Source organism: Barbus barbus (assembly GCF_936440315.1).
Source record: "Barbus barbus genome assembly, chromosome: 14".
Classification (NCBI taxonomy): Eukaryota; Metazoa; Chordata; class Actinopteri; order Cypriniformes; family Cyprinidae; genus Barbus; species Barbus barbus.
The window spans coordinates 7013299-7250412 of NC_136742.1; the positions used below are offsets into that span (position 1 = coordinate 7013299).

Here is a 237114-nt window from a genome sequence, read left to right on the forward strand (position 1 = left end):
CTGACTAAATGTCTCCCCTTCCTAACTTTGCTAACTCAGCTAGCATCATCTCTACTTTGGACTAAACAAGAAACCAGTGCTTTTCCATTAGAAAACATGTGGGAGAAAATTCCCTAAGAATAAATTGTGCCAATGTTCGATGAACCAATCTTATATTCACAACTGACAACATTTTCACCCACATGACAAAAGTGATGAAGTTTACACAGTTATTGAATTGAATTGAATGAATTGAATCAACACTCAACTGACATAAGCTAAATAATGGCACTACTGTATTTTGAATTTGTTTCATATTTGGAGAAGTTTGCATCATTGATTCTGTTATTTTCCTGTTTATTACTTTGAAGCTGCTTTGAATTGCAGTCCCACTTTATATCAGGTGGCCTTGACTACTATGAACCTAAAAATAAAATGAGTGAAATGTACTTATTGATTTCATATTTAGCAAAACACTTTTGCTGCTAGCCAGGGAAGAGACAGGAGGGACCCGGAGCAGGAGGCGCACAGCTGAACCCAGGCCACAGCCGTGAAGATGGCCCACGGTGGAGCCGACGGAGGGAGGAGCCATGGAGGAGGGATGGCTGCAGACTCCAGGGGGTTGACTAACGGCAGCGGAGCAGGTGGTGGAGGAGCCCGAGGCAGAGACGGAGAGCCAACGAGCCAGGGGGATACCGAGGATCCGGGGGGCCAGGGTGGAGCCGAGGGCTCTGGCGATTGAGGCGGAAGCCCAGAGATCCGCAGCGGAGCAGGAGCGACTGAGGACCCTCAGTCAGGAGCCACTGGGTCTACGGGGGCTAGAGGCGGAGGTGAGGCGACGCTGGAGTATGGCAGACCCACGGGGCTCGCACCGTACAGATAGGGGGCTGAGGGCGAGCGGCGGGGCTGCCAGACGACAGTGGTGGAGGAGGCAGGAGCGGGTGGGAGGACGGACATTTTCGTGGAGTGGGCACTGGAGGGCATTTTCGAAGAATGGGTACTCGAGAACACTTTCGAGGAGCAGGCATTGGAGGATCTGACGCCCCCTCTCTGTCCAGCAGTCCCAGATCTCTCATCAGCTCACCCTCAGCCGTGGTGCAGGGGGCGGAGCTCTACTCCGCGCTCACACCGTCCACGGCTTGCTCCCTTGTGATGGGTACTGTCGCCGGCTCTCGCACCTGGTCTGACGGGTTGGGCTCAACTTTCGGGGCGATCATCCGCTCAGTGGCTCGGCTTAGCACTGACTCACAGATCGTGGTGGGAAATGGCTCTCCGTCATCGGTGGGCTCGGGCTGGTGCTCTGCACCGCATGGAGATGATGGGCTGGGGTCTGGGTCTGGAGTGGATCTGGCGAGATCATCCTCAGGGGAGACTGTGAAGGGTGATCCGTTTCTCGCCAGAGTTCACTCCACGAAGGCGGCGAAATCCTCTCAAAGCCGATCTTCGACAGCTCTCTGCACGTGGTGTTCAGGCTTGCATTATAGAATGAGCAGAGCGCGTCGTCCTGGTAGCTGGTGGCGTTAGCTAATAGGAGGAACAGTCTGGTATGGTTCTCGAGAGATCAGTCCCCCTGCTCCAGCAGGAGGAGGAATTCGGGCCGGATGAGGGGATCCATGGGAACACAACTGAAAGAAAAACACTGGGTAAAAAACGGAAACAAAACGGAGGGAACACACGGAGGTAACTGTTTTCGGTCGGTTCTTCTGTCACACTTCACCAGGGAGCACGGAGCAAGGAACGAGGAAATGAGGAATGCACAAATCACGAAACTTTAATAGTCCAACAGGAAAACACAAAGCACAGGGAGCACGGGCAAGGAAGACATTCAAGAACGGACAAACACTAACTGAAAGGACTGGGGCTTATAAACACAGGGTAATCAGGGAGGAAGACGAGACACACCTGGAATCAAATTAACAATCAACATGAGGGAGAAACTGGGTCACAGGGAACACATGGGGAGCAAAACACACACAAAACAGTCCACAATCCTGACAATTCAAAGTTTGAGCAAAAGCTAGGCAATGTTTGAAACTGTGTGTTATTAGCACATTTTGTGTTATTGCCTTCTTAAGTTGAATTGCTTTGCTGTATTCTATTTTGTAAGTTGCTTTGGATAAAGGTGTCTGCTACATGGATAAATGTAAATATGTATGACATAAAAGCACAATTACAATTTTTACTTGCTTCTATGAGCTTATTTGTTCAGTGTTGTGTTTTACAGCAGTTTATTACCTAAAAAAGATGGTTATTAGAAATATGAATTAGCTTCCAATTCATAGAATATGGTAAAAGTGTTTTAAGGCCTTTTGTGCAAAGAACTGGCAAAAATAAGTCTTTATTAATTGATCATCTGTTCCTGTAATCATAATTGGTGTGAAATGGCGTTTTCAGTGTTTTACCGCCACTAGCTGCAGCAAACTGTATGTATTGTTAAAATTGTAGAGTTTTGCAAAATTGAAGGCAGACTCACATTTTTCCAGTGAGACCAGGTTGAACATTTTCCATGAACACGAAAGTCATCCGTGTTTCAAACCAGGACTTAGTTGGCATTCCTTTTGAGAATGGCAATACAAATAAAAGTTAACAGCAAAATAATGAAGTCTTTCAACCAAGAAGAGTTTCTCATTAAAAAGGGCATCACAAAAGAACCCAAAAATATTACTCATAGGGGCTAATTAAATAATTCTACTTTCACATATCAGTCCCTTGCTTATTGTTATGCGGTTGCACGAGCTTCCTTGTGAAAAGTTACTGAAATTATCATTAAAACAGCAAGACTCCACTGTTTTGTTCTTTTTATAGCGTAACTTTGTGATTTCCCCACTCCTGGTGGAATCTCAACGTGTCTCCAGAGAACCTCTGCTGCTCCACTTACTAGGAAACTCTTTCTAGAAAGAACCCCATGTAGCCAGTTATTATGCAAACTGTGGAAATAGCTGTGAGGCATCTTCGAGAGCGGGCAGGGAGGAACGCTTTCCCACACACCGCGCTGGCTCTCGTGTAGCCCTGTAGGCAAAGATGTCCTAAAGAGGAATGGCTGAGGGTGGAGTCATGAACGTCCCCTCCGAGACTTCTCCCAACATAGCAGAATGTCCCCTAGGAATGAAGGGGTGTGGGGACACTCCATGATGGTGCTCTACGCACCTCCAACTACCTCAATTTTAGTGTGCGTGCAAGTAAAAGTGATAAAAAAAAAAGATCGATAGAGTGTCTGCTGTCTTCCCCAGTCCATTCGATCATAACAAACTCATGATTCATGATTTTCAAAAATGCATAATAACCACTGTCCTGTTGTATGCACACTCTTCTGGAACTTCCCACAGGAGAATTACAACTTCCCTGGGTATTTTCCTTCATGTATCACAGAGCAGAACAAAAATATAAGTCAGTGCAAGTCCATTTCAGTTAAAACAGCCCAGATTTTTAGTCCGGGACTAGTCTAACCTTGTCTGTGAAACCGGAGGATTGTTACTTAAGATATTAAGTCTGAAAAAACCTTTCTGGAAAGAACGTATCAAAATTAAGTGGGTTTATGCTTAAAAAAAAATCTGCTAATGAGGTGAGAAAAATGTAACCTTAATTCAAAGGTATATCTTGCCACACTGGCAAATATTTTTCTACTCAACAAATACTCACTTATTAATTTATTTATGAAACCAAGATGTATCTATTTAATTTAGTATCTCAAGTAAATAATGTTTTAGAATTTATACTGGTAAAAAAAATTTGAGCAGTTATTTTTTATTTTTGCTGTGCAACAAATTAGAACATCATGAATAAAGGGGTTAGATTAATAGTAATAATGCTGGCCAATGCGGCTTACCTGCCTAATAAATTATTTTGGCTTAAAAAGAAGAGGGCACCGCCTATAGGCCCGAAGCCACCATTCAAACAGTACATAAAACACCAAGCTCTGACCATAGGTAAAATATTGAACAATCTCCCTCCCCGTAGAGCCGTCTGAGATGGAGAGGTCGCTTACCTGTAATTACTCCATGATTTGCTGCCCTCATTGGGAACGCAGCCAGCTTTTCTATACTTTTATGAGGATTTTGTGTGTTTCTTGTGGTCGTCGTGTTGCAATTAAAACTGTCTCTGAGTTTTGGGTGGCAAAGGCGCTGAGACAGACACAACTCGAAAGGAACGTCTCGCTGCAGGCACCATGAAAAGCACAGTTAATTACGCTTGACAGGTAACTATTAAATGGGATTTTTGTCCAGGCCTTGGAGGTCTCTCTGTTGTAAATGAAAACATACACATATAATGCCCACTGAGACACATAGGGTGTAATTAGCTCCCAGTGATGCTGCTGGGCTGATACCTGGGCTGCTCATGTATATGTGAGTGCACAATCAATTCCCCTTTTTGTCTGTCTTCTGTCTTTATTAGTTGTTTGCTGTAACAGGTCATCCCCGCAAGACTTTTTCCACTCAGACTTTGATGTGGGATCCGTGCGTCGGCCGCAGAGGCGCCTGTGATGGAAGACTGTGCCAAATCGGACCTTATCTCTTCTCATCCTGGCATCCATTCAGCTAAACGTAATCACAGAAGCCTCCATGTGAACGCTTTGGATACAATAAAAAATGTTGGTCACATAAAAGGTATTATGCCTAAGGCCACAGACTTTCACAGGAGTATTTTATGTTAGATGTGTTGGCATCCCCCCCTCCGCTGTAATAGCGTGGGGCCTCCAGTCTGTTTCGTTAAATTGCCTGCACATGCTATACATTCCGACAAACAATGTTCTTTTTATAGCAAATGGTTGGCAAATCTACCTCACTTTGCTCTGGTTTTTGTTCTTTCAGTGATACTACGGTGAAAGTACTATGAAAAACATTGTATAATCTTATAATGTCATCATATATTCCAAAGCCATGCGCATTAAGTAAGAGCATCCACAGCCATTTGTTATTTGTGACCCTGGTCTTATGTCGCACGAGTATATTTGTAGCAATAGCCAACAATACATTGAATGGGTCAAAATTTTAGATTTTTCTTTTATGCCAAAAATCATTAGGATATTAAGTAAAGATCATTCCATGGAGATATTTTGTAAATTTCCTACCGTAAATATATCAAAACTAAAATTTTGATGAGTAATATGCATTGCTAAGAACCTCATTTGGACAACGATTTTCTCAATATTTGATTTTTTTGCACTCTCAGATTCAAGATTTTCAAATAGTTGTATCTCGACCAAATATTGTCCGATCCTAACAAACCATACATCAATGGAAAGCTTAATTATGTATAAATAAATTATGTATAAAACTCAATTTAAAAAAAATCGACCCTTATAACTGCACTGTAAAAAAATTTAAAATTTTAAGGCAACCAGCTTCAGCAGATTTTTGAACTCTCTCTCAACTTATCTTTGTAGGAGATTCTCAACTTTTTGTTGTAAATTTTTTTAAGTTGGCTCACTTTTTTTTTTTTTACAGTCTGGTTTTGTGCTCCAGGGTCACATTTGAAAGTGCAAGACTTCCAGTGACATTCGTTTTAAGAAAAGTCTGTTGTGCTACTTGATATTGCAAACTGGTATTTTGGTATCATATTATTTTAATGTATTACCATAATCATAAACACACTGGTTTGTAGCATTAGTTTAGTTATTTGTCGGCTAATGAATCAGAAGTCTCAAAAATTTTCAAAATAATGTGGATAGTGGATTGATATTAATAAAAACAAAATTGTCTCCACCCACAAAAGCCAAAGTGAAAAGTCAAGGACAGTATTTATTTGTGCTACATCCACATGAATCCAGACAAAATAAAGAAACAGCACATTTCGCACAGCATTTCCGTCCACACTAGCATTTTCAAGCTCTTTCCAAACGTTGCTCGTTCACACTGAAACGTCTGAAAATGCTTAAATCATTTTACTGCGCATGTGTAAAACATCACAGAAGTTCACTGAGCTGATGCCAAGAAACCAGATGTACATTCCTCACACCATTCTGACATTTTATTAGCAAAAAAATCCACCACTCACTGGTGCGTCCAGGTTGACCACAATCTAAAATGCAATTGCTGTTATGTTTTGCCACAGGCCATCAGTTTCAATTAAATTTTCTGTCATCTTTGCAGAAATGTATATAAAATGGTAAAAAGTAAGATTCATCTTTAACAATGCTATACATGTGGAAGGCAGGCACAATAATGCCGGTATAATATGGGTTGCCATCTTGATTATTTTGGGTTAAATAGATCACTTGACTGCATCACATGACTAAACGTGAATCCTAAGGTTTGACAAGATAATGTACACTCACCCCATCATTGTAGCAAAATAAACCTGACTGGGTAAACCAGAGTTTATGACCGGCTAACTGTACATTATGCCTTACTTAACAGTCTTGTGACACATGATAGGCCTGTCTTAAAAGTTTTCGTACAAGGTTTATCGCTAAAAATCAATCACTCATTCAGGAAATGAAGGGGATTTTTGCTCTATAAATCAAGGAACGTTTGTTAAGAAGGTAAAACATAACGAAAGTAATAGCTGAAATGTGATGTAATATCAGCTCTGCTGTATGAAGCTGCAGGAGCAGAATTCTTCAGCGGAAGACAACCAACACAGATGTTTATTCCAATTCACAGTGGGAGTTCAGAAGTTTCGTTCTCCAGCTTTCAAAGATGTCTGGAGAGGAATGCCGAGCTTCCAGCGCAAGGCCAGCCAAAGTCAGGAGGGCAGAAATAGTAAGAGGGATTAGAGAGAGAGGACAGCCCTGACTATTCACTCCTGGCACGAGCAAGACAGCCACCGGTACAAGTGAGGTTTTTTATGCATTCAATTTAAGTTTAATTACTTAAATCTCTGTGAGGGCACACAGGAAGAAAGCCCGGGCGTTTGTATGGAGCAGATTACCCCACTGCCCTGCCAAGCCAGCACATAGCTGCATCATAAGATAGAATTCAAATTCAAATGTGGGCTAAAGAAAATGCAGCTGTCACCCCTCTGGCCTGCGAAGCCCCTGCTGGATCAAAGATGAGCTGTCCTCCCTCTCTGCCTGTGTAAAAATGAGCTGTCCTCCCATTGCCAGTGTCTCATCTCCCTGCTCGTCTCCCTGGGGCTCCTAATCCTTTGCTCCTGACGACACACTGACAGTCTGAATGAAGGCATTAACCCTGAAAAATAATTACCAATTAAAGCAAATCACAAAAATATGAGCAGGTACGGAAAGTGTAGGAGCGGGCCGTGTTGCGCTTTAATCCCTACGTCTTTTGGTATAACCTGTTTCACGCCGTCGACTCACGGACATACGTCTCAATACATGAAAACACCTAAGAAACACACATCTGACTCAGTGGTGCGGTCTGTGTCTCTCAGCTTAAAACGTGGACCTAAAATGAATGTGGTTCAAGCTAGCATGCAACCGCACCTGACGCACTAATCCGTCTCCAGGTAAAACGATCCTAAATCCACAGCCCCCTTCCTTCCCTTCTGATCGGCCCTGTGCTTTGTTAAAACTCCGCCATTGGCCCGTGAAGGATCAGACGCTGAGATCCGTTCAGAAAGACCAGTCGTTTGACAAGTTAATCTGGTCTAAACGGAGGGGGAAAAAACATGTTGACATTCTGACTCACCGCAGGACTTTAACAGATAGTTCTCACATAAGTCACAAGTCTGCACACAGTGACATCTGATAGGGATGTGAGATCAGAGGTGTGGAATATCTTTTAGACATACAGGAAATCTGGAAACCAGGAAAGAATTGCAACTCTCAAATAAGGAAGGAATTATCAAATAATGCAAATTAGCTGCTGTTCCGAAACCTAGTGAGCTGCCTATGTGAGCTGTATTTGAGGCATTATGCGCCTCTATATATCCCTTCAAGACATTAGTAGATAGTGAGAGGAAATAAAATGTAATTTTAAAAATAATTATTTTACATTTGGGCTATGTATTATTTTGCTTATAGAGTGTTCCAATCCTTGAATTCTTGCATCCACTCTATTAGAATACCATGTTGTTAGCTTAACAATATGCTAACATCAAACGAGTCTACACTGTGCTTTGCTTTTTTGTAAGAAATATTACGATAACACCTTCTTTGATGGCCCTCTTTTAGATAAGATGGTCTTCTTAGTAGCATGAAAAACAAACTTGTATTCAAATTGTTAATAGGTTAAAGCAAGCAAAATACCAATGATGGCTTGAAGAACACAGAAAAACCATGTATTGTCATGCCATCTGTTTACTGTCTTCATGTTTAATCAGTTAAAGCGTTTCTATCTCATGTTTTAGTTTAAATGTGGCCCCCTTGGCCTCTGCACTTGAGAACCCTTGCTCTAATGAGAGCTAGTTGACATGTAGTTCCAAATGAATGACTTAGTTGACATGTAGTCACAAAGTTACTTATAGTTAGTAGAATGTCTAAAGTGGAATATTGAAATAAAGTGTAACCAATATTACTTTTATGACATACAGAGTTGCTGCCTGAGTGTTCCAAATGGGTCACTTACAAGGTTCCATTTTGGTTAGCTATAGATAGTAGACAGCAATGTAGCTCAGTGGTGTTTGGAATCTCGAGTCCTTCCAAACAATCGGTTGTGGCTAGAAGGGATACAGCTCTGATCGGAAACGAACAATGAAATAAATTTTCTACATATTAGATTGTGTTTTATTAACGTCTACACCTACCCCAACCCTAAACCTACCCCTTGCAATAATGAAAAAATAGTAATTATTGTTGTACAGTGTGACAAACATTACGCTGTATTGCTGTGTGCATGCCCAGTAGCAGCATACTTATCCCTTCTAGCCTTAACCCAAACACTCCGTCCCAACATGCATAGCAGGCAGTTGGCAGGTCAACAAACACTGTAAATCAAGTACGCTCTGTGAACATTCCTGCGTTCTTAATGTCAAGGCTCTGACACAATAATACAGTATACCTGAAGCGGCTTCCCATGGACCTGATTATCATTTGACATGTCACTCTTCTGGTATTTGACTGATGTTGGCCGCTGTGATTAATTGTAGTCGATTCTTGCCTTGTGGTTTTGGGTGTTGTGGTCAGTTTACGCATGCAAAGAAACATGGGTGGAGTATTGATCGGAAATAACAAAGAAGGTATCTTTTATCTCAGAGATGGTGAAAACATCAGTTAAATCAGCTTCTAAATAAGGGTGTGATATATTCTTTCCCAATCTGTATACTTTATTCTATTAGTGAGTCAAACCATAAAGGTTTATTTTGATAAAAAAATCAGCTTACAGAAGGTGTGGTGACTGTTACTGTTGTTCAGCCCAAACCTGTGTGGCCACACTTGTATTGTTACCAGATGCATCATTGCATCGCTGGTCATCAAAAACTTTCCCATGGCCATTTAATAGCCACATATATACTGATCAGCAGACGTGTCACATACATTTTAGATTGCAGGTCCTATTGGATGAAAAGTCACCTTATGTAGGCTGATTTTTTTTTTTAAACCATGCACAACATAGTGAATTTAAAGCCCATTATTTAAACATAAAAGTTGTTTCTTTAAGATGATTTAATAAGTACTATTTTGGTATTCAGCTGTGCCATCACAGAAATAAATTACAATTTATAATATATTAAAATAGAAGAAAAAGCTATTTCAAAATATTACTACAAAATCTTACATAAATAATAGCCTTTAAACAAGAACTTTCCAAGCCAAAATATATATATATAATATATATATAATACACACACACATACACACACATTCAGTGTTTTCACAAAAAGCTGGAAAAGCTGTTTGCTCTGTATGTCACAAACTCCATTATGTTAAATTTCTTTGGAAAATTTTTAGATTCACTCGTCTTTCTCTGATATACACACACCCACTCATGCAAATCTGCAGGAGAATGTATCATAGAACAGAAAATAAAACAAGAGATGAATCATACAATCATGGATTAGTCGTCTTCAGCACGTCATGATCCTTTACATCCCTTTGTTGTTTTCACTAACTTGAGTGACATGTCTGGAAATTAATGCACCGGTAGAAAGGTGCATCTCTTTGACTTTAAACTGCTGTTTTGCCGAAGGGAGTCGCGCTGATTGACATTGCTGGGACATTTTAACAACAGCTGAATTGATTGTCTCTGCCACTGGGCATTAACAAAGGCTAGGTTACTGTGTCCTTTCAGGCTTTCTGGAGTTCTCTTTATTCAGCTGATCTGACTGTAAGGCTTCAGACAGTCAGGTAAATGATCAAAGACCTAAAGAGGTTTAAACGTTTGAGGTCGACATGAAGTTCCTGGAATTCTGGGATTAAGACTTGAGTGGGCTCTGAAAAACATTAAATAAACTTAGATTTTAATTTGGTGCCACAAGCAGGGTGCATTTTTTTTTTCTGGGGGTCCTGCGCCAATGAGATGAAGAGATAAGATTTCTATATGTATTACGAAACTCCTTGAACCTGATGCAGAAACATTGACTCAGTAGTGTCAGTTTGGGTTGGAAGATTTTAATCACCAGTGGAAGTAGAATAAATAAATAAATGTATTAATTAATTAATACAAAACAACAAAATTACAATTGAGCAAGAACAAAGCAGTTATGGAGCCCCTCCAATCCCCCAGACAGTGGCGTATAAAGGATACACAGCCATGTACAGTTTCCAGAAAACAACACAGACAGTTCTACCACTGATTACTCTTCATCCAGGACTTCAAAGAGCAAGGACAATTCACAGATAAATCAAAAAAAAAAAAAAGGTCTCACTATGACAGGAAACCCATGCCCAGAGGAGTTCACACTTGGGTGATAGATGCACCACTGATAACAACCACTAGTCTGGATGTGTGTGTGTGTGTGTGTGTGTGCGTGTGTGTGTGTGTGTGTGTGTGTGTGTGTGCGTGTGTGTGTGCGCGCATTCATTTTAGGGGTAATTCCTTGATTGGACCTCAATGAACAGTAAATTTCCTTAAAAACTATGCATTTAGTCTGGTTCCAAGTTTATTATATTTTGTTTTAATTAATTAATTGATTGATTGATTGATTGCTTTTAAAAATAATATTTTTTAACATTTCACCTACAACAATTATGACATTAAAATGGCCTTTTTATGAATATAAATGTACTCATGCTGCATCTGCTTCTTTTAAAATGATATATATATATATATATATATATATATAAGAAGCAGATGCAGCATGCATGGGTAAGCATCCATTACATTACACAATTTAGGTAATATAATCAGAATACTTTAAGATTACTTTTGACCTAACTCATTTATCACATTGATGTATATAGGATAATCTTGTACCATATCAATATAAAAATGCAAAGAAAAAGAAAATATATTCCATTCATTGTTATTGAGAGCATGAAGTACATTAAACACTACATTACCTTATCAAGGTGGGTTCATGAAGGAACTGCAGGGGGTTTGTGAGTGTAATGAAAAGTAAATAATTAATTAAATCATAAAAATGTCAAAATAAAATATAATAATAACATCAATCAAAATAAAAGAATTACTAAAAAAAATTTAAATATTTTATTTGTTTAACTGCATATCATGTGTCCATTAACCAGCGTCAGAGAACAGTGAACATGCAAATGTGATACCTAATTATTATTTATTTTAAATCTCAGGAGTACTTCAGGTAAATTTGTTAGGTGAAAGAGGTTCAGATTACAAAAAAAAAAGGTTTGTGAATCCTTGCATTACATGTAAATAAGAAATAACATTAATTTGTACATTTTATTATGTTTGAAAGCCTTCCAAAGACAAAGTAATGCATGATTAAATTTGAGAGATAATTCAAATAAAAATTAACACGTTCATCAGCAGTTGATGTAATGTTGAAATGCTAAGAAAACACTTCTTAAAACTTAAATGATTTTTGTAAATCCAGTTGTCAAATGCTGTGTGCATGGCCTCTCAATGTTCTGTGTAATTACTGTATATCCACCTGACTAGTGACTGGTCTTTGTGTGAATGTCCGCAAAACTGGAAGACTTTCTGACGGCATATAAGTGCTAAGCTATTTTAGAAAGGAACATTTAAAAGATGAAAAAGAGGAATTGGGGAGAATCAATAAATAAAGAGTAATTTATTGCTATTGAGTGGATGATATTTAATCATGTAATCAATAAAAAAAGGACTTTAGTCGGATTACAAGTATTTTAAAATGCAATTTAATCTAATAACAAGTATAATATTTAAGCAAGGCAGGTTTATTTATAAAGCACATTTCATAAACAGCGGTAATTCAAAGTGCAAAATAGTCATTAAAAAATAATAATCACAACAATAAAAACAAGGAATTAAAAAATAATAATAATCACAACAATAAAAACAAGGAATTTAAAAACAAACATTCTCAAGTTTTGCATAATTCTCAATGCATACCGTTCAGTGTAGTGATGTATATTCAATAAGGTAAGTGGACATTAACCATACCATAATTTTTTTTTCTATTGATTTTTAGTCATTTATTTATTTTATTTATTTACTGTATTATTATATTTTCTACTTATTTACTTTATTTTAATGTTTATTTAACGTTAATTTATTATTATTTTTTTTAACTGATCTCTTAGAATAGAAACAGGTAGATAGTCTATTTTGTCAGCAATTTTGAATTGATGTCATTGATCGAATTCTTTATTATTTCAAACATTTAGTCATGCACAGATCTCCACATGCAATCACTGACAGCCACACTTGTGCATTCAGAAAACACATTTAAAGCTTGATGTCAAGAATTAGACTTGGACCTTGATGGACACTGTTATCTTATGTTCACTTCAGCTCTAAGAGTTTTTAGTCATTAGTAGCAGCACAACAGAGTCTGTTGCCATTAAACCAGGACTGTGGGGTAAAGCACATAAGGATATTAGCCAAAGAGCAGCGCTCTTAAAGATACTACACATTAAGTTAAATAATTGCATTCTGAAGGGCAAACACATCATTTCAATAGTAGTTCCTCAAGTGGAACCCTAGACAGAGCAGTGCGAGTGAAGCAGCACAGATGCACTTTATAGTTCACTGTTCAGCAAGGCCATTCACCGTGCTTTACTCAAGTAAAATCAAAAATAATCATTTGTATATGAATGAATGTCCCAGATATTGGCCAATTACTAAAGGGGTCGTTCTACAAAAGGGGTACCTTTGTGTCCTTCATAGCTATATATGTGTAACAATGCAAAGATGAGCCCAATGATTCAATGACTCTATTCTTCATAGTAAATAATTTGTTTAATTTCTAAATCATTGAAAAGAGGCTTATCTCTGGCCTCCAATTTCTATCCAGGCTCACTGGAAATATGTGCCTCTACCTACATTTCAAAACACTTACCTATTTGAACAAAGTTTCCAGTTGAAATGAACACTAGAGACAGCAAAACTCTCATTACTTTTATTCCTTTTCACACAAAATATGATTTACAGGGCCAGAGTTTCAGTTAAGAAAGCCTAATTTTCGCACAATTCCTTGCTAAATGTTATCACTTCAAAATTATTTTTACATGCTTTACTTTTGAGCATTAGCATCACAAATACAGCTTCATATGGGGTTTCTAATACAATAGGTTTGCTCGGTAGCTCACATAATACGGCATTGCAGCATGAATCCAGTGAAACTACTGTTCAACAAAACAGTTCGAACCAGTTAAAAAAGCACGGTTGCATCAGCCAATGCGTTTTTATATCACTTATGCATTAATTAGCACTATTAGGTCATTTTAGGGTTGGGTTTGGTTTAGGGTGTATTTCCAACAAAGTAGAGCATAATTTGTTTTTAGAGAAACTCCCGGGAGATTTGATTCGCCGCAATACGTACCTGAACCAACATAATAAAAATGTGGCCACGGTCATATATTGAATGCACATTTTAGTGCCACTCACTGGAAGTTTAACTTTGAAACTGCCGAGAAACGTGCAGTAAGGTTCATAATATCAGTATTGCAGAAATGTCACCACAAGCATGTATTTCCAATGAGTCTTGGTTGTACAGTTTTGTTGCATTTTACTGTTTTCAATGTCTCACGTTGTGAGTGCCATGTATTTTAAATACTGTATCCATTTCCAAGTTTAAAGCAAATTACCAACAGAACATGTATCTCGATTTGACTGACAAAATGTATACGTGTATGGGTTATCTGAAATAATTGTGACTGATAAGACAAATTTTTCACAAATCATTTGGATGCTTGGCTCTAGCATTGTTAGAATGGTCATTGATGTTTCTGATGGTATTTTTTAAAATCTCATTCTCATTACTGTACTAATGATAATAATGACAATAATAAATGGTCAGTAGATGTGGAACTAAATGATCCTCTTAAAAAAATAAATTAAAATTAAAAATTAAATTGTAGTGTTGTGACCTTGACCACATGGCATTGTTTTTTAATGCGCTTGGCATGTTCGTTTACACAACAATGGTGTTTTGGGGTCTGAAAAACAACAAAAATAGTTTGAAAACGATTCCATTATTGAATTTGTGAAAACGGTGACACCATGCACATGCATATTATGTGTTCAGTCTATTGCAATGTGCACAGGTGCATCACTAACTACTGGCCAAAGCAGCATTTAAGTTGTTTTCATTGATCCTTGTGAACAGGGATCATTTTGACAATGTTGTTGTCTGTATGTCAAACTTTTCAAAAACGCAATCAAAAAACATCAGCGTTTTTAGTACAATCATTGTCATGTAAACGTACCTCGAATAAAAAAAAAACTGTCAACTTTGCTCACGATATGGCGCAATGTAATTTCTTAAAGTCATTGTTTTAGTTCTTAGAATGTGTAAAATCTCACAGAAACATATTCAAAACGATATGTCGAAGGAGAAAATAAAGTATATTGATTACACAGTGTAGTGTATTGCTTGTACAAGGGCATCTTTTCTTTTCCAAATGGCATTCAATAACAAAAACCGTTCAGGATGTACTTCACAAGACATGCCAGAGGAAGAAAAGGAATACATTTGAGCAGGTCTTCATCAAAAACAGAGGAGAGAGAGAGAGAGAGAGAGAGAGAGAGGGGCCACGAGGGGAGAAATAAACAGATTAGAAAAGCAATTGACATTTCCCTAAAGCATGCAAGGGCTTATTTGCATCAGTTCACCAGCTCATGTTTTATTTATCTGTGATCACAACCGATCGTGAGGAAAATTAATCAATAGGAAAGCCACCCGGAGCGCCGGCCTGCGCCACGCCACCCCCCCCCCCCCCCAACCCGTTTTGCCCCCATACCTTTACACCCTGCATCGAGGTGACGGATTTCTCTTTCCGAGGAATGCTTGGAGGAGCTCCATATGGCCGGGATCAAAGGTGTTGTTCACTGCACGGTTCTGCTTGGTTGCCAGCCACTGCCGTTAATTAGAAAACAAGATCAGAGGCGGTATTAAAATCCAATTAAGCCGGAATGAACAGATTGCCAAGTGATGTTCACTAATGTATTACCGAGCACCATGCAAATTTCAGCGGCTGTGTTTGGTTGGTGTCGTGTGTGCGTCGCATGTGGGTGTGCTTGTGTTTATCCCCTGTCTCTTCCTCCAATCTTCTGCACTCAATGAAAGTTCTTCAAATTGCCTGACTGATCACACTTCAGCAGCATAGCATTACCTGGAGGGCGAAGATCCTGCCAAATTGTGAAGAGCAAAACAAATCTCATGCCAAACAGAGAGAAGGGGGGTTGCATGGCCTATATGTGAGGTTCGGAGTGCTTCTTTAGGATTATTCCAACAACCTGAGCAAATAATCTTGTTGAATTGGGCTAATGATGCAGATTCCCATGGACACAAGGCATCTGAACTACGGAGACATAAGTGCCTCCAGCTGGTGGTCCACAGCCGACTGTGCTGCAGCGGAGGCTCGCAAAAAAAAAAAAAAAAAACCCACAACGCCACATAATAAAGCCTAATGAGTGACAGGAAGGAGACCTCGAGTGTCAGGAAATTACCCTGATGTAAAGACATACAAATAATGGCTAATTAATAGGATTTTATAAATAGAGCCATGCAACACGGATGAAAGCTGGAACGTTATTAGTACGGCAGATGACCCTGTGTCATGTGTAATGCCACGTTTGCGTTACACTAGAAATTTGTTTATCTGGTACTCTTTCATGCCAATATAGCACACATGCATGTTCATCAGTTTCCAGATTCACACTTGGATTACCGTGATCATGTAATCAAATTGAATCACCCTGACCAGCTCATCTAGTTAGCTAGTCTCTTTCTTAAACAGCTATCCATGCATTCTGCCAGCATTTACATCATCAAGACAAGCAAGCATCCAATATTTTGGCTCATATTTGACACATTTTCATCAATGGGTCGAGGTTTGACTGGATAACTTGGCAGTTAGCCTCTTACTCCTTCATTCAAAAGCAACCACCATTACTTTATATTAACTAGTATTTACTCTAAATTATGTATGTATTACTATATGTATTATGTATGCACAATTTCAGACAATGTCATTATCAAAGTCATTCTCCTTTCTGTTTCACCTACAGAAACTAGTTTTACCAGTTTTCACTTCTGTGTGTTACTGCAGTTGACAATTAAAGTTATGTTAAACAGCAACATAGACAGCTAAGGGATAAAACAACATGAGAAATACATTTTTCATGCATCACATTCATATAAACTGTTGTTGCATGCTCATTTCACATCATCTTAATAAAATTAAACAGTGTTAATGTTTATCTGTAGTCACAACTTAGCAATTAAAATAGTTAAATAAATACATACATGCATAAATATAAATAGCAGCAAACTCTCCTCTCCTGTTTGGCCCTTCAATGGCAAATATAAAGTTAAAATCAAAGAAAAGAAAAAAGAAAAGAAAATAACATTTTCATTTTTTGGGGTGAAATAGTACTTTAACTGCTTTTTACACACACACACACACACACACACATGTTGGGTTTCCATGTTTTATGGGGACATCCCATAGGCGTAATGGTTTTTATACTGTACAATCTGTATGTGCTATTGCCCTACACCAACCCTACACCTAAACTTAGCCCTCTCAGGAAACATGCTGCATTTTTAGATTTTCAAAAAACTTTATGCTGTATGATTTATAAGCTTGTTTCCTCATGGGGACCAAAAAATGTCCCCACAAGATTAAGATTTACTGGTATTACTATCCTTGTGGGGACATTTGGTCCCCAGGACGTGATGAATACCAGGTGCACACACACACACACACACACACACACAAACACACACACACACGTGTGTGTCTCATATCATACAGCAACAAAACCATCGTAGTAACACTAAATTGCGATAAACATTAATTAAATAACATGTAACACAAATAAAATGCAACACAAAACATTCTAATTGACATTACTGATAACAAAAATTAGAAGAGCTTTTTATGTAATTTATTTATATTAATTATACAGTAGAAGTGTCACACAGCAACTTCTGGGAATGTTCTTTTTTCATAAATGATATGGTAAATCATAGTTTTTATTTACAAAAAAATAAATAAAACAGTATTTCACAGTAAATTTACCAACATTAAACATTTTTAATAGTGCACTGTTATGGAGTCTTATGATTTATTTTGTGTGAAACTAGATAAAATGAGGCACTGAATACAGTAACATTAATGACAAATAGTTATCAGCTGAGAAAAATGAGTGAAAACAGCCACTGTTATTGAATCTAAAGCCTTTCCTCTCTCAACTTCACCCTCTAGCGCCTCTCTCTCTCTCGCACCCCAGAGAAGTCTATTTTTCTTATCCTCTTAAAAGCTCTTTAATGAGGCAGAGTCCTTTAAGCCGAGGGACAAAGAGGACCCTCATGCGGGAAGATGTGAGCTCTTCTCCAGCCACCTGCCCAAACACAGGTGACTGCGCTATAAAGCACTTCCGTCAGAACAAACAATGGGAACGCATCCTACAGACACGCTCACAATGACCTCTGGGCCCTCCAGACCCTCCCATTGATTCCCCAGCATGCACTTGAGACACAAGAGGTCAAACTCCAGACAGCCCATATTCTCCACCGTAGCCTATTTTACTCCGTCCATTCTAACTCAATGCTCTGCTCACGTTTAGGACTGGGAATTTACCCCACATGAGGTCTTCAAGCTTCTGTCTTCCTGTTTTGGAAAATGGTCGGTTGGCTCTTGACTGCAGTGATTTGTGTGCTGCATTTCACTTAAGGTGGCTCACAGTAGTATCAAGGTGGTGGCTATATAGACTTAATTTTGCAAGATGTGGAAAAACTACAGAGGGTTTGGCAGCTTTGAATTTTATGGATGGTGTTAACCAAAGACAAAGAGGCTTATTCTATTTATTTGACAGTCTAGAGGGTTTAAATGTGAACAGAAACACAGCACAACCTGAAGCGTATGGGATCCTGCCGGAGCATTTGAGTGAAAGTATCTGTCTTCACTTACCACATAACAAGCTCAGTGCTGAGCAGACACTTCTCAAGATGTCTTGCCATAAAACAGACAGATATAAAAGTCACTTGAATATGAGGAGCTAATTATGTGCTTGTAAAAGAAGCACACATATTTATTCACACAAGAACGTAAGGTCTCTGCCTAGAACCAGTCCTGTCTATCTAAATTTTAAAATGCAAATGATATATTGTGTTTTACAAGTTCAGATTTTGGCCAATTGTGCAGTTCATTGCAGTTTTTCTGTACATGTGTGTGTGTGTGTGTGTGTGTAATACATAAATCTAGGGAGATATAGATAAGATATAGATAGATACAAATGTAAGATATTGAGGTATATAAAAAATAAAAAAATATATAAAAATACAATATAAATTTAACATGTAGATTCTATAAATATTAATTATTTGTAATTTTTTATTTAATTTTTTAAAAAAATATGTTTTTAAATTTACATTTACTTTTAAAAAATAAACATTTGATTTAGTCTCTCTTGTACGGAAGTTCAAAGCGGCCATGCATTATTATAATTTTTCTGTCTTGTTTTCTCGTGATCACGGCTTAATTTTCTCGTGATCTCGACATAACGAAAGTTGTTTTGTCGTTATCACGACTTAATTTTCTCGTGATCTCGACATAACGAAAGTTGTTTTGTCGTTATCACGACTTAATTTTCTCGTGATCTCGACATAACGAAAGTTGTTTTGTCGTTATCACGACTTAATTTTCTCGTGATCTCGACATAACGAAAGTTGTTTTGTCGTTATCACGACTTAATTTTCTCGTGATCTCGACATAACGAAAGTTGTTTTGTCGTTATCACGACTTAATTTTCTCGTGATCTCGACATAACGAAAGTTGTTTTGTCGTTATCACGACTTAATTTTCTCGTGATCTCGACATAACGAAAGTTGTTTTGTCGTTATCACGACTCAATTTTTTCTGTGTATTCGGCATGAGAAAATGCTATAGAAGCAGCATCATCGCAGCATCATGGATGATCGTATTCGCTTTTACTTTGATCAGGCACTCAAACTGAAATAGCTCTGTGTCTGTCAGTGATTGAGGACTTACACATAAGTGTTCGACACTTGAGAAGGAGGCTGTCGGGTCTGCAACTTTATCGTCGAAGACAATATAGCGACCCTGATTTTCTCACGATAGCTACAATTACGTTGTGAGAAAGCGGTTTTTACGTTGAAATCAACAACTTTCGTTATGTGGAGATAACGACAGAACAACTTTCGTTATGTGGAGATAACGACAGAACAACTTTCGTTATGTCGAGATCACGAGAAAATTAAGTCGTGATAACGACAAAACAACTTTTGTTATGTCGAGATCACAAGAAAATTAAGTCGTGATAACGACAAAACAAATTTCGTTATGTCGAGATCACGAGAAAATTAAGTCGTGATAATGACAAAACAACTTTCGTTATGTCCAGATCACGAGAAAATTAAGTCGTGATAACGACAAAACAACTCGTTATGACGTGATCACAAGAAAACAAGACAGAAAAATTATAATAATGCATGGCCACTTAGAACTTCCGTACTCTTGTTTTCTACTTTGTGTAATTATTTCCATACATTCATGTTTAAAACGCAATATATGCAATATAGAAGCTAACTTGGTTTAAGAGTATCAAGATTTTCATGACGTAGTTTAATGGTCAACCTACGAATGGCTTATTTTTTTTACTTGTTTCTGCATGTTTTAACCTTGCAAAAAAAATGACACTTATACACATGCAGCTTTGACATTGATTAATGGCATATCTGACCCATTTTACTTGTGGTATCTTCCTTCTATTAAAATGCACTATGACTAAGAATACCTGACCATTAAAAGACGAAGGCTAGAAGTTTATCCAACCTTGAAAGTTCAAGACAAGAGATCGTCTTTTCTCTCCGTGTTAAAATTCCTCTTGAGCCGCTGTGAACAGCACAATCACTTAGTGATTAGCTTCAAACAGAGGAACGATACGGCTCTGAAAATAAAACAACAGACGAGGCTTGTGCACTGAAAGATGGCTGATCTTGTACTCTGTAATTAAGCCAGTCTGCACTTGATGAAAGCAAATTCAACTGGCGGGGCCGCAGTTTCACAGCCAGTTTGCTTTTACGACATAATTACAGTCCAAATCAAATGAGAAGATTTCATATTTCGCTGGGACAAGCGCGGACTCCAGTGTCAACAATTACACTGACCCCCCCGAGGTAGAGAAGAGGCCGTCTAAATAGTTCAGTAATTCACGTCTGTTTGGGTGCTCCAGGGAGGTCTGACTACAAGAATCCCAATGACTGCAACTTGGAGAGAGTGGTGGCAATTTTTCAGACCGTAGGTGTGGTTTTTCATTATATACAGGCTACGCTTCACTGTTTCCCCCATTCCAATGTGTCATCAAGTATCTCCAGAGCTTGTATCAGCATGACCTGAGCTCATATTTCATTTATACAAATGGAATTGTTCTGCAGGGTAAAATTAATATCGGACTGTGCAGAATGTGTGTCAGCATGCCATTGAATACAATGGTGACTGAAACAACATAGTTTCACACCCTCACCCCCTTTTCTTGGGTGACGTGTGTCTCACAAGCTTAGCAACTAAACAAAACAACGGTTGTTAACCTTTTAAAAAGACTACATTTAGTTACTGTTGGGGAATAGCTAACTAGTAGCAACACTATCTTAAGTATATTTTTCTTCAGCTTTTCCAGTGACAAGTTACGTTAGCAGTTTATCATGAAAACACGCTCCGTCACTGTTCTGTGTGCAGGATATTTTTACCTCCTTCTCCAAATAGCTTTAGTGTTGAAATAGCAATTTGAAGTGAAGCTACTTAATCAAAAGTGTTGAGTAGTTGAGTAGAAAAAGTCAGTGGTTGAACTACTTCAAATTAGCCGCTTGTAGCTACCATGCTTCAGCTTCTCCCACACTGCTTTTGTGTTATGTCTGCACCTTTTTTCATATTCTCTGCACTAACTGAGGTCAAAATTCTGCAGAATGTGTGTAAATATGGTCAGATGTGGCGAAGGGAGCTAAAAATGCCACACTTATATATATAAAAATATATATATTCAAAAAGGGGATTTTGCAGTGATACCATATAGAAGAGCCATTTGGGAAATTTTCAGTCAACAGTTCTTAGTATGAAGAATATTTTGAAACCCAGACTCATGGGAAATATGTGACTCTGCTTACATGTCTGCACATTGCACAACCTAAAATACATTCCTCTGAGTAAATTTCACTGCACTTTTCAGGTGCATGTCCACAAGAGGAGTCATGGTTTTCTCAATTCTTGATGCAGATTTATTCAACGGCTCAGTGTCACAACAAAAATCGTGTCTGTAGGTACATTTAGCAAAATTTATTGCATTTTTGTAGTTTGTTTCACAGCACTTTGAAAATAAATTGCCCAGTGACTGGCGCTAAATTCAGTCACAAATTTGAAAAGTTCAATTTTGAAAAGTTCAAACTGTATCAAATTGATATAATCACTACACTAATTCCTACCGTAAACCTGACCAGATGTGTTAACGAAGCACACTTTTCGCTCTTGACTCGTACTTGAGCACTGCACATTGCAAGTGCAATGCAACGGAGCTCTGCACATAACGTATAAAAAAAAAAAAAAAAAAAAGGTAACTCGTTTGCACAATTTACTAATTCATTCCCTCGTTTTAAGTAAATCGTGCCCACAAAATAATAATTTGTTCTACTTCCTGTCCACATAAGAGCAGCAACATGTTAAAGATAATTGGGAACGAATTAGTAAATAGTGCAAATTACTTTTTTTCCCTGCATGTCATGTGTGGAGCTCTGTACAATGCTGTACCAGGTGCGCTAAAAAGCAAGTTTACTACAGTATAGCTGTACATATGAAGCTGTGTCTGTGATGCAAACATCAAAATGTATTAGTTTGCGAATCATGGTAAAAGTCTTTTGAGATCATGACATTATGATCGGAACCACACAAAAATAAGTCTTTATTTATCGATAATTTGTGCATGCATAATTTGTGTAAAAAAAGGAAAAAATGTGTTGCTGTTTTTCTGCCTCTAGTGTTTATTTCAACTGGAAACTGCAGTAAAAACTCTAAATTGGCGCAATCCGATAGGTCCAACTCAATCTGACCTAATGACATCATTATCATATGGCTCAATAGCCAATGAGCTCACTGCTCAGTATTCAAATACCTGGCTTTTGTTTGCTGTAGCAGTTTGGCAGCGCACTTCAGAACCCCTCAACCTTCCCCAGCTCCACCTGAATAGATCTGCTACAGTGATTCATGAATGCTATATGGGGTTATTCATATGTGTTATATGTGCACAAATAGTGACATTTCCTATGAGCCTGGGTTAACATTTTAACTATCTGAAGAACCTTTTTGTGCAAAGTGAATGGATGTTGAAGGATTCTGCACAGAAAGATATCAATTCAGTTTTTATCATCATATGACAGTGACTCAGTGACACGGGCAGCATCTTAAACTAGGACAGGAAGTACGTATATATAGTCTTTTACACCACAAATGTTTTGTTCCTTTAGGTCATATCTCTGCTGCGGACAGATCTTCAGAACCCACAGCTGCTGAATAGCCACAGTGTAACCACACATCCCTGCATCTCTGTTTTATAAAAAATCCTATCCATACCCTCTCATTCCCACGGCAATCCAGCTGGAGCAGATTTTCCCTGGTTGCCGTCTTGTCTGCCTCATGGGCTCGTTCCTGCTCACAGGACACAATTTGATTGGTCAGTGGTCAGGGGAATGGAGATTAGTAACTGGATATATAGAGCAGGGGACTGCTGGGAAGACTCCCTGTCATCCGGTGAAAACCTAGGACTCTGCGGTCGTGAGGCATGGTCAAGGCACGAGCCGCAACCTCTGCTGACACCCCATTTGTTGAGACCGCGCTTCGTTCAGACCCCTCATTTGCCTGCCACTCTCTCTGTGTGCGACCTATTTGGATCCTAGTCGTTTTGGCCTGACAAATAAGGGGCTACTTCACCAACATAGAGAGATATGTCTCTTCCCATGGCAGAGAGAGGACAGGCTCAGTAGGACCTGCCATTACAAACGCCCAAAAGGGACCTTAAGTGGCACACCATATCTGAACTACGACACCAGCTCATGTGGGGACGTGGTCAGAGCTACTTGGCAGCTCATTGGTGTGGTTGGTCATAATTAGAGTGTGAAAAAAGTGAGACCTCGAGGGGAAACTGGTGCCATGGATGAGGCTCTGGGAATCTGACTTCTTAAGCCGCTGGGGACATGCTGGGACTGGGACGTTTGCGGGCAGAAGATGTCTCCCAGATGTCCGGCTCCATTGTAACCATATTCACCCCTCCTTCTTTAAAGGGACATTCACTACATGTTTCTTAAACATGGAGGACGAACAAAACAACACAGGATGAATGAACTACGGAGCAATTGTTTGTTTACATTATCTCTAGGTCAGACTGCTTTTAGCCTACGGGTCTCCACATGTTTTCCACAAGAAAACGTCTATGCTGTGACTGGCCATGTGTAAATGCTCTATGAAGAGGTTTTTTAAGTGCTTCCCCTCCCCAACATGAAACACTGTTGAAGCAACAAAAGACCCACCTGCTTAACAAAAGACAAGATGGGATGAGGCAAGATGGGAGAGGTCAAAAGAGGTCAGACAAGATTTCATGTGAAGGGCAGGTGCAATAAAGACAGAGGTTGTACAAATTAGTGAAGTGCTTGGGTCAAAGGTCAATTGCAAATCAGCCTTGCTGGGCTTAACTTGCAAGTGTAAGTAGATTAATGGAAAATGAGATATGCATTTAGACTTAATAAAAAAAGTGTTTGCTGATTGCAAAAGACTATCCAATGGTAATGCATGATGTAGTACTAACATGACTTTTATTCTGCAACCATATAACACAAACAAAAGATTGACCTGATGTAATTACACCAAAAAATAATTCACAAAAGATTATTTTCTTTTTTGTTTTCATTTTTATTTTATTTTTTTACATCCTCCTTTGGATGGAATTACCAAAATTATGAACAGATATAGTGACAAAACATTTGAATAGACTCACAATTTCATAATGGACTGCAAAATATAAAGATTTTTTGCATCATTTCATAAAATGCCACTGAAATTACAAATACATTGAGAATTTAACAATGAACAAAACATACACGTGCATATATCCATAGAAATTTACGGAAATACCTGCACCAAAAAAAGGAGGGGAGGGAAAGAAACAAAGGGAAAAAGGAGAAAACCCTGCTATGATATTCAATATTGTAGAAAAACAGAGGACAAAACATTTGTCTCATTTAAAACACATATACAGAAGAGCTCAGTATCCTTATACTTCAACACTGTAAACATCATTTAAAGACAGTGTCATAGTTTTTTTTTTCTCATTCCAATTATTTGTTTTACCTCCACTGTCAATAAATCTAAATAAATCAGTAAAGAAATTTCTCAAACAAATCTGTGCATTAAAACTTTCCTTTAAAAATGAAGCACACTTTACATTTCCCAAATAAATGAACAGTCATCCTTTACAACTTTATTTGATTTGATTCCTCCAAATGAATTTAAATGATACTGGTTATGATAATTTGTTCATGGATTGTTTTTGTCCGCTGTATAGCAGGAGTTTGAACTACATCAGAAGATAAAGGCTGAATATTAATTTGAGGCACGTCCGTGTTGTCTGGTTACATCTGTCTCCGAAAGCCATTGGTAGCACTTAAATTCGACATGCTTTCTTGACTACAACACATTTCCTCCTGATTTTCTTTCAAGTTATGGCCACTTCCTGTCATTTACGCAAAGAGAGGTTTGCTAAGTATATGACACGTAGGTGATAAACTACACATCCGTGTTTAAAAAATGGTTCTCATAATTGCGCTGTACATTTCTTTATGATGTACCCAGCTGACTGATTTCGAGCCGGCAACATGTGCAGCCGTAGCTTAAATTCAACTTTCTATTCAAGTCAAAAATAAAATGTAAGCTGTAAAAAGCCATGAATATAAACGGCAGGATGTTGTAAATAGTGAATACGCAGATAGAGAACAGTGGTGTATGCGGGGTAGAGGCGAGGACTGTGGTGTAAATTTGAGCTGATGATGTATGAAAGGAGACAGGTGGAGGCGATTCAGTGTGTAGGAACAGAGGTCGTAATGAGGAAATCATTTAATCCTAGGATCCTTTAGAGGACAGGCAGTCACCCAGGGCTTCTAGAGTGCCCCAACACAATTCAGTGATTGCAGTTTCAACAACGCACAGGATGGTGCATATAATGCTGCTACAGCTTAATGGCCTGTGTGTGTGTGTGTGTTTGTGTGTGTGCGTGCGTGTGTGTGTTTACTCAAATTATTTCTACAGGTGAGCACCTGTGCTTTATATTGGTGTCCAAATAGCTGCTAATTCATTTTTGATTCCATGATAGATTGATTTGTGAATGCACACATCCCTTTAAAAATTTAATAGGAATGCAACCTTAAAAAAAAATTCTCCATATGAGCCTATGATAACAATTTGATATGGAACAAGCTTACGGCTTCCCTTAACAAGCGAATCCAGGTTGAATTAGACAAGGCTGCACAATAAACATATTATAATACCATTAAACATATGGAAGGATTTGACCTTGTACAAGGTTTGGAAAGCAATCAAATATAATTAAGGGATAGTTGAAGTTGGAAGAAACGGCATGGGTGTTAATTTGAGTGAATGTAAACATTTTACTTTATAAGTAAAATCTGGGCTTTAAAAAATGTCAGCCTTTTGAAAAATGATGTCGGTAATGCAACACTGGTGGCCTCAACACTGTTTATATATGGGAACCATAATAATGTAGAGGAAATATAGTCATTTTTGTTGTCATTTGCACGGTATCATTCTCATAAACGTCATGGTTGATGAACTTGCATTTCATTTCATCTCATTCATTTCAAAGGTTGTCAACAGAAAATCATTCAGATGCAGTCAAACTGCCAATCAGTTGCCTTTAAACATCCCTGGGTTTTTTGCCCCTTAAAATTGTTGAATATTTTATTGTCAAAGTGACATTCAGTGCTTTACATCAATCTACTGAATATAACACATGATGAGTTGCTGCCAATGACAGCAACAATAACATGAAAACTTTCTCAGATTTTTAGAAGCTGACCTCTTCTTTTAGAAATTACTCATTTGTTTCCTTTGAGGCAACTAGTTTATAACACAAAGCTGGCTGAATGCCAAAATCTCAGTATTTGTCATATCATAAGATGGGGTGTAGAAATATAATTTCAGGAACTGAATGCATTAGAAACCCATCGATAATGTACCTGCACATGCCATGTATCATTACAAATAATCCAATAAATACAGAAATTATTGCACAGTAGAAAGGCTCCATGAATTCCTAATAGACTACTCCTCTGTTAGTTGCTGGGATATGCAAGAAGGGCTTTAGAACCGCAGACTAACATTTCCCTGTGTTCTTGTTTCTCAGGTGGCAGTTTGTTTTCACAAAAAAAATAAAAAAAATCAAATCACTCCAAAAAATATATAGTCAGGAAAAAGACTATCCAGCTAAAACCCATAATGCAGTGCATTGGTAAGTGTTCTCAAGCTCTGTCAGCCTGCTCAAGTTTGACCTCATTGGTCAGCAAATGCTCTCCATGCCACTTCTTCATGTGTTTTTCCAGGGTGCTGTACACGCTGAAGGGCATGTGGCAAATATCGCAGCGATACACCTCCTTGCCAAACTGCCCGTGGGTCTTCATGTGCCGGGTAAGCTTGCTGCTCTGGGCACAAGCGTAGCTGCACAGGTCACACTTGTAAGGCCTCTCACCCGTGTGGCTGCGCCGATGCACGGTCAGATTACTGCAGTTCTTGAACACCTTACCACAGTACTCGCAGGTGTCACTCCGTCGACTCTCCTTGGAGCTGGGTGGTCTCCCTGGCCCAGGACCCCGCAGCTGGAGGTGAGGTGTACTGCTGCCACTTCGCCCTGACATCCCACCGCCTTCCAGAATTTCCCCTGGAGGGGTGGAGAAGCGCAGGCTGCCTGTCTCCGATGAAGAGTGCTCGGAAGATGTACCGAAAGGTGACTGCCTGGAGTCGCTGAAGCCCAGGAAGGGCTCCCTTACGAAATGACGGGATACAGCATAACGGGCAAGCAACTGAGAATACACATTTTCAGGGGATATGACGGGCACCTGTGGCAGCTCCACGTCCTTCTCTATCTTGATCCTCTTGGCGGAAGACCCAGTAATGCTGGAGCTGGAAATAGGCATTGGCTTCCGGTGGAACAAAGCCGAGATGGGGTACTCTGGGCTGCAGCCTCTGCCATTCACCATGGGCCCCCTGCCTCTGTCAGTCTCTCTGGATGCCGAATCTGTGTCCATCTCCTCACATGGCCTGCTGCCCGGTGGCAGTCTCAAGTGATTGTCGAGGTTGTTGTATTGGCTTTCTGTCACTCTGTCAGTGGACAGAGGTTTCTCCTCTGGGGAGGGCCTTGGGCCATTCTCTCTGTTCCTGCTCAACTCCGAGTCCATGCTCAGGTTGGATTCAGGTCTGCTTCCATTTTGCTGTTGTTCCTCTTCTTCCTCCTCCTCTTCCTCTTCCTCCTCCTCTTCCTCTTCCTCCTCCTCATTATCCAATCCCTCCCTCGTGCCATTTTCCTCACTGTTCTTAAGCCCCTCTCCAGCCGAATCTTGCCCTCCCTGCTCAGGTGAACTCACCATAGAGCCTGACTTGTGCATGTGCGTCTTCATGTGGCGCTTTAGCTTGCTGGCCTGCGAACATGCATGGTCACAGAGATGACACTTATAGGGTCTTTCGCCAGTGTGGCTACGTCTGTGCACAATCAAGTTGCTTTGGAACTTGAAAGTCTTGCCACAAAACTCACAGGACTTGGCTTTGCCGACCTGATTTTGTGGTGGTGAGGAATTGCATCTGGATGGAACTGATGGCGGCTGTGAGGGTGTGGTTAGAAAAGGTAGAGGTTTGGAGCCAGGCTGGAACAGAGTGGGGCTGAGAAGCCGATGCATGGGGGGCACACGGTTAGGTGAAAGAGGGGGAGTGGGACCACCATTGTTGTTGTTGCCCGCTAATTCACGAAGACGCTGAGAGAAGCCCATGGATGGTTCAATGCCCATGGGTGTCAGCCGCATCACCCGCTCAAAAGCACTTGGATGCTGGGACAGGAGACCCATCTCCTCAGGGCCAAGGCGTTCCAGAGGATGGCGGGGTGGCGGAGGGCTTACAAAGGGCGGGGCAGATGGCAATCGGGTTTCGATGTATCCAGGTGGCGGAGGATCTCGTAGCAGTGGGGCACCCATATGCAACAGGTGGAAAGGGTTGCTGCCATCGCCCATAAAGCTGGCTAGAGGGGAACGGGGCAAGGTGTCAGCTCCCAGTGGTGGAGGAAGGGCCATGCGAGGTGTAAGTGAACAGCTAGTAGGGTGGGTGTCCAGGTAGATGCGTATCCCGTGGATGTTCTGTGCATGCTGCAGCAGAAACCATGCACTGGCAAAGGGTTGCTTACAAGTGGTGCAGATGTAACTGGAGGGCTCATCTTTTCCTGGAAGACACAAAACAAGTGGATGGAATTAATATATACATATTGGCTATTAACGCTCTGATTTGGTGCGAGGGGAGGTTGAGATAGCACACTTTAATAGCTTTCCATGTCATTTGCGCATCTGTTTGTTCTCAGTGATGGCTTTAAATGTAATCAAAGCTAAGAGTCCTCTATGGTGAGGTTCATGGATCATTTCTGTTTAAAAATTAAACAGGCAACATGTGAAAGACATCTCTTTGCGGTGCGGTGACAGCCATTTTATAAGATTGAATGAAAATTACATCACCCTAAGAGGGGAGACAAGAGCTCTCTGATAGCCTAGCGGGTTATCTTATCTGTGCGGCAGGGCCGGCTGCTCTCTAAAGCTGTGTCAAAGAGGATCTGCCTGTATGTGACTCACCCAGATTCTGAGTCACACTAGGGGGTTAGTGAGAGCAGGGAAGCTCCCTGAGGGCTGGAGCCTAATGCAGATGGCAGGTATCGCCCACAGGCCACAATGCATTGTGCTAATGCTAATGTCAGCCAGGCGTTAGTATAGAACTCCCCATTCAACACCCCGACACCCCCACCCTTCACTATTTCCATATGGAGATAATTCTGTGGCATAAGAAAGGGAAAGAGAGGATTAAGAAAGAAAGAAAATGAAAAGGAATCGTGTTGACAGGTCCATACAGTGACATAGTCAGGTGCACAGTTAGCTACTGACAAAGTTACATTTGTGTGATGTGATATTTTCTGTGAAATGCACTTTGCAAATACCAATGCAGTCATGTGCACGACTTCACATCGATGAAAAAAAATGACTTTCACATTATTATTTTTTTTACTATGTAGTTGCCTAATAAACACCTGACTGATGCAGTGAAGAGAAAAGTGGAGGACACTGAAAGTGGAAGCAGTTGTGAATGACAGGTCCACAGCCTGTGTTTGGTTTGGCTGGCCTTTAAATGGACACCTGGCGGGAGGGATTTTGGATGCTAAGAGAGTAACAGAGAGAGAAACTGAGGGGACATGAAAAAAGAGGTGGCGGAGATTAGATACTAAAATACACACAGGCTGTTCATTTTCATTTTTAGGCCCTGGACAGGAGCCCAAGTCTGGATAAAATCAACAATGGACATATTCTGCACCCAACTCTAGTTCCAAAAAAGCCTATATTCCTCTGATGGCTGTACAGGACTCAACATAATGTGGGATGGACAAAAAGTGTGCAATAGAGCATTCGTGCATGCACAAATATATGCATTTGGTGTGTGCGCTCTCGCTCTTACCCCGACATGTGTGCTTGAGCTACTGCAATTTGCATCCTATCACATCATACAAAAAACACCATATGTTACTAAGGGACCGTGTCAGCTAACAGACAGGCAGACTTAATGACGACCAAAGACAAATTTCATCAACTTTCCAAACAAGCCAGAACGAGGGAGAGAAACCCATAGTGAATAAGTTAGGATATGCTAATGACCCATCAGAGATCCATGTCTTGTGACAGAAGCTTGTGTGGCACAATGGTGTGAAATTACCCATCAGGCACCTCAGGAACACAAATCTCTGTCTGATCATGGTCCATTGGGTCCTACTGTGTGTGTGTGCCACGCTACAGAGGCCTGGGAGGACTATGTCACAGCAAAGACCTCCAGCCAATAAAAGTGCTCATTACGGAATCATCGCTGCTCGCTCTGTGATTCAATTTGCAGTAATTACCGCGGTCCGTGTCCATGAAACCGTTCGCTGCGGGCCGCAGAGGTCAACTGCCAGTTAACAGAGTGTCTTTTCTCCTCTCAATGTATTCAATTGCAAGAGCCTAATAGCCTAATTTTCTTCCCTCTTGCACTTCAATAAACATTGCTGGGATTACAGGTTAAACAGCTAAATTGAGTTGTGGCTGTTATATTACAGAGCTGGCTGTTGGTGTGCATGGTGCTAACAACTCTGCAGCAGCATCCTCGTGTTAAACAGCGCTTGGATGTCTACGTGCATGTCTTTGTCAGTGTGTGTGTGTATAGGATATGTGATTAATGACACACAAGCATGCAGAGGGGGTCTTACACTAAACTTATCCACTCTCTTGGGTTTAGTATTACAAAACCTCATGGCCAATTAGTCCATCCTCTGGGACCTCCAACCTGGGTTTAGATATGTTGATTTCAACATTTTGTGGCAATTAATTTCCTTTTAAGAGCATGAATGCAGTGACAGAGGAGTAGGAAGGAGGGGCTGGAGGGTGTTTTTTAATTATCTGCGAACAAATCTGGCAGACTTGTGAGCACTGCTGTTTCACAAGGGAAACAACATTAGCGTTAGCTACTGCTGTCTCCAGCATTACCCGAGCATGAACCAATCACTTACTGAGGCTGGACTAATGGAATAGTCATGTGATGATGTGCGAATGCGTGAAACTCGTTTGATGTTGTCACAATGCAAGGACATATGTGTGTGTGATAATGTGCAGCTCGTTTGGTACAACGCAAGGACATATGAGCATGTGCGAATGCGTGAAACTGGTTTGATGATGCCACAACGCAAATATATGCATGTGTGCAAATGTGTGAAACTCCTTTCATGATGTTACAATGCACAAATATATGTGTAAAAATGTGTGCAACTCTTTTAATGGTCACATCGCAATCACGTGCACGTATGAATGCGTGCAACATATTTGATAAAGTCATAATGCAAAGATGTGTGCAATGTGTTCATGATATCAGTGTGTGCAAATGCATAAACCGTGACAACAAAAAGGCATCTATGCGTGCAACATTTTTGGTAACCATATTGCAAAGATAAGTGCATGAGTGCATGCAACTTGTTTGATGACATGAGTATGTACAAATGCATGAAACTCGTTTGGTAATCATATCGCAAAGACAGGTGTGTGTACAACTTGTTTGTATGTCACAACGCAAGGACATATGAACATGCAAATGTGTAAAAACTTGTATGACAATGCAAAGGCATTAATGAGAGTGCAAATGCATGCAACATATCGCATAGACAAGTGCATATGCGAATATGTGCAACTTGTTTTATGAAGTCACAACACAAGGACCTTAAATGCTTAAAAACTCATGTGACAACACAAAGGCATCTATGTGTGTGCAGATGCGTATAACGTGTTGGGTTGCATGCATTTGCACACAAATAGATGCCCTTGCACAGAGATGGAAAGTAACGAATTACATTTACTCGCGTTACTGTAATTGAGTAGCTTTTTTGTGTACTTCTACATTTTAAAGTAATTTTTAAAATCTGTAATTTTACTCTTACTTAAGTATATTTTGTTTGAAGTATTGTACGTCGCTACATTTTAAAACACATTAATTACGGAGTAAAAATAAATTAATAAATAAATTAAAAAAATCGCTCCCTGGAAACTACTGCAGTAATGGGCAAGAGAACAAACTGCCGCTAAAATCACAAGAAAGATGCAGACGGACAAGACAGGCGTTAGTGGTGCAAACCCCGTCGTATTCTGCTGAAGTTGAACTCGAAGGAAATGAAGTGAACCCTGGCCATGTTTATGCTCTATTATGCAGTGTAAGCTGTGTTTGCTTAGGGAGACCAAGCTATAGCAGCTTATAAAATCTCGACATCAACCCTTCGCATATATATATATCACATGAAGAGTGCCGTTTTTCTCCAAAAATCAGCATGATTACATACAGATTTTTTTTTACAACAGTTCAATAAACAAGAAATTAATTAAGAGACTTGCGTTTTAGACACCATATTGCCTGTTTTTGTGCTATTTCGACAGCAAAAATAATATCAAACACAGCCATGTGTGTAGCTGTATATTTGTAGCCATGGGTCAAAATGATTAAATGCTAAAAATCATTAGGATATTAAGTAAAGATCATGTTCCATGAAGATATTTTGTAAATTTGCTACTGTAAATATATCAAAACTTAATTTTGATATGTAAGATGTAATGATATGTAAGAACTTAATCTGGACAACTTTAAAGGCGATTTTCTCAATATTTAGATTTTTTGCACCCTCAGATTCCAGATTTTAAAATAGTTGTATCTCGGCCAAATATTGTCCGATCCTAATAACCATACATCAATAGAAAGATTATTTATTCAGCTTTCAAATGATGTATAAATCTCAATTTCAAAAAATTTACCCTTATGACTGGTTTTGTGGTCAAGGGTCACAATGTATATATATCAACACTTGATAATACCACAGTGCAAGGAATTATATGCACATGCAAATGCGCACAACTTATATGATGTCACAATTCTAAAATAGCAGTTTAACAACATATACATATGTGTGTGTGTGTGTGTGTGTGTGTACAACTCGGGCCTGGCACTCTAACAGCTCTGCCCCTCGAACCCGCTACATTCCTAGCTGTCGAAAGCCACAGCAATGGATTTGCATAAAGAACAAAAGACGAGGTGATGCCATGGGGACTACGACACGCCTTCACCCCCTCCCCAAACGTCCCCTCTGTGCACCTGTCACAAGCCTGGCTGACACCTCACGCCGCAGTAACGCGGGCCCTCATTAGCATGCCTGTGATCTGAGGCTCCCAGGGGCTTGTGCGGCCTCACCTCGCATCACTGATGTCTTGTTTGTGATGATCGTGGCTAATCAGAGGGCCAGACCACTATGCTAATGAGAAACACAGAGGTGCAGCATTCTGTGTAGTGCAACTCTGCTGTCTGTGCCACCAACACACTCTAGGGGATCGGTGATGTGATTTGGATGTGAGCGTTTGTTTGTGTGTGTGAGGGAGGGGTACCATAGAAATGTGTTATTTTTTAACAAACTTTTGAACTATTGGTGATTCTTTGAAGTCAATTTTGACTTGTCTATGCCACTAGTGGTACCAAATGGAAACGCAAAAATAATGACTGTTTTCTGACATTGAACTGTTAGACAGATAGCCCTGCCCCAAACTCATGCCTTTAGTTAAATCGTTCTCGGTCAGGATGGTCAAAAAAAAAAGTGTTTTGATAAAGCCACAGTTTACCACTTTTTGCACTTCTCAGGGAAATCAACCTAAAACTGGTTTATTTGCAGCTGCCGCTGTACATTAAGATTTAAGAACCTCAACACCTAAAAACGATACCATTCAGCTTGAAATTTTACAGATGGTTGATTGAATATCCTTCCTTTACTGTTTCTTTGTGTCTGTCTGGATTTCTCTCAGTCCTCATGATTGAGCTGTGAGCCTTAACAGACTAGTGTATTGTCTTTAATAAATGATTATGACAATGAAATAAATGATTTTGGCAGGAAGATGATGAGTGAAAAGCCAGACCACATGCTGAGGCCAAAACCACCATACCAGTTTCCTGAGGGGAGTCTAATGTTTTCATGTTAAATCCCAGAACTTGCAGTGAAGTGTGTGTGTGTGTGTGTGTGTGCATCTTCTTTGATATGCTCTGCTTGTGGGAAATAAACCCCTAAAATGTAGTTTTAATAAACAGAAATATTCATATTATTAACAGAAATATGAATGTATATTTTTTCTTGTTTTCAAGAAAAACTATATAACAGTTCTAAAATTAACATAAATATGATAGGGAAATAAAATAAAATAAAGGGGTTGTTTTTAGATAATATATGTTTATTGTATACTGATAAAAAAAAAAAAAAAACATTTTGTAAGGTTCATGCTCAAAACATTTTCAGTGAACTAAGAGTAAGAAACTATTCCATGAAAACAGGATATTAACTCACACCATTTTGATCCTCAAGTAAATGCATCTTATTTTAAAAATATTTACACTTTATAAAACAAAAACACTGACTGAGAATATGATTTTTGCAGCGCAAATCTGTTGCCCTAACAAGAAACCAAACTTTATAACCTTAGCTTAGTGTGATAGCCTGCTCTACAGCAATAATCCATAAACTAAACTGATAATTACCTATATCAAGTTCTCTATAGTCCTTTTTTACCCATAATCCTCTCGTAGTTCACTGCTCTGGAAGATGACAGCTATCTGTGATTCCTGGCTATAATGAGGACAGACAACTGTATATGAAAAGACTCCCATTCTACAGTGGAAAAACTGTGTGTGTAAAGAAGCCACAGAGGATAGTGGCAGGAATAGTGGTTATGGCAGGCACACACGCATGCATACACACGGCTGTCTCCTGTCTAAGTGAAAGCAGGCCTGTTGCAGTAACCGTTCCAATCTGTCTCCATCTGCAGGAACACAGAGGAGGGACATCACAAACTGCCTCTGGAAGAGAAGCAACTGCGATCTCACAGCACACATACAGGACACCTACACAGTCACACCCACTATAAACAAACAAATAAACTCATATTTTCTCAGCCACTGTCACAAACAAACAGAGAAAACACGGAGATAAATTCATCCAAATCCACTAACACACAAAATCCTCTCAGCAGTTCCTTGAATTCTCTTGAATTCCTTGAAATCACTATTTTGGTCTTGTTTTCCAGGAAAAAACACAAAAACATAATTTTGAAGCAAATTTGCATTATTTAATGTATTAAGGATCCACTATTTAACATTGCCTTGGCTGATATGGCAGTCCTCTGGGACTTATACTGATACCTAGTGGTGTGGATGCAAGATAAATTTTTCAGCTACCGATGCCATAGTAGAAATATAAAGCAATGCCACTGTAGAAGAGATAAAGCAAGTATTCGGCAAGTCAAAAAAAATATGTGAGCAATATCCAGTCATTTCAATGGAACTCAGCATGATGAATAATTTCACTTGACTCCCTATGCAGATTTCCTGTCAGGTTCAAGTTTGATGAGCTTTGACACAAATTCGCAGTGCCGACCAATGGCAAGCCTCTTGATTCGTCGATTACCTCTGTGTGGGCGGAGCTGTGTAACTTTGCAACAAAACAAACCTGAAGATCCACAATGGATGAGATCTTTTTCTGATGTGTTTACACATTTTTGCATACAATTTCACCTCAATATTATAAATTATCCATGTTCGGAGAGAAGTAAGGGTTGGTTTAGGGAATAGCGTTTATTTCATTGGCATTATTCCTATATAACTATTTTTCTCACATCTGTGCTTTTTTCACCTGCAAAATTTCGCAGAGCACAAAAAAATAAAATTTAAAGTACATTTATCTACAGTAGCTTTGAAGATTTTTAGATATATTTACTATAAAACAAGAGAAAATACTGACACACCCACATCAGCCTTCTACTTCCTCCTGCACACTCACTGCCAGTCTCATGAAGAAACAGGCCAGCCAAGGGTAGCGTAACCATCTAACCGAAAACACATGCCACCCTAGAGTGCCCTGTCATCATCTGATACTGCCAGAGCGAAGATGTCCTACGGTGCAGACGGGAAAGGACAGTGAAAAACAACTGGAAAGACTTCCCTGTCAGAAAGAACTATGACTCTTGGCTCAGTGAGAACAGAGAGAAGAGCATTAGCACAGCATTTTGTGGCATTGCAACAAGTCTGAATCATAGCTTAGAGTGTGCGTCACCGCGTTAAGATCTGGCTGGCGTGAAAAGGCGTTCAAGAAGAGCTGCAGGAACTTGATGGATGACACTGGTGCTTGCGGCTGAAGGGAGACGCGGAAAAGCCAGTTGGGTGGAGAGAAAAAAGCAAATAGGGGGACAGCGAGGGACCAGTTCAAAGCAAACATTGCTCCATGTCATCGCAATCATACCCTGGATCACAATCAAATCTCCCAGCCGTATATCCAGCGGTTAACGCTAATAGCTTGACATGAGACGGAATAGTCTTGTGCTGTTACTTTGAAAAAGTTTTTTCTTTAGATCCTTTTAATCCTTTCAATTATACACATTCAAGACACAAAGATCGAGAAAAAAATAACTGTTAACATACTCATTAATCTCTGTTTGGCTGGTGCAGGGAGTCCCAGAAGTGCACAATTTGAATTGTGCCATCTTTGCTCTTGGCCGCTTAGTTCTGGGCACAAACGTCAATCGCCTAAGCAGTAAATCCGACTACACTGCGAAAAATGATTTTCTGCCTCATCATTTTTGTCTTATTTTCCAGTACACATATCTAAACATTCTCAAATCTAGATACAGTTACTTTAGAATAAAAATGACAAAGTCTTGTTTTTTTGAAAAATGCTTCAAAGTGTGACTTTATGATTAAAATGAGAAAATAAATGAGGGCAAAAAAAATAAAAATTCCCTTTAAATTATGTTTATTTGTATTACCCCATTGGCAGATTTTTTTATTCTTCTTCTTTTAAGCATAAACTCATTTTTTTAAAAAAATTCAGAAAATTTATTTTTGCTAATCAAGTATTATGATTAGATATTTGTAAGTAACTACTTAAGAGACACTAAAATAAAGTGTCTAGGCATATGACTAACCTATTGGCTATTTATTAGTGCTTATAAAGCACATTTTAATGCCTTATTCTGCATGACCATATTTCCTACCCCAGTACTAAACTTAACAACTACGTTAATAACTATTAATAAGTAGTAAGGAGTTTAGGCAAAAGTAGTTAATAGTTACTTAATAGTGAGAATTGGACCCCAAACTAAAGTGTGACTGTACTGGTCCTGACTTGCTGATTGGCCGCTGCCATTGCATTTCATCAGAATGCATGGCTAATTCTGATTGGCTGTCAATGGATAAAGATGATTTTGACTGCAGAATGGTGTCGTTGCGCTATCTACGATCAGGGGCTAACCAAACTATGCTAGACCTCGCCTCTTGCATGTGTGTAAGCAAGGGAAGCAAAAAAGAATGGAGAACTATCCCGTATGCGAAATAATTGCCCTGGTATTTTTTGGATAACGTCTACTATAATGGTCCCCAGCTGGGCCCAGGCTTCTATACCCATTTAAAGCTCACTGTAAAAATCCCCAGGCCCTCAACGCGCCTTCCAAAACAATCAGGGCCCTGTAAAACAGCTCTTTAGATGCCTTATGTACGCTGGATCTGCGACACATGCCAGTCGTGTGAATAGGTTCCACTTCTGTTGCGCTCAGCAGGACCATTATTAAACCATTATTTGATATTTAGTTGGATATTTAATTGTGGACTCTTGTATCTGCATTTTTAGATTAATGCTGTGTTCGGGATGTATATTAAAAAGAATGCATTATATAAAAACAATAAATGTTTCAAACATTTGTATGCTACATTAGAAGTACAATACTTAGTCATTGCATTGTAATGTCTACTTGTCCTCTTGGAACTAAAAAAAAATGATATCTAGCATTTTAATGCTGCATTTGGCAGTCCAATTAAATATCAAGTAAAAAAAAAAGATTCATATTATTTATGGGTCATTTGGCACACTGGAAATGGAAGGTCAAGTGCATTGCATTGTGGGATTGATTATTGAGCACAGTGTGCTCTGTTGTAAAAAAAACAACAAAAAACTAGCATACTGTATGTAATTCAATCATCTAGCAGCAACTTAATAGGAATAGCACTAGATTATCTCAAAAGTAACCTATTTCTTAAACAGTACTGTCTCTTTAAATATGGTGTTAATTTGCCTTTTTTTGCATTTAATGTGCATCTTCACTAAATAACATTATAATAAGTTGACATTTATTCATTTAGCAGACGCTTTTATCCAAAGCGATTTACAAATGAAATACAACAAGTGATTCATCATAAAGAGGCAAATAGCACAAGCGCTGGTAATAAAAGTTTCAGGCATTGTTTACAATGGTACAAGATAAAGGGAGGGATAAGGAAAAGAAAAAATATGATCATTTTTAATTATACATATTTTAATACATATTAATTTTAGTAATACATATAAGTTCTGATTTTAAACATGCATGTTAATCTTCATGGTAACACTTTATTTTACGGTTACATCTATTAGTTGCTTATTAGCATGCATATTACTAGAATATTAGCCATGCATTAGTGCTAATTAAGCACATATTAATGCCTTATTCTACATCCCTAATCCTACCCAATACCTAAACTTAACAACTATTAATAAGCAGCAAATTAAGAATTTATTGAGGGAAAGGTCGTAGTTAATAGTTAACAAGTGTTATTCTAAAGTGTGACCCGCTTGATAATGTTTTGTGTTAATGTGAATCTATACTAAAGGAATGAATTCATAAAGCAGCCAAGTTCTAATTTTCCCAACGAAAATGAAAAACTTTCTCTGTTTCTCCGTTTATCTCAGGGCAAATGTTCAAAGTTGTAGTATGTGAATTATAATTGTTATTTATACTTAATACCATGTTTATCCAACTCTGTTTCAGACCACACACACAAACTTGTCTAATACCCAACTTATCATTAAAATCCATAGTTATAAATCTCTGAGCTCTACTCTTGGACTTTTTCAACCAGCTCTAACCAGCATCCCAGAAGTCCCTCCTCTATTATTATAACAAATATATATATTGTTTTATTCAAACAGTAGACCTTTGTTCTTGTACATCTTTCATATGTGCATTATAATGTTTTGACACAAAAATGAACCTGTACGTAGCATTTTTAAATATTGATTTTAGTTTTTAGTCTAATAATTTTTTTTTATTTTTTATTTTACTACCTACTCAAAACTATGTTCTGTCCGTGCACATGTAATGTGTACAAGTATGCTGATTAAGAAAAGAAGTTTCGTATCTACAAACTGACTGACAACAATGACGGTTAACTACTCCATGCCAGTCATATTTATGAGAATAAAAGTCTGTTAAAAGAGAGAGAGCTGATTTCTCCATCGTGTGTCATCTCACCCTCAGCCCTCCGCTGAAGGCCTCTTCATCCTCTGCTGGGGGAGCTCAGCTTCTCCCAGGGCTGTTTTCACAATGATGCGTTTTCAGCTTTTGGCACAGCTCCCTGCATAGCTTCTGGTTAAGAACAGTCTTTCATCTAGCCAATGCCTTTAGCAAACATACCGGGAGGGCCACATCTGCCGCACACTACATGCAAGAACAAGCCCTCACTGGCATGAATAAAAACTGATAAGATTGAGGGTTTATTCATTCAGTGGGCTGCCAAGGCGGGTTCAATGCTGAATTATCATGGCGGTTCTCACCCTACAAATCTTCAAACTGTAATGTCATCAACCGATATCAACATGACAGAGCAGCCCCCTCCCCTTATTTTGGAGTACAACACTCATGTTCAAGTACTCGTTGCTGATTTTTAAGATGGGAACAGAAACATACATGAAATTAGAGTGTGATAGCACGCTAAGATAAAAACAAATGATTAATTTTAACATATTCAGCTCTATATAGTGCCAGTAAAGTATGGCAGAATACAGTAGTCTGCTGCAAAATGACTTGCAAGATTATGAATTGCAACATGCAAACTGCATTGAGTTTGCAGCATTATTTGATTTAAAATGCATTATAGTGCATTAAATGCTGAAAACATAGACAGTTTAATCTAAAATTAAATAAACAATGTTATCAGTGGCCACAATTTGTTCTCACTGAATTCCCACGCTGTAAACCAACATAATATACTGTAAAAATCCAGATGGAAATAAGCCTTGAATAACATTGTTTGCGATTTGTTTCTTGTTTTTATGGTGCAGAAATGATCAGTAACAGAATCAAACAACAATAAAGGGAACTTTCATGGAAAGCACACAAGTTTAAACTCATCAGGACACATCAGAGACCCGAGGGCGAATTCAACACTGTGACTTTGAATAGTGCCAATAAATTATGCCAAAAATCAGTAGTGTGCTGCAAACTGACCTGCAACGTGCAAGCAATTTTTTGGAACAATTTTCAAGCATTACTTGATTTGCATTATTCCGTTAGTGTATTAAGTGCTGAAAAAAAAACACAGACAGCATGTGCAAATAAGCAATGTTAATCAGTGGCTCCAATTCATTCTCAGTGACTTCCCACCATTACTATACTTTAAAAATACAAACGGACTGAGAAAAAAAGTCAAGTTGTATTAGAACTACTTTACTTTTATGGTGCCACCCAGCAGGACTCCACACACAATGACAGAAATGTGCCACCAAACTCTGACACTAAACCACAGCAACGGTCGAAAACACTGCTGTTTACTGCAGTATAATTCAATGCAGTCTACAAGATCCCGTCTTGATAATGACACTGTTTTTATTACCATCCTTTCAAATGTTCACAGACCCTGAGCTTTTCTAAACTCAACACGTAAAATGTTTTTTGTCGGTAAACCATGTGCCACGTAGAAGATGACATTAAAGTACAGATAGACTGCACATGTTGCAGGTTTGAGAGAGTCGTAACCCAAACTCCTTTACTGTCTGCCTGAGACATCTGCCAGAAGAGCCTTCTCCTTTGGGCATCAGCATGTGTGTAGCTTGGCTGCCTGATTGTGACACTATAGTCAGTGTTTGGCAAATAACTCTCCACGCAAACACTTTCTCTTGCTGAAGTGCCAAGCCTATCGCAATGTCTTACTTGTAAAGCCATCCTAATGTCAAGAGGATAAGAAATAGCTATTTTTATATTTCTGCATTGTATGTTGCCATATGAATTTTTACTAGCTGACTAGCTATGTTTGGAAATCATTTGGAAATATTTATTTAGAAATCATTTGTGATTTCTAAATATGATTAAATAATTGCTCATACTTTTTGCGATAACCAGTCTTTTAGAATCAAACTATTTGGGAAACACAAACTGTAACCTATTTCAGTAATGCTTTATATTATTGTATAATAATAATTATTATTTTTATTGTGATTATAATTAAAATGTTAAAGAAAATAAGAAATATATAGTAACAATAAAATTAAAAAGTGAATATTTAATACAAATAATTATATAGTACAACTATAACATTACAATATCACTATTTGTGACCCTGGACCACAAAACCAGTCGCTGGGGTATATTTGTAAAAATAGTCAAAAATACATTGTATGGGTCAAAATTATTGATTTTTCTTTTATGCCAAAAATCATTAGGACATTAAGTAAAGATTATGTTCCAAGAAGATATTTAGTAAATTTCTTACCATAACTATATCAAAACTTCATTTTTGATTAGTAATATGCATTGTTAAGAACTTCATTTGGACAACTTTAAAGGTGATTTTCTCAATATTTAAGATTTTTTTGCACTCTCAGATTCCAGATTTTCAAATAGTTGTATCTCGGCCAAATATTGTCTGATCCTAACAAACCATACATCAATGGAAAGCTTATGTATTCCGTTTCATGTGATGTATAAATCTCAATTTTGAAAAATTGACACTTAAGACTGGTTTTGTGGTCCAGGGTCACATTTATGTCTTGATTTTGTTTATTTTTTTATATGAACTATGGGTTTCAGAGTAGCACTGTGTTCATTTACACATTCAGCTCATTATATGGTATCTCAGCATCTCAGAGAGGCTGTGAGCTGCACACTGCATGAGATGATTTAATAACCACACTAAGTCATATCGCATTATTGATTTTATCACGATATATCATGCAGCCCTAGAGGCCAGCTTAAACCAGCAAAGACCAGCAAACCAGCTTAGACTTATTAAAGATGGCTTTTATAACACAGAGCTGCAGAGTTCCATTGGTAGCAGTGCAGATTACACCCAGCATTCATGAAAACACTGTCATGTCATCTCGCCATGCTTGCTATTTCTCCTTAAATATTTTTCTTGAGTTCAGTCATGGCTAATTTGACAAAAGAGCGATAGTGAGACAGAGAGGAAGAGGGGGAAAAAAGCGTTACACATCTGGTCAACACCATCAGCACATGCTGAAATTTAGTGGCGACGCTCACAGTCCAAATTAGTGGCGAGTTTTATTCCCCGCTGTGGAAGGAAAAATATCAAATCTGCTGCCATATGACTACAATAAAGTGGTATGTGGAGCGTTTGATGCCTTCATGTGGGAGACTTTAACTCTTTCCACCAGGGCTCGGCGTGGAGCGCACATGCAGCGCTGTCCTGCTCTATAATGCGTCCAACGTGGACCAAGTTGACCCCTGCCGGCAGACAGCACCAATCAGACGGCGATGGGGTGGTCTCGTTTGGACGGATCCCAAAAATAAGCAGGCCCGAAATCCCAGAGGCCTTAACCACAGGCACCCTGCAACAGAGTTGCTGGCATAGCTTGGGTGTTGCAAGGGGTCATGGTTTCTGTGAAGCGCCGGGCATCATGACTTTGCGTTTTACAGGTCAGAGAGACCGAAATGTGTACAGAAGACTGTCCATCAAACACTACAGAGAGATCTAGTTCAACATGGTTTTAATTGGGATTTTAAGTCAACATTTACAAAAAGGACTGTACTTCATACATATCATTACTAATTTATATGCCATGGTATTTACATAGTGCTTCAACAGACATAAAATGAAACTATGCCACTATTTGTCTGTAGAATTAAATGATCTTTCCTTGAAATTAATTAATACTGTCTGTAAAATAATCTGACTGTTAATAATCTGATTGCTGTTGAATTTGCTGAATTGAAAAATGAACTGATCTTAATCTATAACAGTGTTTTCAACTGGTGTGTGGTAACACAAAAATGGGTCGCAGATCTATTCGGATAAGGTTGCAGGCAGTAGGGTAAAAATAATGCTACATGCAAATATTAAAATGCAACTATTTATCAATGCGTAGCTGCATAAAAACAATGCATAAAAACTGACTTTTCAACTTTAAAAAAGGAAGGAATGACAAAGCATGGGTGTCCAAACAAACTCACAAATATGCACAAACAAAAAGACATGACATGCTCGCTCTTACACTTGAAAACCATGCAAAAGAAAATATGACACAGACGACATTAAATACTCTTGTTCATCCGTAAAGAGGATAAATATGGTGTGTGTGACCACAATGTGTTTTTAGCAGAGAATTATTGGCTGCCGAGAGCATGAAACCATCAAAATTCAATTTACATTTATAAAACAAACGCCCAAACTATAACGACTGTAACTCACTCTTTTACGGTTTGCTTAGGCATTTATAAAGCTGTCAGTTTTCCTATTTTAATAACTTGGTCTTTCATATTGTTGTGTCTAAATGTTTGATTTTAAGGTTTATTTCATTGTTTATTTTAATCATTTGTCTAATAAACAATTGTGTTCAACATATAATATGGGTTCTGAAACCATTTGAGTACCACTGATGTAAAACAAATTTTAATACTAAAACCATTTGGAGATTTATGCGAAGATCTTATGGTCAAGGATAACCGTAATTTCCTTAATGGTGTAAACGACGTGTGAAAACTGTTTCTCTGCACTGCTGGATCTGTGGTTGATTTTGCATAAAGATGTTCAGAGACAAAGAGCTCCTGATATTTTTTTTCATTTAAAAATGTCTGCATTTTCAAAAAGAATGCTTAAGACAGTACCTTCGTGAAAATTCAAAGGCCGATCCTTGAACTTTCTAAAGACACTGTGTATTTAAAAAAATATATTCTCTGAACTTCAAAAAAACATTTGTTCTCTTTTAACTGGAGGACTCAGAAGAGCGGTTTCATATGCCAGGATATTAGCAAGAGCTTGGACACAAAAAAGAGGAAAAAGGACTGTGAAACTGACTCATCAAATTCACTTTCTATTCTGCTTCAGTCCCTGACACACACACACACACACACACACACAGTCTGAAACAGCCACTGTAACCCCTAATCACAACCCCAAAGGCTGGACATTAAATGCTGAAACGTTGAAAACAGATGATCAGAGGTAATTAACGCAGTTTCATATGCAAATTTAATTAATGCAAAACTACAAAGTCATTATGCAAATGGCGTTTTCTTGAGCCGCTGTGCAAATATTCATCTCTTGGAACAGGGATCAGTCTCCCCATCTTTAGAAACTCTCTCACAACACACACACACACACACACACTGTTCTCTTAGGATCATGTATGAATAGTGTATTTATTTGAAACTTCTTTCCATTGATACTAGACTGGGGCCATCAGAGTAGACAGCTGAGAAGCAGGAAGACACGATTTGGCACAGGAGTGAGACAATGAGACTGTTAGACCGGCACGGTATGAATATTCATGACACTGATTACTTTCCATGATTAAAGCCTACTCTAATATTTAAATGAGCACATGCTAGGTGATTAGAGGAGCGTTGGAAAGGACAAGCGCATGATGCCGTACACTTTCTCTCGCGTTCATGGAGTATAGCTAGATAGTTCAGAGATTGATTAGAAAGTAAGGGCAGTTTCACATATGAGGGATAAGATTTGAAAGTAGTAAGAATGATGCTGGTATTCACTTGATGGGATATTCTACCTGAAACTGCAGGTAATGGGCACTTTCCTTGAATATGATACATATTGGTGTCCTGTTAATTATTCAACACAGTAGACAAATAAAAACCACAAAAAATAGGAAAAAGAGAAGTATTTTTTTCCAGAGAAGTAGATGCATTGAATCAACTATTATCTAACAAAAAAAATAAAAAAATAAATCTAGCATGAGAAGTGGTTAGTAGTTCATTTTAACTACTAACATTAGTAGTATGTAATATGCATTATTACAAGCAACTAAACCTAACCCTAACCTTCACCCTATAGTAAGTACATTTAGCCCTATTTTGGTGCTTTGCTCTATTATTTTTCTTCCATAGAACACAAAAGGAGACGTTTAGTTGAATGCTCATGATGCTCTTTTCCATATAATGAAAGTGAATTGGGGTTGTTACTCCAAAATGACAAAACTCTGTAGTTCCCGCCCTTAGCGAACCATTAACTACGACTTTTGCCTCAATAAACTCCTAATTTCCTGCGTTTTAGTAAGTAAGGTATTTGTTAAGTTTAGGTATTGGGTAGGATTAAGGATATAGAATATGTTCATGCAGAATATGTGCTTTATACGTGCTAATAAACAGCCAATATGTTATTAATAGGCATGCAAATGAGCAATTAGTTAATAATGAGAATTGGTCCCTATACCAAAGTCCCTATACCATAATTTAATAAAACTGCACAAATATTCAAAGTTGATCAAATTAATAGTAAAAACCCGCAAGTGCCTACAGATTCCCCTAACGTTAATTTAATTAGAGATTTTTCAATATGTGACCGGAGCGGTCCTCATTTGCAAAGCAATATTAAAGTAAATGACAACAACATTTCCAAAATGGCCTTTTTTGTGTCAACTATTTCTTAACCAAATCTAAATAAACATACGCTATCTTAAAATGACTTTTGAACAGAAGAGCCATTCTAGCATGGATTAAAACATTTCCATTGAGATGTGAAGGGTTTAAAGCACCATCAGGCTTGGCGTTTTGGCCCACAGCATGCATGGCTTTTGCCTCTAGGCAGCCATAGCTCCATATTGTATTTAATTAGCCCCATTAAATATAATCTAATTTGGCTGAAACTTAAGACAGTTAAGTGGCAATCTAATGTGTTGAGTAAAGCTTTCATGCACTGGAAATATTTAATTCAAGCCTAAAGCACCTTCCTGCCCTGCATTTCTGTGGATAACCTTGACGGCTTCTCCACTTCTGTCAACGAAGCAAAACTAAAGCCAAAGTTGTTCGGTAAAAAGTTCAGATAATACAAAAAAACCCCTAAAGATTAACAGCTTTGAAAAGGCACATTCAAACAAATACAGAAAACTAAAAACCTTGTATAATTTAGTAAAAAAAAAAAAAAAAGTATTGACAAGGCTGAAGCCTGCTGACTAGTGTAGGCCAAAAAACATGTGTGTGTGTGTGTGTGTGTGTGTGTGTTTGATTTGTCTCTATTTGTCATATCCTGACTAGCAAGTGAAGCATTTCCTTGTCCAGGCTGTGTGTGCTGAGAGGAGGGTGGGCGGCACTGTGCTGGAAGATAACATGTGGCCCCTCCAGGCCCTGCACGCTAAACTGAGTCTTTAACCCTCTGAATGAGGAATCTTCTTCATTAATCCCCACACTATGTCTCTTAGCACTTGAATTTTAATGGGCTTTCTTAGCCTTTTTTTCTTAATACGATGATATTTCCCCCAAACACGTCGGGTGAGGATTTCTGGAGTTTTTTTTCCTCTTAGAGAATTGGTTTCAGCTGCTGGCTCACTCAGGGCTGTTATGTTTCACTTATACAGATGAGAGAAAGAGAGAGAGAGATGCTGCGTCTTGCTCTAATAAAATCACGCAAGGGGTGTTAATCTCTCTTGAAGGCCCGAGTCAGAAGAAGAGGACCTTTTGAGAACTGCTGTGCGTTGAAATATGTTTGTGTTTGAGTTGTAATGAAGAGAAACGGTGCATATAAAACTACACTCTTAAATGAACAGTTTACCCCAAAATTCATTTTTTTGTCATCATTTACATACCATCTTATCATCCCAGCCCCATATTATTGCTAGTATTACCATTATTATTTTTCCAAATTTAATTTTCAGAGCTGGATGGTGATTTATACTTGGTAAGTACCCAAATGCAACATCTTATTGGCCAGTCATACAATAGCTTTGTGTGATTAAAATATCAAAATGTATTGATTGCTTTGGTATTTACTGAAACTCACAAATATGAGTGTTCAATTCAAAAGAGGCAGCTTTGATATCACTGATGCCAAGTGCCATCAGTTTAAAACAGATCTCAGCCCTTCTGCCTAATTGATCTCTTTTTGTTTCACAGAAGAAGGAAAATAATATGGGGGTTGAAGTGACATGATTAGTAAACAAAAGTAGACAAAATACTCATTTGGGGTAAAATATTCCTTTAAAAAGTATGGTTTAAATTGGAATCCAATCTAATTTTAAAAGAACCTTTATTAAACAAGCAGCTCTGGTCCTGGGTTGTAATTGGTCAGCGTTCCAGCCTTGCTAAAATATGTAATAGAGGAAAAGCTATAAGGCAAAATCCTGTTCACCAATATACTGTGTATATCACTGCACAGCACCCATAGAGACCAACTATAAGTTTACATATCATAGACTATATATTCCAGTGGAACAATGGCATTTTTTATATAAAATTGGTTTTAATTATATACTGTACTGTACTACACTACCTGTCAAAAGTTTGGAATAAAGTTGTTTTTTCTTTTTTAAAGGTCTCCTGTGCTCACAGAGGCTGCAATTATTTAATCAAAAATGCAGTAAAATCAGTAATATTGTAAAATATTATTACAATTTTATATTTTAATATATTTTAAAATGTATTTGATTCCTGTGATGTAAAGCTGAATTTTTAGCATCGTTACTCCAGTCTTCAGTGTCACATGATCCTTCAGAAATAATACTAATGTGCTGATTTGTGGAAAACTGTGATACACTAAGTTCAGTATTGCGAACACAAAAATAAATAACATGTTAAAATATATTAAATAGAAAACAGCTATTTTAAGTTATACTATTTTTACTGTATTTTTATGGCATAAATAAAAATGCATCAGTGTAAAACACCTACCTGTTGGGACGCCATCATACTTGGGGCAGATTCCTCTGGCAGGCGTCAGTCGTTTTTCCTCCTCCTCTCCTGGTGTGACCTGGATCCCAACCTCAACCGGTCCGGACCTCCGGCAGACTTCCGGCCGTGCGGGTCTGGGGGACGGGGAGCCACCGCAGTCTGTCGGTTTGTCGAAACAGGCGCTGAGTCCGGGGCACAGTCTCCTTTTGTGCTCGATAAACACTAGAATATCTCCCAGGGGGAAGTTGGTTTGACATTGACCGCAGGTCAGCAGGTCACTCTCTCCGGCTCCACCCGTAGGGCTGGCTATGGAGCCCTCTGATGCGTCATGATCTGCTGCAGCTGAGCAGTGAAAGAAGAGGAAAACTGATCAGTTAATGCATGACTCTATTATGAACTCATTATGGTTCATAATAATAAATGGCTTACAATAATCAATTTTGAGCTGTCACAGATCAATCTGCCACAGATAGTTGCAAATAACTGAGCCAATGTGTTTTGTATAAATTTCAATATTGTTGTCATTGGCTATTTCTTGTTATATTTTCTGATTCATGTATTTATCATTGATAAAACACTATAAGGGTGTAAGTCAATGTTTTTTTTTTTTTTGTCAAGTAGTAATCCCATATATATGTATATATTGCCAAATTTGCTTCCAGCTCCAACAGTGTGAGCAACATTTCATGTTTGCCAAGTACAGGTGAACATTATTTGATTTCCAGAAGATGTCATATGTTTGGAATGACCTAAGAGTGGCTAAATAATGACAATTTATTTATTTATTTTTTTTAACTAGACTTTCATAAATCTTCTACATCTCTCTTTACAGTTATTTGCCTTTATTATGCAAAGCATTTTAAATTAACATTTTGGTCTATATAAAATATGCAAAAACATAAATGCATATGCCTTGACTAGTTTGAATTTAAAAAAGTTGGTTTACCTAATTAAAGTACCTGTCAAGTTTCTAAATGGCAAATTGCTATTGGTGTGTCTGTGATTTTTGTTCTTCAGTTATTGTGAGCTGCAAATCTGTTTTTCAGTCTGGCTATCAAACTGGTCCAGACATGATTAACTTGCTTGTTGGGGTATTGCATGTACTGTAGACTCTAGACGACAAATGAGTTCTTTTAAATGACTTCATGGACCAAAATTTTCCACACATTTGCAGCTATCCTCACAAATCACTGTGAGCTGAGCGCGTCCAAAAAGAACTGGATAGAATCTGTTAATGAAAATGAAATATCTCTAGTATTAGCACACGTTACAAGAGTCAAAATGGTCTCAGTCAACCGTTTGTGGAACTGAAGCGTCTGATTCTGTCCTCGTAAGGCAAAATTCACAGCTCACACAGCATAGACTAACACCTGTGAGCTGCACAGTAAGATCAGCGGAGTGTGTGTGTGTGTGTGTGTGTGTGTGTGACAGGTTGTACAGTCGCAGTTTTGCAGTGGTATCTGTGTTTCCGGTCTACTTCTCTGCACGCTGGACGGATGTTGGAGAGGTGCACATGCACCGTACAGGTATGTCGCAGCAGACAATCTAGTGCTCACAAAAGCCGCAAAGCAGTCTCAAAATACGCTCTCAGGCATGGGTCGCCTCACGTGTCAGTGCAACGCAGGTGCATGTTGGGAACAGTGGTTAAGGAGCTTGACAAACAGCCGTTTTCATATGTGAACATCTTTATCACCTCATACCCTCATGAAATGCCCTGTTTAGCATCTCAATGCCGTTTTCCTGCATTATTATCGATGACGAAACTATTTGCTGTGAAATGCATCTGGCTCAACACAAAACCACAATGAGATACAAAACAGATTTACAGAGAGCGTAAAGACAGGAAAAAACAGCAGCAGTATGAGATCCGATAGCAAATCAACTCCAGTCTCTGCCTGAGGGACAAGCACACACTGGTTGGCTGTACACTCTTAAAAATAAAGGTTCTTTATTGCAATCTGTGGTTCAGGAGGAACCTTTAACACCCATAGAACCTTTTCAATGTACAAAAGGTTCTTTTAGTTTATAAAATGTTCTTCACACTAAGGAAAGAAATGGTTCTTTTAAGAACTGTTCACTGAAATGTTCTTTGGGAACCCAAAATGGTTCTTCTGTGGCATAGTAGCAAAAAAAAGAAAAAAAAGCTTTATTATTAAGAGTGTAGGAGCCATGGGAAGAGCAACAGTAACTTAACTCCTGTAGAATTTTTGACTCAGCATGATATTTAGATTCTTTTAAAAGAATATTCTTGATCTGTTTCAAATTTAGAACCTCCACTATCACAAAGCTGACCAGAGTCAGTTTGAGCAGCATGTGATATCTAAACAGAGCCTCGCATGCGTGATCTGAAGGACGCCTGCGAGAGCAACACCGGGCCGCTGCCACACACTCGGCTGTCTGCAGCTCTCTCTCTCGCCGGCTGACAGGAGACCCCCAGAGCAGTGGAGTAATGCCAAGAAGGAGAACACAAACATCGTGGGCTTGGCATGGACCCAATGCCACGGAATTGGGCACGGAGGGTGTGCTGGGAGGCATCCACACGTCCTGAACGGGCCAGACGCGAGCAGTGGACACAATAGAAGAAGGTGTATGTCTGTGAGAGCCACAGGTGTACAGCAGATGATGTGTGTGCTGTGATATTTCAATCAGAAGCTGAAACTTAAATCTTTATAGAAAATAAAAAGTGTGTAATGAAGCAGTTTAGCTGATTTATCATTAATTACGTACACCATCAACTTACTGTAAGTATTCTATTAACAATAATTCTGTGAATTTACAGATATTTGCTCACTATACACTTAAATTTAAAATCTTGGACAAAGAAATATTATGCTGAATAATGTGCAAGATTATTCCTATTTCAATCATTTAAAAAGCTGATTCGTTACACTGATCGTGTGAACTTTAGACCAAAAGTCTTGCAGAGACGATCTTTGAAATATTCTCAAATCATGCTGCACAATGTAATCATCAGGTTTTTTTCTTTTTTTTTTTTTTTACAAACTGTGGAGCTCATCAAGCTCAAATGCTGCTGTTATTAAAGCAAACAGATTTTCTGAAAGTAATATTTTTTTTTTTACTTTTTACTCAAAATGTTATTCTGATAATATATGATGTACAATTGAAAAAATAAATAAAAAGTGAACTTTTATTAGTGCTCTAAGATTTTTGAACCTCATTTAATCTGAAAAGAGGAAAAGATTTACGTGAAGAGGAAATCAGTACATAGAAATAAATAAATGGGCAACAGAATCTGAAAACAAATTGATCTTTGTTGGTTATTCTATTAAAAAATCAGTTTAATAATGCAGTTGTAATTAGAGTAATTAGTAATAAAAGAAAGCATTTGTGATAAGATGAAAAAGGTCATATGAAATACTGATCAACTATTTTGATTATCAATCATTTTTAATAATAAATCATTTGAGGTCAAGTCTATTGTGGTCATGGCTCTCAATTAATTATTATAATTTTTTTTAAAAACAGCAGATGACAGAGAACACCTAGCGCATTCAGAACAAAGATTACGAGTGATATATATTTGCGGAACTGTTAACTTCTCCAGCATGTGTTAAAAGATTTAGTCTAATGTGATTTCTGAGCTCACAGGTGCATTTCCAAAAAAATAATCCATGTGCTTGATAACGTCTGTTTCTTATCTTCATTTAAGGCCTAGACACTGTCAACTGCTTCTGGATGCGTGCCAAACAAATGCGCGCAATTCTGAAATACAATTGTGCGTGCTAACGACTCTTCCGAGCCCCAAAATCAGAAGCACAAATATTGCTTAAAAAACTTAGTTGGAGGCAAGGACATGAAATGTTTAGGAGCAATAAGCACAGTGGGCACAGCGTCTATATTACTGCTCCCCAGGGTGAAATCTATACTCCAATAAATCGAATTAATTACCTTTAGCGTAAGATAAGAGATTTATACTGAGCCTGTTGTGGGAATGATACACTTGGGAGGAGAGATAGCAATTCAGGGTATTAACCATTATAAATACAGTTATCATGTTTCCTGAAGGCAGTAATCAGATTCTCAAAGAAAACACACACACACAAACATACACCCTCTCTATCACTTTCCCTCTCGTAAGGGCTAACAGCACCCCCTATCAGCTTCAATCGTGCACATATACACTCCACTGAAGCTGTGTAAACCAGCAAACATGACACTCATAAAATAAACCAAAATATTGTGCAGTGGAACAGAGACTCGCCTATAATATTTGCCAAGTCAGGTCAGACGAGTCCGATCAGCGGGTAACCACATGTCCATCAAACAGCTCTCGGCTCACACGGTCTGTGAAATAAGTTCTCTCGAAGGCAGTGCTAACACATACAAAAAGGGTGGACATCACCATAAAGTCACTCCTAAAGACGAGAGCCACTTGTAAAAGGCTGATGTGACCCTTTCCACTCTTATATGAAAGGCACTGTGGTCATGCCTTGTGTTTTATAAGCATGATGACCAGCGGCCACTAAAAGATCACGGAAAACATCATGTGAGCATTCAAAGAGCTGACATTCCCAGCCATTAAAGAGTCGTTTTACATTTTAAGAGCCAGTAAGGGCCCTAATGGACGGCCCCCACCCACATTTTAACGTTTCGAGCAACCCATCCAAAAGTCGAGCAACTCATGTAATGAATCATACATGTTCACACAATTTACATATGACTTACGAAGGCAAAAAAACAAAACTAATGAGTTTCTTTGCCACTGAGGCGGTTTGCGGAAATCTCAATACGAGCGGTTTCGTCTCTTAGACTTCCTCAAGAGCCCGTATTTGCGTCTGCAAGAGCCCTGCCATTTTAGGTCGTGGCTTGAGACGTTCTTTAATGCACACACCTGTACGTGTACATGCGGGCTGAGTGTGCGCCCCGCGTTTATTTCAAGACGTGAAGTATGTTGATATTCCTGTTCCTTGGTTTTCTCATTGAGTGTGATCTATAGGTCTTGTCGCTCTGGGCAGAATCTCTCTATTGTGCAACCTCCAGCTAACTGACATGTTTTGTGCCAAAAGCATTGACATAGCTAAATGAGGGCACTTTGGTTTTCCCCTGCAGACAGACAGACACCCCAGAAAGAGCCTGTGAAGACTGGAATGGAGGTTGGCGTGCAAACCTGAACGGAGTCCACTAAAAAAGTGTCGGTTTACACTCTGTACACATGCGATAGAGTGTATAGAGCGCACAATGTAAACTGCACATTTGCCAACTGACACACACGCACCGCCAGACTAATTATGTTTGAACTAAACACGTATTTGAGACACAGTATAATTATTCTGCTCAACACACTTGCACTGGATGGCTTTTGCTGTGCAAACATACATATTTCAGCAAGCAATAATGTATGAGATGTTTCAGTATTTATTAATCACAACAACTGGAAAGAAACCCAAAAATGTATTCTGAGAAAAAAGAACTAAACCAGCTCACTATCAGGTCAGGTGAAATAAACTGGCAGACTAGCAGTGGTTTGAATTTAAAGGCCACCGGCTCTCTGTAAGCCCACCCACCGCTTTAACACATTTTCCTCATCTCATGTCTTCACGTTTTCTAAAATGATAACATCAGTTTCATTAACAGCGCAAATTTTGACGTGTAAAGACCATCTACTCACTACTGAATACGATATTTTCAGGAAGGCACGCCTTTGCATTGTGCCCACATTCTCAAGAGAAACCAGAAATACCAAAATGAATAACAAGGCAGAACGCAATGAGCATCAAAAGTCATGGTAGATAAAAAAAAAAATTGCAAACATTTCTAAAAATAAATGTGGAATTATTCGATAAATGCAAACACATCTTGAGGTTAAATAAATAAACAAACTGACAAATATTTAAAATAGAAGCTGTGGAGTTTAATTCACAAATACCGTGGATAAAATGTCCTGGTATTTTATTGTATATGCTACAATCACTATTATAAACATTTGTGAACATTGTGTAAACATTATATAATTGAGCTGTTCTAAATTAGACAGAATAGGTCTTTATAAATATTTTTTTATTGTAAGCACTTTCCATGATGTTACTCTTTATGTTTTTTTTTTATTGTGCAAGAAAAGCTTTTAAGGGAATAAAAAACTAGGCAAAAAGAAAACTTAAGGGTTTAGAGTACTTGGTGCTTTTGCATAAAGTTTACACGAGTGTGTAAAGCATCTTAGATAAAAGGATAAATTAAAGATGAACACAAGGAGTGTGTTGTTTTGGACGATCAAATGCATGTGAACCCTGATATTGTAAAACAGAGGTTATGATAAAAATAAACTAATTGTATAATGTATAAGCACTTTGGTTTTTAAAAGTAACTAAACACCAGATTTTCCAGCAAAGTTGGAGCCTTTTAAATAAACTACATAATCTTGATAAGCCATGTATGCTTGTGTATGTGTGTGACAATAATAGAAAATAGGTGAGGAGTGTGTGTGTGTGTGTGTGTGTGTTGAGTGGGACAGAGCAGATGAATGCGTGGGTCTCACAAACCTGTATGTTATGAATTGTCATTTTATATTCAGCACTTCCAGTTTGTTTAAATCAATAATTCACAGTAAATGAGAAAAGCATCATCATAGTAGAATGCATTGATAGTGTTTAAATAAATAAATAAGCACAATAAAAACTAACAGGCCTCAATTGTTGGTAACAGTAATTTATCGATAAATATAGATAAACCTACAATTGGCTCACTGTTATTATTTGAGGTTCTAATAAAGTTTAGTTAGGATTGAGCACATAATTACGTTTTGTAAAAACATAACATAAGCTAGACTTGATGGTTTTATGAGCTGATGATCTTGAACTTTAAATGCACGTTCAACACTGCTACATTAAAAAGCAAACAATGTTTAGTTATAGATATCAGTCTGCAAGAAAAGAAAGAAAGAAAGTTTTCTGTACCCCTATACTTCATGATAATGAGGCAATGGCAGTGCGGTCAGTGTGATGAAGGTGGCAGAGGTCTTGTACTCACTCGGTAGGTTCTCCCTCTGTGTGAGGGACAGATGCTGTGGGTTGCCTTGCTTCCGTCGGGACATCGCCCCGCATTTACAGCAGCATCTCACGGACACTCGGACTAATGTGCGCGCTCCAGAAGACCTCTCCAAACTTTCCTCCACAGTCCCGGTACTGTTCCACCGCGCTAGTCTAGTCGTTATCACGGCACAAACTAACACTTGTACTCTGTGAACAGACTAAGTCGCTTTCGACTGTCGTGAGGCATTAACTAAGTGCCACTTAACCTGAGATAGCGATGCGTGAAAATCACTCCGACCCGCAGCAGCAGCAGCTTCTTTAACCTCTGACGACCTCGATTCCAAAACGCTGTCTCAAGATTCAAATATGCTTTGTTGTTGTCCTGCTATAGTGGAAATCCAAGATCCGTGGACGGCGGGCTCGCCAGGTGAGAGAAGTCTTTTGCACTGTCCTCCATGTGCGCTTGGCATCAGAGCGCAGAATGGCTCAACCTCTGAAGACAACACCTCCTCTCCAGATCAATCAGGACCCGAGCAATTGCGTCTCGCGTTCACGCTGCTCTCAGGGAGGACCCAGCGCCTGTGTGTGTGGCAGGGGTTGCCTCTGAAGAATGGAATGGGATTCAAGTTCAAGTGCGGACGTGATGTGACGCGTGGCGCTGGGGGCGACTAGCGGCGGCAGTCTGGGGACAGAGGGTCTCCGTGCCCACCAGCAACGCTCACTGCACTGTTAAAAAAGACCCTGCACAATTTACGGGTGGGGAAAAAACAGACAGCTTTGGTTGCAAGAAATTCACTGACAATCCGTTGACAATACAGGATGGATGGCATTTGAGCGCTCGTTTATGTTGCATTTCGTTAAATGAAATAATATAGCCTACCAACAAACTTCAACAAGTTCAATTTAATTTGCACCTTAAAGTACAACTTGCTGATAACAGAAAAGCACGTGCTGAATTAAAAGAGCTACACAAACACAAAACCCCATCAGGGTAGGCCTAACATGACGCGCTGTAAAATAATGCAAGAAACATTGCATAATAACCGAGTAAGCAACATAAAGCACTGCAATGTATAGAACTGATGATAAATAATATAGCCTATTGTTAAAAGTGATGATGCGTCACGCGAAGACGTCTGGGATGTCATTTTTATAGGTTTTCACTCTAAATTATCAGGGAAAATAGGCCTAAAGTGTATTGTTTTATATTATCTAAAAATTTTAAGATTGTTTACCGTGTTTATAAATTCTTTAACATAAAAAAACAAAAAGCAATTCATGCTTTTTAATTAATTTAATAATAAATGTGTAGGATTACCCGCTTAAATCGAAAAGTTTTTTAAAAAACTTCTTCTAACACGGTCGTGGGGATATAGCCTACTATAATAATGCACAATTTTATAGAAATAACGTAAGATTAGGTATGTTAGCGAAACTAAAGTAGAAACTGTGCTGTATTTGAATTTAAGAAAATAAAAGATGTTACTAGCATCATGTATTTTGCATTTAATTTATTGTAATAATAAAGATAATAATAATTTAATAAACTAATCTGGACGACATATTGTAGATCCCCAATGCTGAGATTCAAGGTACGTCATTTTGTGTGCTAGGCCCCCTGCACGTGTGTGTCCTGTTTCCATTTAAGCCAATAGCGCCACCTGATGGTCTTCAATGGACCACTGAGACGAGGGTTAGAGCAGGTTTTACCACATCTGCACATGGAAGGGGAAAAAAAGAGCATAGAAGAGAACGGGGCTAGTTGTCACAAGGGCTGTATTAGTCCATCTAATACTGCAGGTTTTGAATTAAGTCCCATTACATAGGCCTAAATGTGTTTTTATTGCAGTTGTTTTCTTTGTTGGTCTCAAACACTTCACTTTGTGAATCATAACTATTTTATGTAGGCTATATGTGTTTATAGAGATGCTCAAAATAGCTTTCAAATCAAAAGTACCCTGATAAATAACAACTGCAGGGGGGAAAAAATCATATAGCCTATCCAGTTTAGTCTTCATTTTAGAGCCAACAACCAATTTAATCACATTTGAAAGATTTTAATTAAACGACATTTTGCCTTCTTCCACCACAGCACATGAACTATGATAAATGGCATATCACTTCAAACTGAAGCAATAACCTGCATACAGTGTATACAGTCAGTGTAGTCAAGCCCCAGAGCAAAGTCAGATTCATCAATAAAACATGATTGTTTTCCATTAAGGGTTACCGTTGTTGCCTCTGGGAGAGGAACATCATTATACAATGGCAACACGCAAGACACTGAAAAAAGTTTATGCTGTTAGTTTGGTCATGTTTCAATAGTGACTTGCAGGTAGACTGCATTTTTTGGGCATCACAGACACGTTCTCACATGCTCACACTGCTCAGTGACTTGGAACGCATACATGATGTAAAAATATTCCCTTGAAACACTGAAATGTGTAAATGGTGATAAAGAACAGAACACACCATGCAGGACATTTTGGGATACAGAATTTGAAGATATTTCTGTAAAACTCTTAGGCTGACCAAATAATAGCAAACCCACTGCACACTTGACAATGACATATGATATAAGCATCTAATAAACATCTAAACACTTTGTGCCAAAAACAAAAAAGTTTGGTCAAGCCAATATAAATGTAAACATAATGCTATGAAAAACCAAACATCAAATAAACAATAAATAAAATTATTTTTTTATATGTAATGTATTTTTTAAAAATATATTTTTATAATAATAATAATCTTAATTTTCAAAATTTTGCATTACTCTAAACAAACTAAATGTATCAAATAATGTGACTAATGAAATCCTTTTCACAAAAATATAACCTTTAATTCTTATTTACACACAATGAGGCAATATTTGCTCATAAAAGACCTATGTAATCTAATTATATTTAAATGACTCAAGGAAAACATCTTGGAGCGGTACTTGCTAAAAGGACCTCTGTTTAATAGTCCCAGAAGGTGCTCTTTGGTTGGGTTCAAAATTATATCTATAGAAAATGCGGATCCAAGGCACTTCTTCCAGTTCCAAAATATCAAAATACCTTTATTCAAACATGGCTCACTCTAGAAACATTAAAAAATGACTAAAACACTGATGCATATTGGCCATCCAGCCTTCCTGAGAGTGTATCAGGTACAGAATTAGTCACAGGTGTAGACATAATCAATCGCTCAGTAGAAATGGGAGAAACCAAAATGATCATTATAGGGGGGACCAACAGCATTATTAACAGTTACAAAGTTATGATCACATACAAAAAAAAAATATATATATATATATATATACATATATATCTTGATAATAATAATAATCATCATAATGATAATCATTTCACAAATATGGAGTTAAATCTAATTCCTCATTCCATACCTAAATGAATTTGACAAAGAAACTATAAACTGTTCAACAAAAGGCATTTAAGCAAAACATTAGTTTAATGCCTATATTTCTTACTGTAGGCTTAAAAATAGTGTATCATCTAAAACTAAACATCTGGGAATAATATTGTAAATATGATAGCTTCAACAATAACGGCAAGCAAACTGTTTATGATCTTACTAATTATTGGCCTTTATGTACATGTAGTGTGTCATGTCCACAGTGGACTGAAGATCTAGTGGATTCATTTGCACAACTCAATCTACACAATTTACTACCTTTTTTACACAAAAACAATCAAGCCAGGCTTATTTCAGTAATTCTGACTTATTTTCACTTGATTTGGTTTCTGAAAGCAAAATTACCATCGCTCAAGCTCACTGTGGCAACTTATGCTGGCAAACTAACCTGGTCAGGAGCAGGCTAAGTGTCAGGCTAAGCTGAGCTCCTCCAACACTGACCAATAGGAATGCATCGATATTACCACTGACTCTCTCACATACAATCAGTTGAATGTATTATCGGTCCAAAAATAAAAGTATACAGAAAATACACCTTAAATAATCAAATAAATAAAAAAATAGGCTATAACCAACTGTATTTAATGTATTGTGCCCAAAATGTAGGCTAATGACATTTTAACATTGTGGCTACTTGTGCATTCAGTTGATCAGATGTTTCTAGCCATGCAGCCTTTCTCTCTGAATATGACAGCTGTACCTTTTATGGTTATTAGAACATTAAAACATTTCAATCTAAAATGGCTCTTTAGAGCATTAAAGCATAAAAACACAATCAAAAGTGAAAATCACTGAATTAAAAAATTAAATAAATAATATTTTAACTGATAAGAGGAACACACATTTAACTCATTTGAGCTATTGCTGTATTACATTTACATTTACATTTAGTCATTTGGCAGACGCTTTTATCCAAAGCGACTTACAATTGGGGAATACAAAAAGCGATTAATCTTGAAGAGGCAATCAGACAGAGGAAGTGCTTGTAACACCAAGTCTCAGTCATTGTTCAAATAAGTACAAGCTAGTAGGTGGAGAGAAAGATAGAGGGAAAGGGTTTTTTTTTTTTTTTTGAGTTTAGGATGAAGTCAAGTACTGCCGAAAGAGATGAATTTTCAGTTGTTGCTTGAAGGTTGCCAGGGATCCGGCGTTCCGGATAGGGGTGGGAAGATTATTCCACCAGCCAGGAATGGTGAACGAGAATGTTCTGGAGAGTGATTTTGAGCCACTCTGTGATGGTACCACAAGGCGTCGCTCACTAGCAGATCTCAAACTTCTGGAGGGGATGTAGGTTCGTAATAGTGAGTGGAAGTAGGAGGGTGCAGAGCCTGTGGTAGTTCTGTACGCAAGCATCAGTGACTTGAACTTGATGTGAGCTGCCACTGGTAGCCAGTACAAGGAGATGAAGAGAGGTGTAACATGCGCTCTTTTGGGCTCGTTGAAGATCAGTCGTGCCGCTGCATTCTGAATCAGTTGTAGAGGTTTGATTGTGTTTGATGGCAGACCAGCCAGAAGAGCATTGCAGTAGTCCAGTCTAGAAACAACAAGGGCCTGGACAAGAAGTTGCGCAGCATGCTCTGTCAGAAAGGGCCTGATCTTTCTGATGTTGTGTAGAGCAAACCTGCAGGAACGAGCAGTCTTTGCAATGTGCTCTTTGAAGGTCAGCTGGTCATCAAAGATTACACCATGATTTCTGACCGAAGTTGATGGGGTAATCATTGATGAGCCGAACTGAATCGTGAAGTCATGCTGTAGAGTCGGAGTGGCAGGGAAGACCAGAAGTTCCGTCTTTGCCAGGTTGAGCTGTAGGTGATGTTCTTTCATCCATGCCGAGATGTCCGCCAGGCAGCCTGAGATCCGTGCAGCTACCGTTGGGTCATCTGGTTGAAAAAAGAGAGAGAGCTGTGTGTCATCGGCGTAGCAGTGATAGGAGAAGCCATGTGCATGTATGATGGGACCCAGCGATGTAGTGTATGTGGAGAAGAGGAGGGGTCCAAGAACCGATCCCTGAGGAACTCCAGTGACCAGTTGATGTGGTTTGGATACCTCCCCTCCCCAGGTCACCCTGAAGGATCTACCGGTGAGATAGGATTCAAACCAGCGAAGTGGAATCCCAGTGATGCCCAGTGATGAGTGTGTAGACAGGAGAATCTGATGATTGACAGTGTCAAAAGCAGCAGAGAGATCCAGCAGAATGAGGACTGACGATTTGGAATCAGCCTTTGCAGTTCGCAGGGCTTCAGTGACTGAGAGTAGCGCAGTCTCTGTTGAATGGCCACTCCTGAAACCTGACTGTTTAGCATCCAGTTTGTTGTACTGTGAAAGAAACCGTGAGAGCTGCTTGAAGACAACTCGTTCGAGTGTTTTCCCCACGAATGGAAGGAGAGAGACAGGTCTGTAGTTATCTAAAAGAGAAGCATTTAATGTAGGTTTTTTTGATCAGTGGGGTTACCCGAGCCTGCTTGAATGCTGTGGGAAGATGCCTGTGAGGAGAGATGTGTTAATAATGTGTGTGAGTGCCGGTAAGAGTGTGGGAGAGATTGTTTGGAGAAGGTGTGAGGGGATCGGGTCGAGAGGACATGTTGTAGGATGGCTGGAGAGAAGAAGTTTGGATACTTCTGCCTCGGTGAGGGGACAGAAGGAGAAGATGGGAGCTAGAGCGGTGCATGTGGTTGATTGTATTAGCCAGCTTACATTTGATTAACCGTTACTGCTATCATAAAAATACACTTAAATGTAGGATTACAATTCTATGTGTCACATTTAATGTCCAACAACAAATATTTTTAGCAAAATGTATATTTTATTCTGAATTATTGCGCTATTATTCTATTCTGCTTTGTCTGTGTAGTGCGCATGTGCACAACACCTCGCCCACTCCTGACAGCAAAATAGATATATTTGCATTACTTTCTAACATTTACAGATGAAAAATATACCTGTGGCGTGTCAGTTATGCACTGAGGAAAACACAATGTTTCAAATGCGTTAAACAGCACAAATATTCACTGTTTGCTATGGTGGATCGAATTGATCCATGATCGACATTATGGGCTGCTTCAGAATAAGCGTGTTCGTCACATTATCCTGACTCATTGAACCTGGATAGCATTAGTCAGATTGCGTGAACTTGAATTGTCCTTTATGAAACCGCTTTAGTCCCGATTGATTTGTTAGGTTATTTCAAGTCAGGTTTTGGACTTTAATCCCCGCTTCTCTTTAGCGTCTTTTATGGAACAGGCCCCAGGGGCCTGTTTCATAAAACAAGTTTACCAAGTAAGCCAGGTTTATTTCAGTTAGTCTGACTTATTTTGAATCAAATCAACTGACAAAAAATCTGACTAACTGAAATAAACCTGGCTTACTTGGTAAACTTGTTTTATGAAACAGGCCCCTGGTCAGGTGAAGCTGAGCTAACATGGACTGATATTACCACTGACTCTCATTAGTTGACTTTATTATTAGTCCCAAAATTAAAGTATACAGAAAATACACCTTAAATAATCAAATAAGTAAAATCAAAATAGTATTGTATTGTGCCAAAAATATAATGACCTTTTTTTAAAGATAAATGAAATAATTTTAACATAGTTGTTACTTGTGCATCAACAGTTTCTAGCCATGCAGCTTTCTCTCGGGTTTATGACAGCTTTTATGATTATTAGAACATTAAAACATTACAATCTAAAATTGCTCCTTAAAGCATCAAAAACGCTAAATTAAAATCACTGAATTAAAAATGAAAATAAATAATAGAAATCAGACTACATTTTAACTAATTAATTTAACCTAAAAGTATGTAATGTTACTGTACAGTTAATTGGATACATCACTTACACATGGAGCGTGAAAATGGGCTGAAACTTAAAACAGGTTTTAAAAAACTTGTTCTATGATTTCAGAAGTGTCAGAAAAAACCTTCTATGACACAGGAGAAGTTCCTGATTTAAACCATTTCTGAAGGGAGCTGCTGACAGAGAAATAGAAAACACAGGTGATCTGAGAAAGCTTAAATAACTTTATATGCATCTCTCACAACATATTTTGCCTATATCACCATGCATCTGTAATTTTCTTTTGCAAAATTGTGTGTGTGTTTGCTTGTTAGTTATTTTAAAAGGGCTTTGATGTCCAAACATAAGTAACACTGTAAGAGCATTACTAAATAAGTAAACCTAAAAATTTGTAAAAAATGCACAAAAAAAATTGCAATGCACAATGACGTAGATTCCCATCCTCTATACCCAAGCTAGACGCTCTCACACCGTGTCTACACTGGACGCGATTGAAAATCATTTGAACTTTGTGTCAGTACGTCATAAATAGAACGAGGCATCGGTTTACGGTTGTTGTGTCGCGCTGCATCCAGTGTAGACATCATCATATAATTATAGGTTCTATTGTATTTTGTTGCGCCGTCCGGTGTAGACATGGTGTTAGATCTCCTATTAAATATCATTACATATGATGTGTGATGCCATCCATAATTGATAGAATGTTTCTATTTCAGAGACTGAAAATCATCAATAAACCAAAAGGTAATTATAACTTATTTGAATAATAATAATAATAAGAAGAAGAAGAAGAATAACAAGAATAAATAAAAATGCAACTTAATATTGCTTATTTTTCAGTGGGTTGAAAGTTGTCATTAAAAACATTGCTTTCTTCTCATCTTTGCGCATTTTCAGATGTTGTGCATATTTATGAATCATAAATTTTAACTTTATTTTGTCTTTCTCTTTTTTTAAGTTTGGTTTAGCTCCAACCCCAATTAAGCAGACCTGAGCAGTTGATCAAGTATCACCAGAAAAAAGTAGAAATGAATGACTAATAAGCCTATAAGTGTTCCTCTGCTGCCATCTACTGGTTATAGTGGTAATTTGATGCCCCCTTTTATTAATTTTACAAATGTGTTTGTTTACCACAAAGTATATTTTGGTCATCCCTTTAAAAATAACATTTTAATTGTATGTTTTTTAGAGTTTTAAAGTGCTGTAAATAGTTGTGTGAAATACTTAAATGTGCTTGAATTTCTCTCTCAGCATTCAAAGTGGAAACTTCTGTCGTGGCTCAATCCAGGATTGGGATGGTGGAAGGAGCAGAAGAACTAGAAGAACAGAGATCTGGCAGATATCTACTGGTGCGCCTGAGGGAACCGATTTACCTAATGTTTACCTAATGAAGTTTCATCACTCACCTTCATGTCGTTCCAAACCTTTAAGACTTTTGTTCATCTTTGAAACATAAATGTAGATCTTTTTAATGAAATCTGAGAAATTATCAGGTAAATTTCAGTTTAGTTTGCGCCAACTCTGGGTTTTAGGTACCATGAAAGTGGTTTGGCTTTTAGCAGTGTTCATCACCATAGTAACTTACGCGCCACAGCTAACCTGATCCGGGGCGGGTTATGTTCTGGTTTAGAGATCTCAAACTGAAATTTAACCAATCAAATTTCCAAGCAAAGTGACACATCTCTGATCATGCAATAAAGCCACTCCTCCAGTTTCTCTTACTCCAAATTAAAGGACGCTATATAATAAAACATTTTTAAAGATAAAATCATCTGATTTATAGAGATGAGTATTTTTTATTATTTATATAATTATTATACCCTTAATCCATTAAACAAGCCATCTTAATTTAATAGTAATTATTAAGCTTTTATTTTAAATGAATATAAACATATAGATAATATGCAATATAAATACGTTTTAGAATCAATAGCTGTAAACATGACTACATATGAGTTTTGATTTTTAAGTGTTGTTATATCTATAAATATTATAAACTTTACAAATTTTACTTGCACTTATATGGTAAGATAAGTTTTCCTCTTTCATGGATCGATTGTTTCATCTTGCTGTGTAAATGTGTTTAAATTCTTCATATTGTTCAGTCTTTTAATCTTTGGTAGTGAATCGCACTGACTCTCTCACGAGAAGTGAATCACAGTTTCAAGGCATATGATTGGCTGCTCATTACTGATGTCACACATTCATGTGCACGCGCTCCATTAACTCAGGATCAAGCCTGAGTTGACAGAGAAAGTTGATGATCAGCTTCACCAACAAAGCAATATTTTAAAGATTTCTTATTTTGAAAAATGATGTTTATACAGTCTACTTTAAGTACTTTTGTTAATATCTATACATCTGTGATTATGGTATCTTTCCTTAATTATCTGAAATGTCTGCTAGCAAATATTATGCTACCATAGCATATCTGTTTATAATGATGCTGAGCACGGAACGTCCTGAATGCTTTCATTCATATTTCGCTGTATATCCTATGCTTTTATTAATAATTGGGGTGTGTTTTACTGTTCATATTTGTGTGTTTTTCAAAATAAATGAATTAAATTCATTTCGAGTCTGTATTCATCATTCACAGCTGTTGAAACAGCCTTTAAATTAGTTTGGGCATATGAGGACATAAATTAGGTTAAACTACAGCATGTCCGCTCATAGAAAATAAATAATTATAAAAAATTACCAACTGATTACCAGCACACAACTATTGATCCGCAACGTTGCCACAGTTACGCACTGGCAGCGTCACAAAGTTACGTCGTGGCGACGTATACGCATCTTTCACTTTTCCGGTTGCCACGACGTAACTAGTTACGTCACCACAACGTAACTTTGGTCACCAGATTATGTTGCAGTTACATAACAGTTACGTATTTGTCTTAGCTGGGCATGAACCTAGTCGCACTCGAGTAGAGCTCTGTATGTTCGGCCTCTTTTTGCTGATGTTTTCATTTTTTTTAAGTTTTATTCATTGGTTGTGCTTTACCTGATGGCATGCAGTCGTAAACTGCAGGAGTTGCCTTGCCGTGCTCGAGCAACAGGTTGTGGACTTACAGGATCTCAATAGGCGCAGCAATCTGCGTCTGGTCAGATTGCCTGAATATTCCGAAGGACGACCCTATGGGTTTTTGAAAAGATTGCTAGCGACGTGGCTCCCATCTCTGGCAGGCAAAGAGATCAAGGAGAGCTCAAAGAGAGCTCTCCTCAGATCACGTTAAACCACAGGTTTTCATCTTTAAACTGCTGCGGTGCACGGACAGGGAGCTCATTCTGTGGGCCTCCAGACTTCATGCCCCTGTGAAAACTTCAGATGGAGCAACGCTGTCTTTCTTTCCAGATTTTTCTCCGGTCACAGCAAAAAGAAGTGGATTTGCGCCAATTAGGAAGGAAATGAGAGACGCTGGCATCCAGAATTTTCTCCTTTATCCTGCAACGCTGAAGGTCGTTCTCAGTCAAGGTGACCCTAACATGCTATATTCCCAGAAGAAGCAAGAGATTTTCTCAGATCCCATTCATCCACCAACTCTCAGTGAGCTTCAGCTGGACATTTGCTGTCTAATCGGAGAAGAGATGCTCTAAATGGTCAGGTGACTGTGTCTTTCACTGTTCACTTTAATGTTCACTTCTCTCTTTTCTTTCTGTCTTTTTTTTTTTTTTTTTGAAATAGAAATACTACCTAGTCAATATGTGACTATGGGGCCAAATGTTGGTGCTACAGTAATGTGCAGGGTTTTGTTGACGCCACGGACCATATTAAGGGGTGCTGGTAGATCAAGATTTGTTCTTGGTTTGATCTGCCATAGTTCATGGGAATGTGTTTGTTTTTTTGAATGGTAGCGGGGAGGGTGGGGAGTGGTTTAATGGTAGACTCAACTGGTTTTATTTTCAAACTTGTATTTTGTCTTAATATGCAGTGATTCTGTTTGATCTCTATGACTGATCTTAATATTCTGAGTTGTACTATTAATGAGCTAAATGGCCCTCACAAACGGACGAGCCCGGTCTCATGAAAATGCGTATAAGTAGTACGCCAAATAAAAATGAAAACTTGTGGTATTGATATGCAAAAATGAACTTTGGCGTATATATGATACGAACGTGTTTGGCGTGCCTATAATACGCAGATTTCGCAAAAAAGATTGAGAAGAAAGATTGATATAGTGTTAGTTAAAGAATCCCATTTGAAAGAGGAGGATATACACAGGTGTAATAAGTTTTATGAAGTGGTATCTCACTCATCTTCAGATTCTAAAACCAAGGGTGTCCTAATATTGGTGCGGCGGACTTTAAATATTACTATTTTAGATAAAGGCTGTGATACAGTAGAATAACACATATAAAAACAATAGTGGAGAATAGGAATATTGTATTTCTCTCACCTTATGCCCCTTGTTCTCCTGACCCTACTTTTTTCTCTGTTTTGTCAACCTATCTCTTGAAGTTTTCAGATTTTTTAATTGTATTTGGTGCAGATATGAATTCTGTAATGTCGCATATCCTAGATAGATCTGGACCAAAGAAATCACACTCTCTTCGAACTTCGGCAATGTGCAACCTCATCCTCGTTGGTGGATAGCTGTCGTTTATTAAATCCTTCTGCTAAATCTTTCAATTTCTTTTCTGCTACTCATAAATCCTATTTGCGAATTGACTATATTTTCATTTCTACTTCTTTATCTTTATTCTATATAACTGTTCATGATGGAAATTTGTACAGATTATCTTTGATCCCTCGGCCATCTCGTGCCACTAGATGGCGATTTAACCCTAAATTGTTACAGGATGAAAACTTTTGCAGTCAATTCAGAAATAAATTTGCTGAGTTTATTGAAATTAACCAAGGTTAACCAAAAATTGTCGACAAATATTTTTTGTTGTCGAGTAGTCGTTTGATCTCATACGACCTAATGTAGAGCAAAACTGTAATTCAGCCCTCCTGGATGCAATTCAAGAGAAAACACACACAGCGCTTCAGAGAAAATGCATGCAAATGTAAATATAAATTGCACGCTTTCAGTAACGAAATAAACACAACAAAAACTGACAGCGGTGTGAAAGCAGCCATTAAAAATACATCTGATTACAACGATGTGGATGTTTGCATGAGCTCTGCAGTTCAGTAACGTAACGTTACTCCAGTAAAGTCTGGTCACATCATGTTTATTTATATAACGTTAGTATTTTATGCAATAGATAGCCTTAATTCAAGCAGCTTTACGGTATTAAACATGAAAAAGCAGAGTCATTGTCACTTTCAGTTAGAATTACAACTTATGATAAAATAGCTCATGATAAAATATTTTTATTAGTGGGAAAAAATTATTTCATTAAAGTGATAGTTTGGTTTGCAGAGATCAAAGCTTGATCTAGCTCAGGACTGTTTTGGTTATCATAAACCTATAAGGTATTTTACGACATTATGTTGTGAATAAAATAGTTTATCCCAAGTGTCTTATCACTTACCTTTATTTTGTTTCTTATCTATATGACTTACAAAAGGAGATGTTAGGCAGAATGTGCAAGATGTGTCATTCAGTTGATTTTTTCATGTAGCTAATTAAATGGTGAGAGAGTGTCTCTGTCTGTCATCTCATTTTGTGTGCCAAATACATCTATTTATAATGAATTGGTAACACTTTACAATAAGGTATCATTTGTTAACAGTAGTTCATGTATTAATTAACATGAATGAACAATGAAGAATGCATTTATTACATTTAAGTATTAATGTTTGTTAATGTTGCTTAATAAAAATGTTCACAGTGCATTTACCAATGTTAAAAATCACAGCTTGTGATTTTAATAATGCATTAGTAAATGCTAAAATTAACATTTAACTAAGATTAACAAATGCTATATAAGTATAGTTCATTCTTAGTTCATTTTAACTAATGTTAACTAATGAACCTTATTATAAAGTGTTACCAATTAATTGTATAATAATTGTAATTACAAAATATGCTTTTCTAAAGCTGAAGTGACCTTTATTTATTTTAGAATATGTATAACTTAATATTTTAACTAATTGCAGAAGCTGAATAATCAATCAAAGTCTACTGATTAATCAGTGAAATAATCGACGATTAGTCGATTAATCGTTCTAATAAATAATCGTCTGTTGCAGCCCTAGTCTGAACTCAATTCATTACTGAGATCCAGGCAGAATTATTATTTTCAAGGGAGTAGACCAACACTCTCAAAAAGGATGTGTTAATTAATAACACATTTTTTGTGTTATGGCTATTTTAACACATATTGTGTCATTTTAAGTTGATCATGTGTAAAAGAGAGAGAGAGAGAGAAAGAGAGAAACAACACAGTGTGTCCAACACAACATGTGTTAACTATCATCCAATCACATTGCTGCTACGTCACTCCGCAAGCCGTTAAGCAATTTCGCGCCTCTATCTCCATCCATGGGTGACTTGGATGCACATGTCAGGTATTTGGATTTATTATTTTTAATTATTAGAAACTGTCATATATATGTTTAATGTGAATTTTTTAGACGGTCAAATGTGCGTTTAGTTAGCAGCCTCTAGTCGTGCATACGGGTATTTTCGGTAGTCACGAGAGGCGGTGTTGAACAGGGCGAAAACGGCGTCAGATAGTTAATGCTTCACACATTATTATTTCTTTACATTTTGGTAAGTTTGTTCCTCGCTTTCTGGAGAGAACTTATTTTTAACGAGTTTTATGTTTTTCTTTGCTTGATTTGTTGCCAATTATATGACGTCCGATAAAACGCTGCGGCCATGGCAGGATTGTCGTTAATGAGTTTGACAAAGCGGTAGCAGCTAGCAGCTAACTCTTATCACTTTCACTGCTATCCGTCGCCTTTCTTTCATTAAACAACATAATGTATTGATGTCTTGTTAAATGTCTTTAAATAATACTATGATGTATTACTGTAACGTTTAACATTTGATTGACTTCGACATTCGCATGTCTTTATCTCAAAAAGGATGTGTTTAGGTTTATATCTTGAAGGTTTATCTAGCTTTTGTTAGCTGTTTTTGTAATAAATATTCATTATAACACTGTTTGTTAACTACATTTTACATTATGAATGTATGTGTAATCAGTATATGTATATAACAGATTGGTGTTTTTCTTTGCCTTTTTTACTTTGGATATAACATATGCTGAAGGGGAGGAGGACTCCACTCAGGAGTGGATGACTGTGATCAAAAGGATGAAACCATCTCCAGAAAACCTCAATACCATCAAATTGGGCATGGAGAAAACATACAGTAATCGCAGGTTATGGATTGCAAACACGTCCCCAACAGTGCAAGAGATTTTTGAACAATATCCTCGATTTGTAGACATGCCATACTTGGTAAGAACATCTTGTGTTTTGTGTTTTTTTCTTCTAGCTAGGTATAAATAGACTTGTCAGTACAGGGACAAGGCTGCTAAATATTCACATTTAAAGTCCAAATGAATTCAAAATGTTTTTTTTATATACTTTGTTAGTGCACATTACTAATCTTGTGATGAAAAATTCTATGCAATTTAATTAAAATAAAGTATAAAATAAAATAAAGTCCTTTAAACATCCTTTAACCACTCCCCTCCAACCATCAGTCTGCTGCAAGCTAGAGATTGTAAGGTGCACTGAAATCAAGCTCCACCATTTATTTTACTTCAATCAGTTTAATTCAAATCATAAAACTGAAGTATAGTAGTTTTTTTTTTACTGTTATGATTGCATAAACTTAGATTTGATCATTTGTGAACATACTGAGAAAACACGGTAGTGTTGTAATTGTGTATTGTATCCTATGTTGTAGCTTGACACTGAGTTTGGAAAAATGTTTCCTGGGAAGGCTGACCTCTTTCTTCGAAAATGGGAAGGAAATATTGTTCCGAAGTTGCAAAAGATGTCCACGGTGAAAGATCCTCTGGTCATGCCAACTGATAATGAGAGTGAAGGTAGGCTACTTTGCTTGTTCTGTCAAACCGTTGTTTTTCTTTCAGTGGACACCATTAGTTTTACTAGTTCTCTGAAGGCAAAGTTGGAGATCAAAGTCTGCCATTATTTCAGCCATTTGAAAAATGCCATTATATTTTGTGTTTTTTTTTTATTATACTAAAGAGTCATGTTACAGAGCTCTTCAAATTCTTACTACACTGCTGCCTCCACTGCGTCCGGAAGGAGCAAAGGTTGGGCCAAATGCAGTACAAAGTCAGCCCTTTCTTACCTCTTGGACATTAAGCCGGTAAGCAGCTTGATTGCCCTAATATGTTTATGTTTTAGTTTGTTAGTTTTCTGTGCAAGCACTTTGTGATGTTACTTAATTACATGACTCTCTAATTTACATAAAACTATACTGTTTTCATTTTGTTTTCTTTTAGGGATGCACAATATTAGGTTTTTGTCAGTATTTTTTAGCTCACTTTGGCTAAGTATCTTAAGGTTATTTGTGCATTTTACTTTTTATTTTGTTATAAATAGACCAACAGCGGCCACTAAACAAAAAAAAAAAACGCCTTACCGAATGAACATTAGTACCAAAGGGAGGCTGTTGCTGCTGTTGTCACTGCACGCTATCACACTAAACACATCATTCTGTATGTGCATTCTCAAATGAAATGCAGTGATACAAAACAGTGAAGTGATAATATTGTGCATTCCTATTTTCTTTTGAACATAAATAAGAAAATATCCCTGGCCTTCAGTTCAATGAATGCAAATGAATTAAAGAGATAGTTCATCCAAAAAAGTTTTATTACTTAGTCAGTAATTATTCACCCTCATGTCGTTCCAAACCTGTAACACCTTCATTCAACTTTGCAAACACAAATTAAGATATTTTTGATGAAATTCAAAAGCTTTCGGACCCTCCATAAACAGCAACACACCTGAAATGTTCCCAAGCACAGAAATGTAGGATATAGGTAAAAGAGTCCATGTGACATCAGGGGTTCAGTTGTGCTGATATGAAGCTATGATACATTTGTGCTCAAAGAAAACAAAAATAACAGCTTTATTCAACATCTCTTCTCTTTATCATCTGCCGTGGTGTGCTGCAGTTTTGGAGAGAGTATCACGACGTATGCACAGGCTTTCCTGTCCATGTAAACAAAGCACTCGTCGTGTTTTGTTTATGAGCAGAGGACAGCAAATGCATGCCTTGTTTACATCAAGCGGAAGCAAGTGCATGCGTCATGATACTCTCTTCACAATGGCGGCATACAGGCAGCAGATGGAATGAGGAGGAAAAAGTTGTTGAATTTGTAAAATTACAGATGAATCACTGATGTCACAGACAATTTTACTGATGTCCTTTCTACGTTTCTGCATTTGGGAACATTTCAGTTTTGTGTCAGTTTTGTTTCTGTTGCTGTTTATGAAGAGTCAGACAGTTCTCAGATTTCATCAAAAATATCTTAATTTGTGTTCCGAAGATAATAGAAGGTCTTACGGTTTTGGAACGACATGAGGGTGAGTAATTACTGACAGAATTCAAATTTTTGGGTGAACTATCCCTTTAAGAAAACCTTCAGTCACTTGAATTGTTTTAATAATAGCTTTTAAAAAATGTACTTTTATGTTTACAGGCTGGAACCAGCATCTCCAGCCTCCTGGATCATTCCCAGACAATGGTGGAAAACCATCAACCCCACATTGTCTGTTTAGGAGCCCGCAGTTCTACAGCGCAATACATCATTGTGGCCGAGAATGACAAAGTCACCATTCCACTCAACGATAACAGTCTGACGTGTGCCATTGACAAGCTGTTCAAAACGTATTGGGTTTGCAATGTACAATATCCTGTCCAACTTACATCGGTCTTTAATTTCCTTGAAAATGTATATGACATTCCTTTCTCTGGTGGGAAGAGATCCAAAGTTGTGGAGCTTATTTCGAAGCTTCAAGCACTATCCTAAATTGTACCACCATGTACATATGTCCAAGGTGTAAAAAATCTACTTCAAAAGACGTCCGGAAACTCATAATTCATCTTAGGCATGTCCATGCACTTTCTGATGGACAGGATTATACAATTGTTTGTAGTCAAAACAATTGCCAACGAACATACCATAACTTCAATTCTTATACTAAACATCTCAATAGAGAGCATGCTCAGGTTGCAAACCCATTACATTTAGAACAAGACCGTGACACCAGCACGAGTGAGGACTTTCCAGCTCCATCTTGCTCTGCTGCTGTTGATATTCCAGAAACTAATTTTGATGGCTCCAGTACTTGCAGCACCTCTGACTACCAAAGCTGTGCAGCAGCATTTGTTGCAAAAATGTACTCCTCTTCAAATTGTACTCTGACTGATGTGCAAAGAAGCATCACATGCACAAAAGAACTGCTCTGCGAAACCCTGGACTGTTTGCAAGAGAAAACCACATCTCTGCTTAATTGTTACTCTATACCCAGTGATGAATTGCAGACTTTGATGGATGAATTTGAAAGAGGACGACATATGTTTGAGGAAGTTGATACCCCCTACAAAATGACCAAATATTTTGCAGCAAACCACTCTTTCATCAAGCCAATAGAAATCTTCCTTGGAAACAGGTGATACTGCAAGAAAGCAAGGTACATTAACTCAAGTGTTAATAGCAGATACATGTCAGTACATATCTATTATTGATACTCTGAAGTTTCTTTTTGACAATGAATAAATGCAAAAGCTCTTTGTGGATTCAACCGAAAGTGACGACAAATTGCGTGATTACTGTGATGGCTCACATTTTAGAAATCACAAATTGTACAGCAGATATCCTCAAGCTTTGGCTATGAACTTGACACATGTAGCACTGTTCTCATTTCTCACTCTAATGCGTTCGGTCAGACTTTTCAAACTGGTTGTGTAATTGCTTTAAACCGTGACTTAAGAGAAGAGCGTCTCTTTGGTGACGTTTTACACATAGTTCCACAATGTGAAAAAGAAAGGGTTGTAGTTTTTCTTAGTTCTATCTCAACTGTATTTTCACCCACACTTGTATGCATATGCTGTCCAAAGAACAAATGAATATAAAGTCATTAATTTAAGCAATGCTGCTGATGTAAAACCACTTCACATGATTTCTAACAAAGAAAACCTTTTTGTAAATCCAAGATATAAAATTGTTTAAAAATCTTTATGAAATTCAAATGACATGTGAATATTGCCTTTGTGAAAATTCAGAAGTGAAGTTTTAATAAATATGTATATATTTGAAAGAAAAAAGTTGTTTTTTGTATTGCATTCATTGTAACTGGTAAAAAATAGCACATCTATGACACAAATTGTGTTATCAATGACACATTAGTGTGTTAAATATTTTAACACACTGAATGTGTAAAGAAGAATAACACACTGGTTGAGTTAAAAGTAACACAAAATGTGTTGTCCTTAACTAGACACACGGGTGTGTTAAGATATAACACAGGTTGTGTTGTTTTTAACACATCTGTTTTAAGAGTGAAGCTACCATTTAGCCCTAAGATTACGTAATAATGAAAACTTTGCTAATATTTCAGCAAGAGTTATATCCCAATCTGGGCTCATTATGACAGGCCCAAAAGACATTAATATCGCCTTTCACTCTTTTTACTCTAACCTCTATACTTCTTCTGCTGATGGTGACTCTGACTCTTTTGCATCTTTTCTGTCCAACCTTGATTTACCTTGGCTGTCAGATTCGGATTACCTGGCTGAACCGATCTCTCTTCAGGAGCTGGAGTCAGCAATTCGATCTATGAACAAGGGGAAATCCCCAGGCATAGATGGCATTCCAATCGAATTGTATACTACTTTTTGGTCAGATTTAGGCCCCCTCATGTTAGATATGATACTTTTTTCAGTTACTCAAGGCTCATTTCACCCATCTATTAATATAGCTGTTATTTCTCTCTTGTTAAAAAAAGATAAAGATCCGACTTCCTGTTCTAGTTACCGGCCAATTTCTTTGATAGGGACTGATGTTAAATTATATGCTAAAGTACCATCTCGTCGTCTAGAGAAATTTATGAATAGGCTAGTTCATCATGACCAAACAGGATTCATTAAATCTCGCTCAGCTTCAGATAACTTATGCAGGTTATATCATATTATTAATTCAAAGAATAGTTTGTCCTCCCCTTGCGCAGTATTATCTCTAGATGCGATGAAAGCTTTCGATCAGCTAGAATGGAACTATTTATGGGCAGCATCTGGGTCTGGGATCGAGTTTCATAAATATGATAAAAGTTGTGTATGCCAATCCAGCAGCCACTGTTCTCACAAGTGCTGTTCGCTCTGACCCATTCTTTATACATCCAGGTACTCGTCAGGGTTGCCCGCTGTCTCCTCTGTTATTTGCCCTATCCTTGGAACCCTTAGCTCAAGCGGTCCGACAATCTGAAACTATTTCTCCCATAAATATACGGAATACTCATCATCATATTTCTTTGTTTGCTGATGATATCTTATTGTTTTTGGAGAAGCCGTCACATTCTATTCCTCGTGTGCTGAATTTATTTGATCATTTTGGATCTCTCTCAGGGTTTAAAATTAATTGGAGTAAGTCATGTTTACTTCCCCTCAATTCTAAAATTGATTCCATGTCCCTTTCTAGATCTATTCCATTGGTTCAAAACTTTAAGTACTTGGGGATAGATGTTTTTCCTTCCCTGCAGGAAATCATCTCAAAAAACTATAATGGTATTCTAGCCAAAGTATCCTCAGATTTGGAAAATTGGTCTCGTCTTCCTACTTCTTTTCAGGCCCGTATATCGGTGATTAAAATAAATGTTCTCCCACGTATTAATTTATTTTCTTCCACGATTCCTCTCGCTCCACCGGTTGGCTACTGGAATAAACTAGATGCATGTGTTTCACGATATATATGGGATGGGAAACGTCCTCGTATTAAACTGACTACCTTACAATGATGTAGATTACATGGAGGTCTTTCTTTCTCTAATTTTAGACTGTATGCTCAAGCCTTTTCCCTCCGCCTTTTAGCAGTTTGGTTTGATCCTGATGCTTCTGTGTCTTGGAGAGCAATTGAGGAATCTATTGTTTATCTGTATAAATTGAAGCATCTTGTTATTTCGGGAGTTCCGCTTAGGCAGTGTAAATCTCAGTTTGGTCCCATTGTAACCCACCTCCTCTCAACATGGAGGGATGTTGAAAGACGTTCACAACTAGCTACAAAATGGCATTCGCCTATTTTCCACAATAATAGCCTTTTGTCAGGCAGTACTCCATTTCATTGTCCGCAGTGGACTCATAGTAAAGTAAACACTCTGGGAGATATCTATGATGATAGTGGTTTAAAATCCTTCCAGAATCTTAAAACTCAATATAATCTGCCAGGCACCTCCTTTTTTATGTATTTGAGCATTAGATCGGCTCTACGGGTGTATGGGGTGCCTTGGAACTCTCAACTGCCTGTTCACCCTTTACACAAACTAATCCTTCCTTCTGAGGAATCTCCCTCCTCTGCTTCAGTCATCTATCTCTTTTTTCTTGAGCATCCATACAAACCTTTATCTATTACTACTGTTTGGGCTAAGGATCTTAATGAGGATGTGCATGTTTTATTTTCCGATCAGGTACAGGGTATGTTAAAATTGTCTTCTAAAAACTGCATAGGATTTACTTGACTCTAATGAAAAGTTTTTATATGAATCTGTCGTCTTCTCCTAAGTGTAATCTCTGTTCCCAAGGAATTTTAGGCACATTTTTGCTTTTTTTTGGGGAGTGCCCCTGTCTCTCACCTTTTTGCCCTCAGCTTTCACAGGACCTATCATATTTGTTGGGTACTGATATATGTTTGACTCATGAGATATGTTTTGCCATTTTTTCACGAATGACTTTTGGGACTTCACCTTGTCCGTCCAACAAAGATCTTTACTGTTAGCTGCTCTCACAGCAGCAACAAAATTGCTGGTCAACCGTTGGAATCCTCCTCACACAATGTATAGACGAACCTGGACTGTGTATTTGTTGGACATTATCTCGATGGAACTCTCTACTTCTCGTATACATGGATCTAATGTGAAAACTGTTAATTCATGGCATTCAGCTTTTAATGTTGTGTCTTCTTTTCTAAAATCTTTGTAAAAAATAATTTTATTGTTATTTGTTTATCTATTAATATTAATTCATATATTTTTATTATATATTTTATTTTATTCATTTATATTATTATTTTTAAGTCTACCAGGGGGTGAGATGGGTTAGGGTGGGTTTTAAATTTGTAAAGCTGCTTTTTTTTTGTACTACTGTTCCACAGAATAAAATTAATAATAAAAACAGTTATTAACAAAAAAAAAAAAATAGTAAAATATAACTAGTAGCTCCTGAAGGGTGACTAGGCAACTGTCATGGTTTGGTTTATGTTTAGTTCCTGTTTGTCCTTATTTGGTATTTCCTGTCCTTGTTTAGTTAATTATCATCCAGATTTCCTGTGTTTCATTAATCATTGTCACGGAAAGGCGAGGGAAGCACCGTGAAAAGACGAGGTTAGGGTCCAAATGCAGGTAAGGGTATTTAATAATCAACAAAAAGGCCAACACGGCACAAAAAACAAAGTAGTAACGGACTGGGATACGAGACAGCAACACAGTGCATGTATCCCAGACCAGAGCAAACACTAGAATCACAATAACTATGACACATTTACACAAATACACTTACAAATAATGCAACCAGACAGAGTGGTGGGAGAGGGGAGACTATATAGTCTGTGGCAATGGGGAACAGCTGCGGGTGTAAAGATGTGACAGGTGTGTGTAATGTGACAAGTGTGTGTAGTTTAGAGGAAGTGTGTGTAGTCCGGGAGGAAGGGAGATGGTGACCTCTGGTGGAGAAGGGAAGAACTGCCAGGCCCGTACTCATGACATGACCCCTCCTTTAAGGAACAGCTTCCAGACAGGAAGCTTAAACTTTTTTATTTATTTTTCAAATGACCGATCGTTTTGCTAGATAAGACCCTTATTCATCGTCTGGTATCGTTTAAAGCCCTTTGAAGCTGCACTGAAACTGTCATTTGGACCTTGAACCGAATTACAGGCATGAATTACAGAACACAGGTAATAATTCCTGTGTTAGTTGTTTAGGCTGGAGATGGCATGGGGGAAAAAACTGTTTTATGCCTAGATGTTCTAGTGCTAGAGTTCTAGAGTTCCCTATCTATCGGTCACTACGAGTTATGTCGTGACGACATAGGGGATTTACTTGGAAGCCCCAAACATCTCTGACTTAAGAGAAAACGCCAATGAAAATTGGCTAATGGATTTTGCATACCTGAGCCACTCCCCGTACATACGGGTAAAAAAGGGCGACAGGTGCATCCACTCATCAGATTTTTGCTTCGGAGCCAAGTGGATGAAGACTGTGCGGTTCTCCACAAAGCCTCATCTTTGTTTTGTTCCTGGTTGGCGTCACGGTGCAGGCAGCGGAGTCCCTTTTCACCAGCGATTCCCCTGGGCACTTCAACTGAAAGAGCAATTCTAAAAGAGCAAATCACGGACGATCGCGTCTTTTTCAAGATGCCGTTTCGTCCGTGTCCTCTTTGTTGCGGTAATTTTCTGTCCGCGGATGATGGACACGATCGTTGTCTTCAGTGTCTGGGTCTCCAGCATGCTGAAGCTGCGTTCGTGGATGACTTATGCGCCTGTTGTGGGCGTATGAGCATGACACGCTGCGATCTCGCCTTTCCTTTCTGGAAGGATTGGCACCCTCTGCCGCCACCCGTCCCGGTCTCTCTGGCTCGGCTGGCGCTGAAATGGAGTCTGTGTTCACTGAAATGGAGTCTGTTCGTGAACTGGTGTTCTTCTCGCCGGGAAGACCCCCGAAGATGCACGATTGGAGTAGTGCTTTCTTTCCTGCAAGAAAGGTTGGAGCGTAGGCTGTCACCCTCCACCTTGAAAGTGTATGTGGCTGCTATCGCGGCCCATCACGATGCAGTGGACGGCCGGTCCCTGGGAAAGCATGATCTCATCGTGAGGTTCCTGAGGGGAGCCAGGAGGTTGAATCCCCTAGGTCACCCTTGATACCCTCCTGGTACCTCTCTATCATCCTGGCTGGACTTCAGAGGGGTCCCTTTGAGCCGCTAGACTCAGTCGAGCTGAAATTCCTGTCGCTCACTTCCATCAAAAGGGTCGGGGACCTCCAAGCGTTTTCGGTGAGCGAAGAGTGCCTTGTGTTCGGGCCGGACTACTCTCACATTGTCCTGAGACCCTGGCCTGGATACGTGTTTTGTTTTGTTTTTTAACAAAAATCACAGCATAAAATGTATCCAAAGTGCCCTTGTTTACTGTTCAAAAGTTTTCATGCTTTTTAAAAAGAACAATTTCAAATATTCATCAAGAAAGACAATGCTCACCAAGGCTGCTACAGTACAGTAAAAACATTAATATAGTGAAATAGTTACAATTTAGAATATCAGTTTTCTATTTTAACATATTTTTAAATGTATTTGTTCCTGTTATGATAAAGCTGAATTTTCAAACTCACTGACCTCAACTTTTTGAACAGTAGTGTACTCAGTACAACATTTAGTTTCAATCCTCTAACCTGATTGGTCAAGCATTGTTTCAAGAATACACTTCTTACATTGTTTGTACTATAAAATGGAATAATAATTTAGTGAATTGGGGCACAGCTATTGTCAGTAGTTAATGCGGCAAATAAGTCAATGAATCATTTAACTAAATTAACTTATGTGTTCAAAAACACTGATTCATTCACAAACAAAAAAGGTGACAGGTTGCATCTAAAATCAAATACTTCAAGCACTTTGCGAGAATTCATAATAGGTTTACACACACACACACACACACACACAATCTGATTAAAAATAATGCATATAGCTACCAAATAGGTTGTTGGGACGTTGTGTTCAATGTAATATCCAGGCAATGTTCAGTGATTTTAATTTATAATTTAGTTTTATGTACAAATAATTCACGCAAAAATCACAAAAGCGGTGTTTATGACACAGAAAGGTTTCACAATATTATCACATTCATATTCTGCAGCTCTAACAAGTCAAAAGTTCTACATTCATTCTACAGCTCAAGTCAGTTGAGTATTGATTCAGATCAGTTGCATAACTGTGTAAAATTCATCATTCATACACACTGTATTTACAGTGTATATGTGCATATGCATGTACAGTATGTGTGAGTGCTATGACAAACTCCTGTGCTTCACTGCACTCTGAACAAGCAAAAGACAAACGAGAGTAGTGTTTTACATTTTTCTTTCCACATCTAGTTTGGTGTGTATGTGGCTAATTATTTTACATATGTGTGTAGAGTTACTATGCAAAAATACCATTTTTAGAAGAGTTAAAATAAGTTTTCAAAGAAGTGTTTGCTTTTGCAAGACGTGCGTAACGTTTTGTTGTTGTGTGTGTTTTGTGTTTTTTTTGTGTAGAGTTCTGAGAAACAGAGCCATAGTTTCAAAAACTGTGTGAAAGCATTTTGAAAAAAAATGAATGAGGACACAGAAACTAAATTAATATTACAAATATTTGTTTTTGTGACAGTTTACTGTTTTGCATCTCCTGTTTATGTCATGACTGACCCAATGAGCAAGTTTGCTAATCTAAGACATCTTTCCATTGCCTTTGTCTACCTTTTGAAAAACATTTTACAATTTTAATGTAATTTAAAAGAATATACTTATGTGTGAAATAAATGTAATATTTTCAAGAAGAAAATAAATAAATAATTAATAATAAATGTTTATTTAAATTTTTATTTAATCTGTGTTAAAATTAAATTACCAGTGCATTTTACTATAAACTTGCTTTTTTTGGCCTAATTTAGTACAATCTAATTTGTTTAAATAATATATTAGACTTTACAGATATTAATCCTCAAGTGCACCATGGTGATAGACATGCAATTCAAGGCATATTGTTCAACATCTGCTTTAATATTTATTTACAAAATCTTAAATTCTGTTGCATCCATTTTATGATAATTGTCATACAATGTATATTTCTTACTTTTTTAGGCATTAGAGAAAGAGTTATAGATATGGTTGTCTGTTAAACTCTGATTGTGGATCCCTTAGGAATTCTTCAAGAAGCACTTTTCAAGTGTTTTCATCATTTTCTGATTCTTCTTCTTCTTCATTTATCCTTTTTAACTTTTCCTCTGCCCAGCTGAAAGGACCGGCTCTTGTTTTTCTTTTGTTCTTTGGCTTCTTTTGACCTTTTTTTGTAGGTTGTTGATTCTCTTTCTTAGGACAAGGCCTGTAGTCCACGCAGAACAGCCTCGTCATCCATTCATCCAGTTCCTTAGCCTTTCGTAAAGCATCAGCTTTGGAGTCTGCACATTTATTTTTTCCGAAGTCATTTGACTCTTCCAGAACTGTAGGATGGACCTTCTCAAACACGACTTTCTGCTTCACTTCAGCTTCCTGCGCATGCTGGTTTTTAGATTTGAAATGTTGCTGGCTCTCTTTCTTGGGATCATTGCTGTAGTCTACGCAGAACAGCCTCATCATTCGTTCATCCAGTTCCTTAGCCTTTCGTAAAGCTTCAGCTTTGGAGTCTCCACATTTCTTTTTCTTAGAGTCATTTGACTCTTCCAGAACTATAGGATGGACCTTCTCAAACATTGGTTTCTGCTTCTCACCAGCCTCCAGCGTTTGCTCATGATTAGTCTCAGACTCACTGGAAGGTATTGTCCTCTCTGTGTGCTCCACAGACTCATCCTCTTCAGATTCAGTGTCCATTAGGATGAGAGATGAAGTGGCTGACTTTGGCTTCACCTGAGCACATTTAGGAATTTGTCTTGAAGGAAGCATCACTTTTTCCATCAGTTGTTCTTCCATTGAATGTGACAGAGATTCTGTTGGCTTTTGCTGAACCACAGATGGTTCCTCAGCTGGTGGAGCCAGATTTCGAGATGCCCTTTGAACCATCTTGGGTTCTAGCACAAAAGTTCCACGCAGAGGTTTGTTCCCAGTAGGTTTTGGAGCAAAATGTCTAGAGGTTCTTTGAAGCATCGATGGTTTAGCCACTGATTGCAGTGGTATATTCTTGATTGCTGGTGGAATCAGGTTTCGAGAGGCCCTTTGAACCATCTGCGGTTCCTCCTCTGGAGACTTAGAGGATGTAGAACTGGACATGGATATGACTTGTTTTGGAGCTGGCTCGTGTGGAATCGCCAATGATTCTGTGGCTAGTTGAGCCAGTTGTGGAGATGCCTTTTGAACCACCTCAGGGTCCACCACAAAAAAATCACGCAGAGGTTTGGTCTCAGTAGCTTTAGGAGGAAAATTTGTCACTGATAGAGGAGGTTCTTCCTCTGATGATTTTATGAAGGAAAAACCAGGCAGGGGTTTAACCTCAGTGGCTGGTAAAGCAGGGTGTTGCCATACCTTCTGAAGCAGCATTGGTTCTTCCCATGATGAAGGAGGTCTGGTCTTGGTGGCTAGTGGAGGCAGGTGTCGAGAGGTCTTTTTAGCCACCAGTGGCTCTTTCACTGATGACTTTATGAAGTAAGAACTAGCCGGGGTTTTGACCTCAGCGGCTGGTGGAGTTGGTTGGGGTTTGACCTCGATTCGTAATGGAGTAGGGTCTTTGTTCTCCTCTTCTTTTCTACCTGATTCTCTCTTGTCCACCATCTTTCTTTCCTTCTTAAACCATCTTTTCCTCCCCACCTCTCTTTTTTCCTCTCTCTCTTTTCCATTGTCATTTAGGTACTTCGATGGTTTGCAATATCTTGTCTGGTACTTCTGGTCAATATTGCTAACATCAAGGGGCTTACTCACCCCTTCCATTGGGGTCCATTCAGCTTCTGTCCACTTCTGCACACCCTGTTTTTTTCTCCTTCTGGGTATGCGGTGAACAAAACATTGAACCCACTCAAACAGACTGCGAAACAGTGCCATTATAAAACACTGAATGCTGCAGAATGCTATGAATGTACTGTGAAATGTCTACCAAGAGTATCTTCTGAGCTGCAAAGTTAATGTTTAGGTTAAATATCCACAAATGATATGTTCTAGATAGCAGTCAGAGCAGCAGTTTACAGCTTTCAGATCATTATGACATCATAATGCTATCGTGTGTGAAAATTCTAAATTCTGCAGGTCCAGTTCTTTCCACTTGTTTTAAATATAAATAGATTAAATCAGCCAGTGCAGGAACATAAAATGCATGGATTTATATTCAAGAAATAATCTAATAAAAAAAATACAAAATTAAAAACATTTCGCACCGTGTATTCTTTTTTGCATTCTTTCATAACTGATTATAACATTTTCTATTACAAATTGTTTTTCTGATAAAATCACTGCATAAAATGTAACCAAAAGTGCCATGGTTTACAGTTAAAAAGTTTTTATGTTTTTTTTTAAAAGAAAATTCTAAAATGTTCAAGAAAAAAAATCCTCACCGAGGCTGCTACAGTACAGTACAAGCAATAATATAGTGAAATAGAAATTTAGAATATCAGTTTTCTATTTTAACATATTTTAAAATGTATTTTGTTCCTGTCATGATAAAGCTGAATTTTCAAACTCACTGACCTCAACTTTTTGAACAGTAGTGTACTCAGTACAACATTTAGTTTCAATCCTCTAACCTGATTGGTCAAGCATTGTTTCAAGAATACACTTCTTACATTGTTTGTACTATTAAATGGAATAGAATAGTGCATAATTTAGTGAATTGGGGCACAGCTATTGTCAGTAGTTAATGCGGCAAATAAGTCAATGAATCATTTAACTTATGTGTTCAAAAACACTGATTCATTCACAAACAAAAAAGGTGACAGGTTGCATCTGAAATCAACTTCAAGCACTTTGAGAGAATTCATAATAGGTTTACACACACACACACGCATGTTGGGTTTCCATGTTTTATGGGGACATCCCATAGGCGTAATGGTTTTTATACTGTACAATCTGTATGTGCTATTGCCCTACACCAACCCTACAACTAAACTTAGCCCTCACAGGAAACATGCTGCATTTTTAGATTTTCAAAAAACTTTATGCTGTAATTTATAAGCTTGTTTCCTCATGGGGACCAAAAAATGTCCCCACAAGATTAAGATTTACTGGTATTACTATCCTTGTGGGGACATTTGGTCCCCAGGACGTGATGAATACCAGGTTTACACACACACACACACACACACAATCTGATCTAAAAATAATGCATATAGCTACCAAATAGGCTGTTGGGACGTTGTGTTCAATGTAATATTCAGGCAATGTTCAGTGATTTTAATTTATAATTTAGTTTTATGCACAATTAATTAATGCTTAACATTTTAATAAATTCAGCAAATTTCAGAGAATTCAGTTTTTATCCTTTACAGACATATCAACCATAAGTTCACACGTGATTATGAACAATTGTGGCAAACAAGCATTTCTGTATTTCTCATATAATTAGTTATTTTTCTATTGTTTACACTCTGTGCCCTGTTCACAACTGTCATGAGTCCGGGCCGGCAGTTCTTCCCTTCTCCACCAGAGGTCACCATCTCCCTTCCTCCCGGACTCCACTCCACTAAACTACACACACCTGCCTCATCAGTCAATAATTACACTCATTACACCCATGGCTGGACTGGCCATAGGGCATACCGAGCATTTGCCCGGTGGGCCGATGGTGATTTTCGTCTTTTGTGGGCCGGCCGGCGATGGTTTTTTTTTTTTTTTTTTGTAACGTTATAAACTATTAAAGGTGGCGGATTGGCCAATTGGTCATGATCGACTCTGGGCTGGACCAATTACAGCCGAGGAGGTCAGATGCACCCTCCCCCTTGCAACGGCTCAGCAATCACATATCATTGCTGAACAAAAATGGAGAACAAAAAATGCAAAGGAGCAGGAGGAGCCGAAAAAATTAGGGCCAAAAACAAACTAGCCCTTCAGGCAGATGCTGCCAAATGTGCTAAAATATCACAGTTGTTTGGTGGCTATAGTGGAGTTTCCACTTCAGTAAAATTAGCAAGTGATGGAGGCCAGCAGCCGCAGGTTGAAGAGGGAAAGGCAGGAGGAGGAGAGACCCGAGGCGGCCGCCGGTCCAAGTGGCAGAACTGAACTTGAGGTAAGTAAAACCAAGTAAAACCATAAAAAAACTTATAAACCAAGTAACTTAGGTGTAGCTTATTTTCGTTGTGCTTGCTAACTTTTTACAGTCAGTTACAATAACTCCTACTGTGTACTAGTTAGCATGATGACAGAGTTTCTATGCTGATGCTATGATGTTACTGAGAGTGCATTATTGATAAGGTTAGTTAGTATGGGTTGCCAAACGTAAAAAACGTAATCGTCCCGTATTCAGAGAAAATATTACGAGTTACGTATTGAGGTGAAAAGGAACGCGATTTGTCCTGTATTTCAGCTAGAATGAAAAAAAAAAACACAAAGCTGGAGTTATCCTGTGTCTTTATGCTGCGCAGCTGCCTCGGCTTCTCTCATTCTCTCCCCCTCCTTCTCCTGTTGATCAGCTGATCGGTTTATCAGCTGTTTGCTGGAGCCACAGCCATAAAAGCTGCTAGTCATGATCGGTTTGGATATGTGAGAGAGAAACATAAAGGTGAAACCAGGAGATGTCCTTATTGAATCATCAGAGTTGAACAGGTGATGGAGAAACAGGTTTATCTTTTAGGTGACAATCCACAGACGATTTGTCACAAATGGCCCTCTTGTTGCAGATTTGGCATGGTTGGACCCCAGGAAGTTTACATTTACATTTATTCATTTAGCTGACGCTTTTATCCAAAGCGACTTACAATTGCTATATATGTCAGAGGTCGCACGCCTCTGGAGCAACTAGGGGTTAAGTGTCTTGCTCAGGGACACATTGGTGTCTCACAGTGGATTCGAACCCGGGTCTCTCACACCAAAGGCATGTGTCTTATCCACTGCGCCACCCCCAAGTTTAGCCAGGTCAGAACAGTTTCTCTTCCTAGTAATGCACTTCAAAACCTCAGCACATGTCTCCTCAAATTTGACAGCATGGCTACAGTAAATAACCTTCAGTCAGAACTGAAAAGTTTTGCTGGACAGTGGGAAAGGCTTAAGACATCACATGTAGATGACTACAGGACCAGAACAGCAGAGGACAGATCTGAAGAATGGGACGAAGGAAGTGAAATTGTGACCAAAATCTGTGATTCTTGCAAAAATTGCCCACTGTGCTGCTATCAAATTCTCAGGCGGTTCAACATGCTGTCTGATGCCTACCATCTCCTTGGGCTGGCATACAAGTACCTGCTGACCCTCTCTCTCACTCAGGTTGCCTGTGAGAGAACATTCTCTACACTCAAGTTCATTAAAAGCAGACTCCGAAGCAGCCTGTCTGGAAACAGGCTGGAGATGTTTATGCTGATGGCCACTGAAAAGGACATTCTCATGTCATTGGACTCCGACATGGTCATTGACAGGGTAGCTGAGAAGAGTGACCTGCTGAGAAAGCTGCTTTTGTAACCTGGTTAGGTGAAATAAAATTATCAAAACATTCCTAATTATGTATCAGTTAAGATTAAATTCAACTTTATTGTTATTGCCTAAAAGTAAATGAATAGGTTTAGTATCTATCTTCACTTCAAACATGTCACATGCTCAGAAAATGCTTAGAATGTGTCCATCTTAATAGGTTTTAATGCATAAGACAGTAGATAGAATAAATATGAGATTGGGGTATTAGGCATTTATAAACATGTTTTCTTACAGCCTTAATCTGTCTTTGTTTCATTTCAGACTGTCAGTCAATTTTGGAAGCCTGAAGTGGGTTCATTTTAAGTAAGTACTATATAGAATATGATTCAACCATTTCTCTAGAGTAAACATACCAGTACTGTCATCGTCTGAAAAAATCCATTAAGTGCAAGTCTTTCTCACCCTTCGCTGTCTGTCCTTTCACTTCTTAAAGGTTACCATATGTTAAGATATGTTCAGTGTTGCTGCTGTGGAAGTGTTGTGGGTGACTTTCTATTGATGCAGTGAGTAAAGTCTTTGGTGATACAATTCAATCACAATCTATCCTTAATAGATTTTATTATTTATCTAATCGTTGTTCCTTTCTGTCCTGTTTTTCAGGGTCTAATCATTCTTTAAGGGGTTCTCTAGACCATGCAACTGTTTAAGTTCCTACGTAAGTACTACTGTATATGATTCAGCTATTTTTGTGGAATAAAGATACAAGTACTGTGATCATATGAGCAAGTCCAACAAATGCCATTCTTTCTCACCCTTCTCTGTCCTTTCACTTGTGTCCTGTTTTTCAGGGTCCCATCATAATTTCTTAAGAAGTAAGTACTGTGTATGATGTCAGTATTTTCCAACATTTTCTAGATACTGTACCAGTACTGTGTGTAAAATGGCATCAAAAATTCAATTAAGTGTTATTCTTTCTCAACTTTCTTTCTCTGTCTCCTTTCACTTTTTAAAGGTTGCCATGTTTAAAAAAATATTTTGTGCTGCCTTGCTGTTTGTTGATGTGGCAAATAAATAGTTTATGAAAATATCACTAAATCTGTAATTTATTAATTTTAATACTCATTAATGATCATGTCTCACCTCTAGTCTTCTCTGTCTTAATTTCAGGTTTCCACCATGTGTTGTAGATAGTTCAGGAGGTTAACTCGACCAAGCAGTCTTTTGTTTTCCGCTAAGTACTGTTTAGAATACCAGAATAGGGAGGATGGTGTAGGTTTAAGTTTATTAGATTGATACATATATACCAACAGGACCGTGTACATCGCTGTCAGAACAGCGTTTGTTTTCATTCAAAGGCTTTATGGCTTTGCCAATAATACCTAGTGGGCCGGTCTCTAGTCAAAATGCCCGGGCCGATTTTTTTTTGTCCCAGTCCAGCCCTGATTACACCCGCAGCTGTTCCCCATTGCCATAGACTATATAGGCTGTGTCCAAATTCAGGGTCTGCATCCTCCTTAGGATCCTTCCTACCCGGTTGAAGGAGGAGGGATCCGCCGACGTCCGCAAAGCCCGGAAGTCGGTGTTTGTGAATTTGGACAGCCTACCCTTCTTTCAGTTCCCTCCCTTACCCGTTGCTCATATCCTGTCGCCTAGCAACCGTGACAGCGCCAAGCAAGAAGAACGGGAAAATGGACAAACAAAGAGTTATTCTCCTCATTTTAATTCTTTTGGAAGAAATAAAGCAATTAAATAAATTAAATACTTTCTTTGCTCGTTGTCGGAGAGTTTTTTATATCAGACTACAAGACAGTCACATCCAGGTAAGCCATTATAGCCTATTTTTATTTGTTTTTAAGTAACTTATTCTACTAATTTCTCCTACAAATTCATTGAGCCGAAGCATAAACTTTAGCTTGTTTTGTCAGAGAAACTCCTCTCCCACTCCGCTACCGCTCGCTTCGTCCGCCATTACGCTCTGCCGAAAAGAATTATGGGATGTAGGACGGGAAAGGATCCACCACACCCATCCTTCCAATTCGGGGAAAAGGAGGACGTATTTGTGGGCCGCATTTGAAGGATCCTACGAATTTGGACAGCCTTCGTCGCGGCGCTGGGACGTAACATCCTTCAAATGAGTACTCCGAAGGATGCAGACCCTGAATTTGGACACAGCCATAGTCTCCCCTCTCCCACCCCTCTGCCTGATTGCATTAATTGTTATTTGGTGTACATGGTAACTGTATTTAGTTTCTAGTGTCTGCTCTGGTCTGGGATACATGCACTGCGTTGCCGTTCGTATCCCATTCCTTTTCTGCTTTGTTTTTTGCCGTGTTGGCTTTTTGTTTTGAAATTAAAGAGCGCCTTAACTGCATTTGGACCCAGACTCCATCTTTCCACGGCACCCTTGCAGCGCTCTGTGACAACAACAACATTATGATTTAATCTGTACTTTTTAATTGATGACCAGCGACTTTTGTTTGACTGACAGTAGACCTGTTGGAAGAGTGCTCTCAAATTTTTCCCTAATTTTTTTTTCTCCCCTTTTTCAGTTAAAGGTAATGTCTACTGAACGAGAGATAAGTTAAAACTTTAAGGTAAAATGATAAAATTATGAACCCCTACAAGTTGGTCCAAGCCCACGTTGTTCCATAACATTTTACAAAATAGTAATGAACTCTTGAACAGGAATTAATCAAGTGTTTCCTTTTGGGGAACAAAATAGTTGTGTAAGATACCTGTCCTGAACTCTGAATGTTGAATCTGCTCTTGCTCTTTTGCACCTTTGTCTTCCCTGGAGATGATCATACGCAAAAATCACAAAAGCGGTGTTTATGACACAGAAAGGTTTCACAGCAGCTTCACAATATTATCACATTCATATTCTGCAGCTCTAACAAGTCAAAAGTTCTACATTCATTCTACAGCTCAAGTCAGTTGAGTATTGATTCAGATCAGTTGCATAACTGTGTAAAATTCATCATTCATACGCTGTATTTACAGTGTATATGTGCATATGCATGTACAGTATGTGTGAGTGCTATGACAAACTCCTGTGCTTCACTGCACTCTGAACAAGCAAAAGACAAACGAGAGTAGTGTTTTACATTTTTCTTTCCACATCTAGTTTGGTGTGTATGTGGCTAATTATTTTACATATGTGTGTAGAGTTACTATGCAAAAATACCATTTTTAGAAGAGTTAAAATAAGTTTTCAAAGAAGTGTTTGCTTTTGCAAGACGTGCGTAACGTTTTGTTGTTGTGTGTGTTTTGTGGTTTTTTTTTTTGTGTAGAGTTCTGAGAAACAGAGCCATAGTTTCAAAAACTGTAATGAGTAAAAATGTAATGAGGACACAAACTAAATTAATATTACAAATATTTGTTTTTGTGACAGTTTACTGTTTTGCATCTCCTGTTTATGTCATGACTGACCCAATGAGCAAGTTTGCTAATCTAAGACATCTTTCCATCGCCTTTGTCTACCTTTTGAAAAACATTCTACAATTAAATGACCTCTCTGACTATATAGAGCAGGCATCTTCAAATCTGGCCCACTCCTGCAGAGTTTAGCTCTAACCCTAATCAAACACACCTGAGCTGCTAATCAGAGTCTTCAAGATCATTAGAAAATCACAGGTAGGTGAGTTTGATCAGGGCTGGAGCTAAAGTCTGCAGCAGATTGGCCCTCCAGGGTAAGATTTGAGGAACCCTGATATAGAGTATACAGTGATTTTAAAACATCGCCAGCATATTATGCATCAAGGTATCTTAGGTTATTTCACTCACAGCAACATGGTTGTTGAAAATAACAGACTGTGACAGTAACAGGTTTGAATAGAGAATAAGTGAAAATTCTGCATTTTGTTATAAAAAAAGGGAAAAAAATAAAACACCATAAACACAATAGTTTTATTAAATACTTAATATCACAAGCAGGCACAGTTAGTGTTACATTTTTCATATAATCCATTTAAAAGGTGATGAATAGTGATGTTGGTTAATATTCTGATAAAATTTATTAAAAATTAAAATGTTTTGCAGTTTCTTGAGAGTGACTTTAAACAATATATGTAACATGTAATGCCCACAAACAGGCAATACTTACTGAATATTTCTGTTTAAATAAATTTGTTATAACAAAGATTAATAAATTATTCAGTCAAAGAGATGTAATTAAGTTACCAAGTTTATTGGTCTTACTGTAAACTCAGCTGTTTTGTTTTAAATCAGCTTCATCAGCAGTAGAAAGTAAACATGTTGATATTTTTGGTTATTGGTATTGATGTAGTTTGTAATGTAGTGAACTGAAGATGACTGTTGGAATCGCAGTCAGGTACGCCCTCTAGTGTATTCATCTGCACAGCTCCACTGTCTGGAAGCAAGACTGATCAAGAAACAAGGTACATGAGGTCGAAGGTACATCTTCTCTTGTACTTGCAATAACTAACTTGTCATGGGAGACCTTTTTAAGTCGGGTAAAATGAGGCTAAAATATAATATCACAGTTTTTCATTAAAATAAATGTCATTCTAAATTGCTCCCCTAGAAGAAAGTAATATGCAGTGTTGGGAAGGTTACTTTGGAAATGTAATAGGTTACAGATGACAAGTTACTCTACTTAAAATGTAATAAGTAGTGTATCTTTTCAATTACTTTAATAAAGTAATGTAACTGATTACATTTGATTACTTTTCAAACATGTTAACCAGGCAGGGTTAACCTTACAGTAGTGCTCAACACTGATTACTGTCAGACTTTCAAAATCCTTCATCACTTGAATTAAGATTATAATATTTAAATTTTAAAGGAGAGATTGGATGAAAAATATCTTTATTTGCATATAAATATGTTTTAGCAGTTTGTGGACGCAACCACCCTACAATGATAGAAATTCACTCCTTTTTTTTAATCCCCCAAAACCTAAACAGTCTCAATTATCAAGCCATTTTGATTTTGGAGTGAATAACCAGCGCTCTATTTCACTTTAAATACCACGACTGAGGTGAGACCCTTGAGCAAGGCACCGAACCCCAACTGCTCCCCGGGTGCCGCAGCATTGGCTGCCCACTGCTCCGGGTGTATATTCACTACTGTATGTACACTTGGATGGGTTAAATGCAGAACACAAAGTATGGGTCATCATACATCATACCCTTTGTAATCCTTTGTAACTGGAATTTAATTACACATTTTTTTTTCTCAGTAACTGTAACTGATTACAATAACTTTTATTTTGTAATTAAATTATGTAATCCCTTTACATGTAACTAGTTACTCCCCAAAACTGGTAATATGCAGTATATCCACCTTTTTCTGAACGCGGAAGTCTCGCCCGACTGGAACGGTGCTTTACATTTCTGGTCTCTGGTGTTTCTAGTCATATTAACATATTTTCTGAGCCGATAATATAACGTTAAAACTATGAAAATGGTTTTAAAAAGCACATGCCGCCATGGTTTCATCACTTCACAGTGTCACAATGACCGTTTATTTGCAGTAATAGTTTAATGAGTTTAATAGTTTAATGAGTACATAGATGACATGAAGCGACCCACGGTTAGCTGCATTGAAAACAGATGAGGCATATATCCTACATACAGCTCCCGATCGGGGTGAAGTTCGTGGGATTTTGTCCACAAAACAATAAGAGCACACATTATTTTATTATTTCACACACAGTATTTTAACTTAAGATCTGCAAGCCATGCATACAGCGCCGGACACAGACAGATTTGCACAGACAGATCATATGACGTTGCTAAAAAGACCATTATTTTGTGTATTTGGTGAAATGCAATGTGTTTTTGCGGTTTAAGGTTCAAAATAATAAAACCCATTACAAATGAGGCATTTGTTGCATCCAGTGGGGACATAATTACTGATTATAATGACTTATGCTGTCTTTTTACACATTACACATTTAAACATTACCATGTCTGCATTTGTGATTGGAGAAATAATTTTGATGCCTTCTAAATCACTGGAAAACCTAGGATTGATATTTTAAATTGAGGATCGGTCCTCTTGAAAGTATCGATGCTTCATGGTCTATCTTCTATGATTTAATGAAGCATTTACAGCTTCAGTGTGCTGACTGTAAGCACTTGCACCTGCATGGCTTAATCTTTGAAAAAAAAAAAAGTTACTGGCAGGAACAACCTGGTTTATAGCAAAAGCACATGCGTGGTACGCATACACATGTATGTAGTCAGTTATATTTTATACAGCCTATGCGGAGAAGAGGGGTCGCTTGTTATTAATGTTGGTTTCAAATACTGTAGTTCTAAATATAATTTCTGTTCTAGACTCATTCTCCTCTGTTTTAGTTTTTGGTGTTAGTTGTTGCCCATAGAAATAAAGCAATAGATGAAAAAAGGAGGGAAAACTGTCACATGGTGGCAGAATACACGCAGGAATTGATTCTGTTATTGCCTGCAGGGAAGTCAAACTCCATTTGTCATAATGTCAAGTTGAGCACTAAAAATACACCGCTTCAACATGGCACACCTGCAAAGTGACCCCTTTTAAATGTGTTAGATCATTTAGCTCATTATGGGAGACAGATGGAGAAGCCTTTGTGTTCAGCCTCGCTGGAGCAGTTCTCATATGTAGCCCGTCTGAAATGACTGCGCTTTAGGAGGTTTGGCAGACGGTGAGATAGATCAACTGTTCTCAGCAGAGGTCACGAATTAAATGGTTTTCATATCTTACAAATAACTTGTGTTTGTATTGATAGGTTCGTACTGGTTGGCCTAAAAATACTATAAAATGCCAATAATTCATTAAATTCAGCAGATTGAACTATTGATGTTTCAATCAAACATTTAGACAAAAACAGACATTTTTTCACATATTTGATACATCAGGTAAAGTGGTAATTTACTGATCTTAACCATTTTGTTTCCTTTGTATTTATAATCTCTGAAACATGTCAAGCATTTCTGTTTATTTAATAAATTTTTTGTCATAAAGGTACATTTTACTTTGGTAGTCAAATCTTTTGTGTACACAACAATGAAAATAACTAGACTTTAATAATAATAGAGCAGGATGCATGTATTAAAAAATGTAATTATAAATATCACCCCAGACTCCGAAATTATCTTAGTAAAATATTTACATTTTAATTATCAGATCATTTTAGGAACACTTTTATTGTGGTGAGCATAATGGTACAATGTAGTAAAATGATGATTCAAATAAATAAATAAAAACCTGCTGCATCATATTCAATACACATGTTAAGAACACTTTTTTTATTTTTATAAATAATGTATGAAATAGTAAGTAAGCATGCTGCTTAAATCAGGCAAATATTCATTTTGAAATTATCTAAGCAAAAAAAAAAAAAAAAACCTAATAGAGGTTGACTTTTTTTTTTTTTTTAAATATAAGTCGTATTAACTTAGAAGGTTGTATACATAGTATAGAAAATATTGATCATGGCCCTAGAAAACCACAAATCAAAAATGAGAAATGTGGCTTTACAGAGTTAAATGCTGATTTCTTGTGATCATTTTTTTTTAAGTATGAAACACTGAACTTGGATGGATCGCATTCATGGAAAGTGCCGTGTAAGAAGAATAAAGACATATATTAGGAACATGAATATGTCACTGTTGCTGATCCCAAGAGCTCATGAACACAATGCGGCACAGCTTCTGTTCTTTTGATGAGTCTCTTACTCTGAGCATTTGAATTGTAGAATCATTTTCAGTGTGGTGATCGAGAATAAACAATGTCTCCATCTGTGTAAACAAAGCACATGTAAAGTAGCAGATGAATATGACAGCTGATTTAACCTTAGTCTGATAGTAAGAGGGGGTGTGTGAAGTGTGCCTGGCTTAATCATGAATGCTGAGTGAAAAAGTGGCTGCACTGTGATGGGCAGTCAGCTGTGTAAATGGAGCTTATTTGATGCTTCAATTCACTCACGGAGGAGTATGCAGATTCTCATTTGGACAGGCCTGACTCCTGGCCGACGCAGCCAACACCTCGTACCACACACCCCCATTATGAAGAGGCATTTGCAGTCAGATCACGAACTCACAACAAAGAGGGAATGATGTGAAATAGAGGAGCCAGTTGTACAAAAAGTCATTGATGTGAGCATTAGCTCAGAATGGGCAGAAATTAGAGAACAGAGTGTTACACTTGTGTTTTCCAGAGTCAAACAAACATACATGTTCTGCTGTACTGTACAGGCATGTGCTTTAATTGGATTTGATAGTTTCACATCATTACTGGCCACACATCAGTTTATAAATTCACTAAATGAAGCCCTTGTTTTGAAATGAGAAATTTAACACAAAGCAACATTCAATGTGTCATGATGAAGAGTTTTTAGCAGCATAGTATTTCTCCATTGTTGTCTCTCAAAAATAATGTACATGTGCTGATATAAACACACTCCTGGGGCTACGTTCACACAACAAACCAAACCCAATTCTTAATTTTTGTGCACTTTTTGCATGTGACCTGGACTGAATAGGTGACTCCTGTGGAAAACACCTGACACGTTCATCGTAACATCAACACATTTTATAATATAAATGAATATATCATATTTTGCTTTAATAGGACATTAGAAGAGTTTTGATTTCTATTAACATCAAAATATATTTAAAAAAAATATTTTTGCACTCTGCTGTATATTACTTTGTATAATTAAATTAATTATTTTATAATGCACTGCAAAAGGTCGATAAAATAACTTATAAGATAAATAAAAATTATGTGTTTTTGATTAAAAGTCACAAGAAGCACAATCCCAATCTGTTTAAATCCTATTCACATACAAAAATACGCAAGAGAGGAGTTGAAAATGTCTGAATCAATGTGATAGTTAGACAATGGCTATAAAACCCATATATGTCACATGATAATAATTAGATTTGGGCCACATTCAACTTCACATACTGTTTACAGTGCAGTTCAAAAGTCTGAGACGATAATGTAAAACTGAGATTTTTTGTCATTGAAAATAAAAATATAAGACATTTAAAACAAAGAAACATCAGAACATAAAACCTGAGAAGGAATATTTATTCTGCACTATTTCTAAATTGCACTTAAATTGTTATGCTATATAATAATTTGTTGATATAATTTGATTTAATATATAATGAAAAAAATATATGAATTTAGAAAATAATGCAAAATAGCATAATTTTCACCAGTGGTCTCAGATTTTTGGACCCTGATAACTATATCAAGCTTACAGTAAAACAAAAGCACTATATAAATAAAGGTGACTTGACAGTACATGCAAAATAAAGAAAGACATGGTCCATTGGCACTTTGTTTAAAAAATGGCCTTGTTGCTCTCTTTCATTGTCACTTTCAACCATTGTGCAGCATTCTGTACATGCTTATCAAATACAAAGAGCAGTATGTGTGCTTATATGTGAGACAGAAATGAAAGGCAGAAAATGTTGTGCTGTGGCGTCTCTCTGGAGACAATAGGAGCCCTTGACCATCGTTACGACGGAAACAGCACAGACAATGACACTTAGTATTAGCTTGAGTCAAATGCGGTACATTATATCATACATTGCTGTCTTCCACCGATTCTTTGAGAAAAACATTCAATGGCTTGACTGTAAGTGAAAACAGCTTAGCAATCAGAAAATCTGCAGATGGTTTGACCGAATTGAGACGCAGACCAAAGGTGTAATTGTTGCCCAGCGGGGGAGTCCGAAGCCACCGCTGAGATTTCTGTCACCTTGGTTCTACTTTTCGACAAAAGTGTGAACAGCGTGTTACTGCGTCCTGTTTGCCCTAGAACAGGACCGACTGCACTTCCTGCAGGCACAACACACTGACGCACAGTATCATGATGATTGGGTGCAAGCCCCCATTACCCTTCTAGCAGGACTTCGAGGGAGGGAAGGAAAGCTTATGTGTGTGTGTTGGTGTATCTGTGCCTGCTCGCAATAAATGAGCACTGTGCACCCATCCGTAGCGAACCTAATGGAAAAGCAAAGAGCATCATTACCTCTGACGATCTCTGGCGCTGTGCCTCCCCCCCACCCCCCCATCACCATTCTTTGAAAAATATGGACTGGACATGTCAAAATCCCATTTCTGAAGGACACGCACCATTTAATGGACAGCTGATGGGGTGAAGCATACTCAGGTGCAAGCTTGATTATCCCGTTCACAACTGCAAGCTATTTCGCGGCATTATTAACAGCATTATCTACGAACAGCATGCACATACTGCCTAATGTATAATCTACAAGCTTCTGAATTAAAATTTGCTAATCACACATGGTTCCCGTTACCAAAAGGTTGCTAAAATTGCTCTTGAGAGTTTGCGTTTTAGTTTGACAAGGTTATGAAATGATGGGGCAATACATTTTTTTTAAACCAATGCACCTTCAGAACTTTCCTTACATTAATATCTTAAGAAATTCCCCTTTCTTATGTTGCATTTTTATGATACGTCACCATTTGGCCCCCTTTTTATTGTAGTTGCAATAAAAACCATATACCCGAGGATTCACAATCCTTACTTTGTCTGTTCCGGGGCTTTGGAAATACCTCCACTGTCTTGCTGTGAGCGAAAGCACAGATGAGAAAGGTTGATAACGGCATCAAAGTCATTATTCCTCCTGCTGCTCCACTGCGTTTCCCCTCCTCTTTTTGCCGCTCACAAAGAAAGGCAGTCTGATAAGCAAGAACACTCTAAATACTCAATTGTTGTTTACACGTAGTCGTGCAGACTATAGACGGCCTTGGCGTCTTGATTTCGGGTTCGGGATGGAGAGTGGTACTGCTTGTCCTTTTCTAGGTTCAACCTGTCCGGCACCGACTTCTCTTGCTGACGATCATCCGCTTGTAGCTTTTCCTGGTGTAGTTTCTCTCGATGCGACTCCTCTCGTTCCGGCGGTTCAGTCTGACTTTGCTGTTCGCGGTGCTGCTGTTTCTGTTGGTCACGGGTCGGCTGCTCCTGGCGCAGCTTCTGCTGTTTTGGCTTGTCGGGGTGGGACGAGCCCGAATCCAATGGACCGCCTCTTCTTCCAGGACACGATAAGCAAAAGATTACGCCTGCGGCTAAAAGGAATCCTGCCGACACAAATGCCACGTACACTGCCGCGCCTGGCTCGTACTTGCTGCTTTTGGGCACTTTGGAGTCCATAAACGTAGTGATGACCTCATTGGTGAACCAGGATGCGGGCACCAGACACAGGACCCCTGCTATGACGAAGCAAGCCCCTGCGGAAATTGCCGTATGTCCCTTAGAGCGATAACTGCCACCCCAGCGAGTACATTTCAGCCCTAGGGCGGCCAGGCAGAGTCCCATTGTCGCCATCATGCAGGAAAGCACCATAGTGGTGCGTGCAGTCTGGAGATAAGCCGGCAACGCCAACACCGAGTACTTAAGCGAGCAGCTGAAGACTCCAGTGCTGTACCAGGTGCAGTCCATCCACAGTCCCTGCATCTGCGAGATGGCAGTCATGATGTTGGAGCCCACATCTGCGCTCACCTTCCAGTTTGGTAGCAGCGTGGCCACTGTGGCACTCACAACTCCCAGTACCGCCAGAATGAAGGCAAACATTTGCATGTTGGAAGACGGCATCGTCGGTCCCTTCCCCCTGCGGCCGTCCCTCTCACCTTGCAGTGGCCCTCAGTGTGCTGCGGTTCCCTATCAGCCCGGCGCAGGACCTGACAGCAGATAATTCCTCCGCACTGGCTCCGCAAGGCTGCGATAAAAAACGGAATGAGAATTGAACTGATCGAACAAGCGTGACGGTCTGACAGATGAAGCACGGGGTCTGATGACTGAAAGGGAAAGCCGCAATTTTTTCCCACCCTATCCTTATTTGGGACGATTATGTTTTAGTACACCCTGAACCAGTCAGCGTTTTGGGGGGAAGTGACTTTGAAGCACTGTTGAAAGGCTAATTGTTTTTTTGACTTCGCCACTGCAGAAACACCCTTTGGCATAGGTGATGCTGTTACAAGAATGCATAAAAATGGCACACAACTGCTGCAAGGTAGAAATTTAGCCAATTATCTGGGCTGTTTTGTCTGAGTTAATTGATTTTTTTTCCTTATCAGTGCAAACCATTTGACAGCTTGGAAATTAGAAAGGGAATGAAAATTAATCCTATCTTTTGTTGTCCTTCAAACGGTGATGAATCTCATGAATTGATCAAGACAAGTGCATTGTGAGAGTGCATTCTGTTTCATTCATTTCAGAACAAACAAAAACCTTTACTTACCCTTTCACTGGTGCGCAATGGTGATGTTCTGAATAGATTTCCTCTAGCTTCTGAAGAAAAGGGAAAGAAAAGAGAATTGCTGTAAAACAAGCAAAAACTACTGTAAAACTGCCTCTTTCTTTTTCAAACAACATCTCCTTAGCAACCCAGCACAAGTCTGAAAGCTTTTCAGTGACCTATAAAAGAACCCCCACACCTTCCCGTTGTGAGTGACTGGATGTTTCACCATGTGATCAGTAATCACTGAACCGCTGGACTCCTCACTTGAAGGTCATTCAGTCAGAACATAGGGAATGTCATGCAAGGTAAAATGCAAGGAGAGGTGATGAAGATAATAAATACTTTTTTCGGCATAAAAAAACACAATGTGCAGCTGGAAATCAATTCTTATTACATGTGGCAGGCAATTATCTATGGCTGCACCGGTGTGATTCATTTTTGATAAGTAGCCAAGGAGGAAATTGCATAAAGGACTGCTACAAAGAAACCTGTTTTCTGTCACTCTTTCTACCGCTGTAAGAGAAAGCTGCTCAATGGACAAAGACAGTTTTTCAAGTATAACCTACAATAAACATTAATGTTAAGTCTTGTGCAAAGCGGCGTTCACACCAGCAGCAATTTTAACACTGGAGGTCACCGCATTGTTATTTACTAGTAGGTGCTCTTACTGCTGGGTTCTAGTGTTATTGGTGGGCTGCACATCTGGCTTTTAAAGATCTGATAACAAATTAGATGTATTGCCTGTAAAAAAGGAGATATGATTCGCTTTTGATAATGTGTCATTTTTATACTAACAATGACATAATAATGACAATGCAGGGGAAATGTATGCAGTTTGTATGTAAATTGCAGCATTGCATAATCCATCATATCATGAACAAGATGAATGATTATTAATGCATGAAGTCACACAGAATACCCATGAATTTTATGTAGTATGTTATTTTTAGTATGTCACTGTATGTGGACGGAGACGAATCATGTAGATGAATGTCTATACTTCACTAGTATCTCATATAAGTAAATTATAAAATAGTATCTATGATTATACTTTATGCACTCTACTATGTGTACCCTCCAAAACAATAGGCTACAATTAAATGTGTTCATGCTACTGTTATCAGTGTACTATTTATGTCTCATTCCTCACAACTGAACACAGTGCATACTGGACAAAGAGCACAGCAACAGTGTTTATAATGTTATGCACTGAATTTTAATTTTTAATCAAGTTTAGCTGGCAAACAAATGTTGAAAAAAAAAAAGACAGTGGGACATTTAGATTTGTGGCATTCAACGAACAAGCGTCTTATAGTTAATGTGACATTGCAGAAATCGCTGCAGAAGTCGTTCTCACACTCATGCTTTTTTAGTGATGGTTAGTTTAAAAAGCATTAGTCTGTAAACACATACAGTGTCCGAGTGTTTTTTCAGTCACAGGACTGAGCATGTGCACTAGCAGCATGTTTAGCCTCTGGCTGTTTGCAGGGTGTGGGAAGAGAAAATGGAAATGTACTTTTCTCATGGGGATGTTTTTCACTCACCTCACCACAACTCAATTGTTACTGCTCATAATTGCTACTTTTCTTTTTATGGTCATTATATAATCTGTATTTTCGACACACTTATTAAAGTTTAAACTTATTTTTTTAAAGCTAAAGAAACAGCTGTTGAAAAAGAATGTAAAAATGACTTTGGTGAGTAAATAAAACATATGCTCACCAGTCAGCTGGTAGTTTTAAGATTACATGTTTCATATTTAATTGTAAGAATAATCTGAACCTTTCTGATCTGTAGTATTGTGAACAAAAATATCTGTCATTGTACACCTCAATGACAGATTTGTCTTCCAAAATTAATCTAGCATGCATAATATTTTTTATCTTTTTTTTTTTTTAGTAGCCAGGTGGTGACGTCATGAAATATTCCTTGCATAAGCATACCAAAACAAATACTGTTTAAGTTGAACTACGTCACGTTTAATTATTTTCTCATTAAAATGTTTATTTTTTTGTGATCATGATGTTATGGAAACCCGTTTCCGTCACTGACAAAAAGTTAAAAAAGTTTATTGCGAATTTTTATCTCACAATTCTGTGAAAAAAAGTCAGAATTGTGAGATAAAAAGTCGCAATATCCTTTTTTGATTTGTTATTCAGTGGCAGAAACGGGCTTCCATACAATACACAATTGGAAAAATAAAATCATTATATTCATTTTAAATTAGTTTGTGAATATTTCATTTATTAAAAAAACTAATGCAAAATACAATTTCATATTTAGTTCAAAATTTTTATAGCTGATCAATTTTCTCAATTCATCCTTTCAGTCTTTAGCATGGCAGGCAAAAGTTTTAATTTTGGTCTCTATATACCTATTGATTTTTCATTATTCTTTTTAAACACTCACATCAGCAAAACAAGATATAAGGGCTTTGATTATCCAGAATGTGTTTGTTTGTATTGCGTGTGTTGTATGTTTTCATTTCTTACTGTCATAGAATAAGTATACAGTAAATGAAAATGCTCTTACATTTGTCAGAATCCCTATATAAATCTTTACATTTAATACAAAGCTGTTTTATTTCTTGTCTACTTACTACTTGTCACATCTCATACAAGTAATAAACCTAAATTAGTTTTTAGAGCTATTTAAACATCTTGAAATCCAAGGTGAACAGGGTCAGTAATGAAAGAGCATCTGACAATAGCGGCCCACAGAGCAGTGGCACAGGCAGAGACTGTATATCTGTCATTAAACAATGAGGGCTGCTTGTTTCAGCACATCTGCACAGCCCTGCACCATCACTGCTTCTCCACAGTCACAGACACATTTGAGTAAAAACTACACATTTACCACTCTCAATGCTGCTGTCACTGTCACCTACCATCGAATGAGAAGCAGCATTGTTTGTTATGATCTTTAAATGTCTAAAATGTGATATAGACCTACAAATTATTACAATTAAGACATCTTACCAAGATACATACAGTACAGTTAAGCTGTATTTGTTATATAGAGAAAATCTCAACTCCTTAAATGCTTGCATCATTGCAAAATATAAATTGTACTGCTAAACGCAACTATACAGCATTTTTATAGTATTGACATTAACATCATGATTTTCTGTAAAGCTTCTAGTGCACAAATAATCTGACAAACTTAAAATCATTGTAGTGAATTAAAAAGAGTCACTCCAACTTTATTTCCACACTTTCTAAATAAAACATGAGTATTGCTTGCCCATGCAAAAGTGAATTGGCATCACGATGCATGGAGTTCATCTGAGTGGGTTTTAAGCACATAATGTGGTTGCTAAAGGTGTTGGATTTTTTTTGAGTTGCTATGTGGTTTCTAAAGTGGTCTGAGTGGTTTTTAACACAACATTGTGCAGACATAAGGTGTTCTTTTTAGCACGTCACTGTGCAGTTGCTGCCGTGTTCACAGTGGGTTTTAGTACACGGATATGGAGTAAAGTTGATTGGATGGCGCTTCATAGTACAAATGGACAGTGACCCAAAACATACAGCAAAAGCAACCCAGGAGTTTTTGAAGTGGAATATTCTGCAATGACCAAGTCAATCTCCTGATCTCAACCTGATTGAGACTTACTGGAGACAAAACTAAAGGCAGAAAGACCCACAAACAAACAACAACTGAAATCAGCTGCAGTAAAGGCCTGGCAAAGCATCACAAAGCAGGAAACCCAGTCTCTGGTGATGTTCATGAGTTCCAGACTTAAGGCAGTCATTGCCTGCGAAGGATTCTCAACAAAATATTAAAAATGAGCATTTTATTTATGATTATATTTATTTGTCCAATTACATATGAGCCCCTGAAAATGGGGGACTGTTTATAAGATTGGTTGTAATTCTTAAGCATTTTATTTTAATTTTTTGAAGCTTAAAGTCTGCACTTCAATTTTATCTTGATTGTTTTATTTTTAATTCTGTTCTGGTGGCATACAGAGCCGAAATGATAAAAATTGTGTCCAAATATATGTGGACATAACTGTATGTGGTTTAAGTGGATTTTTGTATGTAGCTATGCTGTTGAGGAGGTGTTTGGATTAGTTTTGGATTGCTTGATTTTTAATGCAGTGTTATGAGGTTAATATATTTTGCAACATAGTGGCACTAGCGCAACAGTTTTCAACACATCACTGTGTTTGCTAAGATGATCTTTCTTCACATTCCTAGATGATTGCTTACTGGTCCAACTCTAAAGGTGAGACCATTAGTAAAGGTGACATTAGCAAAGGTTTGTAGGCAAAGCAGGTCCATTGTTCTTTATCAATAGTTGGTGATTCATGAATTCCTTTTTACTCAGAGGTCACTTTTCATCTTGTTTGGAATACAAAGTCTTCTGCATATCCAAGGCTGCATATTTGACATAAAAATAAAAAAAATACTGTGAAAAAGCATTACAATTTTTACTAAATGTTATTTATTCCTAACAACCATTACTCCAGACTTCAGTGTCACATGATCATTCTAATATGCTGATTTGCTGCTCAAGAAACATTTCTTATTATTATCAATGTTGAAACCAGTTTTTGTAGAAACCATGTTAGACGACATTTAAAAAGTCTTGGGTAAGATTTTAACAAACAAACAAATATTGTATTTATTTATTTTAATTTGGATTCATTAAATTTACAAAAAGTGACAGTAAAGACATTTATGTTACAAAATATTTATATTTTAACTTTTGTCTATTCATCATAGGATCCTGAACAAAAATAGTATTTAGCATATTAAGCAGCAGAAATTGGTTTCAACATTGATAATAATAAAAACATTTGTAATAATTGAGCACTAATAATAATTAAGCACCACATCATCATATGAGAATGATTTCTGAAGGATCCTGTGACACTGAAGAGCGTAATATCTGCTAAAAATAAATAAAAATCAGCTCTGCCATTACAGGAATAAATTACATTTTAAAATGTATTTTAATAGATTTTTTTTTTCTTTTTTCAAATTATATTAATATTTCACAATGTTATTGTTTTTGTTGTACTTTTAATTGAAAAAAATGCTGCCTTGATGAGCAAAATAGACAGAGACTTTAGTTTTTTTTTCTTTAACATGGAAAATTAGCATGTTAAAATTGTAACAAACTTGAATCCAATGTGAAATTCCAGATTGCACAGACCCCTTTTGAGACGAGAACATTTAGCTTTCGATTCCACCTTATTATGCTCCTACAGTATGTCCCTAAATTCGAGTCAGGCCCCTCCTGCAATTTAAGTTTTTTTTTTTTTTCTGTATGTTTTATCAACCAGAAAAAATGATAGCTTAAAAACAATGTTATTCAGCATTTCTTCAACTAATATACTGTAAGATTTGTCCAATAAATTGCTGTATAATAAAAAAATAAGGATAAAATGCAGTATCTCACTAACCTGTTGGTCTTGACAGCAAAAGCCAGAATATGCCCACACACTTACACATGTGTAGTCAGCAAGAACACACACAAAGTGTGTGACGTCCAGGTAGTGGGCTAGAGGGGCGCCCAAAGCGTGACACAGGGTGGACGTCAGGGTGAGCACAGCCCAGCCTGACTGTTCCCACTCATTTCACTGCCCCTGTCAAGTCCGTGCTAAAGCCAGAGTCTGGACTAACACTTTCCTTGGATATCTCCAGTTCTGGATGCAACCTGTGTCATGTCTTTGCTCCTTGAGTCTAGAAAGTCCAAAAACTGTGAATGAGATCCAAACCAGCTGATTCGGGGAACGATGAGGCTGGAAACCCAACGGCAGGAAAGGTTTTGAGAGAGGAAAACAGCTCTAGGCAGTACTGAGTCTGCTCTGATTACTTCAACACTCTGTCAGTTGATTTCAGAGCAGACAGAGGGCAGGGAAAGCCCAGTTTTGGCATCTGTGTACTGCGAGATACAGCTCTCTCCACTTCCCACGCTTGTAAAGATCCGTCCCCAGAGTAGTGTTTGCTGCCTTCCTCTGGCTGCCTCTGTTGATAAGGATGGAGTCTCATTCACAGTTTATGTGCTGGAGAGGTGGGCCGTCTTTATGGTACTCCACACAGGTGTTTCTGTGGCAACAGGAGCTTGGGCTGCTTTGCCATTTACCCAACATTCGTTCTCTTTTTGCTCTCCGAACATATATTCTATTCACGATTCTTAAATGGCGCACTTTGGCATTTCAGTTACTTATGTTAGATTTTAAAAAGTCAATAATAATGCACTACTGCTTTACCATAGGGCAAGCTTAAAGGCTGGGCGATGACAATATAAAAAAGATGATTCGGGTGATTTTTCTCGATTTTAACATAACAGTTCAAAAAATCTTCCTTTGATCTAATCAACAGGGATGGCACCACTTTTCTATTTGTCTACTGCTTGCATTTTGTCTACTTTTTTGCATTCTTCGCACATTGACTCATGCTTTTCTTTCTTCCATGTATTTAACTGTCTATAGCCAACTTGATTCCACATTTGCACTCAGTTGCCAGAACATGATAGAGAGTGGGAATCTACATCACAGTGCGTTGCCTTCTGGGTAACGGTCGGCTTATTTTAGGAAACGCTCAGGAGCAAACAGTGTAAACAAACACAAATCACCACAAAAAAAGCCAACTGTTTTATATGAATCATTTTTGGAAGACAGCTTGCGTAAAATGGACTAATATGTACATTTATTTAAATAAAAAATCATTCAGTCGTGTGTCCGAGATGCAATATTCATTATAGTATTCAGTCTCATTCACTAAAGTGGCACTGATATAACTGCTAAAAGAGTAAATTCAATATAGATAGTTCTCAAACTGTTTTATTTATTATGGTTTATAATTATGTATCATGTCATATTGGAATTACTCAGCCGTAAAGCTGCTCAGTAAAGCATTACGCTATCAGAAGTAGCAGAATAACTTTTAAATTATGTGTATTGTGAATGCTAACAAATAACATAAAGAGACCAAATAAATAAGAGTCCTTGCCTCACAATAACAGTTACATCCTGTAGTCAACTTTTTTTTTAAAAAAGAGAGAGAATGTTTTTCTTGGCTTCACTTGACTCCATTATTTCCCAGGAAATGGATCACATGAGCTCTGCTGACTTTACTCCCATTGGTGGCCACCACAGACCTGGTGCTCATTTACATAAAGTCAAACTTAAATCATTCATGCCACTGAAATGGGCAGTTTGTATTGAAAATGAATGACTTCCAGTTGCTCTGTTGCTGCAAGTCGCTGTCAGTGTGAACGACTCCATATAACACGCAAACAGGCTGTGTTTCTTGTTCAATGCTCATACACAGTTAACAGAAATAAAGGTTTTGCATTTGCATTTACGCAGAACCAAAGATTAAAACCTAAGCTTACCTGAAACTTTACCATTATTCCTCAGCCGCCTGGCAAGCACTGGTACAGCTTCTGAGAATGTAAATCAAGCTCTTTTTTTGTAGTACAGAACAACCCCCCCGCCCCCATCTCTTTTCAATCTAAGAGACAAAGAAATGTGCTACGAAAGCCCACGTACACAATGAACATCACCCACAAAAATCCTCAACAAAGAAAGCTAGAGAAAAAGGCTCATAATTACGACTCAGTTCAGCAAAAAAAAATTCTCTCTACCGAGTACTTTTAAAATAAAGTTGGTGTATTGAGAGCCAGTCAGAAAGAAAAAGCGACTGAAAGAATAATCTCTAAACCTTTCCAAAGACAGTATACAGTGTGATAATAAGTTGTTTCTGTCCATCTGGTTGGATATGGTTTATGATGTAGGAGATCGATATTTGCAAGATTTTAATGATATCAATACATATTATAGAACACAGTCTTTATTAAATATTACAACGGAATCATTTTCACGAAGTATGCTTAGTTAAGTCACACAGTATATTTTTACAAATAAATTACAATAACCATAACTGAAAACAGAGCATATCAACATTCATATCTTAACAGTAATAACAGTATTTTCAAGCTTAAACTACAAAGTTTTTAACTTAAGGAATATAAAACATGCCTTTTGTATAATAATTATAAAAAAAAACACACACATTACAAATGTGCACACAACAATTCTGTAAGAAACATATACAAGCATAATTTAGACAAAATATTTTATATTCAGACTTCAGGTTTATCAAAACTTGCCCAGCTCATTGAAATCAAGCTATTTCAGTCTTGAGCTGATAAAAGCCTTTGTCAAACAAGCAAATACAAATGTAAAGCTGCAGTATTCGCTTACAGTGAAACAGTCTTTGCTCGTGTTTTAATAATACATGTGTCAGCTCTGGATAAGTTAACTGTGCTCTGACTTTAAGGCCGGATCATCCGTTTGTTCATCCACATAGCGGCTCTGTCCCAAACCCTAGTGAGCTGACTACCCAGATGAAACTCTTATAACGGACTGTTTTGGGACACTCTTCTCAGTCGCACAAAAAGACAAGGCCCCAATTATCGACAACAATAGGTTTCCTTTTGTACATCCGCTTCAATGAAAGTTTTGTTTTCAACAGTTTACAGAACCCGTCAGTGTCCAGAGATTAAATTAACTACAATAATTATAATTAAATAAGATTCAGAATTCCAAAAGTTATATGTTCTGAATGTTTTTATTTATTTATTTGACTTCTCCAGTCTTTCATGATTCACTAAGTATTTAATTTAATTTCATTTTATCTTTATTATTTTAATTTCCATGAATTTTCTAGGTCTAAAAAATTATAAAAAAATATATATTTCAAGTATTTTTATTATATATCCTTATATATTAAAACTTTTCTAAGACTATAAGGACCCTGGTTAAATGAAACCGTTATTATATACGACCGGTATCAGCATATTACTATATTAGCACCAAATCAGCATTTTAGAATTATTTCTGAAGGAAATAGCTGCTAAAAATTAAGTTCCTGCCATCACAGGAATAAATGACATTTTAAAATATATTAAAGCAGTTATTTAAAAAAATAATAATGATAAATTATTCATATTTAAATGTATTTATTTTTGATCGAATGAGAATTAGACTTTTTTTTCAAAAAATCGTAATTATTTAAAACTTCTCAGTATTGATAATTAATTTCTGATAGTAATACGTGTGATACTGCTTTATAACGTGAGCAAAGATGCCTTAGAAGGCAGCATAATTATAATGCCTTTTATGCTTTAAAATGGCTTTCAGGTAGGCAGCTCACTAGATTTTGTGACAGAGCTGATATAAAACTGGCTGTGTAAAAGCTCTTCATATCAAGGCACAATAATCATGTTTTAGTGCATTTAATCTTTATAGCACCAGCTTCCTCTACAGGGTGGAGATGGCAGCTTTTTGGATGCCCATGACCGTGTCGTAAAAACAATCCTCATTAACTACCGAACCAAAACTCTGCACGCTGTAGTCCCTGGCCAGCAGGGTGTTGAGGTCCAGACCTGGAGTGTCGTCCACCAGAGTCACCTGACTGCCCTGAAGGCTGCTGGTACTGCTCTTGCTCATTCCTTGTGGCTCCTCTACGAAGTTCAGTCTCTGGAGTTGAGCTTCCAAGGTGCTGGTCAGAGAGCACAACGTGGATCTCTTGCTCAAAGTAGAGCTCTGGTCTCTAGAGGGTCTGAGGGGAGGTTCGGAGTGAGCGTATCCATCAGGCAGTCTGCCCTCATCTGAGTCTGATGTTTTAGTCTCGTCAGACTGTGGCAGCAGCCGCTGCCAGGAGTTTGTTCTAAGCGCTCCTGGGTGGCTTCTCCTGGGGAAGGTGAAGTTCGAATTTAGATCTTTAAATCGTCGCTCGACTGGAGCCGTCCGCTTGGCGTTCTCTCTCAGAAGAGTGCGGATTGCCCTCACCGCATTAGCCTTGTTCTCCAGGTTACTGCACACAAAACAAGATGCGAACACATTTAAAATTTGCATGTAAAAGCTTAAAATAATGCAAATAATGGTACTTGCAGATATTAAATAAAAGGCTCGCTTTCAAAGACACACTTTTAATAAGTTCACTTTTTTGACTTTCAATTAGTGCTGTCAAAATTAACGCAGGTGATTGATTTTTCCAGTTTAACGGCGTTAAAAATATTTAACGCAGATGCGGAGCTAGGGTTTCTTGAGATGAATTGCATTTATTTAGAAGCTGAATGTCTTTTTACGACCACATCGAATGGGAGACTTTTCAGATGCGGAAAACGTTACAGGTGATGAAGAGCTTCAGTATAACGGCATATGTCAGTAAAATCGAATTTTCCTGTCCTGTCAGCCAATTATACTGTGCTCGTAGTGCATGCTCTTCAATTGCACACACAAATAGGATGGTACACACTGTAGCCTGTAACATTTCATATTAAAGCACGAATGAAACTATGAGCATGCTTGCCAGATCAGCGTCACGATCAGCAGCGGCAGCTCTTAGAGTAATAGCAGCCAAATAACCTTATAACCCAGCTGCTGTGATGTCTGTTAATCAAAGAACAAAAGAGAGGAAATCAATAACTTTTGTAGCTTTAAGGATTCAGCTATATTTAATGTAGAATTTAGTGTTTGATAACTTTATTCAATTTCTGTAAATTTCCTACTTGCTGAAGGGCACAGGTAAATATGACATTTATTATAATGGGTTTATGTGAAAATTGTTTTAAGTTCACTTAATTTAGAAGTTGTTATTTTTTAAAGTCTAATAAATGTTAAAATGGATAGCTCTAATGTTGAATGGCTAGTACTTTCAATATTACCTGCTGCAGAGCTGAAAAGACATTTCTGGTCGTCCCTCCACTTCAGACTTGGTGTGAACAACTTCCCAAACACAAGGGTTTTCTGACCCTGAAAGAGGCAAGAGTAGAGAGTTTAAGCAAGTTATGGACTGGATTTTAATTTTGGTAATGGGACTTTTAAAAGGGCTTTTCTATGATGTGACATGTTCAAGTGGTTCTTAAAATCCTCCATTTGAACACCATATTTCTCTTGGTCTGTGTACACTCTGACAGAAACCAAACTCATGTTCATCTCTTAGTTTACACAGGAAGGTCATGTAACACACACCTGCTGAATTTCCAGGTCGGACCTGAAGGGATGAAACAGGAATGAGCCAGCGGAATTTAAAAGGATCCAGATCCCCCGGCCGTGAAGAAGTCTAGTTGGAAAAACATACAAATGTCTGTTAGCTGTCAGTATAAAACTTATGAACAGATTAATTTAATGTTACTTAAAAACACTATTAAATCCTGTTTGTAAATTCTGTAAATGTATGCATGTATATCAAAAGAAAACAAATAATATATGTGTTTGTATATATAACAATATATACTATATTCACACATGCCCGCTATTCAAAGGCATTCACATTGTTACAAAAAAGTTATTTTAAACTTTCTATTCTTTCTCAAAGATCATGATTTCCACAAACAGACACTGAAAATAAGAAAAACATTTCTTGAGCATCAAATCAGCATATTATAATGATTTCTGAAGAATCATGGGACACTGAAGACTGGAGTAATGATGGTGAAAATGCAGCTTTGTGTCAGGAATAAATTACGTTTTAAAATATAAAACAGTTATTTTAAAATACTGCTGTTTTATCAAATAAGATGAAGACATCTTACAGGTCCCAAAATTTTGAGCAGTAGTGTATATTTTGATTTCTAAATAGTTTTTTGTCTATTTTGTCAATGAATAGACCTATCTAATAATGTAATGTAATGTTCTTAAATTAGGGGACTTCTTTCTGCAAATACTGATGTACATTAATAATTCAATTAATTATCTGGCATGGTCAACTGACAGACCTAATAAAAGTACACCATCTGCTACATTCCACAACTCACCATTCTTTTCTTTAACTTGCTTTCCCGATAAACCAAAATGAGTGCTCCCTTGAAGACTGGAGGAATACAAACACTGACTTAGTGCACTGACTCTTTAATATTATACATATACTACACAGCATAAACTGCAAGGTTTTTAAAGTTACAGTAAATCAGATCAAACTTACGGAAGAGGGTGAGTTCAGGGTCTTTTCTCATGCGGCCCAAGGAGGGCCGAGGGTTTTGCCAGAATGCTGAACTGTGAAAGATGAACTCTCCCATGGAGATCTCAGTAACCTGAAACACAACACACAGGCTTGATATTGAAATCATAAAGGGAAAATATACTGCATATAATAAGATCATTGTATGCTTTTAAAAGTAATTCTAGAATTGTATGCACCTCCTTCTCAGGGCCGCTCTGCTCTGCCACTAATTGGTCGAACACTGTGCCATAGTCCTCGTAGATCTTCTGCATCTCATTTATGTGACTGGCAACCTTCTCCATAGCCCTCAATGCCTCTGCACCAGAAAAAAAGACCATTTATGTCAACTGACCCACTGAATTCATCTTGAATCACTAATGGCTGACTGAATTTAAAAGAAAGTCAAATGAGTAAATGATGACAGAATGTTGGTTTTAGGTGGCCCCCACCTGTGAGGTGGCTGTGCTCGTCGCTCTCGGAGTCGGTGAGAGACACCAGCTCCCTCAGCAGCAGCGGGTACTTCAGAACTCTCTGCACGGGTTTAATGAGGTACGACTCCAGGGTGGACGAGTGCTGTTTGGTGGAGTTCCTCGCCTCCAGGAACTCTTTGAACGCCCTGTCTGTTTTTGCTGCCATCAGACAAACCAAAGAATGAAATAAACCAGGCTCATCTTCTTTAAACTCAAACAGGCAGTTAAAATATGCCATGAGATATGTCAGATGAGGCTTATGTTTTACCTCTTTCCAGAACTTTCTGCACCTTAATGTGATTGGCACAGAAGCCGCTGTAAAGCTTGAAGTGATCTGCATAGTATAAGAACGATCCGCCCAGGGAGAAGAGGAGTTTCTGGATGTGAGATTGAAAGAGAAAGACTCAGAATGTGCCTCAAACACATCATTTATCAAATGTAAAACAAATTAGCAGTCTAATTTAAGCATGATGTCTGTACAGCGGACAGATTTTGTGATGTTATATCCAAGAAACCATGAGTGAAAACCTTTGTCTCAGTGTTAAGTAGTTTTTATATATTATTACAGTTTGTTTTTATTATTATTTTGAATTTTAACATATCTTTTCTATTAGTTTTTTTTGGGGGGGGGTCAGTTATTTAAAAATATTTGTAAACTAATTTTATTTATTTATTTTAAACTTATTTCAGTTCATTTCAAGCATTTCAAAATGTCAAAACTTTTAGTTCAAGTTACCCATAATTCTATACCATTTTATGTCATTGTTTTTAATTTATAATAATAATAAATGCAAAAATGTTGACAAAGTACTTCTGGAATATCCAATTCTGTCTTTTATTACAGGTGATCCAGGTATTGAATATTTAATGCATCCGAGGGTTAATCACCATATTTTACCTTGAGTTTCTCTGGAGTCTCTAGTGCATGGTACTCCGGTGAAGAAGTTGTCCTCTCCTCTAGGGTTTGTAGGAAAACCCTCTGGAAGTCCAGCATTTCTGGCAGGCTGCCGAACAGAGACTCCATCTACAGGAAAAGGAAAACTACAATTATGGACATGATGTGCAAAAATGAGCTCGAGTCTGACTCAGTTTAGTTAGACAATATGAACTCCACAAGACATAATTGTACACCGCAAAACGTACCTCATCATGACTGAGGAAGGTTTCTCTTTGTAATGGCTTCAGATAGATCTCAAACAGAGATCCAAGGTCCTAAACAATGGGACATAAGTGAAATGACAGTGTAGATATAATACAGAAGGCGGCATTATGCATTAATTAATGTCTCCATGCAAACAATGAACACGTATTTTAAATACTACAGCTGTGGTTTTGTACCTTGACGTAAGATTTCTCAGTTTCCACCAGCTCTTGAATGACCATGCGCAGGCGCTCTGTGACGGACATGTGACGAGGAGAGGATCTGGCAAGGGCATTTTCAGTGGAGTAAGGGTTCCTGTGGCCCTCCGGCACGAGAACAGAGCCTTCAGGGAACGTCTGGTAGAGATTACACACCGTCTCTGGGTTCTACAAGGTAAATGTAAGCGGAAGATCAATGTCTTGTAGTTCTCTGTTTTTCAATAGAGTGCTGCAGGGATGACACATTTTTGTATAGGCCAACAGGTTCCCTCAACAAAAAGACAAAAGGATTTTTCCACCGCCTTTAGGATTATTGCAGAAAATAAGCTTATGATTCTTAAACATTTGTTTATCAAGATAATTAGTGCAGTCAAACGATTAATCGCGATTAATCGCATCCAAAATAAAAGTTATTGTTTACATAATATATATGCGTGTACTGTGTATATTTATTATGTTTATATAAATACACACACATGCATGTATATATTTCTGAAAAATGTTACGTTTATATATTAAATATATGAATATAAATATATTTTCAAAATATATGCTGTTTGTGTGTGTCTTCATACATACATAATAAAGTACACACATATATTATGTAAACAAAAACTTTTATTTTGGATGCGATTAATCGCAATTAATCGTTTGACAGCACTAAAGATAATCTTTGCAAATGAACACAACATTTATCAAGGCTATAAACGAACTTTAACACAGTTGCATGACTTAATGTCTCTGTCAGTTAGCTTCCCACAACTGTTTCTGTCTTAATTTAAAATCTACAAGGTGGAAAGTTTCATTCACAAAACCCACCGACTTTATAGCAAACCAAATGTTCGTACTCATTTGCAGGTTTTTTAGGACTCAGCACTCTATTGTCGTTTTTTTCCCAACTAAAATAATATAAAATTTCAGTCAGTTTTGAAGACAGCTGCTACTGAAGAAAAAAAAAAAAAACAAGTGCAGAAACAGCCAAGAAACTAATTTATTATTGGCACTGTCATTCATCAGTAATAATCTGGTTTGAAAAGAATAGAAAATTCCTTAACTTACAAATGAACAATCTTTCATTGTTTATACTGTTTAACCTTGTCCTGCTCCGAACTCTCCTGAATTATTACAATTATTATTCTCTTTAAAGAATCTTCACACTGCTCTAATACAGACAAAAACACCATAAAAAGTGAAGTTCTCACTGAAAATCATTCAAACTGCACATTACAAATCTCATTCTAAAAACTGCAAGATGTTATGTAAATGACATGAAAAGACAAGCAACGAATCAAGTTTGAATATACTAAAGTGAGAATTTGATACATCACATTTTATGTAGAAAATGCTGTGCAAGGGTGTTGACTGATAAAGTAGCACATTGTTTGTCTTTAAGATTATTAAAAGACAAGTAAATGTTAAAAAAGTGATTTTCACGACAGGGGGTCTTTAAACTGTGTTTCAAACTTTACACATTGACTGAATCAAACTCTATTGGAATCAAAGGGATTTCAACGCATTGCCTGTGCCTTATGAATGCTGCTCTCACCCACATTCACTCACTGAATGCTGTATCAATGACCTGCTTCTTAATCAATACAATCCAGCGCTGCTGGATAAAACAACCGAACCATTAGAAACCGGCTCCGGCGGTGCTCGAGGGCAAGAAATGTTGACTCAAAGCTTGACTCAAAAATGCAAACGCTCTCCTAAAGGCTTTATCTCCATGTGGTGCGCATAAAAAGCAGCATCACCAGTGAAAATTCAAGCCATTTGTCATTGTAATCTATGCTGTCAGAGGGTAATAAAGTGCTGACAAACTGATAAATCCCTCTGGGCGGCTCTGCAGAGCTGCTTTCAACAGATAGAGGATGGAAAAAACCCTACTATAAAATCCATATGAAAAGATTATTTTATTTTTTTTAAACTCAGTACAATCATAGTGTGTACAATCATAATGAAGTGCAATTGAGTGTTTGAAGGTCATAGATAAGTGTGCATTTCTGAACAAATCTATTTTGACACACAATGTACAATCAAGTGAGAACATTTCAATGTCCACAGTAATTATAGACCACTAGAACACAACAGCATGAGATAAAGCAGCCCACAGACTCTGTGCGCATCCAGTAGTTATATAACCATAGAGGTAACACTTTATTATCATTTATAATAATTACTCTGAATTCTAGGAGGTCATTTGAAGGACAGTGATTCAGGACACGTAATATAAAAAAATATTTAAATGAGGTAAGTGGAACTACTTTATTTCGTACTAAAAATATAATTTTTAAGGATGACACTATTGTGTACAAAATGTATGAATTGAATGTTTAATTCCTTATAATTGTACACAAAATGTCTTGCACCTCAGATTGTACATCAAAAACAACACAAGTCATTTAACTTTTTATTTAGACAACTTCAATTAACTCTATTTCTGCCAGAAATGATAAATAATATAAAAAGCTTACATAATAATTATATGCAATTTTATAAAACTGTTTGTTTATATATAATGGCCCGGTTTCATAGACTAAACCAGGATTAGGCCATAGTTCAATTAGGACATATAAGTAATTTTTATAAACATTCCTTAGAAAAAAAAAAATTACTGGTGTGCATCTTAAGACAAAAAGGCACTGACATGTTTTAAGATTAGTCAGGGCAAGTTTCTTTAAATAATAGGCTACATATTTTCTGTAAAATAGTTAACAAGTGCAGTGAAACTTATGTACAATGTTTAATCAATGTAAATAAGCAAATATTCCAGGAATAATACATTTTGTACTAAATATTAAATATTTAGATACTGGTAAGTTTCTTACAAGTTAACAAGAAGATCATATGCATTCATATGATATGAATGTATGTGAAAATCTATTTATATCCAAATTTCTGCCATTGGTCAGTAAAATTGAAAATGTACAATTAACTCAATTTCTGCCAGAAAGCATATATAATATAAAAAGTAGTTTATATAATAGTTATATCAAATTTTACTTCATCCGCTGCATCTCATATTTCTCAAAAATATTTAACAAGCACAGTGAAACATTTTTTCCCCCTCAATTTACAACTTAAATGGGCAAGTTATTGTTGTTAAATATTACTATTTTATATTATATACATCTGATGAAATATGATACATGATGAAAATACATGAATCAAATTTTCAAGGATCTGCCATTGGTCAGTAAAGCGGATAGTCCTGCCCCAACTGCATGCAATCTACAAATGGCTACAAAAGTGTTACCATAAATACATGTAAAAGAAAATCACTATATTACCACAAAAACTAAGCTTGAGAAAGATGTCAGTACCAGTGAGACGCACTCACAGCTCCCACATGGGCTCACGTCATCCAGCAGTCCCACCAACATCTCTTTGAGGGTCTGACGGAGTGATGACAGCGGGAAGAGAGCACAGAATTCCTCTTCATTTTGTCCTGCACTGTTCTGTCCCACCACCCGACACATGACCTCTGACCTCTCCTCTATACAAGTACTACACTATACTGACACTGAAACACTGTCAACTGCAGGTACATGCTAATCTCTCTCTCTCTCTCTCCAGTGTCTGTAAGCCTGGATTAAGTCTAAATGAACACATGCTGAACTGTTACCGACCTCCCTTAAAGCAGCAGTAAAAGCCAGTTACACATTTTGTTCACCGAGATGCCATCCTACAGAAAACTTTTTTTAATTAACCAGTAGCAAACACCAAAGAGAGAAACTCAATCAACATTTCACCACAAGAGCTGTGATATAGTTAAAAATATACAGCATCTCACAGAAGTGAGTACACCCTTGACATTTTTGTAAATATTTTATTATACCTTTTCATGTGACAACACTGAAGAAATGACGCTTTACTACAATGTAAAGTAGTGAGTGTACAGCTTGTATAACAGTGTAAATTTGCTGTCCCCTCAAAATAACTCAACACACAGCCATTAATGTCTAAACCGCTGGCCACAAAATTGAGTACACCCCTAAGTGAAAATGTCCAAATTGGGCCTAAAGTGTCAATATTTTGTGTGGCCACCATTATTTTCCAGCACTGCCTTAACCCTCTTGGGCATAGAGTTCACCAGAGCTTCACAGGTTGCCACTGGAGTCCTCTTCCACTCCTCCATGAGGACATCACGGAGCTGGTGGATGTTAGAGACCTTGCGCTCCTCCACCTTCCGTTTGAGGATGCCCCACAGATGCTCAATAGGGTTTACGTCTGGAGACATGCTTGGCCAGTCCATCACCTTTACCCTCAGCTTCTTTAGCAAGGCAGTGGTCGTCTTGGAGGTGTGTTTGGGGTCATTATGTTGGAATACTGCCCTGCGGCCCAGTCTCTGCTTCAGTATGTCACAGTACAAGTTGGCATTCATGGTTCCCTCAATGATATGTAGCTCCCCCGTGCCGGCAGCACTCATGCAGCCCCAGACCATGACACTCCCACCACCATGCTTGACTGTAGGCAAGACACACTTGTCTTTGTACTCCTTACCTGGTTGCCTCCACACACGCTTGACACCATCTGAACCAAATAAGTTTATCTTGGTCTCATCAGACCACAGGACATGGTTCCAGTAATCCATGTCCTTAGTCTGCTTCTCTTCAGCAAACTGTTCGGTGGGCTTTCTTGTGCATCATCTTTAGAAGAGGCTTCCTTCTGGGACGACAGGCATGCAGACCAATTTGATGCAGTGTGTGGCGTATGGTCTAAGCACTGACAGGCTGACCCCCCCCATCCCTTCAACCTCTGCAGCAATGCTGGCAGCACTCATACGTCTATTTCCCAAACACAACCTCTGGATATGACGCTGAGCACGTGCACTTCTTTGGTCGACCATGGCAAGGCCTGTTCTGAGTGGAACCTGTCCTGTTAAACTGCTGTATGGTCTTGGCCACCGTGCTGCAGTTCAGTTTCAGGATCTTGGCAATCTTCTTATAGCCTATGCCATCTTTATGTAGAGCAACAATTCTTTTTTTCAGATCCTCAGAGAGTACTTTGCCATGAGGTGCCATGTTGAACTTCCAGTTACCAGTATGAGAGAGTGAGCGCGATAACACCAAATTTAACACACCTGCTCCCCATTCACACCTGAAACCTTGTAACACTAACGAGTCACATGACACAGGGGAGAGAAAATGGCTAATTGGGCCCAATTTGGACATTTTCACTTAGGGGTGTACTCAATTTTGTGGCCAGCGGTTTAGACATTAATGACTGTGTGTTGAGTTATTTTCAGGGGACAGCAAATTTACACTGTTATACAAGCTGTACACTCACTACTTTATATTGTAGCAAAATCTAATTTCTTCAGTGTTGTCACATGAAAAGATATAATGAAATATTTACAAAAATGTGAGGGGTGTACTCACTTCTGTGAGATACTGTATATCTTGAGACTTTATAAGCTTTTAAAAATATTTTATATACTTCTGTTTTAGTGTATTTGCCCTGAAACCCTGTACAATGGTGATTGATTCAATTGGATGAAATATAATTTTGACCAAACAACCAAACTAGAGTAAAAATGTTTAAGGCAAGACATGTTTCCATAGTGTTTAAAAGATATTTGTAAATATGATGTTAAATAAAATGTAATTTGTATGCCTCAAAAGAACCATGCATGATAATAAAACACTACAGTTAAAAAGCTTGGGTATCCGGTAAGATTTTTATGTTTCTTAAAAAAATCTCGTATGCTTACCAAAGCTGTATTTATTTGATCCGAAATACAGCAATGACTGCAATATTGTTGAGCACGACCTCACAACACCCAGCGTAATCCTGATCACACCAGCCAGTCTCTCAACACAAGCAGCTCACACCTCCTAAATCTCTGACAGCACAGCCGCTCATTCCCTCGGCTTACCTTTCTGCCCCGCTCTGCCTTATCGTTCAGCTCCTCCAAAACAGGCGCCACGGAGCCCTCAGGAAATTCCTGCTCCTGAGCTGGAGCTGAGGGAGAGAAAGAGGTGGAAAAGATGTTATTGAAAGAGTGGGTTGATTACTAAAGTAAGATGTGTTAAGTCACGGTGATAGAGAGTGAAATAAACACACTCAAGGCTCATTAGCTCAATAGGCCGACCCGTGCGAGCATTTGACCTTTATTAACCGCCATTGATCTGATCTCACTAAATCTGCATGCAGGTCCACTTCAGCAGGCCTCCTGTCTCCGAGTCTACAAAGCTTGGCATTGCATCAAATGGGAAAACCTAATATGTTCTAGATTTACAGTTAGAATAATGTTACAAACCCCTCTACAGGAAACACCATCTTGTAGGGAATAACAGTCTTGCTGTCTGCAAAGGGCCCTGTGGTATAATAGTTTATGTCTGGGCATTTTGACAGCGTCATGCTGTGAAACAAGCTGTCCATCGTTTGGTTCTCATCATAAAAACAGCGGGAGTCGTTTCATTGTTTGCAATATGTCTAAAGAGCCAGGGGCCGCCTACAGTCACGGCCCTCCTTAACCCTGCAAGCAGTTTCTTCACTACTGCCCATTCACCAGACTGGAGTAATGGCTGCTGAAAATTCAACTTTGCCATCACTGGTATATGTTTCATTTTAAAATATATCAAAATAGAAAACAGCTATTTTAAATTGTAATAATATTTCACAGTAATACTGTTTTTACTGTATTTTAATCAAATAAATGCAGTCCTGATGACACTCCTTTCAAAAACATAAAACAAAAAAATCTTTAAATAAGAAATTAATGCTAATTGTTTACATTAATCTTTAATTTTTAAAATAATCTTTAATTAATTTTAAATTCATGAAAAAAAAGAAAGTTAAAAAATCTTGTCTGACTCCGAACTTTTGAATGGTTGTGTTTATAGTAGAGCATTATAAACACATATTATGCTTTTCTACCTGTGGTCCACTGCTCCAGGTGAATGATGTTGGCCCAAGGAGGTTGGGGTTGATCAGGTTCACTGGGGTCACAGTCTGGCCAGACAGAGCTCTGATCATCTGTGCTGTTATCCTCGCGTCTGAGGACAAGATGGAGTTCTTGTTGGTTGAAGAAGCTCTGCATGAGGCCGAGGTCGAGAGAGGCCACACTCACGCCATTTACAGTCAAGATCTCATCTCCAGCTTTCAGACCTACCAAAACAATACACATTATACAAATAAATCACAACACATTCAATCAATCATAACAACATTTCAAATAAGCATAAGAAATATTGAAATGTTACCTTCAATAGACGCCAGGGCTTCAGGATTCACCTCACTCACATACACATGACTTCTCCTGGAACCATCCACATGACCTGTGACCGCAAAACCTGCAGAGAGCCGTAAAATTCAATCAATCATTGCAAGAATTCTTTCAACATATTGGCAAATTTTAAGGAAAATTCTGTCAAAATTGTGGAACACAAAAGCAGATGTTCAGCAGGATGCCCAAGCTGCACTCTTCCATGCAATGAAACCGAATGAGTCATCTTAGCACTTACAACTCAATTGTACTTTCTTTAAAGGGATAGTTCACCCAAAAATGAAAATTCTGTCATTAATTAGACACCCTCATGTCGTTACAAACCCGTAAGAGCTTCGCTCATCTTCGGAACACAAATTAAGATGTTTCTGATGAATTCCGTGAGCTTTCTGACCCTCCCATAGATACCGATCCAGAAACACTGCAAGGACATCGTTAAAATAATCCATGTGATATCAGTGATTCAACCGTAATTTTACGAAACTAAAGTAATTTTTGTGCGTAAAGAAAACAAAAATAACGACTTTATTCAACAATTCGTCACCCTGGCTCCATATCATGACGTATGCGCGTGCTTTGATCTGAACTTATACAACTTATATATATATATATTGTTTGCACTTTATCAGAACTACCTCCTATCTACTGAATAGCAAGATGTTAAACTTTTTTTTTAACAATTTTTTTGTCATCTGCAGATTGATTTTAAGTGGGGGGGGGGGGGGGTCGATTTAAATCGTAAATCCGATGTTTTTGTGAAAAATCGCCCAGCCCTAGTTTCCGTGTGGTGCTGCTGACACAGAACAGCATACGTTCAGATCAAAGCATGCGCATACATCGTGATATGGCACCAGGGTGACGAATTATTGAATAAAGTCGTTATTTTTGTTTTCTTTGCGCACAAAAAGTATTCTCGTAGCTTCATAAAATTATGGTTGAACCACTGATGTCACATGGATTATTTTAATGATGTCCTTGCTACGTTTCTGGACCTTGATCGTGTACCCTTGCTGTCTATGGGAGGGTCAGAAAGCTCTCGGAATTCATCAAAAAATATCTTAATTTGTGTTTCAAAAATGATCTTACAGCTCCTACAGGTTTGGAAACGACATGTGGGTGAGTAATTAATGACAGAATTTTCATTTTTGGGGTGAACTAACACTTCAAGTACACTTATGTGTCCTTTTTTCATTAATATTACATGAAAGTACAGTTTTTAAAAATATACTATACAGGTCCTTTTCAAAAAATTAGCATATTGTGATAAAGTTCATTATTTTCTGTAATGTACTGATAAACATTAGACTTTCATATATTTTAGATTCATTACAACACAACTGAAGTAGTTCAAGCCTTTTATTGTTTTGATATTGATGATTTTGGCATACAGCTCATGAAAACCCAAAATTCCTATCTCAAAAAATTAGCATATTTCATCCGACCAATAAAAGAAAAGTGTTTTTAATACAAAAAAAGTAAACCTTCAAATAATTATGTTCAGTTATGCACTCAATACTTGGTCGGGAATCCTTTTGCAGAAATGACTGCTTCAATGCGGCGTGGCATGGAGGCAATCAGCCTGTGGCACTGCTGAGGTGTTATGGAGGCCCAGGATGCTTCGATAGCGGCCTTAAGCTCATCCAGAGTGTTGGGTCTTGCGTCTCTCAACTTTCTCTTCACAATATCCCACAGATTCTCTATGGGGTTCAGGTCAGGAGAGTTGGCAGGCCAATTGAGCACAGTAATACCATGGTCAGTAAACCATTTACCAGTGGTTTTGGCACTGTGAGCAGGTGCCAGGTCGTGCTGAAAAATGAAATCTTCATCTCCATAAAGCTTTTCAGCAGATGGAAGCATGAAGTGCTCCAAAATCTCCTGATAGCTAGCTGCATTGACCCTGCCCTTGATAAAACACAGTGGACCAACACCAGCAGCTGACATGGCACCCCAGACCATCACTGACTGTGGGTACTTGACACTGGACTTCAGGCATTTTGGCATTTCCCTCTCCCCAGTCTTCCTCCAGACTCTGGCACCTTGATTTCCGAATGACATGCAAAATTTGCAGTGCTGCTTCTCTGTAGCCCTGGTCAGGCGCTTCTGCTGCTGTTTCTGGTTCAAAAGTGGCTTGACCTGGGGAATGCGGCACCTGTAGCCCATTTCCTGCACACGCCTGTACACGGTGACTCTGGATGTTTCTACTCCAGACTCAGTCCACTGCTTCCGCAGGTTCCCCAAGGTCTGGAATCGGTCCTTCTCCACAATCTTCCTCAGGGTCCGGTCACCTCTTCTCGTTGTGCTGCGTTTTCTGCCACAATTTTTCCTTCCCACAGACTTCCCACTGAGGTGCCTTGATACAGCACTCTGGGAACAGCCTATTCGTTCAGAAATTTCTTTCTGTGTCTTACCCTCTTGCTTGAGGGTGTCAATGATGGCCTTCTGGACAGCAGTCAGGTCGGCAGTCTTACCCATGATTGCGGTTTTGAGTAATGAACCAGGCTGGGAGTTTTTAAAAGCCTCAGGAATCTTTTGCAGGTGTTTAGAGTTAATTAGTTGATTCAGATTATTAGGTTAATAGCTCGTTTAGAGGACCTTTTCAAGATATGCTAATTTTTTGAGATAGGAATTTTGGGTTTTCATGAGCTGTATGCCAAAATCATCAATATTAAAACAATAAAAGGCTTGAACTACTTCAGTTGTGTTGTAATGAATCTAAAATATATGAAAGTCTAATGTTTATCAGTACATTACAGAAAATAATGAACTTTATCACAATATGCTAATTTTTTTAAAAGGACCTGTATACATATATAGACCGTATGAAATAGAGCAGCTTGGATATTCTGTGAAACGTTGTTGTTCCTCTGAAAAACATAGGTTCAGTTTCTGAACAATACAAGAGTGAGTAAATTATGTAAATGATGAGTGTGAATAAATATTTACTTGTCAATTAACTATTTCTTTTCTTGCTGATCCTGCTGTACAGTAACTCACCAAAGTCTACGGTTGTGTCCGCTCGTGACATGTTTATGGTCAACACATTGATAGGCCAAACTTCTAGTTCATCATAGACCTGTTAAACAAGAGCAGAGCATTATTGTTGCTGTATGATAAAGCGAGTTTTTGTGAAATAAGTGTGTATAACGGGAACAAAACTGCTTAGACTGGTTTTGACATGCTTACATTCCAATCCAACTAGTTTTAGATGAACAATGTTAGTAGGTTAACAGAACAAACAGGTTAAGATGGTTATTATATAGGCAATACTGATCTAAATAGAGTTTAGCTTGAGCAATCTGCTTTATAAAGTGTGTTTTCATCTCACCAGGGTCTTTAGGAGGTCTGTGGGCGCTGGAGTGCTTCTCTCCACATCTTGTCCCAAATGTCTCCTCATGTGCATGCAGTGCAGAGCTGGGTCGAGCTGCTTTATCTACAAAAAAACAGTGATATCCACAATCACATGAAAATCAACACTGTGTACAGAATCTGTAATGATTTACAGAAAGGAGAAAGGGAAGTGGTGTGTGGCCAAGTATGGGGAATTTGTGCTCTGCATTTAACCCATCCAAGTGTACACACAGTAGTGAACATACACCCGGAGCAGTGGGCAGCCAATGCTGCGGCGGCTGGGGAGCAGTTGGGGGTTCAGTGTCTTGCTCAAGGGTCTCACCTCAGTTGTGGTATTGAGGGTGGAGTGTTGGTTATTCACTCCCCCCACCTACAATCCCTGAGACTCGAACCCACGACCTTCAGGTTACAAGTCCAACTCTCTATCCATTAGGCCATGACTGCCCTTTACTGAATGATCTTAAAGCAGATGCATCATGTGACAACCTCAAGCTATTGTGCACTCTTTCTGTCATTTCATGAGGTCTGAACTAGCCTAACCCACAAGAGAACACAATGGACTGCAAATGCATGAACTTTAGGTGTTGATATGTTTCTGGTTATTCCCAATTCAGGTCAGTAGGTCTGTGAGAGGTGACTGCTGAATTACCTTGCAGGCCAGTGAGAGAACATGAGCAACCAGAGAGTCCTGTTTGACTGGCACACTGATGACCTGAGTGTCTGGCATGAGCACAAACACCCGGCTTTCCAGACTGCAGTCCCACGGGTTACCTTCAGGTGGCGCAGTTACATGCAATTTGATAAAGCCGTCCAGCTTCTGACAACAACACGCAAGAACAGAAATGAAGAAAAAGAACACAAATTAGTTTAGACTATAGTTCAAGTAGGCTGTAATCAAGTATCTTACTCAGTATGAAATATGACATTAATCATTTACTTTATATAATATTAGTTGCTTTATATAACTTAGCATAATTATTTAACACTGCAAATAGTAAAATAATGTCTCTGTGCATTCATTATGTACATCAGAACCATGTTTTTTTTCTGCTACACATACACAAGTGTTATTTTTTGCTACTAGCATAGATATATAACCAGCAACTATATGAAATAATAAATGTTTAAACTGCAGTGTGTTGCAAAATGTACGCTTGAAAAATAAACAATGCTGTCAATCTTATTTTCAACTCTTCAGTTTATACATTTACATGCAATGCAATTAATACATAAAACAAGTAGGATATAGATTTGGGAAGAATCTGAAAGAAGCAATGCTACCAATTTGACAGTATCAAAATAGCATTTTCTCAATAACAGTATGTCACTACAGTATTCTTTGTACATTGTTATGATTTCTCTTGTGAAAAAAAGTGTATGCTTAATTGTTCTGAATGTGCACTTGTAGTGACATTTTAAAAGTATATTTTTTTAAATTGTACTTGAAAATAATGTAATAATCATGAATTAAGTGTACTTAAGAGATTAGGAGATTACTTTCATGACTAACACACTTAAGTACACTTTTAAAATGTGCACTTTTGAAACATTTTTAAACACTTTGTCACATTTTAAAGTACAATTATTTTGATGTGTTGACTAATATACTAAAGCAAATTTATGCTTGATGCTGGAACATAGCATTTAATTTTTCAGCTGCCTTTAGCAAACAAAACATGAGGAAAAATCCACTCAGTCTTTCCTCTGCTCTTGTTCTGAGCCAGCATGCTGGGTCAAAGCCAGGTGCCAGCAACACTAATATGGATCTTTAGCGCCCTCCTTATTCTGTGAGAGGGAGAAAGGGGGGTCATGTCCCTTTTCACTGACTCAACTCACACAGCTGTCACAATAACCTGCTGATCTGCTGACATTATGCAGCGCAAACAGATCAGGGCTGGAGAAATGGCCAGAATGGGGGAGGTTCGTTCAGTGCAATTCTATTGTCCTTCAGCTGCATCCCCAATTTGATGTCTTAGAAGACTTTAGGAAGCTATTTTTAACCTGTAGCTTGCTAATTTACCGATAAATGTATAATAGTCAAGCTATTGTTTTTAAGAGCAGTTATTCAAAAAGCAGCTAATTTAAGATGACATAAGTATGCAATGCCATTTGTTTCTAGTTAAAAAAAAAAAGATTTTAAATGGACAAAAATATTAAGAACAAAAAATTAAATATTCATTAACAAAATATTAATACGATTATTTTAATTTCACATTATTATAATGTCCACTTTTTAAAAAGCATACTTAAGTGTGTTAAGAAATAGTCTTAAAACTTTCAATTTATACATTTTCAAAGTATACTTATTATTTAATTACTTCATATTATCTGCAAGAACAGTTTTCCATAATATACTTTTCGGATTTGAAGTGCTCACAATTAAGTTCACTTCTTTTTCAAAAGAGCTAACATGGAAGAGGATGTGATTTTAGGGCTGTCAAACGATTAATCGTGATTAATCGCATCCAAAATAAAAGTTTTTGTTTACATATGTTTGTGTACTGTGCATATTTATTACATTTATATATAAAAGCACACACATACAGGATAAATTTTGAAAATATTTACATGTATATATTAATATATAAACATTACAATATTTTTCTTGAATATATACATGCATGTGTTTGTATTTATATATACATAATAAATATAGGCCTACAGACACATAATATTATGAGAGCAAACACTTTTATTTTGGATGCGATTAATCACGATTAATCGTTTGACAGCACTACTTGTTACATTATGATATGTATTCATTTTAGAGTGGTGTAATTACCTCTGAGCTGCTTTGCGTGGATGGATGACCAAATGATCCAGAGGAATATCCTTCAAATATCTGCATCACAAACACACATACAGAAACATTAAACGTGCATCGTAAGAAATGCAGAGCAGTATCCAGACTCAAAAAAGCAACATGTTTCTATCTATGTGCCTTAATTAGAAACCATCGACCTGAGGCGCCAGCTTTGATACTATTCTGATTGTAGATCACAGCAGAAATAACCCTGAGGTTTGCTGGGAAATAACGAGAGGTCTGGAAGATGCTATAATTATAGGTCTATAAAAGCAGACAGATGGATCAGCCCTAATCAGACACGGCCTCCCCTCACCCAAGACACCCGTGCGCTCAACGTCCTCCTGCTAGCACATGAGCACATACTCATTATATGGATGTAGTCTATACAAACAGACAAGGGTATGGTGTGTCCTCTACAATTAACTGAAAAGGCAAAACCCAAAATTCCAATAACTGACATAAGCTTTGTTCCTGCAGTGAGGTGGACTCCTCACTGTAGACAGGATGCTGCTTTAGCTAGCTGCCTATCTTACAGTGAATTAAACCTCACAACTGACAGAATTGAAACATTCTTCTTTTTTTAACCACTTATTTATCAGGTCAGGCCGGAACCAACCAGCTAAAAGCTAGCTTGGCTAGGCTGGGAGACCAGCTTCTTCCATCTTAAACCAGCCAACCGTCTTAGGCTGGTTTTAGCTGTTTTGTTTGGTGTTTTTCAGAAGTTAAATGACAAATATTGAGAAGACCATTCATTTTAATTAGATGAACCTATTATCTTAGCAATACCTTATTGTAATGAATGCAATAAACTGGAATTTCTCTATTGGTTGGCCGACTCAGCACTACAGCATGGAAATCAAGCAACCAACAAAGCTACTTACAATGCTGGGGACCATCAAAATAATGTGTTAGCACATATTATTATCTTCTAACAGTCCACTAATTCTCTAATGAGTCATGTAGTTGCAAAGTGGACTATTCTTGGTGTTGGGAAGGTAACTTTGGAAATGTAATAGGTTACAGATTACAAGTTACCCTATGTAATAGTGAACCTATTTTAATTGCTTTGTTAAAGTAATGTAACTGATTACATTTGATTACTTTTTGATTACTTTTCTAAATTTCCATTAAATGTTTTCAACTGATAATCATTTTCAAACCTTTACTCAACACTGATTACGGTCAGACTTTCAGAATCCTTCATTACTTGAATTAAGATTAAAATAATTTATTTTTAAAGCACGGCCTCCACAAAACCAGACTTTAGCACCTCTTTTTACTTTGAGATTGTTCTGAGGTTATTTGCAGATTTAAAACCATAACAAGAAATAGTTTAATAGCTATGATACTGTTTTTGAAATCAAATCTTTGCATAGCTGTCAGCAAACACAGGCATCTAGCAGTTCATCTTAAAAAAAAAAAAAAAACATATACATAAACCCAATTAGCAAATACAATAGTTATATAAACGTGTCCTATTCTGTGTCCTAAATTCCTGAAACATTGGTGTCTCATATTTTAGAGCAGTCATTGAAATTTTGGAAAGAAATCAATAAAATTTGTATGTGTGTTTTAAATTAAATTATGTAATTCTGTTACATGTAACTACCCAGATAGCAAATGTATGGCTGTAAGATGTCTGTTAAAGATCTCTTGATCTGGAAAGCATCTGCTGTCTACAAACATCTGACAGACGTCTTTCAGATGTCAGTTTTACATACAGTCTAAACTATAAACATCTTATAGACATCTAATAGACGTCTATTTGACATCTAAAAGGAAACGTCCTATAGACGTATTGCAGATGAGCAAACACTCTAAAAAATATGTCTTGCTGATGTAAATGCAGACATCAAATAGATGTCTCCGAGATGTACGTGTGCTATCAGGGTAGGTACTCCCCAACACTGACTATTCTTTAGGAAAAGAGCTGAGGTTGTAAAAAGTGAAGTGAAGTGAAGTGACATACGGCCAAGTATGGTGACCCATACTCGGAATTCGTGCTCTGCATTTAACCCATCCAACGTGCACACACACAGCAGTGAACACACACACACACCGTGAACATACACCCGGAGCAGTGGGCAGCCATTTATGCTGAGGCGCCCGGGGAGCAGTTGGGGGTTCGGTGCCTTGCTCAAGGGCACCTCAGTCGTGGTATTGAGGGTGGAGAGAGCGCTGGACATTCACTCCCCCCACCTACAATCCCTGCCAGCCCGAGACTCAAACCCACAACCTTTGGATTACAAGTCCAACTCTCTAACCATTAGGCCACGACTTCCCCTAAAAAGGTGCAGAGGTAGATATCAACAGAACAGTAGTAACACCACAAGTGATCGGTTTATCTGGGGACGGCAACTCTGAATTTGTCTCTGACTAAGGCATCGAAGCCCTCTGGAAACAATCACACTGCCCCCCATAACCCTGTTGAATCACATACTCTACATCTGTGCAGTAGAAGCTGTCGCTCCTCTCAGACTGCTTCCAGCTTGCAGCAATTAACCGCATGCAGCTCTTGGTAATTCCCGTCTTTGGAATCATGCACTATTAGGGGCTGTTTTGACCAGATTTGGTCCATTTAAGGATGCATGATTATGAGGCTGGAACCGCTGAGCGATTGGCTCCAAACTCATGTGAGGTCGTCTACATAATCATACATGTGGATTTAGAGCTCATGCTCTGTGTTAACACAAAAGCGCTTCAGAGAAGGAATGCTGATCTGGGCTTAATTACAAGAACTGATCCAGAAACAGCATTTCCGAAACAGCCCCCAAACACTTTGACGAGAGAAAGGAACAGGACTGCTGAGTGTTTTCCTGCCATTTGACCTCCAGAGAAAGCTTTGATGAGTGAGTCAGTGGTTGTTTGTTTTAACCCGGCGAGTGTGACGGTGTTTTCCACCCTGACACCTGTGGACAGCATTAGCACACTACTGAGACAAAATGAGTAAAGCAGGCCTGTGTCTGAAATGACTATTCAGTACTGCAGTCATAAACACTGGCCGCTGAACCTCAGAGTAAGACTCCTAATTCGAAATCACAGCTCTTTTAATATGTACTCATTCATGTCAATAAGGATTAACACTAATTCAAGGAACACTGTTCCTTGTATTTTTATTTTCCCTAAGTGTATTCATTATTGTTAGGGTTTGGCAGGTCTCAAAATATATCTATAGCCAAAGAATTTCCATGATTTTTTCAGTTGTTACTGATTACTGGATAAATTAATTAAATAATAATTTTATTTCGGTTGCACTCACAAAGATTTATATTGGCTATAGAAATGTTCAGACTTTTCCATAACATTTTAAAATTCTATAACATACTTTTTCCCAATAACATATGAATTATCAAATGTGAATAAAGTACATAGTATTCCTTTATGACGAAACAGGCTGTTGATTTTCCTTCAGTTGATACTTGACTTAATTTGTAATAATAAATAAATTTAGAATATTATTATACATAGCATTTGGCAATTATTGTTAAATTGCAATTCCCGTGTTTGAATGATCGATGTGACTGATAATGGTCAAAGATAAATAAACTGATCTGGCAATAATTGGGCGATTGGCTAAAATTACTCAAATTTTTCTCTATGCAATCTGGCTAAAGACCTATCTGTAATATTTCTGAAATTGACACTCCCCTCTAGATTAGCTCTATATACAGTTTACAAATTAGTTTATGTCTTTGTAGTTGTGGCACTAACTCTTACCTGGGACAGGGACTGTCTCTTTTCCCGGTTGCATTTGGTCAGACTGTCTAATCCCTTCTGTGAAGAAAAGAGTAGTCCTCGTTTGTTCCGCATACCTCGAGGATGAGAGCGAGATCGTCTCTTCAGGGTGGCTTCATCACGAGTGCATATCTGCACAAACACAAGCTCATTTAAAACATTTTCCATCTTAATGCTGCATCATCTTAATTTAATTTCTGTTGCGTGTCTCAAAGGTTGATTATTTTAATGAAGTCCTTTTTTGGTATCTTACAAAATTCTCTCAAAGCATGTGACAGATCCTCACCAGCGCATGAAAGGACGAGACAGAAAAAATTCCCAGTCGACCTAGCGCCATTTTAGATGGGCGTCCAACAGTGGCTAGCAGGCTTTTTGGATTGGGCAGCTCTGTGCCCTGCAGGCTAGCCAGGTAACAGCGCATGCGGAAGAGCTCTAAGTTAAACTTTTCCAGGTTCTGTTCCCATTGCAGGATCTGTGGGTCAGAGATGAAGAAGAAAGAGAAATGCATTAATAGACATAAATATTATAGGTACAACAACCCAAAACATTGGCAGTGACTTGTGTATGGGTAAGCACCCACAACCACCAAATATTCTTTTGAAAACCTAAAAATGTAGATAAAATGCAGATAATGCGAATCAGAAGGATATGGGGGGGGGGGGGGGGGGGGGGGGGGTCAAGTCTGAATGCATGTACTCTATAATTGGATGCTCTGAAGGCACTGTGGTGTGGTTTCTGTTCAAACACCTACATCAATGACATAACTGCCCAATTTAGCAAATTACTCATCTGAACTACCTGGCCTTTAATCTTTCAAAACAAACCACACATATATGCATAAACGACCACACACACACACATCCGTTTTGTTCCTCACCTGGCTCTCAATAGCCTTCCTGTTCTTCTGGTCGCTGATGACGGACAACTGCAGCTCTGCCATCTTCTTCATTTTACCATCCATGTCGATCTTCTGCAGGAGAGCTCTGCTCTGGCTCTTCAGCAAATGCAGAGTGTCCTCCTTCCCCTGACGTTTAGCTAAATGTGAAGCGCTGGCAGAATGGATGGCCGTCACCCAGTTCTCAAGGTCCGTTTGGTTTGCAGCCTGCAAGTAAGAGGCGAGAGATAAGAGACAACTTGTAGCCAAGAGTGTGGAAATTCTGAACTGTGCATTATATGATAAAGGCCACATGCCTGAAAGAGATAGACATCTCCATAGGCATTGCTGAGGCAGAAGACATGCTCTTTCTTGGGATGCTCAGGAACTGCCTGCACAATACTATCTTCAGCAAGCACTGCATAACGTGGTGTGCATTCCTGCTCGGGAGAGGTCTTTCCATTGGATTCACCCAACAAAAGTGTACAGCCTACAGGAGACAGGAAAACAGAGATAGAGCTTCTAATAATAAAGAAGAAACATTATCCATTGCAGCTAAATTTTGAAGACTTATAACTGAAAAATCGAATTGGCTGTGCATGTTTTGCCATCTTACCTTTGAGCGTGGCCCAATACTGCCTCCACTTGTGTCTTGCTACCAGCTCCAGTTTGCGGTCCTTGTGGAGGGTAATGAGAGGCTTAAAAGCCAACCAACCAGCCCTCCGCACAACACCTTGCTCCTTCTCAAACAGGAAGTCCATTTGCTCCAAGGAGCCCATTGAGCCACTGCTGCTTTCTCCTTCACCCTCCCAGACCTGGAGTGCATCAGCTGTTCCACTGCTGCTGCCAGTCTCTAGGCCCTGCATAAAGTTCTCATATATGTTCTGCCTCAAGGCCGCACTCTGGTTCTGCTGCCCAAATGGGCCCATTGAGGAACCAGAGCAGTCCAACTGTGTCTGGGAGGACACTGGATTCCAAAACGGTTTGGATTCCTCTAGTGTTACCCCAGTTCCACAGCTGACAACCTCTGTAAAGTCTGGAGTACTAGGTTCCTGAGGTTGGGTAGACATGAAGTGAGAAGAGAATGGCAAATGTTAGCATGTATATGTTTTACAAGGTTGACACAATGTTGTGAAGCTTTTCACACCCTTTTCTCCGTCTTTACTCTTCCTAAAAACTCTGCAAATTATGGTCAGGTCAACAAGCATACCATTTCAAAACATCTTTAATTTGTTGTTTTAGAGAGGAATGTCTAAAAATCTAAGAATGCTTTACAGCACTGAACCCTGAACCAGCATATGCTGGTTAGGTATGTTTTGAAGCATGGCAGCTGGTTTGAGCTGGTTTAAACTGGTTATAAACTGGTTTAAGCTGGTCCTAAGCAACTATCTCCTGCTCAGGACCAGCTCATAACCATCTTATAACCAGCAGCCATGGTATCAAAGGTATCAAAACATACCTAACAAACATATGCTGTTTTTTTCAACACGGAAGAATGTCAAGTTCAGCTAAAACATCATTCTACACCCAGAACACTGAACAGGAAATTGAATTTTTATATGATAGCATCTGCATGATAATTCTGGAGTCAAACAGGAAGGCCTGTTATGCTGACAGATTCACACTAATGCCCAATACCCCCCAAAAAAATAATAATCATTTTCTCACCTGCAGCCTTCGCTTCTTCCTGCTCAGACTTCCTGTCCAATCGCTGAGGCGGCGGATGCGACTCTTGAGCGAGTCCTTCCTATTGTTCCCATCGGGAACTGCTTTTCTGCATGGCAGGGTTTTTGAGGTGTAATTCTGGGTTTTCTGACTCTCATCCTGGGAGATCTCATCCAGGGAAGAGGTCAGTGAGGCTTGGAGGTGAGGAGCGTCCTCGAGTTGATCCGCTGCAAGGATGCCCACGGTAGGGAATGGCACAGTCATGTTGGGGTTTGTGTAAAGGTCAGATAGTCCATTATGTTCCAAATGAAGTAGCACAGAGTCTCCAATGCCACTGTCCTCCTCAGCATGGTTAGCATTGTACCCATTACTATTGCAATCACTGCTTGCATACTGACTGCCGTGAACTGTGGGTTGGCAGTTGAGGTTACCCATATGGTTCTCAGATTGCTCTGTATTGTAACCATTAAAACATGCAAAGTCCACAGTACGAGTGGATGAGAGTGTGGTATATCCACTACTGTTGTCCGAAGGTTGGCCAGTGGTGAAGACGTTATCACACAGATCTTCTGTCCCATTCCCCCATGGTGAGTCATACCATGAACCCTCAGAGCTAAGAGAGCTCCCATTACTGGCCCTTTGGATAGCATCAACAGGTCCACTGAGACAGCTTCCCAATGACAGCTCAACATCCGGCTCCCTCCGTGCATTGGTAAACTCAACCCTCAGACTTCCATCCTCACGAAAAAGAACTTTGGGACTGCTCTTATTGTCTTTAAGTTCAGAACTGGTGCTCCTCATTGGGGCCTGGAGGCTTCCAGTCTGTTGTCTGTAGCCTACAAAGAATCCATTTCCCTGGAATAAAAGGTTGTCATAGTCCCTGTGGCTCTCTGAATGTACTTTGTCACTAGATCCCCCCTTAATGCAGTCATAATGTCGGGAGATGTAAGGTTGGCTGTTCTTGTGTGGTGAAAAAACATTTTTGGCCTTGTATCCAGAGGTGCTCTGGGAGCTCCTCCACCAAGAGTGTGGAGAGAGTGCCTCCTCTTTAGAAGTGTGCAGCTTCAGGGAGCTAGACTTTCCCTTACCAGGGATGATGAAATTGCTGTATTGACTATCAGTATTTCCCATTCTGATCTGTGAGAAAAATTATAAAGAAACATCAAGGTCATTCCATGCATCTATCTATACATCCATCTAACTTTCTATCCATCCATTCAACTATCCACTTAACCACCCATCCATGCACCTATACACACTTTTAAAACAACAGCATTATATAGTAATGGAGTTTCTTTTTTACCTGTTATTAAGCCAGTTGTAAGAGCACACAAATATGTTCCTTCATATTTCGTATTCCTTCGCAATGGTCATCCTCTTTTCCTAAAGTTGTCTACGGTTCTGTCTGCTCTTGCCTGGTGCAGCATCTGACTCTCACTGAGATCCTCCTCCCTTCACTGCCTCGCTACCACAGCTGTTCCTCTCTCTCTCTCTCTCTCTCTCTCTCTCTCATTCTCCATCGCTCATCTGTGGAGAAACAGAGGAAGGGAGGGGCATGTGTCAGTAAGACACAGTCGGCTCTTGTGTGTGCAGTCTGCAGTGGGAAGCCCCACTCCAACCCCCAACCCCAAATCTAAATAGACCTCACGTTTCTGTCCTGCTGCCACATTCCATGACGTAGCGCCGCAAGCTTTACAAGGACAGACTTCATACAACCTCACTGTTTATTTTCAGGCTAAGAAATTCTTCGCAATTTTCTTTATTTTTTGTCTGAACCATAATGGTTAAATTACTCAATCTCTCCAAGCAATGTGTTTGGACTGTACACAAAATCTTTTGAATATGTCTGGGGTTGAATATTGTCTTAAAGCCAGAACAGAATTTGGAAAAGATCCGTAATGAGAATTTTATTAGTGGCAGGATGAAATGCTCCTGTGCTTGGAAATTCTCATATCCTGTGAACTTTACTGAGATTTAGGGGTGAGAAGGGACTTTGGGGTTCAGAGGTAGAATAATCATCCTGCCAGAGCAGCTCAAGAGGATATGGATGGGGGGGGGGGGGGGGGGTCTAAAAACACACCACCCTAACCGTGACCTCTGACCCTGGAGTGAGCAGTGAATGCCGCCAACACCATCTTCTTTCACACGACCAAGCTTCAATGAAGCAAGGAACAATGCGCTCGAGATGCAGCAGGGAGGCGGACGGCTGCTTCATTATGAAAAGTACCAGCAGGCGGTGTGATGTTATGCTTCCAACACTGTGGCTTTGTAAGAGACGGAACACAGAAGCAGCCAATGAGCTTTGTCGGTTCCAGACGCCGGGCCGCAGAGGGCTGAACCAGGGCATTGTGGGATGTGTGTCCCGTTCCATTCAGAAAAGATGATCTGAATGGCAGTCGCTCACATTGTGAGCTTCTTTGTGTGTCTCACTGGCCATCTGCTGCCCCAAGGAGTGAGATCAGTCACCCTCGACCCATGCAATTCACTCATCCCAAAAGAAGCACAAGACTGTGCAGTGCCAAACTTTTCTAGAATTCAACAGACTGAGCCAAGAGCTGCGGTGTGATAAGTCAAAGGCACTTGTTGAAGCATGCATGTGTGTGTTTTGTTATGTATAGGTATTTTCCATCTGCTCTTGACACTGAGCATCACAGACCTTTCAGGAACTGAAATTGTGGCATATGTCTGCCACTTCTCATTCTTAGTTGTGCTGTCGTTTGACTTCAGAATATTTCCTACCAGTCATAGGGGCTGCTTAATGACACGTTTTTGATTATTGTAAGAAAAATATTCTACAGACATTAAGGCCTTATCCACATTAATATGTTTTCGTTTGAAAATGCCTCTTTTTCTCGCTGCTTTGGCCTTCTGTCCACAATGAAACAGTGTTTTGTCGACAAAAACGAAGCTTTATAAAAACGTTCTCCAAAGTGGATAAATTTGAAAATGCCATTTCCGCGTTGTAGTGTGGATGTTGAAAACGGAGGTATTTGAAAACGATGAAGCATGTTTAGTCATTTGATTGTACCGATAGATATCTAGGTTTATACCAGTATTGTGCCTGTTTTGTGCTATTCACTTTCACACCTTTGCTTAATTGGTACACTTCATATTACAGTCCTGCAAAGATGACAGAAAATTTACTCGCAATTGCTGTCCTACAGCAAAACTTGAGAGCAGTTGCATTTTAGATCCAACATATAATCGTGACACGTCAGTGAATTGCCAGAAGAATGTATGTCTGTGTCGTCTCAGTGACCTTTTTATGTGGTTTTACGCATTCACAGCAAGGTGAATTTAGCGTTTTCCAACATTTCAGTGTGTATGATAAAGTTTTAGAAAACGCTTAAAAACACTAGTGTGGACAGAGAGCGTTTTGAAACAAATGTTGTTTTCAAATGTATCCGGATTAATGTAGATGTAGCCTAAATCTTTCTGCGCCATTGACAGAATTTTCTGGCTCACCGTGTTTTCACTGTTACACGGTAGGTGGCGCTATTACATGTCTTCTGAAAGTGCATTGAATCCCTGGATCAAAACACGGTGAAGAAGAAGCAGAAACATGGGATCGTACATGTAAGCAGATGCATAAGTAAAATGGTGCGATCATCAAGCATTAAACAGCATATAAATCAAAACTGCCTCATGTTTCCGAATGAAAAGTCAGGAAGTGATATAGGGCCTCGCAAGCTTTGGGGGTGTTGATAGAAGCAATCTACTCTATGTTTTGATCATCATTCTGAAGACGTAACCTTTGACAAAAATGTTATTTTCTCAGTTTTGTTCAAAATGTTGATTTTTTTAATGAAACCCACACAAGTGTTGATAAAAAAAGAAGCATTAAGGACAGGCTCTGTTCTTTCTTTTGACATATTGCATGTTGAGATATTCATACATCAAAATATTCTGGGGGCAGTGAAAATTTTGTGAAAATTATCAAAAATGCTGGTGGTGGCTGGATTTTATTTTTAAAAACGCTAGCGGGGAAAGAGTAAATGATACCTCAAATCATATTACTTTTTTGATATTAGTTTTTAAAGTGATCCAACTTACAATTGTCATCTGGTGTACAAAAAAAAACAGGTAAAAAATACCTTAGAGCTACACTGAAAGAGGGATACAAGCATATCTAGAATATCATAGAGACACAGGGTGGGCTCTTTGACTTTGGCAGCAAGCAAACACTCAGAACCCCCTAGAATTTTACACTGGCAAGTTCCATTCACATTTTATTTCGAAACTATAAAAGTATAGTTACCAATTAAAGCAGGACAGTTTTATTGATTTATTGTTTTCAGTTTAAAGGCTACCAGGTGCACATTCACATAAGCATACTTTAACAGCCCAAGACACACAGTGAATGCAGTCTTACTGCTCCAAACCAATAAGAGATCACAGTTCTGCAGCCAGATATAAAACACGTGCACATCTACAAACACATTACACCCAGCAAATAGTGATTATGTCTTCATGGCTCGAAGAATGAGGGCATTATAAAAGTATGTATTTTTATAAAAAACAACTCAAGTGGTTTTGGGAGGTGTGGTTTTGGGTGGTGGAGGCAGTTGGCCGCCTGAGGACCATCATGACTGGGCCTCTTGTTTGACCCAGCATGCCATAACTACCAGCACACCATGTTTAAGACAAACTACCACACCAAAGGCAACACACAGCACCAAGGAGAAGGGAGAGAGAGAACCATTGTTGGGTCCAGGTGTTAGGGTGCGATTGCTTGATAAAAGTAATAGTTTGGTTCAAAGTAACAGACAGGAAGTGTGGAGTTGCCCCTGCACACATAGAACACAAACATACACACACACACACTTTCTTTGATTCCAAGATAATTGAACTGAAACATAGGGGTATTTCACAGCTCATAGCAGAGTGAAAAAGAAGTGTGCTTAATTATACTCAATGTGCACTTGTAGAGTACTTAAAATCTTAAAAGATTTCACTTTAAGTTGTCACAGTGTTACAGTGTACTTATATCTTTAATACTGAGTAATATTAATTAACTGCATGTACTTATTATTTGGTTAGAGTTAAGATAAGAATTTGGCTTAGGGTTACTTGCATGCAATTATGCATAATTTATTGTTATTATAATAGTACATATAACATACAACATAATATTTTAAGGTGTCTAACAAGTACACCTTAAAATGAATTGTTACCGTATTTTGCCATGTAGGTAATATAATGTTAATGACAAAAAAATAAAAAATAAATAAAAGTGTACTTTTAGAGAGTATAGAAATTGCAAGTATATTTTAGTTTACCAAAAATCATTACATTCAGTCCTTTTAAAGTATATTATTTCTGTAATAAGTATTCTTTTTAAGAAGTACGCAAAAGTGTACGTCTTTTTCACAGCATAATACAACACTATAAGGTATAGGCAATGCAGGAAATAGCTTTTCTATTCGCTTTGGCTGCGGTTACGTCAATAATGTCAACAATAACTGACAAAGAGATGTGATGGGCCAAGGTCTGTGTGCTATCAGACATAGCGATTACCTAAAACAGCACCACCAACCATACTAACTGAATATACTGTAACTGCATCAAACTGCTGCCAATTTCCAGTAAACTGTTTTTGTTGGCGCTAGACAGCAGCCCAGTCAAAAGTAATTTGTGAGAATACTGCGAGGATGACAGAGATTTTGCTGATGTCAGACTAGTAAAGAATTTGTTTAGCTTTGAAGTTAAAGGTTTACTAAGTAACTTACATTAGAAGACAATGTGAATGGTGCTTGCCCATATAAAACTCACCACCTTTATATTATAGGTGGTTGCTAACGTCAACAAGCCGCACAATTTGAGGTACCTTTCAGGTCTGTAGCTATGAGTTTAATACTTATGCTTAGGATTTTTGAAAACTACCACTTAGCAAACATAAATGATTTCTATGTTTAAGTGGACATAAATGACTCATTGCACCAAAATCCTTTAGTTCACACCACAGCTGTGAACCTTTTGCTACTTTCTATTGCTAGTCACAGCAGGTGGTATTAACGACAGGGACATTCTAATTCTAGAAATCATGTGATTCTCATAAGCGCAAGAGTGTCATCGCTATTTTTGTTCTAATTTCCTGAAAGAGAAAGGAAGAGACGGTGTGAAAGTGTAAAAAGTTAGTGCTGTCAACTTTTAAGTGTATGCTAGCATACAGATGGTCTCAGAGCTAACAGACTAGGACTAAAAGTCACACAATTTTTTTAAATTATTAATTATTCTAAGAAATACATATACATGTGATGCAATGGAAATGAAAGAAAAAAAGGAATATATGCTAGAAGGTGTGTTGCATGCCTTTTCCTGACAGGAAAGCAGTTGTGTGCGTCACAGAACAATCCGTAGAGGAAGGAAAGCACTGCAGGCGACTGTGAGCGAGTTCACAGGAAAACCATGCCAAAAGAGGGTAGATATGGGTAGGGTAGATATGCACACAGACTGTGTGCACTGGGCTGTTTCTCATGGGAAAATGCAAGGACGCTTGGATAAGACAGGTCTGGAGGGAACAGCACTAGGACACAGGAAGCCAGGCTCGACCTGTTTCCTCCCACTTCCTGAGACAAAGACTCTTATGTCTGTGGGCAGAAATGCAGAGCGCTGCGTTGGGTCAGCACTGGGATGGGTGTATTCTTCCAGCTGCTTCCGCTGTTCTTCTGCTTTGTAATGAACATTCATCGCTCAGAACCAACCAAAGGAATTTGTCTTTGATTTATCTTTTCTGAATTACATGACTTGCTTGAATTATCTTCTGTGCATATCTTCAGAGCCCCTTTAAGTAAAGTCCAAATGGCACTACATTGTATTCTCCTATTATCCTACTTGGATACACAAAATCTTCTTTAGCTCAAATCAGGCCAAAATCATTGGTACAGCCAATGATGATTTCCAATGATGATTTCAGTTGCGGAAACTGAAAACATTTAAATACATTTGTAATTACACATTTGTAACCATGCCGTTGCAATTTAGTTATCTTTAAAATACATGAACTTTGAATGTAATATCAGATAATACTACAGTAAAATTATAATCTAGTACATTTGCATGTGCTTTAGTATGCTAGTCAACAAATAAACGTACAGTACTTCTTTAAAGCATGACAAAGGATTATTAAAACATGATTAAAAATGTACCTTTAAGTACTACATGTTTTATGAATATACATTTATGACTAAATTACTAGGCTATAAGTGCACATTCATTTCAGTTACGTGCACTTCTTTTTCACAAGGGATCTCTGACTTCTGACCACACAGCATTCTGTTTTCCGAGGCTCAGATAATGTATACTTTGTAGACGCAATAAGATGACTAGTTTGTTCCGCAGTTTTTGGAGTATTTTAATGTTTTGCAGTTTTACACTGCAAAGCTGTATTCATTGGGACAGTGCACTTTACTCTGGAAGACTAACATTTGACCACTGACCACCTGACTCCCACCAGCTACGACACAAACACACAGTTGCTGCCCACTAATGGTGCCCACTACAGCTAAACCCAAGTAAACACAGCAATCCTACACCTTAAACACACCGCAACACACCTAACACACACAATCAACAAGCTCCCAATGCATCTTTATTCAAAAAAATCTAACTCCATTGCTTGTATTAACAATGTCAATTAGCAATAACAATGATTTGTTTTCACTGGTTGTTGCTGTGTACAAGCCTAAAGGCCAGTTTACAGCTGGTATGTGCATCTCTCTCATGTAATCTGATCACGATCGATCAATCAAAACATTTTGCCGTTTAAACCTGGTAGTAACATGGATCTCAGATGTGTCTCCTTGTGTAAATAAAATTTCAAAGAGATTTCTGATTTTGTTAGTACATACATCATTTATGTGAGGTTATTGATGCACGTTTAGTAAAAAAAAAGCCCACTTGACTCATCTTCAGATACACTATCCAAGCTCAATGATTGACTCATTTGCTGACTTGTGAGTACTGGTACCTCTGGAAATGCAGAAGTGTTTAATGTGACACTGGTTTTAAAAAAGAAACTAAAATGTGCTTTTCTGAGTAAAGCATTGCATTACACCAAAGACAGATTTCACCAAGGTACAGAACTGAAATGCCAATTCTCTTCACCAATAAAAGACCAGCCTTCCAGGTATTTCTCTCTCATTCTCGCCATACACTGTTCTAGAGCCTTTTCCTGTCAGTGAGCTACTGACCAATCAGAAAAGACCTTTTCTTTTTAAATGTCACAGAGAAATCAGTCCACCCATCCATGTCAGTTCTGGTTAGGTAGTCTGGGTAAAACATGCATGGGAACAAGGTTGGTGCACTATTCCTTACAACACTGACAGCTCTGCATCTTAAGAATTAAATTGGAATATCAGTTCTTCTTCTTCTTCCCATTTAAGAACATCCACTGTAAGGGTTTCAATATACTTCATTCACCTTCTCCATCTAGCACACAGTTTAGCTTTGGTTTAGTTTGTTTTTGAGCACTCCGATTTGGGTTATCCTTGCCCAAGTTTTCGCAGACATAAAATTCAGTCTGATGATGTAAATTACATCACACAGACTATCAGTGAGCAAAATACAAACAAGGGAAATACTTTGGTCTAAAGAAAATTCATCTTCTGAACCAAAGGACACCTTGTCACATGAACGATTGTAGAGTCAGCAGCACCCTTGTCGGCTGGTGCTCATTAAATGCTTCGTTTCTAACGTTTGCTGAAGTTGTTTTCACATTCAGTCATCCTCTTCTGCAAAAGAACCTCCTCTGGGCTGAAAGGAAAATGTAAACAAACCCAAAAGGACCCTTCGCTCTTATATAACAGGGCTGCAGATTGTGGTTCCTGTCTACACCAAAATTCTGATCTCACCACCGGGAATTTAAGAGGCGTGCCTCTTACACAACACAGTACGAGTGCTGGACAGAATGGAAAATATTGTTGGAGAAACACTCATAGGCATAATCAGAGGAGAACATGTTGAATCAGAACAGATTTCAACTCCTGTACACATCTGAATGCAATACTAGATTTGTTTGCTAAAGCAAGCATCACAACTGCAGATGGATGTTTGCACAACATATTTTTGAGAATCTGACATGTCTTGCAATGCTATATTTGCAATTACAAATATAAAGTCTTATTGTAAGAGAGAGCTGCAATGATGAAAAAAGTGGCAATTACCGTATTGACCCGAATATAAGACAATAGGTCTCATTCACTAATAATTGCGTACGTTTTTCGTATTTATACGCACATTTGAACTGCTCACGAAAACTTTTTGCCTAATTCACAACACGTGTGTACGCACATGAGTTTGTTCTTAAACTCGTTCTTCTGTTAGTGAATTTGGAGTCTTGTAAATGAGTGCCCGCGTGCACGAGGTTAGTGACTAGCATAATACACGCCCAAACAAGCTCCATATAAGGGCTTTCCGCAAAGCAGCACTCGTCCAGAGAAAGACAATTATGGCACCGAAAGAAAAGACAAAGAAAAATAACTTTAACAATAAAGAATGTGAGGTTTTGCTGTCGGAGGTGGAAGCCAGAAAAAATGTGCTATTTAAAGGCCCCATGACATGCTGTTTTTTGGATGGTTTTATATAGGCCTAAGTGGTCCTTAGTACTGTATCTGAAGTCTCGTTCCCGAAATTCAGCCTTGGTGCAGAATTTCAGCCACTACGAGCCAGTCCCAAAATGAGCTTTCCTTAGGACGAGCCATTTCTGTGTCTGTAGCTTTAAATGCTAATGATGAGGAGAGAGGCGGGGCAAGGTGGAGGGTGGGTTTGACCGCAACAATATCCACCGCCCGCTGCCATCAGCTCCCGCGTCTCACACACACGAGCGCGACTTTAGAACAATATTTAGTAACTTTCAGACCCTTTAGGCGGCGTTTTTCCCATAACGGGTACATAATAACAAACCTAGCGATTAAAAAAACAAAACAAAAAAACCTTATCATTCAGTTGGAAGATGTCTCCAGTACTGCCCCACGAGCGCGAGGTCTCTCTCTCTGCATCTGTTCTGAGCAGTGAGCGGCAGAGAAGCAATGCTTTCAGTTTGCCTTAAAGCAGCAGACTCATCAATAAATCATTTACAAAACAGCGTTTCCAAGCACTTGTCGCTTACTGACTGTTTGCACTTTTAAATATGAACATAATTTGTCTGTTAATATGCGCAGTTTATTACTCAGACGCAAAACAGTGCTTCGCTTGTTTGCACCTCGCACGGTCGTAGCTCATTTTCTCATGGGCGGGCAAAGCAGAGAAAGGGGAGGTAACCTTTCCCCGTATGACGACATAAGGGGACGATTCCAGATTGGGCCATCTGAGCTTTAATTTTCTCAAAGGCGAAGCAGGATACCCAGGGCTCGGTTTACACCTATCGCCATTTCTAGCCATTTGGGGACCATAGTCAGGCTAAGGGAACTCATATTAATGTTAAAAAACCTCATAAAGTGTACGCATGTTTAGTGAATGAGACCCAATGTTTTTTTCTTGGAAATGCATCTGAGTAAATGTGGTCGTCTTATATTCAGGGTCTAGACTTTGACATGTCAATAATACACCCACAACAATAGGTGGCCACAAATTCGCGTAAAACGAGTGTGCCAAGAAATACATAATGTACTGTGTGTTTTGTAATGTTAGAACATCGCGAGTGAAAACAAAAGAAAATCTTACAGCGCCATGAGTTGTGATGGTCATGTTAGCCTGATGGGACCAAACGTCCTCTGTAAGTGATTTTAAAACGTAAGACAGTACGCAGATTTGAAGACTACAATAAGATTTTACTTTTACAGTTAATGACATTTTGCTAGGCTACTATGAGAGGGATAGCCTAATTGTTATATAATTCAGATGGGCTACCTGTTATTTTTATGGTTTATCAAAAAGTATATATTTTAAAATGTGATTGGTGGTACATTTTACCAATATTTACCATACTTTATATATACAGTGCCCTCCAAAAGTATTGGAACAGTGAAGACAAAATTGCTCTGTTGGCTGTGGAGTCAAGACATTTACAAATATGATTAAAAGATGAATATGAGACAAAACTACAGAATGTCACATTTTACTATTGGGTGATTCAACACATAGATGTTTGAGTTTGATAAGTCATAATGACAAGACATAAAGTTGCAATTATATGAAATAAAGTCAATGTCGTAAGATACAATCACAAAGATGAGAAAAAGTCATAATGAAGTCGCAATTACACAACATATTCACAATTGTGACATACTTTGACAGGGTGTGCAGAGGCATGCAAATACATATTTATCGTAATGTTCGGACCCAACATTTTGATAGGACGAACATTTTATGGTCATACGCCTTCCACAGATGATATAAATACATATAAATAAATTCAGACCACGTAACTTAGTGATTGCTTTCGGGATGTGAAGAAACTTTCAACCTGCATAACAAAAAATGTTTTTGAACCAAATCACCTACCCAGCTTTTAAGAACTTGTCCAAAACGTTGTGCTATAGACAATAATGATATATCAGATTATTTGGCTTGAAACTAAGGAATGTACCATTTTATTCCAAGCTTCTGCACTTTCTCATGGAAGGCAATACAATGGGCAAAACATTCCATATTGAATGAGAGATGTACACTATGAAAGGGGCTTGGCTCTTTTGAATTGGGCCATTAAGTAAACACCCTCACAACCAATTAGTAACACCCTAGCAACTTCTATATGAGCAAACAGCACTGATATTTCTAGTTTAACTGTGCATTATGGGTCATAGAGGTTCACAGAAAGTCTTTATGGGAAAAAGGGCTCCGTTTAATGCACATTAATTCCTTAATCTCACAGGATTTCAGAGCTCCCAGTTTATCGTTTCACTACTCAAGACTATTGCTTAGCTGGGTTGGCCTTAAAATTGCATTTCTCTTCACATTCTAATGATATATCTGTGTTATGAAAAACTATAATGAAGTGATTAACAATATGTTTTGTCAATGTACTGTTCAATATCAATTCTATTTCAAAATGCCAGAGTAACTATTGCTGTAATTACTGTGGTAGGCAAACAAGACTCTTTTCAGCACAGAGTTGCAGTCAAACTTGTAACCAAACGTTTGTGGTTTGTTTGAAAATGCTGTTGCAAACCCCCTTATTCACACCCTGCACTTCCAGCATATTTCCGCAGGCTGGCTGAAGCCCTGATAAACAGTTGTCTGGATGAGGGAGAGAATAGGAGTCGTCTGTCCTGGAAACTGAAGAGAAATACTGCATGTGTAATTAAAAGCAGCTGTGGCTCAAGGCTGATCATTATTCTGGGGGGAAGGCCTGGGAAAAGTGGATGATGTCATGAGGAGCCCATCTTAAAACGCTTATACTGTATGTAGCGTTCTGTGTTTTACTTAGCAGTTCAGTAAGAGATGGGAAAACATTTCTGTTCATCACCAGAGGGTTGGAGCACGCTGGGAATAAAACCATCTCTTAGTCTGTGGTAAATCTCAGAGAAAACAAACTGTTAAAATAGTGATGGCCTGTTCCTTTTCTCCGACTGGAAACAGAAGCATTTCTCTTAGAAGTCGTTTCTTAGTTTACAGCAAACCATTTGATAATGAGGGGCACAAAGACGACACGCTGGCGCACAGCTTTCCCAAGGTCCATTATAGGTCCAATCATATTTTACAGTTAAATAGCAGAGCGTCTGATTCGAGGTCCTTGAGTTTCCAGTGTGGTGTGACCACAGTAAGCCCCCCAAACCGCTCAGTGCCCCCCTCACCCAAACGGACGCCTAGACTAACCGCCCTCCGGCTCCCAAAATTACAGCCAAGGGCACACAGCACTCCTCATTACTATGTGCTACATGACTAAAACTCACCATTTCTTGGAAACTTGTGTGTCCGCATGAGACAAGAATACTAATAGCATGTTAAACCATAACTATACAGGCTGATATAAAGGCATCCATGTGTCAGATGAGAAAACGTTGTCTTTACCATAATGGCATATCACGGCATTGGGATTTTCACTAAGGTGGTAATGTCTCCTGTCTGGATATGTGCATATATGAGATTAAGGGCCAGATTTACTAAACATGGCAATAAGATCACAATCTCATAAAAGCACTGATGGGAGTGGAAAGTTCTGTTGGTGATCTGCTCACAAAGGCACAACGTAAAGAACAGACACAGACAACATAACTGTAATACTGCCTAGTGTTTTTTTTTTTTTAGTTTTTACTTGTTGAAAAAGATGGTTGCTAACAAATTGCTGTCAATATTAAACACTATTAAACATTACTGCTTTCACAGTCTCATTGTAATTATAATTGTGATGTTGCAAAATATTCTAACTCAAACTTTCAGAGAAAATGATTTTTAAATGAAGACTAAAAGAGTTGTTGGGAGTTGATATTGAAGTTCTGCAACCATGGTGTAGTTTGTTTTTTTATTATTATTTTTTTTTATTCAGACGATTGTATTCCAAACTCATAAATGTTGTGTACATGTGTGAAGTTTAGCATGAAGAACATGTAAAAATTGTGCATTTTTGTTGGTCAGAGAATGTATTTGCATTCAGAATCAGACCACACTGGTTGCGCAATGTTTATGACTGTTAAAAATAATTAGCTCATAAGAGTCATTTGTTCAGAAACTGACTTAATTTAATTATGTTCAAGGAAACTTAGTCCCCTTGAAAAAGAAGAACACATGGACTTGCATAACTACGAGGTTAAACAGAAGCAAAGGCATCCACTACTTAAATTATTCTTGCATTCTGTCACATTTGCACCTTTTCACTTAAGTGGTTAGACTGGGTTTGGTCCAGACTCCAGAATCAGCAAATTCACCTTAATCCGCACATGCCAACAAATTAAAAAGGGGGCTCAGGTTTGCCAAGGACAATATCGGCCCTGTTTGATTTGCACTGATGTGAATTCCCTTTCACCATGTGTTGACTTTCCACATAAGATCCCTGCTGGATGCTCAATGGCTCTTTGGCTTCCAGAGCTGTGGGTGTTCAGCTGAGCGGTCGGGCACGTGCTTGAGCTGGATATGGTTTCATACTGATGTTGAACGAGAAGAAGGCATAAGATGTCAGACTTTCTACCAAATACAGATTTACTTTGGCTTCAGTTTCGGACTTGCCTCATATTTGATGACGTTTGCATTATTGATATCAGGTTACTTTCCTGTTTAAAACTGGAAAAGTGCTTTGAAAACTGTTATATGACAATTAACAAAAATTTCAGACTGTTTTCAGCCTTAATAAAGTGCATTTTAGATATTTTATTACATTCTAAGGTCCTGAGGAAACAATCCCTCAGGAAACACAAATCTAGTTTAAGATGTATCAGATGTTATGTGCAAACATCAAATCATGATGCATTTAACTCAATTACACAATCTTTTAGTCACAAGTTTAAAAAGCCAGTGTGTAGTAACTGGCCTCTATAAATTTTGGCAGCGCTGGTCTGAGGGCATGTGGTGACACTAATTGAGTTGAGCTGGGCTAAAATAAACTGTGAAGATGTTATCACGCCTTCTCCAGTGTTGTACCGTCTCCATGGCCTTTGTGCAATTACATGCTTCTGCTGGGCCTCAACAAGCGGCCCAATGTTGAGTTTGAGCCAGGTTTAGCAAAAAACAACAGAACTCAAGGAGCACCAATGCCTATCGCATTCTTCCATCACAAAGAAATTGGGTCTCTGCACATGAAAATGGGGTTAATTAGGGAGAAAATCCAGCAAATATTCCGTACGGCAGCAGTTCAGACAGCTGGGAACAGAGGGTCCTTCTTCCAGCCCACAGCACAAAGGCATCAAGGCACTTTAGAGGGTGGATTAGGGCTGAGAGCCCGCAATGACTAGCAGTGGAAAAATGAAAACAGGAGAGACACGTGACGCATGCCAGGTCCAGTCTCTATTCTCTCTCTGTTACTCTCCTCTCTCCTTTTCTCCGATGAAGGCTAAACGGCATGGCAATAATTACCTTTTCCAAAGCAAAACAAACGCAAACAGCTGGCTAACCTAGTCAGCAAACAATTCGCACAAAAAGCCAAATGTTTGTTTGATGGACATTTGGCAATTCAGTCTGACCAGTAAGTTAATTATCCTTCACATCAACAAAATAAATGTTGCCAGACAAGAAAAATCTATAAATTATACCTTCGGTATCATCAACACAGGGACACAAAGCTAACTGCGGTGGAAAAAGTGCATGCACATTTTATTTCTATATTATATTTTTCTTACATATACTGTAAATGTTTTCAATTCAAAGTCTAGTATTTCCATATCTCAAAATAACTCGTCCTAACAGCTATTAAACTTTATATAATTCATAGCGCAAGTGTGCATGTATGCGATTAAACAAAATGCATCAAAAAGGGTAAAAGGATTATTACATACTAAAATATTCATAAAATAGCTGTTGTTGAGCATCAAATTTAGTTTTACATTTAATTGAGAGCCTACATTATTATAATTATTATAACAAAAACTCCATTACTGTCAGTCCTGTCTTCCTGTGTCTTGTGTTTCCTTTCCTCTCGTGCCCATATTTGGTTGTTCCTGTTCATTATTAGTTTATGTGTCTCCAGCCGTGTTTCATTAATTATCTAGTTTTCCCCAGTGTTTATAAGTCCTGTGCTTCCCTGCCTCTGTGTCCGGTCTTAATCGTCACTCGGTGTTTGTCTGATCCCTGTGCTCCATGTTTCCTTGTAGCTTCATTAAAAGTAATGTTAATTGTTCTCCTCGTCTCCTGCGTTCTCCTTGCTCCCAGCAACACAATTACATTCATGAAAAAAATTTAAAAGCATTACTGTGATCAAAAGCTGTTGTGTCTTCCCGTAAAACATTTTACCTCTTGCCAACTCTAACATGTTTTGTTTTTACTTCTCATTAATTATTTAGTGATTTGATCTGTCCCACTGCTAAACAGTTCTTTGTTTGTTTTGATGTGATCATTTATATTTAAATTTCATTTATATGTAAAGAGTATATTATTTAAAAAACTTTACTTACAGACAATATACAGTAATATTAAAATAAAAGGTGACTTAAGTGTACTTAAAGAGGTTACGCTTTCATGGTTATTTTGAACACTTTTAGTCTTTGGATGCTATTTATAGACTAATAAGGTGTGTGCTGTTAAATCAATAAGACAATGACAAACCCACTGCCCTTATAATCAGTGTAATGTGACCTTTACAGCTGAGAGCTCACAATGCTTTCATTAGTATTCCAGCAGAAAGGCGGCATCAACCCTACAGCTCAAAAGGTCATCAGAGAATGCCACTTTATTCCAAACAAACCAACATAATCTAATTTTACCTTGCTATTTGGAGCAATCTGTTAGAAATGTAACAAATGCACACAATGATGACGCCAATAGGATTATTACTATAGATTTTTATAAACATGCATGTTTACAATAGTAAAATAAATTGACATCAACTTTTAAAATGGAAAAGGTTAACAACTTTTTGATGCTTTTGTGCGAATAATTTTGGTACAGTTTTGGGTTGCTACATGATGCCCACTCTAAAATCTGGGTCCAAAAGCAAAACATAACTAATGAATAAGCAGACAGAGCATAACTAGCAATATAATTTTTCAAACAGTTATAATCATTTCCATGCGTGCCGCTTGCTTGGTTGTCACTCACTCGGTGGAAGACACTGTGAAAGTAGAAATTTTGGATGGAGATCAGATGCACAAAGACATTACAAGCCTAAATGACGCCTGCACAGAATTAAACCTCAGACACATTAGACTAACCTCAGCATTACGTTTCTACACTGCAGCTCCATGTGCTTACAATTTACCAACAATTATCAGGTGCATTAGAGTCACTGGATAAACTTGGCACACAGATGCCACACTGTCAGATGTCCAGGTACAGTTACCCAGCTCTTACGCTCAATTGAAATCAAACAACAAAGCAAATTTGTCACAATCAAGAGATGGAATCAAATCGCTTGTCAGCAGTAAATTTAGTGTGACTGCAGTAGGCTTCATGAGGCTTCTGTGCCAAAAGGGAAATGTGAATGCGTCGCGATCAGTTACGAGAACCAATGACGTTCACTGATGTCATACTTGGACTAATGCATTGTAAACAGCCAAGTGTGAATATGCACATGTGGGAATGCGATTTGAAGTCGGAAATTCTGAGTTCCCAGTAGGAAATTTTGACTGGAATGCCCACTCAAATCGAGTTCTGACTTGGAAACTGCAACAACCCTGACTTCTTTATTAGCACTTCTGTTTGTCTGTACCTGCTTTTTTATGTTTTTATCAACTGGTATTGCTAACACATTTGTGTACTGGAACACGTTCAACTCGGATGGGATGTCATTCCCAACTCCAACATCCGACTTCTGAGGTAAATGGAACTCAGCATAATGACATTTTACATCCTGAATAAGTTTGTTTTTGTTCTTCATTATTATATATATCAGGACAGTTGTACCATTCAGAATTGTTCTACTTTATGCTCTAAAAATATCAGAATTAATTTTCATTCGGAAATGAAAACATTCATCATTGAAGAGATGTATTCTAATCACTGTATCAACTGCATTTTATTTTTTTTATTCCATTAAAAAAATCCAGACAAAGAATGAGCATTGACCGAACTATTTTTATCAATCTGTTCCTCATACAAAGCTACCATATGCCATCTGAACACTTGGAATAACGCGCACAAGTCGTATGAACTGTATTTATGATATTTTTATGGGCTTGACAGCCCCTGGTCTCCATCTACTTTAGCTCTTGAACAGCCTTTTTTCAAAGATGTATGGGTGTGTAACAATATAAGTGTAAATAAATGATGACAGATTTACATTTTGGGTGAACTAGTCCCTTAAATATCCAAAGGACACCTTTACTAACCAAAAACTTTACATCCTTTTAAACTTTAAGTCCAAAAACAACACTTGGTGACCAACATTCTTCAAAATATCTTCTTTTTTTCTGTTCAACTGAAGAAAGAGGGGGAGTAAATGATGACAGAATTTTCATTTTTGGGTGAGCTATCCCTTTAACTAAACATTTTTGGAAGACTATGCCAAATATAGTATGTCTGATGCATATACTGTCATAGGCAAAACTCCAATTACAGCTTAAACATATATCAGAGTGCACATTCCATTAGGATGTGGCCGCTCTGGGAATCCAGCTGGTCTTTGGATGCTCTTTGAGATCTTGAGATCCATAACAAACACTATGAGGTGGCAACAACAAAGAAGTGTGCACACACACACACACACACACACACACGCACACACACACACACACACACACACACACAGAGACAGCCAGCAGATGGGGGTGGTTAAGACTATTGAAGACACAATAAAGAGACTCTTCGTGAGAAACATGCGGTGGATTGCGTGTAAATCATTAATAGTTTGTCCTATTAACTTAAGGCCACCGCTATTAAAGAACATATGGGTGGAGATTAGACTTAATTAGACTTTAACTAGCTATCATTACAACAAACTGAGGCAAATTTCATTAATGTTATAATTTGATTTAATACTGAGGCAAAAGGGAGAGGACCAATGACATTTTAATCTGAGCTCTTAATTATCTTTCTGCATATAGGCCTACACTGTCAGCAGTAAAAAGGTTCTTCATCAGATTCAGTAGAACAAATTTGACTGACAAAATATTTCCAAACAGGTTTCCCAAACACTCCCTTGGCCACTTGCTGGGCAAACAGATAGTTCGGCCCAAACCTCACACCATTGGTTGAGCCAGTGTTTCTATGATGTGCTGATCAGTATGTTCAAAGAAACAGAGCATTTAAAATCCAGAAAAGACCTTTAAAGGGATAGTTCACCCCAAAATCATTTACTCATCCTCATGTTGACGGTAGCCATTGACTTTCATAGTATTTTTTCAATAATACTGAAGTCAATGTCTACCGTCAACTGTTTGGTAATAAACATTCTTCCAAATTTCTTCTTTTGTGTTCCGCAGGAGAAACAAACTCATACATTTGGAAAAACATGAGGGTGAGTATATGACAGAATTTTCATTTTTGGGCAAAATATCCCTTAAAGTGTGAGTCTACATATTTTTATCTCAAATTTGAAATATATATCTTTTTGGAAACATTATGCTGTAGTTGTGTTTATGCTGCCTTTCTTTAAAATAAATGGCACCTGGTTTGATATTTCTAATGGAATAAAAATCATACATTTTTAACTGTGCTTAAGTGACCAAATATTTTAGGGCCACTCTGTCAATGATGTGCAATTCTTACAGAGAAAAAGAAGCAACTGATAAAAAAAAATAAGAGCTCAGTATTGTTTTTATATTATAGTAAGGGCAGAGAGGTAAATCAGGTGGCAAAATCATTATGCATATTCTGTAAGAATGATGCTGCTACTAGACGCGCAAGTCTCAAATTTCACTGAACCAGATATCAAACGTATAGCGGAAATATATATATAAAAAAAGGTCAAATCTACTCACCGCAGCTGAAATGAAGACAACTATTGGACAATTAATAACTGTCATCAGACAAAATTATCTTTAGACAACAAAATCCTTCAATATGGTATTATCTTCCAGGACAAGAACATGCCGTTCTCTCCTGGAGCGCAGAACGCCAAATGACCATCAGGAGCCAAAGCGCGCTCTGAAACCACACCTCCACCCTCTCCAAACTCATGCTGCTATTCTCCAATTATCCAGCTGTAGAGCAGTTCACATGAGTAATGTCACTTCACGCACTGTTTCCGTCTGCTGTGTCTTTTTTTTTTTATTTGGATCTTTTCAATTAATCTGATCACAAAAATCACGCTTTTTCTTCCGACTTAACATTTCCGACTCGTGAATCGTGAGAAGTGATGGATGAGCAAGTCAATTTTGTATTGGACCATCCAGGGGATTGACTGTTACTTCAATTGCAATAATAATAATAATAATGTTAATGAATGACAAATATGCAAAAAACCAAGAGATGTCTTTAGGCAAGAGATTGAACTGCTCGTTTACAGACTGGTAACATCTAAATGAACTGCATTTACTGAAGTCAAAATATTTTAATATTGCTGAATTAACCTAAATACATTCATTTATAGCTACCTCAAAATATTATATATGTGAAATCAGGTATACCTTTTTAAAGTAACAATTGCAGGTTGCCACTTTTTGCAAAAAATTACAATGAACACCCTTATTAATAAAACATTTTGGGGGAAAAAATAAACAGAGATATGCATTAGGCTTTATCAGAAATGTTCAGAGCGTGTAACTATGCCACAATTAATTAGAAAATATCATAACAATTCGTAACTATTTTACATTTTGGTGAACTGGTGGCTAAATTTATATGAATTTGTACAATCTTATTTGTATGTTTTCATACAATTTTCTTTATCCCGTGTGACAGTTATGTCTAGGGTGGGGTTTATACGTTGTTCTTGCAAAAGTACCTTCTTGCTTGTTTTTTTTTTTAAATTTGTACAGTTTCCATTACAATACCTTATAAAATAGTTACATTTTCTCTTAGGACGGGTTGAGACTGCATGATGATGTAATGATGTGTTATGTTAAAGAATCCTTGTTGGCAACTGATTATACATACTTCCCTACTATAAAGTAAAAGAGTAGTACTGTATGTCCAAATTCATAAAACAGTAGGCAAAATAACTACTCAGATGACCTATCAATTTTGAATGGTGAGATTCTGAAGTGCACATCCAATGGACACTTTACTTTGTCCCATGAGGCCATGGGAGAGGAGTTATGAATGGCAGTGAGGCGACACAACCGGCGCTGTAGCTCACATGATAATGGTTGAAAAGGATAACATAGTTGAAAAAAGGTTTCATGGTTGCAAAGTGATTACTTATTCAAAAAAAAAAAAAAAGAGAGAGAGAGAGAAACATAAAGAGTATGTCATTTTGGATGCATCCTCCGTTTTTTTGTGTCTGCTTTTATGAACTTTTCACAGAATTCAGTCATGACATCTGTCACAAAGCTAATATAACCAACATGAGCTTGACCAAACCAAGAGCATTTTTCAAATTAAAGCAGCATTTCACTCAAAAATGAAAGTTCTCTGATCATTTACAGAAAGCTTGTATGGCTTATGAAGACCTAAAGTAAATCTTAAAGTAGTGTTTTTGTGTCATTTTGATACTTAAAGGGTTAGTTCACCCAAAAATGAAAATTCTGTCATTAATTACTCACCCTCATGTCGGTCCAAACCTGTAAGACCTTCGTTCATCTTCAAAACACAAATTAAGATATTTCTGATGAATTCCGAGAGCTCTCTGACCCTCCCATAGACACCAATGATACTACCACGATCAAGATCCAGAAACATATCAAGGAGATCGTTAAAATAATCCATGTGACATCAGTGGTTCAACCGTAATTTTCGAAGCTCATAGAATACTTTTTGTACTGTAAAGAAAACAAAAATAATGTCCTTAATCAACAATTCGTCTCCTCCGCGTCACCCATTTTGCCAGAGTATCACAGACGTAAACAACGTATGTACGCGGACACGCTGTTTACATTCAGATCAAAGCGTAAATAACGTATCCGCATACGGTGCTGCTGGCACAGAACAGCATACGTTGTTTACGTATGTAATACTCTCAAAAATAGCGCTATAGGGTGAGACGAATAGTTGAATAAAGTTTCTTTGCGCACAAAAAGTATTCTCGTAGCTTCGTAAAATTACGGTTGAACCACTGATGTCACATGGATTAATTTAACGATGTCCTTGCTACGTTTCTGAGCCTTGATCGTGTTAGGATCCTTGCTGTCTATGGGAAGGTCTGAGAGCTTTCGAAATTCATCAAAAATATCTTAATTTGTGCTCCGAAGATGAACGAAGGTCTTATAGGTCTGGAACAACACGAGGGTGAGTCATTAATGACAGAATTTTCATTTTTGGGTGAACTATCCCTTTAAAGGTATCAAAACCAATTCACTCTTGTTTTATTATTAAAAACAGCATCAGTATTCTTTAAAATGTCTCTCTTTGTATTCAGTGGAGGCAGTTGTTCAGTGGAATTTTATGATCTATTACTTAATGTCTTGTGTTAGAGACGGGACATTCCACATGTCTCTGTAAACACATATTAAGTTATCTAATGTGTTAAGAAGAGAAGCCTGATTTCAATTTCTACAAGACACTCTGAGCTCTCTCTAACAACTTCCACACTATTTTGTTCAAAAAACACATAAAACCTTTTAAAAATGTTGATGAAACTTCATTGCAGTCTAATGGTCAACATCAAAGCTTTAAACACAGCCAAGCAAATACTCAGTTACTACAATGCTAATTTATCATATTCAAATAATTCATTTTTTATTCTTTCAGCCAATCTTTAAGACACATGCAAACGGGAATTGTGGGATATTAGGCAGTGAAGTGTCGACACCAAAATTTTATATCTTGAAACATTTCCCTTCCTCGTTTAGTTTCCACAGGCGGTTTAATTCTCTACCAACCCTTTGACCTCTCGTCTCAGAGATTCAAACCCAGTCAGCCAGCAGACTATTAGGATGCATGTTGTCGATGCTTGACTGGGTAAGTCTTTTGAGGAAAATAGTTCATTGTTACTCCTGCCTTTGCATTTCTTTTTCTATTGAGGTCACGTCTGTTTAGACGGTCGTCCTCATTCACACAGACACGCGTGTGTTTTGTTGTAGCCTGCAGCTCCAGCGGTGGGTGCTGATCACACAAACACCATTACAGACACCATTATTACCCGGCCTCCCCGCAGGTTTGCCCGCATTGCAATCTGAGAGCAACATTTCACATCTCGCAGCTCCTTGTTAATGACAACAGCAATCGCTCTCACCACCAAATCATAGCCAAGGGGCCCGAGAGTTAGAGATCTCAAGAGCAGAGAGACATATAATCATATCATGCAATGGAAACAACATCAGAGACCTCATGGGATTTGAACCGCCTGTAGTAGATATAATCAATCAGCATTATTATTCATTTCACTCCACCGAAACTCATCATGAGTCTTATTGACACGGAGGATAAAGGAAGATTGAAGTTTGCACAGTGGGATTTGAAGAGAGATTAAAGGAAAAGTTTAACAAAGGGTGGGAATCAAGAACTGGTTTCTAATTCAGAACTATATGTTTTGTTTTTTCCTTTTTTTTTTAAATCATGGTGTTTGGTTCCATTAACAGTTCCTCATTATATACACTGTGGACAAAATAAAGTAGGCCTACTAACATACTCTGACAAGTCCTGAACGGCTACTAACTTTAAATCTAAAAAAGGCACTCGAGGCCAGATTTACTAACAGTGAAAGCACAAAACCTCTTTTGGAATTACAACTATAACTACTGTCAGAATATACTAAAGACATTCAGTGAAAAATTAGCAATGAAAAGGCATATGATTTCAGCTGACCTTATTGCATAAGTATGTGTAGGAATTTCGCACAATTTAAGGGAGTAAATTAAGCATTTAAATAAAGGTTTGTGATAGTCAATATATTATTTAACGTCTCAATAAAGCATGTCTTAACCCATTTTGCACTTGACACGGCTGTGATAGTTGCTAATTTGCACTGCTCTTGGTAGATTGTGATGGTCATTATGGAAATGATCTGGCAGTGTCTGTGTTTAATTTGCACATTTGTCAGTAATGTATATCAGCAGTAGAACTTTCCACTCCCATCGGTGCGTTTATTGGATTGTGGTCTCGGCTAATTTCCCATGTTTAGTAAATCTGAGCCTTGAGCTGTCGACTGTGATAAGAAACACAGGATAAGACAAAGGTGACATACATTGTCCTTACGTTGGAAAAAAATAAACATACAGAGCAACCAGCGTAGTCAGATTCCCAAACGAATGACTCTTTGCAATTAGTTCAAAAAGTCTCAAAGTTGTTTAAAATTCACGTAAGCCCCATCAGAATAGGTTGGAATGAAACTGGAAAAGACAAAGTATGAAATGCAAAATAAAAAGTTAAAGTAGACTTTAACAGCTATTTTCATCTGATTTAACCCATCAAATAGTTGTGTTGGTAGTACATAAATTGAAAACAATTCAATATAAATTCAATTGAATACATTGAATAAAATCATTTTTTCAGTGTTCCCTATGTAGAGGAAAGGGAGGAGCTAAGTGTGCTAAAGCTAGCGGCAAGACATCACACGTGTTTGAAATCATTTCCTTCAACTGGAAAATGCTTCCATGTACTAAAATGTTTTTTTTCTTTAAGATGACAGTACCTTTCTGAAATCTTTGATACAGCGTTACCTTCTATACACTAGATGGAAGAATTCATAGTATAAGTGCAGTGTGTAGCACATCATTTAGAACACAAACAATGACTCAAAACTGATCTGTTGTTCATGATCTATAGTTAAAGATATACATTCAGAACAGAGAATGGACTCCTTAATGGTAAGTTAATGGAACAGTAACCAGAATTGTTCAGTTCTGTGCCTAGAGTGAATCTTACATTGTGAACAACTGTGAAGTGTATTCTGGAACACACACAGCTAGAGACAACTGTTCATGGCAAATTGGGAATATTATAAGTATGCTATATGGTGTCTCGCCCTTAACCATGAAACTCTTCCCATATAATTACAGATTTTCAACAACAGTTCCCTGCAAAATGAACAAACCCATCACAGGCTTTTATATTTTATGTAGAATGAGCAACAGATTCTCTTATATGCTATTATGAGTCAAACCAGAAGAATGAGTGGTGAGTTTGCTGTGCTGTGGTTTACAGTGAGTCACAGCTCAAAACCACATTCCCTCTGAGGAATGCACAGGAACCTCAGCAACAAGTTTTCAACCTTCAGCAGTCTAGGAGCCAATGTCACATCCAAAGAATGAAGGAGGAAGAACTTATACAGTAGTACATTTATGCAGCTCTGGTTTAGCTTGTGGAACCGGGCTTGTTTTTAAATGCTTGAATGTCTACTGGAACATGGAACTTTGAAATATTACAGAAGACAGTCACATGATCAGAATTAGATTTACTTTCATGAATATTTACTAATATTGCTATACAGTTACGTAGTGTGAAAAGAAGAGCTATCCAATGCTGTATGGATGGCATACGTTGTTTTAACTGAGTGTCTTTTTACACTAAGTGCAAATAGCCTGCCTTGTTATCATAGGCTGTTCACAGTAATTCCGCCCACTATTGTTTGGTTAAGCCAGACATAATTACAAAACAAACCTGTCTGGTAACAGGAGCAGTAGGGTAAGAATAGCGGATACAGTTTTGGTTGTGGTCGACACGTGTTTGAATCCTCCATTTTTCAATCCCATTCATGTCTAACAGGCATTTATTAGGCCTATAACTGATGTGATGCCCTTGTGAGGATTTGGATATTGTATTGCTTGAATGTTTTGATGCTATATTTCAATACTTATCTTGCTGGATCTGTCCACTGCTTTTGACACGATTAACCACCCGTTCCTCCTGCCAACCCTATTGGCAAAGGGCATCTCAGGAACTGCACTCCTGTCAGGTAGGTCCATCAAGGTCCTTCAATTTTGGAGAGGTGAGGTGTTGGTCACACCATCTAGCTACTGGGGTGCCTCAGTGCTCAGTTCTTGGACCACTTCTCTTCTCTGTCTACAGGGCATCAAGAGAAACATGGCTTTTCATATCACTGCTATGCTGATGACACTCAACCCTACCTCTCATTCCATCCCGATGATCAAATGATAGCTGCTCGCATCTCAGCATGCCTAACAGACATTTCTTGCTGGATGATGGACCACCATCTTCAACTCAACCTTGCCAAGACAGAACTGCTTGTGGTTTCAGCAAACCCATGACTTCATCACAATTTCACCATCCAGCTAGATACATCAACCATAACGCCTTCAAGGGCAGCCATGCAGGAACCTTGGAGTTGTGATTGATGATCAATTAAATTTCACAGACCACATTGCTAAAACCTGGGCTGCTGCAGATTTGCTTTATACAACATCAGGAAGATCAGGCCCTTTCTTTTGGAACAAGCTTCACAACTCCTTGTTCAAGCTCTTGTTCTGTCCAGGCTGGACTACTGCAATCCATTCTTGGCAGGTCTTCCAGCCAATTCAATCAAACCTCTACAACTAATCCAGAATGCGGCTGCAAGATTAGTCTATAACGTGCCGAAAAGAGCTTATGTTCATCAATTTGCACTGTCTACCAATAGCTGCTTGTATAAAATTAAAGGCATTGATGTTTGCCTACAAAACAACCACTGGCTCTGCACCCCTTTACCTCAATTCACTACTTCAGACTAATGTGCCGTACAGAAGCTTGCATTCTGCAAGTTAACAACACATTACAGTGCCATCCCAGAGAGGCACAAGATCTCTTTCATACACTTTTACCTTAACTGTTCCCTGCTGGAGAAATGACCTGCCCAACTCAATCCGTGCATCTGAGTGTTTAGCCATCTTCAAGAAATGGCTAAAAATACATCCCCTCTATCTACATTTGACCCTCTAACATTAGCACTCTCTATTCTAGTTCTATTTTATCTACTTGTTTTCTTTTCATTTAATTAAAAAAATTACCCTCTAACACTAGCGTTCTCTACTCTTTTTCTATTCTAATTGTTTTCTTTTTATTTATTATAAAAGAGAACCTTGATGTGTCTATTGTGTTAGACTAGACTTGTCACAGCACTTACATTTTATTGCTGTTTTGTTGGTTTTGATTGCTTCTATTGTCCTCATTTGTAAGTCGTCTTGAATAAAAGCATCTACTAAATGACTAAATGTAAATTTATATTGTTTGAAATTGAAAACACTGAAGAAGTTCAATAGCTTTTTTCATTCTTCTTTGCTATTGAAATTGGTATCCAGAATGGTTTCATGATATGTTCAAAAATGCAACAGAAAAATACATTTTCAGTTTATTCATATAAATATTCCACTTTTATATTTTATTATATTTTAAGAAGGTCCTGTTCTGCGGAGGCTATTGCAGAAGAATACACACACATGCACCATTATAAACCTGCGGACAGCACACTGTCATTAAGTTTCATTGAGCTGGCCACATTTGACAGCTCTGAAGAAATATGACCTCACAGGACACATAAAAGATGTAGTATTCCAATCTCTGTCCAAACAGACGCTTTCTTCTGTTTACAGTGAGTGTCTTGCCTTCTGCCTGACCTCTGCTGTGTGTTAAACCGATGTCTGTCGCGTAAATAGACAGTAACATTGTTATTTTGAGCGCAGGAGACATGACTTTACCCTCTCTTCACCTCACAAGAAACAATAACACGTTTTTAGTCTGTCTCTTTACACTGGCCTAAGGCCTGTTTGCCTTAAGCAATTAGCATTGCAGCCCAGTTCACATAGTTTCCATTCTAAATAGTATTATAAAGTGAATTTAATAAATATGCTAATAGCGCTGTTTATACTTTTTCTAATGGATTTTCTTAAGTGAGCTTCTGGACATGCTATAGAGGGAACAAGTCAGGTTCTGGAAGTAAAAAGTAAAAATGCAATCAATGGTATATGCTTTTGGTCATCAGTACAAATTATTTCAACGCATATTTTTAAATAATTGTGTTCAACAGTAGAATTCCTGATGGAAAACTACATTACCCATAATTTTACAGATAATTGCTACAAGCAATTTGGGCTCTTTATGGTCAACTACTCTCATGAAGCACTACGGATGATGTGATAGAGTCCGCTTCCCTAAACTCTCAAACTACTTCAGTGTATTGAGTATGCTTCAATGCATGCATGCATATTTTGCAATAGATGTAAAATATATTGTTTCATTATTTAATCAACATCCTTAAATCAGTACTGTAGTTTTGTATTTTTCATATTATTTGCAACGTGTCGTGGGATTGTAGTTTTTTCTCCCGTTAAAACTGTTACGTCTTGTACCTTTTTTTGTCAAATTTCAAATACATCAAATCAAAGTTGTGGTAATGTTGTGATTTACCTCAAAGCTGGATAATTCATGGCTTTTATCTCTTTAGCAAAGCCTTCTTGAAAAATCCCTTTGGGAAAAATATTTCTGGAACCAATGCCGTTGAAAAAGTGGCCAGGCACTGGTGTACTTGATTTGATTTCCCACAAACCCTTTTGCAACGCACAAGGCGAACAGACTTTTCCACTTAAATAAAAACGGTGATGAATTTGATGTCAAAAGATGCTTTTCTATATAGTAGCTTGTAAATGTACAAACCTGAAAGTTAAGAAAATAAGGAATTTCTTAGCTAAATGCTAACATTTATATATAATTGCAACATTTTGACTGGCTAGATAACAAAAAGGGGTGTGTGCTACCAAGACACAATTTAGCACAATACTGGTGTTTTATCATATTATGCATCCACAAGAAAAGAAATTTCCTCTAATAAGATAATCGCAACAAGCTAATTATGCCAAGACACATTAGCACTCACACCTAGTTGGGCTGCATCTGAAGTTGCATACTGTCTTATAACTTTGAATAAGTAATTATTTCACAAGCATTAAAAAAGTGCATTCTATGTAGTATGAATGTGTGTAGCATGTTCTTTTCCCATAAACAAGTCAAGTACATAGTTTCAGTGTATAGTATTGTAGGAAAGTTTAAAAGCAGCATACATTCAATGTCAAATTATACATTTTACTCTATGGAGCCCCCTACAGGCCTTAAGCTAGAAGTAGAACCCTCTCTTGTCATGTAAATCAGTGTCGGCGAAGGATAACAGGACAGCAGCCGGATTAACTCTCTTTGTGCTGGGGTACAAAAGCTGGCAGCAGATGGCCGAGTGTGATCGCTGTGCTGGACTCTTATCAAAAAGTTTCTGTCTGAGTATGCATTCACACTCGTCCCTCACAGATGGCATGGTAGAGGACCCCACTGTCTGGTGTCAAGGTGTTAAAGACATTTTTGCATTTTCTATTCATTTTAATCAAAGATGTTAAAGAGTTAATTCATGCAAAAATTTACATTTAATATCTTTATATGATGAACTGTTTTAATTTAATCACATTTAAACATTGCCCAGTGCACAAACATGGATTTCATGAAATATTATATTTATTTTAGCCCTACAGAAGTACACCAGCCCTTTGTTCTTATGAAAACCTTGATCATTTATCTCCTGAATATGTTGCCAACCTCATTATATTGTAAGCAAAATGGTTTATTCAAAAACAAAAAATGTCCCAATTGTGTTTTCAATTATTTTCTTATTGAATTTCATCCCACAGGCTTATACACACATTGTAAAAATGCCAGAAGCGTTTATTTAAAGATGTGATTTACAACTTCTTCTATTAAACTTTATTTGTATGTTGTCACTGTGGCATATTTGAATTATGTCTTTGTTGATCTTGTATGCACTTACTGTATGTTCTGCATAAAAAAGAGAGATTTGTTTTGTTGCATTAAGCATGTTTGAGCTTCTGTTTACCATATTTGATAAGTAAATGACTATCATTTAAGCATTTTAAGTTGTCTCTCTTGTTAAAAGCTGAAACTTCTAAAATCAAAGTTAGTTCCCAAATGCTATAATGGGTTTAGAAACTGAAAATGTATTTTCTCATAAGTGACTCTTTCTCAGAATTTACTTCACTTTTCTGAAAAATAACTTCTATGCAACTGGCGTCAAATAGATTTTTAGTGGATGTATGAAGTCAGATCCCCTCAAGTTCACATTGACTAATAACCACCGGTATAATCATATTCACAATGAGCATATTCCACCACGTTTGACAGCCAGAAAGTGGTTAAATGGACATACTGAGCAGTTCAATTTCTCAAATACACCCTAACAGACAAAATCTTGAAATGAAATATTAAATTGCCATTTTTATTTCCTTTGGCACACATTCAGCATGAATTACTCCAAACATTTATACAATTAAATCAGACATTTATACAAAAATGTACAATACCCAAAACACTCATTTCCAGTTGTAAAATGCTCAAATATGCACATCTAAAAGGGACCGTCATGTTAAAAACAGGTCAACAAGACGCCATTTCTAAAAACATCGAATACAAACAAGTTTAAGGATAGAAGAGAGAACTGAGCTCAGATTTGTGTGTATAGTGAGTGGGAAATGGAGTGATTGGTAACAAATACAAGACATGTACATGCAGGAGTGTTTTTGTCCTGTGTGCAATCCACAATTTGGAGAAAATCATGTATAGACTGCATTTAAAAAAAAAATCTAACTAGACAATACACAGTGCCGTTATAAATCCATGAGCGATTCATTTTCCTTTTAAACTCACAGTTTGATGAGTGAAGTTTACAGAACATCTACAAACACATTTTTCTCCTCCACTTTTCTTTATCAAAACACTGGATATGAACAGATGTGACATTATTTATTCATTTGTTACAATTATTCTGAACTACAAAGGCAGGGTTAGGGTCAGTAACTACATGTTTCAGAAATGAGTTATGACCAAGTTAGGCTCTTCTGTGCTAAGATTCAGAGAAAACTGATATCTAATTCTCCATGATGCAGTTACTGCGTTCTGCCACTGCAGGCTGCTGGTATCAGTTTGAAGTGTTTCAGCGAAGCTTCATTTGTGTCCTCTCTGTTTGTGTTCCTGTGGTCGTCTAAACACAGCACACATCTGTTTCAGTTTGTCGATGTCTGTAATTGTCCTCTGCTCTTCACAGGCTGGTCTCGGTGTACACAGGGACGGCAAGGAGCGACTGAGGCTGAGTCTGAACCAGAGCTTCCTGGGCTTGTGGCTCCACGGCTCTCTTGTGTTTCTCTTCGATCTCATGCAGCAGGAGCACATTAGCATCTCGCCACTGTCTGTATTTACAAGCGCTCAGAGACGGTTCACTCAAGACCTGCTCGATGGCCTGCAGATCGGCCTCCTTCGCCTGAAATAAGACAGACACAGAATCATATGATGGTTTCTTCTAAAAGCTGTTCTAGTGAAGCTGCTATGATTTTATTTGACCAATACCGCCAACTACTGTCTGCAGACTTCAAATACTCTTGGTTCAATCAACAGAGTTTGTCAATGAGTCTATGATTTTAAAATGTTTTTAATTAAAGTATGCTCAACAATTTATTTTTTCAATTTATTTATTTTTTATTTATTTCATTATTAATAAGGGTGTTTTTGAGCACATAAATTCAGCCTTGGTGAGCATAAGATGTTTCCAAAGTTTTTATACATGCATACATAGACACTTTATGTTTCTGTATGAGGGGTACAATGCTGTTTCGTGCAGTTACACTGTTAAAGAGTTAATCTCACTTCCGGGTTCGTACAAGTTTCAGAGTTTTTTTTTTTGATCATGGCTCTTGCTGAAGTAAATGACGGTGGAACTCCTTATATGGGCATTTCTCCCGGAAGAACGCGCCCGCATCGACCAGAGCAAGAGAAAGAGCGCACGCCCATCTACGCGCTTCATTCGGCAGCACTGCACGGGACTCGCTCGGAAGATTGTCTCTAAAGAACTGTGTTTTTGGTTGTGAGGGAAAGATAACCTTGTTCAGCTTCCCAAAAGAACCCAGCGTTACGTGAACAGTGGATGCAGTTTGTTTTTCGGGGCAGCAATGGAGTTTCTCAAGTGTGTTTGTTGACGAACGTTTTATAAACGAGGCCCAGTTGGACGCTGGATTTGCACATCGTTTAATACTGAAAGAAGTCCCAGCTATAAAAGATCCCGGTCATGATTCAGAACTGCAGACGGTAAGTGAAACGGCATCAAATGTCTCCGTTTTGTTGGCGATCGGCGCTCAAGTGCTCATCACTCTTATTATGTGATGGCGTGCCTCCAGGAGCTCGGCTTTTTTCGGAGAGAAACGTAAAAGCTCTTTCTTTTATAAATATGATAAAACTAAAGACTTTTTGGAGATATGAAGGATGCGGTACTACTCTAGGTACTCAAGGTTAACATGAGATTGGGTGAAACTTTGTGTGTTATGTCCCCTTTAACATAAAAACTGTTAACATTTAACTTAAATATTCATCACTAAAGCTATATTTAAGTAATTATTTAGAAATGTGAAGTATTTAACAAATACATCTGGGATAAGTGTTGTAATTGCTAATTAAAATAAATTATTAAAACTTTTTTTAAATCAAGTTAAAATGAACTTGACAAAGATTAAATAAAGTAAAATATAAATATCAGATTCATAACCTTAAATATTATTTTATTAGGATTTAGTCATTTAGCAGACTATATAAATGATCAATTATGCCTTGGCAAGTAACAAAAAATAAAATGTTTAAACTAAAGCACTAAAATGACTACAACTAAAAATAAAAGCTTAAAAAAACCCAACAAACTATAAAACTGAAAATACTGTTTCGGTATTGACACTTTTCGATACTTTTGAACCTAGCTCAAAGATGCTAATCAGCACGTGCTTATCTAGCACAGTTCTGAACAGTAGTATACATATATGAAAAAAACTAAATGTTATGGAATAACCTCCAGAAAAAAAGTGTGCTTAATTGCAGATGCGATAATGAACGTTATATCGCGTAGCTTGTCAGTGAACTACGGCTCTGTGTATTTACTGCCGCTCCATCTGAAAACAGGTGATGGAGATTTAATACTAATCACGGAACCGGCTTAAGGAGAAATCTATGATACCCAAGCCTGCATTTGAACCAAAATACAGGACAAGTAGTAATAGTGAAATATTTTTCCTTTTTAAAATAACTGCTTTATATTTTAAAATGCAATTTATTCCTGTGATCAAAGCTGTATTTTCAGCATCATTACTCCAGTCTTCAGTGTTACATGATCCTTCAGAAATCATTCTAATATGCTCGTTTGCTGCTCAGGAAACATTTATTATTATTATTATTATTATCAATATTTAAAACAGTTGAGTACTTTTTTTTCAGAATTCTTTGATGAATAGAAAGATCCAAAGATCAGCATTTATCTGAAACAGGGGCGGCGTTTCCGTATGGCAGAGTATAGCAGTATCCATACCCTAGCCCAGTCAGGTGTGCCATGGAAAATGACCCGAACTCTCTATTATATTTCCTTATTATTAATATTAATATTATTGCTCAGTGGTCCAAAGTCCTCTTTTCAGATGAAAGTAAATTTTGCATTTCATTTGGAAATCAAGTCTGGAGGAAGAGTGGAGAGGCACAGAATCCATGTTGCTTGAAGTCCAGTGTGAAGTTTCCACAGTCAGTGATGATTTGGGTTGCCATGTCATCTGCTGGTGTTGGTCCACTGTGTTTTCTGAAGTCCACAGTCAACGCAGCCATCTACCAGGAAACTTTAGAGCACTTCATGCTTCCTTCTGCTGACAAGCTTTATGGAGATGCTGATTTAATTTTCCTGCAGGACTTGGCACCTGCCCAGACTGCCATAGGTACCAAAAGCTGGTTCAATGACCATGGTGTTACTGTGCTTGATTGGCCAGCAAACTCACCTGGCCTGAACCCCATAGAGAATCTATGACACCAGAGACCATTTGGTGTGAGAGACACCAGACCCAACAATGCAGATGACCTGAAGGCCGCTATCAAAGCCACCTGGGCTTCCATTACACCTGAGCAGTGCCACAGGCTGATTGCCTCCATGCCACGCCACATTGAGGCAGTAATTCATGCAAAAGGAGGCCCAACCAAGTATTGAGTGCATAGAAATGAACATACTTTTCAGAAGCCTGACATTTCTGTTTAAAATATCCTTTTTTATAGATTTTATGTAATATTCTAATTTTCCGAGACACTGAATTTGGGGTTTTCATTATCTGTAAGCCATAATCATCAAAATTTAAAGAAATAAAGGCTTGAAATATTTCACTCTATGTAATGAATCTATATAATATATGGGTTTCACTTTCTGAAATGAGTGACAAAAAAATATTGACCTTTTTCATGATATTCAAATTTTTTGAGATGTACCTATATAGTGCTTCATCGTTTATATCATGAAATTTTGGGCAAGTGTATTAAACGACAAGAAAAACTAAGCGCCCATATAGCTACAACAAAAGTTTTAATGTTGATGAAAGCGTATATTGCGATGCATTTAGTAGTAGTACTGATAGACAAAACACAGATCTTCGTCATTTGCTGCTCAAAAAACTCCATTTGAGCTTGATTTTTCAGAAAATGTTAAGTGCAAGTGTCTAATAAAGCCACATACCAACTCTGACAATGCAGTGTTTAACTTTTTTTTTACACTATGGTTTTTTTACACTATGGTTTTTTACACTATGGTTTTTTTACACTATGGTTTTTTACACTATGGTTTTTTTACACTATGGTTTTTTACACTATGGTTTTGTGAAACGCTGCCACTGATCTGAAATAAAAAGCTTTAGTAACATTAATCATCAGAGATGGATTCATTAATATTTTATTTTGATTTAAGAAATTATTATACTCATCATTACAGAAATTACTACATTAAATTATTATATTAACCACAGGCCTTGGCTACCAGACTGTATTGTCATTAATAAATGTTAGCCTACATAAAGAAAACATCATTATCCATTCCACAAGTCTATTAACTGATCGTCTATTATTATTAGCCTATTATTAGTGGTTGTATTTTTATATTTGTATATTCAGTTTCTTCATTTTGATCTCTTTACTTAACGTTCTGAATAGTTTTGTAAATAATAGCCTACTGTAAATGCTCGCATCACTATAAAGCTTTGATTATACTGACTGCAATTTATACTGGAATGCAATTTAAATTGAACATATTTCATTTTATTTCAGCTAATAAATAGACCATATTTATAAATACTATAGTGTTTCGTTGAGGCATGAATCATTCACGTGGTTTCATTTGTAAGTGTTGCTCATTTATCATCACACACGGGCATAAATACAACCATAAACTCAAAACTTTATTGGCATAATTGTCAGGCGTTTACAGTATTAAATAATAATAGTAGCAAATAATAGCATAGGCTATTGAAGCATAGGCTATTTTTTGAGCAGCAAATCAGAATATTAGAATGATTTCTGAAGGATCATGTGACTGGAGTAATGATGCTAAAATTTCAGCTTTGAAATCAAAGGAATAAATTACATTTTACAATATTTTCAAATGGAAAATATTGAAAATATCAAAATTGTACTGTTTTTGCTGTACTTTGGATCAAATAAATGCAGGTTTGGTGAGCAGTAGAGACTTCTTTTAAAAACTTTGGTTTAATAAAAGGTACACTACACAAACCAGTTTCTACGACATTCAAAAATTTCAGCAGTTTATATGGAACAATATTCACAAAACAGCCCTGACATTTGACAACTAAAACTGATTTATTTTTCCTTCATTACTTTTACAAAATTTTATTTATTTAGAATTTTAAGGTATTTTTGAATAAATAAATACATCTGGATTAGTGTTACTGTTAACAAAAACAAGAAATAATGTCGTTTTCTGAAGTTAATAAAAATACCTTTAATTAAAATAAAGTTTAAATAAAATGTGACCCTGGACCACAAAACCAGTCATAAGGGTCAATTTTTAAAAATTGAGATGTATACATAATCTGAAAGCTGAATAAATAATCTTTCCATTGACGTATGGTTTGTTAGGATCGGACAATATTTGGGCCGAGATACATCTATTTGAAAATCTGGAATCTGAGGGAGCAAACAAATCTAAATATTGAGAAAATCTCCTTTAAATTTGTTCAAATGAAGTTCTTAGCAATGCATATTACTAATCAAAAATGAAGTTTTATATATTTACAGTAAGAAATTTACAAAATATCTTCAGGGAACATGATCTTTACTTAATGTCCTATTGATTTTCAGCATAAAAGACAAATCAATAATTTTGACCCATACAATGTATTTTTGGCTATTGCTACAAATATACCCCAGCGACTTCAGACCGGTTTTGTGGTCCAGGGTCACAAATATAAAAAATATAAAAATAAAATATAAATTAAAATAAATAATAAATTAAAATCTAGAATATTAGCCATTAACATCTTCCCTGTAGATTAATTACTATTTCGAGTGACCCTTTCAGGAGTCAAACCTATGAATGGACACACCAAGGTCAAACTCACCTTTAAAGTGCTGTTTAAAGTTCGAATCAGGTGCAGTTTCTCATTAACGCTCTCATTTTTGCAGCGTCTGATGAAGGAAGACCTGAAGTCACGTTTGGTGGTCGGCTGCAGGGCTCCTGTGGGGGACAGACTCGCTTGTTTGAGGTGAAGATACAGTATCTCCATCTCATCAGACGGGGGGCCTGCTCAAACAACAACACAAGAGTATTTGCTTACGAACCAGTTTACATGATTACCACAATTAACTGAGAAATCCATTTCCATGAATTTTCCAGAAGTTTGCAATAACTGGGTAAGAATTTAAAAAATAATAATTTTATATAGACAACAAGCAATATATAGTATAATTCAGAAGTTTAAATCTCCTCATTTGCATTAAGAATATTCTTTCTGCTATTCTTTCAGACTCGGTTCTGTAGGGCCACTGTCTTGCAGAATATTCTTTCTAATAGCTAAACTCTGCAAGACAGTGGCCCTACAGAACCGAGTCTGGTGACCCCCATTAAAAGTGAATGGACTTTCATTGGAGGAACAGAAATCTCACAGGTTTCATTAAAAATATCTTAATTTTTATTTCCAAGATGAATGAAAGACTTATGGGTGCAGAATGAAATGAGCATGAGTACTATGATGACTGTTTGCATTTAGGGTGAACTATCCCTTTAAAAAGTTTTTATTTCAGACTCCTGCGATGCAGTGCTCTGGTAAGGATAAAAGATCTCATTCCAGGGCTCACTTACAGTCATTCCCTTTGAATTCCTGTATTTTGTGGACGGGGTCATCCTCTGAGCTGATCTCCTGCCACGACTCCCTGTCTGCACTCTGAGTCTCTGTGAGCTTACAAACCGGAGAAACCAGCGGGACCGAGTCCTGACATGGAGAAGAAGAGGAGTGGGGAGGCGGGAGACAGCCCTGAAACATTCACACACAAATACATTTAAAAATATAACATCAATATATCAAAATCGCAAATTCAGTTAAAAAAACTACTTGTGAAAATGACAAAAATAAAAAATTATATATTGATACCTATTAACAACAGGTTTAGTGTTTTCTTATACATTGATTTTTATGTGAATGGCACCGGTTTCTCATAAGTGTTTTTTCTCTTAAATTTGTTCAGATGCTGGTTTACACTACTGTTTGGGGGACAGTAAGATTTTTTTTATCCAAATATTGCAATTAATATCCCATTTTAAGATATTTTAATATTTCCATTTGATATCATATTTATTCCTGTGATGGTAAAGCTGAATTCACATGATACTTCAGGGTCACATGATCCTTCAGAAATCATTCTAATATGCTGGTTTGATGCGCAAGAAACCTTTCTTTTTATCATCACTGCTGCACGCAGTTGTGCTGCTTGATATTTTTGTGGAAACCGTGATGCATTTTTAGCTTTTAGTGGTTGTCCATGTACAAATGAGTGCGACACATACAGGTACATCTCAAAAAATTAGAATATCGTGAAAAAGTTCATTTTTTCTTGTAACTAATTTCAAAAAGTGAAACTTTCATATATTTTAGATTCATTACATGTAAAGTCAAACATTTCAAAAGTTTTTTTGTTTTAATTTTGATGATTAGAGCTTACAGCTCATGAAAGTCAAAAATCCAGCATCTCAAAATATTAGTATATATTTATATTTGAGCTTCAATAAATTACCATCCCTACAGTATAAATTCTGGGTATCTCTTGTTCTTTGAAACCACAATAATGGAGAAGACTGCTGACTTGGCAATGATCCAGAAGACAATCATTGATGCCCTCCACAAAGAGGGTAAGTTACAGAGGGTCATTACTGAAAGGTGTGGTTGTTCACAGAGTGCTGTATCAAAGCATATTAAATGCAAAGTTGACTGGAAGGAAGAAATTGAGTAGGAAAAGGTGCACAAGCAACAGGGATGACCACAAGCTTGAGAATATTGTCAAGCAAAGCTGATTCAAACACTTGGGAGAGCTTCACAAGGAGTGGACTGAAGCTGGAGTCAGTGCATCAAGAGTCACCACGCTCAGACGTCTTCAGGAAAAGGGCTACCAAGCCACTTCTGAACCAGAGACAACGTCAGAAGCATCTTACCTGGGCTGTGGAGAAAAATAACTGGACTGTCGCTCAGTGGTCCAAAGTCCTCTTTTCATATGAAAGTAATTTTTGCATTTCATTTGGAAATCAAGGTCTGGAGTCTTGAGGAAGACTAGAGAGGCACAGAATCCATGTTGCTTGAGGTCCAGAGTGTAGTTTCCACAGTCAGTGATGATTTGGGCTGCCATGTCATCTGCTGGTGTTGGTCCACTGTGTTTTCTTAAGTTCACGGTCAACACAGCCATCTACCTGGAAATTTTAGAGCACTTCATGCTTCCTTCTGTTGACAAGCTTTATGGAGATGCTGATTTCATTTTCCAGCAGGACTTGGCACCTGCCCAGACTGCCATAGGTACCAAAAGCTGGTTCAATGACCATGGTGTTACTGTGCTTGATTGGCCAGCAAACTCGCCTGACCTGAACCCCATAGAGAATCTATGACACCAGAGACCATTTGGTGTGAGAGACACCAGACCCAACAATGCAGATGACCTGAAGGCCGCTATCAAAGCCACCTGGGCTTCCATACCACCTGAGCAGTGCCACAGGCTGATTGCCTCCATGCCACGCTGCATTGATGCAGTAATTCATGCAAAAGGAGGCCCAACCAAGTATTGAGTGCATAGAAATGAACACACTTTTCAGAAGCCTGACATTTCTGTTTAAAATATCCTTTTTTATTGATCTTATGTATAATTTTCCGAGACACTGAATTTTGGGTTTTCATTATTTGTAAGCCATAATCATAAAAATTTCAAGAAATAAAGGCTTTAAATATTTCACTCTGTGTAATGAATCTATATTGATAAAAAGATTGACCTTTTTCCTGATATTCTCGTTTTTTTAGATGTACCTGTATCTGGCCACTGCATTTTTTGTTGTAGTCGTTTTTTTTTTTCAAACCAAGCAGTCAAACTATTGTGTGACCCATTTCACCAGGAATGAATAGCACATATAAACCACAATAAACAGAAGAGTTAAATGCTGGCTTGAAATACTTACGGTAATAGTAAGTAAGTAAGTAAGTAAAGTTTATTTATATAGCACATTTATCTCAGCAGAGCTGACCAAAGTGCTGAACAAAGTCAAAGATAAACATAAAATAAAACAGATGATTCAGTAAAACAATACAACATAGATAAATCAAATTAAAATGCCTGGGAATAAAGATATGTTTTCAACTTCATTTTAAAAGTTGTAATAGAAGGTGCAAGGCGAATGTCCAGTGGCAGTTGATTCCAAAGATGAGGGGCAGCAATCGAAAGAGCTCTATCACCCTTTGTTTTTGAACGTGAACGTGGGACAACTAAAAGAGCCCTGTCAGAAGATCTTAGAGATCTGGAGGATGAATGTAGAGTAAGATGATCTGTGAGATAAGATGGGGCTTGACCATTAAGTGCTTTAAAAACAAACAATAACATTTTAAACTGAATTCTAAAATGAACAGGAAGCCAGTGAAGAGAGGCTAAAATTGGTGTAACGTGATCAGTTTTCTTAGTCCTAGTCAACAGCCTTGCAGCAGCATTCTGTACCATCTGTAAATGTGCGATGGATGACTGAGGAAGACCCAAATATAATGAATTACAATAATCGAGACGGGAGGTAATAAAAGCATGAATGACTTTCTCCAGGTCATTAAAAGACAGAAATGATTTCAATCTTGAAATAATCCTTAACTGATAAAAACTGTTCTTGACAACTGTATTAATTTGCTTAGTTAGAGTCCAGAATGACACCAAGGTTCCTGACCTGGGAAGAGACTGAGGAGAAATGCTTGCCAAGCTCCTGTATTAAACCACTTCTTAACTTAGGGGGGCCAAAGATGATTACTTCTGTTTTGTCTTCATTAAGTCGAAGAAAATTATTAGACAACCATTTCTTAATGTCCCCAAGACAGGCCAATAAAGGTTCAATAGTATCGCCAGCTTTCAGTGGTAATGGGTCTGTTTAAATTAGCATACAGAGTGTGGTTACTCACATGCAGAGTTTGCTGATCCATGTACTCTGCACACATCTCAGCTGTGTCTGCTTCATCCTCATCATCACTCTCCTCACTGTAGCACCCTATAGTCACACAATCACAGTCTCAATACCAGAATAATAATAATACAGCTATTAAAGTGACAGGTGTGGCTTTGGCGAAATGCATCAAGTAGACTGAAATAGACACTTGGTATTAACTGGGTTTCTGTAAGCATGTGTGGTGTGAATCTTTACCTCCATCGGTTGAGTCTGTGGGCTCAGGTTCATTTGAAGCCTGGGTGAGTTTAGCCAGCCATCTAGGTTAAAAAGAACATTAATTACAGTTAATCTACTCATCAGATCTGTGGAATGATTGTAATGGATCATTATGTGTGTACTCTGCCCACAGTTTAATAGCAGCACACCCACAGCTTTCTCTCAATGTTTTTTCCACTCATAGGTTTATTTCAGTATGTTTCAATAAACATCTACAGGAATGGTTTACAAAAAAAAAAAGAGATATTTCTGTCTGTTGTTTCAAAACCATTTGATTCCATGGAACAAAAAGGAGATATTTTGAAGAATCGCGAGGCTGCTCTTTTTTGTTAGAAGGCTCCCATACATTTGTTTTATACATATATTGAACTTTTTTATGTATTTTAATTTTTATATATTTTAAAAGTTAGATTTTTTTTTTTTTTTTTTGTGTGTGTGTGAACTACTCTATTAATTAAGATATTCATATACAATAGTTGAAATAGAGCATAGAACTTTTTGGACACTTTCTTCCAGCAAAGCTTAGTTAAGGAATCCAAACTGTATTTTTAGGACTTGAGGTCTGCAAAACCCTGTATTTTCATCAAACATGCTCAACTGCATGGTGTGCTGCAGACAGCTTCGGTCACAACGAGGTGTCAAGCAGCCCGCCACACTGCAATACAAACATGTCACATTGGGCCAAAAACCAGACCCACAAGCTTCACATGTATGCGTAAGTGCTACATGACTAAAAAAGGTAGTTTTTTTTCATAAGTGTAGCATCAGCAACCCCATTTACAAACACAAGAAATTGTGTCTTTTCACACTCACTTGTTCATGTCTTTCATGTTCTCGGCTGCAAAGTAGAGTGTCAGAATGTGAAGGTGGCTTGCTTTCATTGCACTAGAAAATAAGAATAAAGTGAATGCAAATGAAAACATACACAACCCCAGCAGATCTCAGAGACAGTATCTTTGTGGATGTGTGGTTACGTGACATAGTGGAAGCATTACACAAAACACCGAAAACATGTTCGACACCAAGGTTTATCTCCCGTCTTATCTACATCCAATCTTAGTTATCAAAGTAAACTGTATGTCTTTTATGAAGGAAGTCTGTGAAAAATGCAGTAGCTCAGACCACACTTAGAGCAGGCAGTTTCCTGTGTTCTGAGCTCGCTTTAAGAGGGGTATAGATGACACACTTCCAGTGTGAAAAAAAAAAAATCTGATTTACAGCCTGACAACTCACACTAGATCTTCAAAATGCATCAGTCAAAAATAGAGTTGTTTTTGGCGGCCTGTTTTAATTTTAGTTTTAGTCTAGTCTTTGTGTGAAGCAGTCATTTTAGTTTTTATTAATTTTAGTCACGTTCATACTCTTTTTAGTCTAGTAAAGTTTCAGTCAACTAAAACTCTGAGCATTTTAGTCTTATTTCAGTCAGAATTATCCATGACTATTTTCGTCTAGTTTTAGTCGACGAAACCTGATGACATTTAGTCTAGTTTTAGTCAATGAAAATTGTATTTTAGTCTCTTTATAGTAATGCAATTGTATTTAACCCAGTCAATATAGTATAAGTACCTAGTAGCAGGGGCGCCGTAAGGGGTGGGGGGTGGGGGTTAGGACGATTCTAAGGGCCCGACGATGGGGGGGGGGGCCCCCCGAGGGGGAAACGCAATATCCAATATTGCATTATACATTTAATTATAGTTATCGTCACATGACTAGCATTTACGTTGCGTCTTGTCTCGTTATCGTCATGTGATAAAGGTTCATTGACGACAATATTTAGTCATAATTTTCATTCACGAAAGCAACACTAGTCAAAAAACAAATTCATAGCCATTTTACATTCTCTTCAGAAAATATATGGGTACTGCATATTGCATAAGTATATTTTCATCTGTTGTGGTTTGTTGCCTAGTGTGTTAAAGGTGCTGTATGTAATTTTTTGACTATACTAAAGCATTACAATACAATAGTTCGCAGATATTTAGGAAACATGCTAAGTTCACATGATACTTGTTTCTCTGAAAAACAATGCGACAGCCAGGTATTCTACTTTTGAAATGTGTGTTCCGTGTCGGAATGTCTGTTTTTGTTTTGGTCTGTGTGATTCAGCCCACTGCTAGTTTAGCCAATAGTATTTCGACACCAGTTGGTGGAAAACACTGCCATGGAAGCCAATAAATGAACAGAGTCATAGATCACAGATCCTACCAGAGGCATATTAAAACGATGATAAATTAACTTGTTAACTTAGATTGTAAGACTCGTCGCCTTCCAATGTCAATCTGGCAACCAACATAAGCATTGAATTTAAGGAGGAGGGAGTGGGAGAAACAACTCTCTCCAATATTTTGCATTTGGTCTGCAGTACCCATTTCAAGTGCTTGCTGTTAATATTACACTGCACCTTTAAATGTATTCCGACTATGGTGTTGTTGGTGTTGCTGTGCAAGTTAAAAAAAAATGTAAAATTTTATTCCACTCTGGAATGGCATTCCTTGCTATGCGGTGGCTAGGATGTTCTGAATAGTTTCCAGGGCTTTTCTATGCTGTTACTAGTGTAGTTTGGCTGGTTGCCATTCAGTTCATAAGGTTCTTTAAGTGTTTTAATGCATTTGTATGGCTGCTGGTGTTCTGGGTCTCTATGTATCTAAGGCAATTCTAGGTGGTTTCTGAGGAATGGTTTTGAGAGACCAATGTGAGTGTGATCTGAGTGGTTGGCAAGATGTTGCTAGGATGTCCTGGGGTGTTGCAATGACGGTCTGTGTGGATCCCAAGGAGTTTTTATGAATTTGTGTGGGTGTTGCATATGATTGCTGTATGTTACCAAGCATGAGCTACAGTTATATCCATGCTTGCTTTAACATCCAGCATGCAGTAATTTCAGAAAATAGATATAATAAGGCCACATGGTGCCACATATGTGTGAGGTTGTTTTTTTTTTTTTTTTAACCACAAGCAGCCAAAAATCTCTCTTAATAAGGAAGACGAACTCACAACTTCTTCTTGCATTCGGTAGCCTGTTCTATGGTGAAGTCTCTCAGGTTGATGTAGCCTTCGGCTTTCTCTGCCTGAAAAGAAACAGAGAGAACTAGTCTCTGGAAAAAGACTACTCATTTAAGTTTGAGTTTAGTTTTGAACAAACCCTGGTGGATTGGTTTTTAGCGATGTTCATTGCCATGATACACAACTAAAAATACACAAATAGCCAGGGCTGTGATATCCAAAAGCATAAGTCTTAATACATTGTAGAAACCACTGGCACCAATGGTCTCTACAATCAACTTAAAGGGATAGTTCACCCAAAAAGTGAAAGTTTTGTCATTTTTTCACTCTCAAGTTGTTCCAAACCTGTATGAGTTGCTTTCTTCTGCTGAACAAGATATTTTGAAGAATGCTGGTAACCAAACATCTGGTCCCCATTGCATTCCATTGTAATTCTTCCATGCTATGGAAATCAATGGGGACCATCAATTGTTTGGTTACCCACATTCTTCAAAATATCTTCTTGTTCAGCAGAAGAAAGCAACTCATACAGGTTTGGAACAACCTGAGGGTAAGAAAATGACAGAATTTCATTTTTGGGTGAACTATCCCTTTAAAGGGGTCATCGGATGCCCATTTTTCACAAGTTGATATTTTTCTTTAGGGTCTTAATGAAAACTCTACAACATACTTTGGTTAAAATTTCTCAATGTTAGTGTAAAAAAACACCCTTTTTAACCAGCCAAAATCAGTTTTGTTTTCAGCAAGCTGTTTTTTAGTCCATGTCACTTTATATGCTAATGAGCTCTGCTTGCCCCGCCCCTCTCTTCCATGGGGTGACGAGCAGACTGTAAACTTCAGCCGCAAAATTTGCTAACTAGCATGTATTAGGAAAGGCAATTTGCAAAGATTCATAAAAAAAACTTTTCTGTAGATGAAGCTGGATCACGAATGATTCACGCAGGCATAGACCATTTAGGCAGATCGGAGATCGGCGCATTCCCTTCAAAACGAAAGTAACATTAATCCTCTGCGTCTTCAGCGGCTCAGATGTCGGGAGTAAATGACGACTGCTATATTATTCATTATTACATCCAACAACAAAACACCTCAATCGCTTAATCGGAGACATCTTGTCTTCCCCTGCACCAGAGTCGACACAATGATGGATGGATGACAGCCCACTCAGGGTGGGTCGAAGGTAAGACGGTCTTGTCAATCAACTATCGTGGGAGCGGTCTATACAGAACTACGTCATTCTGACAGGACTCTCAGAACAGCCTGATTTGAGAAAGGGGATTTTAAAATAGGGATTTAAAAAAAAAAACACTGAGTGGATTTTTAGCATTATAGGATGGATGTGTACACACACATTTATGTTCAAACAACAACTAAAGTGAATTTTGCATTCGATGACCCCTTTAAGATAGCTATGCTTTCATGAAATTTAGCTGTGATTTGAAGCTGGTTTTTTTTTATGGATATGATATCGCAAACTGAAAATGGACCAATTAGCTGTGAGCAAAGTGATGCTTCTCTGACACAATAAAGTCACTCCTTTGTCTCTCTTGCTCCAAATTAAACAGTACAAGAATTTTCGAGAGAAAAATTGTTTCGATTTTGAGCATTAATTATTAATCCTGATTAATCGCATCCAACATAAAAGTTTGTTTACATAATGTGTACTGTGTATATTTATTATGTATACATAAATACACGCACATATAGTATATATTTTGAAAATATTGATAATTTCTATACATTTATAGATTTATATTCTTATTTTTTATATTATACAGTGGGGCAAATAAGTATTAAATAAGAAGCATTTCAAGGTCCTGGTGTGTCCTAGCCAGTCTCCAGACCTGAACCCGATAGAAAATCTATGGAGGGAGCTGAAACTCTGTGTTGCCCAGCGACAGCCCCAAAACCTGAAAGATCTGGAGAAGACCTGTATAGAGGAGTGGGCCAAAATCCCTGCTGCAGTGTGTGCAAACCTGGTCAAGAACTACAGGAAACGTCTGAACTCTGTAATTGTAAACAGGTTTCTGTACCAAATATTAAGTTCTATTTTTCTATTGTATCAAATACTTATTTCATTAAGATTATTAAAAAATCATACAATGTGATTTTCTGGATTTTTTATTCTGTCTCTCACAGTTGAGGTGCACCTACCATGAAAATGACAGATCTCTCCATTCTTTGTAAGTGGGAAAACTTTAAAAATCGGCAGTGTATCAAATACTTATTTGCCCCACTGTATATAAATATATTTAATATATACATAACATTTTTCTTAAATATATACATGCATGTGTTTCTGTTTATATATACATAATAAATATACACGGTATACAAACATATATTAAACAAAAACGTTTATTTTGGATGCGATTAATAGTGATTAATCGTTTGATTAAATAAATTATATATTACCATATTGATATTATATTCTTAAAGCATGCTTAATGAACATACATAAGAATTTATAATTTGACAATTAAAAATATATTTTTTTAATTATTAGCTAATAATTATTTAATAATATTAATTAGCTTTTAACTTAAAATAATATAAATATATATATAAATAAATGTTTTAAACTATATAAAAAGTTTTAAAATGACTTAGCTCTTTAAAAAGTATATAAATTATTAGCTTGCACTGACAGCCAGATATTTTTTCTCGAAATTTTGTGGGAGCAGCAATGGTTCTTATCGCCTTGTGAGTGCGTTTAAACTTTTCATATTTTTTCATAATCTCCTAATTTTGATTAGAAAAGTGGATTGCGAATCAAACTGCTCATGAGATTGGCTGTTCACTGTATACTCTGTATCAAACCCACAGTAGTGAGAGCTGTGACTTCGCTATCAAAATGCAGAGTTTGTTCATCTTGTTTTGTGCAACAATACTCATTTCCAATATGAGATAACAAATGAACTCTCAAGACATAAACACACATTCACATTTTCCATAGCGAGGCCACATATTTATCAGTGGAAAGCCACATAAATTACCATGTCCGATGTGTACCAGTAGAGCGAACATTTCTTGAGCACAAACCAAAACTTCTTCCACCTCCAGCCCAAGAGCCCTTTGCTCTCCTTCCTTTTGTACAACCACCCCTGACAGTCGCCCTGGCCCAGGTCTTTCGCCGAGACCCTCCTGCGGCTCATCACACCATCTCCTATCACAAACAAACACATGCAAATGATGCCACATCAGTCCTCAGCAGTGCCGTTCTCACCGGGTTCTTAGCTTAACAATACCGGTACTTTGAAGCATCAATAGCAAAGATAATAGCATGATGCAATAGATTACAATAACAAATCCAAATTTAGTTCTTTGTACATTGTGTACTAGATCATTTTACTCTTTCAGTAAGTTTAAAACATCTATAACTTGTCTTACCAATAATAGTCTATGTTAGAAACGCTTTTTTCGGCTTACCTTGAGACTTCTCAGCGGCAAAGTCTTGAAGAGGGTACTGAAAGTACAAGGAAACAGAAAAGCTGTAAATTACGCAATGAACTCAGCCATCCGCGCCCACAGCTCAGAGAGACAGCGTTAATAACACAGCTGCCTCTAAAGAGAGTCTTCAGTTCCCCGAAACTGCCACACACATGCCAGTAAGAGAGTTCAAGCATGTACACGCTTCTACTGATATCCTCCCTCTCACTGTTTCAAAGCACTCACATATAACGCTATATAGCCACGTACAGTAAATAGGGACTCCCCACAGACTGACGATTGCTTTGAAGCTACAGTAATTGGATAGTTAATATGACGTGTAAAGCAGAGTGGCATGCTATTCATCATATTCCAAAACACTTGTTTCCATCTCATTCTTGGTTAGATATTATATATTTAAATTTCATGAGTTCATTTTCACTGAGAGGCTACATGAAATATTCAGACTTTAAAATTTTCAGGTCAAGTCATAGGATTTTGAGTGAATCGCAGAAAGGGGATTCAAAAGTAGCCATGCTTAAAAACACACTTTCCCACAAACATGTGTATAAATGTCATTATAAATGTCATTTTTCATATACATTAATCTCTCGAAAGGTGGAGTTTCTGTTTCAAAAACCGGCATTATAGATCTTATTGTGAATGATTCATCCACAATAAGATCTTCATCCACAATTTATCTCAATTTTTTATTCAAAATGTAATACCTGGATCTTCCAGTGAAAATGACAGATGCGTGCAATCATTAAGTACCCATTTTTGCAAGCTTGTGTTCATCTGCCTCCATTTTTTAAAAATCTAATCAAATTCAGTCAACAAATCCACTGAACAACCGAATGATGGAACAAAGTTTGGTTTTATAAATGATCTGTTAATTTGAAAAGTATGTCATAATATGAAAGAAACAACATTATTTCATGACGGTCTGTAACATTTTACCTTCAAATTACTGTTTTTTAACTGCTTACACACAAAATCTTTACTTGTCACACAGTTTCTGAAACCTGACACTCAGAAACACACACCAAATCTGCAAAACCATACACTAATTCTCGGCCTTTGACTCAGTTTTCAATTTCATAAAACTCTTTTTGTGAAACACAACACACAATTCTCTATGTAACACAAAAATCGAACAGAAATTAATATTATGGCAAAGGTGTTTGCAAATGTTTGAGATGTAAATGTTTTTTTTTTAATCCGTTTTTTATGAAAAAAGTGAAGTGAAAGTGGCATGTGGCTAAGTATAGTAACCCATACTCAGAATTAGGGCTCTGCATTTATCCCATCCAAAGTGCACACAGTAGTGAACACACACCCGGAGCAGTGGGCAGCCAATGCTGCGGCGCCCGGGGAGCAGTTGGGGGTTCGGTGCCTTGCTCAAGGGTCTCACCTCAGTCGTGGTATTGAGGGTGGAGAGAGAGTTGGTTATTCACTTCCCCCACCTACAATCCCTGCCGGACCTGAGACTCAAACCCACAACCTTCCGGTTACGAGTCCGAATCTCTATCCACTAGGCCACGACTTCCCCTTCCCTTTATGATTATTGATTGTGTCTCTTTCTTGAGCATCTATATTGTAATTATTGTACAGCACTTTGGTTGGCTGGCGGCCGTTGGTAAATGTGCTTTAGAAATAAACAGAACTTGAACTTGAGATGTGTTTGTGGTATTTTGAACGCAGTGCTTCATTTTGCAAGAGATGAGAGGCATTTTGCTTTTTGTGTGTGCAATTCTTGGATTTGTGTGTAAAGTTTTGAGAAAAAAAGAGGCAAAGTTTTGAAAATGTGTGCAAACAGCTGAAAACAACTTTAGCGGCTTATTGAATTTTTATGTTTTTACATCTAAATTTGTATAATTCACTCTGAAAATGACATCTCCTAAAAAACTTAACATTGGAAGAAAAGATCTGTCATGATCAGTTTCATCAGCTTCTGACCTTCGATTTTCTAAAGTTGTGATTCCACTTAGGGTCAGTTTTAAAATCTTGCTGATTTATACTGATCTTTTTCTGTTCTCAAAATTGTATCACTTTAATTCTGATAGTGTACTTCTAAACAGAAGTCGAGATAACCCAACCCCTAAATAAAGTATATAATATAAATAAAAATGCTTTCTGGACGTTTCAAGAAGGTTGTCAAATTGAAACAGAATTTGTATAGACAGGCAATAACACTCATAGAGATGTTAAGAGTATTATAAAACATCTTCAGCAGCGCTTGGGAACTGCTGACAGCTCAATGTCTAGTTAATAGGAAGTGGATTATGATTACGATGCAAAACGTAGAATAAAAAAGTGATATCGGCTCTGAAAACACTGAATGTAGAGAAAACATCTGTGAAACTTACAGCAACGATTCCATTCAAATATAATGTTACTGAAGTCAGTAAAAGATCATCGGCTGACCAACTATTTCAAATGTATTTTATTATCATATACAGCTACTTTTAATCTTAGAATTGCGATTTTTTTTTTTACTCGACTGAATCGGTTTTAACTGTTTGACAGAAATACTGTGTTTATATGGTTAGAAAACAATTATGTCCTCAAAAGAAAGAATAAATAAATGACATACTTGCACAAAATTCACCCCTGCTGCCTTCAGATAGGAGAACAATAGCGTCCTCTACCAACCGAACAAAGAAAAGCAAGTCAGTCTTTATATAATTCTAATGAATGATAATAAAGACATAGAAATATCTTAAAAACTTTCGCTTTGGGATACATTTATAATCTCCTTTAATAATTAAAATATTCGAATGATATGATACGTAGAAAATAAAGTAAATAGAAATGCAATTAGCATAATACAGGTAGCCTACTAAAAATGGGCGGGGCTTTGTAGCCTGGCTGTTGCCTCTAATTGGCCAGGAATGATAGGCTTTAAAAAAAAAATTTTTAAATTAATTGAAACGTTTGTGATGACTAATAAATAACTAAATAATGAATTAAGCAAAAATGTGGAAGGTTTTATTTTTATGTAAAATTCGTTGGATTAATATATTTAAATGTAACATTTTTATGTTTTACGTATAAAACTTGTGAATTAGATGTAAACATTTGCCTTTTTTTGATATGCCAGTCTGTCCAATAAATCCGATTTTTCAGATTTCAGATGAGCCGCGAGCGCCCTCTGGAGGAAGGCCTTTAAATACCAATGCATTTGCCCAGCACAATAATCCATGCTATGAGAGGATTTTCCATTTATCTTTCTTTATTAATAGTGTTTGACAACATAAACGAGTATCAAATAGTATCCTATCTTACTCAAAACTAAAGACTTGCTCTAGTGTTACAGTAGATGGTTTTAAGACCACCCACTTGTTTATATCTGGTGGCAATGATTCAAGCACGAGTAACACTCACAACAGAAGACCACTTATATGATCTAATACAGTCAGTAATTTGCACACTGAAATGTGAGCTATGATGATTTCAGACTGATTTGAAAACTTATATTTCACACTATGATATGGCAAAACGTACTCCCTCGGCTCGGTGTCATTGAGAATTGAATTTCTTTTCCTGAATTTGAATTGAGGTAGTAAATGCAATGAAGAATTGTAATTTGAATATGAATGTAAGGAAGCAAAATTAAAATGGAATAAATAGAATATATTATAATTAATAATACAAAATATTAAACAAAAATATTAATAATACAAAATATTAAACAAAAAGTCTTTAAAAGTGTTTCAAAGAAGTAATTCATGCTCATCATTTATTTGATCAAAAATAAAAACAGTAATTTTGTGAAATATTGCAATTTAAAAAATTTTGTTATTTTAATGTATTCAAAAATCTAATTTAATCCTGAATTGTCAGCAGCCGTTGCTCCAGTCTTCAGCATCACATGATCCTTTAAAAGTCATTCCAGTATATTAATTTAGTGCTCAAAATTAACTATTATTAGCACAGCTGAAAATGGTTCCTTAATATTTTTGTGGAAACATCATTTTTTTTTAGCTATTATTATTATTTGATGAATAAAAAGTTAAAAGAACAACATTTAGCTGAATTAGAAATATCACTTTTGATCAATTAAATGCATCCTTACTGAATACAAGTATTAATTTCTTAAAACAAATCTGACTGACCTCAATTTAAAAAAAAAGATTGTTAATTTGAAGTGAGTTTTTTTTCTAATCAGAATAAAGTATATTATAGTTATTAACCATAATTAGTAGTGCTGTCAAACAATTAATCGTGATGAATCGCATGCAAAATAAAAGATTTTGTATACATGTGTGTGCAGTGTGTATATTTATTATATAAATACAAACACATGCATGTATATATTTAAGAAAAATATGTTATTTTATATTTTAAATATATTTATGTATAATATAAAATTTAAGAATATAAATGTATATACATGTAAATATTTTACTTACTTTACTTTACTTTTGTCATTTAGCAGACGCTTTTGTCCAAAGCGACTTACAAATAAGAAAAAGTAACTAAAACTAAAAAGTTACAACTCTATAAATACTATCTACCCACATATTTAAGAAAATAAAGAAATTAAATAAAATTAACACATGCATATAACAACAACATTTCAATAATAAACATATCAATGAAAAAAAAATATTAATATATTATAATATAATATAATTATTCCATATAATATTTTCTAAATATATATACTGTATGTGTGTGTGTGTGTGTTTATACATAATAAATATACATAGCACACACACATATATTATGTAAACAAAAACTTTCATTTTGGATGCAATTAACCACGATTAATCATTTGACAGCACTAATAATTAGTCAAATTTCCTTGGACCTTTGGAATTTCATTAGATTGCATTTCAGTAAATTCAACTTCCTGTCATTCCAATTGAAATCCGTTTCTACTTCCTGCGGGGAGTGACCAAATGGTTTCAAATTTACACTCAAAGTCCATTTTAAATTCTGATATTTTCCCAAACCTGAAGCATACATTTTGAATTTCACAAAAACGTCCTTGCCTTATAGACACATCAGTGTGCACATTTATTTCAAAAGAAATGCACTTTTTCTCTTGCATGTACAGTATCTTCAGAGATAACATATCTTTAACTTACCTAAAGCATATGTTTAAAAAAGCCATTTATTAAGTGGGAAATATGCTGGACCTGTATCTATAATATATGCACGGAATTAAATAACTTATTGATAACACAGTTCCAAGTGAAAATGCTTTAAAAGACAGAATGAGTTTTCAGTAGTGTCCTTAATGCTGATAAACCTTAAATAAAGTAACAGGCGTTTTTTACTGAGGATGTCTTTAATACTGGCTCAACTGAATTTCAACAGGTCCTGTGGAGCGTTCTGGATCTGAAGTGATAATACTGCAGACAAGCAGCAAGGCGTTCAGTGTGTGAGCAGCTTGAGTCGGGCGATCCAGCTGCTCAACAGTGAGGGTTCTGAGGGGGGTCTCTTGGAAGATTTGGCTGCAGGTTTCCGAGCCACAGCCTCCTGGTAGGGTATGGTGGCGCTGTTGTGTAGGTCTGCGTTGATAAAGCACTGGCTGCCGCGGATGTGGTCGACCCCTCGGATGAGTTGGCGTTCTCCTGTGGGGCGGTAGGGCAGCGGGTAACAGGGCGACTCTTCTGAGATGGTGGGGATCTGTTCGTTACTCAGATACCTGTGCAAGATCTCATCACCTGAGGACAGACGGGACACATCATGTAAGGATGGAAAAAGCTTTTATGAGAGCTGTTTACCATAATTGAAAACCATTGATGGCATTCTTAAACCGTTCAGGGACTCTGAGGGCAAAGACAAAAACGGTCAATCTAATTGGCTGACTTCCAAGAAACCTTTTTTATAATGTAACAGCTGCATATTCTGCTTTGTTTTCATAGCTCGATGTTACTATTGCCATTTTTTAACCTTGTGGGAAAAGAAAATATCTTCAAACTTTTCATACTGCACTAGTTCATTTAATTTGTCCACTATGCCCAACAGTGCACATTACAAGAAAATGCAGTTTTTTTTTATTATTATTTTATCATAGGCATAATTTTTTTTTCCCCCCATTACAGTGTAATGTCCAGAACATCTAAAAAGATACCACATGTACGGACACCATAGACACTTTTTCCTAATTTGACAAGATTAAAGTTTTTGAAAAAGACACATTTAGAAGGATTTTTGCTTGTTTTCTTCTTCTTTAATCTCAAGCACACTCTACTCTCACACTGTGTTCTTCCTCCATAAACAAACTTTGTTTTTGAAAAATATATTTTTTTTATAAAAAATTTTCAGTGCATTGGAAATGACACCACAAATGTGGGATAGTCACAATAAAAAAAAAAAAAAAAAAAGAGTTAATATTAATATTTTAATATTATAATGTAATGTAATGATGTGAATGTTTTCCTAAAATTTTAAACAATCATTTGAAAAATATATATAATTAAATCAAGCAGAAGAAAGCCCCAATTATGTCCATAAAACAATAAAAACGTATTCCTTTTGCTCATACTTTGGCACACATTTACACACCAGTCTGTAATTGCATATGGTGCTATTGATTACATATTTAAGGTTTGGTCATGTTTATGATTTTTCAGCAAATTTTCATGGGTGAAATCCAGTCATTTTTATAGCAATCTACACAATAAGGAAATCTGAAGATTTTTCCAGACAGATTTCCAGCGGAAAGCTGTTTGTTTTGAAAGTAACGTTTATGTGAGCTATGCTTCATACATTGCTAACAGAGTTAGTTTTTTTTGCCTGCAATATTTCACAGAAAATTTGCTAATGTGACAAGTTTAAGTTACAATGTGACAATAAATTACAGTGTGAAATTTATGCAGATTTATGCTCTAACTCTGCCAGACTACGGACTAAGCAGCAATGTAAAAAAAAAATCACGATGCAACTTTCAACTAGCTATTATAACAGGCATTCTTCAGTAGCAACAAGAAAACAACTCTACATCTGTTTATAGTCTGCTAAAAACATTGCACATGTTTACTGATGAACCATGGGTATACAGAGATTACCCCTTTGAGCTACTGACAGAGACAAAAATGCAATGCATACAGCGTTATCTGACCTTTGTCTGCTCCTTCCCATGTAATTGGGCTTGTGAAATGTTTACATTGACAGCAGTAGATTAACTCGCTTCAGCGGTAGTTTACACACAGGCAGGTGTTGTGCTTACCTTTCCGTCCAAGAGCCCAGGGTCTGGAGGGGGAGTCCGACACGCCCAGGCAAGTGTCTACCGGCATGGACATGGGACGTGGCTTCCCTAAAGCACATGCACAATGAAAACAATCAGTCTAATTGAGTCTTTGCTTGAGCCATGCTGGCTAAGTCTTTTATTCAGAGTGAAAAGAAAGCAGACGTCATGGAACCATATGAGTCTCCTCTTTTATTTCTGTGCAGGTTTTATTTGATTTTGTTTTGAAGCTTTGTTCACAATGCACTCAAATGCCACATAGTTGAATAAAGAGCTTTATTAAAAACTCCACATGTTGTCCTATGGACAATCAGTCAGTAATGCAACCTAACAAGAAACATTCTCAGAATTTTGGTTAATATTCACGAAAGTTTCTCTCAAACTTTTTTTCCAGTAATAGAACGTTCATTCAAAGTTACCAGGGCTTTACAAATGTTCTCAAAACGTCAGCACAAAAACATTACTTATACACAATTTATGGAATGTTTTATTTTGAAACGTTTAACATTCTTTAAATGTTATTACTAGTGTTGTCAAACGATTAATCGCATCTAAAATAAACAAAATTGTTTGCGTAATATATGTGTGTGCACTGCGTATATTTATTATGTAAATATAAATACACACACATATTTAGAAAAAATGTATTTACATGTATATATTTATATTCATATAATCAAATTTATATATAAATATATTTAATATATAAACATAACATATTTTTCTTAAATATATACATGCATGTGTGTCTATTTATATATACGTAATAAATATACACAGTGCACACACATATATTATGTAAACAAAAACTTTTATTTTAGATGCAATTAATCGCGATTAATAATTTGACAGCACTAGTTCAGAGAAGATTCAAAGGTAATGTTCTCTTAATGTTTGGAAAATTATAAAATGGAATGCTCCCTTAATGTTCGCATAACAAAAACCTTTTTAAAACATTTAAAAAACGTGACTTTTTGAATGACCAGAAAGCATTCAGAAATAACATTTTCATAACTTATTTGCAACATTAACAAAAAGTTCTTAGAACATACTATACTATTTGTTAGTTGGGTATTAATTTGATTTCCGTGAACAACTTGGCTTCATTTTAGAACAGAATGAAAGATAACTTTCAGTTAAGTGAGAAGTGTTGATTCAGTCAGTTCATTCATTTAGTGGCTTCATCAGACTGATTCAAACCTTATGATTTTGACTTCTTTGTCATAAAAGTAAGCAGTCAACTAACAGCTCAATTTTTTTGTCATTATATGTGTGGTTTGCATCAGGTTTTATGATTCTTTTTTGCTGTTCAGACTACAAACAACTAAACAGATTTGAGTTTCTGACTAATTTTGCTGTCTGTCTGAAGAAAGTCGTAACGATCAAGTTATCAGTGCGGCTGCTTTGGTGATGTTACAAAATAAAGTCACGTAGGTTGAACAGGTACTGACCTCTAGATGGGGTCCGCTGTCTCAGTCGCGCTTGTGGGATGACGACCTCAGCTGGGTTTGCGCTAGGTTTGCTGTTGTAGTCGCTGATATTTGAACGCCGTCTACTAGCTAAATCCAGAGATGAGTTGGGCGACTCTGAACCTTTTGGTCTCATCTTTACTCCTGCATATTCCCTCGTCTCTGCATCCCTACACACATACAGAGATAAAGAGAGTTTGTATTTACGAGTTTGGAAGTCATAATTACGACGTCAGGTGTGTTCAAGTCACTTTGGCCAAAGCAAGATGCACCTTTTCTACGAAAAATCCAGCAAGATTTCTACAACCCTACTTCTACAAAATGATGACTAAAGAATGTGCATCAGGAGTGCTTTTTATTTTTATTCAATTTATGAATGCGTGGTAAATTGAATCATTACTGTATATATTCTACCGTAACCAGGGGCGCCATAAGGGGGGGAGGTTATGATGGTTGAGGTTATGACGATTGTAAGGGCCCGACGATGGAGGGGGGCCCCCCGAGGGGGAAACGCGATTTACCGAGAGGTACGTGGAAAGCGATCTGTACAGAGGGGGACACCCCTCCCCTCGGACCCCGATTGCGATTTCTAACAAGGAGGAATCCATCCCACCAACACCCACCACCCCCGGAACGCGATCACGATTTCTACCGAGGGGGACAATACCACCCCACCCCCCACCGCGGGGCCCCGAGTGAATATGCTGTCCAGGGGGCCCAAGAAACCGTAGCGGCTGTATACAAATGTCGAATTTTATACTTGCAACTTAGCTAGTTTTATTGTAAATGAAAAAAAGTTCAAATTTACCATCAATCCAGACGCTGCATATAATGCATCCAACACGTCACCAACTTGAAAAATCCATGCTAAGAGAAAGTTTGGAGTCTCCCACTTGTAATTACGACTTTGTGGTGGCAGTTATGTGAATTGAACTCATTAATACGATCTTTCTGTCATGGCTTGAATGCACCAATAGTGTAGCAAAATGCTAACATAAAACTACTGGAATCAATTGTAAGCACATTGTACACTTCAGGACGCTAAGGTATGCATACAGTGCACGTGGCGTAGATTTCGTCACCAGTATAGTACCTGCATAGTGTAACCAATTGTTCTAAATACTAAAAGCTAAGGTTGCATATGCAGCTTGATTTAGTTTTTTGTTTTTCCACAAGGTGGTAACAATACCTGGCAATGAGATGGAACAACAACAACGGAAGACAGCAAAAATTTAGATGGCCATATTTATGTGAGGAAGTCTCTAGTCTCAAGTCAATCATAAATTCTGTAGAAAAATAAATTGGGCTAAGTGAGCATAATTAGTAATGTACTGCAAGGCAGATCACTGTTTTGGAACAGAGCCACAGAGTAACTGATTTAATATGAAGGAGATACCTTATCAGAGAAACAGATACTGACCGTGGGCTGTATGACATGGAAGGAGGAGGAGGAATATAGAGATCTAAAATTGCAGGTTTCTCCGGACGCTTGATTTGCACAGGATTTCTGGATGACTGGGCGGCAGGCACATATGATGGGCTCTAAAACAAACAAAATTATTACTCCCTCATTCTGCCTGGTTTAAGATATATTTACATACGATAGCTGTGAAGAAACCCTTGCTAAATTACATATTATATAATCTTTTCAATGAGATTAGTTGGATCACAGAGCTTATCATTTTCACTAAATCTGAGTCCATAGACCTTTGATCTCAACACTAAATCACTACATTAAGACACTTTGTACTCAAGTATTTTTTTCTTCTCAGGGAACTGCTTTTTTTGTGAGACATGCCAATTTTTGTTGAATGTAGACTTTATTTAAGCCTTTAATTATAGAATGGACATAAATCCACATCATTTCAAGAGTACTGTTCTACTTTTGAAGAAAGAACCGATAATAGTCTTTTTACTCAGTAAGTTCCTGCATGGATTATGTGAATTACATAAACAGATATTAAGAAGGACATTTGTTGGCAAGCAAGGTTTTCATTCATTGAAAGGTATATTATGTAAACTAGATTTTTACACTTCCTGGAATGTGATTGGGGCTTGTTTGCGCAAAACTTTTCACCATAATGCTTACACTTTGTCATTTTTAGGCAAAAATCGTGCCTGATTTGTAATAGCATTCATGTTCATAACACAATTCAAAGTGCCTCTTTATAATGGATTTTTTTTATATAAAGGAAAATATTTTTTTCTTGAGCTGTGGTCTACAATCTGACCTTTAAAAGAATAGTGAGGTGGACTAACTGGACTAATATTAGCTACAGTATTTCTGAAATCAATGGCTGTGTGACATTTGGACCGGGAGTTTAATCAGGTGGAAACACACATCCTGATGTGAAACCCTGCTGCTGGTCCAGCAATCTTAACTGCTATTAATCCGCATAAGTCAGCTGTGGAAGATGTGTAACATCAACATGCATTTTCAAAGGCAAGTTAACGTGTGTGTGTGTGTGTGTGTGTGTGTGGAGAGGAACCCATGCAAAGCCATCCACTCATGTTGAAATAATGAACAAAGTTCATGGACTTTGTCCAAATGTGAAACACAGAAACAGTAGAAAATGCCTCACAAGCGGTCATTTGCATACGACTAACTACAAACATACTACTACAAACCACAAACTAGTCTACACTAGTGTTCAAAAAAAAAATTTTCAGACAAAAGCTTTCTGAGAGGTTAAACTATAGGAGAATGAGGGCAGTACCTGGACGACAGGGGGTCTCCAGCGCATGTTTTTCAGCGGTGCTGGTGTAAAGCTGCAGGTTCCTGATGGTCTTTTCTTCACCATCAGTGTCACATTCTGAGGATTTTCTCTGAGCTTTTCTACCAGATTCTTCAACTGCCAGCCCACCTGAGAAGAAAGCAGTACATCTGTTTATGGGTGACTGTTATCTGTTCTGCTTTCATTTCTTTTATCTACGACTTTCTCATTATTGTTCCTGTACTGCTTGTAATTGCTTAATTTCTCGTAATTGTAATCGTATGATTGCATATATCTTATTTTCTTCAATAAATAACTGTATTTTTCACAATTGCATCTGTATTTCTCATAAATGTGATTTTGTCTCAACGTAAGTTTTTTTTAAATAGCATTTTTTAAATGTTCTTTTATTTATTTGAAACTTTATTTCACACAAAGAGATCAAGTGTTTTCTAAATAATTTTTTTCTAAAAAACTAAACAAAAATATACTTTAATGTCATTTTTATTGAAATGTGTATGTAAATAGCCTTTGCCAACAAGGCGGGCTATTTGCACTTAGTGTAAGTAGACACTCGGTTAAAATAAATTTACATTACAAAGTACATGTTTTAAACGTGTACTTAAGTGTGTTAAGATAGACAGTCATGAAAGTACTCTAAGGGCCAGATTTACTATTGGCTTGCGCCAGCGCAAACCCTCATTTGGGGTTAAAAACCTACTGTCAGGATTTGCTAAAGACACGCAGTGGGAAATTAGCGCTCAAAAGGTGTGGACAGTTATTTTTGCGACTCATCTTATTGAATTTGCATTTGTAGGAGCTTCCCTTTCTATCTGTAAAATTTATGGGAGGAGAGTATTTAAATAACTCACGCAACGCAATTTACTAAGATTTGTGCTCGTCAATTCATTGGTATTTGCGCCATTATTTAACGCCCCCAAAAAAGCATGTCTAAGAGCAGGTGGTATTTTGCACTGGTAGATTGTGCTGGTCATTATGGAAATTAGATGTTGTGTCTGTGTTCTTTAATGTGCACCTTGTCAGTAAATCACCTGCAGAATTTTCCCCTCCCATTGGCGCTTTTATGGAATTGCGCTCTAACGCTAATTTGTTGTTTAGTATGCATATTTTTTTATAAATATACTACAAGTGCACAATCAAGACAATTATGTGCACTTCTTTTTCACAAGGATGGACTTTCATAGAAATGAAACCTGGACATATGAACATAAATGGCAGAAAGTTGATCCTACTGTAGCTGAGCAAATGTAGTCTGAATAGCTTTATGTTATACAAACACAAATGGGTCGGCACCAACCCAATGCTTTCTCTGTAAATATGAGGTGAATAAAAAACAGCACTGATCCAAAACAATGATTAAGTTGTTTATAACAATATGCTTATCCAAAAGGCCTTTCAGCGCTGACATATCCCCCGCTCTCTCACGTGGATCAGGTTTACTCAGTCTAACACACAAGCTCACCATCTTGCCTCCTTTCACTCTTTTAGGGCAGAACAATTACCTATAATCCTCCTCACTATCATGTGATAGATGAATGGACTCACCACTGTTTGTCTGTTGACTTGTATCACCTCATCGCCTGCATGAATCCTCTGAGTTCTGTCTGCTGGAGACTGAAGGGTGAAACACAGACGGACGGCATGAATCAATTGAAGCAATGCTTGTGAGCTCCATTAGTCACAGACTGTGGCTTGAATGATGCTGGACATTGATGCATTAACAGCAAAAAAAGAAAAACTAGTCAAAGCGATCTGTTGTTCTGTTGACTCACATTTTCTGTGGTTCCGGTGATGACGTGCAGCCCATCGTAAGTGGATCTGATATACATTCCCTTTAAAAAAATAAGCAAACAATATGCAGTTGAAAAGCAACAGGCAAAACAATACCAACAGGTCTTGTGCAAAGGTTGTTGACACTCACCAGTCCCTTGCCTGCTTTGATATTAGTGATGGTGACTTCCTCCAAACATGTCATTTGACTTTTCAAGGGGTCAGAGGTCATCCTCATGGTAGACTCACAAATGCCGGTCAAAACACGTGACTGAAATAAACAGAAAGAATAATGTGGTATTTATGATTCATTTGGTCATGATAACTTATCCAGGACTTCCTAAGTGACTGAACAACCCAGGCTCATTATGCAAACATATTATGCTGTTTCTTGCATGTTTTGCAACACTTTTAAAGAGAAATGTCCAGTGAGTGGTTCTAAAACTGGTTGTTGTATGCACTGCAGCAGTTTGTAAATGAAATATCCTGTGATTGGTGCTAAAGGGTTAGTGTGTTTTTGAAATGTACCACTTACGCCCTACGCTAAACCTAACCGAATTGGTTAACAAACGCAAATGTATGATAAAAACGCATTTGTTGACACAACCATGATGCCACTTTAGTGTGCTTTTACTATTGTTTAAGCTCTTTTATCATGATTAATTTCACAGGATTCCAACCAGAGTGCTCTGCATTGCAAATGCAATGCTGTACCAGGTGGGCTATCGAGCAAGTTTACTGTATCAGAATGACATTTGTGATGCAAATGTCAAATTGCATTTGTTTACTATGTACTAGAGAACAAATGCACACAGAGATAATTTGCACAAAAGGAGGCAATTCTAGTGGCTTCCAGAATGAACTGCTCCTCTGTTAAAGCTAGACATGATGTGCACAGGATAATCTCTTGTACATACACTGTAGATGAAATCAAGAAGTCAAAGTTAACCTGATTTGCTTTAAGGGATAGTTCACCCAAAAAGGAAAACTCTATTTCATGGTCTTCCAAACTCATATGACTTTCTTTCTTCTGCAGAAGAAGATATTCAAGAATGTTTTTGTCCGTACAATGGAAGTCAATGGGGTCCAAAACAACATATTTTGAAGCAACATGGAGGTGACTTATCAAATCCAATAAAATCCCAAAGAATCAAAGGAAGCGCTGCTCAATATTTTATCTTGCAACTTATTCTGTTTCACTTGCATATTAAGCAAAAATACGAGAATTTTGTTTATTTTAACATTTATTCCAGTGCCTTGCACCATAGATTTTCATCACAAGTTTTAACCCAATTTATGCTTGTTTTTACAAACTGTCGAAATTATTATATTGCATCCGGAACATTCCTTTTATGGAGATTATGAGATACTGTTATCTACCACAGGATGTTCCAGTGGTTCCTAAGGAAAACATCTCAAACTGAACAATAGAGTTGCATCTCCACACTTAAAATGAACCCAAATGCATCACAGATAACAGCTGAATCTCTGACCTGAGAGACGTTTAAATGCTTGAATGATAAATATGCTGTGTGTCAAATAACTGGCGACAAGACTTTCTACTTACCACTTCTAATATCTTCTCTTCTATTTCAAACACTGTGCAGTCCTGCAATTAAAAAGGGAGGATTCGCATGAGATGCCACATTATGTTGAGTTCCCACAGGAAAATATGGAATGGTAAACATGAAAACAAAATACCAAAGAAAGTATTTAAGAAGTGTAATGTGAAGATTCAAAATATGGAATGTGCAGACAAATACAGTGGCATGCGAAAGTTTGGGAACCCCTTGCAGAATCTGTGAAAATGTGGATTATTTTAACAAAATAAGAGAGATCATATACAATGCATGTTATTTTTTATTTAGTGCTGTCCTGAGTAAGATATTTTCCATAAAACACGATGCATTAAGAGCCGGGGGGGGGGTGTGAAAACATTTGAACAGGATGAAGATGTCCAAATTTTTCTTATTTTGTTGAAATATCATATTTTTCCATTTAGTACTGCCCTTCTGATGCGACAGAAGATACTTGCATGTTTCCTGGAAGACAAATTAAGTACAATTTACCTTGATCTTCAAATTCAAAAAGTTTTCACCCCTGGCTCTTAATGCATCGTGTTTCCTTCTGGAGCATCAGTGAATGTTTGAACCTTTTTTAATTGTTGTGTTTGAGTCCCTCAATCATCCTCAGTGTGAAAATGTGGATCTCAAAATCATACAGTCACTGCTGGAAAGGGTTCAAATATGCAAAAGATGCTGGAAAACTGAAGAATCTGCAGGACATGGAGGATTTTTCTGAAGAACAGTGCTCAGTTTAACTGTTCAGAACAAACAAGGGACTCATGAACAACCATCACAAAACAAAAAAACAGTCGTAGATCATCCAGGTAACCACACACAGTATTAAGAACCAAGGGTTCCCAAACTTTTGAATGGGGTTATTTTAATAATTTCAGCTATTTTTTTGTCTTGTGGACTATATGTAAACATCTTTTATGGAAAACATCTTACTCAGGACAGCACTAAATAAAAAATAACATGCATTGTATATGATCTCTCTTATTTTGTTAAAATTATCCACATTTTCACAGATTCTGCAAGGGGTGCCCAAACTTTCGATCCCCACTGTAGATGGAGAAGGGCCTTTGACAGGATAATTGCTGCAGATTTTGAGGGTTGTGGCGCTTGAGACTATATGAAGAGCAAAAGCAGAGCAGAGACATCGATCACAGCTATGAGCCGCCCATCCCCACTGAGCTCCGGCTCAGTAAAACCATATGTTTCTCTGTGCTTCAGGAGACATCTGTGTGCTTAAAGAGTTCATCAAGATATACCTTAATACACTACTGTTCAACAGTTTGAAATGCTGTTCCTTTTATTTGCAGAGGTTGCATGTAATTGATCACTCTCAACAAGATGGCGAAGAAAGAAAGAAAGAAAGAAAGAAAGAAAGAAAGAAAGAAAAAAAAAGAAAGATCACGCATGGCAGCCATTGTGCTTGGCTCTCCAGTTGTTTTAATGTTTTTGTTAGTTTTTCCTGTTTTTTGTTTGTCTAACATGATCAGTTTTACCAAGGAAGAACTGCTGAACTGCTTCATCAACTGTAAACCTTTCTATTCGCCGCGGGAGTTCTGCTCGTTCATTCTCGTGAGTGTCTACATTCCACCGCAAGCGCACGGGAGCACGGCTCTACAGAAACTCACTGATCTGATCACAGACACAGCACAACAACACCCGGACTCTGTTTTAATCATTCTCGGGGACTTTAATAAAGCAAATCTCTCCCGCGAACTGCCAAAATACAGACAGCACATCACATGTCCCACCAGAGACAGTGATATATTGGATCACTGTTACACAGCGATAAAGGACGCATATCACTCTGTTCCATGAGCCGCTTTAGGACTCTCTGGTCACTGTTTGGTTCATCTTATTCCAACCTACAGGCAGAAACTGAAATCTGTTAAACCTGTATTAAGGACTGTAAAGAGATGGACTAATGAGACAGAGCGGGTTTTACAAGCCTGTCTCGACCTTACTGATTGGAGTGTTTTTGAAGCTGCTGATGATCTGGACGAGCTTACAGAGACTGTAACATCATATATCAGTTTCTGTGAGGATATCTGCATTCCTACCAGGACTCATCTAACTTATAACAAAGACAAACCGTGGTTCACTGCAAAACTCAGACAGCTCCGTCAGGCCAAAGAAGATGCTTACAGGAATGGGGAGAGAGTCTTGTATAAACTGGCTAAATACACACTGGAAAAGAGATCAGAGTGTCAAAGAGGAATTATTCCGATAAATTAAGGATCCAGTTCTCTTCCAGTGACACGGCTTCGGTGTGGAAAGGTCTGAAAGACATCACCAATTACAAGACACCATCCCCCAGCACTGTGGAGAATCAACAACTGGCAGACGATCTTAATGAGTTCTATTGTAGGTTTGAAAAAACACCATTCACACCTCCTGCAACCCCCCTCTCCCCCACACCTGAACTGCAGATAACAGAAGATGACGTGCGCCATGTCTTCAAAAAGAACAAGAGAAGGAAGGCACCAGGCCCAGACGGTGTGACACCAGCCTGTGTGAAATCCTGTGCTGACCAGCTGGCCCCCATCTTCACACAGATCTTCAACAGATCACTGGAGCTGTGTGAAGTCCCCTCATGCTTCAAACGCTCCACCATCATCCCCGTCCCAAAGAAACCCAAGATTACAGGATTTAATGACTACAGACCTGTGGCATTACAAACTAACATCTGTGGTCATGAAGTCATTTGAAAAACTGGTTTTGGCTTATCTGAAGGACATCACTGGACCCTTACTGGACCCCCTGCAGTTTGCCTACAGAGCAAACATGTCTGTGGATGATGCGGTCAACATGCGGTCAGCATTACACACTGCAACACCTAGGCAGACCAGGGATTTATGTGAGGATCCTGTTTGTGGACTTCAGCTCCGCTTTTAACACCATCATCCTGAACACCCTTCAGAATAAACTGACACAGCTCTCCGTCCCCACCTCCGTCTGCCAGTGGATCAACAGCTTCCTGACAGACAGGCAGCAGTTAGTAAAGCTTGGTAAATTCACACCCAACACCCACACCATCAGCACTGGAGCTCCTCAGGGCTGCGTTCTCTCCCCACTGCTCTTCTCCCTCTACACCAATGACTGCCCATTTAAAGACCCCTCTGTCAAGCTCCTGAAGTTTGCAGACGACACCACACTGATTGGCCTCATTCAGGACGGTGACGAGTCTGCTTACAGACAGGAGGTTAAGGAGCTGGCTGTCTTAACAACCTGGAGCTCAACACGCTCAAAACTGTGGAGATAATTGTGGACTTCAGGAGGAACCCCCCTTCTCTCCCCCCACTCACCATCATGAACAGCACTGTGACTGCAGTGGAGTCATTCAGGTTCCTGGGCACCACAATTTCTCAGGACCTGAAGTGGGACAATCACATTGACTCTATTGTCAAAAAGGCCCAGCAGAGGTTGTACTTCCTTCGCCAGCGGAGGAAGTTCAACCTGCCACAGGAGCTGCTGAAACAGTTCTACTCTGTCATCATTGAATCCATCCTTTGCACTTCAATAACTGTCTGGTTCAGCTCAACTACCAAATCTGACCTCAGAAGACTTCAGAGGGTAGTCCGGACTGCTGAGCGAATCATTGGTACAACCCTCCCCACTCTCCAAGAACTGTACTTATCCAGAGTGAGCAAAAGGGCTGGTAAAATCACTCTGGACCCCTCACATCCAGCACACTCCCTCTTTGAACTGTTACCGTCTGGTCGACGCTACAGAGCTCTGAGCACCAGAACGTCCAGACACAGGAACAGTTTCTTCCCTCAGGCAATCCATCTCATGAACACTTGAACTCTTAACAATAAACATGAAACACAAAACACTATCATACTTTTTTTATTTCTATTTTACACACAAACTTATTACTTTTCAAATTTGCACCTAACATACCTGTACATACCGAATTGTCTATTTTGTATATTGTGTTTGTGCTATTTGGCACATTGTCCATTTTTGTATATTTGTACATTATTTATTTAATTTTTAATTTTTATTTTTTATTATCTGTGTCCTGTCCTGTTGCTGTCATTCCGTCGCACTGTGGAGCTACTGTCACTAAAACAAATTCCTCGTATGTGCAAACATACCTGGCAATAAAACTCATTCTGATTCTGATCATGAGACAAATTACTATTTCTATTTTAATTAAATGTTATTTACATTTTTAGTTTTTCAAATAATCTGACCATAAAAGCAGTTCACACAGGAGACATTTTCTCATGTTTAATGTGTTTGTGTGTGCATGTTCATGTGTTTATCTGTTATGTGGACGTGTTTAAATGCAGCTAGACATCTTAACACAATAGAATTTAATGTATGAGTCTTGAGAAGTGGTCAGCATGTTTTTTAATATTCAATTCAGAAACAAAAGTTTAAAATTATATATAATTTCAATTCTAAATTAATATTTTGAATTACATTTCTTTTTAAATTTTTTACAGTTTTGTTATTTTGCTTTTATAATTTGTATTATTTTTTATGTATATAATATTTTTTTATTTTTTATTTATTAGTTTTAGTTTGTTTCATTTCATTTATTTATTATAGTCTTAGTTATTTTAGTACATTAATACGTTGACAACTAGCTAAACTTTTATTTTATTTAAGTTAATATTTATTTTATTTCAAGTACAGAAAGTGTTTTTCTGTTTTTTGTTTTAGTTAACGATAATAACCCTGGTTACATATGCATTACATTTAATAACTATTGTCACAATTTTACTAAACGTTACTAAAAGGATAAAAAAAAGAAAATGTGCACTCAATAAGAATGTACTAATTCAAATATGAAAGTACTCATAAAATAAAAAAAATAATATTTCAAAAATAAATTATGATTAAATTATTATTAAAATGTAAGTTTTTTTTAATGGAATTTTTGAACAGTTTAATACAAACTTGGTGAATGAAATGTGTGCATACCTGCACTTTTTACCTTACAGACCAAATAAAAGGTTTTTTGGTATAAATTGATGTATATACAGTAGGTTGGTTAAGTGATGTCAAATAATTTTTTTGGTAACCATTTTTAGTAACCATTTCAAGTAACCATTTTTGGGTTAACTTTTTTTTTTTTCAGTGTGCAGTGAATGTTTGCAAAGCTTTGACTAGAAGATCAAAGCTAAATATAGCTGCGAGCAGCGATGACGGGCCCAAGCCGTCAGCATACGCCACCCCGGTGGCATCGATAAAACGGTGCCCAGCGAGCACACACATTACAGTAACCTTCTGGCAGTTTGGTTTTAAGGGATACGGCAATTAAAGGGTTAATCCAAACCATCAACTCTGTGAAACACACACACACACAGAACATATAAAACTTTAAATTCTGTGAAAATTTATTTTTCATTGGTAGTTGATGTTAGTTAATGCATTTACTAATGCTAACAAATGAGAAATTATTATAGTTACCAAAGCTTTTAATGATTTATAAGCATTTTTTAATGATTTATTTTTCCATTAACTAACATGAATAATTTTTTCTAACACAAATTAATAAAGTAAAAAATATATTGTTAATATTTAATGTTATTTGTGAATTAACCAATGTTAAAAAACAACATTATTTAACTGTTGTTAATTTACATCATTAATAAATATATACCATTTAATGTTGATCAAAATCAATTCCAAAATGTGTTAATATATTATTAAATTTTAAAGTTTTATCTTTTGAACATGACTATTTTTCTAATATAAAAAATATTTTGTTCATTGTTAGTTCATTGTAAGTTCATACTTACAATGAAGAATTAACATGCTGTAAAAAATATATTTCATTGTTAGTTCATGTTAATTAATGCATTCCCTACTGTTAACAAATGAGACTTAATTATAAAGTGTTATCAAAACCTTTAATGCTTTATAAGCATTTTTTAAGGATTTTATTGAGATGTTTAAACAGACCCTCTCTCTCTCTCTCTCTCTCTCTCTCTCTCCCCCTCCACACTCACTGAACTCACACAGTCAGTCACCCACCCAGTCACCTACCGCAAACATTAGAAGCACAGAGACAGGAGAACTCTGATAGTTTTTAAATTTTCTCCTCCGCATAGTGTATTGTAAATTCATGAAATTAATCACATATCCTCAGACTGTATTGTTCTGTGTATGTAATTTTTTATGAAGTGTTTGGAAGCTGCTCTTAAAAGAAAAAAAGAAAAGAAAAGTTTTCTCTTTTTTACTGTAACTTTAATAAATTGCCATTAAATCATCGTTCAAGATATCCTAAATCCGTCCGCAATTTAGCATCTTCAGTATTTTGGCATCATAAGAAAAAATGTTTGGTGTGATTTACGTGTTTCTGTTTGGAGGAGTATGAATTTGTTTACAGCCTGTTTAAAAACAAAACCCACATTAAAATAAATATAGCCGACTTCCTGTTGGTCGTAGCTAATGACTGTAAATTAGAAAGTTGTCCGAATTAATAAGAACAATTTATGTACCGAGTTTGGTGTCTGTAGCTATCATTATATATATATAAACATTAATAATTATATACCATTTAATGTTGATCAATATTAATTCCAAAATGTGTTAATATATTATTACATTTTAAAGTTTATCTTTTGAACATGACTATTTTTCTAACATTAAAAAGATTAATAAATGCTTTAAAAAAATTGTTCTTTGTTAGTTCATACTATCATGGAAGAATTAACATGCTGTAAAAATATATTTTTCATTGTTAGTTCACGTTAATTAATGCATTTCCTAATGTTAAGAATTGAGACCTTATTTAATGATTTATAAGCATTTTTTAAAGATTTTAAAAAACAGACCCTCTCTCTCTTTCTCTCTCTCACCCAGCTCCTCAATCCACACAGTCACTCACACAGTCACTCACACCCCACCCCACCCCCACCCCTCACTCAGATGCAGGCTGGCAGGGAGCTCTCACTCAGCAGTCTAAGAGCTCTCTGATAGTTTTTAAATTTTCTCCTAAGCATAGTGTATTGTAAATTCATGAAATTAATCACATATCCTCAGACTGTATTGTTCTGTGTATGTAATTTTTTATGAAGTGTTTGGAAGCTGCTCTTAAAAGATAAAAAAAAAATATATATATATTTTTTACTGTAACTTTAATAAATTGCCATTAAATCATCGTTCAAGATATCCTAAATCCGTCCGCAATTTAGCATCTTCAGTATTTTGGCATCATGATAAAAAATGTTTGGTGTGATTTCCGTGTTTCTGCTTGGAGGAGTATTAATTTGTTTACAGCCCGTTTTTAAAAAAAACCCACATTAAAATAAATATAGCCGACTTCCTGTTGGTCGTAGCTAATGACTGTAAATTAGAAAGTTGTCCGGATTAATTAGAACAATTTATGTACCGAGTTTGGTGTCTGTAGCTAAAACTAACCCCCTCATTTTTGACAAAAGGTGGCGCTATAGAGTGTCTCTTCCACGCCCGTTTATGAGCTTTTTCCAGTGTCTAACTATCATTAATACTGATATGTGTGTTGAGTTTCATGACATTCTAAACATGTTATCTGCCTCAAAATCACCAGAAACGAATTTTCAACTTTGACACGTTGCCATGGCAACATAATTTTAGATATCAATATTCCCTTCACAGTTTTACATCGGCCGTGTTTTGACATTATTCTGGTGAAGTTTGAAGCAAATCGAGGTAAAAGAAGATGCTGAATTCAAAGCATTTTGAAAACGACACACTTCCTGCAGCCAGTTGGTGGCGCTATAACTTTCAGTCATAATAGTCACATCTATCCGATCGGCATCATACAACGAACAAATCACTGAAGTTTGATCTACATCATACAATGTATGTGGACGTTATTAGGCATTTCCTGGGTCTCATTTTTCGCCATAACTTCATCGCCTCGCCACGGGCAAACCGTTCGACATATCAAAAATATCTTCGCAATTTAGCGTCCCCAATGTCTTGAGATCATGTTCACCTAGTTTGGTGGCAATCGTATGGAAATCCTCAGAGGAGTATATCAAATTCCAGAGCATGCGCTTTTTAAACAGCCCTGAATAGCCGACTTCCTGTTGGGCGGAGCCTAAGACATGCTGTGCGGAAGTTGTTCAGCTCAATGAGTTCTATATGTGTACCGAGTTTCATATGAATACGTGCAAGTATGTGTGAGCTATACATCAAGTTTTCTGACAATTTTCCAGGGGGCGCCGTAGAGCCCCTGTGCCACGCCCGGGTCCCAGCCTCAGCGGCGTCCTAATGGCCGCAGGTTCCAATGTGCGTGCCAATTTTCGAGAGTTTTCGGGCACGTTAAGGCCCCCAAAAGTGCCCGGATGATTGAAATAAAAAAAAAAAAAAAAAAAAAAAAAAAAAAAAAATAATAATAATCCTTAGAAGAACAATAGGGCCCTGCGCCTTACTGGCTTGGGCCCTAATGAACACAGTAACAAACCTTCTGGACAGTTGTGGTCAGTTCCAGACAGAGCTGAATGATCTTGTTTTTGGTTGAGGTGAAATCACTGATTCCTGTCAGGGGAGTCCTGTAGGCAAAAACAAAGAGAACAAGTGTAACTCATCCAAAAGCTCATGAGATGTTCACACATTTGGAAATTCTGGTATGTGTAGTTTCAAGCCCAAACATGCAGTCTACGTATATGAACGTGTGTGTGTATGTCAGCAGCCTGCATGACATCAAGAGAAAAGATTTAAAGTGTTTTGACTGAACACAAAAACCAAAACAATAGTTGGTGAGAAACCTGCCAGTAAAAAATGTGATGCTGAAATTTATTTGCAGTCATTTAAAAACCCTGTCAATGACTTACAAGGCCCTGTGTACTACAACATATCTAGTATGAAAATACTGTAGCGAGCTAGAACTGTTGTTCTAAATTTGTTCTAAAATGTTTTCCAAGCATAAGATTTTGGGTTCACTTTGAATTTTTAGTTTTCTTAGCGTTAACAGAACGTTACATGAAGGTTAGCATAACATTGAATTTGTCAGCCTATTAATTTGTCGTTATTTTTTTTCTTTGCGCAAAAAAGTATTCTCATATAGCTTCGTAACATTACGGTTGAACCACTGGTTTGACCAGTGTGGCACTATAGCTCAAGACTGTCATTCAGCCCTCCTGGATGCAATTCAATAGAAGAAAACACAGCACGGTTTTCCCGCAATTTTGTTTACTTAAACACTGTTGTTGCGGGTTGTTTTTCATGTCCGCACGTTAAAGCGACCCCAATAACGTGATATTTAGCCCCTGGAATGCGAATTTTAGCGGGAACCCGCTAGTGTATTTTACTCCCCGGAACACAGTTTTTACTGGGGGACCCCCCTCAAAACGCGAATAGGCTAGTTTTGAATAGCAATTGGGAGAGTTTTGTTGTGAAAACCTGGCAACCCTGACTTCAGAGCAAACGCAGCCAAGCCTGAAGCTGCTGAGCAGCGTAAATATATGCTGCACGCTTTCCTCTCAATAATGAAATAAACAACAAAAACTGACAGCGGTGAGAAAGCAGCAGTTAAGAATGCATATAATTACAGCGATGTGGATGTTTGCACGAGCTCTGCAATTCGGTACACTAGTGAATTCAAGTCACGTCACGTTTATTGGTTACACTTTACTTCAATAGTCCACTTTAGACATTCTACTAACTATAAGTAACTTTGCAACTACATGTGTACTAACTCTCAGAGTAGACTGTTAGGGTAGGTTTAGGGTTAGTAGAATAAATTGACATATACTTGCAAAGATTCTGATAGTATGTTGTATGTTGTGGACTCATTAAAATAAAGTGTTAGAAGATATTAAGCAGACAGTCTACTAATATTCTAATGACTGCTAGCTGACATGTAGTTGCAAAGTTACTTACTGTTAGTAGTATGTCTAAAGTGGACTATCAAAATAAAGTGTTACCCGTTCATTTATATAGTACTTTCTGCAATAGATAGACTTAAATTAAGCAGCTTTACAGTATGAAACAGAGTCAGTGTCGCTTTTAGTTGGGAATGACATGAGTAAGGAATAATTGACGACGGGCCGTTGAATTATTAGAAAAATAATGCACACCCGAGGTGGTGATGCGGCCACGACGCGAAGCGGAGTGGCTGTTACACCTCGGGTGTGCATTATTTTTCTAATAATTCAACGGTCCGGAGTCAATTATTCCGCTTATACTACGGTTGCCACACCTCAAGACATCGATCAGATGATATATTTCAAGGGATTCGTCCGGTTTTTCTACTTAAATCGCTATTGTGAGTAGGATTATTTCTTCCGCATCTCATCCAACGACTCTTTTGCTAGTTCCAAAACGTCATTTTAAAGCTGGCAATGGAGGCTTGAGCCGTTGATAGCAGACTAATGCAGTTAATAATGAAGTTATTAGAAAGAGAGCGAGAGAGACAGAGACACAGAAAGAGAAACAGAGAGAGAGAGAGAGAGAGAGAGAGAGAGAGAGAGAGAGAGAGAGCTTGTATGAATTAGGCTACCTCTGTGTGTCCCTCAACAGTGTTCTGAAGCACCGTCTCTAAACTGTAAGTCTGCTTTAAGATGCAGCGCTGTTATTACCTCGCTAGTGAGAAATGTCTGTCATGTTGTTGTTTTTGTTAGTCCTGTGTGCTGTATAGGTAACGTTAGCACTACTGTATGCTAATTTCCGTTATTACAGTTAACTATGCGAAGTGATATGGAACTGTAATGCGGTCAAGAGAGCTGCCTGGAACTACGTTCGCCGTGCGTTTCCCTGAAAATAATTGCACACCTCAGAACGTTCGTCAGCCAATCAGATTCAAGCATTCAACGGCCCCGTAGTATAAGCTTGTATAATTAATGACAGACTTTTCCATTTTTGATGAACTAACCCTTTAATTAAAGAATATAATTCAAGACATTTGAACAATGTTAAACAAATGTTTTCTCTTGACACTGTGATAACTTGAAGTCAGGTTTCATTATATTTAAATACACATTTAATTTAGAATCCCTTTAATAATGTTAGCCTGAGTTGTTTAAACATTCCTTGTTAGGTGGGTTTGCATAAAATTATTCAAAAGGTTCTCTCAATGTAATTAGTTAGTGCTATTAGTTAGTGTTCAGCAGAAGAAAGCAACTTGAACAGGTTTGGAACAAATCGAGTGCGAGTCAATTAATTTTAATTTTGAGTGAACTGTCCCAATATTTGTTCCTAACATTTATACATTCTTTGCATAACATTAGCCAAAGCTGTTGGAACATGATTCAAATAAAATCTTAAAAATTCAATTAAACCTTTTTTTATACATACATAAATCATTTTTTTCTTAAAATTCTACGAATTTTAACAAGATGTCCTGTTAACACTATTTTAAGAACATTTCTTCCAAGCATTTGCACAGCCTTTACATTACTTTAGCCAAAGTGCTTGGAACATTCCTTGTAGGTGAAGTCTGTAAGAGACAGAAAGAGTGTGTAAATCTCACATACCGGTCAAGCCATGCCAGCATGCCCTTGGCAGCCCCTATCAGCTCCACCACAGCGGTGAGGAACACATTAGGTGGTTTGTTTGGACTTCCTCCATCATAATTAGGGTTTTTCCTGCGCTCTGACGCACAGTTGTGCAAGTTGTTAGATGCTGCTCGCATCTGATCCACCAGAGTCTTCAAGTTATCAGTCTCCACGCCACAGTTCTGCAACAAAATAAGCATTTGCATTAGTCATTTTAGATTAAACTAGATTTTTGATCTAAAGAAAGTGGACTTTTTCCATTCAAAAGTCAATGACACAATGCTATGGTATTAGGTGTTCCTAAAGTGCCATGAGTGCTTTTAGCAAGTTTCTATGCAATTGCTAGGGTGTTTGGGATGGTTGCTTTCTGAGAGAGACCTATTCCCAGTCTCTATAGAGAGATAGATCTGTAGATACTCTTGTTTATACTTTAGCCAACCTCTAAAAAGAGGACTTCTTACGCTCTTGATGAATGAATGATCCTCATTGACTTCCATAGTATTTTTTTCCTTACTATGGGAGTCAATGGGGACCATCAATTGTTCGGTTACTCGTATTGTTCCAAATTTCTTCTTTTGTGTTTGACAGAAGAAAGAAACTTATACAAATTTGAAACAACATGAGGGGAAGTAAATGATGACTGAATTTTCATTTTTTGGTGAACTATCATTTCAAGTGTGACCTGAATGTAATGTTCCCTATCAGTCGGTCACTCCGAGTCACGTCGGTGACCGACGAATTGGGATCTTGCTTAGAGAGACCAATCCCCTACGAGAGTATCTAAACAAGCCAATGGATATTGGCATGCGATTATTGCATCCAGCTGCCGCTAATCACAATGTGAGTATAAGTAGGCAGCGGGTGCAGCGCATATTCAGCTTTTCGCTTCGGAGCCGAGCGTTCTTCGTTCTGCTCCTGACCAACTCTTCAAAGTGTCTGCAAGTCAGTGTGTTGGTGTGACGGCGCGTCAGCGGTGGTGGTCTCCCTTTGTCGAGTGGGTTGCACACATCGGATTGCACTACCCTCTGATCGTGCTGCAAGCGGCCATCTCCCCTGTGTGCTTCAGCACACTAAAAGAGTGCTTTTCTCTAAAAGAGCATTCACGGGTGGAACATCTTTTTAAAGACGCGTCTTTTTCAAGATGCCTTTCCACCCGTGCGTTTCTGGATGCGGTCGTTACCTGGCGCCGGGTGATGGTCACGATCGTTGCCTCTCGTGTCTGGGCTTTGATCACGCTGAGGCAGCTTTCGTGGATGAGTCATGCTCTCACTGCGGGAGTATGAACATCGCGGAGTTGCGGACCAGGCTCCGTTTCCTGCAAAGGGGCGGAGTGCCCGTGCCCCTGCCTAGATCTAGGGCTCCCCCTGGCGGCAGCCGAGGGACCACTACCTCTGACAGTGGCCGGACTGGTCTTACGGTGACAGTGAGGAATTCCCCTCAGGGGGGGGGTTCTTTTTGCCACCGGCACTTCGCAGCCTGTGGAGCTGCCAAGGGAGCATGCTGGACCCTCTCATGGAGTACCAGCTGTATCCTTTGGTGCTCCCCTCGACGACCAGATGTCAATCGCTGCATCGGAGGGTGAGTCTGACCACTCTGGGGATGATGATTCGGCACCGTTGCCACCCTCTGGGTGGTCAACGGTTCCGGATTCGGATCCAGAGATGGTGGCTATGCTTGCCCGGGCCGCCGAAAGGGTCGGGCTCGAGTGGAATCCTCCACCGCGTCCCGAACCCTCTAGGTTGGACGATTGGTTTCTCGGGGTGGCTCGCGCTGGTTCTCAGGGCCCCACCCCGGTGCCTTTCTTCCCGGAGGTGCATGATGAGCTCACTAGATCATGGAAGGCACCTTTCACTGCCCGAAACCGGTCTGGTGGTTCGTCCTCCCTCACCACCCTTGATGGTGGGGTAGCGCGGGGGTATGCGGGCATCCCGTCAGTGGAGCGGTCAGTTGCGATGCAACTGTGTCCAACTACTGCTACCACTTGGCGTGGGGTTCCGTTGCTCCCCTCCCAGGCCTGTAGGCACTCGTCGGCCCTGACCGGCAGTGCGTATACGGCTTGAGGTGAAGCTGCTTCCGCCTTACACGCTATGGCGTTGTTGCAGGTCCATCAGGCTAAGGCACTGAGAGACCTGCACGAGGGTGGTCACGACCCAGAAGTTCTCAGAGAACTTCGTACCGCCACGGACCTTGCGCTACGGGCGACGAAGGTTACGGCGCGGTCTCTGGGCCGTGCGATGTCCACTATGGTGGTCCAGGAGCGCCATCTCTGGCTGTGTCTGGCGGACATGAGGGAGGCAGAAAAGAGACAGTTCTTGAATGCCCCTCTGTCCCAGGCCGGCCTTTTCGGTGACACAGTGGAGAACTTTGCCCAGCAGTTCTCCGCTGCACAGAGACAGACTGAGGCCATCAGGCACATCCTGCCCCGGCGTGCAGCTGCTGCCTCCACCCGGCCGCCGGTGGCAGCGCCTCAGCCTGCTCGTCGCCGAGGGCGGCCGCCTGCCGCCGCCCCCGCTCCCGCGCTGCAAACGCAGCAGCCTCCAGCAAAGCAGCGCCGTGGAGCCGGCCGCAGGGCAGCCGCCCCGCCCGTCCAGGCCCCCGCCAAACCTGGTGGTAAGCGTAAGAGCAAGCGGCCCTGAGACGGGCGACCCGGAGATGGGGGGGGATGCTCTTCGGGAGATGGTGAACGCACCACTCCCTCCCCCGGAGGAGGGCCGGGCGGAGAATCTTTTGTTTCTTTTTTCCCCGCCACTGACCTCTCGGTCAGTGGCACCCAAAAACTCGACAAAAGAGCAGTTTCCTCTATCTCTGGGTCCCCCGAGGGGACGGGAAGTTGTGGACGAGTCAGTCTTGATCCACACTATCCCGCCTCTCTCGCCAGTGAGCAGCTGTGGGCGGTTCGGGAGTGCGGTCAACCGTACTACCCACGCACCCTCTGCCAAAACGCAGGTTGGTGTTCCACACACGCTGACCCTGCTTCGGACCGGCAAAGAGACGCCCGAGCACGGTCCCTGCGTTTCTCCTCGCTGCCCCGCCGCGGGTACGTCAGTGGTCCCGCTGGTGCCACTTGTACGGTTTCTGGGGGCCTGGTTAGGGCTTCCCAGTCTGTCTCGTTGGCTCCGCCAGACCATCAGACTCGGCTATGCGATTCAGTTCGCCCGGCGTCCTCCCAAGTTCAGGGGCGTCCACTTCACGTCAGTGAAAGCGTTAGATGCTCCTGTCTTGCGCGCGGAGATCGCAGTCCTACTGGCGAAGGATGCGATAGAGCCGGTCCCTCCAGCCGATATGAGGTCGGGGTTTTACAGCCCCTACTTCATTGTACCCAAGAAAGGCGGTGGGTTGAGACCGATCTTGGATCTGCGTCTCTTGAACCGGGCTCTTCACAAGCTTCCGTTCAAGATGCTCACGCAGAAACGCATCTTCGGGTGCGTCCGTCCCCGAGATTGGTTTGCAGCGATCGACCTGAAGGACGCGTACTTCCATGTGTCGATCCTTCCGCGCCACAGGCCATTCCTGCGGTTTGCGTTCGAAGGACGGGCATATCAGTACAAGGTCCTGCCCTTCGGGCTGTCCCTGTCGCCCCGTGTCTTCACGAAAGTTGCGGAGGCAGCCCTAGTTCCCATGAGAGAACAGGGCGTTCGTATTCTCAACTACCTGGACGACTGGCTCATACTGGCTCAGTCTCAGGACCAGTTGTGCGAACACAGGGATTTGGTGCTCTCACACCTCAGCCATTTGGGCCTTCGGGTCAACTGGGAAAAGAGCAAACTCTCCCCGACGCAGAGGATCTCTTTTCTCGGTATGGAGTTGGATTCGGTCAGTCAGACAGCACGCCTCACGCAGGAACGTGCTCAGTCGGTGTTGAACTGCTTGAATGCGTTCAAGAGCAGGACAGCGGCCCCACTGAAAAATTTCAGAGGCTCCTGGGGCATATGGCAGCTGCAGCGGCAGTCACGCCGCTGGGGCTGCTTCATATGAGGCCGCTTCAACACTGGCTCCATGGCCGAGTCCCGAGGTGGGCGTGGCAGCGCGGCACTCACCGGGTCCAAGTCACACCGGCCTGCCGCCGAACCCTCACCCCGTGGTCAGACCTTTCGTTTCTGCGGGCAGGAGTGCCCCTGGAACAGGTCTCCAGGCATGCTGTGGTTTTCACGGATGCCTCCACCACCGGCTGGGGTGCCACGTTCGACGGGCTTGCAGTGTCGGGGGTTTGGACGGGCCCCCAACTGCACTGGCACATCAATTGCCTAGAGTTGCTAGCGGTACGTCTGGCCTTGATCCGTCTCAGAAGGCGCTTACGAGGCAAACACGTATTGGTCCGCACGGACAACACTGCGACCGTTGCGTACATCAACCGACAAGGTGGTCTGCGCTCCCGTCGCATGTCGCAACTCGCCCGCCACCTCCTCCTCTGGAGTCAGAAGCATCTGAGGTCGCTTCGTGCCATTCATATTCCGGGCTTGCTCAACCGGGCAGCCGACGAGCTGTCACGAGCTGCGCTCCCCGGAGAGTGGAGACTCCATCCCCAGACGGTCCAGCTGATTTGGAGACGTTTCGGACCCGCTCAGGTAGACCTGTTTGCGTCCCTAGAAACCTCTCATTGCCAGTTGTTTTACTCCCTGACCGACGGAACACTCGGCACGGATGCACTGGCACACAGCTGGCCGCGGGGCCTTCGCAAGTATGCGTTTCCCCCAGTGAGCCTTCTCGCACAAACAATATGCAAGATCAGGGAGGACGAGGAGCAGGTCCTGCTTGTGGCGCCGTACTGGCCCACTCGGACTTGGTTCTCAGAGCTAATGCTCCTCGTGACAGCCCCTCCTTGGCAGATTCCTCTGAGGAAGGATCTACTGACTCAGAGACGGGGTACCTTATGGCACCCGCGTCCAGACCTCTGGAAGCTACATGTCTGGTCCCTGGACGGGACGCGGAGGTTCTAGGTGACCTACCCCAAGGGGTAGTTGACACCATCACTTCGGCTAGAGCGCCGTCCACGAGACAGGCCTACGCCTTGAAATGGAACCTGTTCGTCGAGTGGTGTTCTTCTCACCGAGAAAACCCCCGAAAGTGCCCGATCAGAGTCGTGCTTTCCTTTTTGCAGCAGGGGTTGGAGCGAAGGCTGTCTCCCTCCACCCTTAAAGTCTATGTGGCTGCCATTGCTGCCAACCATGACCCCGTGGAAGGGAAGTCGGTGGGTAAGCATGACTTGGTCATCAGGTTCCTTAGGGGGGCAAGAAGGTTAAATCCTCCACGGCCCCCCTCTATACCCTCTTGGGACCTGTCTCTGGTGCTCAAAGCACTACAGCAGGCCCCATTTGAGCCTTTGCAGTCAGTTGAGCTGCAGTTTCTTTCAATGAAGACTCTGCTTCTGCTTGCATTGGCCTCCATCAAGAGGGTAGGGGACCTGCACGCATTTTCGGTCGACGATTCGTGCCTAGAGTTTGGGCCGGCTGACTCCCAGGTAATCCTGAGGCCCCGGCCTGGCTACGTGCCCAAGGTTCCCACTACTCCCTTCAGGGACCAGGTGGTGAGCCTGCGAGCGCTGCCCTCGGAGGAGGCAGACCCAGCCCTTGCTTTGCTTTGTCCCATCCGAGCGCTAAGATGCTACGTTGACAGGACACAAAGCTTCAGGACCTCAGACCAGCTCTTTGTCTGTCACGGAGGTCGGCAGAAGGGGAAGGCCGTCTCCAAGCAGAGGATGGCCCACTGGATAGTGGACACCATCACCCTGGCTTATCAGGTACAGGGTGTGCCCTGCCCGTTCAGGTTGAGAGCTCACTCTACTAGAGCTGTTGCATCCTCCTGGGCGTTGGCTCGTGGCGCCTCGCTGGCAGATATTTGTAGAGCTGCGGGCTGGGCGACCCCTAACACGTTCGCTAGGTTCTATAGCCTTCGTGTGGAACCGGTTTCCTCCTGTGTTCTCACCTCAAACGGGTAGAAGCACTGAGAGGTTCCGTTTTCGGGTCGGCTTGCTAAAACTGCTCCAGAGAGTCCGTACTGTAGACCCTGTCGAGTTCCTCCGTCCCCTCGGCAGTCAGATGTGGCGGAGCATCTGACGCCAGGCCCTCACTCGCTGAATCCATGAGAACCGGTAGAGGGCTGGGTTCCATATGAAAGGCCTTTTGGACCCCATATGTGTATAGTCCACGGTATAGCCTGAGAGCCCGTGTTTCCCCGGCAGGTCTTCTGCCAATCTTCATGAGGTACAATTTCCTCTAATTCTCCATATGCGCCTAAGGTTGATCATATGCGTAATTGCTCCGAACCTCCTACGGGAAGGGCGAGCTTCCGTAGCGTCCGGTTCCAACTAGAACGGGTACGTTTTCCCAGTGTTATCCAGTCTTACTGAGTGGGTAGTGCCATGGCAGCAGTAGCTGGTCTTCTGCGGTAGCCCTGACCTGCGCCAAAAAATAGGGGCTCAGGAGGCTTCCACAGGACACTGGAAGGGGCAGTACCCGTGGCCTTTTGGTAGGGATCCCAATTCGTCGGTCACCGACATGACTCGGAGTGACCGACTGATAGGGAACGTCTCGGTTACGTATGTAACCCTCGTTCCCTGAAGAAGGGAACGGAGACGTCACGTCCCGTCGCCACGGCTGCTGTACCACCGCTGAGCGGCCGGGTCACCGGCTCGGCTCCTCAGCGAAAACCTGAATATGCGCTGCACCCGCTGCCTACTTATACTCACATTGTGATTAGCGGCAGCTGGATGCAATAATCGCATGCCAATATCCATTGGCTTGTTTAGATACTCTCGTAGGGGATTGGTCTCTCTAAGCGAGATCCCAATTCGTCGGTCACCGACGTGACGTCTCCGTTCCCTTCTTCAGGGAACGAGGGTTACATACGTAACCGAGACGTTTTCAGACAATCAATACAGTAGCATGTTAACTGCAATTTAGTGAAAATGCACTATAGTTTCAATTTATGTTAAATCCAATTAGCTGAACTTTACAGTGCTTTTTGACCCACTTTCATTGAAATACGGTTAAAGTGCAATTAAGTGTGCTAAAAAAGGTCATAAAAGTGTACAGTTTTTAAAAATACACTTTTAAGATTTAAAGTACTCTACAAATGCAGTAAATTGGGGCAAGTTGTCCAATATTATTGTCAGGCTGAAGTTTAAAACTTAGGGGTTTTTGTCCAAATCCATAACAATAAGTAATAATAATAGTGGTGGTGCTGACAGTACCACTAATAATGCCTGGCTTATCAAGTGCTAAAGCAGTTTCCATTTGTGTATCTTCCACTTTAGTGATATGAAATGTGAAGTATGTGGTGTTTGTAATGCTATGTGACAGTGGCTACAGCGCACGGGTCATTCTCAAAACCTTTCCAGCTAAAAATCCCATTGCATTCCATCGCATCGGTCGGAGCCGACGCATGAACATGGTCACTGCCTGACTTCAAAGGGATTCCAGAAAACCGTCTCTGCTCTAAACCCAGCCAGACACGGACAAGCAGACTGTCTGCATGGACATGAAGTCGGCTAAGAAGTGCACAGACTTTGGCCTGGTCAGCTACAACAACACAGAATACAGGTGCTTGAGGGAATAACCTCACTGAGTTCAGGAAGGATGCAGGTGCTCTTCTGGAATCGTCTCCTGTTGTTTTTGTATTACAACGAAGCTTAGCTCTGATGAGTTCATGATGGAGGAATTATTAAAGGAATGATAAAGGGAAATCCATCCTCCAGATATTCGTTTCATGCTGTCCTCCTCGGAGATGAGGAGGAATAACTGTGATAGAAATTAAAAGCAGAATCTCTCACAGACTGTAGGATCTATTTAGTTTTGAATGGACAAGCATTTCATTGTAACATTTAACATCTAATGAAAATGTTATTTCAATCAAGTCAAATTAAATCAAGTCATATTAAATCGCAATAGTAAAATATAAATTCGCAATTGTGAAAGAGTCAAAAGAAGATTCCAAGTAAAAGAAATGAAGTCATAACTATTTATTTTTTATCTGAGGTGAAAACAGCCTCAGCCAACAAAGTGTCATTTATTAAATATAGCTGCCATTCCTCTAGGATCATTGAAAAATATAAATATTAAGGCTAACCATGACAGGATGTTTGGTTATTTAATGCTGATAAGTTTGTAGCTGTTTTGATGAGAAAAACTAGTGTAGTTATTAGAAACTGTTCAGACTCTTCTATCTTGTGTCAAGAAATGGTGTCCATTACATACATTTTTGAGTCTGTCTTGTATTGTACTAAACTACGGTACTTTACCGCTGTGGACCCGAGCCAGAGTGAGATGGGGAGTTTAGCACGTCCTCTAACACCCATGAAAATGATTTTAAAAATAACCAGAAACCGAACAGATACACTGAGTCTGAGTCAATCCGCTGGGCGGAAACCACTGGAACAATGGCGTGACATATTTTCCTGCGCTGGTTACTGTGTGTTTGTGTGTATGTGTGTGCGAGCACTGGGCGGGGGGGCTCTCTGACAGGTGGGTGGGTCACATCTGTTTCCTGCTCTCCAGGAGATATCTTCCAGAACATTCTACCCATGGGTGCTAGAGCTGACCTCTCACAAATTCAACACAGCATTGACTATTCCAGCCTTCATGCTACAGCTCCTGTGTGGCTCTCCGCTCAGTACTGCCTAGAACAGGTGATGCTTAAAAACTAACGGAAAACCACTGAGGTAAATCTTTTCTCAACAACATCCTTGTGAACAGCCACCCGGTCTGACAGGTAGAGCTCCAACATCAAACCACACCAAACCACTTAGCTTCCGTTTACTGTTTGCTGCAGGCGTGTTCTTTCAAAGAAACACAACTTCTGTACAATTATGGACAGATATAAAGGATTAGTTCACTCATTATTGCTATTTGCACACTTACATGTTCCAAACCTGTATGCATTTCTTACTTCTTGCATATGATGATGACCAGGTGCTGTCAAACAACATACAACAATATTAGTAATATTACTAATACTATTTTATTATAATGTTATACAATTTAGTGTAAACAAATACTAACAAAAAAAAGTATTTAAATTGCATATAAAATAATTGTCCATTCGGACCACACAGATTTAACATAAACAAACTAATTAATATAAAATGTGAAGCATATTTGTCAGTTATACATAAATTAAATGGGTAAAAAAAGTCAGATTTATGTAATAGAACTAATAAACAACAAAATAACAAGGTTTATATATTTAACATTATTAAATCCAATTTCTTTCTATCTCTATATCTCAATAATCTATATTTTTTATTAACTGAATTGAGTGTGTAAATCTTACCTGTTTCATTTATGTATTATAAATATGCATCACATTAAGTTTTTTTAGTTTATATTGAAACTGTATAATCCAAATGGATGGAAATGGTTTATGCAATTCAAATACATAAATCTTAAATGTAGACCTAAACATATTTTGGAGTTATTTGAGTTTTAGTTTTATTTTGTGTAGATAAAATTATTTAAGAGCAAAAATAATAATTTTAAGTGAATTTAGGCATCACAACATAATAATGTACTAGTGTAATATGTACAATAATGTACAAAATGGATATTAATTGTGAGATTTGCCTAAGATTAGTTCGATTTTTAACAGTGTTATAAAATTATATATTTTTTTATTTAGATTGAATGTATTAAAAATAAAATTAATGTTAATTATTAATTATATTAATAATATATGAATGTAAATAATATGAAGTCATTCCCTTTGGAAATTTGTTTGAGTCGTTGCCGCCCCAAAAAGGGCAACGAATCAAAATGCAAAAGGCCAAAAAGACTGAATGAATCACTTATCATACACTTATCAATATTAGAGATTTTGACATTTATCGTAAATTTTACATTTACATATAATAATTTTATATATATCCACTTACCAATAAATTTAAATGTATATCTAATATTGACAATATTATACTAATATACTGTATACAAAAAAAAGGCTTCATGAGGCTGAGTAAGAAGAGATAACTTTCATTTTTGATTAGTTTCCTTTCTAAAAGTACCATTTCACGTACAAACAAATTACACAGAGAAAAGGCAACAAAACAGAAAGTGTCTCATCAGTGTCTCTTTAGGGTGCAGTCTCCAATTATAAGGTCCTGTCCTGACAGAATAGACTCTGAATGGACACAGTGGACACTGTTTATTCCAGCTGACCCTCCCAATTCATATCCTCCACAATGTAGGCAGCTAGCACAGCTTCTGCGATAAAAATCAGTACTGTCTACAACTTTGGGTTTGCTAAATGCACACAAAAACACACACGGGGTTATACAGGCAGAGCGTTCCTCTACTTCACCATGTGTTTTAAGGTGCACTTTGAGGTCATTAATACTGTCTGAATGGGAAAAAAAGAGAGTGGGGGAAGTTGAGAAGAAATCTTGGGAAGGAAGTGAGAGAAAACAGCTGATCGGAATGCCTGGGAAATCTCTGCTTTCCTGTTCACGGCGGTCTCCACCTATAACAGAGCTCATGCTCTTCCAGGGTTAGATAAGGGCATTTGTGACAGAATGCTAAGCTAGTTGTGTCCAAACAGATTTTAACATGATAACAGCTTTATTGACACTAAAACATGACATATTAGAGGCATACAATATGACTTAATAAAACTCCTCATAAAAAATGTATGTTTGGCTATAACAGCACAACCACTTTAGTCCAATTCACAAACAAATTACATTTAAGAGCCAATTCTTTTAACGAATAACAAAAGACATCTGACTAATGATTCAAAGTTTCTCCAATTAGTAGTGCTTCATTGTAGTCACATGACCGTCTTGTCATATTGCTTGTGAGTCGTGTCCAGTCAATTTAAATCATTTTGATTATATTGCCATTTTAATTGGATTTTGTGTAAAACAGTAGCATTCTACACCGTGTTGTAAACTGCATAATTTGACAATTTTAGGCCAAATCTACAGTAGGTCATCAGTATTTTATGAATACAGAAAACATACTGTGCACAGTATATACATCCTAAATATTGCAGGAATAGTAAGAATAGTACAGTAGTATGCTATTCCGAACATAGACATAACCTGTACTTTAAAAAGGAGAGCAAAGGTCAGCACCTATATATTTTCTGATGCAGATAAATATCATTGGACAAGGCTTCTCTGGGAAATCTGACTGGATACGTGGTGGGAAAAGGGCATCTGAGTGAGCTGAAGTACTGACCAATGCGCAGAGCAGATCCACAGCCTCCAGAATCAGCTCCTGATGGCCGACGCGGGTCATCGTCAGCTCCTCCAGATCCTGATGGGAAATCTTCAGAAGCTGCTCTCCACTGATCTTCTCTCTCTCGAAGTTAGGAACGTACTGCTGGAGACTGTCGTCCAGCCCTGAGACACAGACAGAAAGTGAGAATGAGAGACACAACACAAAGAAACTCTTTCAGAGAGAGTGTGTTTTGACACCGCAAGCGTCTATGCAAATATTGAGCCGCTGAGTCAATGTAGCTCCTCAGTATTTCTCACGTACAAGAGCCAGTTACTGTACCTGGTCTGAGAACTGATCATTGCTATATATGGGCAAACAAATAAAGCAAGATCTATGAGATCACATCACTGTCCTGTGGTTGATGTGACTGGAGTCCAAGTGCGTGAGAAAATGTCATGCCATCATTAATTCAACAAACACACAATACACACACAATCAAATGAAACAGCAAGTGTTTGCTAGGCAACTTTGTCTGTTAATGATAATAATGTGTGATTTCAAAATGCATGATGTCAACCCTTTAACCTTTCATATGATCTTGTGTATTGCTGACGTGTAAAAAATAATTTTAAGAATAACCTACATAATTTATTCCAACATATATAAGGGTTGGCATAAATGAGTGAATATCATCTGTCAAGACAAATTTTGGGCCATACTTCACTCCCCCACCTACAATCCCTGCCGGACCTGAGACTCAAACCCACAACCTTCGGGTTACAAGTCCGACTCTCTATCCATTAGGCCACGACAGCCCCACAAAATAAATAAATAAAAATAAAATATTCAAAATTCTAAAGTTTCAAAAGCTTCAAAATGTTTAATTCAATGCTTGCTGGTCACTTCAAAATTTACAAGAAAATTGTTAAAAAGTAAATCCTACTCCAAACTTTATTTTTAATGCATTTTTACTATATTTTATTTTTATTTTGGAGAGAAATGACCTGGGCATGTTTATTTAAATGCATTTCACCAGAAGCCTAAGATTTACAGTACTGTGCAAGCCAAGTCTGGGAAAGACACAGAGAAGCTCTTTTTCTCCTGAAACTTTTGTCTGTAGCGGGGAGGTGAGCGCAAAACACCCTTCTGTCCACTGTGTGTGAGACTACAGTATGAAAAGTGGCTCTTTGTGGGGGGTAGACGGCCCTTTTAAAATCAAAGAGAAAGCGAGAAAAGGAGGAAAAGAGGGGTCAAGTTAGGGACTCTTGAATACCCTCCACCCTCAGTGCTCCTACTGAGAGACAACAGCTGCATTTTCTGAGCTCAAAAAGAGAGAAAGTGTCAAAGGAACCACCAGAGAAAAGCTGCCACATACGAGAAAGTGTCAACAATAACAGTCCACCCATGCAGTGTGAGCAAACGAACATCAGCTTTTGTTATCTCAGATTCTCAAGGTATTCTGTGTTAAATAATCTGGCGAAGCTAAAGGGATACAGGCATGTGCCGTTCAGTTTGACTGACATGCACTTTTGGTGATGAAAGGTCGTCTATGCTGCATGGATGTCTGTAAACCGGTGTAGTGAAAAGGCAGTTTAAGTTTGAAACAGCTAAGTAGAAATAAAATAAAATCTCTAAATCAGAAAAAGATTTATTGCTAAATATGCTTACACACAAGAGATTTGCATGGAAGCCCGTTTCCGCCACTGAATAAAAAATAAGAAAAAGGTTATTGCTACTTTTTATTTCACAATTCTGACTTGTTTTCTCAGAATTGCGTGATATAAACAATTGTGAGTTATAAAGTCAGAATTACGATTTATAAAGTCACTCGCAATTCTGAATTTTTTTCTCGCAATCGCGAGTTATTTTCTCAGAATTGTGGGATATAAACTCGCAATTGCGAGTTAAAGTACAGTTTTGAGGGGGGGGGGGGGGGGGGGGGGTTATGTTCTCAGAATTGTGAGTTTATAGAGCCCGGTCTCATGAAAATGCGTATAAATAGTACGCCGAATAAAAGCGAAAATTTGTGGTATCGATACACAAAAATGGACTTTGGTGTATATATGATACGAACGTGTTTGGCGTGTATATGGCGCTGTTTTCGCATGCATATGATACGAAATTTGTTGGCGTCCATATGATACGCAGTTTTCGCGTACATATGATACGCATCTACCCCATAACCCTAATCCTACCCATCGCGTAGCATATACACGCCAAAGTCCATTTTTGAGTATCAATACCACAAATTTTTGTTTTTATTTGGCGTACTATTTATACGCACTTTCATGAGATCGGGTTGGTTTATATCTCACAATTCTATTACTTCATAACTCGCAATTGCGTGTTATAAAGTCAGAATTGCGAGATATAAACTTGCAATTCTGAGAAAAAAGTCAGAATTGTGAGTTTATATTTCGCTGTTCTGACTTTATTTCTCAGAATTGCGAGTTTACTCTATATCTCACAATTATGACTTTTTATCTCGCAATTGCGAGTTTGTATAGTGCAATTATGAGAAAAAAAGTCAGAATTGTGAGATAAAAAGTCGCAATTACCTTTTTTATTTTTTATTCAGTGGCGGAAACCGGCTTCCATAGATTTGCCTTGGTGAAGCTTCTAGTATAAAAAATAAAATAAAATAAAATAAAAAAGCATCCACAATGAATGAATTGACTAGTCTATCAACTCAAAATCAAAAATGCAAAAAATAATTAATAAATAATATAAAATAAAAATAAAACAAAATAAAATAATTTTACAAAGTATAAAGAATGTCAAATAAGACCTCAATGAGTTTAGGGTTGTTTGGTGAACTTTTGTTTTAGTGGGAAAGTGATCTGCCACCTGAAAACATTTGAGAACCACGGCATTAGCCTTATATACGTTACAACAAATCAGTATCTTCTGCATTTCTATTTCCAGCTCCTCGAATTTTACAGTTTGACTGTCTCATGGTTCATTGGAGAAAGTTGAAGAAAAGAAGATGAAAGTGGATGTTTGTGGATGGAGATCTGTTTACATAAACACATGCTCTGCAAGCCTTCAAATTAAGCATTAAAATGAAAAACATATTTAAGATCCAGAAAGGACAAGAAAACACCATAAAAACCTCATAAACATAATCCATTTAATTAATTTTACATTCCTAGTCATTCGTAGCCACAAAAGCTTGTGAGGAATTCAAGCTGTAATTCGCAAAAAATCTTCTCCTCTGCCACAGCACAAGTCACATCAGACTAAATTTAGATGACTAATAATGCCAGAATTTTCATTTTGTTGACAAAATAAAAGTCCTAACTGAGCTAAACACTCAAGAAGAGCTATAGCCCAATGCTTCCGTGTCACAACAACTTCTAATCTTGTTTAGAAAAATGCCTCAGATATAAACATTTACCCTGGTAGGTAAATTTACCAGAGATAAAAGTATCTAATGCTGGAACAGTTACCAAACTTGAAAAAGTTGTCTGCTTTAACGCATGAGGTCTTTCTTGTGGTGTTATGTGGTGGGAAACACTAATGATATCCACTGACCCCGCTCACATCCAAATGACTAACAAGCTTAAAAGCGCCGTATTAGAGGGCCGAGGCACCCGAGCTTCAGTTACAAATGAGAGGGTAGGGTGTCTTTCTCTCCCATCCCCTGTCCCGATGCAGTCTCTCACTGACAGAGTTGGCCTGCTGCTCTGAGAGAGTGGCGCTGAGAAAGTCAGCAGTAGCAGTGTGTTTCTAAAGCTTTCCTACTGAGTCTTTGGAGACCTGAAGAATGTTTATTGTTCTCTGTGTGCGACTGAAACTGTGCGGAGCGTTACTCTTCCACTCCATATCTAGGCCTGCATGAATCATCAGCCATTCTATTTTTGCCCTTTAGTAGACATGTAAGGAAATATGCAAACAAAATATTTTCTTCTAAAACAGAGCATGCATCATACTGAGGGCTCCAATGATGTCACAGTCTGTCCGCCCTCCTGTCGTACGAATTAGATGAGAAAACTAAAAATATCTTATTTTCTAAAGCGTATTATTTCATTTCTATCACAACCACATCAAAAGCCAGATTTAGGAGCACAAAACCTAAAAACTGTTTTATTTTGCTCTTTAACCTTCCAGTCAACAACAACACCAATGCATCCCTGGTTGCAAATCCAAGTTGTATTTGCAGCACAACAAAGAAACAAACACTTTTCCCAGTAGGCCAAAAATTCTATGCAAGTGTGCAAATACAGATGTGATGCTACAGAAGCTGTGAAAGTGTGTGGCCTTGTAGCATACAAGTTTTATAAACATCACTAAGGGGGCGATAAACCTATAAATGTCTGACATTAAATCAGAATATTATTATTTGAATAGCTAGCTATAAACATGTTGAGAGTGTAGTTTTTTTTAGCTGACTAGATTCTCTTCAAGCTCCACCATAACAGTAGCTGAATGAGAAAAGAAGTTTATATTAATTCAACTATAGCATCTAAGAATGCATCCTACAAAGAAATTGTATTGAATGTGCACTTATGTCAAATCTTGTATATTAAAAAAAAAACTGTATTTGCATATAAAACAATATTAATTAAATAAAAGGCCACTTAAGTGTACTTAAAGAGAGTCTACTTTCCTGACTATGTTTCTTAAAACATTTTTAAGAAGTGCAGTTTATAATAATGTCAAATTCATGAAACAATTCACAACTATAAACACAATCTCAAAACTACACGCCAACTTGTGTAAACTTAAAAAGTCAAAAACATGTTCTCTTTTGTCAGACTCAAACTTTGGCCTCAGATGACACACAAACCTGACAAATACACAGACTACTTTCCTGCCAAGAGACCACTAGTGAGATCAATTCAAAACACTGTTACAAAAACCTGCTTTTGAGAAACAGGCACCCTTTTGCTAGTCAGTGTCTGTTACAGTATACGGAATAAATAAAGGGGTGCTGATACAGTAAAATTCAGCAATAAACTTTAAGAAAAATTTACTTTCATTACATGTGTTTTAATAATCAGTCAGTGCTTTAAAGTACACTTATATTAATGTTAACATAAATGACAGTTCTTGATTACAATTTTAACTGTAATGTGTTATTTGAGTGTTAAATTTAAAGGTATATATTTTAAAGGTACTAAATTTCAACTCATCAATACGAATATGTAATTACACATATGTTAAAAGTATATTTTAATTTACCATAAATGCTTGTAAGTACATTTGGCACTGCACATTACCTATAATTTAATGACAGTAGAAGAAATTCTGAAATTATATAAAGATGTGTTTCATAAATGCAATACATTTTCATTTAATTGTAAATAAATATCAAACAGCTTGCACTTAAGTATATTATTATGTAATTTTTTATAAGGGATATCCCTTTAAAGTATGAAATCTGTCATCTTTACTTGTTAGTAAAGCATTTTTTGAATGATTTGTTACTGTACATATATTAACCTGTTAACTGTCGGTTCCACTTTTTGAGTATAGGCCTGAAAATGACATTTCCAACTTAAATTGTTATAAATTTTGAATGGTTTGGTGCAGATACTTAAAGTCTCTTTTTAAAGAATACATTTAGCAGATTATCATAGAGGTGAACAAAGTTATAAAAAGTATATTACAAAAACGTTATGGAAGTTTTAGTTTATGGAAATATAAAATGTAAATATTAAAATATTTATATTTTATATAAAATATGAAAAACATATTTTACTCTAAAACTGCTAGAAAAAAAAAAAAAAAAATCTGAAGAAGTTGTGTTCCAAATGTGAGGTTGATATCTCAAAAAATGAGCTTTCAGTGAAATTTTGTTTGGGCGTAGTACCAAGCTTTTCCACTAGATGACCATCAAACTCCATTAGTAACCATATAAGGGCGGCTCCATTTCCATATATGGTTCGAGTGATCTGAAACATGTTTTCCCTTACTTTTCTCAATATTTATGACGTAGACATCACATTCAGAAGTATTAAGGGTAGTATGGCAGTATTTGATGACAATTGAACCTCTAAAAAACACATTAAAGAAATTAGCGTGTTAACGCAGGCGATTAATTTTTTCAGTTTAACGCGTTGCAAAATATTTAACGCAGTTAACGCAGGGACGGGGCTAGATTTGGCCACCCCACTCAAAACTGCTAAAGAACGAATCTTTCAGTCCTGTCAGCAGTCAAATGTGAATGGGGTTATGTGAAGAATGTTTTAAGTTCACTTAAATTAGAAGTTATTTTTTAAAGTCTAATAAATGTTAAATTGCTAACTCTCAATTATACTGCAATGTTGAATGGCTATAGTCAATGGTTAAATATTATGAAAAAATTCATAGAGACATCAGTTGGTATCAGTGATACTTGCCTTCAGTCACAAATATTAAATATAGGCTATACTTTCTTTATGTTGTTTCTACAATAATTCGAAGATTGAATGTGAAATTATTGCAATATAAAAGTATAATTAAAAACGTTGATGTTAGGTGGGATTAATCGCAATTAATTTCAGAAAAATGTGCGATTAATTCGTTATTTTTTTTAATCGATTGACAGCACTAATAATAATCTGTAACTGAAGCTGTACATTCTGAATTTTCTTCTTTTTGTTTTTTTCGGGGGGTTTTACAGTTAGCTAGTTAGCATTTTGTAAGCTAACCGCTCAGTGTACTAGTTTAGCAAATTGCTAGCTGTTTAGCCTGATAGTTTAGCATATAACATATGCAAATTATACATAGGCCTATATAATTTATGGACTGAGTACTGTTTTCCCCTGACACATTCATAATTATTATATCGGCTGGTACACTTTGGCAAGCTTGAGCGCTTCTTAGGCTATGTAGGCAATTAAAGGCTCATTATTTATATGGTTTATAAATAAACATGCGACTAATAGTCGACTAATGCTTAAAATGAACGACTACTAGTCGACCAGAAAAAACTTAAGTCGAGGGCAGCCCTATTAAACACAGACTATTCTGCTAAGCTGGCCTTGTCATTTACTAGCATATACATTGTTTAGCTAGCCTTCAGTATAGTCAGATCCTCACTGTGGACACGTGCTTAGTTGTCTGAGCTGTGAATAAGTGAAGTTTGGCACACATTCCACAGCCTGGGGGGTCAACAGAGGGAATGTTTGCTCCGCCCCTCCTCTCCCACCAGAAACAAGTGTTCGCATGGAAAGCAAGAGTGAATTAAAGAAACATTTGGTGCATTTAGTGTCCCTCTCAATGGCGACGTGACATCAGTCTTCTCCATCGGCAGGAGATGAGGGACAACAAAGGCAGTAGTGGGGGGTGGGGAAGAGAGAGAGAGGATGGAAAAGAGAATTTCCTCCATCCAAACCCTTTAGAACTCAACAAAGCGTCCACATAGTCGGCTGTCGTGCTGTTCCTGAAACTCTGCTTGTGTATTCTGGGGTAATTCCAGCAGTGATATAACAGCTTCCTGTTTGAGCTCATTGCGACTCAATTATCCTGAATAAATTCACTGTCTGACTGGTCCCACATAATGTACCTGAATAATACTGTCTTAAATGTGCAGTAACACAACCTGATGCAAGATATCTTGACTAACATTATATATAAATATATGTGAAAATATAAGTGTAGGATATGGCCCCTTTAAGCCCCAATTACAGTTTTTCTCAGTTGCTTTGGTGCATTTCTCAGAACAGAAATGAAATTTTCAAAACTACTTGTTCAACCAACCATCATCTAGTCACGTGTGCACATCATAAAAGTTTCTCATTCTTTTGAACAAGTTGCGATTGCTTTGGTGCATTCATGCAACTGATTATGTACATTTGTCTGCTGTTTCCTACATTATCAGCTGCTATTGTCATGTTGCTCAAAATGTATTATATAGTTCTCTGTGCAGTAGTCTTACCCCTCAAAACATCGTGTAAGTCATTAAATGCAAAATGGTTGATCTAGTTGTCATAAACTGTCAAGCATATTTTCTGCACATCTCTATTAGACTTTTTGTAAATTTGCCATGCATTGTGCAAGTGAATCTTGACTTTTACTAATGAAGAGAATATAAATCAACCAATTATAAACCAGTTCTCTGTAATAGCTCAAAGGTGCATCTCATGAACCTTCAATTGGAAAGCATATATAGACAGAGGACAACACAAAAGTTACAAATTCTGACGATGGATGAACATCCAGAAAACGATCAGGGACAACAGCCGAGAGGAAGAAGGGGAGTAAGGATGCATGGAAGTGTACAGAGGCAAAACAGAGGAAGAGGAAGAAGAGTCCAAGGACAGAGCTAAAAATTGGGAGATCGACCATATCCTCAATAATTCAAATATTTTGAAACACTCTAATTTCAATCAATATCCCACATACAGTAATGTGTAAATTTGTAGTTTTGAAAGGAAATATGGCATACATAAGAAGTGCAGCCTTTTGCATTTCAGTACAGTAACTGTCATCCAAACTATTGCCATAGTTGACATCAGGTAATACTACTGTAACAGAGTGCACTGTTACTCTTCACACTACTTTACATGTAATACAAAAATAAATGTACTGTATAAATACAAATGTTCATACACTTTTTTCTATGTACTATTGACTCTTCTCAACAAATATCAGATTTGACTGTCATGGTGAAAAAACAACTAAAGATTTTGACCAGTGTGGCTCACACGATGACAAAAATACTTTATATTTTGGTGGCCTTGGCCAAATTACTAACACGATAACTAGGTTTTGAAGCATGAATGAAATGTTTTGTGTGAGTAACTACATTTTGCAGACATGCAATAAAGTTCTGAAGTTCCAGCAAACAGTTGTGACATTTGCACTCTCAGTTCTCAGTTTTGAAAAATGGAGAAAAACTGTAAGTTAACTGGTGCTAATCCATAAACAAGTGAAGACCAGTGCCAAGTTATGAGAGCAGATCACACCAGTGAGACTACAGCAGTTTGCTAATAAGTCATCTTAAGTAAGTCATCACCTGCTGTAAGCAGCTGCAAGTCAAGCCGAGGCATTTCTCTCAGCAGTTACAAGTGACACAGGAATGAGACAAGCTACATGAACTTGGAATGAACTGGGACGCATGTATGGATGGATGGATGATCAGACAGACAGATAGATAGATAGATAGATAGATAGATAGATAGATAGATAGATAGATAGATAGATAGATAGATAGATAGATAGATAGATAGATAGATAGATAGATAGATAGATAGATAGATAGATAGATAGATAGATAGATAGATAACTGTCACCTCTCTTTTGGTGGCGGGAGTGTTTATGCCTGTGTGTGTATAACTCAGAGTCAACATTGATAACAAAGACGAAACTGTCGTCTCCGCCTGATACCCAAACAGTTCAACCGCAGTCACGCAACTCACTCATGTGTGACAATGATTTGCAGACGAGTCCCAAAAGTACCTACAACACAACGATGAGTCTGCGATACAGTGATGATGTCAGATACAGTGATGTGGCCAGGATGTACAGAAGAGATTTGATCACGAAAAGAGAAAACACGTCTACTGTACTGAGTGAAGTGTGCTGGAATATGCGGGCGTGTTACTGCACGATACCTGCTGATAACAATGAAAAGAGACTTGCTCTTTTCGCCGTCTGAAAAGAGCAAGTCTCCCTCCACCCATCCTCACCACATTCTACAGGGGCACCATTGAGAGTGTGCTGACCAGCTGCATCACTGTCTGGTACGGGAACTGCAGTGCTGTTGACCGCAAGACCATCCAGCGGACAGTGAACACAGCTGCAAAGATCATCGGTGCCCCTCTCCCCTCCATCCTAGACATTTTCCTTACACGATGCTCCAGCAAAACCAACAGCATCGTGAAGGACTCCATCCATCCCTCCCACAGTCCAGCTCCTACCATCAGGAAGACGGTACCGGAGCATCAAAGGCCGCTCCGCCAGACTGCTCAACAGCTTTTTCCCCCAGGTTGTGAGAGCCCTGAACTCAAACCACCCCGCCACCCTCTGAAACCCCATGCAAACCCCTACCTCCTGAAACATGGACCACCCCCCACCCCCACCCCCTCCAACCTTACCACATCAAAGAAAAAACTGTATGGAACTTTTTTTGTGCAATTTGAAGTGTGCTACACACAGGTGAGTGGGCCTGTACAAACCACCTGTAGTAACACACTCTCCTCTATGTGCACTAGACACTTTACACACACTGCTGCGTGTACACAATCCCACAAAGACTCAGCAATATATGTATGTTTACATGCTCGTGCACTACTAATCATCCTGCACTGTTGCCCAACCAGCTGCTTGACTCAAAATGTCTCTCTTTGCACATGTACAGTATTTGTGAAGCATTCGTATAGTTTCTATTTTTTATCTTCTATTTTTTAGTTTGTATAGGGTAAATATTTACGTGAAGCATTCGTATAGTTTGTATTTTTTTATCCCTTATTCTTTTAGTTTGTATAGGGTAAATACTTATATATAGTATACTTATAGTTAAATCTGTCAGTAGGTTAGTTGTGTATAGGTTTATAGTGTTTTTTACTTCATTGTTGTATGTCTGTATTTATGTAGCACCGTGGTCCTGCGAGACACGACATTTCGTTCCACTGTATGTCCCCACATGTAGCGGAATGACAATAAAGCTCAACTTGAACTTGAACAGATAATCACATCAATGACTGCAGGCAATGTGGCATATTTTCAGCCGAACGTATTTCTGCACCTGATCCAACTGAATTGCACTGGGTGATATACTAGATGCAATATGTGTTTTGTGAAAGCAGTTCTTGAGGAGGGGACTTGCATATTTGTATTGCTAAGTCTAAAGGTCATTGAAACAGCAGTCCTGTTTTGCTAATTATCCACAAATTTCCCACAGATTGCTTCAAAACCAATAAGATTTTATAGCTAATAAAATACATACCACGCTGCAATAATCAGCGACCTGCCGACCTGGCGATAAGGAGCTAGTGTGTGAATGCTTGGTGTAGCTTGACATCATAGGAACATGTAAACAGACAGTAATGGCTAATGCTGCTATAAGTGATTCAAATGTAAACACAAGGCCATGCCTGAATCCTGGATCTGTGAAGTTTGCTTACCAGCAACCTTACCATATTATTAATTAATAATGTTTATTAACTGATCAAATTAATGGCATTTTAGTACTTGCTGAGAAAAGCCCCCAAATGAAGACTAAAGAGCATTATTTTGGCAGGCAAGTAAAGGATTGAATAGACAAAAAGTAGCTTTTTAAGTCATATTTTTTATTTTATTTTATACTATTAAGCATAAGCACTGGCCTTCAGTTCACAGCAGTCTTTTATACAGTCGAGTCAGTCTGAGGTAAACTTATGCCACCGTCTCACAAGCCGGTTTTTCGTAAGCCTCATTTACATAGTCGCCATTTGTTATCCATGATGGCTGTGTAATTTCTACATTCAAAAAAAAAAAAAAAAAAAATCTATAAAAACAGGGCACTGTTAATATGAAGAAATTTTCTGTATTCATTTTTTTTACAGGTGTTTTACCTGTATTTACAATTTTGCACTCGTTGCATTGTGTTTTAGGGTTAAAATGAATGGATTATATCCTGCCAGAAAATTACAAACACATTTCCTTTTTTTTAACAGTGTTCACTTAAACTTAAATGAGTAATAAAATGGTAGAAGTGCATTGAATTCACTTCTTTTTGTATTCAAATGAACCATCTTTTATATTAAATTAACCTTAATTTTGCACATTTCCTCAAAATTAACTTAAAATATGAAGTGCTTGTTCAAGGCAATTGGTTACAATGATTAGGTAATGTTAATAATTTTTGTATATAGGCTGATATAGACCTTATGTAGCCCCGCCCCTTTTCAGTGTTGCGCTTGTTGTCTTCTGTCTTCCTGTTTGTATTTCCACACCATGAAGTTAAGCTCGTACGAATTTACAAATGAACCGCTTATTTTTAAATCTTCCCAGTATACTACCATTTGTTATGACATCTGCCTCGAAATAACAATTCTCATGATAAATTTCGTTAACTTTACAATAAGTAAACACACTTCACCAGCTAATTACTCTTCAACAGTGATGCTATAGAGCCAAAACGGAAGTTCTAAGACAACATTCTAAAGATGGCTGCACACTTACACACTTAGATGGCTGCAATACAAAAACTGTGTCCCAAATGACCCACTATACACTACGTACATATACACTATGTATATACGCATGTAGTGTAGTGTATGAATTTTATAAGGTTATTTGGTCATTAATAATCAGAGTCTGATAGCCCCTCCCCCTTCACAACAGTTGAGTGCATGAAGAGTCCAACATTCCAAATTTGTTATTTAAGTGCATCATCTGGGTATTTAAAGTGCACTTTTTTAAAGTGGACTGCAGGGGTTTTGTAGCTAGTTCCACCATAAATCTGTTAAAGGAGGTTGGACTCAGAGGACAGGCTCAGCGGAAGACCATCAAAGACCTTGCAACTGCTACCGAAAGAAGCAGTCACTGGCTGTGGCTGAAGCGGAAGGAGACTGTATTGTGTCCGTGTGTGTCGCAACGGTGTTCCATATAGGCTCTGTAAGAACACACCGGGCGTCTTGAAGGTCCTCTGGAAGCTAATGAAAGTGACATGGGAAAAAGGCATCATACCTAAGGCATGGAGAAGGGCAGGAGGGATCCTGATTCCCAAAGAGAAGAACTCCTCAACCATCCACCAATTCCGCCAGATCAGCTTACTGAATGTGGAAGGAAATTTTTTCTTCAGTGTGGTGGCCCAAAGACTTTCAGCATTTCTGCAAAAGAACAATTATGTTGACACCTCAGTGCAGAAAGCAGGGATAAGTGGTTTCTCAGGATGCTTGGAACACGCAAATGTCATCTGACACCAGGTAAAAACGTCCAAGAAGGAAAAGAAAGACTTGCATGTGGTTTTCTTAGACCTTGCCAATGCATTCGGGTCAGTGCCTCATGAGATGCTGTGGGCAGCCTTCAACTTCTTCCAAGTCCCAGAGGGCATCACAAGGCTGGTCAAAGCCTATTTCCAGGACCTCCAGCTCTGCATTACAACTCAGGATAGTACAACTGCCTGGCAGCACTTGGAAATAGGCATAATGGCGGGCTGCACCATCTTAGGAGTTAATAATTCGGGCATTTGGTAGTTGGAGGGCAACGTCTGAAGAGCGGGCTGCGGCTTCCTCCAATCAGGGCGTATATGGATGACATTACATCCATAACAACAACTAACGCATGCACCAAACGCCTGCTGTACAAACTCTAGGGAAACATCAGATGGGCACGAATGGAGATTAAACCCAGCAAATCCCGCAGTATCTCCATTGTCAAGGGCCAGATTGTAAATGAGAGGTTCCTCATTAATGGCGAGCCGATACCAACTATCCTGGAGAAGCCCATAAAAAGCCTTGGTCGTTGGTACAACACAGATCTCAAAGACACCAAACAGGTGGAACAACTAAAGCAGGATACCATCAGTGGCCTGAAGCAGATCAACAGCACTGCTCTGCCAAGAAAGCTGACGCTCTGGTGCCTTCAGTTCGGACTGCTGCCCCGCCTCATGTGACCAATTTCCATCTATGAGGTCACCCTATCCCACGCCAACCGACTGGAGCGATTGGTGAATGTGCAGGTGAGAAAGTGGCTTGGACTACCCAGATGCCTCAGCAGCATAGGACTTTATGGCAATGGAGCCCTCTCTTTACCAATCTCAAGCCTGGTGGAGGAGTACAAATGCTCTAAAGCAAGGCTTGAAATGACCCTCACAGAGTCCCAGGATCCCTTCGTCAGAGGGGCTGCTCCCGCCTTAGCCACAGGGAGGAAGTGGAGGCCAGGTGTAGCAGTGGCACAGGCAAAGTCCGCTCTGAGACATAGGGACATAGTGGGCCAAGTCCAACAAGGCAGAGGGGGCCTAGGACTGGGGGGGACAAAACCCACATGGCAGAAGGCTATTCCAGCTGAACGCCGGTGCCTGGTGGTTGAGGACGTGCGACACCAGGAAGAAGCGGACAGGTGTGCCAGAGCAGTGTCCCAAGCCAAGCAAGGCCGCTGGGTGAGGTGGGAAGGTGTGGAGAGGAGGAAGATAACTTGGAGTGAACTGTGGAACACAGAGTCCAATATGTTGAGCTTTACCATCAGAGCCATATATGATGTCCTGCCCTCTCCAACCAACCTACATCTGTGGTTTGGAGAGGATCCAGCCTGTCTCCAGTGTTCTGCCCCAGCAACCCTGAAACACATCCTGGTGGGATGTAAGACCAGCCTTATGCAAGGCAGATACACTTGGCGCCACAACCAAGTGCTGAAGTGCCTGGCTGGTACACTGCAGAGTAAGAGGGTAACTGTTAACGCCATGCCCCTGGAAGCCCAGACTACTTTCCGCCAACCAACATTCTTCGTCCGGGAAGGGGTGAAATGTTCAACCAATCGATCGCCTCCAGACTCATGCCCACTGAATGCAGCCCGGGACTGGGAAATGCGAGTAGACTTAAGCCAGAGGCTTACCTTCCCACCCGAAATTGCAGCGACCAACCTGCGCCCAGACCTGGTCCTGTGGTCCAAATCCTGTCGACATGTCTTCATAGTGGAATTGACAGTGGGAAGCTATCAATGAGGCATTTGATATGCAGATTTGGCTGCCGAAGCAGAGGACCGGGGATGGAAGGTAAATATGCGTCCAGTGGAAGTGGGCTGCATGGGTTTTGTAGCTAGTTCCACCATAAAGCTGTTAAAGGAGGTTGGACTCAGAGGACAGGCTCAGTGGAAGACCGTCAAAGACCTTGCAACTGCTACCGAAAGAAGCAGTCACTGGCTGTGGCTGAAGCGGAAGGAGACTGTATGGACTCCCAAGTGACCTCATGGAGCCTCCGGTGCAACACACACCCAGGTCTGATCAGCCTGTGGTGGGCCAGCCTCGGGTGAGGGTGTATTGTGATAAAAGGCCAAAACACCCAATGAGGCCGGGGTGCACAACTGATGATGTGTCGTGTTGGAGGCACCAGGCGGTCATCCCCCAATTTAACTCCATCCAAGAGGACATCTCCAACAATTATGCTTGCTGAATGTCAAGGGATTCTAACATCTAGTCCTAGTAAATATATATATTTGGAATTGTCAGTGTGAACACACTACTCGCACCGTTTATACTACAAAACGTCATAGAATAGTGCATAAGTACGCAATTTGGGACGCACCTAAAGTCTATACTTTTTGTCTTAATCAAGTCAGTTTAACATGGGAGCTGTTCCTACATCAGTACACATACTTAGAGACCAGAGTTTACCACATCTGTTCACTTTTGCATTGTCTGACACAGTTTTTATTGACTCAAACTGGCGTCAGAAGAGATTCGCTAGTTCTTCATTAGCACCAAAGGCTAACTTTTTTCCAGAGTCTGAACAGCAGGTTTGAAACTTTCAAGATGGCTCAGTTTATAATTAGATGCATCTGCTGAAATGTCTCTGTTTAGGAGTGTGTGAATGGCTTGGACCCAAACCATCTTAGAAGTCTTTCACATTGCATGGCCAGTCATTTCTGGTTAGCAGAGAATTATAGGTATTTCATATTGTGGTGGACCTTGACGATTTACCCAAGGTCTCTGCTAAGTGAAAGTTTTTTATGGTGTTGTTTCAGGCAATTGGAGCACGATGGAGAGCTAGTATGGAAGCTTACAACTGAGGCAACAAAAACAAGCCACAAATAATTGCAAAGACTTCCAGAATTAAACAAAAATGTGGTAACTATCCAGAAATGGAAGTCGTTTGTCTAATACAGATCTGATGCACTGACCTCATCAGCCTTTCCATCACTTTTTCTAATTATAAACTTTATATCTGCTATAACTAACAAAACTTTACGACGGGAATGCAAAGCAGTCTGAATGGGAAAACAATACCCATAATGATGTATAACGTTTTTTTTACTATTGAAATGATGCAGTAGCTAGAATTAGATCACAGAATAAATAAAATTACACACAGAAAGACTTTAAGTGCTAAGCACGAAAACAACTTTCAAATTTAAATGACCAACCACAAGTTGTCCAACCTACACAAAGTAATTTGCTTATTCAAATAAACTTGTGACTCTTCAGTAAAACAATAAACTAGGAGTACAAATTTCCATTACTGCAATATTACTTTGTCAAATTTAAGAACTGGCCTATTACTATAGCTATTAGAAATTTAGTCCTACTGGTACGTTTAATCATCAAAACGTACAACAGCTGGTTTACAATCAATAATAATAATAACCGATATTAAATATATCTGTCATCTATTTGTTTCCCGATATGAACAGTTTGGCTGAAGTAGATTTTTCACGCTGTTTGAGTTTCAAAAGCTTTCCCAGTTTCGATCATGCTTAGGGAGGAATATATAACACTGAGTTTCTGTATTTGGTTAGGGACGTAGATGTTGCCTTTACAAACATTTACCAGAGTAACCATCGTTTCTGACAAGAGTTACTACTATTTTTACGGTCACACTTTATTTTAAAGTCCAATTCTCACTATTAACAAACCATAAACTATGACTTTTGCCTCAATAAACTCCTAATTTGCTGCTTATTAATAGTTAGGTAGTTGTTAAGTTTAGGTGTTGGGTAGGATTATGGGTGTAGAATATGGTCATGGCTTTATAAGTACTAATAATAAACAGCCGATATGTTAATAACAGGCATAACGAGTTAATAGTGAAAATTGGTCCCTAAACTAAAGTGTTACAATTTTTACAATAGAATTGTGGTCATCAATTATAATTTATATAAATATAACTTATTAATATAATAATAGTAATATATAATATAATATAATAAATAATTATTTATTTTAAGAACAATTTAACCTATAAAACAAAATAACTGAGTTTATTATTGTGTTTTGTTTTGTTTTTAAAACAGTAAAACCCAAACTATGTGAGCTATGGTTATCGTGGTTCATTTTTGTAATTAATTGTATTATGTTAAAGGAGCAACAAGTCAATTGAGTTCCTACCTCTGATCCAGTCCACAACCTGAGTCGGTGTCCACTTTGTGATCGGCTCCATTGATATTCAGAAAGTTGTAAAACTCACTAAAGTTTCCTTCGCTACACTCGAGCGTCCTTTCTCATGTCTAACCACTAAACTAATGATCAGATCACAGGAACTCAGCTGAAGCTCTAACACAGACCGAAACTAAACAGAGGGAGAGAGAGAGAGAGAGAGAGAGAGAGAGAGAGAGAGAGAGAGAGAGAGGGAGGGAGAGAGAGGGAGAGGGGGGGAGAGAGAGAGAGAGAGAGAGAGAGAGAGAGAGAGAGAGAGAGGGAGGGAGAGGGAGAGGGGGGGGAGAGAGAGAGAGAGAGAGAGAGAGAGAGAGAGAGGGAGGGAGAGAGAGGGAGAGCGAGAGAGAGGGAGAGAGAGAGAGAGAGAGAGGGGGGGAGAGAGAGAGAGAGAGAGAGAGAGAGAGAGAGAGAGAGAGAGGGAGGGAGAGAGAGGGAGAGCGAGAGAGAGGGAGAGAGAGAGAGAGAGAGAGGGGGGGAGAGAGAGAGAGAGAGAGAGGGAGGGAGAGAGAGAGAGAGGGGGGGGGATCATGTTACACTCACAGGTCAAATTTATATCGCTGCTAAATCGTCTGTATGGATCAGTGAAGGTTAAACACACTATAAGAGGTCAAATTAGAAGTCTGCGATTTCTCAAAACACGCTATTTTTAGCTTTATATTGGCTACTTTTAGAGTTTACTGTAAGTAAAAAATAAAGTGAAATAGTAATATTTTAATATCTTTAAAAATATACTACATTCCTGTGCTATCAAACATGCATTACTCTCTCTATGTAAAAGTCTTTACTGTTACTTAGTGCAATTTTAATTCTTCCTTGCTGAATAAATATTAATTTCTATATATAAAAAAATATATATTAATCTTACTGTCACAAAACTAGTATAACATTAATAAAAAGAGGGAAAATATATAACGGCACATTAAGAAATGCATTACTTATATTAGGCTACTATACAGTAAATATAATTATTAATTATAAAACAATACAATAATACGATGTAAAAAACGTAAAATATAAATGAGCCACAGCCACAAATACACGCATATTTTGTTGATGTCTACATTATGTTTTGTTCTTGTTTATCACAGCATCTGGAATTTCTCTTTGGATTTGTAGCACTGCCCTCTACAAGCCAATATTCAAACCTGCCTCGGACACACATCTCAAACCAACAGATGAACTTTCTTTCCTTTTTATTAATTTTAAATGTTGCCTTGGTAACTACCCAGATAGTCTTAGAAAGATCTCTTGATCTGGAAAGCATCTGCTGTCTACAAACGTCTGGCAGACGTCTTTCAGATGTCCGTTTTAAATCATAAACATCTTAAAGGCATTTAATAGACGTCTATTTGACATCTAAAAGGAAACATCCTATAGACGTATTGCAGATGAGCAAACACCTTAAAAAATACGAGATGCAAGATGCATGTGTGCTATCAGGGTAGCGTAAATAAAATATGTTTTTACATATATTTTATTTCAGTTTATGTTGTTTTTATTTCAGTTAATGATATGTTCACTGTACGGCAATCACTCACTGAACCGTGAAATCTAGCCATGTGTTTTATTAAAACATAAATTTGGCTTTGATTTTCAAAACATATTTTAGGTATAACTATATAGGAAAGCAATGTTCTCTCAATGTCTAAATATTAAACATGTTTTAAAATAACTTAATAAAAGGATTGTATAGGAGTGTGTGTCCTTCACGAGGGGTGGAATATATACATCAGTAGAGCATTTTCCTTGGTCATTTCAAGAAGGAAGTAAAACAATACAGTGTAGACAACTATACAATAACTCTTGTTATTGCACAACACATGCATTGGAGCTGTGCCTCGCACCTGCTGCTCTTCTGCAGTGCTGGTCCTCAGGATGAAGGTGCTTTGGTGTGACAGTCCAGCCAAATGTCCCATCATCACCCTCCAGCAGCTCCACCTTTGCTCCAACCAGATTAATGGCCTTTTCTGCTGACTAGGAAAAGATCACCTAAAGCTAGTTTTATATGAGAGTCAGTGAGCATCTTCCTAAGCAGGCGTTGCCATGGTAACACAACAAAAACAACATGGCGATTAGCAACTCAATCCCTTGGCAACTAAGTTAATTATTAATTATTTAGCGTAAAAACACTGTCTTAAATAACCATCCCTTTTTCCGCTCGTCTCTTTCTTCTGGATGGTTTTCATCTGTTGTACCGTTAGAGGTCGCCATTGCTTTGAGACGCACTTATTCACGTGCGTGCGTAAAACAGAATAAAAGTCTTTTATTTTTGTGATAATAGGCAAGGCAAGTTTATTTATATAGCACATTTCATACACATTGGTAATTCAAAGTGCTTTACATAAAATAAAGTGAAATAGACATTAAAAATCTATAAAAACATGGAAATAAAAATAATAAAAACAAGGAATTTTAAAATGATATAGAAATTGATTTAAAATAAATTTAAAGAAAATGATTATAAAATTCATTGCAGTCAGTTCGGACATATAGACCATTTCACGGACGTAAACAATAACAAAGGCGTTGGAGCGCTACTGCGCATGTCTGGTCCTGAAGCATTTCCGGTAGCGCCATTTTAAAATCTCAGATCTATAAAAACCTATAACTAGCGCAAGCGCATCCCTTTTAAGCCTAGCGAAAACGCAAGTTAGGTATTTAAAAAAAAGAATAATAATAATTACCCTTTAAATATGACAGAGAACATTAAAAGTAGTGTTCCGGACGGCTCTGATTGATGCTGTGTGCGTGTACACGAGAGATGGCGTTAAACGCGTATCGCAGTCTGGATGCTTACAATTAACTCCTCAGAAGTTGGGATCATTTGTTTGTACGATGGATGACATCAGTCTTATGTTCGGTTAAACTGAAGCAAGACAAACAGTGTTACTTACGATCTTATCATGGTGTGTGCTAAGATGCCAGGGGAGGTTTTTGGTGGACATTGCACTTGCATTGCTGGGTCAGTCTGTATGTCTACGCATTCATTTTTATTTGTACAGCGCTTTTCACAATACATATCGTTTCACTGCAGCTTTACTGAACATGAATGTTTATTACAATGCTAAATGAATGCTAATAAACTAAGCACTACATCCCATTATTACTGATTTCAATCGTTTTATAATGTGTGCTTAGTGTGGTTCAACAAATGCACAGTTAAACAGATGAGTTTTGAGTCTTGATTTAAATGTGGCTAATGTTTTAATAGTGTAATGAATTCAATCAGCTTTATTGCGGATTAACACCTATGCTGCCACCACCTTTAATTCTGACCCGAAGAGCACACAAAACACTCCAAAACAAGAATTACAAAGGAATACACTTTTTATTAGCAACAATAGCAGCCGTGTGGCATTGTCTCACTTAAATATCCTGATTACTGGTCATATTATTTCATTAAACCGTGAACACACATTTAAAAGGGAGCCAAATACTCGTGCCAAATTCATAGCAAACTATAAATATTGTTATATCTCATGCAAAGCACACTTAATTAGAAACTCCAAGCATCAATCACATGCCCTAAGTGTAATAACCAGCACAGGCACATTACAATACACATTACACATTACAATAGTTTTGTAGATGAGGAATACAAGTAAAGAAAAATGAAAAACATTATTATTATTAAATGTATAAACATTTTCAATACATATGCTACTTGGATTAAATAGTAAAATAATACAATATTATGCTTCCTGATATTTATAAATACCGCGTGGCTATCAGTAAGATTTTTAAGAAGTCTTTTATGCACATCAAGGCTGCATTTATTTGATCAAAAATACAGTACAAACATATTGTTATATTGTTAAATATTATTACAATGTAATACAACAAGTTTCTATTTAACATTATCAGTGTTTTTTCAATTTAATATTATCAATGTTGGAAACAATTGTGCTTCTTAATATTTTTTTAATACCTGTGGTACTTTTTTCAGGTTTCTTTGATGAATAAAAAGTTTAAAAATAACCATATTTATAAACGAAATTTTGTTTTTGCCCCCATTTTTCATGAGCTGAACTCAGAGATCTAAGACTACGTCTATGTACAAAATCCAAAAAAGGACATTCCTGCAGTCAGCATGCCAATTGCACGCTCCCTCAAAACAGAGACATCTGTAGCATTGTGCTGTGTGATAAAACTGCACATTTTAGAGTGGCCTTTTATTGTGGCCAGCCTAAGGCACACCTGTGCAATAATCATGCTGTCTAATCAGCATCTTGATATGCCACACCTGTGAGGTGGATGGATTATCTTGGCAAAGGAGAAGTGCTCACTAACACAGATTTAGACAGATTTGTGAACAATATTTGAGAGAAATAGGCCTTTTGTGTACATAGAAGTAGTGTTAGATCTCTGAGTTCAGCTCATGAAAAATGGGGGCAAAATCATCCAAAATCCAGCTCTTTGGCATCAACTCAAATCGCCGTGTTTGGAGGAGGAGGAATGCTGCCTATGACCCCAAGAACATCATCCCCACCGTCAAACATGGAGGTGGAGACATTATGCTTTGAGGGTGTTTTTCTGCTAAAGGGACAGGACAACTGCACCGCATCAAAGGGACGATGGACTGG

The 237114-nt window shown here is 38.3% G+C and overlaps 6 protein-coding genes across 7 annotated transcripts; 1 reads left to right on the forward strand and 5 right to left on the reverse strand.

Annotated features, from left to right (window-relative positions):
- Positions 1–24370: 24370 nt before the first annotated feature.
- LOC306880212 (B-cell lymphoma/leukemia 11B-like) lies at positions 24371–55798 on the reverse strand. The gene is made up of 3 exons (XM_079433581.1): positions 55210–55798; positions 48226–48567; positions 24371–28937 (listed from the first exon to the last, which is right to left on the reverse strand). The coding sequence occupies exons 1-3, from the start codon at positions 55271–55273 to the stop codon at positions 26977–26979; spliced, it is 2367 nt and encodes a 788-aa protein (XP_079289707.1). The 5' UTR covers positions 55274–55798; the 3' UTR covers positions 24371–26976.
- A 13213-nt stretch (positions 55799–69011) lies between these two features.
- LOC306880153 (uncharacterized protein) lies at positions 69012–73625 on the forward strand. Its single transcript, XM_079433483.1, has 5 exons — positions 69012–69087; positions 69592–69782; positions 70237–70378; positions 70542–70665; positions 72008–73625. The coding sequence occupies exons 2-5, from the start codon at positions 69618–69620 to the stop codon at positions 72084–72086; spliced, it is 510 nt and encodes a 169-aa protein (XP_079289609.1). The 5' UTR covers positions 69012–69087; positions 69592–69617; the 3' UTR covers positions 72087–73625.
- Positions 73626–96505: 22880 nt separating this feature from the next.
- LOC306879976 (claudin-20-like) lies at positions 96506–97381 on the reverse strand (the record flags this gene model as incomplete). Its single annotated transcript, XM_079433208.1, has 1 exon — positions 96506–97381. One exon carries the CDS (start codon positions 97379–97381, stop codon positions 96506–96508), a length of 876 nt encoding a protein of 291 aa, XP_079289334.1.
- A 9923-nt stretch (positions 97382–107304) lies between these two features.
- LOC306880416 (rho guanine nucleotide exchange factor TIAM2-like) lies at positions 107305–132606 on the reverse strand (the record flags this gene model as incomplete). The annotated part of the gene is made up of 24 exons (XM_079433904.1): positions 107305–107860; positions 108714–108801; positions 109021–109111; positions 109806–109861; positions 109973–110081; positions 110188–110306; positions 110440–110619; positions 110729–110837; positions 111359–111484; positions 111604–111672; positions 111799–111987; positions 117695–117780; positions 118699–118929; positions 119025–119114; positions 122042–122120; positions 122373–122477; positions 123045–123212; positions 125178–125237; positions 128919–129068; positions 129223–129408; positions 129814–130038; positions 130128–130300; positions 130427–130862; positions 131479–132606. 24 exons carry the CDS (start codon positions 132604–132606, stop codon positions 107305–107307), a joined length of 4809 nt encoding a protein of 1602 aa, XP_079290030.1.
- A 28619-nt stretch (positions 132607–161225) lies between these two features.
- On the reverse strand, positions 161226–180992 carry LOC306880217 (interactor protein for cytohesin exchange factors 1-like). The gene is made up of 10 exons (XM_079433590.1): positions 180780–180992; positions 178184–178220; positions 177751–177920; positions 174746–174819; positions 172568–172639; positions 171734–171795; positions 171495–171580; positions 168170–168341; positions 167430–167611; positions 161226–162277 (listed from the first exon to the last, which is right to left on the reverse strand). Exons 3-10 carry the CDS (start codon positions 177907–177909, stop codon positions 162059–162061), a joined length of 1026 nt encoding a protein of 341 aa, XP_079289716.1. The 5' UTR covers positions 177910–177920; positions 178184–178220; positions 180780–180992; the 3' UTR covers positions 161226–162058.
- A 2189-nt stretch (positions 180993–183181) lies between these two features.
- Positions 183182–234755, reverse strand: LOC306880216 (connector enhancer of kinase suppressor of ras 3-like). Of its 2 annotated transcripts, XM_079433588.1 has the most exons (14): positions 234376–234719; positions 232484–232664; positions 215548–215711; positions 204359–204561; positions 201349–201436; positions 192929–192970; positions 191513–191632; positions 191364–191423; positions 191137–191205; positions 189574–189720; positions 188277–188398; positions 186839–187026; positions 185370–185456; positions 183182–183861 (listed from the first exon to the last, which is right to left on the reverse strand). In XM_079433588.1, exons 2-14 carry the CDS (start codon positions 232533–232535, stop codon positions 183569–183571), a joined length of 1635 nt encoding a protein of 544 aa, XP_079289714.1. In that variant the 5' UTR covers positions 232536–232664; positions 234376–234719; the 3' UTR covers positions 183182–183568. The 2 variants fall into 2 exon arrangements, with proteins under 2 accessions (XP_079289714.1, XP_079289715.1); XM_079433589.1 differs by lacking the exon at positions 232484–232664 and having other exon boundaries at positions 234376–234755.
- Between the last annotated feature and the right edge of the window lie 2359 nt (positions 234756–237114).

What these genes read in the sequence shown, in the direction of transcription:
- LOC306880212 (XM_079433581.1), bottom strand. Translation starts at nt 55,273, where the DNA reads ATGTCCCGACGGAAGCAAGGCAACCCACAGCATCTGTCCCTCACACAG. An exon ending in ACAGAGGGAGAACCTACCGA is followed by an intron (nt 48,568 to 55,209) that starts GTGAGTACAAGA and finishes TTCACTGCTCAG; the next exon opens with CTGCAGCAGATCATGACGCA. An exon ending in GTATGATGGCGTCCCAACAG is followed by an intron (nt 28,938 to 48,225) that starts GTAGGTGTTTTA and finishes TGTGTCTTCCAG; the next exon opens with GAAAAGATGAGCCCTCCAGT.
- LOC306880153 (XM_079433483.1), top strand. Translation starts at nt 69,618, where the DNA reads ATGACTGTGATCAAAAGGATGAAACCATCTCCAGAAAACCTCAATACC. An exon ending in AACTGATAATGAGAGTGAAG is followed by an intron (nt 70,379 to 70,541) that starts GTAGGCTACTTT and finishes ATTATACTAAAG; the next exon opens with AGTCATGTTACAGAGCTCTT. An exon ending in ACCTCTTGGACATTAAGCCG is followed by an intron (nt 70,666 to 72,007) that starts GTAAGCAGCTTG and finishes TTATGTTTACAG; the next exon opens with GCTGGAACCAGCATCTCCAG.
- LOC306880217 (XM_079433590.1), bottom strand. Translation starts at nt 177,909, where the DNA reads ATGAGCCGCAGGAGGGTCTCGGCGAAAGACCTGGGCCAGGGCGACTGT. An exon ending in ACTGGTACACATCGGACATG is followed by an intron (nt 174,820 to 177,750) that starts GTAATTTATGTG and finishes GTTTCTTTTCAG; the next exon opens with GCAGAGAAAGCCGAAGGCTA. An exon ending in CACAGACTCAACCGATGGAG is followed by an intron (nt 171,581 to 171,733) that starts GTAAAGATTCAC and finishes GTGTGACTATAG; the next exon opens with GGTGCTACAGTGAGGAGAGT.
- LOC306880216 (XM_079433588.1), bottom strand. Translation starts at nt 232,535, where the DNA reads ATGGAGCCGATCACAAAGTGGACACCGACTCAGGTTGTGGACTGGATC. An exon ending in TCACCGGAACCACAGAAAAT is followed by an intron (nt 191,206 to 191,363) that starts GTGAGTCAACAG and finishes TTCACCCTTCAG; the next exon opens with TCTCCAGCAGACAGAACTCA. An exon ending in GGAGACCCCCTGTCGTCCAG is followed by an intron (nt 188,399 to 189,573) that starts GTACTGCCCTCA and finishes TGTTTGTTTTAG; the next exon opens with AGCCCATCATATGTGCCTGC.